Source organism: Budorcas taxicolor, chromosome 7 (assembly GCF_023091745.1).
Source record: "Budorcas taxicolor isolate Tak-1 chromosome 7, Takin1.1, whole genome shotgun sequence".
Lineage (NCBI taxonomy): Eukaryota > Metazoa > Chordata > Mammalia > Artiodactyla > Bovidae > Budorcas > Budorcas taxicolor.
Genome location: NC_068916.1, coordinates 107,856,506 through 108,144,863, shown reverse-complemented (window position 1 = coordinate 108,144,863; position 288,358 = coordinate 107,856,506). Strand labels below are relative to the sequence as shown.

Here is a 288,358-nt window from a genome sequence, read left to right as displayed (position 1 = left end):
GCAATTTCGTGTCTGCTTTTACTGAGGCAATTTTCTAAATTTGAGATGATTCCGTTAATTAATCATAGAGCCAAGGCTTCTTTGTTTTCGGTGTTTATCTTTACCTTCAAATTATATTAAAAAGACTGCCGCTGCTCTTGGTAGAAAGAACCTTGCCTTAAAGTGGGAAAGTCACCTTTGAGAAGACCCCTGAAACACGGGGGCTGAGGAGCACAGCGCTAGGCCCAGCAGGGCTCTCTGCGCCACCCGCCCCCGAGCTGAGTCTGCCCTCCTCCCTGCCTCTGGCCGGCGCCCACTCCTCGGGCTCGGCTCGAGGCCCAGGGTGGGCCAAGCCCCCTGCAGATGCACACCCGCCCCTAAGCCCAGGTCTCCTGCCTCCTCTCCACTTTGCTAAATGCTCAGATGAAGGCTCCTCCCTCTAAGCAACTGTCCATCCCTGCTCCTGTCTCATGCATGCATAAAAGTGCATCTCATGAATATATTTTTTAGCAATGACCAACTTCAAACTCTGGAGTGGGGTGCCATCTCCTTCTCCAGGGGATCTTCGCAACCCAAGGATTGAACTCGGCATTGTAGGCAGACGCTTTACCCTCTGAGCCACCAGGCAAAGATCCCTGATAGGATCCGAACAAAAAAAAAAGCTTGCTTTTTTCCGAAGAAAACTGAGATGAAGAAAATGAACAGCACGGCCCCTGTCACAGGGCAGAATGGGAGCAAAGCTGAAGTGTCCTCTGCCCCGGCTAAGGGCCATTTCCACTCTTTTTGTGACTTTAGCACTTACTTGTGCAGCCGCGGCATCGCTGCCGCCAACCCGCCTCCCAGAAAGAATCCATGGGTTCAGTTCCGTGGAGCTTGCCCATCTGAAGAGCGTGCGGGCTCCTTGAGGGCAGGAACAGTACCTTTCACGCCCTCGGCTTGCACGAAGTGAGAAGACAGAGTAAAGGACAGCCAGATTTAATTAGCTAAATCTCAGCTCAGACAGCACCAGATCCTTCCCCCCGGCCACCTGCCACTGCCCCAGTAATCTCAGCTGGCACACGTCTCCGGACTGCATTTCCAGGTCCTCCCGGGCCTTTGATGATCTTCTGTGTTTTTCAGCCGCTGCGTCGCCGAAGCAGCCATTGTGTTGCCCCAGGTGGGAGATAGCACTGCAGGGAACAGGCAGTTAATAAGCCTAACAGGTAGGGAGAGAGGCTCGCGAATGGTTGCCCTGTGATTTGTGGCTAGTTCCTCCCAGCCCCTAAATCTTGAAATAAATATATTCAGAGACTCTGTTATCCCAGAAGAGGACACGGATCATTTTTCTTTCATTAATATGGAGCCCCCACAGCAACATGCGTATTTATACGCACATTTCCAAGCCTAGAAGCTTCTCCCTTTAAACCTGCTTGCGCTAAATTTTGATCAGCCCTTGATGAAAGAAGAGTTACAGATCGCAGACAACCTGGTGGCCATCTGTGCCCAATGCATATTAAAGAGATGCAAATTCACCTGAGCTTCCCCAGCATGTATAGGTTTATCCACTCCAGGAAGACAGAGGACGATCGGATGATCTGGGACCAAGTCTCTGGATTCAGCAGGGCTATGTTAATGAGGAACTTTGCTGAAGTGAACAGCAGGCAGGTACCCTCAAGAAAGGAAATTTCTGGATGGAGAGTGTCTCCAATTTTCCTCTTTCTGGTAATCTCTCTGTCGTGGTAGACACTTAGGGATGTCTCTGTCCAACCACAGGACCACACACACACATCCCTGAGCCCTAACAGGTGTGGGTCCAGGCAGCTACATCATTATATCCCGTGACCCTCTCCCTGGGGCCACCTTCCCTGGTGCCCCGTGTCCATACATCCTTGGAGAAGCTATTGGCCCAGGCTGAGAGGCGTCCGCTGCGATCAGAACTCAGGCCATCACCATATCCTCCGTCTGAACCCTTTTAATCTGCTCTGACAATCTCAACTGCTCAGATATTTTTCTGTGACTTTGGAATGGACACAGAGAGGACCAACTCAGACGTTTGACTGAGAAACACCCTGGTAAAGTTGGGGGTGGAAGGGGTGGCATCTTCCGCCATGTGCTGAGAGAAACAGGCAAGGCTGGTGCGGCGGAAGAACAGAAACAAATCAAGTAGGTGGTGCCGAGCGGGGCAAGGCCTGCCGGTCCGGAGGGCGACGGACAGGCAGGTGCGGCTTGCTGGTCCTTCCCGGTGCCGGCCCGGGCCAGCCTTCCCTTGAGCTCCAGGCAGCGGCCCCATTTTGTAACCTCAGTGTTCCTCTCTGTTCAGTCTGGGACAATCAGAGAGCTCTGAGGAAGGCCCTGGATGAGGAAGGGGGCTCGAATCCAGGCCCCCAGCGAGGCCCCATGCCCGGGAGCGGCTGCTTCTTGCAGAAGCAGCCCCCCCAGCCCTCTGGGAAGACTCTGCGATGCTCCGTCTTTGCCAGGAGCACATGGAGCCGGAGGCAGAGACATCGGGGTTGCACAGGGGGCCTCTGGCAGAAAGGAGAGTGAATTCCACCACCTCGACAGCGGCGTCTCCAGCTGGGACCGGGCGGGGTCCTGGGGCGCCCGCGGCCTGCCGGGGTCAGGGACGCAGCGACTGCCTCGCTGCGGCGTCTGCAGCCCGTGGCTGGGGGTCCCGAGCAGCCGGGGCACAGTCCTCCCCCAAGGAGAGGTGGGCAGGGCCCGGTGCCCACGCAGTGATGGCTGCAGCCCTTTCCTGGAGGTGCTCTGGCAGGCTCAAGGGGGTGCCGCCCAACACAGGGAAGCTAGCTAGTACGTCCTGATAGTTGCAGAGGGAAAATGCCCACAAGATTGTATAAACAGTACAAGAGATGTTCTGACATGCATGCCCCGAATGTGATCACCAAGACGCTCACGCCGCCCCCACAGTGTGCCTGCCACAGAAGGCACCACCTCTTACTAACCCTGAGGACACATGAGCCAAACACTAACTCAGGGGCTTCCCAGCAAATCCAGGACCAGCTCTTCCCCCAGGTGTCAAACCAGGAAACACAAGAGAAAGCAAAGGCTTGTCAAGGACCGAGAAGCCAAAGGGAGGCGGAAGACGGAACACGCGGGACCCAGAGCGGGTCCCAGAGCACAAAGATGGCTAATGGGAAAGCGGGTGAACCTGAGTCAGGTCTGTAGTTAACAGCCCTGCGCCAGGGCCAGCGTCTTAGCTTTGATAACTGTTCCATGGTTAGGTAACACGTTAACAGAAGGAGAAGCTGGGTGGGTGGGAATTCTCTGTACTGTTTTCCCAACTCTTCTGAGTTGAAAATTATCTCAAAATAAAAGAGGTTTCTAAAAACCTGAAAAAAAAAAAAGGAGAAAGATACATTATATGTGATTCCAGTTCCATTAAAAACTCTATACCCAACCTGGTCAAAGTTCTGTCTTTCCTGACCTCTAATACATGTTCTTGGGTATCTGAACGCTGGAGCCAAACGGGTGCCAAAAGAAGGAGGGGCGTCTGGAGGAGAACGGACACGTGCGTGTGTGGCGAGCCCCCCGCCATCCACAACAGCCATAATCAGCCAACGCCAGCAGAGGTGTAACCAACCAAACAACAATCACGGAAGCTTCCTTCCCTGCCAGCAATCGTATCTGTTCTCTTTTATTTTGTTGACTTCTTTTCAACCTCTAAAATGTTAAATAAATTACTTGTTCAAAAGAAAAATCTCAGTCCCCCAGAGAGAAGCGTATCTACACAGTCGCACCAAGGCACCACCCCACGCCCATCTCCCCACCACTCTCCCTTGAGAGGTTCCCCCCGGAGCCTGCAGAGCCAGAGGGAGGAACTCAGCGCCACACAAGACACCTCATCCTCGAGGTGCTGCGTGCAAGTTCAGACTCTTCTCAGCCCGCCTCGCAGGCTGCTTTCTCTGATAGAGCCAGTCCCGAGTTCTATCCGGCTCAGACTCCGGGCGTCCGGCCGTGGACAGTTCCAGGCCCAAGCTGCATGGTGCATCCTGTGATCTGGGCTCAGGCAGTCACCCCATCCCGCCCCCATGGAACCTTTTAACCTGCTTTGTTTTGATTGTTGTAAAATCCTGCCTAGCCTACTGGGGGTAATGCTCAGCTGAAAGCAGCCTCCTGTCGGCTCTTGGCACAACAGGGCTGTTGGCGATCCTCTGCAAGAGACCAGAAGCCTCTGCTTCCAAAGTGGGGGGGGGGGGGGGGGGGGGCGGTGGCAAGAGTGGAGAAGGCACCCACACCTGAACCTCTGAAGTCAAAGCCTCCCCTCTGCCTGCGGCTCGGGCCTCAGCTCTTGGAAGGATCCAAGCAGCTGCAGAAGCGCCAGGTCTCAGGATTCAAAACGTCCCACCAGCAGCTCTCTCTGAGTTTGTAATCAAAACAAAAGCACACCTGTGTTTTGGCAGCTTCAAAGGGGTTACGAGCGGGGCGGGAATGCCACGTGGTTAAGAGAGGCGCACTGTGAGCCTGTGCCTGCAGGGATGCACCCCAGCATGCCGGCACCACAGCCACGTGGTGACCTCAAAGGGTCACCTGGGGGACCCCAGACATGAGAAAGCCACAGCTGGTTTGCCTTGAACAAGGGTGCCCTTGGGAAATCAGTCTATGATTAAAGACGCTCACCGCCTGCCTTTCCGAGGCTTGGATCTGTACCAGCCTCTTTAGCACTGAATCAAAACTTCCTGCAGCCTTCCCTTTGTTCTTGGCTCCTGGGATGTCCTTCCCTTCCCCAGCTCAAATCTGGCACGTTTTCTAAGACCCAGCTTTAGCGACTTTTGCTTGGAGCCTGTCTTGGCCGCGTACCACAGCCTCCCGTCCCCCCACAGCCCCCTCAGGCGGCTGCACGCCGTTCTGCAGTCCTGGACTCCTCTTTGCTGCTCTCGGCCGTCGTGTCTGTGTTCGTATTGCGTCCTTTGATGTCATGGGCTCCTCCAGCCCAAATCGTTTGAATGCACTCTTGGATTGCACGACTGATTAGAAGGAAAGACGCTAATAAAACGGTGACAACGCAAATCTCAAGCCACGGTTTCTCGGCCGTCTTCCCTCGGAATCCGTACCCTGAATCAAGAGCACGCAGCACCGTGTAATTTCCAAAGGTCAGAGCAGGGTGATCGGGGTTGGCGACAGAGGTCTGGTGAGCCTGAGCACCCAGGCGTCCCTGCTGTCTATTTCTGCGCACCCTCCCCACAGCGAGGGTGTCTGCAGGGCCAGTGGAGCTCGCTTCCCATCCGTGATTACAGCACTTCCTTTAGAACCGGGGGGGGGCGGGGGGGGGGTGTCAGCCCTGAGCCCCTGCCTTGGCAGCCAAAGGCCTGACCCAGCTGCCGTCAACTTCAAGAATAGCGACGGGACTGTAAGCCTCCTACAGCTGCAGGGACGACCACAGAGGACCGCAAGCGCCGGAAATGAGACACAGAGCCCGGCCTGCTGGCTTCAACTTGGGCGCCCTTAGAAGGCCAGGCCCAGCTGAGAGAGGAGTCGGGAAAATTAGACACGAGACTCCGCAATGAAGCTGTCTAAAGGGAAGGCTCCTATAGCCCCTCTGTCTCGCTGACCCTGTTCTTGGTGCCGATTGTCTTGCCGTCCACACTGCTTGCTGAGCCCAGGGCAGGCAAGTGCAAGCGAAGAGGCTGGAAGGAGACGCCAGGAGCCGTAGGAACCGCAGACACGTGTGTTCTCTGCTGGCTGGGACGGCAGCCATAACATGACCTCTCATAACGTGACCGTAACGGAGCCCACAGCATGACCTCGTGGCACGGAACCACGGTGTCGCCCCAGTGCAGCCAGGGCTTTCCAGGGGGAGCTCACACAGGGGCACCACGCACGGCAGCCCATGACCAAGCGGGTCACCTTGGGACACGCACGCACAGAGCTCCAAGTGACCTCGGCTGCAACAGAAGCATTATTTACAGAACGTGGGGCAAGAGTGCCTGCCCACGGCGTCTTGGCTCGTGTGCCCTTTCTCGGCACTCCCTGGTAAACAGGCCTACGTAACAGCAGCCAGCAACCCCATCGGCACCGCTCTCGAGGACCCGCAAAGAGGGCCTGCGGCTGCAGCCGACCAAACATCCTCCCTCACTTCCACAGCCCCTGGGCCACGAACAGGGCCCTCGTGGGCCTTGGAAATCCTGGTCGCTCTCAGTGGTAGAGAGGAGGAGCAAGAAAGAAAATTTGTCCAAAGTCAGCTTGTAGCAGAGTCCGTGTAAGATTAAAACAAAAAAAAAATGGAAGTCAATTCAGAAGGATCCAGGAACTCAGTCATTAGCAGATTTCTCTGTACTCAATCTATTGTAGACAATAAATGTTTTGGCTCAAGTGTTTCTTAACTGGGGTATGAAGAGAAATGTTATATCTTTTATCTTGCCCAGGAGGAGAAACGAATTCTCAGGAGTTGAGAAAGAGGAACATAAGCATTTAATAAAAAAAAAAAAAGGAGGTTAAAAAATCGGAATGGGATGAATTGGGAGAGAAGCACTGAAATGTATCCATCACCATATGGAAAACAGAGAGCCAGCGGGCATCTGCTGCACGACCAGGGAGCTCAGCCCAGCACTCTGCGACCACCCGGGGGGTGGGGGAGGGGGTGGGAGGTGGGAGAAGCTCCAGAAGGAGGGACGGTGCACACCCACAGCTCGTTCATGCTGATGTACGGCAGAAACCAACACAGCACGGTAAAGCAAGCATCCTCCAATTAAAAATGAACTAATTTTTAAAAATGCCAATTAGCCATATGAAAAAAATTAAATGAATACATTCAGAAACGCCTGTGAGATGGCAAATATCACGCTGCTGTACCTTTTACAGAGCTGTGTCTTCTCTCAGAGGCCTGGATGCCCCTTCCCGGAATGGCCTGCTCTCCACCCTGAACTCCCCCCACATCCCGCATGCCAGGACCCCCGAACTCACCCCACCCCTCAGCATCACACATCAGCGCAGCACCTCCTGGCTGGCAGGAAGTTCGCCTGTTATCGGGCTTCTGTGAGATTAAATTCGGTCATTATCTTGGAAGAGAGTTATCTCCTGTTGACAAAGTCGCTCAGAGTTCGCTGTGGAGAACTTTAATTTCCACGTTCACACAAGAGTTGAGTTTGGTCGGGCGTCAATTAAGCACTGTGTACCGCGCAGGGACCTAGCTTTGGAAGAAGACGCACTCCCTGCCCCGGGCTCGCTCAGCTCTAAGGTTCTGTTCTTCCTAAAACCATCATCTGAGGTTGCAGGGCAGACTCGGAAGTAATGGGCAAGACGTTTACAGTAACACACACGGGTTTGACTGCTGCTTTTAAAAAGAGCCGTAGCATTCTAAGTCACAGGCTCCCTTTCCTGGGTCAGCTCAGTCTCAGCGAGGACAATAACGTGTGGTAGTTGGGAGCAAGCAGGCAGACCCGAGCCCCAACCTCACGCCGTCGCGTTCAGCCCTGTCACACCAGGCCCATCAATTAGCCTCTCCACATTCAGGCTCCTCATCTGCAGCCCAGGAAATAACAACAAGACGGTAAACACAGAGGCGTGGCACAGTGCCTAATACAGCATGAGTATTCAGTGAACGACGGCTGCCATTCATCAGAAGCCCTCTTAGGGTTTTAACCATTTTCTACTTTTGATTATACATTTATTCCGTCATCAAACATGTGTTGAGAACCTTCAACCCATCAGGAAAAGTAAAAGAGATAAAGAAATAAAAATATATGGTCTCTTTGACCAACCTAGACAGCATACTGAAAAGCAGAGTCATTACTTTGCCAACAAAGGTCCGTCTAGTCAAGGCTGTGGTTTTTCCTGTGGTCATGTATGGATGTGAGACTATAAAGAAAGCTGAGCGCCAAAGAATTGATGCTTTTGAACTGTGGTGTTGGAGAAGACTCTTGAGAGTCCCTTGGACTGCAAGGAGATCCAACCAGTCCATCCTAAAGAAGACCAGTCCTGGGTGTTCATTGGTAGGAGTGATGTTGAAGCTGAAATGCCAATACTTTGGCCACCTGATGCGAAGAATTGACTCATTGGAAAAGACCCTGATGCTGGGAAAGATTGAAGGCAGGAGGAGAAGGGGACGACAGAGGACGAGATGGTTGGATGGCATCACTGACTCAGTGGACATGGGTTTGGGTGGACTCTGGGAGTTGGTGATGGACAGAGAGGCATGCTGCAGGACTGGCGTGCTGCAGTCCATGGGGTTGCAAAGAGTCGGAGATGACTGAGCGACTGAACTGAGCTGAACTGAATCCTCAAAGGGCTTAGAGTTTTTTAGTTTTTTTTTTAAGGAAAGTTTGCAGATGGGGAGCCTGGTGTGGTACAATCCATGGGCTGTAAAGAGCAGGACACAACTCAGCCACTGAACAACAATGGAGGGGGTGACCTCCTGCCCAAAGGCCAACCACCCTTCACTGGCAACTGGTGGGCAAAACTTTTATAGGTGACAGAAGGGGGCTACATGCAGAAAAAGCACAATCAAAGAGCTGACAGTTTTGAGGTGGGACACACTTCTCAGCAGGCGTCTGAGTCTGTACACAAAGTGCTGTGAAGATATTAGAGAAGAAGCTTTCCAAATTGACTGAGGAAATCCAGGGAGGCTTTATAAGTAGAAGGGGTGGCTCTTACGCTCAGAACAGAACGGTAAGCGTGCGTGAGAAGCACAGATGCAGGGAGGCCATCCCCTCCAGAGGAAATAGCTCATGCTAAGCCCTGGGGGCTTGGGAGTCCAGCTCACCCCGTAACCCCAAGCTGGGCCGGCCGGCCTGGTGAGGAGAGGTGGAAGCAAAGCTGAAGGTGCAAGCAAGGGCTGGATAATAAAGGGCCAGCGCAGGCTCCCAGGAAGGGAAAGTGTTTTAGCAGCTTTGCACTTGGAGGCTAGAGCCCAGCTCGTATAGATGAACGTACCCAGCCCAGAGACATGCTGAGATGCTTCATTTTACGTGTCAACTTAAAAGGGGCACAACGTGCCCGGATCTTGGGTTCAATATTATTTCTGGGTGTGTCTGTGAGAGGATTCCCAGAGTAAATTAGCACTTTAACTGGTGAATTGGAGGAAAGCAGACGGTCTCCCCAAAGTGGGTGGGCATCAGCTCACCTCTGAGAGCCCAAGCAGAGCAAAGAGGCAGAGAACACTGCGTTCAGTCTTCTGCCCAAACGTGCGAGGCGAGACGCTGGTCTGCACTGTGGCACTTGCACCACCAGGCAGTCCTGGCGCTCAGACCTTCACTCACACTGGCTTTCCTGGGCGACAGCTTGCAGACAACAGGCCATGGGACTTCTCAGCCTCCGAATCATGCTCATCTGTGCCTTTATCGATACTTATGTCAATATTGATATTGGTATCTATTTCCCCTATTCTGTTTCTCTGGAGAAACCCATCCGCACATAGTAATGCTCTTTAAATGCTACTCAAAAGACAAATTAATGAGTAGAGCATCCCAGGATTACCATCTCACTTTCAGGAATCAGATCAAATTTTGAGAGGGAAGGGACTAAAAAGGAGGAAATGGAACCTCCCGCATAAGTCTGGTCCAAAGCCTCTATATTTTTGCACAGAGAAAGCCAAGGCATCACACGTGAGATCCAGGATATACGTGGGCACACTTCTCTAGCTCTGAACTAGCACAGAAGCAGTTTCTACTCAGGTGACACCGCATTCAAACATCAGTGTTTCCACCCTCAACCGGGGGTGCTTACTGTAGGGTAAGGCAGTATCTCTGGTAGGAAAGCCCAAGAACCTTTCAAAACAGAGGGCTCGGGAATTCCACAGAGCAGAGCCAGCCCTCAAGTCCACACGCGCTTCTGACGTGGGAGTGAAAGAGGGGCTGGGTTGGTGAGTGGGGGGGCACGGAGGAGACCACGGGAAGGAAGCTGGCGTCTCCTGGGTCCTCTGCAGAGAGGGCACCGGGGGTACCAGGGCTGGTCCTCCTCCCCTAAGCCCTGCCTTTCCTCATTAACCGTTTTGCTTGGTGTTTACCCTGCACGTCCCGACGGGCAGAAATTTACTTAAATGTATGTTCTGTACTTCGCTTATTATTGCCACCCAAGTAAATATTGAACAATAATGAAAACTGTGCCTATGTAAGTCCCACCCATCAGCTGATAAAGGGGGAATATAGAGGCCACAGAGAAGGGGTCTTCAGAGCAGCCAGCTTTAGGGGTTCACCCGTACACTCCTCGGTTGTTCAGGATTACACAGTCCCTGCTGCTGAGTCAGCTCAGTCGCATCTGACTCTTTGCAACCTGGTGGACTCTAGCCCACCAGGCTCCTCTGTCCATGGGATTCTCCAGCCAAGGACGCTGGAGTAGGTTGCCATGGCCTTCTCCAGGGGATCCTCCTGCCCCAGGGATCGAACTCGCAGCTCTTACACCTCCTGCATTGGCATGAGTGTTTTTGACCACTAGGGCCACCTGGGAAGCCCCCAGATTACACAGTAAACCAGAAGGCGTAAACACCATGTTTCCATGCTCACTTGCTTTGGTCGGCACCGAAAAATAACTTGAGAATCTAGGTTAAAGGGGGCTAAGGCGACTGATTCTAAGAGTTCAGGGGCAGCAGGACCCGTTAGTTAGGAGGAGAGAAGACCAAGAATGCTCTGCTCGGCAGATTGTTCCATGAAGGGTTTGTCGAGACCACTTTCTCAGATAAAGAGCACTCTGGATGAGGCTTCCGTTGATTTTATTGTGTGTTCTAAGTTCTTCTGTGAAGACGATTCTGAATAGAAATGAGCTTCCCAGGGTCACGTAGCAGCGTTGGTAACAATTTCTTTTCCCTTCATTTACAGTCCATCCTTTCTCTGACCTTCAGCAGGAGTCAGCCAGAGCGCACCGCAGACAGAGCGTGTTCTGAAAGCCGGTGCGTCCTTTGCTGTTCACGGGATGGAGTTTAGTCGCATTCTCCTAGGCCGGCCGCAGCTCCCTACCCACGCCCCACCAAAACTATTGTTTTACAGCTCAGAGCGGCTTCTTTCTCCTTCGGAAGGTCTCCCTGGCAATGTTAGCATGCACGTGAACCCTAATTCTCACATGTTGGTCAAGACCACGCTTGTTAATTAGATTCCACGGTGGCCTGGGTGAGTGGGCAAAATCAGCTTTTGTCTCATTAACAGCTTCACACTTGGAGTCAGGCTTCCCGCAAGCCACAGCTGCCCAGGGAGGCTGAGCTGGAAGAACCAGAAAGAGCCCTTGTCCAAAGACATCTGCACCAACCAGAAGCTACAGGGCTAGAAACTTTGCCATATTCAATTCTTTTTTCTTTTTTTGCAGAGTTAGCATAACTCTTTCAAAGAGTTCCGTGTTTTCTATTCCGCAAATACGCATCACGCGTGCACAAGCACTGTGGGACACTCCGCAGTACGATAGCTTGTAGCACAGAGTCCATACGGAAGATGGGTAAGCGTCGACAACCGTATTCTAGAATAAAAGTAAAAAGGTCTTGAGAGAGCTTCAGATAAAATGCTTTGGGAATTCAAAAGGGGAAGTTATTGATCATTTCAGACTCAGAGGATGGTTTGGCATTTGAGCTGTGCCTTGAAGGTGGGTATGGTTTACACCTATCTGCAAGGCTTTCAAGAGGCAATGAAATTGGTGAGCTTTCCTCCTGTCTTTTTAACAGTAAGTATTCTAAAATAAATATGTGATTTTCTTCTTCAAATTCTGTCTGTGGCTTGAGAGGTTTGAGCGTCGTGAGTGCTTCATCTGGTACCACACCAGCACGTCAGAGAACAGCCACCAGAGCAGCTGATGGCTGCAGCAGGGAAAACTCTGATACAAGTGACAGAAACCGATGCCTGCCAGTAACTCCTCTGGGGGATATGCGGCCAGTGGAGGGATGTGCAAAGCCCTGGCCCAGAGTGGCAGGGCCCCCAGGCCCATCAGTGGTGGCGTGAGGGAGCTCGAGGAGGCTCTGTCCTCAGTCTGGAGCTGCACGTAGGGGCAGTGGGCCAGCCACGATCAGCCCAAAGTCAGCAGGTGACGCTCTGAGAAGGTGGGGCATCAGTTCAATTCTAGCAGTTCCCTGAGATACTCAGATTGGTCATAAGGGTCTTTTTAAAAAAATCTTTTAAAATTCTAGTTATGATAAAATATACATAACATAAAATTCACCATCTTAACCGTTTTTCAGTAGCATTAAGCTCATTCACCTTGTTGTACATCCAATCTCCAGAGCTCCACTCACCTTGTAAACCTGAAACATAACACCCAGTCAACATTTTGCCTTCCTCCAGCCCCTGGCAACTGCCATTCTACTTTCTGTTTCTGTAAATTCAACTATTCTAAATACCCCTTGTAAGTAGAATCCAACAGTACTTGTCCTCCATGTGGGTGGCTTGTTCCACTTAGTTAATATCCTCAAGCTTCATACATGCTATCAGTTCAGTTCAGTCGCTCAGTCGTGTCCGACTCTCTGCGACCCCATGGACTACAGCACGCCAGGCCTCCCTGTCCATCACCAACTCCCGGAGTTTACCCAAACTCATGTCCATTGAGTCCGTGATGCCATCTAACCATCTCATCCTCTGTCATCCCCTTCTCCAGCGTTCAATCTTTCCCAGCATCAGTGTCTTTTCCAATATGCCAGCTCTTCACATCAGGTGGCCAGAGTATTGGAGTTTCAGCTTCAGCATCAGTCTTTCCAATGAATATTCAGGACTGATCTCCTTTAGGATGGACTGGTTGGATCTCCTTGCAGTCCAAGGGACTCTCAAGGGTCTTCTCTAACACCACAGTTCAGAATCATTAATTCTTCGGTGCTCAGCTTTCTTTATAGTCCAACTCTCACATCCATACATGACTACTGGAAAAACTGTAGCTTTGACTAGACGGACCTTTGTTGACAAAGTAATGTCTGCTTTTTAATACGCTATCTAGTTTGGTCATATCTTTTCTTTGAAGGAGCAAGCGTCTTTTAATTTCATGGCTGCAGTCACCATCTGCAGTCATTGTGGAGCCCCCCCAAATAAAGTCAGCCACTGATTCCCCATCTATTTGCCATAAAGTGATGGGACCAGATGCCGTGTGCCTTGTTTTTGAATGTTGAGTTTTAATCCAACTGTTTCACTCTCCCCTTTCACTTTCATCAAAAGCGCCTCTTTAGTTCCTCTTCACTTTCTGCCATAAGGGTGTCGTCGTCTGCGTATCTGACGTTATTGGTTGATCCATGCTGTAGCATATTACATTGTATATACACACCACATTTTGTATATTCATTCGTTGACCGGCACTTGGATTTTTCCACTTTTAGCTATTGTATAATAGCTAAACAGAATAATGTAATTATAATTTTATATCTATATTATTATTATAATAGTATAATATAATATTCAATTATAATAGAATAATACTGCAGTGAGTATGGGCATACAGGTATCTCTTCCAGATCCTACTTTCGATTCTTGGGGTATATATTTCCAGAAGTGAGGTTATTAGATCACAAAGTTGATTGATACCTGAGGAATGGCCATCCTGCTCCACCCAGAACCACCCCGTCTGACACGGCCGCCGACAGTGCACAGGTTCCAGCCTCTCTGCATCGTGCCAACCCTCGTTATTTTCTGGTTTTCTGAAGGTCCCAGCCAGTTGGGCAGGCAGGTCACAGAGACTTATGACGGCACTGAGTGGGTGCACGGGAGCGTGTGCAAGGAACCAGGAAGCCCGAGGCCAGCAGGCCAGGTGCATTTTTCCCGGCCTGTCCGCAGGGAGGGAGCCACTAGGCTAGAGACCGGGGCAGCTTCAGTCACGCAGAAGAGCGAGCCTCTCGGCGTGCCCGCAGAACAGGCGAGAGCAGCTCCTGGGAGGAGTCGCCTGCCTGAGTCAGGCCCGCCCCAAAGCCCCAAGAGGCACCTGGTGAGGTCTGGGTTGCAGCCTTGCGGCAGGGGACCTTGTTCAGAGGAGCAGGGTGAGGCGCTGGAGGTGGAATGCCCACCCTGTTCTCTGAGGCCTGATATGCAAGCCCCAAGCAGCACCCCAAGAGTTGCCGAAGGAGCCCCAACCAGCAGCAGGCGGCTCAGGAGACTAAAAGTGTGTCTAGCTCTGTGCTAAGATTAAAACAATCTATATTTCACGGAACTGAACCTTCTCAGTGACGCCAGATGATATGATTAGCCCACCATATTATAGCATGAACTCTCAGAGGGAGGAAGGTACAGGATGTTTTTTAGGACACTGGAGTGAGTGTTGTTGAAGGGGACAAACTGGAATTAAACCGCATCTCTGGCCTGTGTAGAGAAAGCCCTGAGATTCTGGGTGAAAGCTTCAACCACAGAAATATGAGTCTCTGATGCAGACGGACCCATCTCAGACGGAGAGGTGGTGCCACGGTCGAGGCGACTCCCGGGTCCCCACGGAGATCAGCTGCCCTGTTGAACAGGCCCCCGGCCCTCGGCTGACGTGAGCCCGCCGGCTGCGGCCCCGGCGTCAGATGCTGGCCCCATCGGGGTGCTCTGGCGCGCAGGCGTGCCCGCGACTCCTCCCTGGGCCCACCGCAATATTTGGGATACAGGCTGCTGTTTCAGATGGCTGCTGCTGATCCCCTGGGGCACATGCTGGTTTTACGTCAGACAGAACGCCACGCACACTTCTCCACGGAATTCTAGTGGGAACGAGATGCACAAAGAAGATAAGGACGGCTTTTATAAATGTTAGCCTACATTCTAGACCCCCCGGGAAATACTGCGCCTCTCTGTCTGACTTCAGGGTTTCCTCTCCCATCACGCAGACTCCCATGCCTACGTGAGCCAAAGAGGGAAGGGAGAAATGTCTTTTGACAGTGAAGCACCGGTTACACGAGGAAGCCTCTGATAAATACTGAAAGCATCATGAGCAAAGCGACAATCCCTTATTCTCAAGGAGGGAGCCCACCTCCTCAAGCCTTCTCTTTGCTGGCCCTTCCTTTCATCCCCTGACCTCAGCCACTCGAGCCTTGCTTGAGTCCCCTGACCTTCTCATCAGCTTTATCCTTCCAAAGTGAAACCAAATCTGTTTGGTTTAACAAAGACTTCTGTTCACAGGGTTACTGAGGACAAATAACACATCACACTGTGAGCACTCTGAGGATACAGAAGAGATATTTCGGCTATCAGAAAGACTGCCAAACGTGGGCATTTAAGAAATTCCTAAAAAATCAATACAGCTGAATGAAGAGTTGGTCAGCGCTCAAGAAAGAATTATCTGAAGGACTCGCTGAGTGGGAGTTTGTCTCTCCTTTATCATTACACCCTCTATCCTGCACATAAGCATCTGCTCATACGACTCAGCCCTACACTAACCCCCCTCGCCTTGCCCCAGGCCGTCAGTAGCCGCCCGCCTCCCAGGCCCCGGCCCCTCTGCTGTGCCTGGAGGTGGCACCTGGGTCTGTGCCCACGGGATCCGTTCTCTCTTCATTGTGCCAGAACCACCCTGACCTGGCTTCCTATCTTGCCAGCTCATTCTCCTCCATTCTCAAGACCAATTGCTTCAAACCACGGTCTTCAAGCTGACACATCTGGGCTTCAGGAAAGCAACCAGATAAGAAGGACCCAGTTGGGTTTTTTTTATAGCTTCACCAAAAAGCCAATTTCAAAGCAGATCCAACTGGTAAATTTCCCTTGTGATCCATGATACACTGACGTATATAGGACTGCTTAAAGGGAAAGGGAGGGAAGTCACTCAGGCATGTCTGACTCTTTACGACCCCATGGATTTTAGCCCACCAGGCTCCTCCATCCATGGGATTCTCCAGGCAAGAGTACTGGAGTGGGTTGCCATTTTCTTCCTGCTTAGGGAGGAAAAAAACCCAGACGGTTAAAGAGTCAGTCACTAAATAAACTGCCACCCACCATCACGACGAGAATCAAGAGGAGCACGCAGCAGTCAGCCACTGCAGCAGACCTCTTCTGATCCCGTAAACGAGACCTGGTCTCCTGATGCACCAAGAGTTAAACACAGCAAAGCAATTTTGAAAGAAATTTAAAAGGTGTAGTGAATTAATTAGATGCAAAAAAATCACTGTCTGCCAGGTCTTAATCTATTCAAGCTTCTGTAACAGAAGATCCCAGGCTAGGCCGCCTATACAAACACTAGGAATTTATGGCTGATCGTTCTGGAGGCTGGGAGGACCAAGATGGGGAGCTGGCATGGTTGCCTGCCGGTTAGGCCCCCTTCCTGGTTCACAGCCAGCTCCTCCAGCTGATGTCCTGACCCAGAGTGAGGGAGCCCCCTGGGACCTCTTTTACAAGAACACTACTCTCCCGGTGTAAACTGGTACAACCACTGTGGAGAACAGTGAGGCGTGTGTGCATGCTCAGTCTCTCCGTCGTGTCCAACTCTGCGACCCATGGACTGTAGCCCACCTGTGACAGGCTTCTCTGTCCCCGGGATTCTCCAGGCAAGAAGCCTGGAGCGGATTGCCACTGCCTTCTCCAAGAACAGTACAGATGCTCCTTAAAAAACTAAAAACAGAATTACCATGCAATCCTGCAATTCCACTCCTGGGCATATATCCAGAGAAAATGATGGTTTGAAAGGACACATGCAGCCTGCTGTTCACTGCAGCACTGTTTACAAGAGCCAAGACGGGGAAGCAACCTGTACGTCCGTCAGCGGAGGAATGGGAAAGGAGGTGTGGCGCATCGTACACAATGGAATGCTACTCAAACACACAAAGATGGAGTAAGACCAGTAGCAACAGCATGGATGGACCCAGATGATACTAAGTGAAGTGAGTCAGACAGAAAGACAAATATCACATGACGTCACTTGCAGGCAGAATCTAAAAACTAATGCAAATGAATTTATTTACAAAACACAAATAGGCTCATAGACTCCAGAAACAAACTTATGGATTCCAAAGGGAAACGGTGGGGGATGAATAAACTAGGGTTTTTTGAGAAACATATATCTAATAATAAATGCTCTGAAGAAAATATAATTAGATTGAGGGATCGTGGGGCAAGGACTATTTTAGGTTGGATGGGTGAGGAAGGAGTCCTTATGCAAACTCTTCCAAAGATCTGGAGGAGGCTCCTCAGACAGGAAAGAGTGACTGCAAGAACCCTGAGGAGCAGATAAACCTGGCATGTTCACAGAACCTGAGGAAGATCCCACGATCCCAACAGAGTACATAACAAGGACAAAAATAGAAAATTAGATTAGAGAAATAGGTCGAAGCCTGTGGGACTTGTTGGACATGATAAAAGGTTTTATTTTAATCATAGGTGTGATAGAACATAGGACTTTCCAGGTGGCCCAGTGGTAAAGAATCCGCCTATCAGTGCAGGAGATGCAGGTTCAATCCCGGGTTGGGAAGATTCCTGGAGGAGAAAATGGCAAAGCACTCCAGTATTCTTGTCTGGAGAATCCCATGACAGAGGAGCCTGGCGGGCTGTAGTCCAAGGGGTCGCACAGTCAGGCGCGACACGACTATGATAGGAAGATGGTGGAGGATTTCAGATGAAAAGTGATACAATCTGACTTAGGTTTTAAAAATGCCATTGAGGCTGCTGGGTGATTAGATCTGAGGCAGTTTCAGGCAGAAGCACGATGATTCGTAAGGATGCTTTTGTGTAAGTCCAAATGACAGACGAGAGTGACGCAATAGAACAGTGCTCTCGAACCTGAAGAGGAGTTAGATTTGAGATATAATGTGAAAAACAGAGAGGACTTTTTGATGGGTACAGTCTAGGATATCAAGTCAACAAAGGATTAAAAGATGGCTCCTATCATTTGACCTCAACAACTGAGTAGTTTTTGGTACATGCTAAGTCTGAGAAATTTATTGGACACTGGAGATTTCAACAAGGCTGTGATTTTGCAGTTCAGAGGAGGGGATGAGGCTGGAGATGTAGGATATACGTGACATCTAAAGATCTGAAGCTGGGGGGTCATCTTAGGATATAGAGAAGCCCTGAGCCAGGAGCTCCAGCATACCACAAATACGGCCAGAAGAAGAGGTGGGTCCAGCAGGGAAGGCTGAGAAGTACTTGAGGACACAGAATGAAGATCAGAAAACTGCCTAGAAGTGAAGTGTGTTTCAAAAGATAAGGAGCAAAAATTCATGCCAAATGATGCTGAGAGGTCACAAAAGAGGAGAAGTGTAAGGCGGTCACTAGAGTCGGCACCAGGGCAGGGACTGGGGACCTCTCCAGGAGCAGCGAGAGCAAACACAGGGAGATGAACTGGAAAGGGGGCCAGAGAGCTGCGGCGGGGCCGAGGGCGGCATCCGAGCTTCTTCCCCGAGAGGAGCCGGGAAAGCAGGCTGTGGGTGAGGAAGACCTGAGACCTGGGGTCGAGCTTCTTTCCTTGTGGCTTGTTTTAAGATCGGAATTATTAAGAGTATTTTTATACTATCCAGTAGAGAAAAGAAAATGGATTATACACCGTAGGAGCTGAAGGCTTCTGTCTCCCCAATGTCGTAAGCTGAAGCCCTAATCCCTAGTGTGATGGTATTTGGAGGTGGGCCCTCTGAGATGTGATTAATTATAAGGGCAGAACACTCATGAAGAGGATTAGGGCCCTTATAATAAGAGACGCTACGAGTAAACTCCGGGAGACGGTGATATACAGGGAGGCCTGGCGTGCTGCGGTCCATGGGGTCGCAAAGAAACGGACACGACTGAGCGGCTGAGCTGAACTGAACTGGAGACGCAGAGTACTGATGTCGCTCCACCACGTGAGACACAGAAGGGCGTCTATCTGCACACCGGGAGGAGGGCTCTCTCCAAGAGATAAGTCTGCCACACCTGGGTCAGCGCTCACACTGTGAGAAGCAAATTCCTGTTGTTAAAAGTCACCCAGTCTATCAGGGAACTCAACCCAGAGGTTGGTAACAGCCCAGCGGGGTGGGACGGGAAGGGAGGTGGGAGGGATTTCAAGTGGGAGGGCCACGGGGAAACCTTCGGCTGACCCATGTCGCCGTTTGGTAAAAACCAACATAACACTGTAAAGCCATTATCCTTCAATTAAAAATAAATGATTTTTTAAAAAGTCACCCGGTCTATGGTATTTTGCTTGTAACAACCTGAACTAAGACAATACAGGATGGAAAATGAAGAATTGCTGGAGTTTAATTAAAAGAGGATCAGCTCCAGTTTCTAAATGAATTGAGGAGTTAGCTTTGATAGGACAAATTTTTCTAATCTAAGTGCTTTTTTCTCCAAATAAATATACTAATTGCTTCCATTTTTTCTCCTTTAATAAAAGCAACCCTGTGAGATACATATGAAAGATAAGGATTATTTATTTCCTCTTTCACTGGGAAACTGAGACAACATAGTTAAGCCACGTGTCTGAAGCCAAGCAGCGACTCTCAGTATCAGAGCGGGTCTCGGGCTCTGAGCTCTGAGGCCCCATCCCCGGTTCTTCTTGCTTTTCCCACAGCACCTGCGTCAGTGACACAGTGGAAATGCCACTCTTGGGAGGGTGAGTCAAAGTCACTGGCTTAGCATCTTGCGGAAATCACGTAAGGCCGTCTTTTAACGAATTCGAGACACGTGTTTCTTAGCTTTGATCTGCACCCTTCTGTTCCCCAACCGGCCTGGCCCAAAGACTCAGAGCTGGCGGGTGGCTATTAGGGCCTATCAAGGGGGCTTCCCTCCCCCTTCTCTTCTGCCGTTCCTCCAGATGTATTTCTTCTCAAATGGCAGGCTTATCAAGGATATAGTCTGTTCTGCTAGCCAATAGACAGGGGATGGACCAGAATCATGCCGGACAGCAGCGGGAAGATGGGCTGCAGTTACACATTGGCTGGGACCAAAGCTCAAATGCATAACTAGCGGCACACAGTTGTTGTGGGTCGGGCATAGTCCCGTAACGGTCACACCACCTGTAGTACCGAAACCTGGGTGTTTGCGATTCTTCTCGCCTCAGTATAAATTAGAAGGTTGGTAGCTTTCTCTTTTAAACAGATTACTTCCTTTTTCCAAGTCTCTACCACCACCTAACCTGTCATTTTAACAATGGAGTATTACTCAGCCGTTAAAAAGAATTCATTTGAATCAGTTCTGATGAGATGGATGAAACTGGAGCCGTTTATACAGAGTGAAGTAAGCCAGAAAGAAAAACACCAATACAGTATACTAACACATATATATGGAATTTAGAAAGATGGCAACGACGACCCTATATGCAAGACAGGAAAAAAGACACAGCTGTGTATAACAGACTTTTGGACTCAGAGGGAGAGGGAGAGGGTGGGATGGTTTGGGAGAATGGCATTCTATCATGTATACTATCATATAAGAATTGAATCACCAGTCTATGTCTGATGCAGGATACAGCATGCTTGGGGCTGGTGCATGGGGATGACCCACAGAGATGTTATGGGGAGGGAGGTGGGAGGGGGGTTCATGTTTGGGAACACATGTAAGAATTAAAGATTTTAAAATTAAAAAAAATAAAAGAAAAAAAATAAAAAATAAAAAAAATCTGCTCAGATTCTCTCAAGGATAAGAGCAGAGTGAGAGGTAAAGAGGACATGAATCTGAAAGGTGCTCTTTGCTGTTTTGCCACATCTGCTGGGGATCCCACAGCTGGCACTGAATCCCAGAGATCACGGGAATGACTGTCAAGCCACACAGGTCCCAGCTGTAGACATGCTTGTGAAAATGTTCAGGGATTTGACCACAACTTTTCAGCATTGGGAACGAGAGGTGTGAGAGCTCTCAGAAAGCAGCTCACTCAGCTCTTGCCAGGTCTGGAATTTTCCCTCGTGGATGAGATTCTAGCAGATGCTTTCCAGACTCTTGCTTTAAGTGTCCTCAGTGAATGCACCCCTCCCCTTCCCAAATGAAAGGCTATTTCACAGCCCAGCAGATCTGATCACCAGGCTGTGTTTCTCCAGAAAGTTGCCTGAAATCCATCTTTGGCTCATTTCTTGGCATAACTCAGGTTTCCTCAGTTTGGCAATTCACCTGTGGGCAGCCTCTGCCCCCGGACGGCAACTAAGCGAGTAAACCATCAGCTGAGACTCACCGGGGGGCTTCGCTCCCGGGGTGGGCGTCCCCCAGGCCCCCCTGCCTGCCGGGCACACGCAGCTCGCCGAGCGGCGCCGGGCGCTGGACGCCTGGTGTGGCTGCGGCCTCTGCTCTGCCTCTTCAACTAGCCCTGGGCACTCGGCCCCTGCCCGGAACCGGCGCGCCCAGCAGGCCCGGCCGGGGACGCGGCCATCCGCGCAGGCCGCGGCCACACAGGCCTCTGCACCGTCGGCACCGTCAGCGGTGGCGGCGCGCCCCGCGCGGGGGGCAGGGTCCGGGGCCCTCCCTGCTCGCCGCCCCCCACGCCGCCCCCGAGCCCAGATCCCCCAGGCCCTTCCTCCCGCTCATCCTCGGTCTAGTCTCCGCACACGGCCCTGCTTTCACCTCTCTGAACCCGCTTCTCTTCTTCGCCTTACAGCTCTTACCTGGACTCCTGCTCTGAAATACTATCAATCACTTTATCTTTCCTTTGAAAATGACAATCCTGGGGGATATACACATATGTTCATCTGTATATTTCCACTTCTCACATACCGGGAAACTGAGATAGGTAGTCAGGTGACCTGTCTGAAGTCAAGCTCTGTTATCAGCATCAGATCCAAGTCCAGTATCGGGATCGGGCCCACAGGAGGAGCCCGCCTGGGCACCCGCGGCCCCACGCCGGGCCTCCCGGCTCCCCCCGAGGCCCCACGCCGGGCCGCCCGGCTCCCCCCGCTGCGTGTGCTTGACGACACACAATGCAAGGGACTTCGGCGCTATGGATTCCCCTGTTTTCCCAGGATGTACTTCACACCTAAATATACTTATTTTAATGCCAGAAGGAATCAGCCTTCTAACTTTCCTTTTTATAAGATTGGGTAGTTTGGATGCTTTAAATGATTAAAAACAAAGAAACAGGTTTTTTTGTTTTCTTTTAGCATTAAGACTAAATGTGTTTCACTATCTAGAAACGCTTCGGTACATTAGATGATGACTGAAAAGGGATTTCACAGAATCTACATTTTGAATCTGAGAAAATTCCATTAGGCTATGGATTTATAAAGACAACTTTTATTTCGCTCTTGCTTGAACTAAACACCCATCCTGCCACAGCCAAACAAAAAGCTGCTTTTGTCTTCCCAAACAGATGTCACATGCGTTGTTCTGCTTTAGAACCTACAGGACTAGAGCGGAAAACAAAAACAAAACAAGCAGAAACTGGAAAGCGGACAGGAGCAGGAAGATGTGACTAACACACCTGCATGCTGCCTACTAAATCGCTGTGAATTTCCACACAGTCTAAACGACGCGGACTTCAGTTTCCACATGGCATGTCAAGAGCTTTTGCTTCACTACTCTGGTTTAATTTCTAAAAAAAACACAGGGTTTCACAGTTATGGCCAACTGCTTATCCCAGGCAAATTAAATTAAGCCCCTGGCATGCAACTAAAAGTCTGTTTCGCCTAATTGAGCAGCTAATGGGTATGGATGAATTTGAGCTACAGATAAAAATATTGTTTTCAAAGAGCCTTTCTGATTAGCATGCTCTGAAACAAGCAAAGAAAAATATTTGCAGCCATTTTTATAAGCCTGTTCAAATCTATTCGTTAGGCTCAGGGAAGATCTTAAAGGGCCCGGTCCTGTCTTTACATGAAGTGAGCTCTCAAGCGCTGAAAGAGGACTAAAACCCTCCACTAAAGACATTCTGAATTTCTGCTGTACCCACACCCAGCCAGTGGAAAAGTGTGCTCTCCCCATTATCAGCTTGCGTCTCCACTCGAGGACTGAGTGTGTCTCCGTTCCAACGGAGCTCCACCGTTTCATTGCATAAATGGCCCTAGTGCTACCGTGCCACTAAGGCGACTAGCAGGGGCTTAGAGCAGCGAGGAGACAAGCAGCTGGGGAGCAGTCTCTGAAACACTAACCTCCTGGAACTTGTTGCATTTGATTTCTAGCCTTCTGCTGTGTGTGCTTGGATAGTGCTGAATGTCAGGGCAGATGGCCATTTCGCCCTATGAATCTCCTCTTCATTACTGTCTTTTAAAAATAAGTTTTCATCAAGAGCAAAACCAATGTATTTATTATTTTCTACAGCTTATAATTAGAAAAGAAATGCAAAAAGACATCATGTTTATAAAACTCAGTTTAAAATAAGTCGGTTAAAGCAAACCTTAGAGACAAGCTATTTTACATGTCGGCTGTCCCCGTGACAAAGATGCCTCGCCATCAGCCAGTATTCCTGTGCACACACACACAAGCCTCCGAGGGCCTCGGGTTTGTCTGTTTGTTCTTCAGTTCCAGTTTCCTTTTTAGCTCTCCTGCCCATTTATAATGAAAGAACATGGGTATTGGGTCAGATACAAAAGGCACCCAGATTATGACCCAGAAGCTACCCTCCCTGAAAACTGAAGTCAGGTTGTCCTGGGGCTAATTCTCCAGCAAGTGCATGACTTGATGGGTCTCCATCCACTGGCTTCACCTGGCCCACAGGTGAATGGTCGCATCACAGTTACACGGAGCAATGAATCACACCGTTTCCAATACATCCTAGACCTTAGGTGAGCTCCTACCAGAAACGTTTTGTATCCAAGTAACCTATTTCCCGAACCTTGGTCCAGAACTGACTGTCAGGGATGAACACGTCACCATCTTAATATAATCTGGCCCCTCTTTTGCTGAGGTAGGAGCATAGCATTTGGCAGACACTTTCAAATTTCAGAACTGTCATGAAATTCAGTTACATCCCCCAGCCCCACCTCAAATTCACATGTTGAAGTCCTAACCACCAGTGCCTCAGAAGGTGACCATATTTGGAGACTGGATGTTTACAGGAGAAATCAAGTTAAACTGAGGACACAGCGTGGGCCCTACTCCAACGTGACGGGGGTCCTGGAGACAGGGCCACAGAGATGGGGGTGCAGTAAAGACACAGGGGAGGACGGCCAGCTACCAGGCAAAGAGGAAAGCCGGGACAGACCATCCATTCACGGCCCCGGAAGAGCCCGTCCCAACAGCCTCCAGAGCCACAAGCAAACACAGCTCTGCGACTCACACCACCCAGTCTGTAGCGCCTTGTTGTGGAAGCCCTGGAAAACCAAGACGGATAGTCGTTTAGTAGCCACGCCCCTTGCTCATAAGAACCAAGGCTGACCTTCCACGTCTACCAACAGAAATCCCCCACTCTGTGGATTTAAACACAAAAGTTTTTGTGCTGTTTGTCAGTCTGCCTCTGATTAAATTCATTCTTATACCTCCCGGCTTGTGTATGAAAATGTCACTCTTGTTTGTCCCATTAAAGCACAGAACTTTTTATCCGGTCCCATCACTTCATGGGAAATAGATGGGGAAACAGTGGAAACAGTGTCAGGCTTTATTTTGGGGGGCTCCAAAATCACTGCAGATGGTGACTGCAGCCATGAAATTAAAAGACGCTTACTCCTTGGAAGGAAAGTTATGACCAACCTAGATAGCATATTAAAAAGCAGAGACATTACTTTGCCGACTAAGGTCCGTCTAGTCAAGGCTATGGTTTTTCCAGTGGTCATGTATGGATGTGAGAGTTGGACTGTGAAGAAGGCTGAGCGGCGAAGAATTGATGCTTTTGAACTGTGGTGTTGGAGAAGACTCTTGAGAGTCCAGGGAGATCCAACCCTAAAGGAGATCAGTCCTGGGATTTCTTTGGAAGGAATGATGCTAAAGCTGAAACTCCAGTATTTGGGCCACCTCATGTGAAGAGTTGACTCACTGGAAAAGACCCTAATGCTGGGAGGGATTGGGGGCAGGAGGAGAAGGGGACGACCGAGGATGAGATGGCTGGATGGCATCACCAACTTGATGGACATGAGTTTGGGTGGACTCTTGGAGTTGGTGATGGACAGGGAGGCCTGGCGTGCTGTGATTCATGGGGTCGCAAAGAGTCGGACACGACTGAGCGACTGAACTGAACTGAACTGAACTTTCTTCCCCCAAACTGACACTAGCCCTGCAGGTCATCGGTCTCCACACTGAGACCAAGATTCCCACCACATTCTCTTCTGGGGCAGAAGTAACAGATGATAATCACGCCTCATTTCTTTGTTCACCTACTACATCTGAACGCATAGTAAATGTATGTTCCTTCATATGACGTGTGTACATTCATGAGCCACATGGACACACACACACACACTTATCACCCACCCTGCTTTCTACAGAGTCTTGCTGTGCACCAAGAGCTGGCCTATCCTAGAGTCCAGGTGGAGCTCGCACCTGGAATGGGAGGGATGGGAGGAAGGAGCTTAAGCTGCATTAACCACCTACTAAAAGTATACAAACTTAAGGCATACATTAGCCTAATTAACCCTTGCAGCGATACTGTGAGATATGTGCTGTTTTACAGATAACAACGAAAGGAACTCAGAGTGGCAAGGTTGCTCACGTTCAGGGTTCCGGCTGGGACAGAAACCTTTCTTTTGCCCTAAATCTTTGCTGCAGTCCCACCCATGCATTATGTCCAGGCTTCCTCCTCAGTCAGAAGAAACTTCTGAAAGGTCCAGAAGAAGCAGCACAGGCCGGCCCTCATCGCCGCGGCAGAGTCTCCTCCTTGAAACCCTCCACGGCGAGGCCGTTACTGGGGTCGGGAGTGCCTGGAGGTGGGGAAGCCCAGCCGTCCAGACTGGCTCCAGATCCACCATCTCACAGGGTGGGGAGCGTTTAATGGGCAATCGGACCAGTGGAGATTGGTGTTTAGGCTGCTCTCCAAGACCTCTAGAATGGCCCGGAAACGTGACCGTTGTTGGCAAGGAGTCCAGTGCTTACTGTGCATTTGTTTTTAAATAAACCTCTCTAACATTTTTTTTAGTTGCCTTTTCTGTTGAAAGTTCTTTCAGTTCGTCAAATCAATTCAATCAGAATTCATTGAGCACCTATTCTGTGCCAGACACAATGGGAGTATAAGAAGATCGCTAAGACACCACGACAGGCGCCTGAGGAACTGGGGGGTGCAGTCACCCTGCAAATACTGCTGAGGGGCAAAGATGAGAGCTGTAATGGAGCACAGACAAACAGCTACAGGAGCGCAGACAGAGGAGACGCGCCCCCCGCTTGGGAGACGAAGACTCCGCGGACGAGGAGCTAGCATTTGATACAGACCTTCAGGAATTATTCAGTCAAGAAGTATTTACTGGACGCATATCATGCGCCAGGCACGTGCCGAGAACTGGAGACACAAGAGGGATGCAACCCGGGCCTCAGGCCACCTGCGTTCTAGCGAGTAAGCAGGCCACTTCAGCTTGCTACGGATGTGGGGGCTCAAGAACAAGAGGCGCTGGCTGCACCGCCCGGGCTGGGTGGCGCTGGGGGCGGGGCAGGGTCCTGCTTTGACAAAGCGGGCAGGGGACGTCTTCGTGAGCTTCAGTGGAGATCTGAGGCACGAGGAAGAGCCAGCCATTTGAAAGGCGGGGATGGGAATGAACAAAATCCTGTGAGCCCAGGTGAAAAGTTCTTAAAAAGAAAAAGAATTGGGGGTTATCAAGAAGGACTCAAGGGCCAGGCAGCTTGAGAAGGAGCTGGAGAAGCAGGTGGGCTTCCAAGGCATCCATCAGGAGAATCTGGATTTTCTCCCACCTGTAGAAAGACTTTCGAAGGGCTTCAGGCTGAGCAGTGGTGTGAAGCCAGTTTACATTTTGAAAAGAAAGTCGGGGAAGAGCACCGTGTGGAGAACGGGCTGGAGCTCGGGGGGGTAAGCAGACGGCAGCGGTGGTCCCTTTGGGGCAGCATGCTTTAGACCAGGGTGAAGCTGGGAGGTGGGTAGATAAATTTGAAAGACATTTTAGAAGAAACGACAAGAATCACTGGATTGAAGTAGCACAGAGCATATGAGGAGACAAAACCACATAAGCAAAGATTCAGAGGAAAACGGTGGGTCCACGTGGGTTTCCTTGAGACTGGAGGAGCCCTGGGTCAGCAAAGAGCACCGTCCTCACTCCCAACTGCAGCTCTCCTTCCCACCCCCAACTCCAGTCTCCACATAAACTCACTGTAACAAAAGATAAAGTTTGCAGAGTTCACAGACGCCTAAGCAAACGGCAAGGCCAACGTTCCCCGGCACGCAGTCCATGTGATACTTGCTACACTACATGCCTCTTGTACAAAGAAAGAGGCTTTGTGGCCAAGTAAGATTGGAAATGACTCTCACACCCCTTTCCTGGATGACTACAAAGCACATCGGCACACTAAAGACTTGGGGATTTTCTTCTAACACAGCTGTTTCCCTACTGTTAACAGTGAACCCACTGTTTCCATACCTATAGGCTTTGGGTCCCTTAGTCCATAGAACAGCCCCAGGGATCCTGGGGAGCCACTGACCTGGCCCACAGGACCAGCTGAATAATTTGCAGGGCTCAGTGCGAAGTGAAAATGCCGGGCTCTTTATTCAAATATCGTCAAGAATTTTCCAAGCCAGTGAGAACAGAACACCAACCCAAGTGTGGGACCATTTAAACGTGGGCTCCAGGACTTCCCTGCTGGTCCGGGGCTGAGACTCTGAGCTCCCAACGCAGGGCGCCGGGTTCTCTGCCTGGTCGGGAACCAGATTGCACACGCCACAGCCAAGCCGGAAAAGCTACGGCTGCAACTAAGACCCAGGGCGGCCAAGTAAATACATATTGAAACAGCCAAGCAGAAAACAGCCAAGCCACGGGGCTCTGAGGGGCGGCAAAACCCCAGGACACCGTGAAGCCAGCCTTCTGGAGGCGCGTCATCTTCCAGCCAAGGAGGAGGGACAAACCCAGAGCAGCGAAGCGGCCTCCCCCGGGATCTCACGTAAGGCCAGAGGGGGCCCTGGGTCTGCACCCCGGGCCGTGTGATTGCTTACGGGATGCAGGCGGGCTTCTGCAAGACGAGGCCGATCCCCTGAGAGGCGGCTCTCCCTGCTCCGTCGTAAGGGACCTCACTCCTGAGCCGGGAACAGCCGCGCCGTCTCTGGCCTTGACCCGCTTGGCAGGCCCCCTACCCCCGTGAAGGACCAGCCCCTGCACAGCTTGTTCCAATTTGCTACTCAAGCCAAGCTGCCCGCTCTCTCTAGTCGTCACCCTGGCTTCCTGCACCTGGTCAGAGAGCCTAGTTACCACTCTAACAGCAGTGTGGGGGCAGAACCCGGTTTATAGAGGTACCGTGGACTGTCTAACTAGAGATGAGTAAGAAAACCAGGCTAGCAGGGCGGAGAAAAAGACCATGTTATCCGACTCTCCCCCTGTTTGTGAGAAAGAGAGAAATATTTCCTATCCATTTTCCATAAAACATGTGACACAGTATTTTATACACAGCAGGGACCCGAGAAAGAAAGAGCTTTTCCTCCAGTAAAGGCAGGGAGACTGAAGCAGTTAGTGTGGAAACAGGATGAGCAAGCTGAAATACGATTCCAGTGCCCGGTGAAACTCTAAAGTGGGTGATGACTGGCTCTCCAAGAATAAACTCAGGGAGGCCGTCAAGGAGAAGGATACGAAAGAGCTCCGGAACAGACCTCCTGAAACGGACAGGCTTAGGGAGAAGACAGCAAGAGTTTCTGCTGTTTATCCCACTCTGCTGGTCAGCACTCTGCAAGGAAACAGACCCCGTAGGCTCTACCGACCTGCCCACACCCACGGAGAGGGACCAGGTGGATCACGGCTCATGTTTCTGTGGAGACGGACAGGTGTCAAGTCTACAGGGTGAGCTGGCACACTGAACAGCCAGACGATCCAATGAGGCCGGCAGGCTCAAGACCCAGGAGAGCGCGAGGTGGGAACCGCTGGGGACACCTGTGTGGAAAGGACGCACCTAGGAATGCTGTCAGCACAGGAGAGCGGAGCTGAGTGGTGAGGGCAGGGAGGGGCTGGGTGCTGGCGGCGTGGTCTGAGGCCCCGACTCAGCTTTGCTCCAGCGCTGTAGTGGCATGAGTTACGAGCCTCACTGCCTGCGCTTCGCTTCATGCTTAAGCTCCCTTAAGGCTTTCTCTTCTACACGCAATCAGGCCTGACATGTGCTGTGGGCACATTATGCGCAAAGAACAAGCCACGGAAGTGGGCTCCCTTATCGGAGGAGCAGTGCGCTGGCCGCCTCTGCCGCCCGAACGTTCCCTTTGAAGAAGTTACAGGGTCGCTGAAGGGGGTGAGTGAGCTGGACTTAGCGCTGGAGGCTGCAGCGAAGTCTATGAACTACTGCTGCTGCTGAGTCGCTTCAGTCGTGTCCGACTCCGTGTGCCCCCACAGACGGCAGCCCACCAGGCTCCCCCGTCCCTGGGATTCTCCAGGCAAGAACACTGGAGTGGGCTGCCATTTCCTTCTCCAATGCATCAAAGTGGAAAGTGAAAGTGAAGTCGCTCCGTCGAGTCCGACTCTTAGGGACCCCATGGACTGCAGCCTTCCAGGCTCTTCCGTCCATGGGATTTTCCCGTCAAGAGGACTGGAGTGGGTGCCATTGCCTTCTCCGATGAACTGCTTACGTCATGCCGTTGACTGGAAATCACGCTGTTCCTGCAATTCCATCCATCACTTTGACCATGAAAATCACCTGGTGTAATTTGATACTCCTGGGGGCAGTGTACCGTCAGGGCTGGGATTCAGAGAGTGAACATAAAGCTTAAAATTCCAATTCCTGTTGGCGCTAAGTGTGGGGCTCTGGATGGCTGCGGGGAAAGGTTAGCAGTGCTGGCTGAGGCTCCCTGATGTCCCCAAGAGGGTGAAATGGGAGGCCCTGATCCAGGCCGGAAAATGAATGCGCGGCTCCTGCACCCTGAGCGAGTGCAAACCCAGCGACGCCAAGACAGAGAGAACGCCCTGGTACCGCTACCCCTCCCGGCTCAGGACCCTGCGATCAGGAGGGACCCCCGCTCCAGGCTGCTCCTGAGGGGCAAAGGAGTTGGCGCAGCCCAGAGTCCCCGCCTCCTGGGCGCTGCCCCAGAGTCTGGTCGCCCCCGGCGCGTCTCCGCAGGCTGAGGGCCTGGCACCGCGGGCCCCTGGAGCTCCCGAGGACAAGGCGGCCTGACCGGCTCAGGCCCCCGCGCGGCTCGTCCCTGCAGCTCCGCGCGCTGACGGCCGCCAGGCCCAGCTTCCGGCGTCCCCCGAGGAGGACAGACAGGTCGGGCACTCATCTAACGTCCCAGCTCTCCGTGCAGCCGCCCAAGGGCCTGTCTTCTCGTGTGCCCGGCTGTGCCGACAGGACCCGGCACCCCAGACCCCCGAGGGCTGCCGAGAGGGAAGCACACGGGCCCTCAGCCCAGAGCGCGCAGGGGCTCCGCGGTCCCGGCGGCACCTCCTGGGGGTCTCCTCCGAGGGGTCTCCTCCTGCGCCGGGCATCCATGTTTCAGGTAATGAACAGACACGCACATCGAGTCTCTGTCATCTCAGTCCTTAGGATTTTCCCTGAGGAAAAAAAACAGCCTGCGGTGAGTCAGCTTCATGTTATTAGGATTTGGATGGAGCATTGTGTAGAAGGCTGAAAAACTGGAAATACCCTAAGTGTCCACCCATAAAGGAATAATCCCATTGATTTCAAATATAGTGCAGTCAAATAGGGAAAAAACTCATAAAACTTTCAAATATGTTGATAACTTTTTAAAAACTAATGATGTTAAAATAACTTTAAAGTGCTAAAATCTATGATTCTAAGACTACGTAAATAAGTATAAAAAAATACCATGCAGCGAGAATGTAAGTAATTTTTAAAGGAAATTTTTTTTTTCAGTCATCTTCAGTGAATGCATGTTAACTTTAAAGACAACAGCAACATTTTTAAGTGTTGAGGAATTTTCCAGAGAAAAAGGAAAATTCATTTCTTTTGTATACTTGACTGACTTTCAGCGAGGAAGAACAGAAAAAGTTATACATTTAAGAGGAATGCATTTAAGTCTCCCATTCCCAAAGCTTTCCTGGTGGCTCAGAGGGCACAGCATCTGCCTGCAATGCCGGAGACCGGGGTTCGATCCCTGGCTTGGGAAGATCCTCTGGAGGAGGAAATGGTAATACACTCCAGTATTCTTGCCTGGAGGATCTCATGGACAGAGGAGCCTGGTGGGCTACAGTCCACGGGAGTCAGATACAAGTGAGCGACTTCACTTTCTTTTCTTTCTTTCTTTTCGCAAAGCAACCCCAGAAAACGTGGTCCCTCAAGCTCCTACCACTCACTCAGAAGGACAGTCGCTGAGTGCGGTCTTCCTGGGTCTTCCACGATCAGCCTGCACCGAGGGCCCCTGCAGCTGCTGTGCTGGGGGCGGGCGGCAGCACCGCTCCGCGGCAGGGCTTCCCCTCCCGGGTCTTTGGACAGCCTTCTGCAGCAGGGCCAACCTCACAGAGGAAGGGAGGCTCAGCAGTCACGTCTAAGCATGCCTTATCAGACTAGATGCTGAGGAGCTGGGTGAACCTGGGCCTGGCCGGCAGAGACGCCGCCTGGAGCCTGCCGGGCAAGAGCCTGTGCTTCGGCGTCTCCCGAGCGGGTGAGCGCTAGGCTTCCCTCCTCTCTGCCCCTGCTAGTTGAGGGACAGCAGCAACACGGCTTAACCTCCTTGAGCTCGGCTTCCTCGACTGGAAAGGAGAAATGCTCGTCTCTCCCTCCCGGGGTCAGGAGCTGGGCGGCCAACCAGGCAACACTCACCGGTTTGGCTGTATTGATTGAGAAAATATGAAAACCTTTCAGTGCAAATAGCTACACAGTCACTTCCCGAGTGTCTGCAGGGTTCCCCACGGCCCGGTCACACGTCTCCATAATCCTCCAACTAAGGACTTCCGGGTCTGTTCGAGGGTGCCCTTTGAATCATCTGTGAGTCATCTTATTGGTTTGTTAAATGTTTTGAATGCCGTCTGTTGTTGTGGGGATTAGATATGACTGAGGTGGTCCACATCCATGAGATTTTAGACCACAGAGTTCGCAGATTTTTTATATGTATACTTTTTTGTATATACTTGCAGTAACTGACCCAGGTCAAGAGGAACAAGATACCTCCTCTGAAAAGGCGAGGAATACTTGAAAGGGAAAGACCGCTGAATAGTAAGACCTAAAAGCAACCCTCTCGGCCTTAATCACTGCCAATCCCAAGTCAGAGGCGTGGGCAGCTTCGACGTTTCATTAAACCTCATTCTGTAATCACCAGAAGTGACCTTCCTCAGTCTTGTTATTCTGTATGTGAAGAACAGAACTAGCTTTTTCACAATAGAAATAGTTTCTCTACAAGGCCGTAGATTTTCATAGATGACCCGAGAGTTTCAGACACTGATAAAGTTTAAGTGTTGAACTTACCGTCTATCTGGTTTCAGGGCTGGGCTGCCAACCCCTCAGAAAACAGAGGCTTTAAGAGGAAAATTCTTAATTTGTGATTTTATGATTGTGGACTTCTCTCCAGAGGCATTTTGTCCATTCTTTACAAAGAAGGCCCAGAGCAGTCTTCCCAGAGATATTTCATAAGAGTGGTCAATAAATAAGGTAGACAGCACTCATAAAGAACAATTCACACACACTTTTCTCCAAAGCATTTCACTTGCCCTTTTATGAGATAATATTGAGAAATCTGGATACTGATAAGTGACCTTGTCTAAATGTATTGTCTAATATTCTAGAAATATGCACATTACTGATACCAGTGAATACAACTTATACAGAATTACTTCTTTCTTATTCTCGATGAAAATGTTACCAAAAATAACATGATGTTAAACTAGGCCAGTTTCCAGGGGCATTGTTATTTGGCTGGAGTGAGAATTACGCTAATCCAAGTCTATGTAAGTGGGATAGAATTCAGCTACTTTTTCCACATGTTAGGCTTCCTGTTAAAAATGTGGCTATCTTAGCACTGTCTGTTCTGCTCACTCTTGGTCCTGATAAAGTCCTGGGGAAAACAGAACAATCCAAATTCTTGCGTGCCCGTGTCCATTTTTTTGGCACTTAATTCTTCACACCAGCTCTGCTCGTTTGGAAACCTGAGACTCAGAGGCTCCAGGGCCCCTAAAGACAGTCTCCTGAGCCAGCAGCGTTCTCTCCCTCAGGATTAGCAAAGCGTGTGAAGCTCATACCCAGACTGTGCACAGGGCGGGGGGGCGGGGGCGGGGGGCAGCATGCACCGGGCACAGGTGTTCCTGTTGGCGACAAAGGACAAATCAAGTCTCCAAAAAGACTCATCTGCTAGCTTTTCCTGGTGACTTCTGTTTCAAGGTCTTCTCTCTCTAATTAGCCTCCCCAGATGGACTGTTTAATGCATAACTAATCTTGAACTTGCTCTTTTCTCTGACTGGAGAGAAAATTGCACTTCATTTTGTGGAGCTATGGCGCTTGCGTCGCACATTTAACAAGGAGTGATATTTTAGAATTCTAGATGGCAGCTGTTCAGAGTTTCCTCATTGGCAATTACTAATGGTGAATATATAAACCTTCTTTAATAGGCAGTCTAACCAAAATTTTTCTAAATATTTAGCTTCTTAAATTCAAATTATTTTCTAAAAAATTCAAATTATTTTCTAAAAAATATTAGCCTAATGTGAACAAGAAACATTCTTTTTAGGATCCAGAGGAAACTGGGAAGCATTTATAGCCTTTATCATGTGGCCAAATAAATCACTGATCACAGTAAAATGCGGTGTGTTGATTTTAACATCTTCCTAGCTATGCCTTAACATCATTTGACCCATTTCTATTATTGTCTTTTAAATATTAATCTGAAAAAACCATACTTGTTGTTTTCCCAAGGTCATTTTTTGAAGTTTGTTTTAATTTGCCCTCCTACTACAAGTAAAGATGTGGAACAAAATGATACACACAAGCTGAAATCCTACAAACAGAGAGTTCACGACATGACTCTTCTCCATGCTCGAGGCCTCACCTTTGTGGCCAGCGCACAATAGGGTCTCTCCTGTTCTTCGAGCAGACAGAGCTCCCTTGGTGCAAACAGGGATCTGTGGCAGAGAGCCCAGGCTGTCGAAGAAACTTCCCGCACTTTTCTAAGAAACACAGTCCTCACCTTTCCTACAGGACCCTTGAGCTGACTAGAAAGTGGGCACCGCACCTAAAAAGCTTCAGGTGAGGAGGTAGGAAGTGCCCACCAAAGCAAATAACAGGCTGGGAGAGTGACAGAACCGAAGAGTGAAAACGGGGGAAATGGGTGCTCCAGGATTGCCTCCACGAGGCACTTGGGAGGTGGAAGAGGAGGTCGGAGTCCCAGAGACGAGGGAGCCAGCAGGCAGGAGCACCCGCCTCACGCACACACCGACCCGCCGCCCTGCCGCGGCCTGTCTGCAGGAGCCTCAGGGATCTCAGGCTTGGAGTAGGCTGAAGCTCTGGACGGTAGGTGGGAACCGCATCCAAAATGATGCACACGACGACGTCTGCGAGGCTTGTCACACACACGGTCCAAACCCAGTTTTGACTTTCTCAAAGTAAGGGTAGAGAATGGTGGATTCCCTGGTGGCTCACACGGTAAAGCGTCTGCCTGCATTGCGGGAGACCTGAGTTCGATCCCTGGGTCAGGAAGATCCCCTGGAGAAGGCAATGGCACCCCACTCCAGTACTCTTGCCTGGAGAATCCCATGGACGGAGGAGCCTGGTGGGCTACAGTCCATGGGGTCGCAGAGTCGGACATGCCTGAGTGACCTTTCTTCTTTCTATGGTCGAAAGGGATTCCTACCAGGTGGTTAAAGGGCAAATGGACTGTGTTTGGGCAAGATGTTGCATTCAAAGATGGAAACACACCGCAAGATTATCCGGGGACGGTGAGAGGAAGCCGGTGATTGGGACAAACTTGCACCCACATCAAAGGAAAGATCAGCGAGAGACTGCCAGCAAAGGGAGGCTTCCAGGAAAATGTTCTGTGGCAAAGCCAGCTTGGGACATCCACCACTGATTGAGGCCAGCCAAGGAAGACCCCCCGCCGCCTCCCTGCCGCCTTGCCTCTCCTCCCTCCCTCCCGTCAAGGAGCTGAGGGCGGAGCTGGCTGGGGCCCTGATGGAGCTAGTCCCGCGCCTTCCCCTTCCCACATCGCCAGAGCTGGAGGAAGGAGAGATCGTAAGTGTGAATACAATTCGGAGTTTTGACTAGAAATCCAGGTGTTTGCATTGAGGCTACTCTACAGATTATTTTTTTTTCTAGCTATGACCAGAAAAGTTAATGGAACATTTCTCCAATTTTATCTGGGGACAGAAGAGAACCAACCCTTGGAGTGGGTTTGCTGCACCAGCTATAAGACAAAATAAATTTGAAAGTACTATATGATTGTTCCTCAAAAGACCTGTTTTTTCATTGTAATGGTAACATAGAAATGCACCTAAACAGTTAAACAGGTAGGTGAAAGCAATGACTTTAGAATAACTCTAAAAATGAGGAAACATTCCATGGAAGAGATGCAGAATTAGGAAAGGCTGAAAATCTGCTGGGGATACAAAGAAAAATCTGCAGTGCACTTAGGAAAACATGGGAGTGGAACTAATGGGGCCCTGAATACAGAAACTGTCTTTCAGAAGAAACTGTTGGTGGGGATATAAATTGGCACAATCATTATGGAGAACAGTGTGGGGTTCCTCAAGAAACTAAGACTAGAGCTACCATATAATCCAGCAGTCCCAGTCTTGGACATATATCTGGAGAAAACCATACTTTGAAACGATGCGTGCACCCCAGTGACCACTGCGACACAGTTCGCAAGAGCCAGAACGTGGCAGCAACCCAAATGTCCGTCAGCGGAGGGAACGGGTGAAGAAGGTGGTGTGCATACGCAGCGGGTGTCGCTCAGCTGTAAAAAGCATGAAGTCAGGCCACTTGCAGCCACATGGGTGAATCCAGAGCCTGTCACACTGAGTGAAGCAGCTCAAAGGCAATTACACTCTGGCATCGCTTATACGTGGAATACAAAAAAAAAAAAAGGTACAAACGAACTTACTGACAACACCGAAGAGGAGTCACAGAGATAGGAAGCAAGCCAGTGGTTACCAGAGCGGGGAGTGGGGGAGGGATAGGCTGGAAGCTTGGGGCTGACGTACACACGTCACTCCACACAAAATACACAACTAAGACGGACCCACCATATGGCGCAGGGGAGACTTCTCAGCGCTCCATAATGACCTGTGTGGGGAAAGAATCTATAGAAGAGCAGATATGTATTCGTGAAGAACTGATTCATCCTGCTGCACAGCAAAAACTGACACGGCGTTGCAAATCAACTATACTCCACTAAAAGTTTTAAAAACATTTTAGTAAAATATTACAGCAAAAACGATGAAAAGAGAAACTACCTCTGGACTGAAAGCCTAACTTCCTCTTTTATAGGAAGATGAAATAAGAACTGTCTACGCATGTGGACCAGCAACCAGCCCGTGCTAAAGGACATCAGTCCTGGGTGTGCACTGGAAGGGCTGATGCTGAAGCTGAAGCTCCAACCCTTTGGCCAGCTGATGCGAAGAGCTGACTCGCTGGAAAAGACCCTGATGCTGGGAAAGATGGAAGGCAGGAGGAGAAGGGGACGACAGAGGATGAGATGGCTGGATGGCATCACCAACTCGATGGGCATGAGTTTGAGTGAACTCCAGGAGTTGGTGATGGACAGGGAGGCCTGGCGTGCTGCGATTCACGGGGTCGCAAAGAGTCGGACACGACTGAGCGACTGCACTGAACTGAACTCATGTGGAAGCATTTCTCGGTCAACCCTTATATCAGAAGGAAGTGACATTTGTGATTTGATGACTGGTCTGTTTTGGGGCCCTGTGCCTCCCGTATAATTCAGGAAATCAACTTCCTAAGACAAAGTAGCCGCCCGCAGGTCTGTTCCCCCAGAACCTCCTCACTGAAGTGCGCTTGCCCCCGTGTGCTCTTCGCTCTAGTCGTAACGTCACGCCTGTGACATCTTCTTTCTCTTCCCAGGCTTCCTCTGGTCCGCTGTGTCTTATCCCCCGTCCCTGCCAGCGATACAGCACATGGCAGGATGTGAAGAAATGGGGTGATGTCCAAAGCTCAGCCCTCTAGACACCTTCCTCAGCCTTTTCTAAAATCCAGCCTGGCACCACGCTACATGTAATGTCGTGCCAACTGTGGAGACGCTCTGAAATACATCCCAGGATAAGCCACTCTTCTGGAACATGTTTGTGCTCCATACTCCAACAATTAAACCCCAAGAGGCCAGGCAGCTGGGATAGTCACATCTGATGACTTGCATTTCTTCTGCTTTCTTCTCTTAGCAACCTCCTCTCAAAAAAGGAAGGGCTTTCCCTGTCTCTCTAAGGGGGAAATGTCCCTTAGAGCAAATATCAGTCCTCGCTACAGTGGGGCTTAAGCTAAAATACAGTCATCCAGATTCTGTAGGCTTAGCATTTGACTTGTAATGGGAATTTTGGCAAATTTAAACCACCTTCCCCCGCTCCATCTCCCCCAACAGAGCCTGGATTTCAACACTATGATCTCACTGCAAATTTTTTAAAATACGGTTTTCTACTCACTGCCAAGAAATGACTTCTCCGTTTCAAATTTCCCTGAGTTTGGAGTGAAGTCCATTGATCTGTTAAATACAGAGCTACATAGCTACATGATTTCTGAGAATGAAAAAAAAAATGTCAGGTTAATGTTTTCAAAAATATTATTCCTGTAAAAATTAAAATTTAGACTTATCTGCTTGTTGGAAATTGTCAGCTAAAAGAATGGTTTATGCAAGCGTTACCATTGCATGTAGGGTCATAGAGGATAAACTGCTTAAGGCCAGATGCTGTTGAGTTTCTACATGTTTGGATCACTTGAAGGTGCTAGAATCACAGAGACACAGGGAGTATAGGACGCTATAGAGATTATTACAGAGAAATTTGGTGCAATGAGAGATGACGTCTCCGGGGAGCCAGGGAGATCAGTAGTGCCCATTATATTGCAGTCTAGCACTGCAGCCACGGTTTCCATCCCTCGCCTGTGCCAACCTTCTCTTCCAACAAAGCCAGCCGCCCCACCGACCCCCAGGCTCACTGGCAGCTCGCCTACATCGGTGTCTCTGTTCTCGCAGTCACTTTGATCGGAGTGCCCCGTTTAGGGCTTTGAAGAGTGAAAATCCACCAGAACTAAGTACCGAAAGTCTTGCCGACTTCTCATACATTTCCACCAATTAAGAGAATCTTGTGTTGTTATCAGAATGGAAACACAATATTTCGTTCCATTGGTTTAAAATTGGACCACAGTGGTATCTTACATTGAGGGAAAAAAAGATCCAATTTATCCTTGCTACAGTTTGTCTATTCTTTTCAAAAGGACATCTGACGGGGAGCCGTGAGGCTGAGTCTGGCTCTGAGGAGGGGAAATGGGAGCAGAAGCACTGAGCAGGAGGCAGGGAGATGATGGTTGTTGCCATGGCGATGAACACCCAGTCCGGATGGTGCTGTTGCCGGCTTGTGTTACTGAGTGGGAGAAAACCTCCTTCCTTCTGGACTGGTGGAGCTGAGGACAGAAAAATCCGAGTTGACCAATTTAACTCTCCAGTTGAGAGCTTAAACTGTATTTCTACAGATACAGCCAATGTTTATTAAGCATCAACGAAGTGGTTGGCAATGTGCTGGATACATCAGAAGATTTAATGTGTGTAAACCCAAAAAGTAGGGACTAACATCCCTATTTTAAATGTGAAGAAAGTAAGTTTGAAGTGGGTAAAGAATTTGTCAATTACCTAGTTAAAAAGGCAGGGCTAGGGTTTAAATCCAGGTCTTTAATTCAACTGAATTTACTTTCAATGTAAACCTATTTCTACTAAGCTGCAATGATGCCCGTCAAGGGACAAGGCAGGAAAATCATGTCCATCTGAATAAGGCAAGCTCAGGAAGTCCATGGCTAACCCAAGCCTGGACATCATATAGTTTCCTTCTCTTGCAAGTTTTCTAGGAAAATAATTGACGTTAAAGCTTTCTTTCCTTCATTTAAAACTGAATTGGTTTTCTGATAACAAATAAATTAAGAAATTGTCCTATATGACAGCTTTCAGTGTATTTTGCATTGATGTGACAGTATCAATGATTTATTGACTGTAAACATCATTTTATAGATGATCCAAAAGCCATGGAGTTACCTCACTTGTTCTTTTTCTTCCCAAATAGGAGAAAGCTTTGAATTTTTAACAATAGTCACTTATTGCCAGTAAAATAAATAATATCAAGACACTAAAGGCCCTAATAGTTCTGTTCTGATTCCCACCCCTTATCTAAAATAAGAAGTTGGCACTTGTCCTTTTTGAACATTAATGGACCATGTAGTGATTCAGAGTGCAAACTGACACTTCAGTCTTACCACTTATAAGCTGTGTGGCTAGGCAGATCAACCTCTTAGACCTTGATTATTTATCTGTAAAATAGGGATAATAATACTACCTAAACACATGTGACTGTTGTATGGGGTAAAAACGAAATTTATTTTTGAGATAAATTATGCCAAATGCATAGTACAGTACTGGGCACACTGGCAGTCAGGTCAGTCGCTCAGTCATGTCCAACTCTTTGCGACCCCATGAATTGCAGCACGCCAGGCCTCCCTGCCCATCACCAACTCCTGGAGTCCACCCAAACCCATGTCCATCGAGTAGGTGATGCCATCCAGCCATCTCATCCTCTGTCATCCCCTTCTCCTCCTGCCCCCAATCCCTCCCAGCATCAGAGTCTTTTCCAATGAGTCAACTCTTCGCATGAGGTGGCCAAAGTACTGGAGTTTCAGCTTTAGCATCATTCCTTCCAAAGAAATCCCAGGACTGATCTCCTTCCGAATGGACTGGTTGGATCTCCTTGCAATCCAAGGGACTCTCAAGAGTCTTCTCCAACACCACAGTTCAAACGCATCAATTCTTCGGTGCTCAGCTTTCTTCACAGTCGAACTCTCACATCCATACATGACCACTGGAAAAACCATAGCCTTGACTAGACGGGCCTTAGTCGGCAAAGTAATGTCTCTGCTTTTCAATATGCTATCTAGGTTGATTATAAATTTTCTTCCAAGGATTAAGCATCTTTTAATTTCATGGCTGCAATCACCATCTGCAGTGATTTTGGAGCTCAAAAAAACAAAGTCTGACACTGTTTCCACTGTTTCCCCATCTATTTCCCATGAAGTGATGGGACCGGATGCCATGATCTTCGTTTTCTGAATGTTGAGCTTTAAGCCAACTTTTTCACTCACCTCTTTCACTTTCATCAGGAGGCTTTTTAGTTCCTCTTCACTTTCTGCCATAAGGGTGGTGTCATAGCTCTTTATAAGTATATGCATATATATATATGTATGTATTATTTACAGAAATGAATCATGTTATATATATCAAACTATAATTCTCACTTAAAACATCTTAAGACATACACCCATGGCTATATGCAAGGATTCACTCTATCATTTGCTGAGTAATACTCTGTAAGACAATGTGTCCTCCGTGTGTGTCTGTGGAGGAGAAAAAGCAAGCTCTCCGCTGTCTGTTTCCAAGGGCACTAACCCCATCATGGAGGCCCCAACCCCATGACCTGTCTAACACTGATTACCTCTCAAATGCCCAAACATCATCACACTGGGGGTCAGGGTTTCAGTTGTAAATTTTGGGGAGATGCAAACATTTGGTTCATACTACACTGAGCAAAGGGACCGGTTTTTAAATTGTGTGTTAATATGCATCATCAGAGTTTCTGCAATTTACACTCCTACCACAATAGGTGAGAGTTCCCATCTCTCTACCTCTTATCATTAGCAGTTTTCATCACTACTCATCTCATTCTTTGATAATCTCATAAAAGCACCACAACTAATTTTGGTTTATATATATTTGATTAGGCCTGAGGATAGACATTCTTTATTTATTGGTGAACCATATTTCTCCATTTGTGAATTTCCAGTATATATCTGTTGATTTTTCTATGTTAATGTTTTTCTCATTGATTTCCATGAGTTATTTACACACTGTAAATATTAACTCTTATCTGTCAATACCCCTCCATACCATATTTTCCTGTGGCATCCAGACTTGACCTTTATAATGCTTAAAGAAAGTGAAAGAAAGTGAAGTCGCTCAGTTGTCTCCGACTCTTTGCGACCCCATGGACTGTAGCCCACCAGGCTCCTCCGTCCATGGGATTCTCCAGGTAAGAGCGCTGCAGTGGGGGGCCATTTCCTGCTCTACACTGTGCGGTGTGGCTCCTTGCTCACACAGTCACACGCGTTACAAGGTGTGGTCTGTTCTTACCTTATCCACTGTTTGGTTCTCGGCACCAACTGCAGTGTCTGGCCCAGAGTTACTGCTCCAGAGCTACTGAGTATACTAATTAATAACGTATATATTGCAAATATTTACCAGTGTACATTATTTTTCTTTTAACTATTTCTGACATCTTGGCCACACCATTTTTAATTTGTATCATCAGATTTGTCTAATTGTCTTCACAACTCTCAAGTTCTCACCATGCGTAGACATGCCGTCTCCAATCCAAAATCTGTATTTTATGTATTGTCTTAACTTTTGCAATTACCTTTTTGACCTGACAATTATTTTTCTGTGTTTGAGAAGATAGACAATTTTATTTCCCTCTAAATAAAGACCATGCTATTTATTGAATAATCTACCTCTTTGCTGCAGATGGTGATTGCAGCCGTGAAAGTAAAAGACGCTTACTCCTTGGAAGGAAAGTTACGACCAAGCTAGATAGCATATTCGAAAGCAGAGACATTACTTTGCTGACTAAGGTCCGTCTAGTCAAGGCTATGGTTTTTCCTGTGGTCATGTATGGATGTGAGAGTTGGACTGTGAAGAAAGCTGAGCACCGAAGAATTGATGCTTTTGAACTGTGGTGTTGGAGAAGACTCTTGAGAGTCCCTTGGACTGAAAGGAGATCCAACCAGTCCATTCTGAAGGAGATCAGCCCTGGGATTTCTTTGGAAGGACTGATGCTAAAGCTGAAGCTCCAGTATTTTGGCCACCTCATGCGAAGAGTTGACTCATTAGAAAAGACTCTGATGCTGGGAGGGATTGGGGGCAGGAGGAGAAGGGGACGACAGAGGGTGAGATGGCTGGATGGCATCACGGACTCGATGGACGTGAGTCTGAGTGAACTCCGGGAGTTGGTGATGGACAGGGAGGCCTGGCGTGCTGTGATTCATGGGGTCGCAAAGAGTCGGACACGACTGAGCGACTGAACTGAACTGAAATTGCCACCAACGTGAACTGGAATCCTTATTGTACTCTATATAAGATGTTACGTCTGTATGTTTTAGTATGTGATAAGGCAGATCTGTATTTTTCTTCTTTGAAACTTTTTTTCCTGGTCTTATTCAGGGACACAGCCAGGTAAATATGGTGTGAATTTATCAAGTCCCTTTTGAGTCCAATCAACCCCTAGCAAGTCAGCCAATGAGCAGGGCGTTGGATCAGAAAAAGCTACCTTCCAATCACGCTGCCTTCCCAGCTTTAAGATGCTTTTCCAGCTTTAAGGTGCACAGCTTTGAAAGATCCATAATCATACCTATCTGACCTTCTTCACAGAGGTATTGTGAGACAAGAGCGCGCAAATTAACTTGCATATTAAAAGTGCTTTGCAAATGAAGCTTCTGGGAAATAAAAATCAGTCGTGCTGTTTATTATTGACAAGTATCCCACCCCTTCACCTTGTGAAGATTTACCTAAATTGAAGGGAAATAGAGAGAGAGCCTTCTGTGGTGAGTGGGGGCAAATTGCTGCACGTGCTCTCCTGCTTCTACCCCCCGTCCTTCGCTGCGCTGCCAGCGGATGAGCAATCCCACAGTGAACCAAACGCCGGAGGGGCTCCTGTCTAGTCTGGTGCTCCTCTCTTTTTGGCAAAGCACCGTGTCTGCCGCAGATCAGCATAATCCCACAGCCTTTCCTTCTCGAACAGGATCCCAGGGAGGCTGGGGAAGCCCTGTGGGCGTCCACAGACGGGCTGGATTAGGACGGCTCGGAGAGGTGTGTCGCGAATCCCCCATTCCTTTTCTGAGGCAGCTGTAGCAAAGTACTGGAACTGTGTGGCTTAACACAACAGAAGGGTGTCCTCTCACAGTGGCAGAGGCCGAAGGCTGAAATAGGCGTCAGCGGGGGCACGCTGCTTCTGGAGGATCTGGAGGAGGACCCCCGGGCCTCCTGAGCCTGGGGCCGCGTCACTCCAGTCTCTGCTCCGAGGTCACTTTGCTTCCTGCTGGCTATGTTTTCCATTTTGTCACTTATGAGTATATTTGCATTGGATTTAGGGCCCATCCAGATAATCCACTTCATCTTGAGTTGTTTAATTACATCTTCAAAGACCCTTTTCCCATTTAGATAGCGTTAGCAGGCTCCAGGGGTTAGGATATGGACAAATCTTTTGGAAACCACCCCCCCCCCGTCCCCCCACCCCCACACACCCTCTTCATCCCACTACAGAAGCCTGTATCTTCAGAAGAGGTCAGTCTCAGCGGATGCAGTGCTTTACCGCTTTGAGATGTAACGGGCCATAGCTGATGTTAGCCGAATGGAAGTTCATTACTAAACAGTGGACCTCAAGTTCTGACATCTTTCTCTTTCTAAAATATTCATAGAGCGTCTTTCAGATTCAAGCTTGACTGAGGTCGAATTCAAAGATACACATTTAATTATCTCCTTCCCACTCCCACTCCAAATCTTTATACTTTTGATACAAAAGAGTCACAAGGGTATCACCAGATTAACACATTCCTTGCTTCAAAGGACCAGGATGCATTATGGGAAAGTGAAAGTCACTCAGTCATGTGTGTCTCTCTGCGACCCCAGGGACTATACAGTCCACGGAGTTCTCCAGGCCAGAATGCTGGAGTGTGTGTGTGTGTGTGTGCGCGCGCGTGCACGCTTGGTTGCTCAGTCTTGTCCGACTCTTTGTGACCCCATGGACTGAAGCCCGCCAAGCTCCTCTGTCCATGGGATTCTCTGGGCAAGAACACTGGAGTGCGCTGCCATGTGCTCCTCCAGGGCCTCTTCCCAACCCAGGTGGGTTCTTTACCAGCTGAGCCACCAGGGAGGCCCTGCGTTACTGGAACAAGATAGAAGTCCTATCGCCAACCTTCTCATCAAATCCTCTTCTCATAAGACAGGATCTCAGGCACTTATCACAAGGCAGCCTGTAGTTTTCCCAAGCAATCTTTCCCTTAATCTTTGGGTAAAGCTGCACCAGGACTGATTTTAACCACAGATGGCCAAAGGCCAAGACTCCCTGAGATTTAAAGTGATTTCTCATCTTCGTCCTACAATGGAAGACTCTCTCGTTCCACAGGTCCCCACCTGACCGCAGGCCCACAACGTGTAGGAGCTGTTGGTGCTGATTCACAGCTTGAAACTCAACGGCATTCATACACTCCTTTTGGGATTTTTATGTTACTCTTCACATTCAGCCTTCCGTCTTCCCAGAGAAAGCTTCAGGCTCAGGTGGTTTTGGTAGAAGGAAACGCTGGCATTCACAAAAACAGAACAAAGATAAGTTGAACAGACATTATATCCCCATTCTGAAACATCCTTCCACCCAAAGGTGCTGTAGCCCTAACATGCAGAAATGAGACTTCAGAAGGTTATTTGGCGAGAGCTGTGAGCGTTGCCATGGAGAACTGGTAAAAAATGCATTTTATTTGATCAGTTAAAATAGCTTTTTGTAAACCAGAAAAAGTGTTTGGGGAACCTTTTAATTTGGAAGCTTGGCAGTGTAGCTTTAATGAGCAGATCAGGGGAGAAAAAGATTTTTTAGGAGTTAGAGTGACTTTTCCAAGGACCTAACGTTACTTTTTGCAGAATTGAGACCAGAATCTAGATTGTCAGCCTCCCTAGCCTAGAGCGCCTTGCACTTCTGCCGCATTTTCCATTCTTTTACGATTAGCACATTCTCAACATTCTCTGAAGTGGGGATTCTGCATCAACTGGACTCTATGGTCAGACAGGTAAAAGGTCTGCTGTTTTCTCTTATGGACCATTAGCAAATATTTTCAGCTTTGTGGGCCATGTGGTCTCTGCCACCCCCGCCATACAGCAGCCATAAAAAGTATGTAATAAGTGGTGTGGCTGTGCCCCGTTAAGACCTCACTTGTGCAAACAGGCAGTATGTGAGCTTTGCCCTGTGGATCACAGTTCTCAGATCCTCAAGAGACCAAGAGTGGAACTCACTTTCCTTTTCTGTAAAATGGGTATAATAACAGTATAGCCTTTATACAGTGGCTGTAAAGTGTTCCTAGATACGCCATGGGTTTACAGTGCCCGGCACATAACACTCATTAAGTGTTGGCAATTATTTTTTTCATCATCTCATTTTCCTTTTGGTCATGCCTTCTGAAAAGGGGCGAGAAAAAGGAGTCAACACTTAGCGCTGCTCTATTTCCCCTCGCCCCTGACATGATCCACCGGCTGCCAGGAGCCTCTGTAGCCCTGCGTGCGTTGCCAGGTAGCTGGCTGTCACAGCCCCGCAGGGGGCCACACTGCACTCTACAGGCCCAAGACACACGCCTGCCTTCCACCTGGAGCTTGGGCGAGTCTGGAGCTCCTGCAGCCCCCTGGCTCTGTAATGCCAGGTGCTCGGATAGGGGCTTTCTGTTTAAATACTGAAAGGCTTTCATTTCATGGTCTACTTCCAGAGACTGTAATGAAGCCAGGTGCACGGTTTTAAAGGCCAGGCATCTGTGCCTGTGGCCTCCTGACCCTTGCGTTCCCTTCTAAGCCGAAATGTCCCCAAAGGGCTCCGCTTTGGTCATATTGTTGAAGCTGAAAGAACTGGGGCTACAACTGTTGGAACCTCACTCACCTCTCATCTCCAAAAGGGTGGGGCTCAGGCTAAGACGGACTAGTCTTCACCGTACATAGGTTTGCTGACGTTCACACCCTCGTCGCGAGACTGCAGTGGTGCAGGCCCAAGAACGCCGCATACGACACCGTTCTGCTCACCCTGAAAATATCAGACCCTTTCAGAGTTCACAGTACTGCAGGGACGTGTCTCACAAGTTCTTTGATTCTTAGCTGGGTGACAGGTACTCCTGAGTGTATAGCTGACAAGCTGACCCCAGAGAGAGCCCCGGAGCAGACTGACGGTGGACTAACAGGAGGGGCCGGTGACTCGGTCCCCTGGACCATGGTTCTGCCCAAGCTTGCGGGTGAGGCTGCTGTTTCACAGATAGAACCGCTGCAGGGTTCTCACACACAAGAAACTAACATTTCATAACTGCCTTGATCAAACATCACATGGCTACACTGAGAAACATTAATTTGGATACACATTTCCTTTTCTTCACAATGATTGACAATTATTAAGGTTTCCTGAACATGGCACTCACACTTCTTTCCTTCCACGTTCTTAGCTGTGCTCACCAGCCAATATGCACGTGGATACCCCTGGCTCTCTGTTTCCTTCTGTGGGTTCAAAGTCTAAATACAGAGCAGGGGGAGCCTTTAAATTATACAAAATCATGTCCAGCCTAACTTCCAATGACTTCCCCTCACCACACTTGCCCCAGACACGAGCTTTCCTGTTTTGTGTGTGTGCTGGGGTCACCGCCCTCCATGTCTAGCTGGTGATACACTTCCATCCTCCCACTCAGCTCATACCCGCCCTCCCCTCAGCACTCCAGACTGAAGCCACGTCCCCTTCCCCTGGGCTCTGCATACCTCATGCCTGTGCCGCCAGCACCAAGGGGCCTCTCGGCCTCTGACTTTATGGCACCGTAACTCCAGGCAGGAACTGTCTCCCTCACCAGACAGGAGAGCAAGACGATTAAAACCCCACTCCCCCAGAGTGCAGAGTAGGCATCCCGCTCAAATGCCGACTCCCACTAACGTTTATTGGAACTCAATGCAAAATCTAAAACCAACTGCCAGCAGGCTCTATTAAAAGGCATCCCCGCATTCAGTGAAGAGGAATCTGTAGATTTTCCTTAATAGATTTAAACTTCAAACTTATCATATTAACTGTGCTTTAAAAATCCATTTAGGAAGACAAAATAAACAAATGAGTCAAATTGCTTTTTTTGAAAACTCCCTTCCACACAGCCATCCCGAGAAGATTTCAATCCTGCATTTGACAAGGACATCCATCCCAAGGAAGGCAAGTGCTCTGATCTGATCCAGGGTTAGGGGGTGTTTTGGATCAACACAAAGGCCTCCCTGCAACTTCAGATCATGCTTTGAAAGCCAACCAATGAAGGTTCCATTTGGTTTAGTAAAAGTGTTTCATACATCCAGACCCTAGAGACTCATCTTGCTTGCTAGCATTGCCATTTAGATTTGGGATCAGAAAATGAGCTCCAAGACTACACTGATGACTCAAGATTTGGAAAGCTACACAGGGCATGGGGGCCAAGAACGCTCGGCTCCACGGAGACCCTTAAAATCGGTGCTTAAAACCGCACGGTCACAACTGCCTTTCTTCACCTGGTTTGGAGATTCAGAAACTCACGGTCCTCCAGAGAGAGAAATCTCCTGGAAAAACTCTTACAGCAGCGAAGAGGCAGCTGAGCGCTTCACAGAGGCCCGGCCCTGCGCCTGCCTCGCCCCCGGGGCAGCCCATGCCCACCCGTCGGCTCACCTCCCCGAGCAGAGGCTGAGCCCACTGGGCTGGTGCTCAGGGCTGGGCCAGAGGGGCTCTGCGCCCCTCGGCATGTTGCTGGGACACACATCCTGCGTTCATCTTGCCTTTGTTATCTTTTCATCTTATACTTGAAAAAAGTGCCTAAGCAATATCCTTCAGAACAGTTTCATTAAATATTTTGAGCAAATGTGCAAGGCGGCGGGAGCAATAGCGACAGAGTAAGAGGCTGTGTTCTGAGAAACCGCCCTGACAACCTGAGCCAGGTGGGCACACGCGCACCACTCTAGAGTGTGGGGTGCCGAGGCAGCCGTGAAGAGCATCCGTTTAGACGCCTTCGGTTCTTTGTCACCTAACACTGAACTCCGAGGGGCTGAAATACTGCCGTGTCATGACTTCATGTAACGAAAAGGTGGGAGTCGGCTCACGCAGCAGCTCAGCACCGACAGGGAGCCACCAGGCTCTGCTCCTTTTTATTGGGTCCTCAGGCTTGTCTCTGCAGGGCTGCAAAATGGCTGCAGCCGCTCCAGCATCAACACTCCACAAAACTGCCTTTGAACATGGCTGCATGAGGATGAGGCGCTCTCCCCTTTTGAAGATGGGGGAACCCTCCCTGCAAGTCCCCAACTGACTCCTCCTGACAGATCACTGGCCAAAACTGTCACAAGCTAATTCTTAAATCAGTCATCAAGGCTATAGAAAGAAATCGTGACTGATTTAGACCAATTACAACCCACCTCCTGAGGCTCATGACAATCTGATACGTAAAGAAAATCAGGATTTATTAGCAAAGAAGCCAGAGGGCCAGTGGCTGGTTGTGAAGCAAGCATAATACCTTCCATAAGGTCACATCCTTGAGGGAATTAGGAATGCAGCTTGAAGCATTTATGCTAATTTCGGGTAATGGGAACTTATTGAGGGTTTCTTGAGCAGGAAAATACCATGAACAAATATTTTTCGATACAATTAAGATGTAAAGGATTTCTCAGTCTTCTGTTCTGAAAACTGCAATTGTCTCTCAACATTCAATGGTGATAAACATTTTCACCAATTTATTGAACACACATTTTCTGAACACCTGCTGTTCCAAGTGTGGAAATACAACGTTGAACAAACAGCTGGGGTCCCTGCCCTCAGTAGCGCTTACTTTCCACTGGGGAAGGCTAACTGACATTCCACACTTGGCTCTGTTAAGAAGAGAAGCAGGGTAATAAATACTCAGTGAGGAAGAAGGGGAACTAGTGTGAACTGGCTGTTCCAGGGGGATCCTTGAGAAAGTGGCAGTGGATCGGAGCAGAATAACAAGGAGCCTGCTACAGGAAGGCGCGAAGGCAGAAACACTGGGGCAGAAGGGGCAAGGGCAAAGCCCGAAGGGCAGCAGTGGCAGTGTGTGAAGCTGCCCTTCTCTCCACTCCCTTGCCAACACTTACTTCCTACCTTTTTGGTAACAGACCTTCTGAAAGGCGTGAGATTTTCCTTCTTGAAAAATGTTCTAGGCCAGTGCTTTAATGCATGCTAACCCTCTGGGGAGGGGTCTTGCGGAAACGGAGTCTGTGATTCAGCGGGCCTGGGGGTGGGCCTGAGACTCTGCATCCTGAGAAGTTCCCAGGTGTGCCCATGCTCCCGGTTTGAGGGCCTCACTGCGTGGCAGGACTGTAGCCCAAGGTGCCCAATCAACAAAAAACGCCAACAGCGTGGATTTTTAGTTGTTTTTCCTACCGGTATCTTATACATGCCATGTGCTGCAGACCAGTGTTAATACTGTAGATGCACGTTGCTATTCAACTAGAATGAGCTATTCAGTTTCTCACTTACACGCAGCTCATCTAAATGTTGGTGGGCCACACGTGGCTAGTGGCCGCCATACTGGACAGCACACGTAGAAAGAACCTTGCCATCATCACAGAAACGCTTTACTGGACAGCGCTGCCCCAAACAGAAGGAACCATTTCCAGTTCTTCCGGCTTGCTGTTGCGTCTTCCCTTATTCTGGTTTTTACGGAGAACATGCATATTATTTCTACCTGCTGAGGTCGAATGTATCTTTTAGGCACTACTTCCATGGAGCCTTTCCTGAGATTAAAGCCAAATGTGCTTTCTGCACCTTAAACTCTGCAAGTTTGCTTCTTCTCAGCAGCGCTATTTCTTACTCTTTTGCTTCCTTAGGGTCCAAAGTACCCTAGCATGCAACCCCCTTTCCTCGTTTCTATGGGGTAGGAGGTAAGGGGCAGGCTACTTCTCATGTGTTTTTCCCATGTGATTCAGTTGGGCCTAACTCTACCCCTAGTCATCCTCACCAGGATATGAGCAAGACGACCGCCAGTACTGTCAATGCCGGGACATTTGCTGAAAATCCGAACGAAGATGCTCTCACCAGTGAGGTCACGAAGCCGGCTGGGTGCAGGTCTGGCTCTGCTGGGAGCCATCTTGCCACTCCATGTGCAGCCCCTGCCTGAGAACTCAGAGGGAAGCAAAAAAGAGAAGAAACCACATCCTGGATGACATGGCCCTATAGGTGGGTACAGCTGTACTCGGAGTTCCATCTGCCCTTGGTGTTGCTACTGGGGACAGTAAATCACTTATTTTTGCTCAGGCCAATGTACATTGCAGGGGCCTCATTCACTCCAGCAGCTCTTCAGCCACCCCTGGGACCATTTACAGCCACAATCGCCCTTAGTTGGCTTCACATCACAGCTTCGTAGGAGCAACTTAAGTGTATGCCCATCTAAATTAAATTTTTCCTTACCCGTTTTAACTTTCAAACGATTCTGGCATGCTGATAATCAAATAATATAGAGCCAAAAAATTTTCATCATCTGATGATGAAATTAGTATTTTTATTCATATTTCTCTAGGGTTTTACAGCTCAGTGTATATATATTACAAATTGATTAGTCTCTTCATGTTGTAAGTCACCCAAAACAAGCATAAACTTCCTAGTTAGCGAGTCTTCTTTGCCTGGCTAACACATACGTCTCTCTGGAATATGTCTCCCTTTCCCTCCCCCAACTCCTGGCTTTGAGGAAATTCCTCTAAAGCCACTAAGCTGCGTGCTGGCCTGGCGGGCAGGCTGGAGGGTGTCTTCAGACCCCCACCCTTCCAACACACCTTACCTTCCACATCTGCTCACATGGACCTTCTGTTTCACATCTTGGCTTACTCTCATCTTATCCTGGAATACTGGACTGTGACCACAACCTCCCCCTCCTTACTGGACCGGAAGATTCCACAGGCACAGTGTCGCTGGGAAGGCTTCTGAACCCAAACTCAAAGCTGACCCCAAACCCAGACGTGAAATTCACTACCACCCCTGCCTACCGTCTGCCTGCTATTAGGTTGGCCAGAAAGTTCCTTCGGCTTTAAAGTACAAGTAAGAGACACATTTTTCATTTTCACCAAGAACTTTATTGAACAACATATTCACCGCCTTTTCCCCCTACTACGTTCTGCCATTTTCCAGGCAACTTCATAATCTCATCTTCCCCAAACCTTTTATCTTTTTGAGCAAAGAACTGTTTCAAGTGTGTTTATGGTCTTCCAGGGAACTGAAATTTTTTCCATTAGGAGAATTCTGTAAAGACAAAGATAAATGGAAATCCAAAGGTCTGGAGAAACACCTGGATGAATCAGAACTTCCCAGCCAAGCTGTAACAATTTTTGTCTGGTCATCAGAGAAACATGTGGTCTTGTGCAAGCCTGGGAGGAGATGATGCCTTTTCTGCTGACCAGTTCTGGATGCTTTTCCTTGAGTGTTGCTTTCAGCTGGTCTAACTGGGCGCAGTGCCTGTTGGAATTAATCATTTTCCAGCAAGAGCTCATAAAGAGGACTCCCTTCCAATCCCACCACATATGAAACATCACCTTCTTTGGATGAAGACTGGCCTTTGGTGTGATTGGTGGTGGTCTCCCTTCCAATCCCACCACATATGAAACGTCGCCTTCTTTGGATGAAGACTGGCCTTTGTCGTGATTGGTGGTGGTTCGTTTTGCTTGCCTCACAATCTCTTCCCTCCCACATCACTGTACAGTATCTATTTTTCATCACCGATACAATTTGTTTTAAAAACAGAACATTTTCATTACCTTTCACTGGAGAACTGCACGTGGAAAGATGGTCAAGAAGGTTTTTCTCTTCATTTACGAGGAACTCACACATCACAGCGACTGACATAACCAAGGCTGGCGCAAGCGGTTCTCAGCGCTTGGCTGGGGCATTCTGAGAGCTGCAGCAACCTCCCTGTGGCATGCGCTGATTGCTCTCAATGTCTCCCTTTGATTGCGATCAGCATCAACTGGGGCACATGACTGCAATACTGTCCAGCAAGAACAACCAGCATGAAACTCTGCAAACCACTCTGAAAAGTCAGATCAGTCCCAACACCTTCTTCATACACTGCACAGATATTCTGTGTGTGTGTTTCAGTTGTATTTTTACCTTTCTTGAGTAAAGCATAATATGTCCAAAATGTTGCTTTTTCTTCCATCTTCATTACTAAAATGGCCAATTGATTTTTAAAAAAATACACGCTGATATGACAATAGTCACAACACAATCTAACAAAACTGTTCTGAAGATAAAGACAACTAGATAAAGTGCTACTAGAACCATCCATCGTAGAGGAAAAAACTGAATAAACTTTTTGGCCAACCCAACAGAAATGGACCGAAGAAGGAGCAGTTCACTCGTGACAGAAGACAAAACAAGCCCTTGCTCCTCCGCTCTACCCCCTGAGACAGGTAGTATGCCTTGTTTACAAAATCGGATTTAAGAACTACTCTAGAGGACCACGCACATGGTAAGATTTATCTTTTATTAGATATCTTATATTACATATTCCCAAAGAGATATAAAATCTTCCAAGAGAAAATATCAAAACCTATTGATTTCAAGGAAAGCAACATAATCAAAATAAAAGCAAAGATTTTCTTCCAAACAAAGGAATGTGAAAACCTTTCAGCACAAATACAACAAAGACGTGGGAAGGTAATTACAATGTTTTACAACACGTTTTACAGCATTTTGTTTTAATCAGTATTTGCAGAAAACAAAGATGCTGAGTTCTCAAACACTGCAGTTATAACCCCAAATTACATTTTAAAAAAAAGAGAAAGTCATCAACTACTTGGTCAACTGAACATCTGTGATAATGAACGTAATAAAACCTAAGCAAATGAATATGCCACTGAGATCGCCACTGAAGTGTACGATTAGTGTGCGCCAGGGACACTAGATCACTTAATCAGTTCTTGACCACAACCCAAAGCAAAAGCATCCTCTCTTCATTTCCCTGATGATTTATTCTAAAAATAAAAAGCAGAAACTTGCTGGTGAAAGGGAATTTCTGCTTTACCTGTGAGCAGCTGGTGACTACACACACTGAAGAAGACCCCGACGGAGCGCAGGACAGACCCATCTCAAACAGCCTGGAGTGGTAAGACCACTGTTATTGCATCAAGATTTTTTATTTCAACTGATCAGAGATTCCAGAACGATTAAGTACAGCCACTTGCACCCGAGAACACAGTGAACTCCTATAGGAAGGTTTTACACTTAAGATGCGATGAAAATACTGATCTTATTCCTGGGATTTGTGTCTGGCAATCCTAATGTCTGTAGATGTTCACAGAAAGTAAGTTTGTTTTTTGTTTTAGTTGTTTATCCCCCCAAAACAAGGAAGGAAACTTACAGTACATGTTTATTGCAAGAAATTACTCTCTTGTAATATCTTCATCAACACTAGTATTATTTCCTTAATTATTAAAGGCGAAAGAAGTTTATGAACTTAATGGAACGAATCTAAGGAGCTGCATCTTGACTGAAAATACAGATGATAACCAGGCTACATAAAACAGAGATGATGTTTTTATTTCCATATGAAGGTGCTGGAATGGCAGGAGGTAAAATGGAAGTTTAAAGTCAGGTAATACTAAATCTATTAGTTAGCACAGAGAATTTTCAGCAGTGCACATAGCCAAGAATCCTTTCTATGCTAAAATGGAATACTCTAAATGTTGGCTTTATTTTAATGTGAAGTTAACAATGATCCCAAATAAATTTTATCAAAAGTATTGTAATGGCACATAGGTTTAGAACTTCATTTTGAGGTTAGCACGTACAAAAGTTGGAAATTCACTGAACAAACATATTCTTTAATATGATAAATTATGATGAGTTACACATAAGTGGGTTTCAAAATGGTCTATTTTAAAGCATTCTCTCTTCAAAATGGTGAGCTCTTGTGAAATGAAAACAGTATGTGGATTCTGCTTGTTACAAAATCCTAGCTTCAAGTTGCAGTCTCCTTGGCAGCAGCATATTTTAATTAACAATATTTTTCTTCCTTGTTTTGTTTTCTAACATCTCAGTACATTCAAATAGTCAAAATGTTTAGAGTAACATCACCACCAATTTAATGAAACAGATCAGAACGTGGCCAGCATTGTCAGGCAAAAATTATACAATTTATGTGTCATAGAAAGTACCCACCCCTCCCCCCAGCCACTCCCCACCTTCCCCCAACAGTAATATGGACACCAAAAGATTTAACAAGACTTATAAAAAAATAAGGCACATTTATTCTGATATGATAATTTTAAAATAGAAAACCCCTTCTCAGAACATCTGTATTCAAATGAGCTGTGTAAAAAGACACCTTGTGGTACCAGAAGAGGTCACGGTACCTGTAGAATTGCTTCTCCTAGCTCAGGGACAATGGAATGAATTGCACCTGCCCCACATTGTCAAGTCACGAAAATATGCCTCTTTGTCTACTACCGAATGATTCAAAATCTGGTATTTCTGGAAATACTTACAAAGGATAGGAAGGGAGGGGTCAGGTGGTAGAAACACATGTAAAAGCAACAATATATATTATCAGGATTGATGGATTGCACTTTTCCACATATTTCAACACATAAAGTTCTTCTAACATGTATGAACGACTGCAACCATTTTGGCCATTAGCTATTACCCACCAGCTTCTTATTCCATTTTGGTAAAAATGGGTATTTTTGTAAAACTAACAAAGGGTCAGCAACAGGAATACTTAGAACAATCTCTTCACAACCCCCGACACAGATATAATTAGTTAGCATTTAACCTGAGATGCAATCTGCTGAGAGGCTGTCTCTAGACATTCCTTCGTTTGTTGCGTCAATTCATACCGATGATAGTAGTTCATGGAAGGAACTTAAAAAAAAAACTAGTTTGTAGCATGGCTTTTTTTTCTCTCCTACTGTACTGGTTTAAGAAAAAGGATCACAGAATTCATGTCCTCACAGTAGCCAGGAGCTAAAATGATGTGCTTCGCTATTGCACGTAAAACCCAGAAGTGCATGAAAGCCAATGCTGGAAATGGACTGGAAGATCCAGATCGGAAAGCCGGGTTCACCTCAGGTGGATTCGGAATGCGCTGATTTCCATGGGACTCAAGTTGATTTCACTTATATTTCGGGCGTCTGGAGGAGAATGCATCAAGGATAATGACGAAGGTATGATACTTACAACAGTGAACTTGCTAAAAAGTTTCTGGACCAATATCTAAAAGTAAATGATAAACAAGTACATGTTCAGGATAACTCTGAAGCAAGATAAGTAGCGCACCTATATGATCAGTGTGAGACACAGTGAGAAGCACGTTTGGAATACTGTCGTTTAGTGAAAAAGCAGGGGTGAAAAAACAGGGGAAGGGGAGGAGATTGAGTCCACCTCCACACACCTGAGCACCGAGACGAACTCTGGCGGGAGACCGGAGCCCAGGAACAGGAGAGGGCTGTCTTCTGGGCCCCTCCCGGCTGCTTAACAATGCATCGTATGCGAGGGCCCTTCTCAATGAAAGAAAGGGCTACACAGACCAAGAGCGTGAAACACAGCTACTCCCTCTTTCAGTCAGCATTTACCCCAACAGGGGTGCTTCTCCACCATCCTCCTGAGCCAGAAAAGCCGGGAGACAGGCCCCAGGCCCCCCAGGAAGGCCCTCCTGTAAGCAAGCCACTGACAGGGTAGGAAGGTCGTTTGGAAAAACCTACTCTCACTTCTGGCAGGCTCTTCTAGTGTGTCTCTCTGGATCATATAACCCCCTTAAGACTCAACACCTTAGTGCTTGAGTGCAAACGCTCACACTCAAATGTCTCAGATCGTCACCGAGAAGGGAGAGAGTAAGAACAGTGAAACCAGCAACAAAGATCAGTGCTCCTCCGAGCGCCACTGACATGGAGCGCGGGCAGGAGGAATGGACACCTGTCGCCCCAAGCAGCTTCCGGCCTCCCCACCGCCTCACTCTCCCCTCTTCCTGCAGCCTCGCCTATGCACATGACAACTGCGTAGGACAGAACGGACTCCCTTGAGTCTGTCTGACATGACGTCTACGAGGTCTTCAAGAGTGGGTCAGCTAGCTGACTTGGTGTGGGAGGTCTGCCAGCATGCTGCAGACAGCCCCAGCCTGTCAGAGCCAAAGGCGTAAGGCTGGAGGTTCCCTTCCCTCCGAGAGTGGCTGACGAGGACTGCCAGCAAGGCCAGCTTGAAGAGAAATCAGAAGGTGCAGCTGGCAGTCAGCACTCAGCCTGAGGACCCGCTGGGCTGCGCAGGGTGGACTCACGCACACCCGCTTAATCAGAAGATCCAGCCGTGGGAGACAACGGGCAGGGGCGGAGTCCAGCTGCCCCCAGGGCCTCCGCCGAGTCACCCCGTCGGCCAGTCTCACGTCCCCACCACCTCTGCTGCAAGCCTGCACCTGCTTTGTGTGTGTGCCAGTCGCTCAGTCATGTCCGACTCTTTGTGACCCCACAGACTATAGCCTGTCGGGCTCCTCTGTCCATGGAATTTTCCAGGCAAGCATTCTGGAGGGGGTTGCCATGCCCTCCTCCAGGGGTCTTCCCCACCCAGGGATCAGAGCCGGGTCTCCTGCACTGCAGGCAGGCTCTTTACTGACTGAGGCACCTGCAGTCACCTGGCCCCCGCAGGACCTGGGGTTGCCATCGCTGAACTGGGTCACACCCGAGCGTCTGAGAGAGGTGGGAATAGAGGGGTGGGCAGAAGCCGCGTTGCGGGTGGGAAGCGGAAAGGCTAAGACTCGGCGAGGCCCCGTCTCCAAGCACGACCTGCCTGCCGGGGCAGTCTGCTGTCAACAAGAAGGGGAGACTGGGCACTGGGACAGGGCTCCCTTAAGAAGGGAGAACAAGCAAACGGGAAGCTGGGGTGAGGAGTCCACAGAGAGGCAATGAGACCGCTCCTTCTCAGGATTATCTGCAGAAAGTAAGCCTTTCAAAGCACACCAAATCAACAGGGAGAACAGGCTCTCGGCTCACCTTTCCCTGGGTTGTGGAACACAGCAGCCCGGTGTCTCTGCTAGAGAAGCGGCAGTCAAACCCCTTCCTGTGGAGGATCAAGGCAGCCTCGCTGGAGTGCTTGCCGTCCACCTATAAGTGAGCAGAGAGCAAGACGCCACGGGGACGCTGAGAGCGAATCCTGACCCCACTGCACACCCGCCACGTCCCTGTCCCCAACCACGATTGCTTCCGTATCTGAAAGTGACCTCAGGCCCGCCCACTCCCATTCAGGCTCCGTGCGGAGCCTGCCCACTCCCGGGCAACATCGCCTTCCCCAGGCGCTCAGCTGACGTGCTGAGAGTCCTTGGCAAGTCACTCAAGCCTCGGTTTCCTCCACGGTTCCCAAGGACACGGGCTATCTTTTGTCCACATGTTACATACCAGTTTGTCAAAGTTTCTTCAAATAAACTGTTTCATTTTCACTTACTTTTAATAAATCCATCAACTAAATAAAATATACCTGAATTTGGTCCTTATCTGGCCACTGAATGGTGTATCATCCATCTTAAAACCGAAATGTGCTTCTTCACTGAATGCTAATTTTTGTTAGTTGCATTAACATTTTTAATCTTCAATGTATTGGTTCATGATTTTTATATAAGAGACATTTAAATCGAATTAGTTATGCATATCACTTGCTAAGCCAGCCACATTTATTGGCTTGATGTATCATTTAAATTCACATTACAGAAGCTATTCTTCTTGCTCAAGAAAAAAGGAAAACACTAAAAATGACAAGTCAGCTACAGCGATCAGTATACACTTTCTTGCACCCAATTCAAGTAACAATGCCTTGAATGCTTCAAGTCCTTGAACATTTAAAATTATAACTATTTAATAAGTTTTACATTTTCTAAACCAGGCAATGTTTATGATAAATAAAATGGATAAATAAAATCTTTGGAAAAGTTAAGCAATGCACACTTACTGTATAGACACATTTACTCTTTTTTTTAAAATGTGACCACAGATATGAATATGCCGAGGTTCTTGATCAACATTGAAAGTGAAAGTGGCTCAGCTGTGTCTGACTCTTTGCGATCCCATGGACTATATACAGTCTGTGGAATTTTCCAGGCCAGAATACTGGAGTGGGTAGCCATTCCGTTCTCCAGGGGATCTTCCCAACCGAGGGACCATACCCAGGTCTCCCGCATTGCAGGTGGGTTCTTTACTGTCTGAGCCATCAGGGAAGCCTTGGTCAGCCTTACTAGGGCATAAAGCTTTTTTAATGTGCTACAGAGACATCTTTTCTGAACAGCTGCCAGCATTCCCAACACTGATTTGAGTTTAATGTGACTGAACAATTTAAATCTGTCCTCACCTCAGACTCTTGGCTGGAATAACCTGTTTTATGACATTTTACACTGGTATTTTGCAGTGATACTGCTAAAATTTTTTTTTGAAGGAAGAGAAAAACGTCATTTAGGGATTCTGAGTCATCACAGGACCACATAACACACATAGCAAGTTGAAGTAATATGATAAAGATTCCTAATGAAATTTCAAACAATTTCATAGTCCCTAAATAGCATGAAAATAGCACATTAAAAAGCCCTGTATTCAGTGTGTACAGAAGGATAGCAGTTATGCCAATTCTGAAACCCTGGAACACTCTCCTATTCTTCCTGAGTGCCGGCCTCCTCGTCTGTACGGTGGAGCTACCGCGTGCCCCCTCTCCTCCAGTCCTGCTGAGAGCTAGCCCGCTGACAGCACCGCAACAGCCCAGCTCCTAGGGCAGGCTGTGCTCGCGCAGAGACTGGAGAGATGAGAAGGCCCCTGTCTGGGCTGGGAGTCAGACAGCCTAAGATCTGTAGCCTACTTCTGCAATTTACTAGCTGCTGATGCCAGTAAAACTGACATCAAAAAAAAGATAAAAAGAGGCAGCATAGTAAGGACTTAGCCCAGGGTCTGGAGCAGAGAAAGACCTTAATATATTATTATTTATATCAACATCATCCATCAAATAAACAGTGGTTATTTTCGTAACAGTTACAAGTTAAACAATATTCTCTTTTAACTTCTTATTCACAAATTTATTTTATTGGCATCACAGCTTTGTAACTAAGGAGTCAGGATAGTCCTAAATTACAGGTCCACAACCATACATCAAAGTCCTAAGAGTTCTGATTCAAATTCACACACTAGACAGCCTCTTAATTAAACCCCAAAAGCACTTATCACTATTATCCTTGGCATCTGGCCATTTTAGCTCACTGCTGCTGCTGCTGCTAAGTCGCTTCAGTCGTGTCTGACTCTGTGCAACCCCATGGACTGCAGCCCACCAGGCTCCTCCATCCATGGGATTTTCCAGGCAAGAGTACTGGAGTGGGTTGCCATTTTCTTCTCCAATGCATGAAAGGAAAAGTGAAAGTGAAGTCGCTCAGTTGTGTCCGACTCTTAGTGACCCCATGGACAGCAGCCCACCAGGCTCCTCCGTCCATGGGATCTAGACCATCCTTAAAAAAACACTGATAAGCAGGTGTTGTGAAAATTCCTGCAAAACATTTGTCCTGGAATAACGACCGTGCGAGGTCTTTAGCAGACTGACGATGACCCAGAAAAATGGGAAGGGAGACACTCAGGTCTCTGCCATCGAGATTTAACTTTAACAAACTGTGCCGAAGTGGAGATTAAAGTCATACAAATTAATTTACACTTACGGGAAAAAAGTTTTACTTTCTCTAAAAACTAAAACTGCATCATTTTCACAAGGACTAAAAGACTAATAAAATGGCATTCATCTTGGGTAAGTTTTTAAGAATCAAATATTCATGAAAGGATCAGTTTTCAAGCAAAAATACCTGAGGCAAAGCAGCAGGTTTTCAGTTTCAAAGTCTGTCTAGACATTTTATTTCCAAGAAAACTGTTTTTCAAAGTAGGGAAACTGTGATTTTAACTTGAATATGTATGCAGGGAAACCAGTTACCCTCAAGCAGTCACAGCACACACTCTCGGAGAGTAAACAAAGTTTGAAAGACCTCTTTTTATATTCATTAACACGTTAATAAAATACAGACCTCAAAAAGCAGGGGCATGGGGAAGAAAACTTATAAATCTGAAACTGCGTCATCGCTGTGCTGGGTGAGTGTCACACTGTCTTTGTAGAACAGATCACTGTTGAGGCTGAATCACTGTGTGGATGTTCCCAAGCTGTACCAGGAAAATCCACTGTAGAACTTATCTCAGAGGAAAAACCAACACCGAGTTTCTAGACTAAGCAGGGCTCATAAAACTTCTCCAGTGACTGAGGGAAGGCTGGGCAACAAGATCTGGCTACAAGTGATGTCGGCAGGCTCAGATAAGGCTAGCCTGGAGGCATGGTCTGGCTCCAGCAGGAACCAGCTTAAGGGATTGAAGCTGTCATTTACCTCTGAAAATTCAGGGAACCAGGTGAGACTTGGGAAGAGTCCCTTCAATGGTCAAGGGCCAAGCACAGCAACAGTAACAGTACCTGCAGCTAACACTTGCTGGGCACTTACTGTGCGCCAAGGCTGTGCAGAATGCTTTGCAGGGATGAAGTCATCTCCCCTCACAACCCCTCTGAAGTAGCCAGGCAGCATAAAGACGCACGGCTATATTTAAAGGCACAGGACACTGATCACAAAACACTCCCTCTCGCACGCAAACAGCAGTTACACTAGCAACGCCACTTTGGCTTTTCATGATCTTTCCTCGCCAACGGGTGCTGCGTCCTTCCGTGAGTATTCCACTATTACTGAGCAGACAGGAAGAGAGCAAGCTGGGCACTGCCCAGCGCTGTCCGCACTGTCCCAGGCAGAGGGCAGTACAAGGCAGCGAGCAGGCGTCTGGAGTCAGACTCCCGCCGCGCGCCTCTGAGCGTCACCACTCCCTGGCCGTGTGACCCGGAAGGTTTCCCACCACCCCCAGGGAGTGGTGCCCCTTCCTCTTCTACACAAGGGGCCCGGGCACCGCCTCCTCTCCTTGCGCTGCCCTGAGAGCCAAATCAAGCTCACAGAAAGCACTCAGTGCAATGCTGGGGACGGAGGCAGCCTTAGGCACGTCGTGTTGGAGCGATCTGAGAAACCAGCAATAAACTATATAAGGAATACACATCAAAGTTACATCAAAATTTACTGTGGCAATAAACTTCAACTTTCTCCAATTAAAAAGAAAGTGCTAATATTTTTATTTCAGTATTAATAACAGTGAAACTGCTGATGACTGAATGATCACAGCTGAGAACCTTGTTAAAACTTCGTGCTTACCACGTGCCGGATGCCACTCTACACGCTTGACAACTATCAATCTACTGGAGCCTGACGGGGCCTCTCTCGGGGGGCACTCTCGCCGCCACCTGGCCACTGGGGGGGCACTGGCATCGGAGGATGCAGGGCCTGCTCTGGGACAGCGGGCAGCGGGGGCGGCAGTGCCCTCGGCCCCGCGGGCCCGGCCCCCAAGCCTGCGCCGGCGCAGCTGCATTCTCTGCCTCCGCTCTGCTGCCCATCGCTGCAGACGGACACCGGCTTGAGGGGAAGGAGGAGGGTCGCTTTTGACTTAATACAACAAAAGGTTATCAACTTAAGGAGATCACTTAAGGAGACTTTCCAGCTTCTGATCTCAGGCTGGAAAATGGGAGCATTTAATCAATGGTTCCAATAGAGCTAAAATCATGATTTACTAAAACATTCAGAAAGAAAGGTTTAGAAGTTATCATTTCTACCCATTTACAACCTGCCCAGCCATCCACTCATCTCATTTTAAAAGATTTAAGAGACCTGAAGACGGTCTCTTCTAAGCCAAGGAACAGGCAGATGCTCCTCCCCCACGGAGGATGGAGCTCTGCAAATGTGAGAGCGGAGCCGCTCCTGTGGGGCTCACCACCCAGAACTGCTGCAAACCATCCACGGTGCCTGTGGATACACTGTCCCCTGAGGAAGACAGGGGCCGCGACTGTGGCCGGACTCTCCAAGCAGGGTGTGAGCCCGCCCTCCTCGGAGGACGCGCAAGGCACACACAGACGATGCCACGGCTCCAAGCTGCTCAGATTCTTTGGCGATGCCAAACACCTCTCATATTTCAGTGCATTCTGGCAGGTGGCAAGGCTAGAAAATCTCACACTGTGTTACAAGTCCTGAGACAGGAAATAACCAGTAGAAATGCATTTTCCAGGGCACTTGTAAAAATGTCAATAACAGTTATCCTGTTTTAATTAACAAGGTAGCATGACAGAAAGAAAGGGGAAGGTGGATGGTTGTCCTCAGGTATGTACAACAAAGAACATTTTTTTCCCAACAATTTTCACCTGTCCAGAAACTAGGGAGATCAATAAAGCACCAATCAATTCTTTTAAGAAAGGCAAAATAAAGTATAAACCTTAAACTGCCTCTTACAAGAGAAGGAGGGGGTGGTGAAAGAAAGTTGAGAGAAGACCTTATTCAGTAAGTGGTGCTGACATTGAAATGGCTGGTTAATTCTCCGTAAGAAAGAGTGAAGCACAAACCAAAATAAATCCCACACAGAATAGAGAGTCACATTTAACACGTGCAGAAAGAGAGGGGAGGTATACACACAGGTGTCTAGGGATGAGGGCTTCCCTGGGGCTCGGATGGTGAGATGCCCACCCACACCAGGATCCTCATCTGGAGAATTCCATGGACAGGGGAGCCTGGGGGCCTACAGTGCACTGGGCCACAAAGAGTTGGACACGACTGAGTGACTAACACTTTTCACGCCACATCTACGGATAAATGAAATAAAAACATATTTGAATATAAAAGCAGGGAAAACAATCTGCAACAAGAGTGGAAGTAGATTTCACTGCTCAAAGCATCAAGGCACAATGGCTCTGTGATGCTTGGCTAAACAGCTTAATTAAGTTCCTCCTCATCCCTGGAAAGTCAGCATTCCAGACGGAACTTTTCACTCTAGCTTGATCCTCCCGTGAGATTCTCCCAGCATCCTCTCTCCCAAGGCTCTCCTCTCCCTAAGTCACTTCCCTCTCCTGAGGGTGCGGTTTTCCCAGTTAGTGCACTTGAGTGGTACTCTTATTCCCCAGTTTTCAAACCTTCATAGAAGCTTCTTTTTATAACTCAGACTGTTGATAGTGCAAGAAACGGGAGTGATGAAGAGAAGAGAGTTGGACACCAGATATACAGGCTGAGCAGGCTAGCATTTACATTCCTTAACAGTGGCTGGAGCACGCTGGGCCATACAGCTGTGGGGCAGGGTTTTAAGAGACGTTTATTCGCCTCTTCCTCTGACTACAAATATATGACATAATTAAAAAAAAACAAAACTATAAACTAGAAAAGCAAGATATGTCTGTGTAAAAACAAGCTCATCTATCAACATAGAATACTTTTTGAAAACTGGACCTTTTTTGTTGCTGTTTTGTTTGTTTTTCTGGAAAGGTGGACTTTGAGAACAGATCTGGTAAATCTTGAAATCTTAATGTGACACTCTGAGATCACAGTCAGCACCCAGGTTCAGAAGAGTTGGTTGTGGCTCCTGATTCTGCCATTCACAGGTAGGTAATTTAATTTTAATTATTTAATCTACCTTATTTTCCCAATTCAGTAAATGCAGATAACAGCAATTTCTAGAATCACTAGGAGAGTTTTTAAAAGTTACTAATTCCTAAGCTCTCCACCCCAAATGTACAGAATCAGAATCTCAGAGATGAAGACATCGAAGTCTTTTCTATAATCTCCCTAGTGTCACCTGGACACAATGAGTTTGAGGACTTTAGCTGGAAAAGCTGCTAACCTCAGGGGGTTAGCAGACTCCCCAGGCTCCACATGCTCTTTGAGCTTTGAGTACACAGAGCCTTCCTCCACCAGGAGTGGGAGCCCAGAGCTGGAAGGGGAGCCTGCAGAGAGCGGCCTGGAGCGGGGAGCCCAGGGCTGGAAGGGGAGCCTGCAGACAGCGGCCTGGAGCGGGGAGCCTGCCTGCAGACAGCGGCCTGGAGCGGGGAGCCCAGGGCTGGAAGGGGAGCCTGCAGAGAGCGGCCTGGAGCAGGGAGCCCAGGGCTGGAAGGGGAGCCTGCAGAGAGCAGCCTGGAGCAGGGAGCCCAGGGCTGGAAGGGGAGCCTGCCTGCAGAGAGTGGCCTGGAGCGGGGAGCGCAGGCTGGAAGGGGAGCCTGCCTGCAGAGAGTGGCCTGGAGCGCAGGCCACAGAGGGCCCCCCATCATGCTACGGAAGGAGGGGTCAGGTAGCAAGGGCCATGCGCCCCTGTTCTGTTTCGGAGGTCTGCAGACACTTTTCTCATGGGAATACAGTGAGGTGATGGGCCAAGGCAGACCTCCAGTCCTGCCTGGAGGCCAATCTCTCTCGACATTATTTTAGTGGGGGAAATGCACTGCAGTCTCTAAACAGAGCACGCATTCTTTTATGCTGGGAGATGCCAACACACCAAAAACAAGAACACAATCCAAAATGTCCAGCTCTGGCTTCTGGATTGAGTTACTTTTGTCTTTCTTCTAGTATAACCGTGGAATTACTCTGGATACCTTTTAAGTACTAAGTTGTCTTTGAATGAATATGTACATCAGCGTCCTTCAATGATTACTTTCCCATTATCAGAGATTAGGGGATGGAGAGCAGTTCTTAAAAGAATCCCTTCGGGTTCCTGGCAAGGTTTTAAACTGTTAGAAATGTGTGCTAAGCGTCAAAGACTAACACAGAAATCAGAATCAACTGATGTCTAACATAGAGTGAGTGACGTCGCTCAGTCGTGTCCGACTCTGCCACCCCACGGACTGCAGCCCACCAGGCTCCTCCGTCCATGGGATTCTCCAGGCAAGAATACTGGAGTGGGTTGCCATTTCCTTCTCCAGATATCTAAAGCGAAACAGCCCCAGATGCTTAGTTCTGACCACGTGGTCAGGCATTAGCTTATGCCTATGGCATTTCCGTCTTTGCTCTTCCTGGTCAGACTGTTAAACCGCTTATCTCCTCTGCTAAAGCCCCGGTCTGCACCTGTGTTGGCCTGTACTCTAAGTATAATCAGGACAACAATGCGTGTCTACAAAGCTGTGAGACCTTTCTGTTTCCAAAAGCTCTCACAGCATTATCTCACCCGTTTCTCACACCAGACCTGAAGCAGGCCTATCTGCCATGAGGCCCATTTCATACGTGGCAGCGGAGTCAGCGGGCATGCAGCAGGGGGTCTGCCCAGAGGTGAGAGGGGCAATGGGACACCACGTGGCCGCAGCCAGTGGGGGCCAGCCTGCAGGGTCCACAGCTATGAACCAGCCGGGCAAAGTGAAAATGTTAGTTGCTCAGTCATGTCTTACTCTTTGCGACCCCATGGGCTGTAGCCCTCCAGGCTCTTCTGTTCATGGGATTCTCCAGGCCAGAATACTGGAGTGAGCAGCCATTCCCTTCTGCAAGGGATCTTCCCAACCCAGGGATCAAACCCAGGTCTCCCACACTGTAGGCAGCTTCTCTCCTGCCTGAGCCACCAGGGAAGCCGCCCTGGGAGGCAGTGCTTAAGTTGGCAGCCTGGGTGCTGGCTGCGGCCTGGGGGATCTTGGTGGCCACACGCAGGCTCTCAGGCGCAACGTGCAGGATGCAGCGCTCTGACCAGGGACTGAAGCCGCCCACTGCACTGGAGTGCAGAGTCTGAACCACTGGAACACAGGCAAAGTCCCGGCAATGGGATTTTCAACCACAAAAGTGATTAGATCTGTATCACAGGAAGACAGCCGACAGCAGGGAAAATGAACGAAACAGGTCACCACGACAAAGAGGTAATCTGGAAAACAAGTGAAAACCCTGGAGGGAAAGACCCTGCACTCGACACCCCGCCTCTACCCTGTAGAGGGACAAGCCTCCACAGAATCAGCCGGTGCTGCTTCCAGAACACCATCACAGGAAAGGCTGCCCGAGAAGGGAGGCTAAGGAGCAGCGGCCACTGTGGACCCAAAAGCCCCGGGCGCCTTCCGCTGGCCAGTGCCCTCCACCATCCCCACCCAGAGGGCGTGCCAGGGGCTCGGAGCCTGGCGTCTCCACCCTCTCCTGTCTTTCTCTCGAGCCCAGGAGTCACCTCAGGGAGGCTGCCCAGTTCGAGTGTGTTCTTTCCCTGAGTCAGAGTAGGCCCACAAAGACCACAGCAAAACCCTAGAGGGAGCGCTCTCAGGATGCACTTGTTCAACAAAGGGTTACACAGCACCTACTGCATGCAGATTCTGCACTCAGTGGGGGGACACAGCAAGGAGCCAAAGGAAAGTGCAGGTCTCAGGGCGCCTCCATCCCGACCCGCGCCAGGTCTCAGGGCGCCTCCATCCCGACCCGCACCTCCTGCCTTCAGTCCTGTGTGCTGGTAGCTCTTCCCGACGACTCTACCCCCAGAAATCTACAGTCTCCTATTCCCCGACTTCCTTCAGATTTCCACTCCCTCATCACCTTTTCTGCAATGCCTTCTCCAACCGTCCTATTCAAACCACCTCCTGAAGGTGCTCTTCCCTCCTTTTCCCCTTCAAAACCATGCTTATTACCATCTAACACGTGTTCTCTGAGTTTTGATCTTCATTTTTCTCCCCTTACTAGAATCTAAGCTTCAGAAAGGCAGGGGCTCTTGCCTGCTTGGGTCATGGCTGCACCCCTTAGTGCCTTTAGTGATAACTGGCACATAGCAGGTGCGGAACAAACCCTAAAGCTCACTCACGTGATCCTCTGTGTACCCGTGACACAGAGGTACACGCACAGGCCTCTAACATCCACTTGCACTCATCATTACTCGTCCATGTATTCTCCTACACACTCAGGCGCAAGCTCCCTATTGTGGACATCCAGTTTTAAAGCACTAAATGTCCAAATTTGTATGTACTGATCCTTCCTTTATTTGATACGCTTTAGTTTTTTATTCTTAAGCTAAACATTTTTTCCCTCTTATGCTGTCTTTGAACATGAACTCTCTCTTCTTTTCACACTCAGGTAATTTTTTTATATTTCCCACAGAATCCATAACCACTTACTATTTCCAGCTAAGTGTATGTCAATCCACGATATCAAAACAGCTCTACAAAACATAAAAATGCCAAACCTCTCACCTTTTTTTTTTCAACGCAATCTGACTTTAAAATTGGGCATATAGGTAAACCCAAGCAATCTGAGTTAACATTCCGTACCTAACAAAATCTTCCCTTGTTACTTCCCCTAACATATCTTTATACCTCTCCTACATAGCTGGTTTCTCAATGCTAAGTTTTAGGAGTATTTTAGGATTTTTTATGTTTTTTAGGAGAACAGATACAAACGTACAAAGCCTCTGGTACAGAAATCATTAAACACTGTGCTTTCTGTCTCTCTAACTCCTGAGAAACACTGGCTAATAGGCAGAAACAAATGGCAAACACCAGCAGAGCTGATCTTCAGGCCTCGTTATCCTTGTTCTCACACCTACTAGTTATGTGACCTCAGGCCAGCTTCAGCTTCTTTATCTGTAAATAGAAGCTGATTCTTCCCGATCTGCTCACCACACAGGACTGTTATGAGAATAAAATAAGTCTAAGGACATTCTCTAAACTCTACAGCAACAGTCAGACAGAAGGTATAATGATGCTGCCTAAAGGTGAAGTGCTCTTAATCATTCCCTGAAGCAGAGTAAAACTAACAGTTTTCTTACTCCCACCCCCTTATACCAAGTATAATATAAAAAGTCAGTTTTTCATAGAGATACTTGGGGATATACCTTTGACTGCATTGTCCTCAGATTAACCAGGTGAATGTCACAGGGCAAAGGTGACATTAAGGGAGAGAATCCACCCAGCAGCTGAAGGGTGGGCACAGGGACCTTTTCTGTCATTGGGAAGACAGGGTGATTCAGGAAAGAAGATGTTATGTGGCTAAGAAGCGAAGGGTAACTGACCGCCTTCTGGTCTTCTTCCTGTCAAGATAAAACAAGAATGCGGGACAGTTAGATCTCTGCAAGCCTCAGTATTAACTGCATCAGCAGGCAGGGTTCAGACAGGAAAGAAATAGAAAAGTATATTGATATTTTGGTTTCACTATATTTTATAAATAAGTTTTGACAATGCACAGCAGATTGCCAAGTTCAGTTCTAAGCAACAGAAGAAAACAGTGTCCACTTAACATTAACTTCCATGTTTAGAAACATTTCCTCTCCACTGCTTTAAAACTACAAGTCTCGAGGACATTTTCCACATTCTAGGACAAGGAATTACTTTATATGAAGATTCTTTCTCAATCTACCACAAAACTCTTAAAGTGGACAGATTAGGATGTTCATATATCTTGCACACATCATCAAATGTTATCTCTTTTCCCTCAGGTTTTATCTATCATATTCTCATGGTTTCATTTATACATTTGACTAGACTGTGAAGTTATGTACCAATCCAAAATTATGTTCTATAAGTTCTATATATAGAACTTTATATGAAAATTCTTTATATATATATTATATATATAAAATATATAGTTATGTTCTACCCAATGATAGGATTTTTAAAAAAAATAAAAATAAATAAGGCTTTAGAATAACACAGGGAGCATATCTCTACCACCTATTTTCTTTGAATTTGGTAAAATCACTGCAGATGTTTCGCTTTACTTTATTCCAAAAGCTGGAACTGCTGCATCTGTTATAGAATAGTTATCACACGTTTACATGGTTTACAATTACTCAGTATAATTTCAAAATACTTTAGTCTTTGCTATGGTGTGTGGTTACAGATACGCATTTCAGCACGTTCAAACATTAAGTAAATCTACCAGGACTGGGGACTATACATATGGTAGATGACATACACAATTAATAAAATCAGTGACTAAGTTGAATCTTAACCAATAATGTCTAAGGTGTAAAAGCAGACCCAGAAAAGCACTAAGAAGAAAACATAATTTATGTAGAAAGGCCTTGTGATCACCAACACCACTTGGGGACATTTCCATTTTGTATCGTATTTTGGAAATGACTATTTCACTGATATCTTCTGATTTTGCATAGTTTTTAATAGATGGCTCAAATAAAAGGTTTGACAACCTATCTGTGTGAAAAGACAAGATTTATAGAAGATAAAGAGCTTAAAATTCAGAATGTCAGATCAGCACTGAACAGAGGGTGTTAGCAAAAGAGTGGTGAGCATCTTGCCAGCAGCAAACTGCAGATGTCATTACGATTCAGACTATGAATAGAGAAAAAAAAATTAAGGCAACAGAGGGACACTACAATATTAAGAGACTGACAAAAAGCATTAGGTAAAAAATATTAAGTTAAAAATTTATCCATCCCACATTCTTTTTTAAGGAAAGATTAAATAAAGTATATACAATAATATTCTTCAACAACATCGAAATTTAATGCAGCCTGTAGAGTAACATGAAGAGAGAGGGAACATTTTCAACAAGAAGCTTTAAATGGACTCAAAGATCAAAGGGCTTCATAATCTAGGTCAGGACTGCTGACAAAACCACTTTTGAGTAATAAAAGATAAAAGCTTCTTACAGAAAGGAAAACACCTGCCTTATCAGATTCAGAGGCATTAAGTCCCTTCTAGGTCAAGATACGTTCAGAAACAGCTCTCTGGCTTTGTTCTACACTCTGGGAGGAACCCTTGGACACTTCAGTGAGATGGTCGGATACTGACTGATAGATTATCCATGCCTCAGAAGCAATCATGTGCAAACCAGCACTCCTGCAAACCCAAGTCAGGTCTCCTGGCCTCCAGTGTTTCCCCCAGACTGACCAGACATCAGAATGGCCTGGGAAGCTTTTATGCAACCTAGATCCTTGGACCTGAACCGAAATCTACTGAATCAGAATTCTAAGGAGAGGGGCCTGGGAAGGTCAAGTTGAAAGCCCCCAAGTGACTGTCACAGTCAGGCCCACTCTGCTCTACTGGCCTGTATGATACAGCAACTGCTACCGCAGCACCCTCCCAACCTTTCAGAGCAAACAGAGCTCACTCTGGAATTAAAAGTATAAGCCTTACTGTTTAACTAGTTTAGGATGAAAAAAAAAAGATGCAGACTCAGGAGCACGTTAAGGAAAAGTCTTGTCGAACAATACACTGTCGTGAATGTAAGTACTTTGGGCATGCAAGAACTGTGCTATTTATGTTCTCCTAAGCAGGAAAGGAAGAGAAGTTTACGTAAGAGTTGTGGCCCAGTGCCAGAAGAGCTCCGAGAACACAAACACTTCTGGACGCTGGCCAGGCTGGATGAGGCAAAGACTCAGGCAAAGCACCACGATTCACATGCCTTCGTAACAGCTCTATAGCAGTAAGGGCTCGACAATATATCTAACTGTGAAGCTCTCACTACTTTGATTAACCTCCTAGAAAGGTAACCTTTCAACCATAACCCTGATGATAAAATTTATAAAATAAACTTGCTATAGGAAATTCTACATGTTTGTGTAACCTATAAACCAATGTCACAATAAATGATATACTACTACTACAAACATTACTTGGTTTCTTGCAGGTTGGGAGGTTTCAGACTATCTATGTCTGGCTTTCTCTCTGCAGCCTACCGGAGATTAAAGAGAATTTCTAGCACATTCTGATGCAAACCACATTAAGTTGAGATCTTCTCCACTGGGTTTACGCACATTCTGATGCAAACCACATTAAGTTGAGATCTTCTCCACTGGGTTTACGCCCTTATTTCATTAGTCAGAACTTCTTGCCAGGCTCCTTGGTGCCCCTCATTAAGCCCACTTGAGTTATCCACTGCCTAAACATCAAAGCTTTCCATTTCATCTACATAAAAACCTGCTAAATTATTAAGAAAGAGATTATTTTTAGTCACCCTTGTTTATTCACAATGACCTGACATAAGGAGGACCAGATGTTGATGATTAATTAATTATTATATTAATAAGTGATGCAGTATAAATGAATGAGAGAAAATTACTGTAGGAGAAAGAATGGGGTACAAAGACAAACAGGGAGAAGGAGAGAGAAAGAATGAAAATGTACAGAGTGGTGCGATTTCGTGTAGAGCTGAAGCCTAGCAATATACGGGCCAAGTCACCCTGGTAGACAGAGAAAACACCCTCTCCCACAACACAAGCGATGACTCTACACACAGACATCACCAGATGGTCAGCACCGAAATCACACTGAGTATATTCTCTGCAGTCGAAGATGGAGAAACTCTATACAATCAGCAAAAACAAGACCAGGAGCTGACTGTGGCTCACATCATGAACTCCTTCTTGCCAAATTCTGACTTAAATTGAAGAAAATAGGGAAAACCATTGGACAATTCGGATATTACCTAAATAAAATCCTTTACGATTATACAGTGGAAGTGACCAACAGATTCAAGGGATCAGATCTGATAGACAGAGTGCCTGAAGAACTATGGACGGAGGTTCGTGACATTGTACAGGAGGCGGTGATCAAGACCATCCCCAGAAAGAGAAACGCAAAGGCACAGTGGCTGTGTGGGGAGGCCACACAGACAGCGGAGAAAAGAAGAGACGCGGGAAGCAAAGCAGGAAGGCAAAGATCCGAATGCAGAGCTGCAAAGAGTAGCAAGGAGATAAGAAAGTCTTCCTCAGTGATCAGTGCAAAGAGAGAGAGGAAAACAGTAGAATGGGAAGTCTAGAGATCTCTTCAAGAAAATTAGAGATACCAAGGGAACATTTCATGCAAAGACGGGCTTGATAAAGGACAGAAATGGTAGGGGCCTAACAGAAGCAGAAGATATTAAGAAGAGGTGGCAAGAATACACAGAAGAACTGTACAAAATAGATCTTCACGACCCACAGTGATAATCACAATGGTGTGAACACTCACCTAGAGCCAGACATCCTGGCGTCCAAAGTCAAGTGGGCGTTAGAAAGCATCACTATGAACAAAGCTAGTGGAGGGGACGGAATTCCAGTTGAGCTGTTTCAAATCCTGAAAGATGATGCTGTGAAAGTGCTGCACTCAACGTGCCAGCAAATTTGGAAAACTCAGCAGTGGCCACAGGACTGGAAAAGGTCAGTTTTCATTCCAATCTCAAAGAAAAGCAATGCCAAAGAGTGCTCAAACTACCACACAATTGCACTCATCTCACATGCTAGTAAAGTAATGCTCAAAATTCTCCAAGTGAGGCTTCAACAGTATGTGAACTGAGAACTTCCAGATGTTCAAGCTGGATTTAGTAAAGGCAGGGGATCCAGAGATCAAATTGCCAACATCTGCTGGATCATCAAGAAAGTGAGAGAGTTCCAAAAAACAACTATTTCTGCTTTATTGACTATGCCAAAGCCTTTGACTGTGTGGGTCACAATAAACTGTGGAAAATTCTTCAAGAGATGGGAATACCAGACCACCTGACCTGCCTCCTCAGAAATCTGTACACAGGTAAAGAAGCAACAGTTACAGCTGGACATGAAACAATGGACTGCTTCCAAATTGGGAAAGGAGCACGTCAAGGCTGTATATTGTCACCCTGCTTATTTAACTTATATGCTGAGTACATCATTCAAAACGCTGGGCTGGATGAAGCACAAGCTGGAGTCAAGATTGCTGGGAGAAATATCAATAACCTCAGATATGCAGATGACACCACCCTTACAGCAGAAAGTGAAGAGGAGCTAAAGAGCCTCTTGATGAAAGTGAAAGAGGAAAGTGAAAAAGCTGACTTAAGACTAAGATCATGGCATCCGGTCCCATCACTTCATGACAAACAGATGGGAAGCAATGGAAATAGTGACAGAGTTTATTTTCTTGGGCTCCAAAATCACTGCAGATGGTGACTACAGCCATGAAATTAAATGACCCTTGCTCCTTGGAAGAAAATCTATGACTAACCTAGACAGCATATTAAAAAAGCAGAGATATTACTTTCCCGACAAGGTCCATCTAGTCAAAGCTATGGTTTTTCCAGTGGTCACGTATGTATGTGACAGCTGGACCATAAAGAAGGCTGAGCGCCAAAGAACTGATGCTTTTGAACTGTGGTGTTGGAGAAGACTCTTGAGAGTCCCTTGGACTGCAAGGAGATGAAATCAGTCAATCTGAAAGGAAATCAGTCCTGAATACTCAATGGATGAACTGATGCTTAAGCTGAAGCTACAACAGTTTGGCCACCTGATGCGAAGAACGGACTCACTGGAAAAGACCCTGATGCTGGGAAAGATTGAAGGCGGGAGGAGAAGGGGACGACAGAGGAGGAGATGGCTGGATGGCATCACCGACTCGATGGACAGGGGTTTGGGTGGACTCTGGGAGCTGGACAGGGGAGGCCTAGTGTGCTGCACTCCATGGGGTTACAAAGAGTTAGACACAACTGAGCGACTGACCTGACTGACTGCACCAGACATGTCCTGGCAGCTCCACATGGTATTAAAACAGTGTCTGTTTTTCAGTCCTCTCAAGAAAAACAAACAGACCCAAGAGATTTCATATTTAAAATCATCAAAATGATTTTACAGTAACGAAAACTTATCTGGATACTTTATTTTTTACCCCAAGCACTGGGAAATAAAGTCCCAGTGGGCCCCCACCTCGAGTGGAAACAGCCATCTGGGGCTGCGCTGTGGCTCTGACGTGGGCCAGGCAGCAATCCTCATGTTCAGCAGACCCTCTGGTCACCTACCGTAAGCATCTCCCTTAAACCTGACCAGCCTCCTTCTTGGTATCATTTTCCGGAGCGCACCCAGCACGTGTGACTGTTACCTGATAGCTCCAGAATTCCTCTCCTTGTATGTAAAGGGCTGGTATCCAGAAGCAAAAGGCCCAGCTGCAACACACGAGCACCTCCCGAGCAATGATTCCTAGTTCCCCTTTACTATTATTCTAGTTGCCAGGAGGAAGAGGGTAGGGAGTAGGGGTCAAAGAAATAAATCCTAAAAAGTCAACGCTAATGAGACAGTTTCTATCTTGTTCTTCTTCTGAGCCTTGGGCATCATTACTGTGAAAGACCCCACAGAGTCGCAGTCCCCGCTGGGCATCTACTCCTCTCCCCGTGATATTTATCGTTCCAACCTTGTTCTCACTGCCTCTGCAAAGGACTTGAGAACAGGATGCTTCCATTTAGTCATCCAGGATTATCAACATGAGGCTCCAGCAGGTTCAAAGCTTCCCACTAAAAAGCCTTCCTTTCCAGGGAATGTCTCCCCATGTCAATTTCTACCATCAACATTTTAGTCATTAGTCTGGTTGAAAATAAAAACACTTTCAAGAAAACTTAAGTTATGTGATATGTAACATTTCTTAATCAAATGTCATTTTAATAAATTTCACTAGAAATTAAAATGTTATCTTCTCTTCTCTGGTTCATTTTCTATTTAAAAGAAACTATTGACTTAAGCCCAAGAATCTATAGTTGAGCAAAAGAAGAATTTAACCAAGATAGGATTATAAAAACTTTGAATCAAACTGAAATCAATCACTATGCAAAGAGTTTTGAATGAGAATGAACAAATTATGTAACTTCTAAGTGAAAGCTTTATAGAGCTGACATGAAAAAGTTCTTACTGCCATAGTTAACAGAAGTTTTGTCAAGAAGTCAGTATCTGTGGAGAGAAAAATCATCAAAGCCAGAAACATTTCAGGAGAAGCAAAAGATAGTAGCTGCCAGCACCCAGACAATGATTTTTCTATGTCATTTTAGTCCTAAAACTAAGCTATCTTGTCAGTAATTGATTTAAACCATGAGTCCCAAAAACTGGTATAAATCTTGACATCTAAAATGGATATTAAAACCTTTTTCCTAAAAGATTCTAAATACGGAGAGAACTGTTTGCCTTAATTAGCTGCTGCCATTTCACTGAAGCAACCAATATTTTATTTATAAGATGCCTACCGCCGGCATGGAGCCAGGCGGGGCACACGCAGCGGAGCAGACGCGCCCCTGGAATCCAGGGGGCAGGACGCGCGCGTGGCGACAGGCAACGAGCAGTGACTGCGGTGAGGCAGCTTGCTCTCCCAGCTCAGGCCCTGCAGCACTCGTGTGCTCACGCACGCAACACACACACTGGGTGTCTGCTGTGCCAGAACCATCCTAGAAGCGGACGGAGATGCGACTCTCAAGCGCACAGGAGGAGGACAATGACCACACACACACCACACAGAACACGTGCGTGATTCTGAGGGCGGTTCGAATCTGGTCAAGCCGCAGAAGCTGCTGAAGGAGACTCAGATCTGAACGCCTAATTACGAAGAACCACTGGGTAGAGACTGAAAGGCGTGTGTGAAGCTGCGGGGAGGGCCGGGTGCCCAGGAGCCACTGAGGACTGAGGGAAAGCAGCTGGCGCAGAGCAGGAGCAGGGAGACCGCGCATCAGCAGAGGAGAAGGCGGGCCAGGAAGGGCCGCGAGCACCGGGCTCCGCGAGCCACTGTCGGGAGCAACGCGAAGGCAGAGGCGGGAAGCAGGGCATCGAAAACAAAGCTACTGCTCAGTGGGTTCAGAGCAGACGGGCAGAAAGAAGCCGGCAGGGTGGGCGCGCACAGCCGCCCTCCAGAGAACACAAGGGGCTAGTGAGATTTAGCAATCAAGTGTGTAGATCTGAAGTATTTAGGCAGCGACACAGCCCAAACGAAGGTGAAGGCTGCTATGCGAAGAGAGCAGGTGGGGGGAATGTCCACCAAGGACGACCCGCAGGGGTCTGCGCTGCTCGGAAAGCAGTGCTGGTTATCAAGGGAGGGGGCGCTTGGAAGGGGGCGATCAGGACCGTGGCTCTGAGTGTGTCAGGCTTGAGACGCCCTTACAAATGCACAAAGAAATGCCAGGAAGCAACCAGAAGGGTGGGTCTCAAGGCGAGGGGTGAAACTGAAGCGGAGGGTTTCTATCTGTCAGTTCCAGCTGACGGGGAGGAATCACACACAAAGTGAGGAAAGGGAGAGGCCTGGGGCTGAGCATGGAGGGCTCCAATATTTAAAGCTGAATACAGAGCTATCGGAGAGACAGACAAAGAACCGTCCAGAGGCAGGAGAAAAACCAAGTGCGCTGGGCCCCCGGGAGCCCTGGCGCGGCAGTGTTTCAGGACCGGACACCGGCCAGAGTCAGATGCTGTTGCGGGAGGAGGTAAGATGACGACCGACCACGCCCGCTGGGGCGAGCGCCGGAAGCCCAAGCCTGCCCGGAGCACAGCGGCACCGGCACGAGGAGAGTGACGGCACCAAGGCAGCCCGCAGCCCAGCCTCGAAGCGGATGAGGGGCTGAGCGTCAGCTGCGTGCGGGTGTGCGTTTAACAGAACATGAATGGTGCTTACAAGCCAGCACAAAGGCTGCAGGGGCAGGGCCGGGGACGCAGGGAGGGTGACTACGGAAGGGTCCTGGGGAGGGCGACGGGTTGGCTCCGACGGTGGAGGACCGCCAACGAGGAGAGGAGGCCAGCACAGGGGGAGGGAGGCGGGGAGCAGACGCCCGGGGTGCAGCCCAGGGAGCCCTAGAGCGCCGCTCCTCTGCAAGGCAGACGGGAGGCCATCGGCTGCAGAGCAGCAAGGCCTGGCGGTTGGTGCAGAGAGCCAGGGAGCAGAGCAAGGAGGAGGGCCGCGTCGGGGCCCTGAAGTGGGGGCCTGCAGCTGAGGGCTCTGCGGGGAACTGGTGTTGCCTTCTCAGGAGTATACTGTCAGGTGAGTTCAGGCCCAACAGAGTCTTTGCCAGACTCTGCACAGAATGCTGGATTTCTGCTTTGAGAAGTGAAAGATGAAGAAGAAAGCAGACAAGTAAGCCCACTTTCAGTAGAGGAGCCTAGACTAGCACGAGGGCACTGAGGCTTCAAGCACACCCCACTGACCAAGCCTAACCTCCTGAGCACGTGGCGAAGCTCCAGTCTTTAAACTGAACTCTTGTTTCTGTCAAAGTAATTTCAGGAAATTTCATCCAAACTGATGGCTTAACATTCTTTTATATCTACATAATAAGCAAAACAAAAAATAAAATGCTTAAATATAAATCTTACATGATACACATAACTGAAGTTCTCTTTCTTGTGAATATAGGCTAAGTCTAATATAAAGACATCTCAATATCAGAACACGCAAAAAATAATAAAAGTATAAGTTCACATTTTTGGATGGCAAAGAACAGTCAACATTGGAACATGAGAGCATCTTTCCTACCATATTCATGACACTTCTTTTTTCTAGAAGTATTCGAAATAAATTAGCTGTAATCTTGTTATCATGGACGCCTTGTTCAAGGCCACGATTATCATCTTGCATGAGTCTTCGATCCATGATAACTTCAATCTGACCTAGCAAACAAGGAAACAGACAGGCCAGGGTTATTCACTGCGCATCTCACAGACACAAAGCAGAGTCTAGGTCCACGCTTCCCCTCCAGCCGGGGAAGCCATGGGGTTCCTTCTGATAACAGCTCAGCGCATTTAGCATAAACTCACGAAACAGGATTGTATTTCTCCTTGTCTTCATCAGCATTTTGTAAAATCTAGTAAGAAATTTAAATGGGACAGAAGAGATCAAAATGAAAGTAAAACTTAAAAATATTGATCGAAAGAGTAAAGTCCTCCAAAATTTTTAGCAACAGCATTTGGAATTGAAAAATGTTTATGAGGTTCATTAAGAAATATATATATCACACATGGAGTAATAAGAAAAATACAGAGGACAGATCTAAAAAGGGTCTGAAGTAACATTTTAGGTTACTTGATGTGTGGAGATTCTCTGAAGCCCAAGGATTTGGGGACACCCACTGTGTAACCCCTTCCCTCTCTGATACTGCATCAGTGATTTCCTAGCTGTGTTTCCTCCTTTAGCTCAAAAAGCTGTTATATTTGGTTCCTCTATTTGCTATGCAGTAATTCTACAACTCCTCTAGTTTCAGCTATAACTCTAATAGTTAGGTTATGAAATTACAAACTAAAAGAAAATCACCAGAGACATATTTATATGTGTATGATTATACCAAAAAAAACCCATTAAAGTTATACTACTTTAAATATATTGGAGAAGGAAATGGCAACCTACTCCAGTGTTCTTGCCTGGAGAACTCAATGAGCAGAGGAGCCTGGTGGGCTACAGTCCATGGGATCATAAAGAGTCGGACACGACTAACACACACACACACACTTAAATATATATATCCACCTATCCATCCATTAATATTTGCTACTGTACTGAGCAATCACTTGGAGGAAGGAAAATTTATAGAATGTGTTAGTAACTAGTATGCTCACATAGGTAAACCAACTCTGGTTCCGTCCTTCCAGTTTGGGTAACCAGTACATAAAGTTATCATGGAGGGTTAGAGTTTCCGTCGTCACTTTGTCCACACTTTGTAAGACAGTTGTCTAGAAGGTGCTCCTCAGGCCCTGGGGCTAACTGTCCCCATGCTTGTCTCGAGTTCTATCACTTCACATCCAAAGCAGTCTATCAACCTCCTGGTCCTTTCTAAGTCTTCTCCCTGACTTCAAATATTAGCCACACACTGTGAGACACAGAGTAAGGTCCTCTCCTATACGCAAACTGCTTTCATGCCTGTAGTCACGCAAACTCGAGGGCGCCTGGGTGTCTATCGCGGGCTCTTCATCAGAGAAGTGAGGCAACACTGTTAGGTGCATGACTCCTTGAACCCTAAGGTCTAGTCCCCTATGGAGAGCCCAAACTGGGGAATTTTAGGCAGGGTTTAAAAATGGGTAGCTCAGAAGTCGTTATCTGACACCAACAGGTTTTCCATTCTGATTATTAAAAAATTATGTCAACATTTACAGAATGGGAGACTTCCTGTAAAATTCCAGATGGGCTTTTTGTAAAAAAAGGAAGAAGGTGGCAACACTGGGCCAGTTCCCCACGGCAACAAGGTCTGTACACCGGGGGGTGCGCTCTGCAATTCACCCACATCTCAGCACTCCTTACCGGATCCCCGAGGTGAGGCCATTTTTATTTTTATAACTGCATTCATGTCTTCATGACACGATCTCAGGACTTTGTGTAATGAAGGCCACAAGGAAAAATGATAAACAGCAGAGTTTTCTGTGTGTGGAAGTACAGAAGGCATGCATGTGCCCAACATGAAATGGAGATGCCAGGCAAGTACACTCATTTATTACCTGCCCAGCTCTATGACACACTTGTCTTAGCAACCCTTAGTATGTAAGCCAAGAGGAGCAACTGACATGTAAATAGTTAAAAACAGGTACTATGAAGGACAAGTCCCCCAGTAGAAAGTTTCACAGGAAACAGCCAGCGTCTGCTATCTCTTTCCTCCTTCCCCCCGTTTCGGTCTGTCCGGCGTCTGTGCAGTCGGGCCTGCCGCCTCTTTATCGCCATGTCCGTATCATCTCTGCTCCCTTTCTCCTTTCAGTTGGCAGCATCCTAGGAGGATGTGACTCCGAAAAGGACCTAAGTTTGAAGTGCAACTTTCCCCTTTTGCAACCCTGGTTAATTTATTAATATCTAAACTTCAAATTATCTAAACTTAGTTTAGTCAGAGTCTGAATTTCCATATGCATTCAGTCACAACAATGACAGAATTTTGCAAACAATGGGCTATTGGGGAAAGTAAATTATCTTTAAAAATCATCAGTTTTGTGAACTTTTGGGTCTGTTTTCATCTGAAGATTGAGGAAGTTTATGATTTTATGTCAGTCTCACAAAGCTCAAAATTAACTGACAGTCTGGTTCTAAAAAGAAAAAAGCTTGTGACTGAGGAAGACAACTAACACACGACTAACCGAAAGTGAGACTAGTAAGGGCCAGAGAATCTACAGAGTACACACCACTTTTCAGACTCGAAACACCCAAAGACTGAGCAGAGAGCAGAGTCAAGCGGCGCTCGGCATCCTGGATATACGCCATTGTAGTCATGGGATAGACGTTCGCTTGAAGAGGCAATTTGCTCATCGTCACTCTAGGCTGAATCTGCAGGACCAAACAATTATTGTTAAGAAAAAAAGAAAATTCAGTGATACTTACACATGTACTTAAAAACATTAACTATTGACTACAGATGGCTTTTTCCCAAATGGAAAAAGGTACAGCACCTTTCTTGTCTAACAGAGCAGCTAACTGAGAAATTAAAACATTCTTCAAGATGAAGAAAAATCATGAGCATCTTAGAAAATTTTTAAGTGAGAAAGGTAGAACTTATCTAGATTTTTTTAAATAGGCACTGCTATTTAAATTCAGAATAAAAATCCTTAACAGAAGTCTTCTAGCTCTCCATACCTGCATAAAGCAAGCTATAAAGGTATTAAGTATTCATTTCTCATCTAATTCTAACATACTGCTTTTGTAATGAATGCAAAGCCTAAGAGCTCCCTATCCCCTTTCAAGAAATATCTCTCATAATTCTTGAATCAGTTTTAATAAATACCACACATCTCGCCACCATATCCTCTAACATACTATGTTGTAATAATCAAATGCATTTTTATATTTAAAAACTATTCAATGCTTACTCTTCTTGTTTAGTTTCAATGTAGGCAGTTCCAAATTCCAGTTTTTCTTGGTTTAGTATCTGAGTGCATGAAATACAACTATACCTTTAGTTTTTGGGAGAGACTGATAATGAACTAAGCTGGCTGGGTCAAGGAGACTCACTTAAACCTCAGGAAGAGATGTCAAACAGAGACTCTATTATCAGAAATCTTACTCATAGCACATAAAAATGTCATGTCTTCTTTTAAACTCATGAAACTTTAACATGGAACTCAGAACAGGAGAAATACAATGTAAGCATAATAGATAACACGCACTGAGTGTCCATTAACACCGGGCAGAGTACTGGGTATTTCACAAATAAGATCTTTAATCTTCACAACAACCTTGCAGTAGGTCATTCAATTTACTGGTTCTCAATAGAGTCTCCCCAAATTCATGTTCACTCAGAACCTGTGAATGTGATTTTATTTTGAAATGTGGCCTCTGCAGATTATAACTAAGTTACACTGGGTTGGGGTGGGTGATAATCTGAAGAACGGTATCCTCACGAGGAACGGGGAACCTGGACATACAGACATGCAGAGTCACGAGGAGACCGCGTGAGAGCAGAGGCAGGAACCGCGGCGACGCACTCCGTGCAGTGTGCAACGCACGGAGTGCCAAGGACTGCCAGCGACCACCAGGAGCCAGAAGAGGCAAGGCCACCCTTTCCTGGAGCGGACCGAGGGGGCAGGCCCTGGCTACACCTTCATTTTGGCTTCTGAAGTCCAAAACTGTGAGGGAATACATTTTCGTTGTTTTAAGTCACCCAGTTTGTGGCAATTTATATCATAGCCCTAGGAAATTAACAACCTGGTAGGGGGGAAAAAAAAAAAACAACAACCCTGTAAAATGTTTTTTAAAAAGGAAGGAAGGAAAGCTAGCTAGCAAGAAATCGCCGATCCTGATCTTTCTACTCCAACTAAGTTTATACTTAAAAAAAAAAAGACATCTAAAACTGTCACAACTGTGTAGCTGTTACCCTCCTCATTTGTGGGTCTAGATTTCTAGTTTGGCCCAAGCAACTATTATTTTCAAAGCATAAGAAATGGCCTGTTCTAAAAAAGAAGCAACGTTTAGCTTACAGTCTTAAAAATAATGTTTTCCTATTTATTACTGTGCTCTATCTTTGTAAACAAAATTCACATTTTCATTTTTACTGTTTTTCCATTCATGTATACACCCACATATACAAATTATTGCTTCTGTAGGACTTAGAAAAGCCTTTCTTTTGTACACAAGGAAAATGAATCACCATAAAGCCAGGGCTTCATCTGAAAGCCAAACAGCTGTAGTAGAATTAACAAGTTAATTTAAAATGCATGCTGCAATTTTTATGCTTTGCAAAGGTTTAAATTTAACTTTTGCAGGAAACTGTAGAAGAGAAAATTATCACAATCCTTTCCACTCATCCCAGTTGAAAATCAGAGTAATAGCATTTGTGAAATTATTTCTATTCGTAGTCAGAAATTTCGAAAATGCTAATGTCTCAGAGACATGCTTATGTTTTTAATAGTATTATTTCAAATATATGTTGTTACACACATATACTGTGCATACAGATTTAGATAGCAATCAAAAGAGCTCTAGTAAATTAGAGAAATGAATATCTGAAAAAGATTTTATGAATCAATTTTCCCATTACTATTTCAAACTGTTTCACAAACACTTTGATTAAATATAGCTATTCACATTTCTAAACAGATAGGTGTTTTTATCTGTATGTGTCTATGTACACATATATGTGTGTGCATAAATGTACACACACACATACATCAGCAGAGAAGAATTTCCTGGAATTGAAAAGAGCCCATTGTTAAATCATAAATTTAGAAACATATGTGGAACAAACTAAATACGGATAGACCAATTCCTTATGAGGAAATAAAAGGTATACTCTATCAATCCATAATTAATATTAATATTTCCTTTTACTAGAAAAATTCATATATATTTTAGCATCAAGGTATTTAACATGCATAGTGGTCCCCAAATTTTCCTTTGAGAAAACAAATCCTTACAAATAGATGTTTTACAAAATAGTCTTGCAAATATTTTGTTCTATCCTTGAAAACCTGGTTAGATACAGAACCTAAAAGTGTCTGTTAAAATTCAGTTTTATTTTAGAAATAATTTGCAACCTTAAGTATATTTTTTCAAAGGATCCAAAATTAACTTGCCTGTTATCATATATAAAAGGTATATACTATAACCATCATTTAAACATTTTAATGGAAAATTACCTGGTATCCATTTAGGTCAGTATAAAATCTGTTTTGGCTGTTGATGCCAGAAGAAATTCTCATTGCAATCTCATAGTTATGCTCTTTTCGGATGTCTACAATATTGGAAATCTCCACAGACTGTCCTTCTACTCCTAAATTCAAAAGGATATTTACATTAAGATGTTGGGAAAGAATGAGGGCAGGGTGCCAGAGGATGAGACGGTTGGATAACATCACTGACTCAATGAACTCAATGGAGTTTGAGCAAACTCCAAGAGACAGTGAAGGACAGGGAATTCTGGTGCGTTGCAGTCCATGGGGCCGCAAAGAGTCAGACATGTCTTAGTGCCTAAACAATACATTGATTAAAAAAAATGGCCCCCCTTGTCTTAAATATACTATACAGAACGCCTTCCAAAGTTACATGCATTTCCCTGTTTCTGACTTTCTATTTTTACCATCCCTCATACACTGAACGGTGTCACAATTCATCTTTTTTAAAAGTCAGACCAGAGAAAACATTTACTCAGATCACATCTAACTCAACAGAAGGATTAAGAGGCTGGAATGAGATACACGTACATGAAATAAAGCATGCAAATGACTCTGCAGGGAGGCACCAAGGGGAAAGATGACACTGAAGGACAGCAGGTCAGCCCACTGCAGGCGCATCCAGCACTCGGCTGAGCTGCCACCCCCAGCAGGGCCACCCAGAGCTGCTTCTTCACCAGGCCATCTTCACACACTGGGAATTATCAGCAGGGAAATTTACACTCTGCTGGTTCAAGAGACAGTATATTACTGTCGATGATCTCTCTCCAGGAAAAGAGACAGGAGATCCAGCGAGATGCTTTATGGCTGAAACCGATACTACCATATAAGTATTTGTGGAGTATAATCTGGAGAGCTCCCCAGAACTTCAGTCAATTTTAATTGAGTCTGATATCTCTTAGGATCCCTTGTTATGGAGCGATTCATTTTGCCCTTTGCTATATAAAGCAGAGAGAGGAGAGCTTCAAAAAGTCCCAGATGTAGGACATTTTAATTTTTATTTTGGATAAGCCTAAAGTATTTACTAATTTCTATCTGTCATGCTACCCTAAGTATATCTTCAGGTCCGTGGTGAACCCTTGGGTCTATTTCAGAGCTGGAGGGGAGTTATAAATAAATGGAACACTTAATACAGTTAAGTGGGTAGAAAAGATATTGCAGGATCTTCTAAGAAAGACAGCAATTAGCAAAGTGGTCAAAGTAGAAAGACTGGCCACATACAGCTAAAGCTTTCTGAGGCTCCTGGAGCCCGCGACACTTTCCCACAGCTGTGACTCGTGACTCAGCTCTCCCCTTCCTCACACACAACCTGTCACCCCGCTGATAACCAGCACCTCTTTAGACACAGAAGGCTGTCTACAGAAACACAGCGAGGGGAGAAATAAAGTGAGGAAGACTTTTTTCCAGGAGCTAAGAAGAAACCCCAGAGCTTATAGAAGGTGGCAGCAAGCAGAAAGCCAAGTCTGAATATGCAGGATTTGAGGAAAAAAACGTACATGCAGCTGGCTTAAGCATTACAGGTTTATGTGAAAAATGCACTGGAAAGTGTACACCATAAATAATAACATGGTAACAATACTGAACGGGCTACAGCTTCCATTAATATAGTGTTCAGAATGCTCACAGAGATTCTTTTCCGGTAGATGTTGCTCTTCTGATTGAACAACCTCACCAGACCCAGCCTCACTGTCTCACAATGACGAGCACATCTTCACGGGTGGAGGAAGGAAATGCCATTCCCCCCCTGCTTTCTAGGCTTCCCAAGCGGCGCTAGTGGTAAAGAACCCACCTGCCATCGCAGGAGACACAGGGGTACAGGTTCGATCCCTGGGTCGGGAAGATCCCCTGGAGGAGGAAATGGCCACTCACTCCAGTATTCCTGCCTGGGAATCCCATGGACGGAGGAGCCTGGCGGGCTACAGTCCCTGGGGTTGCAGAGAGACAGACGTGACTGAAGTGACTTAGCACACACACAGCCACAGTGTGAGCCACTAACCTCTACTAGTCAGATACATACATGCACCTACATGCATTTTCTTCTGAGGATTACCAGATCAACCTACCAACACGGCTGATGGAAACTTCACCACCACCAGGAAGTCTGGGATGGGGGCAAGCAAACACATATGCTGGTAACACAGCAATAGTAAATTCTTTGAACTAGAAATGCATTACTTTTAAAGTAAAGTTTCCCTCCAGTTATACTTACAGTAACCAGATTATTTTTCTACAACCAAATGAATTCTATAAAAAATTTAATAGACAAGTATTCACAAATGAACCAAAGAAGCCCCAAACCCAAAATGTAGCACTAGGGATGCTAGTGTTAACGGGGCGTTAGGAAAAACGGCAGACAGCAAGTGACTCTGCGTTACTGGGAGCGTTTGCAGGGTTTTCAGTACTGCTTTCTGTTTTTTCCTCTCTAGACGGAACATTATCTCAGGGGCCAACAAAATACATAAAATGAAGTAGTCTTCATCAAGGAGGGTGTCATGTATCTCCGGAAAACACTGACCAAAAAAAAAAATGCTCTGAGAAAAAAATTAATAATTTCTCACTACTTCTAGCAACGATAAATTACTTCTATTGAGAAAATCATCTTTCTCAAGCTCAATACTATTATGCTCAGATCCTATTGGGGCAACAAATGCTTAATGCTCCTTTAAAAGGAGCTTCCACGTCCATTCGCACTTCAGTTCAGTTCAGTTCAGTTCAGTTCAGTTCAGTTCAGTCGCTCAGTCGTGTCTGACTCTTTGCGACCCCATGAATCGCAGCACGCCTGGCCTCCCTGTCCATCACCATCTCCCAGAGTTCACTCAGACTCACGTCCATCCAAGACATTAATTTAAATTCTGTGCCAGGACAGAGTTTTAAAATAAAGTCAGACTTAATATACTTATGACAAACAAACCAAATAAATGAGACCTGTAATGGTAACAAAAGCAAGAAGGTATCCTTGAGTTTTCAAAGAAAAATTATTATTTTTCAAAGAAGAAAATGTTTGAAGGAGAAAGAGGACTAAAATGGACGGGAATGGATGAGTTTAACTCAGACGACCATTGCATCTACCACTGTGGGCAAAAATCCCTTAGAAGAAATGGAGTGGCCCTCCTCCTCCACAAAAGACTCCAAACTGCAATACTTCGGTGCAATCTCAAAAACGACAGAATCATCTCAGTTCATTTCCAAGGAAGACCATTCAACATCACAGTAATCAAAGTCTGTGACCCAACCAACAACATTGAAGAAGCAGAAGTTAAACGGTCCTATGAAAACCAGTAAGACCTTTAGAAACAGCACCAAAAAAAGATGTCCTTTTCATCACAGAGGACTGAAAAGCAAAAGCCGGAAGTCAGAGAAATCGGGAGTAACAGGCTGACATGACCTTGGAGTGAAAAATGAAGCAGGGCAAAGGCTAACAGAGTCTAGGCAAGAGAACGCTCTGGTCATAGTAAGCATCTTCTTCCAACAAAACAAGAGATGACTCTACACATGGACATCACCAGATGGCCAACACTGAAATCAGATTGATTACATTCTTTGCAGCCAAGATGGAGAAGCTCTATACAGTCAGCAAAACAAGACCAGGAGCTGACTGTGGCTCAGATCATGAACTCCTTACTGCCAAATTCAGACTTCACTAGGAGAAAGTAGGGAACACCAGGAGATCATTCAGTTATGACCTAAATCAAACCCCTTATGATTATAGAGTAGAAGCGACAGATAGATTCAAGGGATTAGCTCTGATAGACAGAGTGCCTGAAGAACTATGGGCGAAGCTTTGTGACCGTGTGTAGCAGGTGGCGACCAAAACCACTCCCCCAAAAAAGAAATGCAGCAAGGCAAAACAGTTGTCTGAGGAGGCCTTACAAAGAGCTGAGAAAAGAAGTGAAAGGAAAAGGAGAGAAGGAAAAATATACCCATCTGAATGCAGAGTTCCAAAGAACAGCAAGGAGAGATAAGAAAGCCTTCTTCAGGGATCAGTGCAAAGAAATAGAGGAAAAGAACAGAACAGGAAAGACTAGAAATATCCTCAAGAAAATCAGAGCTACCAAGGAACACTTCATGCAAGATGGGCTCAATAAAGGACAGAAACAGTAAGGGCCTATCAGAAGCAGAAGAGATTAAGAAGACTGGCAAGAATACACGGAAGAACAGTACAAAACAAAAGGCCTCACTGACCCAGATAGTCACGATGGTGTGGCCACTCACCCAGAGCCAGGCATCTTGTGGTGGGAAGTCAAGTGGGCCTTAGGAAGCATCACTACAAACAAAGCTAGTGGAGGTGATGGAATTCCAGCTGAGCTATTTCAAATCCTGAAAGATAATGCTGTGAAAGTGCTGCACTCAATATGCCAGCAAATTTGGAAAACTCAGCAGTGGCCACAGGACTGGAAAAGGCCAGTTTTTCATTCCAATCCCAAAAAAAGGCAATGCCAAAGAATGCTCAAACTACCGCACAATTGTGCTTATTTCATATGCTGGCAAGGTAATGTTCAAAATCCTTCAAGTTAGGCTTCAACAGTATGTGAACTGAGAACTTCCAGGTGTTCAAGCTGGATTTAGAAAAGGCAGAGGAACCAGAGATCAAATTGCCAATACCCGCTGGATCACAGAAAAAGCAAGAGAATTCCAGAAAAACATCTATTTCTGCTTTACTGACTACACTAAAGCCTTTGACTTGCTGGACAAAACACATTGTGGAAAATTCTTAAAGAGATGGAAATGCCAGACCACTTCACCTGCCTCCTAAGAAACCTGTATTCAGGCCAAGAAGCAACAGTTAGAACAGGACATGGAACGATGGACTGGTTCAAAACTGGGAAAGGACTACGTGAAGGCTGTACACTGTCACCCTGCTTATTAACTTATATGCAGAGTACATCATGAGAAATACTGGGCTGGAAGAAGCACAAGCTGGAATGAAGATTTCCGGGAGAAATATCAATAATCCCAGATATGCAGATGACACCACCCTTATGGTAGAAAGTGAAGAGGAACTGAAGAGCTTCTTGGTGAAGGTGAAAGAGGAGAGTGAAAAAGTCGGTTTAAAGCTCTGCTGCTGCTGCTGCTGCTGCTACTGCTGCTGAGTCGCTTCAGTCGTGTCCAACTCTGTGCGACCCCATAGACGGCAGCCCACCAGGCTCCCCCGTCCCTGGGATTCTCCAGGCAAGAACACTGGAGTGGGTTGCCATTTCCTTCTCCAATGCATGAAAGTGAAAAGTGAAAGTGAAGTCGCTCAGTCGTGTCCGACTCTTAGTGACCCCATGGACTGCAGCCCACCAGACTCTTCTGTCCATGGGATTCTCCAGGCAAGAGTGCTGGAGTGGGGTGCCATTGCCTTCTCCAGGCTTAAAGCTCAACATTAAAAAAAACGAAGATCATGGTATCCGGTTCCATCATTTCATGGCAAATAGATGGGAAAACAATGGAAACAGTGATAGACTTTATTTCTTGGGCTCCAAAATCACTGAAAATGGTGACTGCAGCCATGAAATTAAAAGATGGTTGCTTTTTGGAAGAAAAGCTATGAAAAACCTAGTTCAGTTCTGTTCAGTCTCTCAGTCATGTCCAACTCTTTACAACCCCATGAACCACAGCATGCCAGGCCTCCCTGTCCATCACCAACTCCCAGAGTTTACCCAAACTCATGTCCATTGAGTTGGTGATGCCATCCAACCATCTCATCCTCTGTCGTCCCCTTCTCCTCTTGCCCTCAATCTTTCCCAGCATCAGGGTCTTTTCAAATGAGTCAGCTCTTCGCATCAGGTGGCCGAACTATTGGAGTTTCAGCTTCAGCATCAGTCCCTCCAATGAACACCCAGGACTGATCTCCTTTAGGATGGACTGACTGGATCTCCTTGCAGTCTAGACAGCATATTAAAAAGCAGAGACATCACTTTGCCTACAAAGGTCCGTCTAGTCAAAGCTATGGTTTTTCCAGTGGCCATGTATGGATGTGAGAGTTGGACTATAAGGAAAGCTGAGCACAGAAGAATTGATGCTTTTGAATTGTGATGTTGGAGAAGACTCTTGAGAGTCCCCTGGACAGCAAGGAGATCCAACCAGTCAATCTTCAAGGAAATTAACCTTGAATGTTCATTGGTAGGACTAACACTGAAGCTACAATACTTGGCCACCTGATGGGAAGAGCCAACTCATTGGAAAAGACCTATTCCTGAGAAAGATGGAGGGTAGGAGAAGGGCACGGCAGAGGATGAGATGGTCAGATGGTATCATCGACTCAATGGACATGAGTTTGAGGACACTCCAGGAGACAGTGAAGGACGGGGAGGCCTGGTGTGCTGCAGTCCACGGGGTTGCAAAGAGTTGGACATGACTGAGCGACTGAGCATTTCCTGCTCTGTGTCAAGAGTCTGAAGATGCGCCTTTCCCAGCGAAGCTCACTGCACTGAGGGGAGAAGTCCTCAGGAAGCAGGGGTACAAGCCCACTGGTCCCAGTGACCTGCTGCCTCTTTGCAGGATGTGGCAGCAAAAGATACTTTTACTTTTTAAAATGGTGCTACCTGAGCAATGGCTCTTGATGGCCAGGGGTTTTAAAGGCCCTCTAGTTTTAGCTCAATCCTGGGAAAGAAAACCTCTGACTTTACAAAAGTAATCCACGGGGAAGTGAGAGTTGGTGTGAGGACGTTCCAGGTTCAATAGAGAACTAAGTGCCCTTTAGCTATTAAGCACCTCATATTCTGTGCTCTTGCAGAAGAGAGGATGGAGACTCTTCATCCTTATTAATACATGCAATGCAAAGTGAAATTCAGCCAGTTCACAGGTGGAAAGCTGTAGCAGAGAAGCCAAAGGAGTCTTTCAGAACCCTGGTTCTCTTTCATTTCTCCTCCCTACAGCCTGTGAGCGTCTCACAGACACAGACTGTCTCACACACACCTTCACACTTCAGTTTTTAGCCACGTTTTGGGCACATGCGTGGGGCTGAATGACTGTTAGAAAGAATGAATACGTGAGAGGCTGTCCCTTTCCATGCAGCAGTGGGCTGGCAGGGGAGAGAGCAGACAGGCTATAGATGAGGCTCACACGGAAAGATGAGGAGGGAATCCTTTCGTTTTGAGCAAACACACGCCTGTTACAGTCTCAGCTCCTCGTGTAAGGGACCATGTCTTATTTATCTCTATGCTCCCAGCACACAAGAGGTACTGAAGAGCTGAGTGAAGAGAGGCAGGTGTGTGGGAGACACACAACCAGCAGGTGCCAAGTGCTGAGTGTGGACCATTGCGTGCACCTAATAACCCATTCAATTCTGCCCCCAAGCCTAGGAGGCAATTATCTGCCCCAGATCACAAGGTCTGGCAGAATCAGGACGAAACCTCTCAGGCATCATGTCTCAATGGCAGACCACCTACTAGAAAATGTTGAAAATACCTTCAGACCAAGGATTGAGAAATATTTTTTGGGAACTCTAAGCAGAGAAGAGAGCTCCAGATTATTTTTAAACAAGGAGAGAAGGCACTGATCTGCGATCTGATATTCTACAAGAGCTACTGAATAAAATAAAAATAAAATTAAAGGACAAGGCTTGCTGGAACCTAAAATTTCATTATAACAATCTCGGAATCTCTTCTGAAGTGTCACAGACACTTTAGAAGCCAATAAAGTAATATACATTAAATATTAAAGTCACATACCCTAATTACCTCTTATCTACCTTAAATGAACAGCGATCATGAGCACAAGTATATGTACAGTGCACTGGGGCCAAGAGTAGAAATATGGGGAAACACACTAGATATCCCCCAACAGGCAGATGAATAATCAAACCAGGTAGGTACATCCGTGCTATGGAAGGCTCTGCAGCAAATGAAAAGGATGAGGCAGCTCTCTGTGCTGGCAGAGAAGGGGCTGACGGAGAAAGCACACAGAGCACCTGTGCAGCCTGAAAGACTTCATGCGTGTGTGCGCGTGTGCGTGTGCGTGTGTACACAGAGGACAGGAACATTTTCAGGGAGATTTTATGTTGTATCTATGCTGTTGTTGCTGCTCAGTCATGTCTGACTCTCTGTGACCCCACAGACCGCAGCTCACCAGGCTTCCCTGTCCATCACCAACTCCCGGAGTCCACCCAAACCCATGTCCATCGAGTTGGTGATGCCATCCAGCCATCTCATCCTCTGTCGTCCCCTTCCCCTCCCACCCTCAATCTTTCCCAGCGTCAGGGTCCTTTCCAATGAGTCAGCTCTTTCCATCAGGGGGCCAAAGTATTGGAGTTTCAGCTTCAACATCAGTCCTTCCAAAGAGTATTCAGGACTGATCTCCTTTAGGATAGACTGGCTGGATTTCCTTGCAGTCCAAGGGACTCTCAAGAGTCTTCTCCAACACCACAGTTTGAAAGCATCAATTCTTCGGTGCTCAGCTTTCTTTATTGTCCAACTCTCACATCCATACATGACCACTGGAAAAACCATAGCCTTGACTAGACGGACCTTTGTTGGCAAAGCATGTCTGTGCATTTTAATGAGGTGTCCTGGTTGGTCTTAGCTTTTCTTCCAAGGAGTAAGCATCTATTACTTTCATGGTTGCAGTCACCATCAGCAGTGATTTTGGAGCCCAAGAAAGTAAAGTCTGTCACTGTTTCCATTGTTTCCCCATCTATTTGCCAAGAAGTGATGGGACCGGATGCCATGATCTTAGTTTTCTGAATGCTGAGTTTTAAGCCAGCTTTTTTATAGCATGTGAAATTTTTCTCAAAAGAATATGTGCGCACACACAGACATAAATACTATGTATTTGGCATTTTATACATACAAGTAATTTTAAGCATTTTTTTTTTTAAAGAACATTTTCTGAGGCAGGGAGGAAAATGAAACTAAGTAGGCAAGAGGTAAGGGCCAGAAAGCAGCACCCTCTGGACTCTTGCTCAGCACTGGTTTTAAGGAAATCAAGAAGAGCAGTCCTTCGTGCATGGGGAGAGAGACTGGATGGCACTTCCAATGTGTCCCCTGGGCCTTAAAGAAGAGGTGGGACAAGCAGCCTGGAAGGGCTCATGGCTGGGTGCTGCAGACAGAAAGCCCGAGGCTGTGGCTCTGACAGCAACCTGTGAGCATCCCAGGCATACCTCCTCAGCACATACACTCTCTTCATCAGATCGTTCTAAATCCACCCAGAGCGGCCGAGTTCAGCCCTCTCCACCTGTCTAGGTCACCTGACTCTAGCAGTTCTGAAACGCACAATACACTCTTCCAAGGAACATGCCTGATAGTCAGGCAGCTGGCTCACGACAGTGAAACAGTTACAGCAACGAGAGGCAGCAGCGTGGGAGAAAGAGCAAAGACAGCCCCACTCGCGGCCCAGCAAGGATTCAGTATCTTATTCAGTGGCACTCAGTATGCACTGAGGACAAGTCACCAGAGCAGATGGAGAAACAGCACCTGGCCCACCCGCACCTGGAAAAACAAAAAGTGACGATGGGGGCCCCAAGAGAGGTGTCTAAGCCACCAAACACAAGTTTAACTGAAATTTGGCACAGATAGGATATCATGCAGAGTAAATCCTAAAAGAAACCCATCCGAGATTTAAAGCAAGGTCTTCAGTGACTGTCCTCAAAACGTTGGCTCTGGGGCAGAAATGGAACTTTGCGATCAATCTGCTGTCCTCAGCCCTTCTCTCAAATCTGTGCGTCAACAGAGAGGACTGGGCCCTCGCATCAGAACAGAAGCAGGACAGGAAAAGCTGTCGTGAAAAACTAGGGCTTCTCATTTGGAACAGCTCCCCTTCAATCTGGGGAATATTTTGTTTCATACTTAAGTGATCAAAAATTGAAAAATAATGTTCCTGGTGTGTGTTTACTTTGTGACATTGTTTTTGTAAACGTATGTATCCAACTTAACTGGGGACTGACACGTGGTCATTACTAATAATTAATACATACTGCTTAGGTAGGCACATACATTTAAATGACAGTTCTCACAACAATGATAAATTTAGTAGGTCAGCATGGAGATGATGTTTCTTTAAAGCAAATATTATCATTACTATATTTTAAAAAAATGTACTATCTGAATGTACCAAGAATAGAAATGGTAGTAATTCCCACAACCAGATGACCTTTTTCTTCATGTTGACTAACTCAGCTTACCAACCATTACACGATCTAATTTATCCTCTAAGGTACTTGGTGATTTCCAGGTCTGTAAATGTTCACATTATTTCTCCACAAGCGAAAATTTTAACATCTGCTTTCATGAATACAAAGTTTAGTAAATTTCACTCCAAGACTCAAATTTAAGAAAGTGATAGCGCATCACTGTGTTTCACTCATAAAGCACTAGATAACTAACTACCGCTACTTACTGACCAACTTGCCATGGCTAGGCACTAGTCAACAGGTTTTATGCTCTTCACGTCACGTACTCTCAAAATGACGCAAAAAGTAAGTGCATACTAGGAAAGGTACAACATTTTGCAAGTTCTGGTTAAAGGTTATACCAATCGAGTACACTGTGGGTAAATTCTGATCACACAGACTGCAAGTTCTGGTTAAAGGTAATACCAGTCGAGTACACCGTGGGTGAAAAAGCCCTGATAACTGAAGCACAGACAACAGGAACAGGAAGCTGTCCTTTTCCTTTTTTCCCTCTAATACACACTGATTTTAAAAAACAGCACGCTTTCTTGGAAGTCTCATTTTGGAGGAACATAACACCTACATCACTAACATTCTTTCAGATCCCAAACAGAATCGGTCTCACTAACCCTGGCTTCCTCCCAGAAGGTGAATAAACAGCTCATGACCTGCATTACAGGTTTCGGCTGGCCTAGTGCAGGCAGGGAGGAATGCTGGAGGAGTCTCACGGTCTGGCTGCCTCCACACCGACAGTCACTCTGGAGTCAACCTGCTTCCCGTCCTCGCAAACATGCTCTTTCCCAAGCTGCCTTTAGAGAGGAAAATCAGATTTCACTGAAACAAACCTGCCATGCAGGCACGTGATTCTTCCTTTTTAACCACACTTTGACTATTCCTTCTTCTAACTTTCCCCACCCACCAAAGAAAAAAAACAAGAACACACACAACAAAGGCAGCCGAATTCCTCTTATCCTCCCTAACTCCTGTGGAGCTGAACAATTAAAGTACTGGTGTCTGACTGAACTTTAATGAGTAGGAACAAAGATTTTTGCAAAACACACGGTTTCCAATTGTTGGTTTTCAACAAAATTGAAGGTTACCTAATAATGTTGTCAGACAGTAGATCATTAAAAATAATTGATTAATGTTTGGCAATGGATCACTGTGATTTATGGAACATAACTCAGAAGGAATTCAAGGAATTAGATGACATGCCCATAACTAAACTCCTTCTATTCCCACCTACTTATTTATGTTTGCAACATTCCTTTGCCTTAAATTTATAAGAACTAAAAATAAGAATAAAACAAATGCTGAAACTTATCTCACTCTAGCAGTAAGTACATTCACCAGTGAAGGCATAAACATTTAGGATACAAAAGGTACAATTCATTTCAATATGAAAAATATTTCTATTAAAGTTTATAAAATAAATTATCAATATGGTAATATATATATTAATTATGTTTTGATCAATTACATACTATTAGTAACAATTTTATAACTCAATCTAGAAGAAATTCAATACTTTGAGTTTTAGGATGACAGAATCTTAAAACATATATGTGTCAGAAGAATAATGAAAAGTTGACCAATAATAAGACTCTTAAGTATAAAGTATTATATTGAGGTAAAATTTGGTGGGGGAAGTTGAATGGAAACATGAATTCAAGGAGAAAATAATGATATGAAATTAACTGTTAAGAAGGGCTTTTTCAGGCTTTTCAAAAATGCATGATTTAGTATCAAACTGCTATGGACTGGTTATGCTTATTTTAAAATGGCAATATTTACAATGTGCCAAATATAACATCCTTTGCAAAAATTTAAATGTATAAAGAAAAACTAGATGTCAACTTACAAAAATGTCAAGGACACAGATTCTTCAAATTCTTGTAAGAACAAGGGAATTTGATCTCAACAAATCCACTTTACACTTTGTGATCTACTTTTCCTCCTTTCTGTCCATTCAAATGACATTTCTCCAAGACCAAGCCTCTCAAAAGCTCACTTTTTAAAATCGAATCTTCCCCAACTTCCCCAACTCTCCAAGGACTCACTGCGTAACTGGGCCTGCACCCGTTACGGAGATCCGCCAACTTAGGATGTGCCGGGCTTTAAGCACATGAGCTCAGTTCATCCTCCAGCACGCTAAGACTATTGTCGCTGTTCGCAGGATAATGAAACCGAGACGGTGCAGGTCGTAACCGTCACAAGGTCAAACGAAGCTGGTGTGAGGGCTGGCCTGACAGCCTGGCTGTCTCTGCGGCCTGGGCTCTGGACCATCACGATCCCCTGCGCGCCCTACCCTGGCCCCTGCGTCTCAGCTGAGCTCGGCACACACTTGTGGAGGACGATGCGACTTCCTACTAGGAAGCTGTGCCTTTGGTGCAGCAGCTGCTCTCAAACAGCCCCCAAGATGACCTTTGAGTTCTGAATCTGTGCAACCAGAACGTGTGCACAGTCCCTTAGAACAACTTTCCCTTTCATGCCTCTAGGGAATAATCACATTCAACACATAGCCACTTATTTCATTTTTTTTAAAGTTCCAATTAACAGAAAAAAAAAATCCTTAGCAGTCAATTGCATATTCTGATATTCCAAAAACGTTTTAATTACCCGTCTGTCTAGTCATAACTTACTTAATGCTTTTTACTCTTCAATCAAGCTAAATATGGAATGTAGTCCTGGGAAAAATGAGAGATTGATTGCAAACCATTTTAATATCCTCATGAATCTTTTTATGGAAATAAAAACAATTTCAAAGAAGCTCTGAGACCTTGTTTGTAAGTGAAAGGACTCCAGGGATGAGGCCCCAGATTCAAGCATTCTTAGAAAATGAATTTAGAAGCAAGAAGCCAAGCACCAAAGAAACTTCATGTGAAAGTAAGTTTTGTGAAGACACTTTGATGGTGATACCTAATTGACCACCTAGTCTTTCTCTCTTAAGAACTTACAGAACAAACTCAAAGTCATTCTAGTTTGCTTAGAGGCAAAACTAAAGGTTCAGATCTCTCATTCCCGGTGTGAACTCTCTTAACATGTTTAACTGGATAAAGTTCATTTCGATTCTCCAAAAGTTAAGGGTCATGTTATGAATCCATTTAGATTATATATTCAAAACAGAAGGAAAACTGAGCAAGCTCTCTTTGATTACCAAATATGCCCATGGAAGAAAATCATCAGTCACTTCAGCCAAAGGAAAGCCTTTTCTCCCCACTTCTGATGGCAGTCCATCGCATTTCACGCCAGGCTGCTCTGTGCTCTCTGCCAAAATCCATTACATGCTACACTTTCATAACACGACTGGTGGGAAACAGGTGAAAGTACTGCATTTAAGATACTTCGCCTAAGGGCTTAAACATGGTTCACACTGACATACTCACTCACTCACAAATAGCTGCCTAGGAGAACACAGTTCTGAAGGAGGGAAAGGGCCTTGCGGGTGTATATTACGACAGATCTGAGACCCGAACGGCGTGCCAGTGACGACGTGCACGACATACTGGCAACCAACCAATCTAAGTCTTCAAAGCAGCAGCTGATGTCAGACAACGAGGCACCCGAGTCTGTAGTTACAACTCTGAAGACAAGTGAGACTGAGCTAGCGAATGCCACTCGCTGATCATCGCTGAAAGACAGGCATTCTCTGGTGCCGGTAAAGTATCGAACTACTTAACACAGGGGGGTTAGGGCTTTTGGCTTGTATCGTAGTCTATCTTCTAATCCAAGCTTAATGATAAAAGCTAACGTAGCACATTTGGTAACACTTAAAGTTTCCATTTAATGAAAGATGATTACACTACAATAAAAAATTAATCCCTACCTCTTTCACCTGTTCCTCCAGAAAAATGTTATTTTCTACAAACAAAAGAATCCTTTAGAAATCATGAAATGCTCTAAAAGGGCATTTCATTAAATTATGGTCACCATGAAAAGGGTTTCTTATTTAACCTTTTATGAGGCAAAGCATGATGTTTCATTAGAAATCTCTGAAATTTCTCTGATCTTTTGGAGGTCTTAAAGCTCATGAGCACAAGATTTCCTTTAGTTCAATATTTCTAGGAACCTTTTCGAATATAATGCCTGAACGATAATGGAAATAAAACCACAGTGTTTTTAATAGCTTAAATGATGTTAAGGAGAGACTTTAAACTGTACTGCTTGTTATTTTCAGAATCTGGAAAGAACACAAATAAAGAAACTGAAGTTAAATACCAAATCAAGAACAAACCAGAAGCCAGGCTGAACCCAGGCCTCCCATATCAGTTTGTTTCAAAATCAATAATGAATACACAGTTTATATAATTTGGGAAGTGCTGCTTGACTTTTGTCCTTGACTTTTTCTGATAAAGCTTAATTTGGGCAAAAGTTACTTTTTGGAGAGAAGAATCAAAGAGTAACTAAAAAAGATTCTGAGGAATTTAAATATATTCTTTTCACATTTGCATTACCTTAGGTTTTTAAACGAATGTTTCAAGTAAGCAGAATTTGAAAGGTTTAATATAAGAGAAATTCAGTAAGACAATCCATAATATTAACTCATTTTCTGTTTCTATACTCTTGTTGCTGAGAGATAAGACAATCTTTCGTTTGATTAAATGGTTTAGTAAACTGTTACAATATGTAATCATAAAATATCAATAGTTTCCTTCCCTTCAGTCCCCGTTTGTCCTTGGATCCTGAACTTAGTACTAATAACAGGCTCTAGTCATTAATACTCATTTAAATAACTGTATTCTCAATTTAAAAGGGGAAAATTGGTCTATGTCAGAAAATAGATCCATAAGTTACATTCAAGAACAGATATTTATGTTATCTTAAGAAATTTTACGCCAGAGTCAATTTACAAAAGCATGGAAGTTGGCTGAAATATTCGCAGCATCAAACATCACGTCCGTCTGCCTATGCGTTCTGATCGCTTACTCAGCTTAGCTTTCAAGAGTCCTACACGAGGCCGAAGTTTAGAAGCGTTTCCCAGTGCAGACACCCGAGCACCACAGACCGCTCTTCAGGTATCGGGAACACCTAGAGAGGCAAGCACCCTGAAGGTTTCGCATCTCCGTCCCAGGCCTGGCTGAGTGATTCAATTAGAACCCAGGGAGACAGGATCCAGACAAGCTGTGCCCTCATGCAGCAGCGTGTGAGACAGGATAGACGCAAACAGGTGACAGAGGCCACCGGGAAAAGGCTCCATCTCCACAGCTGGGCTTTTTTTTTTTTTCCCCAGGACAGAGACACGTTGAGAGGGTCTCAGCTACACACATGGAGGGTGCACAGTGTGGAAGAAAGCGCTTCAGGTGGCCCAGCGTCTCCACTTCCTGCACAGTCTCAAAACACGCTCTAGGCTTGAAGGAGTAAAAGGGAAGACAGGTCTGTCACTGTGAGTAGTTACATACGCTGGCTTCAGGTTCAGTCCAAGCAGGTACAGTAAAGCTCATCTGGAGAATCACTTTAAAATCACATTTTATCTAACTATCTGTCATTTCACACCAACTTCTGAAGCTTCCTGCTTTCAGGCTGCAAAAGTCTAGTATCAGCTTAATTTATCCCACCCACTGAGACATCTAGGGGCAATCTGAACTCTTTTTTAAAATTATTATTTTTGTTATGCTAATACTCTAAGCGCCCAGTTCAAAACCACCTGTTTCTTAACTGACTAATCAGAGCCAGCCTTGCCACCTTGGAGAGCAGGGGAGGCGGGTGGGGAGCTAGTGATATCTCTTGCCCTGCTCCTGCCTAAGGCCCCTTTCTGACCGCTCAGTGGGGGACAGGAGGGGAGGAGAGGAGGAAAGACAAGCTACTTAGTTCTGAGAAGTGCCTATCTGTTGGGCTAAGCAAACAGGCCGAGGCGGAGCATAACAACTTCCAAGCTGGCAGCTGAAGCAAGACAGCAAGCTAAGCTACAGCCACAGAGGTGGACGAGGGCCCCTGAGTTCACAGAAACCACCCTTTGATATGAGACCCAGATCCTGCGGACAACGAAGAAAACTCAGAAGCGGCACTGATGAACAAATGCAATTAAACAAAAGCAGCAGCAGTTACGCAGACACGCCTGTAGGAATCTGACACGCTGCTTCGGGATTTACTCCGAGACAGGCTGTCATTTAGTTGCTCAGTCTCTCCGACTCTGCGACCCCGTGGACTGAAGCACGCCAGGCTCCTCTGCCCGTGGGATTTCCCAGGCAAGAGTACCACAGTGGGCTGCCATTTCCTTCCCCAGGGGATCTTCCCAGCCCAGGGATCAAACCTGCACTCCTGTATATACTACTGAGCCAGCATGGAAGCCCACTCTGAGACACTGCCTATTTCTCAAAATAACTGATGACAAGCAACAGTAAACCAAGCTTGACCACGCAGGTCTGGACCAAGGTTGCACCGTGCTGAATTCAAGACAGAACCTCCCCATCAAAAAACAATCGCTGTAAGCAAATTTAAAAGTAGACAGGCACACCTTCTGTGTGATCATGCTACTTTATATCTGTAAGATGAAACCTTTGGCCATAGCTGAAGATGGAAGTTTAGGGCTCTCACAAATGCTAAACAATGGCCTATGGGTACAAAGGGTACAAAACAAAGGCCAAAAAGTGTTTCTGACTTAAAAGCTTTGAAAGATTATTTCAAAACTACAGACTTTCTTGTAGTTTTCGAAATGTTTGCAGATAATTGCAAAAGACACCAAGTTAGTGTCTAGTACGATTTCCCCTGCCATCTAGAAGAACTTTTACTTTTCAACTCAACATATGAATCATGGGTTACCCTGAAAATATATCATATAAGACATCATCACATCATGAAGTCTGTTCATACCTGAAATTCTAACTGGGTACTTGGAGTATTACCAAAACAAAAATAATAATTAAAAAATAAATACCCAGAACTTTGATTGCCTCTAGATGTCTCAGTGCGTGGGATAAACTTGAGCTGCTGTTAGATTTTTGCATCGATGAGATTTGAAGTTAAAAAAAAGTTAAAAACAAAGTCAAATTTAGACACTGAAATCTGAAAACTGAACTTAGCTAAATAAGAAATTCCCTGGACACAGCAGGCTTTTGTTATTGTTTAGCTGTGAATTCGTGTCTGACTCTTTTGCAATCCCGTGGACTGTAGGCTGCCAGGCTCCTCTGTCCATGGGATTTCCCAGGCAAGAATGCTGGATGGGGTTGCCATTTTCTTCAGAGGATCTTCCCAGTTCTGGGATGGATCCTGCATCTCCTGCATTGACAGGCAGGTTCTTTACTCCCGGGCCACTACAGAAGCCCAGAGCAGCCTCTGCTTCCCCACAATACCCACAAAGTAATCAGTGCCTGCCCATGTATTTCATTACTTGCTTTGAAACGCTTTTTGTCTACCTGTCTACAGATTCAGGAAAAGAATATTTTCCTCTTCTAATTTTTTGATCTTAGCTTACAGCAACAAAACATTTAAAGTGGCATTTTTATGAGGTTCTTTACTAAGAAATTTGATACAATAGTAAATGGTCTGGTTACTAGGATTAAAAGTGTGGTTGGAAAGGTACTCCATGCTAAAAACAGTGAATTAAAAATCAACCAACCTAACTATACAATTCTGAGACTGGGAACCATAGGTCCATTTAAATCGTATGGAAAAACCAGCGCTACTGGTTACAGTTCAGTTTCCAAACAGATCAAAGACCTATTCTTACCGCTTGATTAATAAAGAAGCTCCTTCAGTACTGTGCTAAAAGTGATAAACTGCCTGACTTTATATGCTACAAGCTAATGAGTTGTGAACAAACAGAATGAGCACAGAATATGTCTCTTCTAAAGCTAAATTCTAATAATGTTCACTATGGCAATAAATTCTATATTTGAGGCAGGTTGTGTGTATGTGAGAGAGAAAAAGGTAGTCAGTGATCCATTCATTGAAAGCCACATTTGATATAATTTCTACTTCCTAAAATAAAAAAAATACTATACTGTTTTTAGATCTGAGAAAAGAGCTCACGACTTATGACAAACACTGCAATAAGAAAGAGAAAGTTAAAGTGAAGTCGCTCAGTCGTGTCTGACTCTTTGTGACCCTGTGGGCTGTACCCTGCCAGGCTCCTCTGTCCATGGGATTCTCCAGGCAAGCGTACTGCAGTGGGCTGCCATTTCCTTCTCCAGGGTACCTTCCTGACCCAGGGATCGAACCTGAGTCTCCCGCACTGCGGGCAGACGCTTTACCCTCTGCGCCACCAGGGGAGCCCAAGAAAGAGAAGATGCACAGAAGAAAAAACATGTCTATGCGGGAGCTAGGTGTTCCCGTTTTTGATTATCGAAGGGTAAATACCACCATTTAAAGTCATATGATGAGTATGATGTCAAGTTCAGACAGATGATTATGTCATCTTCAAAAACCAACTGCTAAATGATTAAAACTGACACAGGAAAAGCAAGAATTCAAGAGCCAGTACACATCTGCTTCACACCTGCATTTCTCTGTTTTCTTACCGTGTATGTTGTACAGTCGAACTCTGTGGGTAACATGTTCAAAAAAGCAAGTCACGTCCGAATAAAACCTTCCACGTTGCACTCTGACAAAGGGTGGTGCTGTGTAAACATAAGGCTGAGGAGGAAATCACATTTTTAAGAAAAATGTTTTGGCTTTCAATTTTTCCAAGGAATGTTTATTATAGTTTCCAAATTGGCAAATACATATCATGTGATGTTTGTAACAGTAAGAGAAAATCAAACCTTATCAGACGAAGCACATGCTATAGGAATTGAATATATGGTTTTACATTAGACAAAAACTGCTGAAAACAGAAAACAAAAATGTTACAACTTGATTGGTTTAGAAGATCTACAAACATTTCTCCCTGCCATAAAAATTTCTAATTAAAATTTTTCTACATGGTTCCTATGTTATCTATGAGAAAGAGCAATACTTTTACAGCAGTGACGTTTCCCAGGCAAACATTATAACCACGGCCCCCTAATGTTCAGGGTTTGGAGCATGTGGCTGGAATGACCACAGGGACTCATCTCAAACAACCTGGAAGCAGGCTTCAGAACACGGCCCAATCCCAGCCAGGCTCACTGCTCTATAAAGCACGCTGCCCTGCTACTTGAAAGAACTAAGCAGATATGAAGCCAGCTTACAAACTTGGAAAAACTATGGCAACTACTGGTTTAGTTTTCATTATTTAGAATCTAGAATCAAGAAACTATGGGAATAAAACATATAACTTATATGGTAAAGGAATGAAATCTAAAGCACTTATGAAGAATTCTAAGTATTACACATCTTAGAAGGCTCAACAACAGCATACAAAGCTAGTCTGCAGTGTAGCACGAGATTGTCAGTACTGTGTAATTTTCTTCCACATTTGCCTCTTTGGTTAGAGAAAAGTATTCTGAATTTAATATAATGCTCTACAGCTAACAAAGTTCTTGTACCTAATTACCACATAGCTAGACAGTCACGGAGCAGGATGAAACCTAGGAGGGTGATGCCTGGGCCCCCACTTTCTCTGGCACACGCAGCCGTCTCTTTCCCTGGTAGGAGGGTGATGCCTGGGCCCCCACTTTCTCTGGCACACCCAGCCGTCTCTTTCCCTGGTAGGAGGGTGATGCCTGGACCCCCACTTTCTCTGGCACACCCAGCTGTCTCTTTCCCTGGTAAGAGGGTGATGCCTGGACGCCCACCTTTTCCTGGTACACCCAGCTGTCTCTTTCCCTGGCGTTCTTTTATTTCTTCTTTGTGAACATGTGATGATTCTCTTTTTCCTACTGTCTACTATTAGAGTTATTTAAACATAAAATAATTTTTAAAAATAAAATAATTGTAATTGTCTGTGTATCATATTCTATAGCACAGCTATTTTTTTTTAAGTCAGTCAAAACAAAATGCCTGTGTAATGACAAAAGCTGTTAAGTGAGAAAACACTGATGTAGCTTATAATTAGGATCAACTGCTCATCCTGAAATGTCTACTATGATCTATAGCTTACCTTTAATTCCTCAATGATTTAAAAAACAGAAACAACAAATGACTAGAATTCTGAGCATGACCTAAACAATCCCTTAACATCTATATTTGATTTTGGTTAGCAGGCTTTTCTAGAGCAAAAGTAACTTTTTCAGGAGACAGGACCCTAGGCAACAAAACACAGAGAATATTTAATTTCTCTTAAAGTGGAGAAAGTTGGTATAAACGTAAAAGCAAAGGAAGAAACTCTAAAGAAACAAATACAAAATTGACTACACAAAAATTAAAAACTACTATAACAGAAAAAGAAAATAACAAACTCAGTGATGCACTGAGGGGATATTTTTCAATAAGTAGGAAAAAGGATTAATTTTATAATATATGAAAAATCTTTATAGATCCACAAGTCATATCAATAGAAGAATGGCCAAGAACTTAAATAGGACACTCACAAAGGAAATATGAAAGATAAATAAAAGCACTATAAAGTTCAACCTTACGAATAATCACAAAAATCATAACAGTGAAATATTTTTCATTTACTATTACAGGTTAAGTATTTAATATGGCTAATTCTCAGAGTTTAGAGTAGTATGCCAGACAGCTACTTTCAAACACACACTGCTGCGAATGAAATGTATCTTTCTAGAGGGATAAGGAAGATAAGTAGTATCTATACGGCAAAAGCCTTAAAAGGCTCCAGACACACAAAATGACTCTTCTAGAAAATTATTCTCAGGAAATAATTAGCACTGTACAAAGAAAGCTCATCACAATATTACAGTAATAAAGTATTGGGAGAAAATGTAAAATGTACATATGCAGCAACAGGAAATTCTTTACTTCCACATATATATAATACTCACACACACTTTTTTAATGTGAGAAACTTAAGTTCTATTCTTTTAGCAAATATCAATAATCCAACACAGTGCTATCAACTACAGTTACCATATAACGCATCAGACTCTCAGACCTCGTTCATCTTAAAGTTTTAAATCACAAAAGTGTGCATTAAAATGTGTTTTCCAAGGGCATATCAGACTGTGAGCATTGTCACAATGAAAAACAAAATATATTCACATAGGAAGGTAAACCTTTAAAATGGGGGAAAATGATACACACAGAATAAAATGTGGTAAAAATACAACAACATTGGCAAAGGTTTTCAAGGGCTTGTAGAATAGCCGGCAAATATTGTTTTCTTCAGTTTTCTGCATTAAGTGTGCAGCCAGGGTAGGAGAACACCTTTTTTGTTTGTTTTTTGAAGTGCTAAATGTTAAGGAGAAAAATGGCTCAGTGGTCAGTCTATCTTCCCCACATGGCTAGGCATTCTGTGTCTGTATCTATGCCATGCCACATAGGTACGGAACAGCTCAGCAGCACTAATCCCCACTCAAATCTAGCTTCTTTCCAAACAGAGCCCTTGTCCACTCTAGCATCCTTACTGAGTTCCAACACTGAGAAATTATTGTTCACCTAACACTCAACTAGAAATTGCTAAGTGTCGATAATGATACATAAGAGTGGAGCTAATTCAGCTATCCCTAATAGATGACCACAGCATTGAGATGCATTTAGTATGCTCCTCACTATTCTTCCAGTAAGCGCTTACCCACTGCTCCGGGCATCAGCTCTTACCTTGGCTTCCCCGTCGGGTAAGAAGAGGTAGGCACCACTTTTATCCTTTTTACTTGTGGTTCCATACCATGAAAACTGTACTTTCACTTCAAGACTTTTACCATCTCCTTTATTTATCATTTCCTAAGGATAAAAAATAAATTTGTTTTAGTGTGAGTCAGTATTAAGACACAAACTTACTGTATCTAGCTACATGCGTATGTCTATTTTCAAAAATTACCCTGTGATAGATTTATAAGTGATTAGCATCCAGCCTGTAATATTCACAATTCTTGGATGAGCACTCCAAATTTTATACTTAAAACCTCCACAAAAAGAACACATTTCACCAAAGAAAGAGATATACAAATTAAGACATTACACCAGTACTTCTCAAACTTTCTGTATAAAGGAGTGAATTTATTTTTATTTCCACTATGCATGGAGCAGCATTTTGGTGAAGTACAATGAAAGTCAATTAATTTTAAAAAAATTAAAGCGATATGCCAAACAGAAACTCATTTTTTATCATTAGATTTAATAGGCATAAACCTACTCTAATTACTTTCAAAGTTTCCATAAACACTTCCAAATAGCCGCCAACTGCACACTTGTCTTGTGGACTAGTGACCAGTCCATGGGGCGGCACCGTCACAGACCACACTCGTGAGCAGTAGTGGGCACTGCGGGCCACGAGGAGAAGGCACGCCTACCTCCCCATGCTCTCCTCCAGAATATCGGGGTCCCCTTTTTCCACTTTACGTAGGTAATCTGTGTATGTTATAATAAAAGTGACAGGCCTTCTGTAAATTTCACAACTACTTGGAACATACCTCCAAAAGCCCAGATTGACCAAAGCGCAGCTTAATAAAGGAGTTCTCTAGAGTTATAGCTTCTTGAGCACTTTTTATGTTATTCATGTTGAAAATTCCTTCATTTGCTATATTACCATTATATAGGTCATATTTGACTAAATGTGGACTTGAACTTGATGTTTCCAAAATCTTATACACTTTCAGTCCCAATGGTGGCATCTCTGCTAGAAAAGATATCTTTAAAGATAAAGGAGAGAAGTTATTAAAGAGAAATGCAATCTACTGAAAGGAAACTATTTATATTTCTAGTAAAAATAAGAAACTACTGTATTTAAGAAAGAATATAATACTATTCAATGTTTTTATAACATGGGTGGAGTATTCGCATTTCTGTTTATCTAGGGAACCTAGTAAATTCAAGGGGGTAGGACTATCAAAGACATTAAGGCTTTTATTCAATATGTGAAATCACGTGACCACCCTCAATTCTCCTACAGTGCTCTTAACGGAGGCTCAGATGGGGAAATTCCCCCTGACGGTAAGGGTTTACTGCGACAGTGATTTCAGGAATCATTTTATAATACTATGGTAATTCAGTACATTAAAAGTAAAAAACTAATAAATGTAACAATGTAAACATCAAGCATATTAGCTCAGTCAATACCAGACATCAGTGCCTGGGGGTCCAGCAGACGCTGAACAGGCACGGAGGAGGCACCACCAAGGGACAGGAGCCAACCTCTCAGGAGCTTCTGCTCCAATCTCGAGGTGAGCGGTTTCCTGTAAAATCTGCTTCAAACCTGAATCATAGTTTCTTTCCTTCCTTAAGGATAATAAATTCATAAGAGCAGCCAGCAATGGCTTTTAATTCTCTTTTAGACTCCCTGTCTGTGTCTTCAGAAATACAGTTTAAGTCGGACTCTGAATTCTAGCAGTCCAGCATTTCCAGTGATGGGGGCACAATTTAACACTGCGCACTTCAAGACATTTTCCGAAAACACCTAGGACTTGAACCCAGACATTTTTTTCACCGTTATATCTCAGAAAAGAAGCATCTTATTTATTTAAACAGTCTTTCTTTCTTGGGATATTACTGTCATCTTTGCAATGAAAAGTTGAAAGTATCCAGTTATTTAGAAGGAGGTATTTATCTTCATTTCAATACTTACAACTCATTAAATTGAGTTAGGCAAAAAAGTTCAAAATTTTACAAGGAATGATTACTTCAGGACATCAGGAAAGTTAGAACATACACACTCACAAAGCTCGAGCAATGTTCACACCCATAACGCGCTAAGAGTAACACCAATCTACATGCTAACAAAGATGTCACCATTTTGGAAAACAAAGGGTCCATTTTCCTTTAGCGTCATTCACTGGCCAGCGGGGATTCCCTGGTGGCTCAGCGGTAAAGTGTCCACTTGCCAGTGCAGGAGACCCGGGTTCGATTCCCAGGTCGGGAAGATCCCCGGGAGAAGGAAATGACAACCAACTCCAGTGTTCTTGCCTGGACAGTCCCATGGACAGAGGAGAATGGCGGGCTACTGTCCATGGGGTCCCAAAAGCGTCAGGCATGACTGTAACTTAACAACAGCAGCATTACCAACTACACACTGGCCGTGCCTCCTTCCACCCCGTGGCACGGGCATACCTCGTAGACTGTCTGTGAGGCAGTATTTGCCGTCTCCCACACTGCACTCATCTGGATTTCCACAGGCTCTCCTGAAGCAGAGGACACCTGCGCTGCGGGTGAGCTCACACAGACGGAGACCACAGAGCTTCGAGCTTGTTCCAAGGGGTTATAGACCACGAGGTACCTGTAAAAACAGTTGCTTTACTAGTGGGGTCTCAAAATATTTGTCCTTTTTCCACATTATTCGTAAGATTTCAACTCACAGATAAGCACAAAGCCAACAAAAGGAGAAGAATTTTCAGAAACATCCCAGTAAAACTTTCAGAGAACAGGCAATTTTCACCGTAACAAATACCACATTGCACAAAGGGTAATGAAACAAGGACTCACTTCTAAGAATAAATGTTATACACATGGAAGACAGCAACAGAACTATTATCGTTATTTCCAAGCCCTATAAAATGACATCTGTGCATTTTATTAATCTAAAATAAGCAGCCCTATACAATACCCTGATCCTTGCCTAATCTGAATAAGAAAATACATACATTGCCTGTTTGCATTTTGTGTCCAACTCTTTGTGACCCCATGGACTATACATGCAGTCCATGGAATTCTCCAGGCCAGAACAGTGGAGTGGGTATCCTTTCCCTTCTCCAAATGGGGATCAAACCCAGGTTTCCCGCATTGCAGGTGGACTCTTTACCAGCTGAGCCACAAGGGAATCCCTTAACGTTTGCATTTTAGTCACAATTAATTTCAATTAAAATTCTGACACTCGTCTTAGATGACTAACACAGTGAGATATATGGCTGTGCACGCAGCCACACATGTATTTTATAAACAGGGTCCTTATTATCCCAGGAAGTCGGTCCCAGAAGAAAGATCATTTGAAGCAAATTCATTTAAAATAAGAGGCTGAAACCTTATAATAAACAGTGGTAAAAAACTGATTGGAACTTAGCTAAAAAAGGGAAATAGAGACTATTAAAATAAGTTTAGGCAACATTTGCAAATAAGTGCAGTTCTTCGAAAGAAGTGAGGTTTTGGCAAACTTTTTCCAGCAATACTTTATATTAGCACACATCCATCACGTAACATTTAATTTTTACATGATGCTTTTAAACATAACTATATTTGTTAAGAATATTCAAGGTTTTACTTATTTTTCCTAAAGTTCTCTCTCAATTCTTTGATATTTAAATAACTGTCAGTTGAGGCCCTTAACAGCCTTGGTTTCTTCAATAGCATTAGGTCCTCACCGCCTCATGGCTCTGCCTGTGAGTAGAAACATTCTAGATCACGTCATAGACTTCAGGAATTTTGCATTCTTTGTAAGACCTATGATTTTACTTTATAATATGTTTACAACATATCTTCAAATAAAAGAAACAGCATTTCAGAGAGGAAACCTGACTAACAACACAACCGATTCATCAGTGAACCCTTTCAGGGCATCTCCTATACCTTCATGTACATTCCTGTACACTCCCGCGACTTCAGGAGCACAGAGCCAGGCAGCCCACCACGCCTCCCTCTCACCCGTGACTCTAGCAGACAGGGTCCCAGCTGCCGCTGTGTGCTCAGTGCGCCTCAGAGTAGAGCAGCGCGTGTCCTGCACACTCCAGCTGCACTGAAAATGGTTCATTAGGAGATAAGATGAATACAGTGACCAAAACGAAAGCGAAGGGCAAAGGAAAAGGAGGGTGCGGCAGGAAACCCACAAGACGTTGACTCACGCATTACCAGGAGAAGCCCTTTGGATTGAGACACTGCTGTAGCATACCAAAGGCAACAACGTAAGAGCGCCTTTAGCTCCTATTAGACTTTAGCTCCCATTAGCTCCTATTAGACTTTAGCTCCTATTAGACTTACACCTCAGGGTGATGAGCTCTAACGTCATTTACGTTCACTGAGATCCCACGTATATTTGAGAAAAGAGCATCGGAAGCACGCAGTCAAAAACAAGACAAAACAAAACAAGAATCTACGAAAGGCCCCGAGGCCCCGAAGTCCTAGACCAAACCCCACTGTGTCCATGAAGCAAGGAGCGGGGGCGCACCGCCCCCGAGAGGCATGCTGGGCAGGCTCCCCTGAAGGCGCCTGCCGACCCGTGTGCACCTGCTCGCCCACCACCCTCCACTGGAGCCTGGCTCCCCCGACCGCTCTCCAAACACACTCACACCTGGAAAGCCAAAAATGCCAGGGCTCAGCGCCGCCCACTAGACGGCACTGCCTCCCTCAGCTGCGCGAGGGCAGGAGGCGGTCGAGGACCACTCACGTCCAGCACCAGATGTGCACGCCAGCGTCCCAGAAACGAGTGCCTTACTACTGAACCCCACACATCCAGAGGCTTAGCGCCAGTATGGGAAGCGCTCTCTGTAGCCTGTGTCTGCAGGTGAAGGCTCAGGCCAGCCTCCTAGTTCTGTGGAAGCCCTGAGGAAGAGCCAGGGATGGAGTCCAGACTCTCCACTGCGAATCTCTGGACGCCCCACTACGCAGAGCTGGTCATAAAGGCTCCGATAATGCAATACAACACATCCAAGAAATGAACTCAGGCAGCAAGCACCCAAAACGCTGATTCCTTCTGGTAAGAAATACAGTGGTTCACATTTAAAGCAAATACTAACTTTAACCACATATTTCATTTTGTGCAGTATTAAACAGATTTTTATAACACGCTGTGAACTAGGTTCTGTTTTGTTTCGTGTTAGGAGCTAATCAGTACTTGACCAGAACGATGTTTCTTCTGTACTAAACGACTGTGTAATTGCCGTGCCAGGAGTCTGTTCACAAGCTAAGTGTGCGGAATAGCCGAGCATGCTGCACTAGGAGAGCAACTCTCTCACACGGTTATAGGGCCCGCAGCGCGCTCAGGGCCGCAGCGCGCTCAGGGGCCCGCAGCGCGCTCAGGGGGCCGCAGCGCGCTCAGGGGGCCGCAGCGCGCTCAGGGGCCCGCAGCGCGCTCAGGGGGCCGCAGCGCGCTCAGGGGGCCGCAGCGCGCTCAGGGCCCCGCAGCGCGCTCAGGGCCCCGCAGCGCGCTCAGGGCCCGCAGCGCGCGCAGGGCCGCAGCGCGCTCAGGGGGCCGCAGCGCGCTCAGGGGCCCGCAGCGCGCTCAGGGGCCCGCAGCGCGCTCAGGGGGCCGCAGCGCGCTCAGGGGCCCGCAGCGCGCTCAGGGCCGCAGCGCGCTCAGGGGGCCGCAGCGCGCTCAGGGGGCCGCAGCGCGCTCAGGGGCCCGCAGCGCGCTCAGGGCCGCAGCGCGCTCAGGGGGCCGCAGCGCGCTCAGGGCCCGCAGCGCGCTCAGGGGCCCGCAGCGCGCTCAGGGCCGCAGCGCGCTCAGGGCCCGCAGCGCGCTCAGGGGCCCGCAGTGCGCTCAGGGCCCGCAGCGCGCTCAGGGGCCCGCAGCGCGCTCAGGGGGCCGCAGCGCGCTCAGGGGGCCGCAGCGCGCTCAGGGGCCCGCAGCGCGCTCAGGGGCCCGCAGCGCGCTCAGGGGCCCGCAGCGCGCTCAGGGGCCCGCAGCGCGCTCAGGGGGCCGCAGCGCGCAGGCGCCTGACGCACAGACTCCCATCTGCGCACACGGCAAGCAGAGCACAGGGAGAGCATGGCCACCCATGAGGCACACTTCCGCGGAAGGAAGCGCGCTACCACACACGAAGCAGGTTTTCATCGGCACTGCTGTGTTCAGTGGTAAGACACCGGTTACACTGTCAGTATCTCCAAACATGAGCCTTTTTCAACCTTTCAACTATGAATGGAACCAACAGGTTTCATATTAAACTATCATACTCACTTATTAAAAAATAATGTTTCATCCACACTAACAAAAGAAAAGAGTAATAGTTCTGAAAAGGGGGAATAGTTCATGTCTATGTTACCTTGGAAGAAACGGCATAGCAAGCTCAGAACAACCTCCCCCCAATCTCTCCTACGTCTGCCTGTCACCAAGCCGCTTCCTAGTCCTCATTCTGACCCTCAGCCCCCACGACTTGGGGCTACAGGTACTTAGCCCATGTCTCTGTATACAGAGAACAGCCTTCAGCTCATGAGGACGGAGCACTCACATGCTAGCTGCCAATCACGTGAGAGACGGCGCTCTATCGCGGCCGAGAGAAAACGGGAAGGAGAACATCTGCTTGTTCATGTCAAACTGGGCATCGTTTCATGAAGAACTAGAATTCCACTGGAAATGTGCTTCTGTCCTTGCAGATTCTAATGGAGAGGAGTCTATTTAAAATTCTCTAACTTCTTTTGTAGAAATGATCTGAGTCACGTTAAGGCAACAGTGCTCCTCTGGGTCCTATTTTTGAGGCAATCTAACCAACACCTACTATAAACAAATGACTAGGCCCAGGCGGACCTCCTGCCAGGGCTGGACCCAGGGCAGCATGAAGGGAAGAGGGCCCTTGGCGAGAGTGGCGCAGGAGGCACCACTCACAGAGCGTTTCCTGTATGCCAAGCTCAGTCCGAAGGCTTGTAACCTACCAGACATAGCGTTTCACCCGTTACTGGACAGTCAGGAGAGCTAAGGTTCACGAGGTCAGGTATGCTGCAAGATTCCACCAGTTACAGGGGCCAGAATGGGCTCAGCACTCAGCCGCACCCCTCACCATCCTAACCACTTGACCCACAGGACATGCTCATAACAACCATTCTGACAAATGGGGTTTCCTGTGGAGATTCCCTTAGCTCCAAGTTTACTTGGGAAAAACTCCACAGATGTGAAGACAGATTCTTCACTGATGCCAAAGATCCCCACAGACACTCTCTCTTCAGAAAGCTCAGGATGAACAAAAAGCTATTTACATTTCAGTACATTTGTGAAAGAAAACTTACAAACTAGAACAGTGGAATAGAAAAAATCTTATATAGCAAAGAGTATATGAGTGTATACTTACATATAAGTATATAAAAGTATATAAGGTCATTTATCTTATGACCTTACTGCATACTCAAACAACAGTCAAAAACATTATTCAAACAATATTAAAAAATATTAGAAAACTAAACTACAGTTTTAAAAAACATTAAAAAATACGACATGCATTTATGGAGGTGAAAGGAAGATACAAACGAAAAATGCCACCTGTAAGTAAAGTTTAAAACCAATTAAACAAACACCAGAGTATATGAAAAGTTATTGTAACTTCATGTGCCTAGTGTAGTTCCTTGCATGAAACAACATTCAATAAATAGCTGACGAATGACTAAAACAAGAATCTCAGGGGGGGGACTTTATCATTTGTGAATAATACCTACTAGTGTGGAGTCTTATGGTTTTATCAAATCATTTTCATTTTGATTATTTTAATTCCTCAAAAGATATGGTTGAGAAACTATGTAATTAACCCCTCTGCAAAGATGGGGGAAATGGCAGATTCATGATCAAAGAGAAAGTTAACAATAAAAGCAAAAATTGGAGTTCAGTCTGTCTGATTACTGATCAACGACAGCACATTAAAAAATTCACCTCAAACAATACATGCAACCTCTCTAAATAGCCTCATTAGTGGGCATAATACAAAGAGGAGTAGTAACCTTTACATTAAGTTATTCTGAATACGAAAATATGTAGTTTTACCTGTTTACAAAAGCTACAATTTCTAGATGGGAACTTAATTCATCTAGTCCACCTAGTTCCCTAGTTTTAAAACATAACGCTCACCATAATAGCCATCAGAATAAAAATCAAGATATTAAAAACCAAAAAGAAGCCTTTCTGAGATACATTAGACCTTCAAAAATCACAACCAGCTCTGTGACTCCTAAGCTCTGGAGTCAGATACACTCAAGTTCAAAAGCCGACAATCATACGTATAATTTGAGAGGCTTTGGACAAGTGATTTCATTTCTCCAAGCCTTAAGATCCTTATCTATAAAATCAGGAGACGGGCTTGCAGTTAGGGTTATATAATAAAATGTTTGGAAAATCCCAGGGCTGAGACCTGGCACAAAGAAGAATATCAACAGCAATTAGATCTCTCCTTTCTCTTGCAAGACCCTCCTGACCAGGGACCCTGGTATACAAATCACATGGATGGTGGGATGAATGTCTTAATCAACCCAGGTCTCTGAGCCACCTCACTTGCTTTTCTAGGTAAGGCATATGTAAATCTAAATGAGAGAAATCAGCAAGACCACACATGTTTCAGACACCTTAAACAAGAGTTCAGGTACGATGTGGGGAGGCAGTGGAGGTGAACAGGTGCACAGAACGCAGGCGAGCAGCCACCACACGACGCCCGGCCACACTAAGGAGCAGCACGGAACGGGCGGCGCAGGCTCCTCCTGCCGTGCGCAGGTACAGACCGACACCTGTGACCGCACAGCCCCTGTGCTGACTGCTGCTGAGTTCAACACAACAGGGGAGGTGTAGTGAGGGCTCTGTACACCCTATTACAGAGCGTGTTGCGATACACACATAGATGGCAGTCAGGACGGAGAAGGCAGTGGCACCCCACTCTAGCACTCTTGCCTGGAAAATCCCACGGACGGAGGAGCCTGTTGGGCTGCAATGGGGTCTCTAGGAGTCGGACACCGCTGAGCGACTTCACTTTCACGTTTCACTTTCATGCATGGAGAAGGCAATGGCAACCCACTCCAGTGTTCTTGCCTGGAGAGTCCCAGGGATGGGGAAGCCTGGTGGGCTGCTGTCTATGGGGTCGCAGAGTTGGACACAACTGAAGCAACTTAGCAGCAGCAGCAGCAGTAGCAGGATGGTCGAGAATCAACCAGGAGAGGATTCAAACTACAAATTAACTTTACTAAAAATAAGCAATATATATACAAAGAGGCTGACAGAGCTTTATTGAGGGACATAAAAAATGAAGAGAAATATACTTTTGTAGGTGAGAAAACTGAACTACTGTAAAATATACAATTCTCCCAAAAATTAATTTATGAATTTTATGTCCCGCCAACCAAAATCCCACTGAAATCCTCTTATTGGGAGAGAGGGAACAGAACAATCTTATGATATTTCTACAAGTAGATGGGCAAGACATATGGTTAAATAAATGCACTTAAACACAATGCCAACATTGATTCTCAATGAATTAAAAAATTTAAAGACAGAAAAAAATGATGGAAAACAAGTAGGAAAAATAAATGTAAAGTTTGTGGTACAAAACATCTTTTTAACCATAATAGAAAATATAGCAATGAAGTAAAAGGCGGACAGATTTGATAACAAAATGCTTAGAACATTTTCTATATTAAAAAGATTAAAGAATGAAAAAATAAAAGGAGATCAAATTCAGGAAATCTGTAAAGTGTTCTTAAAAATCAATAGAAATATAAACACTCAAGTGGAGAAAATGAGCATTTTTCTTTCACCAAATTGAAGCTGAACACTAAATGGTGCTTCCACTTCCAGCAGAGATAAAATAGTTGATGACAAGAGCTCTCGCTTCTGTGGGCCAACTAGGAAACCAGATAAAACATAGTAATCGTTTGCTTGAAGGCAACAGAAAATTGCTGAAAAGAGAATTTCAGAGGAGAGAGCTGCCTTCTCGAGCCATTTTCTACTCTGGGCTGTGCCAATTCTCAGCACAGGAAAGGCTGAGTTCCATGCAGAGCCCAGTACAAAGCCTAGAGGAGCTTCACTGTGTGGGCAAAGAGGCTAAAAAGCACTTGCAGGGTACGCAGGAAGCTTCATGTATACACTTGGCTTTCCCATTAGCACACACACCAAACACTGGGAACTGCCCAGAAATCTAAACATTTCTTTTGCTTTTGAAGAGCAGAGCAAGACATGAGATTTTAGAATTTGCCAGAGATAGGACAGTGTGTGGAAGGGACCGCAGGCCAAGCACTGCAGGGGGCCACGAGACACTGATGCAACCGGGAAACGGGGCACGCTGCGGTCCACGGGCCGCAAAGACTCGGACTCGCCTTAGGGACACGACGACAGCAAGAAGACACAACAGGCAGGGACCAGAGTTGTCCCTCAGAGCCTCCACAAGGGACAAGCCCTGCGAACACGCGTCACCCAAGTGAAACTGATTTTGAACTTCTGGCTTCTAAACGTTTAAGATGATACATTTGTGGTTTTTCAAGACACTGAGTGTGTGGGTATTTGTCAAAACAGCACCAGGGAACGACCACACCGGGTCATACTGCTCCTCCTGAAAACGAGGGCCAAGCTCCAGTTTCCCAGCACAGAGACCACACTGCACACAGAAGAGAAGATCCCGAGTGCTGGAAATGGGGGCAGGAGGCGGGGAGGGCAAAGGGCAGCGGGCAGAGCTCAGGGCTCCTGGAGCTGGGCCCAACAAAGACTGAAGGGTGTCGCCTCTGACCCCTCTCCCATGGAGGACTCCCTCCTGCTTTCTCATCCTCCGGCTACGAGGTCTGAGGAGCCCAGATCCACACTGACCCTGAGCAAGTGCACACAGCTAACAAAAACCAAGAAGCGAGGAGAAAGCTCCCAGACCTGTATTTCGTAAAAAGCAAATAATTAACAGTCCCTTACACTGACCAAGGTGGTTATTCTTAACCTTTTAAAATTCTACTTACTTTTTAACCTTTGAAATATGCCCAAGACTTTTTCATATAAGTCTCAAGGCCTCTCAGTTTAAAACTCCTTCTATTTCTATAAAACAGGCCTTCTTAACTAGACATTTAACGGTTTTTCCATAAAAGCTTTCTTAGAAACTATACAATAACAATCACACTTCTCTTCCATGACCAGATATAGAATTTATACTTGCAAGAGGAAAAATAAAACACAATGTTTTCTGGAAGCTTCCAGTTGATTCAGTAACAAATATTATTTGGCCTCATTTAAGAAGAAAAATAATTCAACACTTAGGAATAGAACACTTTCATCTCAGCAATCAAAATTAGGATTTTACTTGAATACAGTAGCACATAAATGTAGCCTGAATTTCTTACCACGTGAAGGTTTATTTCAGCGATTTTTCTATATTCAGGAGAAATAAATTAAAATTCATGGACAAAAATGTTATAAATCTAATCTCATGGAAGTCATTCACCCAAGGACAAGATTCAAAAGGCAAGTAAACAAAGGCACTGCCAGTGTGAAGACGCCCTTCATGGAGCAGCAAGATGACGGCAGCGGCTGCCACTGCCGGTGCCAGCCAAGCACCCGATCTCTGAAGATGCCTTATACGAAATCCAGAACTCCACAAGACACTGCTAACAAGAGCTCTCCCTTGAGACCAGTAACAGGCAACTACTAAGTAAAGATTCCAGAAAGTTCTACATTAGAAGATATTAGTTTGTGGAGAGAATTACGTTTGCGTATAATACTAATAGGCAAAGCAGTAAATCAAAAATAAAATTGTAAAAACAACCCCTGTATCTTAAGGGAATATTTTTACTCCTTTTAATTCAAAGTGAAACTGACTTGTTAAGTGACAGAGTTTTTCAGATATTAGTCAGGTCACTTCAGTTCAGTCGCTCAGTCGTGTCCAACTCTCTGCGACCCCATGAACTGCAGCACGCCAGGCCTCCCTGTCCATCACCAACTCCCGAAGCTTACCCAAACTCCTGTCCATTGAGTCGGTGATACCATCCAACTATGGCATCCTCAGTCATCCCCTTCTCCTCCCACCTTTCAGATGTTAACAACAATAAGAACACCACCAAACAGCTACCACTAATGAGCCTTTAGAACAGGGCCTAAAGCATACGGGATGTGCTTTCCTTAACTCTGTGAAGCTTTACAGCCAGCTTATGAAATCCTAAAACCATGAAGAGCCAGGAATCACACTGAACCAGCCAGGGCCTAAGGCCTTTCGGAGGCAGAGTAGGTGGCCCGCCCTTCTCCAGCGGGTGAAGGCCTTGGGGTGCACGCGCTGGAAGCAGAGGTCTATCCCAGCTCCAGCTCTCCAAGGCTCTCAGAACGCTCCTTGATCAGAGCGCTCCACGCCACTCCACCTCAGCCAAGAACCCTCACTCTGATGGTCCCCACCCAGCTGCAGGGGGAGGACTGGGGTGGACGGGCTTTCTTTGAGGGGGTGAAACAAAGGCTACTTCTCTAGATGACTCGAATAACACACAAGCTACTCCCTCAGGATTTTACTTTCTGTAGGAGGCAGTGGGGATGTGTGCGTGCCTAGTCGCCCCATCATGTCGGGCTCTCCGTGACCCCGTGGACTGGAGCCTGCCCAGCTCCTCTGTCCATGGGGATTCTCCAGGCCAAGCATACTGGAGTGGGTTGCCAGGCCCTCCTCCAGGGGACCGTCCCAACCCAGGGATCGAACCCAGGTCTCCCACACGGCAGGCAGATTCTTTACTGTCTGAGCCACCAGGGAAGCTCAAGAATATGAAAGTGGGTAGCCTACCCCTTCTGCAGGGGATCTTCCCGGCCCAGGAGTCGAGCCGGGGTCTCCCGCATTGCAGCTGGATTCTTTACCAGCTGAGCTACCAGGGGAGCCCAAGCTATATCACAGGTCTTCATTTTGCAATATTGATATTTTGGAAAAGTTTCTTTCTCCTGTGTCCCAGTTATTGAACCAACTTGGTTACTTTCTAGAGTTTTCTACCTCCAAACTTCCTTTCCCAGTGATTATGCAAGTGAATGCTTTATAAATGATTTGTATATAACAGACAACTACATGTCAGTTGGACATCACCCTGGGGATTATCCACAGCCCTCTCTTTCTCAAGACATACTGCAAACAGAACTAACGTTTAAACACATAGAGCTGGCTGGTGACAGAGGCGGGACCGGAAGCAGCCTCCAACTCTCAGCCCCCGCTCCCTTCACAGCTCTGCTCTTTCCAGGCATCCGACAGCAAGCCCCGCCCGGAGCCCAGCAGGACAGGAGCAGAGTTAGTGTCATAAATATTACCAGGATTCACAGCTGCAAATGCAACTCAGGACTATAAAGCTTTAACCGTCACAAGTACAACTACATATTTCAGTCTTTCCTACACGGAGAAAAGCATTTCTAAAAGCAGAAACAAAACCACAACCAAAGTAGAATCAACACGTCATTTTATAACTTTTTAAAACAAAATAAGGTTGAAAAATCTTGCAACTATTCCCACTGTATAACAGAAAATAGCAAATCAATGAAAAGGATAAATATTCCTATCCAACTATTCTAAAATTTTTGATACTAAAGCAATAAAAAGAAACAGACACAAAAACTGTACATAACTTGGCTGACCCCAAGAGCCTTGTCACCAATTAAGTTGCCTTCACTCGGAGACAGCTTTGCCTAAAACAAAGATACCATCTGTTTTACCTAAAACTTTAAGATGCTCTATTTTCTTGTCAATTCAGAAATCACATCTGTAGCCATTTTCTGAAAAGACAGCAAAGACATTATATTTATGGGTGACTGCATAAGGAATGATGTTCAATCAAAATGTAATTTTCATCTACTAGAAGAAAACTTCATTTCTCCAGTGACTATAATGCCGTAACTTTGGAGGAATGCACAGTACATAAACAGGCTGATTTTCACAAATAAAAAGATCTTAAAAGTTAACGCAGTAAAATAAGGTTGTTTTGTTGCTAAAGACAAAAATGGCAAATGTTTGTATTTACTTTGTATCTCCCTGTTGACAAATGAAAATCTATCTTGTGTGAGGTTTTCTGGTGAAGAGCAAACCACTGTGTACTGGTGCTACGTCTCTCCAAGCTAGTGAGCCATCTTGTAAGAGGTAAAAACATGAAAACAACGAAACAAAAGCACTCTCTCTTTTCACAACACTTTTACACAATGTCGGTTCTAGGACAGAAACTTTACACTCCCAGGAACGGACGGAAGAAGATACAAAACACTAGAGAAAACGCCACTCACAGTGAAGGAGACACCAAGTCACAAGGGATAAAGAGCACGTTTCTAAGAAAACACACACGCCATCCAAACGCCTACAGTACTCTGAGTACATGTTAAGCACCTACAAAATATCAACATCTAAAACCAAGTACATTTCAGTTCAAAAAGTACCCCAATTTCACATTTTGTTTTCTTGCCTAAAAAATAAAATAAAGCTGCTCTCCAAATAAGGGTGAAGTAAGTCCAAAGGCTCTATTTAAAATGGTTCTTTTATCACAAAGCTGTGAAGTGTTCTAAAGTCCAAGATGGGCTTGAAGCCCTCCCTGACTTGTCAGGATCAGGACACCTTCACTAACATCCTCTTCCTTGTTGCTCTGGTAGTGCACGATTTATTAATCTGCATTTAGAAGGAAAAAGAAATCTGGTTCAGAGGAATGGAAGACTGGAAGGAGCCGCATCTCCTCCGTCTGTGCTCGGCACTGCTCTGTGTTAGCGGTTTCAGAAGGCGCAGCGGACGCTGGGAGAAGGGCGAGAGGACAGAGGGTAAGAGTGCAGAGCCAGGAGAAATGCGCAGCCGGGGAGCCACACCCGCACGCGCGCGGCCCTCCCAGACCCTCCCGACACAGACACTCAGGGGACTCGCTTCCGCACTTCCAGATTGCGCAGCTCCAGCTAACAGCGGGAGGGAGCTCGGGGTCCGCAAGCAGGAACAGAACAGAGCCGCTCACAATCGGCACTGCCCGCGGGCACACCAAAGCCAGTGCCAGCTCTTCTTTGACAGTTTCATCTCCTTTACAAATTTTTCTTAGATTCTACAAATTACTTCCAAATATCATAACTGGAAATTATTATACTCCTTCTTAGATATAGGTGACAGTCCCCAAGCTAACTCTGCCTTCGTATTGTAAGGTATCAAAATAATACCATCCTTCTACACAGACAGAGGCACACGTTACTTCTCTCCATCTTCAGCACTTTCTTGACTGTGGTCCTCGGAGTAATTATAAGATGCGGTATTCAGTGTGCAAAATCACTTTAATTTCATTAGACAAATCACACAACTAAAACTTGAGTGTAAACTTAATTCTCTGTATGATAATCTGACAACAATAAACTAGTACCACACAGCTAGTTAGTAGAGTTTGATTTAAAGTATAAACAATAAAAAGGCAATTAAAACATAGCACCTTAGCAAATGTTCTCTGAACTCACAACTACTTCGCCATTGCTCTTAAACAAATAAACTTTAAATATTTAAAATAGTCTGTTCAATCACTTTTCAAAATAAAATCTAAACCTATAACTCTAAAATAGTTTTGTACTGAGGAAAAATGAAAGCAGACTAATCACAAGGACCTGGGAAGAGTCTGAGCATTTCAAGTTTAAGTAAAATTGATAAAGGAATGATTTAAGATACTACGCTCTGAAAGCACTAAGGAGAATCATTTAGGAAACAACATGTGAGTCTGGGAGTAGCCTACTGACAAACACTGTCTGCAGACATATAAAGGACAGCCAAAATGTATATGTAGTCGATAATTATATTACTTAAATCGTTCCATCATAAACTTTAAACTGGTTAATGAAGAGTTATAAAAATTATTACTTCAGGAGGTACAAGAATGGAATAAGCAATGCTGTTTGTTTTGAAAAGTCAGCAGCTAACTATGTCTGTGATCAGGAGACGGGATACAGCGATGTGGACAGATGGCACTGCTCAAACTGCACAGACTTCCTGAGAGGCAACATTTTCCTAGAGATCTTTGAAAGGGATAAAGTCAGACAGAGAAGAGTCGAGGCACTCTAACATCTTGGTAATAATCTGATGCCAGCTGGAAGAATCACGGTGGCTTCTATACCTTTCGGGGGGAACTCACTAATTATGTCAAACAATTTCATCCCTCTTCAAACCACTAATCTACAGTTTTACAAGATTTTTCAAAATTATTTTGGTGGCAAAACTTAACTGAACTGACATGAAGCTATATATAACTACTTATTCCTTTTAATCTGAATATTCAGGATTTTTAAAGTATTTGATGAGTTTTGCCCTGAACTCTGAAGTATTATATAGTACGCCATATGTGTGTTCCTATCAGGTTCCTGCAAGTTTAGAAATTCTGAGTCCACATATAAACATCCAGCCCTGACGGTTTCAGGTAAAGGCTTAAGGACTCGTATTTACAGGCTACACCGTAATGTGAGTTACATACTACTTGTCGATTCTGTCCATATTCTGAGCAAGAAAGAACCAACGAGTAAAAGACGGGGGAAGAGGCACTCATCCCACACAGTGCTACCGAATCTGGCACGGAACGGCCAACCGACTGAACCACGGAACACGCGTGTGCTTCGGCACGGCCGTGAGCAGGCCACTGAGGAACAGCGGCTGATGAAGAGCTCTGTGTCCTCCACACGTGGAACCCCCAGGCCCCAACAGGACACACGTCTGCTTCTGTGAGACACCCCTTCCACTCTTTCTCTATGTGTAACTGTGTCACATTCAATGACGTTTTGGTTTTGGAATATACAGAAAACTCCACTTCTTTAATAGCTGTGATTGATATGACTTCTCCTTTCTTAATGTTTACTTCTGGCTGTGTCTGGTCTGAGATGCAGCTCCTGGACTCCTAAGCACGTGAGCTCCAGAGCTGAGGTGCAGGGACTCAGCTGCCCCACGAATGTGGGTCTTGGTCTACCACCAGGGGCTGACCCATGTCCCCTGCCTCGGAAGGCAGACTCTTAACCACTGAAACACCAGGAAGTCCCTGATAGGATTTTTCTATCTGACTGCTAAGATAGTCTTGGGGACATATTTTTAAGATGCTTTTAATACTCAGGACTGATGTATTCAGCATAGATCTGTTTCTATAATACAAAAAACACAAATCCACTCTGAGCTGAAGGGAGCAGGAAAGGGTAAGCCAATGATCAGAAAATATGGCAGCTGCCCTGTGGCCTAGTTAATAAGCTCAGTGAGCACACACTACCAGTTGGCTACTCCATAGCCATTCTCATTTTCTACTTTGCCTAAAGAAACCCAATTTTACTTCGGATCACAACAATCCTAGCTTAAAAAAAAAATCAAAACATTTGATCTCCCACGCTTGGGGTAGGCCACGTGATATAGTTCTGGCCAACAAAAAATCTAATTGGAATTCAATAAGTAGTGAAAGTGAAAGTCAATCAGTCGTGTCTGACTCTTTGTGATCCCATTCTCTAGGCCAGAATACTGGAGTGGGTAGCCTTGCCCTTCTCCAGGGGATCTTCCCAACCCAGGGATCGAACTTGGGTCTCCTGCATTGCAGGTGGATTCTTTACCAGCTGAGCCACAAGGGTGGAGCTTCCGAGAAAGTTATTCTGTGTGTGTGCGTGTGTGTGTGTGTGTGTGCGTGTGTGTGTGCTCGTGCGCACGCACATGCTCAGTGGTTCAGTCATGTTCAACTCTTCGTGACCCCATGGACTGTACCCCACCAGGCTCCTGTCTATGGAATTCTCCAGGCAAGAATGCTGGAGCAGGTTGCCATGCCCTCCTCCAGCAGATCTTCCCGACCCAGGGATCAAACCTCTGTCTCTTGGACTTCTGCAGTGACAGGTGGATTCTTTACCACTGTGCCACCTGGGAAGCCCAGAAATTTACTATATCACCAATTTAATAAAGATCAGCAGGCTCAATTGGCATAACTTTCATCCTTTGCTCCTCCCCACTCCTGGCTGGAACACAGATGCAATGTCTGAAAAAGCAGCAACAATCTTAAGACCATAAGAACAACAGCTATAGGCTCAGGAAGGCAGAGAGCTGAAAGGTAAAAAAAACGCCTGATTCTTTAATGACCCCATGAGATACATCGCAAGTCCCGGACTGCCCACCTCGAAACTTGCACATCAAAAAATTTACCTGCCTTCGATTTTTGTTGTAGGCAGTTGAATGCAACCCAAAGTGATTCATTAAACACATAAAAAATAATACTGGGTAACATAGGGAAGCCAACTAGTACCAAAAACTTAAAGTAACACTGAATGCAAGAGATAATTCTCCTAAAGTACAAAATTCCCCATAAAGATTCATCACTATAGACATGCTTCTCCTTAAAGGGTTGTTTATTTTTTAAACAAGTCCTTAACTGCCTGTCAAATATTCCACATAACTCCTTCCTCATAACTGTCACCTCCTCCATTTCAATTTTTAGTTTTCAATTCAGCAAACATGTCCTACAAGCCAAGCACTTTTCCTTATTTGACTCAACTAATCACAACTTCTTCCATTCAAACAAGTCATCTTCCTTTCCTCCATGGGACTCGGAAGAGAGATTTCATAAAAACATAAAACGAAAATCTCAGGATTTACCAATCCCATTCTGCTTTTATTAAAAAAAATAAAAGCAAGTTTGGCATCTTTGTAAAACTTCTTTATGAACACAGAAATAAATGTAGAAAAGTGAAAGCGTTAGTCGCTTTCATGTCCGACTCTTCGTGACCCCATGAACTATAGTCTATGCAATTTTCCAGGCAAGAATCCTGGAGCGGGTTGCCATTCCCTACTCCTGGGTATCTTCCCAACCCAGGGATCGAACCTAGGTCTCCTGTATTCCAGGCATATTCTTTACTGTCTGAGCCATCAGGGAAGTCCCAGCATAGAACATCTGACAAAGTCACTGATAGTGTTGATGAACACTGACATCTTTAACACTCTCTTCACATCTATACATGACTATTTCTGCAGGGTGGCCCTCTCCCAGCACACTGTCCAGTCCAAACACTCCTGGCACACACTACTAAGTGCCTTTCCCAAGACCGTGAGGCGCCATGTTTAGGATGATGAGCCAGGCTCAGCCTCTGCCTTCAGGAGGCTTATAGCGAGTCTCGCCACATCGCACACGTAGCGAGAGAAGCAACGGTGAGTAAGAGCGAGTGTTGCAGAGCGACACCCAGCCCCGACCCAAGGGCATCAGGAAAGGCCCCAGAGGGCGCAGCACCAATGCTGAGTTCTCAAAGACAATCAGGAACGGATCGAGCCGGGGCGGGGGGGGGGGTGTGCATATGCGTGTGTTTGGGGGCAAGGTGGAAAGGGTTTTTATTTATTTTTTTCCAGGGAGCAAAGACCTGTAAGCAAGACAAAACATAGCAAGTCAAAAAAACTGATAGCTTTTGAAAGGTTAGAGCTCATGGTATAGGCTAGAGTATCCCATGGAAGATGATACAAGAGAAGTCAACATGCAGACAGAAAAGCCAAGTTAAAGACTCTGGGGATTTTTCTTTAGGGCAATGGGAAAAAGAAGGGTTTTGAGCAGGAGAGTTACAACATCATTGCTAACACTTGCTGAGTGCCTACTAAGCACTAGATCCCATATAATTAAGTTCATATACATAATCTTACTTAATTCCTCAAACAAATATGCAGCAGGGACACACCCAAGGGAGAAAGAGCTGGCACTGAATAAATACGGACAAAATTGAGATACATTTAATAAACAACACAAGAAGACACCATGTTTGTCTGGATCCAAGTTGAAAGTGAAAGAGAAGAGACAAAAATAATCACAGTAAGCCCATGATTTCTTGTGCAAACAAACAGACTTTTAAGAGTGAAAGGGGACACTAAATGAAAACCTAGAGCACATGATCACTTCCAAGTTGAGGCCCAGGTTCCTGGCCTGGGGAACTGGATGAGGATGCGAAAATTTTATCACAGAGCTCGGGACCACAAAACCAGTTCAGGCAGAGAGGAATTCCATTTAAACACACTGAGGCAGAGGTGTGAGCGGCCGTCCCAGTGGAGCTGCCCGCAAGGCCTGCGGGCGTGTGGGTCTTGACCTCCAGGCACTTCTCAGCAGAGCTGTGGATTTTTTTGAGAGGCAGTGGGGCAGTGACAATAAGTGACGGCAGTGGGGAGGAAATACCTCTCTCACCACAAGCCCCTGACTCTGAAAGCTTCCCAAGGCAACACGACCGCTTCTAAGGCCTCTGCGTGCTCTGCTTCTCTGCCTCTTCCAGGTGTCACCGTAATTCGAAGTTGCAGCTCAATATACCACTAGCAAACTGCCTTCACATTACAGAAATTCTGCCAAAACTAGGTGGGAAATTCTGATCCAGTTTAGTGATCAAATTTACAACAGTGATTTGGATTTCCACTGTGTCTAATTATTTCCAATGCCTTCTTAATTTTGATGCACTTATCAGTCATGTGAGTTAAGGTTAGCAGGAACATTTTTAAAATTCCCTTTTTAAAAGAAGAAAAGAATATCTGTGGTATGCTTTATAAATGTTTTCATATTTGAAAATGCCTCTTTGTTACTTTCACATATGAAAGATAACTTTGAGTAAAAAATGATTTCAAAACTCCACAGACCTGTTATAGAGCAGAAATCTAAGTCAGTCTAGCTTCTGTGCCATATTACACAATATCTGTCTTTCTGCCTGGGTACTTTTACAAAATGTCCTTTTCCTTTTAATTGAAATAAGGTACCAAGATGCACTAGGGGTGACTCTCCTTTCATTTACATTACCAAGAACTCAGCCCTTTTCATCTACAAAGCAAGGCCTCCTCAGCTCAGAACACTTTTCATTGTATGTTTGATTACTGCATCTGCTAACATTTTTCCTACAGAAAACCCACGATTCTTCTGCTGAACTCTTGCCCCTCATCCCTGTCACTGTCCTCCTTCCCCTGCATTCCTGAAGAGCATCTCTTTCTTCATGTCGCTGACACACCCTTTCACCATGTCAGCTTCACTCCTAAATAGCACTAATGAAGATTCTGTCCCTCTCATCCTAACAGTCTCCTCATCTCACACCCCCACTCCCCCTTTCTATAGCATCTTGCCATTTTTGTCTTCCACTGTTACTTTTTCCTTAGGGATTATGACTCAAACTGAGAATTACAAAGAGTTTAAATTTTTTTTTCCTGGTCTCTGTAATAAACTATTTTAAGATAAATTGTTCTTCTCAGTCTTCATGTTACCCCAATTTTCAGAATTCTGTAGAGCTTTTTCACAAGCTCTCCTATGATAATTTCCCATTTACTTCTCATAGAAACAGACATCCACCTAGATCCCGTGTGTGAGAAAGGTGCCTCGTGGTCTTCACGGCAGTACTGGCTCAAGTTCCTCTCTTGTCTAGAGTTAGTTATTTCACAAATATTTGTTGATCACCTGTTATTTGCCAGGGCATTCAAAAATAAAAGTTCCCTGCACTCATGAAGCTAACATTTTAGCAAGAGAGATGGAAAACCAGAAAGAAAGGAAATAATCAGTTCGTTATTAAGGCCTGAAGAATGCAAAGAAGATGCAATGACAGAGGAAAGAATGAGTGAAAGATAAGCTCTCAGGCACAGAGGCGGCCTGACTGACGCTCCCGGAAGGCTGCTGCGCAGGGGGCCGCCGTCTGCAGCGACGGGTCTTCTATACCAGCTCTGCTGCTCTGGAAAAACACAGGGCTTCTTCCTTCAGCACACAACGTCAGGTATTCTCCTGGCCCACGCCACCAACAGCGCTTTCCCCGAGCGGACCCTGTGCTAGGTCAGCGCTCTATCACCGGCTCCCCTATTTGCTCCTGCCCACTTTATTTCCGGCAGATTCAGTCCCCAAACCGGCTGTAAAGTACAGGCACGGTGAAACCCGTCAATGTGATTAAGGCCGGCAATGGCTCTGTTAACTGAAAGGGTTAAACCTGACTTGAAAGTAAACACTAAAGTAGAACGTCTTTAAAAAAAAAACAACTATTTATTTTTAATTGAAGGATAATGGCTTTACAGAAGTTTGTTGTTTTCTGTCAACATGAATCAGCCATAGGTATATCTTTAAGGACATCTTCCATCAGTCATCATTCTGCAGAGCTTCACCATAAAAGACTTCATCATAAACCATACAAATACGTCTCATGCCCCAGTCTACTGATGCAAAAGCAAAGCTTCTGCTTTGATTATGGGATCACTAATTGGCATTCTATGTCATATTCTCTGCATAACCAAGGAACGTGAAGTCACTCAGTCGTGTCCGACTCTTCACGACCCCATGGACTGTAGCCTACCAGGCTCCTCTGTCCATGGGATTTTCCAGGCAAGAGTACTGGAGTGGATTGCCATTTCCTTCTCCAAGAGATCTTCCCAACCCAGGGATCGAACTCGGGTCTCCCACATCGTAGACAGACGCTTTACCGTCTGAGTTTCTAGCCTAGTTTTTCTAAAGAAGACCAGGAATTTAAATACTCAAAAATATTAGGCAATCTGAGCACAGAGTGCTTCTACATCTTTGCAATTTCTTCCCAAATCTTTTGTAGGCATCTTGTCGGTATTTATCGGTGACTTACCGTTACTGAAAATTTCCAAATCACTCAACTTTATGATTAAAAAAACTTTACACTTAATTCATCAGTTTAATAAAAATCAAATCGTGAGAGAACAGCAACAAGAAAAACTGACTGGGGAGTAAGTAACTGCTTTCAGGTAATCCCACGGTTCAGCTGAACTCCTGGCGGGAGAGAAGCCCCAGCCGGCTAGCCAGCAGTCTGTTGGCAGCAAGGGCAGGTGCCGTGGGCACAGAGCACCCGTTGGTCTAGCTGGCCAGTTAAGCGGGATTTGTAAACAGAGACCTGAGGCATGGAGGATGAAAGGGAAGAACAGCTGCCTCTTGAGCTACAGAAAGCAGCACCCTCTTGTCCATTTCTCCTGTACCAGAATCTCAAAGCCTTGTGCTCTGTGCTCAGCCACGTCCGACTGTGCGACCCCGTGGACTGTAGCCCGCCAGGCTCCTCTGCCCATGGGATTCTCCAGGCAAGAAAGAACACTGCGGTGGGTTGCCATTCCCTTTTCCCGGGGATCTTCCCAAACCAGGGATCAAACCCGGGTCTTCCACACTGCGGGTGGATTCTTTACCATCTGAGCCACGGGGAAGCCCCTTCAAAGCCTTGTGGGTGGACTTAAAGGAATCAATCTCCACGCCTGCTTTTAGGAGCCTGCACGCCATTTTTATTTCTGTGTATCACTGGCTGGTGAGCAGGTGCGTTTTTCAGTCCAGTGCGACCAGCACTGCAGTCTGCAGCCATCTTAGACTGCCGCAAGGGTGCCCGTCAGGTCAAGGCTTCGGTGCTCCTTTGATTGTCCAACATCTGAGCGTTAATCAAAACCCAGGGTCAATTTCAGGGTTCCTAGTCAGTCACCATATAAAATCGAAGTGTCAATATAAGTCAATGTGAGATTGAAAGAGTATTTTAGGAGTTAATACACATTATTCCTGATATGATGAACTAAATAGAAATATTAGGAGGAGGGAGAACAATGTGAGGAAGGCGGAGTCTTCCCTCCTCTTCTCTCCTCAAAGATCTGTTTTCCTTAAAAGTCAGGGAAACAGCAGGCCAGTAAATGACCGATTTAGAATGGCAAACTCTAGACAAGGTTATTTTATTTTGCTTATCAGACATGATTGTTCCCAAACCGTTCCGACTACTAGGCAAAGAAGTTTTAACACAAAATGTACCATGTGGAAGGTGGTACATTTCTTCCAATCCCCTAAGAAACTTTGGTTGTTTAAATAATGTACTATATTCCACTCAGTCATCTGGTTAAAACATCCTCTCTAAAATAGTCCAGATAACAAACAGGCTGAAAAGTATTTCTGGATAATCAGAGAACTGGTCAAGCTACATCTTAAAAACAGTCAACGTCAACAAAACACAACTCAGATGGAACGCAGATAAAAATACACAAATACCATTCAAAAGTAATTAATACTTAAACAGAATAGTATCTCAGAGGAGAGTCTGGGAACTCCTCCTTCAAGTCCAGTAGTGAACACTAATTTGCAAACAGACTACTGGAGAAGGAAATGGCAACCCACTCCAGTATTCTTGCCTGGAGAATCCTATGGACAGAGGAGCCTTGTGGGCTACAGTCCACGGGGTCGCAGAGTTGGACACGACCAAGCGACTTCACTCACTCACTCACAGACTATGCACTTAGCACCCAGACAGACTTGGACTAGTCCAGCTCATTCGTCTCCAGGACTGTTGGTTAGGGCCCCCCTGGGGCTCAGGGGTAAAGCATCCACCTGCCAATGCAGGAGACGTGGGTTCGATTCCTGGGTCAGGAAGATACCCTTGGGAAGGAAATGGCAACCCACTCCAGTCTTCTTGCTGGGAAATCCCAGAGACACAGAAGCCTGAGGAAGCTTCAGTCTATGGAGTTGCGAATGAGTCGGACACGACCATACAACTGTCATTAACAAATCCTCCATTAAAGACAAGTTATAAACTAGTTTTCTAAGCAAGGGTTCAGTGTCAGAGCCTAGAGAATCGTGTATTCTATTATCACCTTGAATTCCCTTGTGATAATTATAAAATGTAGCCATTTCCAAGGGAAAAAAAAGAAACAAAAAAAAAACCTTCTTGATTGTATCCATTTATTTTTCTGCTCACTAATGTGTAGACATTCCCACACTAGCTTTCTAGTACATGACAAGACTTGAGCTCGAATCTCATAAACCATGAGCAGCAAGCACAACCCTCACACTAATTATCACTGTTAACACTGCTTCATCTCCCCCAAAGAAAAAGCCAACATTCCAAACAAAACAATTAGGCTCTGGACTTGGTTTCTTCACTTAAAACTTATGTTTAAATAACTGGTAGAGATGTTAGGTACTTCCTTAGATATATTCTGATTTTATGACATAATGACCCATCAGAAAATGCTCCAAAGCCTTGAACCTCATCCCACTAGTGGAAAACTACTATCAGAATAACCGTGTCTGATGACAATATTAAACATACAATGGCAAAAACCATGACATTATATCACAACATTATAAATCAATTTTCCTCCAATTAAAAAATACAAAATGCAGAATTAGGCCAATAGTCTATGTCAACAACAATAGCAAAACTCTTATGACAAAGTAAACTCATTCAGGTATATGGGTGTATCTTTTGAATCCATTCATTCTTTAGAGACCCCAAGAATGCAATCCCAACAAAGTCAACTCTGAAGAACGCAGTGGTGCTAAGATGCGATGCCAAATTTGTCAAGTCTCATGGTATTATACTCTGAAATCTCAAATGAACAGCTGTCTAAATGCTGAACAAATTTAAAGTATATTGAATTACTGCTTATTTTTATTTATATTAGTATTTAGTGGTTTGGGAGTCTTCTGCCACTCAGCCTCCAAATGTCAGATGAAAGATTCTATTGAGGAGAAAAATACCAGGATACCACATCTTCACATAGAATGTGAACCATATTCTATGCATCTGTGGTATCTGAAGTTTAATCTTCTCTTCAAGCAATAATACAATGTGTTGTAACACATCTTTGTTAAATTCTCACCATGCTATCACACCACAGGCACAGCGGTGGACATAAAGGAACCCTCCAGGAGTTTAGTCTTGTGGGACACACTTCAGTTACACTGGCAGAAAAAAGCCAGCATCAACCCCCAGTCACACGACTGAGCTGCGCCGGACCCGCCTGGACGAGACGCTGGGGCCAGCACCGGGCCAGCACCATGACGGGATGAGGCCCCGGGTGTCTTGGGAGGAGGGGGCGTTTGTTTGGTTTTGCCCATGGGAAACACGTGAACTCTGAGGCCAGTGTGAGCTGTGGGAGGTCCTCTCCCAAGCCGCTGCCATTCTTTCCTCTGTGTCCCTACAGGTGCCTCCCATCAGGCAGTGGAGAGTAACCACCACCCCCCCCCCCCACACCCCAGGTGGCCTCCCTGACTTCTCGACTTCCGAGTCTAGGTCTGAAGCCTTGCCATTTCTATCCAAGTAACTTTTTCAGAGTGGCTTTGGATAGACTCATCAGAGAGCTGAATTATAGTTAATAATTTAGGTACAGAGAAAGGCCTAGGGACAGTAAGCTATTACTGTAGTTCACGCAAAACATAAAGGATTGGTCAAAACCAAAAGCAACAGAAAGAGAAGAGGATGGATGTCAGAGATGAGTAAAGCTAAAATCCAAAAGACTCTCTGATTGATGACAATTAAGGATTAAGAAAAAATAAAAGTCAATGTGGGTTCTGGCGCTTCAGAACCTAGACAGCTGAAAAGAAAATGATGCTGTCAATCAAGGTCCTCCAACAAATGAATGGCAACACTTCAAGTGAGCGGGGCACTGAGTGCCTGTTCTGGAATTCTGTCCTTTTTAACCTGGCTGATCTTCTGAAGTAACCTAAGCCTAGAAAACACCGACTTCCTTTTTGTCTCCACATGGTTAATGCTATCTTTTTTACTTAATTCATTTTTTTTTTTTCCTGGCCAAAAATGATGTTCAGTTTAGTTCAGTCGCTCAGTCGTGTCTGACTCTTTGTGACCCCATGAATCACAGCACGCCAGGCCTCCCTGTCCATCACCAACTCCCGGAGTTCACTCAGACTCACGTCCATTGAGTCCGTGATGCCATCCAGCCGTCTCATCCTCGGTCGTCCCCTTCTCCTCCTGCCCCCAATCCCTCCCAGCATCAGTCTTTCCCAATGAGTCAACTCTTCGCATGAGGTGGCCAGAGTACTGGAGTTCAGGACTCCTAACTAATGAATACTTTTCTAATAATTGGAAGCATATAAAGGTAAGTTCGTAATAGTGATTTCAAACTAAAAGCTTATCTACTTGAAAAAGGTAAACTTTCGGATTCACAGACGCCAGCTCGCACTGCTTTGACTACGCTTGTGCCTTTGGTGCTCAGTTGCCCGGTCTTGTCTGACTCCTGGTGAGCCCGGAACTGTGGCCCGCCAGGCTCCTCTGTTCATGGGTCTCCCAGGCAAGAACACTGTGACGGGCGGCCACGTCCTCCCTCAGGGGGATCTCCCTGACCCAGGGATCGAATCGGCATCTACCTGTGGATTCTTTACTACTGAGCCACCAGGGAAGCCCTTTTATTACATACTTGGTGGCATTTCACAGTATCCACCATTAAAGAAAGTTCCTTTACGCCCTGCCAGGCCACACAGCTTGCAGACCTGTGCTGTGTTCACCCTGTCCTGCATGAGCAGACGGAATACTGAGAGGAGACTGAAATCTCCTTGCGTGTCTCAGACTTTCAGCTTGCAGCCTCAGTCCCTAATCTTGTTAAGTCTTTGTATTAAATGTTCTCACAATTGGCTTCCTTAGGCAGCTGTGAACATAAAGAGAAACAGCAACATCTCTGTGTATTTAAGAATTAAGGCTAGACCATTTATGACTTGTTCAGGGTACCCTAACTTTTAATTTGCAATTTCATATGCTTTCTGTACAAAGGCTAAGAATGTATTTACTATACAGCTCACAACCTTGTGAACTAAATTAGGCACACGGGCAAGTGCTATGTCACTTTCAGCAAATCATGGACTACTTTACATACTCACAAATGAAATCATGTCAGGTTATAGCTATAACTAATGCTGCCAAAAGCATGATCGAATTCATTTTACATGTATTATTTAAACTGCATGGGTTTAGACCAATGTTTCTGAATCTTTTGTCAGAACTGCCGACCTAAAGCCTGAGCAGCACAGACGTGAGCGCTGACTCCCAGCACCTGCAAAACAGACCCAGAAGCTCTCCCGCTTTCAAGGGCGCCAACAGGCCTCAGTCTTGACCGACTTTACCGAAAGAGCAGCAGCTCATGTAATTTGTGGCTAACAAGTAAAAAGTGGATTTAAAACCAAAAATGTAAGTGGTTTTATTCATGAGGTTCTAGAGTTCAAAAAGTACAGTAAAGATAAAAAAAAGAATCTGACAATCCTAAGTAATTTCCAACACACTCAACTATGGAAACAGTAGCACTGACATTTGGTACAAAAGAACTCTAAAGATATAATATTAAAATGAAGAACACTATTTAAACAGAAACTATTTAAAATGAAATATCAAGAAGTGCCTGTTTTCCTAATAGACTCAAAAAGTCTATGCTTATTTTTAATTAAAAGTGTTCATTATTAAAGCTCAAAAATATATTTATCCTCAATTAATAGGCTTCTGTCTTCTTTCTCCCTCTAGCATCAGGAAAGCTTGAGTCTCACTCACAGCTGGCCAAGGCAAGGGCTGCACAGAGAAGAGACACCACAGAGCGTGGCTGTCCCCCCGATCCCGGCACAGCCCACCCGCCCTGACACGCGCCCAGGGAGACGAGGGGCGGGGGTGGAGCCCGGCTTCCTAAGAGCACACGGGTCATTCTCAGTCAGCAAAAAAGGAGATCTGCTGCCACCAGAATAGGAAAAGATAAAAAAGGTAACAGATAAGAGGATTACGCCTAAAGCCAAATAGATTTACTGACACCACAGTTTATTGGGGACACAATATATTAAGAATTGCCATACAATCCCAAATTCATCAAAACATTACTTAAGACAAAGCAAATGTTTTATAACTGATTTTTCTTTCAGTATCATTATCCTTTCATCCGAACTATGGCTTGGCTATATGAAAGCTTTCAAGACTTTAGCAAGACTAAACTTAATACTTAAATTTTCTTTTCAAATTAATCCCTTCTTTTTCTGTCAGCCAAAAGAGATGCTAAGTTTCTTTAGTATTACTTTAGTGATGCCCAAGTATTACGGAAATATACCCTTGCTCTAAGGTGTGGTCTGAACCTGCTGCGAGTCCCTTCGCAGGGAAGACGTGTAGTCAGCGAAGGCTGCAGTCTGTGTGTAACCAAGCTCAGCTCGCCTAGCAACTGCGGAACTTCTGCAATCACTCTGATCCCATTTATTTTAAAATACCCTTATTAAAGTGTACCTAGTGAAAATAATGCATTACACTTCACAATTAGTCTTTTATTCTAAAATTTAAGAGAGGTGATATTCAATTTCTCAATTTAGATAATAAAAACTTATATTACCAAACTATAAGGTGGCAAGAATACACAGAAGAACTGTACAAAAGAGATCTTCATGACCTAAATAATCACGATGGTATGATCACTCACCTAGAGCCAGACATCCTGGAATGTCAAGTCAAGTGGGCCTTAGGAAGGATCACTACCAACAAAGCTAGTGGAGGTGATGGAATTCCAGTTGAGCTTTTTCAGATCCTAAAAGATGATGCTGTGAAAGTGCTGCACTCAATATGCCAGCAAATTTGGAAAACTCAGCAGTGGCCACAGGACTGGAAAAGGTCAGTTTTCATTCCAATCCCAAAGAAAGGCAATGCCAAAGAATGCTCAAACTACCGCACAATTGCACTCATCTCACATGCTAGTAAAGTAATGCTCAAAATTCTCCAAGCCAGGCTCCAGCAATACATGAACCGTGAACTCCCTGATGTTCAAGCTGGTTTTAGAAAAGGCAGAAGAACCAGAGATCAAATTGCCAACATCTGCTGGATCATCGAAAAAGCAAGAGAGTTCCAGAAAAACATCTGCTTCTGCTTTACTGACTATGCTAAAGCCTTTGACTGTGTGGATCACAAGAAACTGTGGAAAATCCTGAAAGAGATGGGCACACCAGACCACCTGACCTGCCTCTTGAGAAACCTGGATGCAGGTCAGGAAGCAGCAGTTAGAACTGGACATGGAACAACAGACTGGTTCCAAATGGGAAAAGGAGTACGTCAAGGCTGTATATTGTCACCCTGCTTATTAACGTATATGCAGAGTACATCATGAGAAACCCTGGGCTGGATGAAGCACAAGCTGGAATCAAGACTGCCGGGAGAAATCTCAATAACCTCAGATATGCAGATGACACCACCCTTATGGCAGAAAGTGAAGAGGAACTAAAGAGCCTCTTGATGAAAGTGAAAGAGGAGAGTAAAAAGGTTGGCTTAAAGCTCAACATTCAGAAAACGAAGATCATGGCATCCGGTCCCATCACCTCATGGCAAATAGATGGGGAAACAATGGAAACAGTGTCAGCCTTTATTTTTGGGGGCTCCAAAATCACTGCAGATGGTGACTGCAGCCAGGAAATTAAAAGACGCTTACTCCTTGGAAGGAAAGTTATGACCAACCTAGATAGCACATTCAAAAGCAGAGACATTACTTTGCCAACAAAGGTCTGTCTAGTCAAGGCTATGGTTTTTCCAGTGGTCATGTATGGATGTGAGAGTTGGACCATAAAGAAAGCTGAACACCAAAAAACTGATGCTTCTGAACTGTGGTGTTGGAGGAGACTCTTGAGAGCCCCTTGGACTGCAAGGAGATCCAACCAGTCCATCCTAAAGGAAATCAGTCCTGAATCTTCACTGGAAGGACTGATGTTGAAGCTGAAACTCCAATACTTTGGCCACCTGATGTGAAGAGCTGACTCATTTGAAAAGACCCTGATGCTGGGAAAGACTGAAGCCGGGAGCAGATGGTTGGATGGCATCACCAACTCAATGGACATGAGTTTGGGTGAACTCCGGGAGTTGGTGATGGACAGGGAGGCCTGGCAGGCAGCAGCTCAAGGGGTTACAAAGAGTCGGACACAACTGAGCGACTGAACTGAAATGATATTGTGTATCTGGGTACTGACTGATTGATACTTGGGATCACTTAAAAAAGATAACTTGGTTAAATAATTCTCAATAAAAACATAAAATGTTTTTTGTAAATCTAAATTAAATGTCCCATTTTTAGGTTGACTGAGCACCTTTCCCATTTAAAGATAAATCTACAGTGTGAAAATGAGGCAGTTTTACAAGCACAATGATAGTTATCTAGTAAACAATTTACAGTAGGAACACTTATCTTCTAATAGTAATTACGTATCTTCTTCCATTTTAAAATACATGATCAGAGATTAATGAAAATAAGGTAAGTAAATAGAAAGTTAATTAAGAAAGAATACACTCTAAAAACTAATCAACATTATTTAAATGTAAGGTAATTTTTATAATGAACTCCATATTCACCACCCCACGTTAAGTCTCTGCTAAGAGCTATCCTCACACAGTTATGTGGCTGTCCGCGTCCCAGCCAGCGCTGCGTCAGCTGCTAGCACTCAGCATGACCCCGCCGAGGCTTCCGCGGTGGTTCCAGGGCAAAGGTTCACCTGCAACGCAGGAGACTCAGGCTCCAGCCCGGGTGGGGAGGACCCCTGGAGCAGGGCATGGCAACCCACTCCAGGACTCTTTCCTGGGGAACCTCACAGACAGAAGGGCCCGGTGGGCTGCAGTTTACGGGTTCGCAAAGGTTGGTCATTACTGAAGCAACTTAGCACACACACACACGCATGACACAGCCATGGGAGAAGAATCCACTCTTCAAAACAGGTGTTTTAAATTAATAAGCTGATTAAATGAAATACTGTCTTAAAATATACGCTGGATCCAGAGCAAAACCGTGAAAATCCAAAAAGTCAAGTCACAGAAGTGGTCAAAGTTTATGAGAAATAATGCTATTTACCTTGGCTCTGCACTCAGACTTATTACATGTTTTTGTGGCAGAGAACTTTGCGTTCTTTGTTTCAAATCCTAGAAAAATGAACAGAAGTTTTTATTTTACTTTTAAAACAAGTTTCAAAATTAGCTGTGTAATAATACCTTGAAGAAAACATGAAAAGGGCACAGTAGAAAAGAAAAAACAACCCTCTTCCCAGCTACATAAAGTCCATCCAAGTTCAAAGTAAACAAACCTTGTGTCTATGAATATGTATCGTGCATTTAGATTTTAAGCACAGCATATGCTAACAGGGACGAGAGTCTATAACGGGTAGTTCTAATTAGTAACCGAATAAATCAAATTTCTAGAGACGATTCTGCAGAAAGTTTCACTATGTTTCTTTTGTGTCACATGCTTCGTATCTTTAGAAACATAAGCTTGATAAATAAAAACAATTTTTAAATATCTGAGTTACTAAGTAGAAGTGTAAAGAGGACTGCAATAAAACCAATTTTGAACCGTTCGTCCTTGCTGTAGACACCAAGCTCTTCCTCTCAGGGCACGGTCTGTCCCACTAACTCATCCCAGCCCAGCGAGCTAAGGCAGACATCGCTCAGCTCCACAGAGGAAGGAGGGCCCACAGATGCAGAGGAGCTCCCTCCGCCCTGCAAGGAGCAGAGGTGAGACCAACAGCTAACCTCCCGGATCCTCAGCCACTGCTCTGCTCTCCTGTGGCAACACTGCCCAGAGCACTGCCTGGACTCATCCTCAAACCGGAAGAAAATTTAGGATCATTCAAGTGGAAGTGCAGCAAGAACAGGTTCAGGACTTACGGCAGTTCACGCATCGAGGAGCTGTTCATTAAGGCTAAGGAAAATAACTAGTATAAAGTCTAGTTACCTTACAATATCATCTCAAGTGTTCCAGAAGTCTGAATGTTTTGCACACCTTGAAATAAGTTCATTATTTTATTTTTCATGCTTAGATTTCGTGGGAAAATACACACCAAAAATCAAATAGAGACACACTTACAGGAAAGAAGAAGCACAGCTAGTTTGTATGAAGTGATACAAATTATTTCAAATCATTCACAAAGGAATAATTATATTTCAATGTCTCTTTTTATTACGCTTCTCACTCCCTTTCCCAATCCAAGAAGAAAAGAATCACTCATTTTTATTATGAAAACAGAAGATATTAACTAACCATTTCTAGGAAGGTATCCGAAGAGTAAGAGTCGTATAAGTGTTTGTCCTTCAAAATAAGCAGCAGTGCAGAATGTCCAATTACCTTCTTTAAATTCATCAGTGAATGAAAGAGTCTGTGAACCAAAAATTTTACTCATCTGAGAAGTGATTCAAACATCAGTATACAGTATTTTCATAGCGATCAGACTTGTTGCCAAGGGAGAGAGGAGGGGCGGATTGGGAGTCTGGCATTAGTAGACGCAAACTATTACGCACAGAATAGATAAACAACAAGGTCCTACTGTATAGCACAGGGAAATATATATACTATCCTGTGATATGCCATAACAGAAAGGAAAATAAAAAAATACGTATATAACTGAATCACTGCTATGCAGTAGAAATTAACACACTGTACATCAACTAATCTGTACACAATATTTTCAGTTGTTTTATTTATGGCCAAACCACCATCATCTTCATCCTATATTCAAACTAAAGCCTATCATAAACCTATGATCAATCTCTACCCTGAATGAAGTACTTAGGGAAAAAAGTTAACCAGAAGGTATCACTGGTAACGATTCATTTAAATAGCAAACTTTCTGGACACAGCTGAAACACATAAACTTATCCGCACTACTTATGTTCTCCATGAATATCATACTAAATAAATAATAACAATAGCCAGCACAATGACCCCAATAGCTCTAAAGCATTCTACCAACAGCAACGAGTTGACGTTTCACTTTAGAAAAACCTTTAACAAGCACTGAAATAACAGCAAAAGAAGACATGAGATTAACTCTCATTCACAAGAAGATTCAATCAGTACACACACTTCAAAGAGTTCAAATTCCTAAAGAATTCGAATAGATATTTTGTTGAATTTAGTTTCATGTTCTTGTTCAAAAGAATTAGAAAAAAGTTTCTCTCAGATCCAGATAACAAAATTGTCTTTGTCCTTGTTCTATTTCTTTGTCACTGAAATTCTTAACTGTATTCAAACTGTGCGTTTCTGTCTGAGGAACAAAAGAGATGCTTATGAATCGACTGATTCAAGTTCCAATCTAAAATATAATCTTGGAACATTACCAGCTATTGGTGAAGCACTATACATAGGAAAAAAGACTTGCCTTTTTTTTTTTCCCCCAAAGTCCCATCTTATTTCTTTAAAGATTTAGAGAGCAGGCGTCCCTAAGTAAACTCGTAATGGAGAAACTGGTAGAGAAACTTTTATAGTCATTCTTTCAATCAACCCTCAGATGCTTAGAGAGGGATTATATTATTTTCCCCAACACAGAAAGCAATTTTGGATCTATGTGTTAAAATATTTTTGTTGATATTCAACAACAAAATAATTGTACAAGAATTAGATAACTTCAAAGATGTAAGTGATCATAATCAGTAAGTTATTAATTAAGGACATTTACATAGTAAATCTGTAACCAAAGTATTAAAATCTGATGGACTGGAGTTCAATCATCCAGCTAAATTTCTCATTTCTATTCAAATATTTTACTAAATAATAGTAAGTGTTTTCATAAGACTAAGACCATATATATGAAAGAACACAATTCAGTTATGAAAACAACTCCTTCAATCTAAGTTTATTTTTATTATCTACATGGCTATCTTTATGAGGTTATCTGAACCTGCAGAATAAAAGTCATGTTCTGCATCTGCTGAAATCTTACTATTAGTGTTTTAAAGAGTCCTAGTTAAACTGAATAAGTGCCATGAATCAACGTCTGTGTCCTGAAGGCACATACGTAGTCTTCTTCTGAGATGAGCACTGAAGACAGTGCATTTCCCAAACACTTTCTCAAGATGCATAAAGCTATTTTGCTTAAAACAAAATAAAGCTAAACCCAGTAAATAAGTTTGGGGAAAACTGGGACAAACAAAATTTTATACATTTGAACCCTTCATCAATGTGGGATTAAAATCTCCTCTAATTTCCTAATCTACCCTTATCATACTATGGAACAAGTTCAGCAAACATCGCTGAGGAGTCAGTTTTTAGTTTGTTACCATTGCTGCTGTTTAAAGAGATGTTATCATGATTGTCATTCAATAGTTTAGACTACACGTTAGGAGCCTCATTCTCACCCTCTGTTCATTCTTTTCTCCTACCTACCTTTATTACAATTTAGCCATTGGCAGAATTCTTAATCTCTCTGTAAGTGACCTCATTACCATCCCTTCTTCACACAGTCCCAGGGATTCACTTTTACGCTAAACATCCAGCAAAACACTGCCTAGTCTAATTCATTTTTGATGCCATGATTCTTATGCCATAATTAGAATCACCCTCCAAATATGCCATGCTGTACACGTGCTCTCCGATTTATAATCACATAGACACTCAGCCTACTGCTGAGAACCTGACGGAAGAATCACCCTGAGGAGGCAGAAGAGAGGGCTCACAGGGCCTGGAGCTCTGACGGCCTGTGCGGCTGCCTCACCTGAGCACAGCCTGGAAACGTGGAGGCGGGGTGCACTCAACTTCCAGGTACTATCACTAGCAGCCGAAGTCGGCTCCTAACGCACACGCTGGTTCACAGGGACATCTCTGCCAACATCCGAATAAACAGGAGTCAGCAATCCAAGAACGAGAAATCGCCCTATACTAGCTGCTCCTTTAGTTATAATTCTCTGACTTCTGTTTTGAACTTTCCTGTTTAAAAATGTGTGTGCTAATGACTTGATAACTGTTTATGGCTTTTCAATGAAGCATGAAGGGCTGACAAAGCAGATTTACAAATGTCAAGTACAATGAGAATTACTATGTCTTTTTCCTCTAAGATGCAGTTTTCTATTGGAATGCTTTCATAACTTAAAAGCAACACCAAATACATGGAGGAACTAATGGCAGGCCTTCTGGAGAGGTCATGAGACAGAAAATATTCTGTACAAAAGCCCCGTGACCTGCACCCTAACCCCCTTCAGTAAGGCAGCCAGGGAGAGAGCAGCCAGTGGAGGAGGAGGGCTCTCCATGCCCTCCTAGGAGTTCTGCTCTGGCCTGACTCCCAGCAGCCTCACTTTCACACTCTTGAGAAACCAAGAGAACAGGAGCAGGTGAAAGGGAAAATGGAGCATCTGACCTGACTCTCAAAACCACTTTCGAGCGATTGACATTATTACCATCTAGTAAGTATCTTCCACTTTAAGCTCAGCTTAAACTCGGACCAATGCCAGATATATCTGCCACAGGAAGACTGAGAAGATATTTAAGGTACTACCTCGGACGTATTTTTTTAAGACTCAAGGCAACTCATGGAACCTCCAGAATATTTGTTACCAATTTTCCTGAAAGGCAGTCAAAATATCATAACTACAAACTTAGTTAACACCATTACAATTAGTAGCGTCAGCTGTAGGTCAGGTTTTAAGAATGACTTTATGTGCTATGTACGTTTTCTACCTATGAGAACATCTATAAAAAGAGATTCACTTTTTAACTCTAAGAAAGTCAGATTTTTAATGATTTTAAAATATTATCGAAGAATAATCTGGAAGAAGTACTAATCTAAACTACGGTGAAACAATAGGCAAAACTCCTCCTCCGGTGTCAGACTCTCACCGGCACCAATCCTAATGAATGACAGCCTCAACTCTGGTGTGATGATGGAAATCCCACTATTACAAAAGGTTAAGCTTATTGGGAAGCACGGTTTACAAAGTGCCCCGCTATTCTGAGGCAAGGCCAGCAGTCGTTGTCTCTGACCTGCAGTATGAAAATAATGGACTTCTACTCCCTCACTCATCTAACAGACCATCTAAGAGCCGAAGACAGCTTCGATATCAATATTCAGACCACCCCTCATCACCCCAATTCTTTATACCATCTATATATGACAAGGTTTCTCAGCTCTTCTACTTCCTGGCTATTCTCCTAAATGTAGTGCTTTTTGTCAGTGCCCCTGTTAAAAAATGAGGTATCCAAGAACAAATGGACATGATAGGATGGAATTAAATAGCTATATAATGAAATGGAGCTCTGCAGGGCCCTGGATTATAGCTATGATTTACTTGATACCAAATCCTTGGGCAAGAAGGCAGCGTCAATTACCACTCTCTACTTGGGGAAAAGTGGGGTCAGTTTTGTCACAATGTTTTACTACTCCATTCACAGAAAGGCACTACCAAGCAAAGTTGGGATGGCCAGCACTTCTTGTCAAGAGATTTCTTAAAAAATGATGGCTGTGACTACTGATGGTTTTTCTATAGCAACACTTAAAAGAGATGTGATTATTAAAAACTTCATCAAAGATAAGCATTTTGGGTTGTCAGCATAACTGAAAATGTTTTCTTGGCATGACATATGTATCTTTGAAATTGGTTTGATTTCGTGTGCTTTCCTTCAATAAAAATTCAGTATTACAATAAAAAAAGTTCATCAAAAGATAAAAACGCTTATGACCCCAAATTTTAAAAGATTTTAAGTTCACTTTTCAGTAGTTACGTTACCTGGTGCCATAGTCCACAACCACCCAGTCTTTCGCAGTTCCTGTGATTGCATCATGATGTTGGAACAGTCCCAGATTTCGTCTTGCTTCTGTCAGCATCACATAATGGGATGATGAAAGAAATTTACTTATCTTGTACTGCTTAGCTTGTTTCAGGGCGAAATAGTAAAGGATTTCAGCAGCCCTAATTGCATAAAACAGTCATTAATTTTTATTTCAAAGCAAACATTTTAGTTTATTACCTAAAAGAGGTATCAATGATACATTCTCAAACTTAAAAAAAAAAAAGAAATTCATGATTTCAGTATGATCAATTTATAAGACAAATATTGATAATAAACATTTCTATAAAACCACCAAGGTATACACCTAATACATCTAAATTCTTAAGCATCAAAGAACACCATGTCTCAGGGATGCAAGGGGAAGAAGTGAGTGTCTGTTGGCAGCAAGACATGTCCGCTTCCATGTAACCTATGATAGCAGCAGGAACTGGGTAAGTGTCTCTGTCCTTCCATCTCCACAGTGTAGACATATACTGTGAACTTCACCAGAAGGCCACTGACTCTCACACGAACAGTGGAGGAGACGGTGGGGAAACGTGTGGCCCCTGAGCGTGAGGCTAACAGCAGGGGAGAGGAAGGGGGCGGCGGCCTGACGGCTCAAGGGCAGGAGCCAGGCTCACAGCTGAGTGGCTGCACACGCGCCAGCCGCAGAGAGTTGAGCAACATCACCCAAAGGGCGGCACCTCAGGCACTGGCGCTCCTCACTTACTTTAAAAAGAATCAAAACACTGTAGCTTCAGAATAGTTCTGAGCAAGAATATGGGAGTTTATAACTTTCACCTTTAAATTTTTCCATCCAAGGATATGGTTCAGGTAGGTTTCTGAAAGGTTCTTTAAAAAGAGACAGCTTGATGGAGTAAAAAATGTAAGAAGGATCTTTCTGACAAACGTTAGGATGATGGAGAGAAAAATCAAGGCAGCATGAAAATGCAGCAAGATATCAGGAAAAAAGAAGAGATTCAAACTGCTCTTTTTAAAAATTCCTTTGAATTTTTGAAGACACTAAATAATCTCTACTTTTCATAAACAGATAAAAATTTAATATCCACTTTTTAAAATTATAAGCTTTCTTGATGGCATGAGAATCCCTCTCTTGGAATTAAGAAGACTATATGTATGTAGACAGACATATCCAGAGCAAACGCACTGAAGAATACATATACATATAAATATTCCAAAATATTAAACAAGTGGATTTTAAGAAAATTTTCTTTTTTGTACTTTTCTAATTTATACACCTATTTTTACAAATGAGTTGGGGATCAAATATAATTTTTCACACAATAAACTTAGTTTCAAATAAATTAATTACATTTTGAAATTCAAATTACTGTATGGTTTATTGTTTTATTTTAAAGCAGGAGAATTTTCAAAATACATTACCAGTAGTAATATATTCAAGTAGCACCTTAAATAAGTTCAATAAAATAAGACTGAACCAATACTCATAACTTTTCACCACCAAAAAATACTTGACAGGTAAAAATTATGCAGTGGCCCCAAAGGATTTCTGCATCATTTAGTACTCGCTCTGTTCTTGCCATAGATCATTTAGAATAACATGTCAGATACTAATATTCTATTGGTTAAGGATGCAGAAATCTCTATACTATATACTTTTTTGTTATAAATATAATAATATACATACACCTGGCACGTTAATGACTATCCCCTCAAACAGTCAAAGGTTAGGGTTGTTTTTAGTAAGTTACTGCTAGTTTGTGGAAACAGTATCACAGAAACAGTAAAAATAATACACACACACCACTATACCAAAGTACAACACTGAAAGAAATTAATGATTTTTAGAAAACCACTGTCCAATATATACTTAATATCCACTAGTACCTAGAAGAGGGTAGGTTTCATATAACTTATTATCTTTAATACCAAGATTCATCATGAAAATTACTCATCATGATTTCCTATTTTGAACTCAACGGACAATGAATTCTTCATGAAAGCTCCTCTCCTGGGCTTCGCATACAGAAAAAGCCACAGGACTGCCTTGGGAAGGTTTCTGAGCATCTGAAAACAGTGAGACTCAGCTGTTCAGAGCAGCGCTCTCCACTGTGACAGCCACTCGCCACGTGTGGCCACATACATTAAACTTAAGTAGACCTGAGACTTCATTTCCTCAGTCACGCTGGTCGCACGTGGCTGGCAGCCCCGATGCCGCACAAACAGCAGAGAGCTGAGCGTTTCTCGCTACGGAAAGGGCACTGGCTGGTCATCGGGAGGACTGGATGATAAGGCTGCGGACAGTGCTTCCATGCTTTCCTACTGACTCTCTCTGTCTTCTCCACATCAGCTTAGCTTTTCAACCAGTCACTTTGCCTCCATCAGTTCCCATCTCTTAATTTTCTTCTTTAAGCAGAAAACCGTATCTATAGAAATGTGTTTTAAAATAAGAGCTGCTACTGGGGACTTCAAATATGAATGCAGCGGTCTCAGAGGATGGACTTTGAGGCCTGCCCCCGGTGCTGAGAGCCTGGCTGTTCCTTCTGACCCCTGCTGCTGCTCTGTAACCCGGCTGACCGGGCTCCAGCCTACAGGCTCACAGCGATGCCACTGAATGCTATGACGGTGTGCAGAAAACGCAGGGAGTCGCAAGGAAAACAGAAAATACTGAGGACAACTCCCAGAAAACCTAACTACAGAAACTGTTTTTCCTTCAAGAGCAAAACCCTTGTAAAAATCTGCTTATTTCTCAAGATATAGCTCTGATCGCATTAAAATTTCACAATTACCTTAAACACATCGTAACACATACAACATAAATGCTGTATACCGTGCAGAACTCTACAGACAGGTTGTGACGCCATAAAAGAAGTGAGACAGCAAATGCAGCTCTCTGAAGGCAAATGTACCTTAAATGGGATTCCAGTGTCCTGTCCATTCGCTTGTAAAAGGGTCTGGATGTAAAATAGCCACTCCAGTAATGATCATCTCGGTCAGCGTAAGTGAAAAAATCTCCACTTAGAACAGGGAATATTGATTGGCTATTCCTACTATTGGCTGAAGCTTCTTTTTCTAGTGCATCAAAATAGTCTGATAAAGTCCCAAACTGTATCTAGTGGGGAAAAAAAAGTTACATTTCATTTATTCACACATTCATCTGTACCTTAAAATTACTTTTAGTGCTGAAAGGAAAGCTCCTAATAAATACTTAAGGCATGCTTCCAAATTAGGACAAACATATAGCTCACATTTACGGAAACGCAGGGAAAAGCACTCCGTGACCGTCATTTACTTACACCGAGTCCCAAAAACTAAGAGGACAGGCACATGGATGCAGTTAGAAGAGTTAGTCAGAGCTACAAACATGTGGGTCTAAAACTCCTTATATATTTCTAGAATCTCTAAGCGTGCAAGGATCGGGCTATGGCATAATCCAGAGATGAATGGCAAGTAGGGGAAACAGCAAAAATAAAAGGCATGTATTTTAAGTACATGTTCCAGCAGTCTGGAAGAACAGCTTTGTTAGCTGGTAAGCATTTCCACACATCATATGCACATATTCTCCTCTGGCCTCTGCTCTCCTGTCTGTATTCTTACAAAGGAGAGAAGAGAGACTTTAAGAACAGCAGGTCATTAAAAAAAAAAGGACTTTCTCTACCAGTAGGTAACAGTGAACAATAGAAGTAAAACAGAAAAGGGGATGAGAATTGCAAGGCTGACTGCTCAAATGAAAAAGTTTTTCTGACTAATGACCCAAATTACCAGTACATAAATCCATTTTTATGATCTCAAACTAGTCTATAAATCAGAGGAAAAAAGAAATATTATACAAGACTTCATAAACATATATTGAAAGGTAGTGTTGCTAGAAGTAAACAATTAAACAGGGAATGAGTTCTTTTAAAAAAGATGCTCATTTTTTTGTTTCTGATCTTATACATACACACACACACATATGTACGTGGTCAATGAGTTAGTTTGAGTTTTTCCATAAGATGTAATGAAACCCAGGAGACCTTTCTGGCCAACCCAATACATATATACACACACAGATACTGAGAGCCATTTTGATTCAATGTTGCAGAAAAATAATTAACGTAGTAAAAACCAGTTAGTGGCCCGCCAGCAGTTACTAGGAGCAGCACAGAAGCTGGGTCTGACGATGTGGGTTTGGACGCTCTCTCCACCACTTTTCTAACAGGCGGTTTTGAACATATTATACGATGCTTCTTCACGTCTCCACGGTGCAGCTAACAGGATTCTAAGTAAAATGCTTAGAAACACGACTGCCAAATAGAGGCATCAGGTTTGGCTGTTATTCCACCACTGCAAAGGCAAAATATCAACTGGAAACACCACAGTGGTATTAGCGAGACAAATGTAAGTTTTCATCATCTGTGATATAATAAATTTTGTAACAGCAAAATGGATGATTATTCCAAGTCCTTATGCTTACATTAAAGAAAAGCAGCCTTCTAAAAGTTCACTTTTTACATTCATTTTTACTTGGAGGATAACCGTCTTACATGTTGTGCTGGTTTCTGCGGCACAGTGAGGTGAAACCCTGTGGGCACACACGTGTCCCCGCCACCCGCACCCCCCACCGCCCCACCCCCAGCTCATCCCAGAGCTGGGCTGGGCCCCCCGGAGACAGCAGCTCCCCAGCAGCTGTCTACTTTGCACACGGCAATGCACTCCGTCAACGCGCCTCTCGAGCTGCCCCACCCGCTCCTTCCCGCGCCGCGTCCGCAAGCCCGTTCTCCACGTCTTTCTCGCTACTCCTGCCCTGCAAATACGCTCACCGGCGCCACTAAGAAAAGCAGACTTAAACTACATTATCTACTCTAATCCTGGCTTCACCAAGTGCAGTTTTTCTGGGGCAAGCGAATCTATTTGTGCCTGTCTCCTAAAATATAATAGGAATAATTATGTGCTTACCAGAAAATGCTCAGAGAATTAAACAACTGTTAAAGCAAAGCACTTTACTAGAGGACATTATGCCAAGTAGATAAAGAGAAGGAAAAATACTATATGACCTTACTTACATGTGAAATATAACAAAAATGAACAACTCAGAAAAAGAGAGTAGAGGTGGGGGGCAGGGAAGGAAACTGGCCAAAGGTGGCCGAAAGGTGCACACTTCCAGGTATAAGAGCACTAAGCACCAGGGCCGTCACATACGCCACGCGGCGTCTACAGTGAGCACTGCCGAGTGAGACCTATGAAACCATGGAGAGCAGATCCTAACAGCTCTCATCGCAAGGGAAAGATGTTTTCTTCTTTTTTTATTGTATCGATACAAGATGATGGCTGCCAACCAAACTTATTGTGGTGATCATTCCACAGTATAGGTAAGTCAAAACAGTATGCTATTAATAGACACTTTAAACATAAACAGTGATACATATTAATCATATTTCAATAAAACTATAAACAAATTAAAAAGTAAAGCACTTTAGAGAGTTAATAGCAAATCAATCTCTCAATATACTTTAGTTTATTTAATATTAAGTATTACTCCCCAATCTCACTACTAGGAAGCAGAATACACTTACTAGGAAGTAGATTATGTGTGAACATACAAGAAATGAGGGTCACAAACACAAGGACACGGCATTAACTGCAGACCAGTAGGTAGAGATCAGGTCAGAGAAGTGTGCGTGAGGACAGTGGCAAAGTCCTCACTGACCTAGACATTGTTGAGTCTCACTTTCCTCCCATACGGGCTTCCCTGGGGGCTCAGCTGGTCAAGAATCCGCCTGCAATGCGGGAGATCTGGGTTCGACCCCTGGGTTGGGAAGATCCCCTGGTGAAGGGAAAGGTCACCCAACTCCAGTATTCTGGCCTGGAGAATTCTGTGGATTATACAGTCCACGGGGCCGCAAAGAGCTGGACACAACTGAGGGACTTTCACTTCCACTTCCTCATCTATGTAATAAGGGGTTACTATCAGATAACAAAAATCACTTTCAGTTTCAAATTTCAGGGATCTGTGACATGCTAGAAAGTTAATATCAAAACGAGAGTACACCCTTTTGAAAATATTTCAGTTAATTTTTGGTACTACCCAGAATGAAAATATTTTCTTCTTGGCAAAATCTCAGAGCAAAGTTGATGTAAGTGACCTGATGAGCTTTCTCATAAACTTAAAGGACTGACATATAATCCTCTAGCAATGCTAGAGTAGTTTCAAAAAAAATAATAATTTAAAGTAAATTTTTCTATAGTCTCTTGGTAGCTCAAATAAAGTATTTGGGATACCAAAAAATAACCAAACAAAAATATTTAAATGTTTTACACTAAAAAGCAACAAATAATCTTAAACATAACCTTAATCTTAAATGTAATATTAAACTCCTCTACCAGGACAACATAAAAGGACAGGCTACATAGATTGCTAAATAAGTCATGATCAATGGCAAACTGGCTGACTGAGCTAGTCCAACGTCAGTTTCTCAGTCACCTAAATCCAATTGCTTATTTTTGTTTGTCCTTTCATGAGAAGAAAATAAGCTTACACTTTCGGCTTGATTGAGCAACTTTAAACATCTCACAGAGAACAAATACAACTAGACAAACAAGTTTTAATACACAGAAAAAAATGTTTGAAGATATCTAAGGGCCCTCAAAGCAGCCAGGATTTGAAGGACAAAAATTCTTGAAATAAAGGAAATCAATAACCTCAGACATGCAGATGACACCACCCTTACAGCAGAAAGTGAAGATCAACTGAAGAGCCTCTTGATGAAGGTGAAAGAGGAGAGTGAAAAAGCTGCCTTAAAACTCACATTCAAAAAGTGAAGGTCATGGCATCCAGTCCCATCTTCAAGGCAAACAGAAGGGGCAAAAATGGAACGGTAAGAGACTGTATTTTCTCGGGCTCCAAAGTCACTGCAGACAGTGACTGCAGCCATGAAATTAAAAGACGCTTGCTCCTTGGAGGAAAAGCTATTACAAACCTAGACAGCATCTTAAACAGCAGAGGGAACACTCTGCTGACCAAGGCCCATATACTCGAAGCTGCAGTTTTTCCAATAGTTCGTGTATGGAAGTGAGGGTTGGACCATAAGGAAGGCAGAGTGCTGAGGAGGAGACTCACTATCAGACGGTAAGATCGCCTATGAAGCTGAAAGTATGAAACTAGTCAAACAGACAAAAGTGAGTAGACAGTCTAGACACAGACCCACACGTAAATTCATCTCCACTCATGATTAATAACAGGGATGACACTGCATAGAAACGGGCAAACTATGGTCTTTTCAGTAAATGGTGCTTGATATTCACATGGGCAAAAAGTATCTTGATCCCTCCCCTCAGACAATATACAACAATCTATTCCAAACATTATTAGAAAGCAGAGACATTACTTTGTCAACAAAGGTCCGTCTTGTCAAGGCTGTGGTTTTTCCAACAGTCATGTATGGATGTGAGAGTTGGACTATAAAGAAAGCTGAGCACCAAAGAATTCATGCTTTTGAACTGTGGTGTTGGAGAAGACTCTTGAGAGTCCCTTGGACTGCAAGGAGATCCAACCAGTTTATCCTAAAGGAGATCAATCCTGAATATTCATTGAATGGACTGATGTTGAAGCTAAAACTCCAATACTTTGGCCACCTCATGCGAAGAGCTGACTCATTTGAAAAGACCCTGATGCTGGGAAAGATTGAGGGCAGGAAGAGAAGGGGACGCCAGAGGATGAGATGGTTGGATGGGTGGGTGGACATGAGTTTGAGTAAGCTCCAGGAGTTGGTGATGGACAGGGAGGCCTGGCGTGCTGCGGTTCATGGGGTCGCAAAGAGTCGGACACGACTGAGTGACTGAACTGAACTGACTGATTCCAGACATACTATCGACCTAAATGTTGAAGGCAGAACAACAGCACTTCTAGAGTGCAGCTTCATAAGAAACAGATTTTCATGACCATGGGTAAACAAAAGTTTCTTAAGCAAAACATAACAAGCACTAACCATAAGATTCCATTAAAATTCACAATTTCTGTTCCTCAAAAGAGCATTAAGAGAGAGGAAACACAGGCTACATAGTGAGAGATAACATTTGCATAACTTTTATCTGGAAAAAGACTCAATCCAAAATACGTAAGAGAAATATAAGTGGTTAGGAAAAAGACAGACGATCCAATTTAATAAAATAATCATCAAAAGACTTAGCACTGCTCAAAAGAGGATACCCAAATGGCAATAAACTTATGAGAAGAGATTCAACCTCATTAACTACTGGAAACACAAAATAAAACCATCACATCCATCATAAAAGGAAAAAAAGTGTTCTGATAATGCGAGTCTGAGTAAGGAAGCGGAGCAATCCAAACTGCCCTAGGATGCGGCGTCCAGTGGACCTTCTTTGGAATTTTATTTGACAATATCTACTGAAGTTGGACGTGCGCATACCCAATAACCCCAAAATGCTGTCCCACTTTATACCCCCATAAACTCATGCACATACACTGCACAGAACGGTCAATGCAGTGTCACCTGTAATGAACCAAAGCTGAAAACAATCCACGTGTCCATCAACAACAGAGCGGATAGACGGTGGCATGCTCATCAATGTCACATGACACAGGTCACATGGAACACGTGACAGGAGATGAATTTCAAAACATAATGTGCAGCAAAAAAAAAGTGAGACACAAAATAACACGTACTTAAAAGTCCCTTCTCATAAAATTCAGAAACAGGCACCAGAGATCACAAAGATGCAACCCAGAAGAGCGGGACGGGGTGGGAGGTAAGAGGGAGGCTCCGCAAGAAGGGGACGGACACACACTCCTGGCTAATTCATGCTGATACACGGCAGGAACCAACACAAAGCTGCAAAGCAATTATCCTCCAATTAAAAATAGATGAATATAAATTAAAAAATATAGACGAAAGCGATGGCTACTCTTGCAGGAACTGGTAACGACTTGGGAGGCTAGAGATGTTCTACATATTGGATAGTGCTTACATGGTGTTTTTTTCTTCTTTCAAATGAACTATATTTGGTTTACAATGTTATGCCAATCTCTGCTATACAGCAAAGTGACTCAGTTATACATACATACATACATACATATATATATATATCTCCTTTTTAATATTACATGGGTGTTCTAAAACTTGAAAATATTCTCTGTGTACTTAATGGTCTGTGCACTCCTATGTACGTGATACATTAACTTTTCAAATTACTTTAAAGATTTTTCTAGTGGGCAAAGGAAGAAACAGGTGAAATGTTAAAGACAGGATTAAATTTTTCAGAGTCATGCAGCGGCTCCATTCCCCAAGAAGGTGCATTTCGAGGCATGTGCGTGCACCCCTCCGATCAGCTGTCCCTGTGTGCGCTTTCTCTTGGAGGGAAGCACAGAGACAACTTACACACGGGTTCAGCACTCACAGTTTATGCCTTGGCTGAGATTCAAGTTAAGTCTCTCGAACCCCGTGACGCTCTCTTTAGGCTTACTCGCCTGTTCAGTATCGTGTGGTTCTCCTTCATAAGCTCGGATTCGCTTCCCACGGGTGATCCCACTTCCCTCCACTGCATCCTCACAGTGTTTCGCTGTCTAACAGCTCTGTGTGCGAGCATAATGCACTGCTGGGCAATTAGCTTCTCACCTGGGGTCCACAGGACTCTTGCTCAAGTCCTCACTCAAGCAACCCGTCTGTTAAAATGCTTTTATGAAATGAGTAAAATTGGAAGGTGTCTGGATATATGATATCACTGCTAGTCTTTCAGATGTGATAGTGGTATTACGATCATATTTTTCCACAGTGTCCTTATCATTTAGAAACATAATGAAATGGTTATAGACAAAAGTACATGCTGTCTGAGATTTGCTCCCAATTCTAGAGGAGTGAGATGGCGGTGGAGCACAGCAGAAACAAGGGTGGCCTTGAGCTGCCGAGTGCTGTGCCGGGTCATGGGTACTGGGGAGCAGTGGCGGGGGCGGAACTCATGCCATTCCCAGACCTTTAGGGTGCATTTTAAATTTCCCAGAGGGGGAGAAAAAGAGCAGGAATGACAGACGAGTGATGAATTTTAGAAGACTTCTCATCTAAGAAAAATGCGAGTGTAGTCTCTGGATACAAGACGTTTGTTTGCAAAATTCCTGACATGCGCGTCTGCATCTGCCAGGCACACTGCTAGATCACAGGAAGCGGCCGAGAGCAACAGCGAGCTCCCCGCGCTAGCAGGAGAAGAGGACACACGGAAAATGAGCATCCCAGCTTAGGAGGTACGTGTTTTCAGCCACACAGAGGAACACCTCTTTAATCCTCAATGAGTGGTAAGAGAGGGACAGCTTTAGAAATGGAACTGAAATGTACAATAATTTTCCCCTTCATAAATTATACTTTTACAGAAGAACTACATGTTCTAAGAAATACCAGGATGCGGGACAAACAAACTGAGGCTATTGTGTTTCCGCCTCCTTTAATAATGAAGGTTCACCTTCAACTACAGCATCATGATAAAGTATTTCTCATTACCTTAACATTATACTGAGGGTGAGAATTCATATAATCAAAAAGCAGCTGGTAATTCTTGAACTGATGATCCCATTCGGTGCGTTCAGTGTAGCGGAAATCGTCTCCCAGTGGGGCCAGCACAACTGTGGTGCGGAAAAGCTTTGACTTCTTTCGGTACTGGTCCAGAAGCATCTCGGCCCTGCAAAAGGGAAAGAGGACTGCTAACACCGTGGGGCCACTCACGACAAAGTGAGCCACACTCAAACAGAGGAGCGTGTATTCTGCCTGTGTTCTAGTTTAGCATAATTTACCAGGCAGACTGTTGTAAACTACTACACTAATTTTTACTATCCCTCTAAAATATCAATAAATTCTTATCAGAGGGAAAAACCCCACAGCTTTTCCATGGAATGTCCTTAGAGAAATAAAGGCACATTGCAGCTTTGGCATAAATTCCTGAGGGCATCAGTGCCCTCCCAAAGGTCAGCCACAGAGACTGACTGCCAGATAGCCTGTGCCATAAAATAATTCAGTCCAACAAGATAGATTTCTCATCTACATGAACTCTGCTTGCTTTGAATTAATATCCCTTTCTCTAAGTTAATCTAAAATTTCCTAATTAAAAAAAATAAATAAAATTGTCTAGTTAAACATAAAGTTATTTTGAATGAAGCCAATTATAGAACCATTTTCCTTTTCTAAAGGAAGAAACCAACTCACTCAACTTCTCCTATCAATACTCTGAGTATCTGTCGGTGTCCTCCATAGTGATCAGCAGACACAGCTGAGCAACTGCATGAGCTATTCTGGCCTCTCTCTCTCTGGGCCCCAACCCCCGACTCAATAGGGCAGCTAACTGCAGTGTGCTGAGCCCCAACCCCGACTCAAAAGGGCAGCTAACTGCAGTGTGCTGAGCCCCAACCCACGACTCAAAGGGCAGCTAACTGCAGTGTGCTGAGCCCCAACCCCGACTCAAAAGGGCAGCTAACTGCAGTGTGCTGAGGCCCAACCCTGACTCAAAAGGGCAGCTAACTGCAGTGTGCTGAGCCCCAACCCCCAACTCAAAGGGCAGCTAACTACAGTGTGCTGAGCCCCAACCCCGACTCAAAAGGGCAGCTAACTGCAGTGTGCTGAGCCCCAACCTCTGACTCAAAGGGCAGCTAACTGTACTGCGCTGAGCCCCAACCTCCGACTCAAAGGGCAGCTAACTACAGTGTGCTGAGCCCTAACCCACGACTCAAAAGGGCAGCTAACTGCAGTGTGCTGAGCCCTAACCCACGACTCAAAAGGGCAGCTAACTGCAGTGTGCTGAGCCCTAACCCCCGACTCAAAAGGGCTGCTAACTGCAGTGTGCTGAGCCCCAACCCACGACTCAAAAGGGCAGCTAACTGCAGTGTGCTGAGCCCTAACCCACGACTCAAAAGGGCAGCTAACTGCAGTGTGCTGAGCCCCAACCCACGACTCAAAAGGGCAGCTAACTGCAGTGTGCTGAGCCCCAACCCCCGACTCAAAAGGGCAGCTAACTGCAGTGTGCTGAGCCCCAACCCACGACTCAAAAGGGCAGCTAACTGCAGTGTGCTGAGCCCCAAACCCGACTCAAAAGGGCAGCTAACTGCAGTGCGCTGGTAAGTTTCTATATTCCACCTACTTATACTCTCTAGAAAACCTTTTGGGAGACGCTGAATGGGGGCCCCGTTTGAGAAAGTCTGGGAACACAAAGTAAGAGGAAGAGCTTCTGAAAGTGAAATTAAACAAGCAGATGAGCCCTGAGGAGTTCTCCGTTATTTCTAGTGCCAAAGCTTAAAAAACAGTGATAGATGACAAACATGTTTTTTTACTCAGTATTCCAATTTTCACTTCAAGGATTATCCAGAAGTAGATTCTAATTCACGATATAAAAATTTATGAAGAAATCTCAAAGAACATCAATGATGGAAAGAGGCATTTTACAGAAACTATGAAAAAACACTGAACTAAATGTAGAATCTCATATGCTCTTTTTATATTGATGGTCTCTGAAATTGTTCTGCAAATATTAAATTAGCAAAAATTTAATAACTTGGAGAATAAAATATAACCATAATATTCTTACTTAACATATAATACTTAGTTTTTTGAGATTACCATTCAATATAGAACTTAATTTTTACTAGTAATTTACTAATATTCCATATTTCCCAAAAACAATTTTAAATTATTACTTATAATTAAAAAGCACACATACAATGAGATTAATCACATAGGAAGATGTCTAAGACCTAAAGAAATAAGAGGAAAAATGAGTACATAAATCACAGATATAAGATGAAGTATAAATGAGCATCCAGCTAGACCCTCCAGGCAATCGGCACAGAAGCGCGTCCCAAGGCTCCTCTAGATGCGCCATGCGTGGCATGCGTACGTGTGAGACACAGAAGAGGGAAGCAGGCACAGACTCGGAGGAAGTGCCTCTTCCGCACAGCACCCGTCCCGACTCCCAGGCTGCTGCTCAGCGAGTGTCAGTGCTGGGAAGCCAAGGGCCACACTACCCAGCTGGGGGGAGTGGACGCTCGCTGCACACCCGGCAAGCTCACGGCAAGCGCATCCATCAACACCACAGGGAAAGACGCGCAGCTGCGACTGCTCTGCACTCACTCTACCCGGCAGGGCGGGCACCTGACTGGAAGGCACATCAGATCACCCGAGAGGCAAACCACCACCATACGTGAAACAGACGGCAAGTGAGCAGCGGCTGCTCAGCCATGTCCACCTCTTTGTGACCCCCAGGACTGTAGCCCACCAGGATCCTCTGTCCATGGCATTCTCCAGGCAAGAATATTGGAGTAGATAGCCATTCCCTTCTCCAGGGGATCTTCCTGACCTAAGGACTGAACTCCAGTCTCCTGCATTGCAGGCGGATTCTTTACCATCTGAGCCTCCAGAGAATCCCAAATTATATGGTACGAAAAGGCAATGGCACCCACTCCAGTAGTCTTGCCTGGAAAATCCATGGACAGAGGACCCTGGCAGGCTGCAGTCCATGGGGTCGCTAAGAGTCGGACACGACTGAGCGACTTCACTTTCACTTTTCACTTTCCTGCATTGGAGAAGGAAGTGGCAACCCACTCCAGTGTTCTTGCCTGGAGAATCCCAGGGACAGGGGAGCCTGGCGGGCTGCCGTCTATGGGGTCGCACAGAGTCGGACACGACTGAAGCGACTCAGCAGCAGCAGCAGCAGCAGCAGACCTAAAACCAATCTTGATGAAGAATGGAGCTTCTTTATCCTCAAAGTAGAGAAACCTGATAAACTACACATGCTGCGTGTATCACCTGCACATGACAGTTGGAAATCACTTTCTTTAGGTGTTAAAAAATCCAGTGCCACTACACTGGAATGCCCATGTCTGATCTCTGAACCTCACGAGGAAGGTGCCATCTGCATGGGAAACAAGCAGCAGAACTAAGACTCCGAGGCTTGTGAGCTGAACAACAGCAGCAACGAATCCACGTGAGCATCACTGAGTCACTCATCTGTGTGTCCCTGGTGCCTGCAAGCCCCTTTCAGAATCGCTGGAACTGACTGAACACAGGGTGTGTTCTGAGGGGGGTTGGGGAGGGGGGCCGGTGGTCTTTGAAGGGTTCCATGACCATCAACAGGACTGCGCAGAATGGGTCTCAGGCACTCTCAGCAGCACCCGAGAAAGAAAAAGAGGGGCCTCGCACCATCTATGGGTGCGTGCGGATTCCCCGAGCTAGCCTGCAAGAAGTCTCCCGGTGCCCCTGACCACTGGACTAACAGGAGGCGTGCAAACCCCACTTAGCGGCAAATAGCTGATCTCCCAAGAAGGCAGGCAAGGATCCCCCAACCCTGACCAACCCACCACCATCCCCTTTCCACTGCACCTTTGCGACATAATCTACTGAATTATCCTCTTATGTCTAAGTAGCCTGACCCTAACAGGCTGTTCAGGTTCTTCACCACTCCAAGAATCGAAAAAAGAAACCAAACAGATCCCAAATCTTGGGATACTTTTTTCCAAAACAACTGTAAAAGAAGACTTTGACATACGTAGCGGATCCATGCCTTTAAGAAGCCTCCTGGCTGAGATGCTTCTGCGTCTGCCACAGCGCGGGGCTCACGCTGCAGTACTTTCTTTACCGCCACAAGGACTCAGCCAGTGCAAGGAGACCCAGGCCATGCCTTCATCCTCACACACTCTTTTTAAAAACAGATTTTATTGAGCACAGAGCAACAATCTTACTTTATTTAAAAGCCTATATTATTTTTCTAGCAGAGTTGAGTGTCTTATATTACAACACACTGTTTTATTTTAGTGTATTACATACCATTAATTTTACAGTGAAGAAATTAAACTTTTAAAAGCACCAGAATTAGAAGTACAGGTAGCTTGGTTTAATGAGATGCTTCCATCTTTAGGACAGTTTTCTTCTAAGAAAAAACAAGGAATTCATTTCCTGATTTTTAGTTAAAAATTTTTGAGAATAAGTATTCCTAATTAAAGTTTTCAGTAAGTCAAAAACTTCAGAAAGATGCAAAGATATGTATTCATCAGAGCTGGGTAGCATTCACTATTACTGAGATTGTTATTAAGAGAACAGATAATTACGCTGTTTATGTGATCCATTTCAATAAACGTGTTTTTGCAATTGGGTTGCTTTTCTTACCAATTTACACCATAGAGACCATAAGTTTTATTATCAACAATATATGAAATCAATCAAACACAACAGGAGGCTTTTATAATAAAGGCAAAGAAGATCCTAGAAACTGTGTAACAGGTTATCCACCGTACACTGACCTGCTATTGTTCACTTTCCATTAAGCTGTGACACAGAAGGCAAACAGGCAAGGCTCTGGCATTTTTCAGCTGCTTTAAATCTCGTTTGAATGAATGCCTTGAGAAAGCATAGTACTGGCTACCAAAGCCCATTTATATAACTCTTCAGCAACAAGCCACTAATGCTTACTTGTTCAAGATGCTGACTTATAAAATGCATATTTCCATACCTGTTCTGGAGATTTCCAGGATATATTGTTTCTGGGGGGACTCCCCAGGGACAACCGTATCTGCCTCCAGGAAGCCGTTTAAAATCAAACTGGCAGCATATCTTAGGATCGGGTCCACAAGTGTGGGGGATGTCGTAGCTGTAGAAGGGCATCATATGGCAAAAAACGTCTGTGACAGATCCCAGATCTGCAACAAAGAGCAACACACAGACCTGAGAAGGCTTACAGATTTCATCCCCAAACTTTCAGAACGCCACTGCTTTACACATACACAGTGTAAGCTCCATCCTAAAGCAACAACCCCTCTAACTATTAATACACACACCCCAGCAGCATTCGATGGCTACCGGCCGGAAGGACGACACTTGTATCTCAGTGTCTACCTACATCTTCTGTCTAAACTTAACTGAAACAGAAAGGCCCCATCCTAAAACAGCATCCGCTGACCTGGAAGGATATAAATGAGCAGAAGTTACAATCAGCTCATCCAAGTTACAGCCACCCCTGGCTGCCAGCGCCTGCCACATCTGCGCCTGCCTCATCTGCGCCTGCCTCGGGGAGCAGGGACTCTGAGAGGGACCAGTAGCTGCAGAGGCCAGGTGTGAAGACAAGAAGACAGCAAAACGGGGAACTGGGAGAATAAGGGAAGGAGAGGGAAGGGCTTGTGGAAATACCGGGGAAATACTCGTCTTACAGTGACGAGAAATAAGTGCACTCAACAGAGTTTGTAGAGGGCCCCTTACCGATGAAGGGCCAGTCTGACTGTTGTCCTTAGAGGCAGAGGAAAAGTAAAAATAATTTTCAAACGCAAAGAGAAGAATCAAAACAAAGCCAACAAAAAAGTTACAGAAAACGAGTACTGGTTCCCGACACAGAATTGTTTTTAATTGAAACCTCAATGCCAGTATGTGTTGGCATCACTGCCCTTGAGAGGTAAGAAGCCTCCCACAAAGTAAGACTGGAGGGCTTTAATAAGAGTTAAAAATGGCTATTTTTTGTTTTTTAATTCTGACCTGTAAATACCTCTTCGTCTCTACATACAGATCTCCAATTCTCAGCAATGTATTGCTTTTGTAATACAGACAACAAGAAAAAACAAATAAGCACCATATACATTTAAAAAATTTGAAAACAACTGCTTCATTAACAACCACAACAAACAAAGAAGCTCACCTTAATTCCAAAACATCATTTTCAAGCAACATGTCCACAGACACCGGGTAGGTCCACCATACTATTTAGCAGCTCACTTACACATCTCGGTTTAGCTGCTGCATTTGCTGGTGTTAGCCTTCTATCAAATTAAGACTATAATTTTACAGGCAACGATGTTTTCTATATTTCTTCTTAGCATAGTATTAGGTGCATAAAAGTATTAATTTTATGCCAACTGATATTTATAAGCAATTTGAATGTAAGCCATAATTTAAGTAGGGCTTCCTCAAATAAATGATCCTTTTTCTACAAAAATAAATATGCTCCTAAGCATCGGATAAAATTATATAGGATGCAAGCCCCCAGAAGCTCCTGTCTGCCCTACAGGTTCAGTTTTCCAGGATAACAAGTTATACAGTTAATTTGTTTCCTTTTGAAACAACAACAGTGCCCATGAGAAAGATACTGTCTAAATTTATAAATGATGCTACTGAAACACTTAATGAGGGTCTAGATTACACAAAGAACAAGTATGATGTAATGCAGTAATGGCTGAACAGTCTTAATAATGAAATCCTTTTTTCAGATGAAATTTTACTGACAACTTGATACAGCTGGCAGCAGATGCTAGAGGCCAGGGGGCCTAGGCCTCGGAAGAGCACAGAGCTGGGTATAGATCGAGGCTTCGTACCTTGTCACCTGTTGAGTTCTGGCAAATGGCCTCCACTTTTCACATTAAAAAGGTCCTATAACAACAGACCCTAGCTTAGCAATGGCTACGCAGGCTCAGGGAGAGGGTGACTGTGAAGCACGCGGCACAGCGCACGTCCCGCAATAAGGGCTCGCTAAATGAGCACAGGCAGGCCGGCCACGGCCCGGGGGCGCGGCAGGCAGAGGCCGCAGCAGGCCCCCACCTCATCACCCCTCCTCCAGCGCAGAGCTGGAGGCGCACATCCGCGGACGCCCCAGGGTACCAAGACAGTGGGAAAACAAGCAACACGGGAGGCAGGACAGCTGTTCCAGGAGGGCAAGAGGAATGTTTTAAAAGGCAATTCTAACTAGCTACAGAGACAGGAGAGGCAGAAGGAACACTGGCGGGATTCCCCAGAGACTCAGTGGTAAAGCGTCAGCCGGCTGCGCAGGAGACGCAGCAGAGCCCCGGGTTCCATCCCTGGGTCGGGAAGATCCCCCGGAGAAGGAAATGGCAATGCACTCCAGGACTCTTGCCTGGAAAATTCCATGGACAGAGGAATCCAAAGGGCTACAGTCCATGGGGACGCAAAAAAGTCAGACGTGACTTAGCAACTAAATAAACATCAGTTCTAATGCAATCAACTTTGTGGTAAAATGGGTACATTTTAAAATAGAATCAAATGAAAGCATTACTTGCAAAAGACTAATTTCTTATTTTGTTTACTTCCTTTAGGCTTAGAAGAATCTACCATGTTCTACAGATAAGTATTTTTACCAATGCTTAAAAGACTCCTGACACAATTATATTGAAAAAATAATTATGTATATCTTTAAGCAACCTGACTCTCAAGACTGACATGTTGAATAAAACTCGTAACAGCAAGAGGTCATAACCCCCGTGAAATAATACCTAGGTCAAGTAAGAGCTTCCACTTTCATCTAACTCTACATACCCCAATTCTGTCTCCAAAAAAACTCCAGTGTTTTATGCAATGCAAAATGTTTTTTAACTGCATAATGAACTCTCTGAATAAGCATGCGAGAAAATCCAGCACGTTTTAGAAGATAAGCCATTGTTGGTGAATGTCCAAACGGGTCGATAGCCCAACCAGACCGAGGTTTCACTCCTGTTGATAAAGAGAAAAAGTGTTATTTTTTTAAATGAAAAAGAAGAAGTCACAACACATTCAGACCCACCCGAGCTCCCTGGTCTCCTGGATTCCAAGATAAAGGGCTGCCCAGAGCACCCTTAGTGAGACTCCCTGCAAGACCCCCTGAGAGGAGGATCCTGCCCCGGCCGTCCTCTCAGGCAGGGTGACTCACACTGGAAGTGAGCTGGCTGGAGCTCAAGTGAGCACTCTGTCATCTGATAGATGCTGGAAAGCTTCTGCAGGCAGTGGAGCCCTGATGTGGAGAAACACAGGACGAAGCCGCTGCCCTCCAGGAGCTAACAGTCCTGTCTTCTGTGCAGCAGCATAAGCCTGCAGCTTGCTCTTATACAACACAGAAAACTAATCCAAGTCATTTCAACTTGCACTCTCCAATCCCAACAATAGGGCTTTTAGGCTCTCTTTCATGCCGTACAACAATGCCAGGTCATCATATAACATGGTAGCAGAACTGGCCCCAACAACTGTGCTGTTATGTCATCATAAACCTTCAGACGTTCTGACGCTGGTACTTGCTATCAAGAAGGAATCAATAGAATTTTTCACACCTGACTCACACCAATTCTGGTAAAGGACTACAGATACACCTCAATTTCACAGAGGATAACATATAAAAACCCAACATAATAAACACACAGGTTAGAATGAATAAAATAAGATTATTCATTGGGAAGTATGCAAATATTTTATTTATTCAGGATTCTCAAAGAAGGCTTCTATATGCTACGTTCACACAGACATAAGTAATCTAACCGCACATTTTTTTCATGCAAACATCTATTTAGCACTTTCCATATACCGAAGGCTAAGAAAGGATGACACTGGCCTAGGATTACACAAATGAGTTAATCTTGATCCTGATTATAGCTGTAAAGATCGCCATGCAAGGTGTTCACACAGAATAACAGAGAAGAAAACAGAGAGAAGGCTGCAGAACACTGAAGGGGAAGCCAGCGCAGGAGACTGAGAGGGGAAGCTGAACGTCAGAGAACCAGCAGCACGCGCCAGATCTCAAAGAAGCTGCCACACAGAGCCTGCCTGTTTCCCATATGGGATTTACCTCCAAAAAATCATAAAGAAATCGTGAACCTATTTACTATTTTGGTTTCTTTTGTGGTGGCATCAGTTCAGTTCAGTTCGTCGCTCAGTCGTGTCCGACTCTTTCCGACCCCATGAATCGCAGCACGCCAGGCCTCCCTGTCCATCACCATCTCCCGGAGTTCACTCAGATTCACATCCATCAAGTCCGTGACGCCATCCAGCCATCTCATCCTCTGTTGTCCCCTTCTCCTCCTGCCCTCAATCCCTCCCAGCATCAGAGTCTTTTCCAATGAGTCAACTCTTTACATGAGGTGGCCAAAGTACTGGAGCTTCAGCTTTAGCATCATTCCTTCCAAAGAAGGGCTGATCCTTCCAAAATCCCAGGGTTGATCTCCTTCAGAACAGACTGGTTGGATCTCCTTGCAGTCCAAGGGACTCTCTAGAGTCTTCTCCAACACCACAGTTCAAAAGCATCAATTCTTCGGCACTCAGCTTTCTTCACAGTCCAGCTCTCACATCCATACATGACCACAGGAAAAACCATAGCCTTGACTAGACGAACCTTAGTCGGCAAAGTAATGTCTCTGCTTTTCAATATGCTATCTAGGTTGGTCATAACTTTCCTTGCAAGGAGTAAGCGTCTTTTAATTTCCTGGCTGCAGTCACCATCTGCAGTGATTTTGGAGCCCCCCCCCCCCCTGCAAAAAAATAAAGTCTGACACTGTTTCCATTGTTTCCCCATCTATTTCCCTTGAAGTGATGGGACCGGATGCCATGATCTTCGTTTTCTGAATGTTGAGCTTTAAGCCAACTTTTTCACTCTCCTCTTTCACTTTCATCAAGAGGCTTTTTAGTTCCTCTTCACTTTCTGCCATAAGGGCGGTGTCATCTGCATATCTGAGGTTACCGATATTTCTCCCGGCAATCTTGATTCCAGCTTGTGTTTCTTCCAGCCCATGATGGAAGTTCCTCATGATGTACTCTGCATATAAGTTAAATAAGCAGGGTGACAATATACAGCCTTGACACACTCCTTTTCCTATTTGGAAGCAGTCTGTTGTTCTAGGTTTAGCAATTCTGAAACTTTCATGAATGCCAAGACTGAGCAAACTAGTAAGGTAAAGTAGCCAGGTTCTCTATTTTGAGAGAAAGAACTGCAAAACAGTTCCTATAAATGTGCGAATAGAATGGACCCTATGATACTGAGCTGAAATAGGAGACAGCCGTACTAACTTATGAATAAATATACAAATAAACACACAAACATACATCTATATTTAAAGAAACTACATCAATATGTGTGTCTGTATGTCTGCGTGTGTCTGTGTGTGTTTGTCTGTGTGTCTGTATGTCTGCATGTGTCTGTGTGTGTGTGTCTGTGTGTCTGTATGTCTGTGTGTGCATGTGTGTGTCTGTGTGTGTATGTCTGTGTCTGTGTGTGTATGTATGTTTGTGTGTGTCTCTGTGTGTATATGTATGTGTCTGTGTGTGTGTCTATGTGTGTCTCTGTGTGTATATGTATGTGTCTGTGTATGTCTATGTGTGTCTGTGCGTCTGTGTGTGTGTCTGTCTGTCTGTCTCTGTGTGTGTCTCTGTGTGTGTGTCTGTGTCTGTGTGTGTGTGTCTGTGTCTGTGTGTGTGTGTCTGTGTCTGTGTGTGTGTCTGTGTGTGTTGGTGTCTGTGTGTGTCTGTGTGTCTGTGTCTGTGTGTCCGTCTGTGTATGTGTATGTGTGTCTGTGTGTGTGTGTGTCTGTGTGTGTCTGTGTGTGTGTGTATACACACATTTCCTAGCTCTCTGCACTACAAAGGCCTAGATGCCGCGGCACTGTAGCATCAATTAGCAGAACTTTGCTCCTGGATTTTGACCTCTAAATGCTATGCTCTGTAATAACCTCAGAGAAACAGCTTATTTCAGGCCTGAGACTGGGAAAGTACAAGGTAACCCTAGAACAGATCATTTGGGGCATAAAGTAAAGAAATGGCCAGAGTCATGGAAACATATAGAAATACATCAGGAGACAGCTTGAAGGGGCTTCCATTGGCCAAATGTGGGACAACTGGGGTATCAAGATAAAGAACAGTTGTACTGGACTGGAACCCACTGAATGAAAGAAACCCACAAGCTCACAAATAAAGAAAGCTCTTCCTTTTAGTAAAATGCAAACAAATAACCAGGTCCTCCCTGGTGGCTCGGCAGTAAAGAATCGCCTGCTAATGCAGGAGATGTGGGTTTGATCCCTGGGTCAGGAAGGTCCCTTGGAGGAGGAAAAGGCACCCCAAGGCAGTATTCTCTGCTGGGCAATCCCACGGACAGAGGAGCCTGGCAGACTCCGGTCCACGGGGTCACAAAAGAGTCAGACGTAGCGACTAAACAGCAACAAAACCAACAGTTACAGAAGGGACCGTGGAGTTAGAAAGCCATCAGCAGATCCTAAAACTGAAATACTGAAGTCTGATGAGGAATTTTACCTGTTCTCAATGTATCTCCCACAAAGCGGGGAAACGTAAAGTACAGAGAAGAAGCATAAGACATAACTGATCACGGACAGCACCTCTGACATGGAACAGGAGGCGACACGCACTTCCTGATGAGACGCACTGAGCCCACAGCAAACAACTGTGGCGACACCCCAGGAAAATAACAGGCCAGACAGGGCCATCTGAAGCTAATGATGAGGGGAAACTCAAACTGAGAGACGGTTTACAGCAGAAGTCTGACCTCCTCAAAAATATCAAGGTTAAGAAACTGAGAGAAAGGCTGAGGGAGTGTTCCAGGTGAAGGAGACAAAAAGACGTGACAACTAGATGTCATACGTGATTCTGAACTGGGAGAGAAAAAACAGCAGCTTTTATTGAAGAACATTACTAGGACAACTGACAAGATTTGAATACACTGTGAATTAGACTGTGGTATCATTGTTAAAACTCCTCATTTGACAACTATCGTCTGCTTATCTAAGAAAACATCTCTGTTTCTTAGGAAATAACACAATGAAATGCTGAGAGGTAAAGGGACAAGATGTCTCCCGCTTACTCTCAAACAGTTCAAAAAAACATGCATGTGAGTCTAACTGCAGTCATATCTTGGTATCCGAGGGAGACTGGCTCCAGGACACCTGAAAAAACCAAAATCCCTTGATGCCAAGTTCCTTATCTAAAATGGTATTATATGCGCACATGACCTACACACATCCTATCGCATACAGGCATACCCCAGAGAGGTTGAGGGTGTACTTCCAGACCACTGCAATAAAGAGAGCGCCACAGCAAAATGTTGCCCAGTACATGGAAAAGCTATGTTGCCATAGTCTATGAAGTGTGCAGAGCATTGTGCCTAAAAAAGTGTGCAGACTTCAGTTAAAAGAAACCATGCGTACAGAAAAGAGAACCCTTGCACTGCTGGTGGGAATCTAAGTTGGTATAGTTACCACAGTAAACAGTACAGAAAATTCTCAAAAAATTAAAGAGAACTACCATATGACCCAGCAATGCCACACCTGGGCATTAATCTAAAGAAAACACAAACACTAATTTGAAGATACATGGACCCCCACATTCACAGCAGCATTATTTACAGCAGCCAAGATACAGAAGCAGCCCAAGTGTCCACAAGTGGATCGGTGGACACATATACATACCCACACATGCGCATATACACACAGATATACACGCAAATGCATACACATGCACAACAGAACCCCATCCAGGCATATGAAAGAACGCAATATATACATATCCACACGTGTGCATATACACACAGATATACACGCAAATGCATACATACACATGCACAACAGAACCCCATCCAGGCATATGAAAGAACGCAGTCGTGTCATTTTTGACAACGTTTATCAGGCTTGAGGCAATGTGCCCTATGAAGTAAGCCAGACAGAAAGAGACAAACAAGGTGAGAGCTCACTGGCACGTGTAAGCTAAAACCAAATGAACAGCAAAGCAGAAAGAGTCACAGACGCGGAGAGTGAACCGGCGGCTTCCAGAAAGGGGAGACTGGCAAGAAGAAGGAAACAGGTGAGGGAGACCAAGAGGCACAAACTCCCAGCTGCAAAATAAGGCATGCAATTCCACATTTGAAATGTATGGAAATACGGAGTCACAATGTTGTATGTCAGGAACATAAGTTGTAGATCAACTATACTTCAAAAGCAGCAAACTCAGAAGCGATCAGATCTGCGGCCACCGAGGGCGGGAGCGGGAGAAGGAGTCGGATGCAGGCAGTCAGAAGGTGCGAGCTTCCAGTTACAAGATAAACAAGCACTAGGACTGTGATGCTGCTGGGCAGTCACGCCCGGCTCTTCACAGCCCGAGGGGCCGCTGTGCGCCAGGCGCCTCTGTCCTGCACTCTCCCGGCGTTTGCTCAAGTTCGCGCCCGAGTCAGAGATGCTGCCTGATCATCTCATCTCTGCTGCCCCTTTCCTTTTGCCTTCCGTCTTTCCCAGGATCAGGTCTTTCCCAATGGGTCAGCTTCCCTTGTGGCTCAGCTGTAAAGAACTCGCCTAGCAGTGCAGGAGATGCGGGTTCAATCCCTGGTTCAGGAAGATACCCTGGAGAAGGAAATGGCTACCCACTCCAGTATTCTTGCCTGGGAAATCCCAGGGACAGAGGAGCCTGGCGGGCTAGAGTCCATGGGATTGCAAAGAGTCAGACACGACTGAGTGACTTCACTTCTTCATATACTGTCCAGAATAACAAGGGCAGAATAAGCTTACAAACAAGAGTAAAATCCAACATGAAAAGTTACAGCGATGTCTGAGATTTTATCATTACCAGTGATCTTTTCCAATCAAAATCACCTGATACACAGGATAGAGCAACCTAGCTGCAACAGACTCAAGAATCCCTGGGGTGTAATGACACAGAAAAGAGAGAATTTTTAAAAACTGATATGAAAGGAGGTGAAAGCTATGGAGAGACTTAGAGGGAAACCCAGTATGCCGCCAGGGTTTTTCTTGGTATAAGTAAATATTTTCAACAGGGGGTTAAGTGACAAATTTAAGGGAAAATTCAGTATGAGAAAAATTCAAAATTTAAAAAGTGGGCACATGTGTCAATAAAACTAGGAAAGATTTTGTGTTTTCATGCTAGAATAAGATTGTTAAAATATATAAAAGTAAAAGCAAGAAAAGTTACAGGAAATAATCATTAAAAAGAGTAAAACATACCACGTAAGTGATGGCAAATCTAACAGTCCTAAAATCAGACCACGAGCAACACGGATAACACAGTCAACAGAACTGGGCCATTCCAGACACACCTGACATTAGACCTTAAGAGGGGCCAGAGGACAGTCAGACAATGCAGCTTTAGGCAAAACACAACCTTAAAGCTCAAACTTAAAAGTTCCAATGGTCAGTTTTCTATAACAAAACATATAAAAACAGAAATTAACAACCAAAGACTAAATAATTTTAAAGTGAAGTGAAATGAAGTCACTCAGTCGTGTCCGACTCTTTGTGACCCCATGGACTGTAGCCTACAATGCTCCTCCGTCCTCTGTCCATGGGATTCTCCAGGCAAGAGTACTGGAGTGGGTTGCCATTTCCTTCTCCAGAGGATCTTCCCGACCCAGGGATCGAACCTGGGTCTCCCGCATTGTAGGCAGATGCTTTACCATCTGAGCCACCAGGGAACTATAATTGAATAGTTATTTTAAATTATTTAAATAATTATTTATTATAATAATTATTAATATATTATAATATAATAATATATAAATAATATGTATTAATATATTGATATAGTAATATAAATAATAAATTATTAATTAATTAATTATTTAAATTATTGTTTTAGATAATTTTAAAAAGTATCTCCAAATCAAATGTAAAAAGTATCCAAAACAAGCTGCTCCAAACTGTTCAGCAAACAAAACTGAGAGCAGTGCAGGTGTCCCCACTGCAGTCCTCACTACAGGCAGAGCCACAGTCAGGAAGTTCACGTCCTCGAATGTGCCCATAAACTCTGCTCCTAGGTATGCATCCAGAAAAAGGGAACTTCTGTCCTCACGGAACTTACACAAGCGTGCGCAGCAGCAGTGCCCAGAGCAGCTGAAAAGGAGAGCGATGCAAATGCCCACTAGCTGAAGGAGGAAAAACAACGGAGAAACAAACACGGTATATCCACACAACAGGACATTATCCAGTCATTAAAAAGGGACAAACCCCTGAGACATGCTGTGGCTAAACCGGGAAAACATTACGCCAAGTAAAAAAGCTAGTCACAAAAGCCCACATTGTACGATGCCATTTACGTGAAATGTCCAGAGCAGTCAAATCTGCGTGTGCGTGCGTGTTCCACTAAGGAGATGAGAGGTCCCTGCGCCTAGGGCAGAGAAGGAAGGAGCCAGAGAGGGTTGTGACTAGCAACGAACAAGAGGTTCCCTTTGGGGATGCTGCTAAAGTTCTAAAGCAGGTGGCAGTTACGGCGACACAACTCTGTGACACCACCACGAACTGCTGCACACGGTGACTGAGAGGATCCCACGGTGCGCAAAGCGGCAGTTACCTACAATGCAGTAAGAAAAAGTCTATGCTGAGCAAGAGAAGGCAGATCCAAAGGTGGCACCCCTAAGTCAGTGGAAGTGATCTACAGTGATAGCAACGCAGAGCACTTGGCTGCAGGGAGAAATTCGGGGGGTGGGGGAAGAAGGGAACTTTCTAGAATGATGAAAACGGGGTGACATGGGTATATACAGCTGTCAGAACTCCACAGTTAAGACTTCTATGCTGCACTGCATGTAAGTTACACATCCATAAAAGCTGAACATAAAGAAGAAATATACAAGATCCACTTACTGAAGTCTTCACAAAATTCTCTTAATGGAAAAAGTTTCAATTCCTTGGAAGACTATAAAAAGGCACCTGGAAGAGTTCTTTGCTCAAAAAGTTTTGGGAAAATGGAATTATAAAGTTGCCTGGAAAATGGCAGAAGGTAATGGAACAAAATGGTGAATACTTTGTTCAATAAAGTTCCTGATGAAAAAAAAAAAGTGTCTTTTTACTTAAAAACTGAAGGAAATTTTTGGCCAACTCAATATTTAAGAAAAGTGACACTAAGTAGGGGGTCCCTAAGTCTACCCCAGACTTCTTTAAGAAAACTTACAGCACCCAACATGAAGTCATACTCACTGCTATGATTTATTATAGTGAGAAGATACAAAGAAAAATAGCAGAAACAAAAGGCACACAGGGCAGAGCCCACAGGAACCAGGCCCAGGCTTCTAAGAGCGCCCTCTCTGACGGATTACCCAGACAGAGTCAGTTACTGCACCAGTGAATGCTGACAACACCAGAAAGGCGGGCCGCCAAAGCCGCTCACTAGAGACTGTACCTAAGCCTTTCACTGGAGTCTGGTCATGTGGGTACTCACTGTCTAGTTCATATGATTTGACTCCCAGAAGGAAAACAAGCGTTTCTCATACACTACACTGGGCTTACAAGCAGTTTAAACGCAGTGAGTTACTCATCATTGAAGAATTCAACTCTGCAGACACCCACTAAAGACCAACCCTGCAACCAAGACCTTTCTAAGGACAGCAACATCTGACCTGCCACGTTAACTCTTTTCGGAACAGGTATGGTCTCCACAACTTACTCTACAAGAATCACAACAATAACAACATGGAAAGAGAAAAAAATTAAGTAAATGTGTCAAAATGTTAATACCTGGTGAGTGTGATTGGGGGCTTTATGGGAGTTCTTTGTAGTATTCTTAGAATGCTTATATTTGAAATTATTCCAAAATAAAAAGTCAATATTAATGGGGTAGGAGGGTATCATTTCTAACACAATATTTTAAAAATATTTTAAAATAATAAAATATCTAGAAATAATTTCAACTGCAAATGTATATTTACTATAAACTACAAAATTGTACTGAGAAGTATTTGAACACAATTACACACACGCTGTTTGCTGTTGTTTTAGTCATTAAGTCTTTTGTGAGCCCATGGCCTGTAGCCTGCCAGACTCCTCTGTCCATGGGATTTCCCGGGCAAGAATACTGGAGTCGGTTGCCGTTTCCTGCTTCAGGGGATCTTCCTGACCCAGGGATAGAACCCACATCTCCTGTGCTGGCAGGCAGATTTTTTACTACTGAGCCACCAGGGAAGCCCCACATACCGTGATGCACAGTGCAAGCACCACACATCACGAAGGTTTCAATTAGTCCCACGTTCTTACGAGTTGTGTGAACTGATTTCATCATTCAGGATCCTCTTCCCCTTACAGGACCCAGTCACCTGGTTCAGGTGAGGCTGGCCCTGCCTCAAATCTCTCTTTCCTTGAGACCATTTCCATCAAACTAACCAGTTCTCAGTGATTTCAGCTCCTATAGCTATGGCCACAAAAAACTGACTCGGAAATAAGCATAGAACCCAGTGTGGGCCAGTGAGGCAAGGTATTACTTGCAGGCTCCTCCTGTTGGGCGAGGAAGACCAGAGTCCTGGCTGCCTCCGGCCATCGCGCTCCTCAGGAGGAGAGGCAAGGGTGAGCAGGCCTGACAGGCAGCGCCCAGGCAGCACACCCCAGGTCCTCTGGGTCCAGGCTGCCCTGGAGCGGCCCCATCTCTGGCAATTAGGCTTTTGCCTTTTATGGTCAAGAGTCTTAACTAATATATGATTAAAATTCCAGTGGGATATTTTTAGGAGAAAATACTAAAATTAATAAACAAAATTGATAAAATAACAGGTAAAACAAGGTAGATGATCCTAAAGTGACCATGTTATACTATATAACTGAGCTTATGATCCAAAAAACACGATTCAATGAAAAATAAATTATTCAGTAATAATCAGTCCTAGAAAAATGAATTATTAAAAAAATAAAAGACCCCATCTCACCTTCCCCAAAATGAACGGCCCAAAGCAGTCCACGTGAGCGACCAGGGCTTGCCTGAGAGCTCAGCTGATAAAGAATCTGCCTGCAATGCAAGAGACCCTGATTCGATTCCTGGGTCAGAAGACCCCCTGGAGAGGGCACAGGCTACCCACTCCAGGATTCTTGGGCTTCCCTGGTGGCTCCGACCGTAAAGGGTCTGCCAGCAATGTGGGAGACCTGGGTTCGACCCCTGGTTTAGGAAGATCCCCTGGAAGGGGGCACGGCAACCCACTCTGGCGTTCTTGCCTGGAGAACCCCCATGGGCAGAGGAGCCTGGCGGGCCGCAGTCCGCGGGGTCGGGAAGAGCCGGACACGGCTGAGCAGCTAAGCAGAACGCCTAGCAGAGGAAGGCGCTGCTACGTACCTAGGTTTGTCTCCAGCCACTGATGTCCTTCGATTAGTTGGTCGATTATGGCAAAGTAATGTGCACCAGCTTCATCAGGCATTACCCAGCCACCTGTCACAATTTCAAACTGACCATTTTCTAGCAAACTAGGGAGAAAATAACAAAAGAATTTACATTAACATATTTAAGACAAGTTGAAATAAAAAAGTAAGACATCATAAACATTAGGTATAGCCTTTAAATGTAACCGGTATTTACACTAATTAAAAAAAACAAACAAACAGTGAATGAATTTCAACTCTGGGACACTGGTGATGAAGCACACATGGTGAGGCAGCTGAGGGAGCCCGTTCTAAAGACAGAGCCACACAGGCAACTCTGGGAGTTCTGTTTCATGAAGGATATAATCTCGCACAGCACTTCCTGAAGTCAGCAGCCAGGTCTCCTTCGTTTCTGGGTCTTGCTGAGCGCCAAGCAGAGTGCTTGGCTCAGAGCGTATGCTTGATGAGTGTTTAGTGGTGGACAGCCATTTTAAGCACAGTATTTGTTCCACCATCCTCATGCTGAAAAATCAGAATTTACTTTAGCACTTCTGGCATTAATGAGTTAGTCACGTAACTACAAAAGGAACGATAACAGAGGTAAAGCTTCTGGGGACACAGAGGCATCACGGGGCGCCTGCTCCAGAGTCAGTCATAACACAGGCGATGAGGCTCGCCGTTCATTACTGAGTGAGAAGCTCTGACACTTCCATCATCTGTTCACTGGGTTCTCACCACACAAAGCAACTAGACAACTAAAGTGTTACAAGGCATCTTCCTCAGAGAAAGAAAAAATCATCCACTAATAAAAACCTGGAAACTAAACGGGAAAGTGTAAACGTCAAGGACTTCAGCAAACATCTTAAGGGCCACAGGCTTCTGAGTGTGTGACAGGTGGTTTTGAAAATGCTGTAAAATTTCAGCAGGAAAAGCAGGTTTAATAAGGATAAACACCACTGAACATCTATAACTTAACAGCCAAGTATGAAGCCAAATTTAACTAAGACAGACCAGAAGCATAAAGAATGAATAATTTTATACAAAGCATATAACAGAAGCTACAGCATTAACAAAACATCTGATTTTTTCAAACACAGAACCAATGACAGAATGGATAAGGACACAATTTCCAAAAGTGAGTGAATGAATGATTTCCTTGTGTAAACTGAAAAGGTATTAATTACATCTGTGTTACCATGGGGATCACCCACTAATGCAATCTCACATGGAGAATATGATGGCTCATTACTATATCTAAAGAAATCCAAACATCCAGTCAAACCTCAGATTCTCCGCTTCTCACAGGCCCACATCAGAACTTACAAGAAAGAAGATGGGAATTCCTAACACCGGTATCTCTTTAAGAACACAGTGGAACCCAAGGCGATTCTGTCCCACTCTTCCTGCCAACGGGACTTCATTAAAGGCTCGCTCTTCCTCTTCTCTTTCTGTTGACCGCCTGCTGTAGCCACACTCCAGAGGCCGTGGCCAGCCCCGCCCCCCCATACCTATGGCTGGTGCTTGGAAGCCTGAGACGTCAGGAAAGATTGAGAGTTTCATCTCTAGCCATCAAATACAAAAACTTGACCTCCTTAGCTCAGTATTTCAGTAAACAGATCTTTTGGAAAATATCACAAAGAAACTGCCAAAACAGATTCTGCGCTTCTCCTGAACAGAGAATAGAAACTATAAAGTAACTAATCTGAATACTATTAAGGGTAAATGGGAAAAAAAAAAAAAAACTCAGACAATGGAATTTTTCACCTATTTCTGCCAGTTTTATTTTGCTACATATTTCCTGTCCCATAGGCATAAATGGGCTCCAAGAAACAGCCAACCCAGCAAATAATCATGATATTGAATTTCTTCAACTCCATTTATGAATACTTTACCCCTTCCCCTCCCCATGATGCCTGAGATGCTGCTGAGATTAGAGACTGAATCCTCATCTGTACACAGGGATTATTTTAAAGACTATCCCATCTGCAATACAGGGGAGGCATGAAGGCCCCTGCTCATTTAACTGCTTTTCATAATTTTCTTATCTATTATCTCCTGTCTTTCCTTTCCCACCCCCAGAAGTCTCCAGGATACCCATTCTTCCTTGTCCTACCAACTGCTTTTCATAATTTTCTTATCTATTATCTCCTGTCTTTCCTTTCCCACCCCCAGAAGTCTCCAGGATACCCATTCTTCCTTGTCCTACCAACCGCTGCAATATAAGCCCCAGGACAGAAGGGACCAGGACCTGCTGCTTTGCTCACTTTTCCAGGCCCAGCACCGAGAAACTTACTTGGCATGTAGTGGGCACTCTGTTGCTAGATGAACAGGGAATGCGTGAATGAGATTCTTAGTTTAAAATCAGTATTAACATGAAGTCTTTGATTAGCTGAAGCGCACAGACATAGGCGAATAAACTGGACAGGGAAGGGCCAGCTAAAACGGGGTGTGAATAATGTAGGCATGAAGTGACGTGATCTGGAATGCGGCTCACGTATGAAAAATGGACAAGGAAGGAGAGCGAGGAGGCGCTTCAGGAAGCAGCTGCGGGGATCAAGCAGTGCCTGAAGCAGAGGGAGCCCGTGCGGCGTGGGGCTCGGACCCCAGGTGGCTAGCAGAGGCGCTGTTCACACACAGGGCAGTTCAGCTGAGGAGGGAAGCACTTTACAATTTACAATGTAATACGGATAAATCTGGATAAGGCTATTAGATGCGACAATGAGGCAGTCAAAGGAAACTAACGAGAAAGAGAACTAAGCTCAGGGGAAAAGGCTGAAACACAGACTATACCTTGAAGAAACGACGCAAAGAGGAAACAGAAAAGGGCAGGAAGCTTGCAGAAAACAGTCAAAGGAGAGTTAAGGGACAAGTGGAAGGAAAATGTAAGAGGAAACTGAGGCAATAAGCAATGTTAAAGATAAAAATAAATCTGTGACTATATCCTGAAACAACCTAGGAAAGAGCGATGAAGAGCAACCGCGCCTCTGCTTGGTAAAAGGCATTTTTACAGCTTAAAAAGCTACCATATAACTGCAACTTAGACACATCAGTGGGTCAGAATATAAAGTTGAGAAATAAATTTTACAAATATTATTAAAATAGTTATTAAATTACTGGAGAAGCATGGATTACAGTTAGTTTTTTGAATCTTCAGAGCAATTTGAAACAAGCTCATAAGAGAGTCAAGATGCTCTGTCACGGAGGACAAAGAGCTGAATGTGCAGTGGCTCAGACAGATTTTTAACAAAACTACAGGAGGCAGCTACAAGAGGCCTAAGTCGCGTCGTGACAGCAAGCCAGGAAGAACAAAGGTTTTAGCTCTTCTTAGCACAGTTTCTCTAACCCACAGGACAGAATGGGAGAGGACAGACAGCATGATTTAAGACAGAAAGCAGTGTGACAATCAGTGGACACCTGGCCAGATTCCCAGGTTAGTGAGCACTAGTTCCCTCTCTAGTCCATACATGTGAATGCTGAAAACCGGATTATAAACCAGACAGTCTTACAGACAGGAAGGTCAGGCTTAATATAATATGCTCACTGTGTTAAACAAAACTGCCCCTTGACCAGTTAAAAAAAAAGACCCACGCACACATAAAAGTTGCGGCAGTACACAAACGTGCCAGCACACCCCTGACTCCTGGGGCACACGCAACAAGCACCCCAGAAGCATCTGGGGATGACAGAACAAGACGGGCCACATAAACACGGAACCAATGGCCCAACGAAGCGCAGCAGCCACCAGCATCGTGCAGTGACGGGGACAAACTGCAGTCCTGACAGTCGTGCAGAAATAACGCTCCAGGAACTAACTAGGAAAAATCTTCATAGGCAGTAGCAGAAAGGGCATGCTATCCTACAAAAAGCACCATATTTAAAACTGCCATTGTTACAGAACCAAACAAAGTTAAGACAGACTGCAAGCTGTACATTTGACACTTTCATAATTTTTTAAAATCAAGTAATGGAAAACAGAGAAGACGCTACTTAGAGCAAATACAGGTGTTCCCAGGTGATATTTCCATTCACTTAGCACTCAACAAGCATGAACTGAGCCACTCCCCTGCCACTGTCAGGGCAGTACAGCAACAAGGACCTAGTGTACAGACAGGGAAACACACATCTCATAATAACCTGCGACGGAAAAGAATCTGAAAGCGCATACACGTAGTCATACACAGATACACGCGTGACTGAGTCACTCTGCTGTATACCTGGAACTAACACGTCACTGGAATCAACTATGCTCCAATAAAAGGTTCTTTTTGAAAAACAAGCAGACAAGCATATTCCTTCCACTACTTTTAGGAGAGCAATGCCTACTGTTCTAATGATAACACTTAAAGGATGAAGAAAACTGTAAACAGAATCACCAGATCTAATTCCCCAATAACAACCACTATTATCACTTTGGGGGAAAAAAAAAAATGGAAATGCAAAATCGAAAATGCCATGCCCACCTCAGAGGGTCTCATTGTTTAATTTCTGCCAAGACAGTCTCTGGTTGCTGGTTAATGTTTTGCATGAATGCCCTTCCTAACATTTCCTAATAAACAGATCTAGAAACAAATGGAAAGACAAGGAAAGAGACGGAGAGAAAGGCGTATGTACATGCAGCAAGTCCAGAAAACAGGAAACCAGGCACTAACTGTTACAACTAACAACACCCTTATTTCACGGTTTGAAATAGCTGATCTGTAAGCCACTATGCACTTCTTTGTACAATTTCTCTGCTTGAAAGCTTGATGTAAGAGGCTATAGAAGATAGTGATCAAAAGTAAGCTGAGCATCTCTGTCACAGCTCACTGTGCTGCGAAGAGTGAATTTACTCGTCAAGCACAGGAAGCGGCAAGCCCTCTTCTCTGAGGGTCCCTCTCCCCATGTAGACACACCACACATTCAGACTCTGGTCACACACAGGACAGACGCACAGAGCTTTCTTCCCCTAACGGGGAAACTGTTACAGATAACTTAGTAGCAAACAATGCATCGTTCTGCCGGCATCAAAGAATCACAAATTAATTTCACATGACAAAACGGGTGGACTTTGTAATCATACATCCAGGGAAATATGAAATTACACATGATGATACACAGGGATTCATTCTCAAATAAAAAACTAGTTAAAGGGAAATTTAAAAAGATGGAGACTCCCAATGAATCAACTAATAATTTTAAAGCACTTGCTCATCAGATTATGTGATTCATGCGCCTTTCATGAGGAGCATCTAGTAGGAGAGTAAGTAAGTTTTGTCCTAAAACTCCTCAGAGAATAATTCGGGAAACTTAACGTATTCTTCTGAGTATCTTTAGAGGACCTATGAGGGGCAAACGGCCAGAGAGTCATCTGTCCTCATCTCCTTCTCACTTCACTCCAGCCGCATCCTGTCTCTGAGTTTGCAGTCTATGCTCTCTCTGTCTGGAGGACCCTCTCCCAGGATTTGCCTCACTGGCTCATGATGCATCCATTAGGAGCCCTCTCTGGCCAACACACTCCACCCAAACCCCACCTAAACTGTTATCTTGCATCAAATCCAAAAGTTTCCTTCATGGCACTTTTCACAACGTTCCCTTCATGGCACTTTTCACAAAGTGCAATAACACGTTTTCATGTTCACGGTCTTCGTCCCCCAGTAGACTACAGGCTCACGAAGGCAGGAAGCATACCTGTTTTGCTAACCATTTAAATCTCGGTGTTTCTATGAGAAAAGACTACCAACAACCCCAAAGAAATGCAAACAAAAGATATGAAGCAGGTATTTCAGAAATAACAAGCTGCTAAAAATGAAAAGAAGTTTAATGTCACTCATGAGGAAATGCAAATTAAAACTTCAATGAGATCAAAAAGTTGTACAACACACTGTGATGTCAAGGATGTTTAGAAAAAGATATTGTTACTTAAGACTACCAATAACTATCAAATTTTAGAATGCATATATACTTTTATCTATGCTCATTAAAATGAAGTCAGAAAATAGATAAAAACAAACAAAAGCACTGTACAGTCAGCCCTACATATCCGCAGGTTCTGTGTCCACAAACTGAACCAACTTCTGAAGGAAAATTTTAAAAAGAAAAGGTTTCCAAAAAGTCCCAAAAGCAAAAATTGAATTTGTCGCACACTAGCAACTACTTACATAGCACTGACATTATACTGACAACTATTAACACTTCATGGCAAATAGAAGGGGAAACAGTGGAAACAGTGTCAGACTTTATTTTTCTGGACTCCAAATTCACTGCAGATGGTGACTGCAGCCATGAAATTAAAAGATGTTTACTCCTTGGAAGGAAAGTTATGACCAACCTAGACAGCATATTCAAAAGCAGAGACATTACTTTGCCAAGAAAGATCCGTCTAGTCAAGGCTATGGTTTTTCCAGTAGTCATGTATGGATGTGAGAGCTGGACTGTGAAGAAAGCTGAGTGCCGAAGAATTGATGCTTTTGAACTGTGGTGTTGGAGAAGACTCTTGAGAGTCCTTGGACTGCAAGGATTTCCAACCAGTCCATTCTAAAGGAGATCAGTCCTGGGTGTTCATTGGAAGGACTGATGCTGAAGCTGAAACTCCAATACTTTGGCCACCTGATGCAAAGAGCTGACTCATTTGAAAAGACCCTGATGCTGGGAAAAATTGAGGGCAGGAGGAGAAGGGGACGACAGAGGATGAGATAGCTGGATGGCATCACTGACTCGATGGACATGGGTTTGGGTGGACTCCGGGAGTTGGTGATGGACAGGGAGGCCTGGCGTGCTGTGGTTCACGTGGTCCCGAAGAGTCAGACATGACTGAGTGACTGAACTGAACTGAACTGAACTGATTAACATAACATTTACATTGTATTAAATATTATAAGTAATCTGGAGATGGTTTCAAGTATGCAGGAGAAATGTGTATAAGTTAAATGCAAATACTACTCAATTTCATATAAGGATTTTGGTATCCGGGGCAGGCTCTGCAACCAATCCTCTGAGGACTATCAATGGTCAACTGTATACACTAAAGATAAAGATATACTCCATGCATTCACAAAAGACCGGAAAAGAAAACACAGGGCCATTAATCAGGAGAAGTTAAATTAAGGCCCACTCATAACAAAGACTTTTATACAGTCTTTAAAAAAGAAAGTTTCCTGAAAGATTCTCTGAGACACATCAAGTTTAAAAAGCATGGTACAAAACTCATTAGGATGGCTATTATAAAAAAGAAAGGAAGAAAGAAAAGAGAAACAGGAAACAGGTGTTGGTAAGAAATGCAGAGAAGCTGGAAACCTCAAGCACTACTAGTGGCAATGTGAGATGATGCAGCTAGTATGGAGAACAATGTGGGAGTTCTGCGAAAAATTAAACACAGAACTGTTACAGGATCCAGCAATTCCACTTCTGGGTATACACACAGAAGACCTGAAAGTAAGGCCTCAAACTGGTGTTTATATACTCATGTTCATAGCAGCATTTTTGCAACAGCCCAAAGGTAGAAACAATCCAAATGTCCACTGACGGATTAATGAATAAGCAAAACAGAGCATATTCACGCCATGGAATGCCACTCAGCCCTGGAAAAGAAGGCAACCGACACATGCTTCAACACGGACGGACCTCAAACACGTTATGGTGAGTGCAACAGGCAGACACAGCGAGACAAGCGTTGTCTGCTTCCACCTACAGCGTGAGCCTGGCAGAGACAGAGGCAGGAGAGTGACTGCCAGGCCAGCGTGAAGGGGCTGGGGAGCGACTGTGCGCCAGGCGCAGCGCCTCAATCCAGGGCGAGGGCAGAGTTCTGGAGACGGGCGACGGGCGCGCTGCAAAGCTATGTGAGCATATGTAATGCCAGCGAACGCCACACACAGAAACACCAAAGTGATAAATTTTAGGTCATATACATTAGACTACAATAAAAAAGGTGCACTCAAAACAGAGCACAGTGTGCGTGGCAGGCTAGCATCCGCATGACACACATGCATGTGTCTGCACATGTGTACATGAACGTATCTTTTCCTATTTCTCCATAAATCATACATGCCTGATCACAATAGCTGCCTCCTGTGAAGAGTTAGATGACAAAGAAACAGCAGCCAGCACCTTACCTTCCACTGTGTACCCTTGATATGTTCAGACTTATGTTAAAATATGAATTAAACTTTTTTCTAAACTACAAATGCCATACTACCCTGATTTCTTTTAAGCACTAAAAACAAACAAAACTATAGCATAAAAGTCATGAAATTTCATTTAAGAATATTTACCATATTAGATGGTTTAACTAATAGTTTCTGTAAAATTTCAGTAAGATATACTTTAAATATTTCATTGTATAATAAATAGTATTTCATTTTCTCATTTTTAAAAAATAAAAACAATAAAATTTTCATTCAAATAAATCAGAAAATACATGAGGCTGAAGAATAAAATTGAAAACCTCACTCTTAATGTCCTTCTATAAAGACATAAAAGGTTATGGTAGAATAGTTTTTAACCAGTTTATTTTACTTAATACTATATACCATAAACATCTTTCTATGTCAATACATAGACATATATCATTATGTTATGGCTGATCATTTTTGCTAAAGTATTTATAATTGAGACAGAGCAACACATAATATACATGTGCGCAGTTTGATGTATTTTGACAACTGTTTATACCCGTTACTGCCCAAAATTGTACCCGTTACTACCAAAAATAAGACATAAGCTATTCAGAGATGTCCCTTCTACCCTTTCCAATCAATTCCCCCCAACAATAACAACCAAAAAAGGACATTCTTACCTTGTGACTTATATCCCAACAGATTAGCTTAGCTACTCTCAGACTTCATAAAACAGAGTTACACAACATGCTTGGCTGTCAGGATCCTTTTGCTAACATGTTTGTTAGATTCATCCATATTTCTGTATATTTCAGTACCATTATTTTTCATTGCTGAGTGGTAATTCATTGTTTAAATATAGCACAATATTTTAATTCATTATTCTGTTGATGGATATTTGGACTGTTTCCAGTCTGAAGTCATTGTAAGAGATTCTGCTATGAAAATGTCTATGTAAGTCTTTTTTGTGAACATGTCTCTACTTTTCTCCAATAAATTCCTAGGAGGGAGCCCCAGGAGTTAGACTCACCTGGTCTCAGCCCTGAGAGCAGGGCAGGCACGACAGCGGAGTGAGAACTGCATCGCAGCAAGCGGTTCCTTCTACGGAAACAAGCAGGTCTTGGAAAGCTGATGAATATTTACCTTTGGGAAACTCAGGCAGCCTTTCAGAAAGTAGACTTCTCGTTTTATATTCCCACTAGCAGTGTAAGAGTTACAGTCACCGCACACTCTCCCCAAGCCTTGGTGCTGCCAGTCCTTTGGACTGCAGCCCTTTCAGGGGTTTGGACAGCACCTTGTAGCAACTTTAGCCTGCATCTCCCTGAGGACTACACTTTGCTCAGCCCCTGCACACACACCCTCGCCTGCTCTGCTGCAGCCTAATAAACTTCTTTCAGGCGTCTGAACGGGCCATGTTCTTGCTAATCCTGTCCCATAATCACAACTCTCCTCCCATAACCTGGAATCCTTTCCCCACCTTCTGCTACTGGCTATTCTAATAGCCTTTCCAGTTTTAACCTGAATATCACTTGCTTCAGGGAGCTTTCCAAGACCCCCTTGTTTCCACAGAAGGAAAGACTTTATTGCCATACTGTGTTAATTACATTGTCTTCCCTCCCCTGCCCTGAGGGCTGGGACCAGGTAAATCTAATTCATTTCTTGTATCCCTGGAATCTAGCACAGTAAATACTTGCTGAATAGATGATGGAGAAAATAAGGGAAGGCTTTGGAGGTGAGGCAATATTTCAGTTGAATCTTAAAGAATAAACAGCATTGAGATTATCCAATACACAAACGGGAAAAAAAAATTCTCAGCTAAACTCATGAGCAAATTTCTAAGGAGAGAGTAACCGTGACTGAGGACATCCACGCGGCTCAGCAGGGCTCAGAGCAGGCTGTGAGGGGAGAAGTGATGGAGGGAAGGGCAGACAGGCGAGCAGGAACCGGGCCAGAGCAAGGGCGTGCCCAGCGGAGGGGCTGCGCTGGGCCTTTGGACGCCGGATGTCACTGAGGCATCTGAAGCCAAGGAGAGACACGGGCAGGCTCATACGCTGGGACCCGAGGCACACTCCTGACCCCCTCTGCCCTGGTATCCTCAGCAGGAGAATGAGGATAATGCAGGATCTCAGCACACAGGAACGATCTAGGACCAGCTGAACGAGTCCATAGTGCTGCTGAGAATACGCCTTCCACACTGCGTAGAGTGACCGCTCAGTAAGTGTTAGTGTTACTCCTACCCTCAACTAGGGAAGAAGAGAAAGTGAGGTTGGAACTTTAGATGTGGAAGCAGCCTGCACACTGTGGCGTCGCCCGCAGACTGAAGAGGAGAAGCAGCCGTTGCCCACAGGTGAGAGCTGGAATGTGTAAGAAGGGGCAGAGGAGGGAGTCCCCAGGGGGAGGAGAAAGCTCCATTCAGCCACACACGCCTGGGGCTGGAGAAGAGCTCCGGGCCTCTGAAGACAAAACAAGGCGCACAGCGGTCAGCGAGAGCGCTGCCAAGAAACCCCCCCCCCGAAGGGCTGGAAAGCACCCACAGAGGAGCACTCGTCAGCGCCCCAGGCTTCTGCCCCAGGCTTCTGCCGTCTCTGTAGCGGAAGCCAGCCAAGAACCAAAAGAGGGGGGAGGGAGGAGCCGGGACTGGAGGCCGGTGCCGGGATGGAGTAGGTACTTCCTGAAATAAGCCTACACCTCTGCTTCCCTACTAGAACCAAAGTCATCTGGGACAGCAGGCGCTGCTTTGACTCCTTCGATGAAACGCTATGTATCTTTAGGCTCCAAATTCGATCCAAACCTGCAGTTTACTCTGAACATCACAAGACACACTGTAACTTCTCACTGCTCTGCAAATTTTATAGCAGCCTTTGGTTAAACACCATAAAATCTGACCTGTATAAAATGTATAATAAATTAGCTAGTGTAAGAACTTTAAAGGTTATTTTTCCAAGTGAGCTCAAGATAAAGAATGTATGTAAGTCTGCAATATGTTTGCAGTTGTATTATTTAAGAAAGCAACCTCAAACATTTCTCTGATTTCAATAAGCAGAGACAGTTACTAGGACAGGGTAGAAGGTTTACCTAACTATAAACCTAGGGAGAAAAGATGCAAGGGAATGGTAGAAAGATGGAAGACTGCAGGCTTGGCAAAGCAATGCAATCCAGAAACGTGGTCAAGACAATATCTAATACATACATTTGGAGCCTTATTTCATATCAGAGGCCCACACAGAGAAGTTGGTCAAGATACTGGCAAACACATAAACTATTCTAGGTTCCAACAGTTCAGTGGGCTTCTCACTTGAACACTGGTCTCAATAGCAGAAGCAAATGCTATGTAAAAACCCTTTCACTATCTCAGAGCCCAGAGGGGAAATGAATATGGAACATGCTGGGTGACAGTCAAAGGAAATGCTAAGGCTAACGTTTCAGCTATTTGAGTAAGGGTCCACACTTCTATGTGTTATAAATACCACACAGTATTTAAACTGAATTTAGCTAAAAAATATTCAAATATGAAGTTTGGAAAGTGAAAAGAATGTTAACATACCAGTTATTTTCAAAATAAAACAAGAGTAGACAGAAAATGGGCTGATTATAACAAGGCAGTTTCTTTTAAATCCACTGTATCTGTGTTACAGGTAGGAACCATGACTCTGCTTGATTAAAGTGAGTCACATGAATAAAGAAGGTAGATGTTGTCTGCATGAGTCTCCTTCTGGTTAACTGGATTTCTCACTTTAAAAAGCTTATAGAGCTGAATCCTGCTACCACAGGGGGAAGACTCAAACAAGTCGTTGCTAGCACGTATTATGAAGATCACTTGAGCTGTATTTCTGTTAAATTCCCATCATCAATTGGTATTCTTCAGGGACAATAAAGCTCACAGAAAACTCTGCTAGAATTAACAGGTTCTTCTCTGCAACAGCTAGCTTGCAAATTTAGCTACAGATATTTAATCCATAGATTCATCTTCAAAAAGGGAAAAATAAACCATTGCATAACCATTACACTAGCAGTCAAAAAAAAAATTCTATCAGTAATGCCGCTTAGTATAAGCTCAGAATTTAAAATAATGGGAGCAAAACTATGCGTCTTTTTTTTTTTCTTTCTGGAACTCTGCTCTCCAACAAAGGATTTGAGGAGAAATATATCAGCTAAAACATCTACTTCTGCTTCATTGACTCTGATAAAGCCTTTGACTGTGTAGATCACCACAAACTGTGGAAAATTCTTAACAAGATGGGAATACCAGACCACCTGACCTGCTTCCTGAGAAACCTGTATAAAGGTCAAGAAGCAACAGTTAGAAATGGACATGGAACAACGGACTAGTTCAAAACTGGGAAAGGAGTATGTCAAGGCTGCATTTTATCACCCTGCTTATTTAACTTCTATGCAGAGTACATCAAGTGAAACGCTGGGCTGGAGGAGGCACAAGCTGGAATCAAGATTGCCAGGAGAAAAACCAATAACCTCAGATATGCAGATGACACCACCCTTATTTATGGCAGAAAGTAAAGAACTAAAGATCTCTTGATTAAGGTGAAAGAGGAGAGTGAAAAAGCTGGCTTAAAACTCAACGTTCAAAAAACAAAGATAATGGCATCCGGTCCCATCACTTCTTGGCAAACAGATGGAGAAAATGTGGAAACTGTCAGATTTCATTTTCTTGGACTCTAAAATCACTGCAGACGGTGAGTGCAGCCACAAAATCAAAAGATGCTTGCTTCTTGGAAGAATAGCTACGACAAATCTCAACAGTGTATTAAAAAGCAGAAACATCACTTTGCCAACAAAGGTCCGTCTAGTCAAGGCTATGGTTTTCCAGTGGTCATGTATGGATGTAAGAGTTGGACTATAAAGAAAGCTGAGCACCAAAGAATTGATGCTTTCAAACTTTGGTGCTGGAAAGGACTCTTGAGAGTCCCTTGGACTGCAAAGAGATGAAACCAGTCAATCCTAAAGGAAATCAACCCTGAATATTCACTGAAAGGACTGGTTCTGAAGCTGAAGCTCCAATACTTTGGTCACCTGATTGAAGAAGCCAACTCTTTGGAAAAGACTCTGATGCTGGGAAAGTGTAAGGACAAGAGGAGAAAAGAGTAACAGAGAGTGAGCTGGTCAGATAGCGTCACTGACTCAGTGGACATGAGTTTGAGAAATCTCAGAGAGATGGTGAAGGCCAGGGAAGCCTGGTGTGCTGCAGCTTATGGGTCATGAAGAGCAGGGCACAGCTGAGTGACTGGGCACAGCAGCACGTCAGCCAGCTCCCTGCCCACAAGCAGCACTGACTGACTCTGAAAGGGAAATGCACTGGGGGCTGCTGTGGGCACCCAGGACTGAGGGCCAGCTACAAGCCCAGGCTAAACAGAGGCCTGGAAACACTGAGGAGGCACACCACAGGCACACAGGGGCTGCCCCAGGGCAGGAAGCCTCTTGCGAACAACCCGTGCTACAAGGGGTGGCCCCAAGCTTCCCTCCATCTGTTCCCTTCCTTTCACCTGCCTACCTTCATGTCACTGTCCAAGGACTGAAAACCCTGGGAAATAATAGACTGACCAGCTGCGCTCAGATAACAGCTGACCTGTCTGACCTGGGGCAGGAAAATGAAAGGTGTGACTTCTGTGTTTGGAGACCGTTTCCTAAACGGAAACCAGGAAAATGAGATGGCAGCAGTGTCCGGTCACAAAAGGAAGGGATGCGATTCAAGGCACACTCTCTGTTTCGAAACAGATTCCAGGTGTGGACATGTTATTCCTCATGGGATGGGTTTAAAAAAAAGAAGAGAAGACGTTTGGACACATAAACAACAATATAAAGAATCCAGAGCTAAAGGGTAATTAAAAAGCATAGTTAAAACCACGCCTTGAAGCCAGAAAATAATAGGCCCTACATGACCGATAACCGAATGTGAAGTGGGAAGAAAAAACCCTGAAAAAAATCGCATAAAATGCAGCAAATTTTAACAAAAAAACTAAAAGCATATGCCAAAGAGAGACCAGAGGCAACTAGATAACTGAATTATAAGGAAATGAAATAAAAACTAATTAGTAAGAGCAGAACAGAGAAGATGAAAAGTATTTGAATTGATAGATGAAAAATTTAACAATAAGTTATACACACCCAGATATATGGCAAAAGCAAACAATAATACAGTTACAGATGATTTAGGAAAAAATATCATATTAACAAAATAACACATAAAAATGTGAATGCTAGTTAAGAGCAGTGCTAAAAGGCAAACACAGAGAGAAATATTTCTTGTTCAAGTAAATCAACTGGGCCACTTAGCATTAGTTAGAAAACAGGCAGAAGGAATTAAATAAAAACAGAAAAGTCAAGAGTAAGTATCAGTAAAGTGCAAAAAACGTTTTTAGGAAACAAGTGGGGGTACAAAACAAATGAAGCTAGTAAGAGCTTCAGCCAATCTAATCAAGATAAAAAAAATAATCAGGTCCCACCAAATAATAAGGAAAAAGAACCTACAGATAGAATAAAATCTTAAAATCTGCAGAATCTAAGTAAAATGCTATAAAATAATAATTTAAGAAACTATAAAGCATTATTTATATTCAAGGAGCAACATAAGACCTAGACAGACAGAAAAATTGTCTTTAAACTTAGTTAAAAAAAAAAATTACATATCTGACAAGCACCAATTCCATAGAGTGTTACAGGGCAGTTCTTAATTTTTGAAAAGTTGCAAACCAGTGGGCAGCTTGATTTTAACTAAGGATGTGTATGTGTGCATGGTAATCTAAACTGGCTGCTAACATTTCACCTTAAAAAGTCAATACATCTTATGCAGTGTCTTGGAATCCCAGCTTGCCGTGACTGACTGGAAGGCTGTGCTGACAACCGCCTCCTGTGGCCACACACTGCAAGCGAGGAAGAGCTCAAGCTCTGGGTGCCGCAGTGACTCCTGGTGCGTGCAGGCCTCTCAGAGCCTACAGCCCTTACTCCTGACATCTTCTGACCATTCTTGTAAGCATTTTAAGGATGCTATCAGGGAAGAAAAAATGTCTGATTGATAGATAATAATGGAAAGCCAATTCTCCCGTAAATACCTTTAAACATTTAGGTCAATACCTCTCAAAATCTTTCCCCTCTTTTTTGGGGGACAGAGTAGGAAAAATTAATTCCAAAGCTCTCTGGGAAAATTAAGCAGTCACTCATTAAAAGAACTTTTCAATAAAGAAAAATAAGGGAAGATTTAAACTTTCTGTTAATGAAACACCTCATAAGCTTGCAACAATTACAGTTACACGGAAAAGTCTATGAAAGAGGTCAGAAAGCCCAGAAATCAATGCTTATTTAAATACAATAAAGATGGCACTTCAAGTCAGTGGAAAGAATGAATGTGTAAGGGAACAGCTTATGGGGCTGAGGCTGGCCTGGACGGTAAGCAGTGTGGCATGTCCAGCTGGGTGACCCCAACTGTACAATCAGGACACTCACTGGACTCACTACATAGGATTACTGCAAAGATGATCCGTTATCACCTGTAAGGTACTTAACACACGAAGTGATGCCGCAAGTGGTGCACACTGGACACTAAGCAAGTGAAAAAAGTAGCTTATGCTAGGACAGACCTCAAACTCCCGGAAGCCAGGTGGGCGGCGAGAGGAGGGAGACAGCAGAGCAAAAGCCCCGTCACACCACAGTCAAGAATAAACCGGAGGGTTATAAAAGGGAGCAGTAAAAACACTCGAGGTGGGGAAAGATCTGCTCCTAGGCTGGGTAAGACTTGGGTATGACAGAAAAGCCAGTATCAAGAAAACAGATTAACACATTAGACTACATAAAAACTTTTGAAGTCTATTTGTCAAACACTAACAATTAAGAAGAAATTTAAAGCTTCAGAAAAAATAAGGGTTCACATGTGTGCATAACACTCTCAGAAATCAGTAAGGAAAGCACACGATCAAGCAGCTCGCAAAAAGCTCCGCCTGCACATACAAGAAAACACGCACCACCATCACCAACCAAAAATGCAAACACGCACCACCATCACCAACCAAAAATGCAAACACGCACCACCATCACCAACCAAAAATGCAAACACGCACCACCATCACCAACCAAAAATGCAAACACGCACCACCATCACCAACCAAAAATGCAAACTTTCCCATGCTTAAATTGACATGTTTTAGAAAGAACTACACTGCAAATACGCAGAGAATTTCATCTGCTAATATGCAGAGAAACTGGTACATTTCTAAACGAAGAATACACTGAAATCACCCTTACGGGGATCACTCTGATTTATATGCTTCACAAAAAAATCTTTAAAACAGTAAGCCCCTCTGATGTAGTAATTCCATTGCAAGGACAAAGCTGGAACATAAGAATTTCAATGGAGAAGTTTCAGGTCACTTTTTCAGAAATGAACCAGAATCAAGGTAATAAAAGGATATGGAGAAATATTTTAAGTTTCATTTATAAAGCTAAGAATTTTCAACTTCTGAAAAGTCAACACATTTCATTGCAAAATTAATGTATTTAATATTACCTAATTTCAAAAAGCAATAATTTTAAACAACAAACCTTTTAACAGCATCCTTCTTCTGAACATCTATAGTTTCCCACCACTTCGAAAGGTAAGAGATCTCAGACCATATAAATTTTCTCCGGGGGTCTTCTTTCAACTTGACAACCATATTATTAAAAATATACTGGGTCTTCTCTCTAAAGTAGTCATCAAAGGTCTTCAACCAACCTAAATTAAGACACAAATATATCACAAAGGTCTGATTTAAACTCAGTCATACTCAATTGCATTTTGTATAACCTTAGGGGTTTCATTCATACAAAGACAACTAAAAATTTACCAAATATTTTCAGTTAGTGAAATTCCACTGAATGGACATGAGACTCAAAAAGTCACTAATATTGAAATGATAAAAAGACTGAAAACTGTACAAATTCAGATATCAATGAGAAAAATGAGAAAGCCGAAAAACATTTATTCATCCTTAACAATTACAGTATCTAATTCAACTACTTATAATTTATCTTGAATTTAAGGAATTTTTTTTTAATTTAGAAAACCCAAACAGCATTAGCAAGTTGGACGTAATCTTCTTTTAATACAGAATCAAAATTTTATCCTCTCTGCTGCCGCTGCTCAGGCCCGTCCAGCTCTGTGACCCAGGGACTGCAGCCCACCAGGCTCCTCTGTCCGTGGGATCCTCCAGGCAAGAACACTGGCGTGGGCTGCCAGCCCTCCTCCAGGGGATCTTCCCGACCCAGGGCTTGAACTCTGGTCTCCTGCACTGCAGGCAGATTCTTGGCCACTGAGCCAGCAGGGAAGTCCGTTTACTCTCTCACATCTCATCTAAAGCTTCTTCTTCATTAAGTACCCAAAACTAAGAAAAAGAAAATCACAAGTACAAACTATATCAAAAGCCTACAGAGCAATGAGGTAATTACAGAAATATTATGAATACTAACAAGAAGAATTCTGCCAAAAATAGCCATGCTTTCCCAAAAGACTGCTCATTATTCCATTTTTTTGAAGAACAAATTGACAATAATCAAACAACAACAAATGTATACACATCCATATAAAGTTGTCTTCAAACAAGAATTGTGACAACTCAGTTCTTTGCCTTTTCCTACTACTTCTCAAATATCCTGGAAATTTTATCTAAAGACATTTACAATTTGACTATTAAGAAACATTTTTAACAAGATCTATAGTTCCAAATGCAGCCCCATCCAGCGAAGTAATAAACCAACACGACAAGGTGAGGCAAAACACACACAGCCATCAATCCCACCTACGGGTGGGAGATAAAATGTACTGTGTGAGAGTCACCTCTCATCCGGGACATCTTACAGGAAGGGGCGTCTCTACACAGACAGGCGAAACTGCTCTTCTATTGTTTCCAAGTCTCAAACATGTGGGAGGTCTAAAATACAAAGGGTCCAACTAGTTACTTCTTTTGTCTGTCTACAATCAAGTGAACACTCAATGCATCCCGTATTTGCTGACAAAACAAATGGCAGAAGCTCGCCAGGGCTGAGCCGGCAATGTGCTTTGGACAGTGCAAGCGCGAGGCTCTGCTGGGCACCGCCACTGGGCACTGCCGCTGGGGCCGCCTCTCTCCCTTTTGCTCTAACTGAAATCTATCCATTCTGCAATTACTTACTGAGCACCCACAAAGTGATGGGTATTGGAGCTATGAGCCAGATAGGATCTAGTTCAGAATATTCTTTAAAGAACTTTCTTGATCTGGGACATTTTTAAGCTAGTTTGTCACCAAAGAATACCACCTGAATAATTCAACTTTTCCATATTGAGTAAAAAGCCTGTACCTACAGAAAACTCAAAAATACCTCAAGAATTAGTGGTTTACACAGAATTCCGTCTTGCTTAACAAACGAATGAACCCGGACCCTGCCCCAGAGCACTGAGGCCAGGATCTACACCCAGATTCCCAAGGACAAGCAAAGAAACTTCACCCTATCCTGAAATGGAGATGCCCTGATTCCCTGCTCACGATGCAGCACCCCGAGACACAAAACTCTCCAGTGCTCAGACCCGAGCCCAGCACACGCTACAGCACTTGGCAGCGTGGCTGCCGCTGCTGCTGCTATAACCATCATCAGCCTCTAACTACCCAAGCCCAGGACGCGCTACAGCACTTGCCGGCGTGGCTGCTGCTGCTGTTATTATTATAATCATCATCAGCCTTTAATTACCCTTTTCACAAATGTATAATCAAACCAGGTCAAAGGAGAAATAAAAGATATTCCTAACATCCAATTTTGAAAAGTATACAATTTATTTACAAGTTAAATAAACTGCTCCACATCTTAACCATACTGGTTACCCAATACGTTAGCACAGAACTCATTCTATGTCCCTTTAATGGGCTGCATTTGTCCTCTTGAAATGCATACATTGAAGTCCTAACAGCCAGTCACTTCAGAATATGACTGTATCATGGGCATAATTTCGCCAAAGAGGGGCTTCCCTGGTGGCTCAGAAGGTAAAGCGTCTGCCTGCAATGCAGGAGACCTTGGTTCGATCCCCGGGTCAGGAAGATTTCCTGGAGAAGGAAATGGCAGCCCAGTCCAGTACTCTTGCCAGGAAAATTCCATGGACGGAGGAGCCCGGTAGGCTACAGCCCATGGGACAGCGAAGAGTCTCACATGACTGAGCGACTTCCCTTGTCTCTAAAGAGATGCTGAAGACAAAATGATGTCACGAGAATGGAGGTAATCAGTCCTGGCATAACTTGCTTCATCGCACTTTGCTTTATTTTGCTTCACAGATGTTGCATTTTTTTACAAATAGAAGGTTTGCGGCAACCCTCTGTCAAACAAATAGATCAGTGCCATCATTCCAACAGCATTTGCTCACTTTATGTGTCTGTCACACTTCAGTAATTCTATTTTAAAATTTTTAACTGTAATCATATTTGTTACCATGAACTGTAAGCAATGGTCTTGATGTTACACCTGCAATTGTTCTCGGGTTCCACGAACCACACCTGTATAAGACAGTGAATTGAATGTTCTGACTGCTCTAAAGACCATTCTTCATCTCCCCCTCTCCTCCAGCCTCCCTATTCCCTGAGACAAAATAAAATTGAAAGTAGACCAATTAATAGCCCTACAATGTCCTCTTAAGTATTCAAGTGAAAGGAATATTCCCAAGTCCCTCACTTTTAATCAGAAGCTAGAAATGATTAACCTTAGTAAGAAAGGTTTGTTGAAAGCCAAGATGGCCAAAAGCTAGATGAATTGCCCTGCAACAGCCAAGCGGTGAATGCAAAGGAAAAGTTCTTAAAGGAGATGGAAACTGCTATTCCGAAGAACACATGAACGATAAAAAGCTAAACAGCCTTATTGCTGATATGGAGAAGGTTTTGGTGGTCTGGATAGAAGACCAAACTGGTAACACATTCTCTTAAGTCAAAGCCAAACCTAGACCAAGGCCTAACTCTCCCCAGTTCTATGCTGAGAGAGTTGAGCAAGATAAAGAAGAAAAGTCTGATGCCGGTAGAGGCTGGTTCATGAGGTTCAAAGAAAGAAGCCATCTCCGTAACATACAAGTGCAACAGCAAGGGAAACGGCCTGTGCGAATGTAGAAGCTGCAGCAAGTTATCCGGAAAAAGCTAGCTAAGATCACGCATGAAGGCGGCTACATTAAACAAGACACTTGCAGGGCAGATGAAAGAGCATTCTATTGCAGGGAGATGCCATCTCAGGCTTTCTTAGCTAGAAAAGAGAAATCAATGCCTGGCTGCAAAGCCCCACAGGACAGGCTGACCGACCTGTTAGGGGATAATGTAGCTGGTGACTTGAAGGCAAAGCCAGTGCTCATTTACCATTCCGAAAGTCCGAGGGCCTTAAGAATTATGCAAATCTATTCTGTCTGTGCTCTATAAACGGAAGAGCAAGCTTAGATAACAGCACGTATGTTTACCATAGGATGTACTGAATATTTTAAGCCCATTACTGAAATCTTCTACTCGGAAAATAAGATTCCTTTCAAAACAGTCCTGCTTATTCGCAATGGTCAGCTGGTCACGCAGGTCTCTGATGAAGATACACAACCTCATTCACAGTGGTTTCATGCCCACTCATACAGCATCCATTCGGCAGCTCATGGACCAAGCACTAACTTTGACTTTCAAGTCTTATGCTTTGAGAAACACCTTCCGTAAGACTATACAGCTGTCGTAGATGGTGATTTCTCTGATGGGTCAGAGCCAAGTCAATTGAAAAACTTCTGGAAAAAACTGACCATTTTAGATGCCATTATTAACATCTGCGAGAAGGAAACGGCAACCCACTCCAGTGTTCTTGCCTGGAGAATCCCAGGGACGGGGGAGCCTGGTGGGCTGCCGTCTATGGGGTCGCACAGAGTCGGACACGACTGAAGCGACTTAGCAGCAGCAGGAACATCTGCAATTCATGGGAAGAGGCCAAAATATCAATGCAACAGGATCTGGGGGCGTACTGACTCCAGTCTTCACGGATAATTTCAGGGGTTCAAGACTTTAGCAGAGGCAGTCGCTGTAAAGGCATAGAACTAGCAGTGGAGCCCGAAGGGAGCTTCCCCGGCAGGCCAGGGGCGAGGGCTCCAGAAGACCCTGGAGAGCCCCTGGGCTGCAAGGAGACCCAACCCGTCCATCCTAAAGGAGACAGCCCCGAGCATTCCCTGGAAGGACTGGTGCTGAAGCTGCAGCTCCCATACTGTGGCCGCCTGATGCGAACAGCCAACTCACTGGAAAAGACCCTGATGCTGGGAAAGGCTGAAGGCAGGAAGAGAAGGTGACGACAGAGGACCAGACAGTTGGATTTTCTCACCAACTAAATGGACATGAATTTGAGCAAACCCTGGGAGATGGTGAAGGACAGGGAAGCCTGGCCTGCTGCAGTCCCTGGGGTCGCAAGGCGTCAGACACGACTGAGTGACTGAACAACAAAGACGTCACATCTACCACTTTCTACCTAAGTTTTAACAGAAGTCAAAATTAATCCCCATTATTTGGCTTATAAACGCAATTAAAGAAAAGAACTATGAACAGTGAAATGACTCTGAAATTAATTTAATAATAAAATACCAGCATAAGAGGCAAATTTAGAAGAAACAGTCTTTATGAAGTTTAATAAGTTAAAGACTTTTTTAAAATACAACTACTTATTTTCATCAGTTATACTTTGTGATGAACTCAGCCCATTTCAAAGAACAGTTTATCAGGGGAGTGTTCACAGAGGAATCACAGTGACTGATTAATCCATTTTGCCTTCAACACTTCATTCGCCCTTCAACAATCATGCAGACAATATGTCAAAGATATTTACGTGAGCCAAAAGACAAGCTCAGAGATGTTAACTTAAAAGGCTTCCATAAAACTCATCTATAATAGACATGAGTATCACTACAATACAGCACAATTAATGCAGAATGAACAGAAAGATAGCCTCTTGCAGTTTTCAATACTGAGTAATATAACAGCAAATTAGCTTTTATTGTTCTTATACAATAGGGTAATCAAGTATTCCCTTTTACACTGAATTGACTCTTTCTTCTCTAAATTACTGTAAAACTCCAACTGTATATTAACATGAGACCAGTCACAAAGATAGCATTCTATAAAAAATTGTATGGGATGAATTTTTGTGATATAAAATTACATTCCTATGTCGAGATTTAATAATCTTGGGACATTCAGATGCAAACTGATTTACTTAAATGGTCAATTCACAGCCTTTTTCTTTCCCTTGAATATACTTAGAAACTGAAACAGGGCTAGAACAGCATTAAGAATACCTTTCAATTTATCCTTTTTCATTCTAACAACACCAACACCCATAAAACAGCTAATCACTATTTTAAATAAGTGGGGGAATGTTAAAAACAAAGAGTACACAATTAGAAGTTTTATTCAGCCATCATAATTTCAAAGTCACTATCATTTTTATCAGAAAAAATTTTAATTTCTAAAATATAAAAATAACACAGTTGAAAACTATTGCTTATTCTTAATCATAAGCAAATACACATCTAATAACTGTTCACTAACAAAACGCAATTCATTTTTTGAATTGTGGACTTCTGATCTACCTTACAGTCTGCACACTCTGTGGGATCTGAGCGTCTGAGGAGCGCTTTGTCTGTCTGGGAGAGGGCACATACAGGACCAGCCAGGGGCCTGGGCAGGAGCGCCTGCCCTGCGCACTGGACCCCAGTGGTCTCCCTGCTCCTCCTCTGAGCCCACCCTTTCCACATGACAAACCCACCAGGCAAAGGCCATGCCCAGCCACTGTCCTTACCACACAGCCCTGCCCTTCCGCGTCCCCGGGGCTTGGCCCATGCCTGGTCGCCCCGCAGCCAGCTCTGCAGCACACAGCCCTGCCCTTCTACATCCCCAGGGCTTGGTCCACGCCTGGTCACCCGCAGCCAGCTTCGCGAGCCCCCCAGGGCCTTCTGCTAGGCCAGCCCTGCCAGGGCTGGTGGACGTGCAGCTGGCCGCGAGCCCGGCAGTAGCCAGGAGGTACAGTCTGCAGGGGTGTGGGAAGCGGGCTGCGGTGTCTGCAAGAAGCACCCTCCTGGGTCCAGACCGGGCCGGGCTGCCCAGAGGCCAGCGCCCCCCCCCCCCCCCCCCCCCCGCAGCAGCAGCACAGCCAATGCAAAATTGGAGCCCAAGCGCTCTCAACTCTCACTTGGCCTTCCAGATCACTGAGCTGTTATACCCTAAGGCAACAGGAAAAGATCTATTTTATTTAGCAATGTATTCGTTTGATTTATAACATTTAAATGTTTAGACATAGTATTTGAGGGCCTCCATGTACTTTTGCCCCAGGTCATGCAAGTTTTAGAAGCCTAGATAAACACTACAAGCTGAACTTCAAACAAGTCAGTTCTCACGACTCTAGCACCTGGTACAGTCCACAACAGCAAAAGGTCAGGAAGTGCTTGACAGATGAATGAACTGTATGGCCAAAAGGACTGGGAAAAAAAATGCAAATTTACTACTTCAGCTGAAAATGAAACCAAAGGTCAAAGACACCACATACTATTAGCTCTATCATGTTCACGGTCCTGATACTAACCTGATAATCTTCAACAACATCTCCAAGTTTCTGTTTTATATTTATAAAGGCTCTGTCAGCCCTAAGATGATTTAAAACACACACATCCAGAAGAAGGCATGCCCCTCAAATCATTGTTCCACTGTTATCGTTTTAATTGCTATAATAATGACTTTTTAATGAGCACATTCATTCCACTCAAATAGGTACCAACTGTTAAGAAAACATAAACAGATTCTGAGATATACCCAGATAACAGACACTGAAAAAAAATCCAACATGCTTCAAGTTATTTCCATTTTAACATAATATTTTCAAATTGAAAAATAGTAGTAGGGGTCATAAAAAAAGCTCCTTTATTTTAGTAATTAAGTTATTCTATATTAACAAATGATCAACAAGTTTCTTCCATCACTTGTCAAACCTTTCAATGTTCAACTTCAACATCCAATCCTACACTTAAGGGGTTACAAACAACTTTAACTGATGTTACCATAACTCACAGGCTGATTAATTTTAATTCCAATATTTTTAGTATAAAATAACCTTACTTTTCCCCCTAATAAACTGTGAAAGAGTTTTAATTAACTTTCTGTTCTGGTTTATTCATTCAAACACAATCCAAGCATCTAATAATGATAAAGCAATAAAGCTAAGTTGGATGAAAACATTTTACAGTGAAAATATAAAAAACCACTGTGGGAATAAAGAAATGCTAAGTTCCTATTAGAAGAATAGAAGAGAGATTCTTAGATTAGACGTCATTTGGTCAGAGAGAAAAGGGGCAAGAGGAGACGGAAAAGACATTAAGCCGTGAAATGAGGTATCAATTTCAGGGAGCAGAAGGCAGCTGGGCGTGGCCTCACCACGCCTTACACAGTGGGGGCAGCTGGGCGTGGCCTCAGTGCGCCTTACACAGTGGGGTACAGTAGGACACTGAATAAACAGAAGTGAGGCCAGACACTGCAAACCGTCTAAACCATCCTTGTTTCTCACCAAAAGCTTAGAAGGAAGTGAGTTAAGGTTCCTGAGCTGGGTTTTCAAGACCATCTGCACTGTGAGTGCAAGGTGAAGGAAAGCGCAGTCGCCCGGCCGTACCCGGCCCTTTGCGACCCGAGGGACAGTGGCCCACCAGGCTCTGCCGTCCACGGGGTTCTCCAGGCAAGAGTGCTGGAGTGGGCTGCCATTTCCTCCTCCAGGGGATCTTCCCAACCCAGGGATCGAACCCGGGTCTCCTGCACTGCAGACAAATGCTTTCCCGTCTGAGCCACAGGTAACAGATTAACTAACAAGGTAAAACAGACCACGCAGAAGTGCGCCGGCTGCGATAGACTGCGCAGAAGTGCGGCCAAGAGGAGCTACCCCACGTCTGAGGTCAGGGGAGGCCGCCGAGAGGAGCTATACCAAATCCGAGGTCAGGGGTGGCTGCCAAGAGGAACAACCTCACGTCCAAGGAGCTGCAGCCGCGTGGGTGCAGGAGGGCCGAGAGGACTTAATCCACGTTCAATGTCAGGAGGGACGACCTCGTCCAAGGTAAGAAGGACTGGCTGCATTTTGCTGGTGCAGCCATGAAGAGATACCCCATGATCAAGGTAAGAGAAGCCCAAAGGAGAAGGTAGGTGTTGCGAGACGGCATCAGAGGGCAGACACACGGAAACCATAATCACAGAAAACTAGCCAATCTGATCACACGGACCACAGCCTTGTCTAACTTAATGAAACTAAGCCATGCCCTGTGGGGCCACCCAAGACGGGCGGGTCATGGTGGACAGGTATGACAGAATGTGGTCCACTGGAGAAGGGAATGGCAAACCACTTCAGTATTCTTGCCTTGAGAACCCCATGAACACTATGAAAAGGCAAAATGATAGCATACTGAAAGAGGAACTCCCCAGGTCAGTAGGTGCCCAATATGCTACTGGAGATCAGTGGAGAAATAACTCCAGAAAGAATGAAGGGATGGAGCCAAAGCAAAAACAATACCCAGTTGTGGATGTGACTGGTGATAGAAGCAAGATCCGATGCTGTAAAGAGCAATATTGCATAGGAACCTGGAATGTCAGGTCCATGAATCAAGGCAAATTGGAAGTGGTCAAACAAGAGATGGCAAGGATGAACGTCGACATTCACCCTAGGAATCAGCAAACTAAAATGGACTGGAATGGGTGAATTTAACTCAGATGACCATTATATCTACTACTGTGGGCAGGAATCCCTTAGAAGAAATGGAGTAGCCATCATGGTCAACAAGAGAGTCTGAAATGCAGTACTTGGATGCAATCTCAAAAATGACAGAATGATCTCTGTTCATTTCCACGGCAAACCATTCAATATCACACTAATACAAGTCTATGTCCCAACCAGTAACGCTGAAGAAGCTGAGGTTCAAAGGTTCTATGAAGACCTACAAGACCTTTTAGAAACACCCAAAAAAGATGTCCTTTTCATTATAGGGGACTGGAATGCAAAAGTAGGACGTCAAGAAACACCTGGAGTAACAGGCAAATCTGGCTTTGGAATGCGGAATGAAGAAGGGCAAAGGCTAATAGACTTTTGCCAAGAGAATGCACTGGTCATAGCAAACACCCTCTTCCACCAACACAAGCGAACACTCTACACATGGACATCACCAGATGATCAATACCGAAATCAGACTGATTATATTCTTTGCAGCCAAAGATGGAGAAGCTCTATACAGTCAGCAAAAACAAGACTGAGAGCTGACTGTGGCTCAGATCATGGACTCCTTATTGCCAAATTCACACTTAAATTGAAGAAAGTAGGGGAAATCATTAGACCATTCAGGTATGACCTAAATTAAATCCCTTATGACTATACAGTGGAAGTGAGAAATAGATTTAAGGGACTAGATCTGATAGATAAGAGTGCCTGATGAACTATGGAATGAGGTTCATGACATTGTACAGGAGACAGGGATCAAGACCATCCCCATGGGAAAGAAATGCAAAAAAGCAAAATGGCTGTCAGGGTAGGCTTACAAATATCTGTGAAAAGAAGAGAAGTGAAAAGCAAAGGAGAAAAGGAAAGATATTCCCATTTGAATAGAAATAGTTTCAAAGAATAGAAAGGAGAGATAAGAAAGCCTTCCTCAGCGATCAATGCAAAGAAATAGAGGAAAACAACAGAATGGGAAACACTAGAGATCTCTTCAGGAAGATTAGAGACACCAAGGAAACATTTCATACAAAGATGGGCTCGATAAAGGACAGAAATGGTATGGACCTAACAGAAGCAGAAGATATTAAAAAGAGGTGGCAAGAATACACAGAAGAACTGTACAAAAAAGATCTTCACGACCCAGATAACCATGATGGTGTGATCACTCACCTAGAGCCAGACATCCTGGAATGTGAAGTCAAGTGGGCCTTAGGAAGCATCACTACGAACAAAGCTAGTGGAGGTGATGGAATTCCAGTGGAGCTATTTCAAATCCTGAAGGATGATGCTGTGAAAGTGCTGTACTCAATATGCCAGCAGATTTGGAAAACTCAGCAGTGGCCACAGGACTGGAAAAGGTCAGTTTTCATTCCAATTCCAAAGAAAGGCAATGCCAAAGAATGCTTAAACTACCACACAACTGCACTCATCTCACATGTTAGTAAAGTAATGCTCAAAATTCTCCAAGCCAGGCTTCAGCAATACGTGAACCGTGAACTTCCAGATGTTCAAGCTGGTTTTAGAAAAGACAAAGGAACCAGAGATCAAATTGCCAACATCTGCTGGATCATCGAAAAAGCAAGAGAGTTCCAGAAAAACAAGTATTTCTGCTTTATTGACTATGCCAAAGCCTTTGAGTGTGTGGATCACAATAAACTGGAAAATCCTGAAAGAGAAGGGCATACCAGACCACCTGACCTGCCTCTTGAGAAACCTATATGCAGGTCAGGAAGCAACAGTTAGAACTGGACATGGAACAACAGACTGGTTCCAAATAGGAAAAGGAGCACGTCAAGGCTGTATATTGTCACCCTGCTTATTTAATGTCTATGCAGAGTATATCATGAGAAATGCTGGGCTAGAAGAAGCACAGCTGGAATCAAGATTGTCAGGAGAAATATCAATAACCTCAGATATGCAGATGACACCATCCTTATGGCAGAAAGTTAAGAGGAACTAAAGAGCCTCTTGATGAAGGTGAAAGAGAAGAGTGAAAAAGTTGCCTTAAAGCTCAACATTCAGAAAATTAAGATCATGGCATCTGGTCCCATCACTTCATGGGAAATAGATGGGGAAACAGTGGAAACAGTGTCAGACTTTATTTTGGGGGGCTCCCAAATCCCTGCAGATGGTGACTGCAGCCATGAAATTAAAAGACACTTACTCCTTGGAAGAAAAGTTATGACCAACCTAGACAGCACATTCAAAAGCAGAGACATTACTTTGCCCACAAAGGTCCATCTAGTCAAGGCTATGGTTTTTCCAGTGGTCATGTATGGATGTGAGAGTTGAACTGTGAAGAAAGCTGAGCACCGAAGAATTGATGCCTTTGAACTGTGGTGTTGGAGAAGACTCTTGAGAGTCCCTTGGACTGCAAGGAGATCCAACCAGTCCATTCTAAAGGAGATCAGCCCTGGGATTTCTTTGGAAGGAATGATGCTAAAGCTGAAACTCCAGTACTTTGGCCACCTCATATGAAGAGTTGACTCATTGGAAAAGACTCTGATGTTGGGAGGGATTGGGGGCAGGAGGAGAAGGGGACGACAGAGGATGAGATGGCTGGATGGCATCACCGACTCGATGGATGTGAGTCTGACTGAACTCCGGAAGTTGGTGATGGACAGGGAGGCCTGGTGTGCTGCGATTCATGGGGTCGCCAAGAGTCGGACACGACTGAGCAACTGAACTGAACTGAACAAGGTAAAATAGGAGAAAAACAAGACATGAGGCCACTGCAATCATTCTTCTAAATATGGTGATGGATCTCAGTGGAAACAAATACAGGGAAATAGAGACCAAGAAAGCACAGTGAAGGGAACTGAGTAATTAAATTTTCAGAAGAGAGTAGAAGCAGAGTCAAAAATGAAGATGAGTCTTTGAAAACTTATAAATCTGCTGATTCTCCAAATGCTTTTCCACTCAGATATCCAAGATAAGCCAACCTTTCTGCCAGCCTATTCAGTATCATTTAATAGTTTTTAAAAACATATCGCTTCACCATTAACCTGTTTGAGATACAGCATTTTTCTAACCTGTGTAACATGCTGTCACTGGAAACCCTACCCAACACCACAGGGACCCATTTGCATGGCTGTCAGGACAGCTGGGTCTGGTTCACATGCAGCCGGGCACTGACCAGACGAGACCTCTTTCTGTACTGCTTTTCTAAATGCCCTTTAGAAGGCCTGCATACCTTAATATCTGACACCTGCAATTGTGAGATCACCCTCCAAAGTGTTTTCTACATCTGTGCTTCCGTGTGTTACTTCCCTCCTGTGTGAAGAATTTCATCCATGAGTATTTATCTGAGCCAAATGAGGACACTTCTGGACTATTAAGTGGTGTCCAATCAAAGTTTGGTCATTTGAAATAATGAAAAGTATCTATGAGAGACATGTATATTCCTTCGGGGGCATTACTCTTAGGATATGTTATGAGCAAGCCAATACTGGGCAAATAATCAAAGTTTCTAGAAGAAATCATTTAAAAACTGGAAAACACTGCTTCTCAATCACTTTCCAATGGTACAGTATGTAGCAATGAAAAAAACCACTCACCATTTCATGTACTAATGTCGTATTTAAGGACTAAGCCATCTGTTTCGATAAGGACAGAAGGAAAGAAAGGGTAGCATACAGTGTAGTGAGGTGTCTGCTTTAGCAACAGTCACTAAGATGTTTTATAGGATTAATACTAAAGTAGCTGACATTTGGCTTAGAAAAACTTAAAAAGACATTCTTCTAGAAGCTCTTTTTGTGGTTTCACAAGTATTACCTGCAAGAGGCCATATTAAAATAGTTATGAATTCTGATTCCAGACCCAGGTGACATGGGTTCAGACCCAGCCCTGCCACAGACACATTGCTTACCCTCTGTTCTGTCTCATTGCTTTTTCATCTGTGAAATGAGGGTGAAAACACGATTTTTATCATAAAGTCACTGCCAGGATTGATGGATTCAAAACATGGCTCAGGCAGTAAAGCATCTGCCTGCAATGCAGGGAGAGATCCGGGTTCATCCCTCGGTCGGGAAGACTCCCGGAGCAGGAAATGGCAACCCCCTCCAGCAGACTTGCCTGGAGAACCCCATGGACAGAGAAGGCTAGAGGGCTACAGTCCATGGGGTCACAAGAGTCAGACACGACTGAGCACCTCACACACACACACAATACCAAGAACAGTGCCTGAACATGATAAATTTCCGTTGTTCCAGCAGTTAGTTGTATAGCCAGCATGGTGGTGAGCTCTGAAGCACCCAGGAATGAAGACAGACAAAAGTAATCAAAAAGGGGAACTGGAAGGTGTTTAATGATTACCCACATTTCAGGCGCTACCTGACATTTGTGTTCCTAAAGAATACAGTCTAGTGAGAGCCCAAACAATCGGACTTTTTTCCCTCTAAAAAGGAATATCAATATACCAATTGTAGAGATCTCGTAAAAACAAATGCCAAAATTTCTTAACATTTAAGAGTGAGCTTCAGATAAATAATAAATGTTTAGATTAAGTGTTTACCATATGATATTGCAGCACATGTAAAAAATTATGCATTGTTTACAGGAAGTTAAAATGTAAATGAGCAGCCTGTTGTTGTTTTCTTTTTTGCCCAGCTAAATCTGGCAACTCTATTAACAAACCAAAGTTCAGATAAACGTGCTGAATTAGGCAATGCCCATAAAGCAAGAAGAAGAGGAATAGCAGTGTCCTCTGAACTAAAAGCATCTTAAGAGGCAGTATAGTAAATGGAAAGGACATGGGGCTTAGAATCAGGCAAATCTGAGCCCACTTCCCATCCTCGGCCACTTTTAACTGTTCAACGTTGAAAGCAGCTACACTGGCCCCAGCCCCACTATCCCCGCCTGGGAGACGGGGTTTGCAGGCACCGCTCGTCAGGGCTGCAGGACAGGCTACACTGGACGACGCACACCAGCACTCCCTGCGGCAAGACGGCAGTGAGGGCCACAGTGTCTCAGCCCCAGAAACGCAGAGTTCCCGTACAGCAGCCAAAACCAAAGAACTCACTGCACCCCACAATCACTAAACAGGGAAACATACGAGGTCCCCACTGCTGCCACAGACACAGCTCGCCTTCTCCCGACCACCTCCTTCCCCCGGCGGTCTCCTCCGGCAGCCTGAGCTCGGTCCCCACGGCCTTTCGCCTGCATGGACGTTCACTCACCCACGGAGAACCAGAAATGTTCTCTCCAGACTGTGCTTAACAGTATTCGAACGGAAGAGCTGGGGAATAACATTACCCTGTGACGTCCTCACGTTTCTCTTTTCCACAGACTTTTTAAGAATAAGGATACATAAGCAAATTCATTTCAAATTATAACACAAAATGAAAAAATTGTTCTCTTAATTTTCAAAAAAAGGCTGAAAATCCTAAACACTCATTTCAGTCAAAAATTCTGCAAAAGAACTAAAAACTTATGAAAGTAAATTATTTCCCAGTGTGACTCTTCCTTCTGTTTTGGAGTCACACCACATGGGGGGATTATTTTCTAATGTTCATATTACAAATTGCTTAACTAGCAATATGCTGTCCAATTTTTCATTTAGTACACCTTATCTTCTCTCTACACACTTTTTTCCTTGGAAGGAAAATTAACTATTTCCACAGTTAACTAGCAGGAAGCAAAGAATTAAGATTGTAGATATAAAGGTGCTGTAATGGTGTTTTAATCAGCCTATTAAATAGAACATGAACATGTATCAATCAACTAACATTTAATTTCATGGTCTATGATTCAAAACTTCAAAAGCATAACGGTACACAATTATCAGCATTTACTTAATTCCTTTCCAAGTCTGTTTTAACTCATGTAAACCATATAAAATATTTACATGATAATTGTTACATGTCCTTATGTACTGGAAGAAGACATAGTTAGAAATTTTATTAATATATAAATATAATTTGAAATGTACCTTTTCAGTTCAATCCACAAAGAAAAGTATCTCCATACACAACAATGCAGGAACATAATTTTTTAAGTATGGTGACTTCATATAGGAATTTCCTAAAAATTTATTTCAAATACTTCTAGCCCCAACAGACAAAACTCCACTGATGAAATCAACTACTGGGCTAAAGTTTGTTTTAAATTGTTGCTGCAGAAACGGAAAAGCTCTCTATAAATTTCATTTACAAGTAAGCTGCACATTCACTTAGGAGTATTATACCAATACTTCCCATCACAGAGCCACACATGAACTTGGAATGTATGTGTACATACTCATCTCTTCTCCTCTACTGAAGAGTGGTTTTTCATGATCTCAATGATTCAGTTTTTTTACAGAATAATTTAGTTCTCTAAATTGTATTTTTGTTAAGGAGCAATGAAAATTAAGTCAGCAGGTTCTTTTCTCCAGCATTTTGCTTGATAGCAAAAATTGCTTCAGTTTTAAAAGGTCTGTTTCTGACCATTACTTTTGACTCAAGTGGAGAAGGGCCTAAGGGTAAAGGTCATTAACATCTTTCACTAAGACAAAAAGATTCAACTGTGGTTGCTAGGATACCAACAGACAGATTCATTTATTAGTCAGAAACAATTATTCAGAATGCCTTCTCACAGAACACCACACTAACTGCAACAGGAAGCGTAACACAAACAAAGCTTAAAAGGCAGAGACAGTCCCTGCCCTTTAAGAGCTTAATATCCTTTGTTATTGGTATTCAAAATTATGCAGTGCACTTTAAAGAAGCCACTGTTTAAAGGAACGGAAATAAGTAGACAACAAGAAGGAGGGCAGTTAAAAGTATAGGCCAAAGAATAAGCCAACTGTTCCATCTGAGTCCGCAGAATCAGATTCCTTTGTTCATTAGCTTATTTAACTGAATGGGTCTGTACTGTGTGCTGGTTGCTGCTGGAGGTATTAACAACCCAGTGGTTGATAAGACAAAGTTCAAGCCCTCACTGAGCTTACACTCCAGTAAGAAGACCAATCAAAAGTCTGTATCTGTGCTGATATGCAAGCATGAAGTGCGTGTGTGTGCACACAGTGTGAAAAAGTTGTGGAGGGGCATGGAGGCAAGTTAGTGAAGGCTTTACACATATTCAGCGAAGACTATACGCCAACTATCGGGCTAGGCAATGAGGACAGCGCATAACAAGAGACCTATGTTCTCTGCCGCTCTGCCAATCCAGGTAAACCAACAGGGAAGTACTCTGGTGCCACTTACTGCCTGTGTAACCTCGGCAAGTTGGTAACACCTTCATCATGAACAGTGGCACTAACCTTCAAAAGTTATTGTCAGCATTAGCTGTTTATAAAACATCTGGCACACTGCCTGGTAACTACAGATTTTATCATTTCAGTTAAGAGCCCACATTATAGAATCACAAGAAATGAGATCAGTGGAAATTGAGGATGGCAGAAAAGAGGAAAGGATAATGTTGCTGCTGCTAAGTCGCTTCAGTCGTGTCCGACTCTTGCGTTCCCACAGACGGCAGCCCACCAGGCTCCCCCGTCCCTGGGATTCTCTAGGCAAGAACACTGGAGTGGGTTGCCATTTCCTTCTCCAATGCATGAAAGTGAAAAGTCAAAGTGAAGTCGCTCAGTCGTGTCCGACTCTTTGCGACCCCATGGACTGCAGCCCACCAGGCTCCTCCACCCATTGATTTTCCAGGCAAGAGTACTGGAGTGGGGTGCCATTCCCTTCTCCGGAAAGGATAATAAAGGTCTCTAAAAAATAAAAAAGAAAGGAGAGTTGTGTTCACATGAGGAGGTCTTGTGAAACACACTGGTAAGTGTATTTATAAACCTATAAGGAATTCCTTGGAACTCCTATTATGGATTTGGAATTATGGAAACATAATGGAATCACATCACAAACCCAATTAAGTGATAAGAATTAAACTATACATGACTGGCAGAGAAAAGAGGAGAGAACAATTTAAATAATAAAACCCACTTGGCCACTATCTCACTCAATGAAGGCATATTTCAGAGTGAGATTTGTAGGAAAAAAAAAAAAATCTGCAGTCCTACGGTCTCAGGTCCTATACGTGAAGTGTGAGCACCTCACCTCAATGAGTGAATCCAAATATAAATGAAGATAGTATGTCTTTCATAAGTGTCCCCTAAATGCAAATGTACTATTTAATCTGGTGCTCAAGAGGGTAAACAAACAGTAAAAGAAATTTTCATTAGGTGTGATTTTCGTCACCTTCTGCATCTACTTTATAACTCACTCTCGCTTAAGAGGCTGCTCCACCTACACGACCTCCATTTCACAGATACACAAGTAAACAAGCCCGAGGACACCTGGAGGGCTGCCTCACTCAGGCTGGCCCCAAACCTCCAGCCTCTACACGGTGGGGCTTTTTTGCATGCTTAGTCGCTCAGTCGTGTCTGACTCTCTGTGGCCCTTTGTACTGTAGTCAGCCAGGCTCCTCTGTCCACGGGATTTTTCAGGCAAGAACACTGGAGTGGGTTGCCATTTCCTTCTCCAGGGGATCTTCCCAACTGAGGGATAGAACCTGTGTCTCCTGCATTGCAGGCAGATTCTTTACCTGTTGAGGTGACGACTTAAAACACCTAAGAGGAAATGTGACTGAGACAAACAGAGCTAGATGAAGACATTAAGACCAAAGACAAGGAAACCAAATCAGAGGCTGGTGTGCGGTGACTGCTCATCACAAAGCTTCAGAATGCTGATTTCACGTAGATCTATGCCATACTGTAATACTACTGCAGTATCCTAGAGAGTCACACGTTTCAGCACCCAAGCTCTATCTTGCAGACCATCTTTCACATCTGAAAGCAGTGTGTGTGGGCAAACACACACGTGCAAGTCTTCACCAGAGCACACGTCCAGACATAAAGTAACAAGCTCTACTGTCGTAGAAAGAAATACATAGAAGTAAACTAGTGGAAAAGAATGTAACAAAACTGAATGTTGAGAGCAAACGCGTGCAAAGTAGTAACTGAATACTGTGCCTCTGACAGTGGCAGTGAGACTGAGACAAAGAACAGACGGAAGCACAAGTCAGCCGGCCCTTCAGAAGAAGTCTGGAAGCACATCTCAAAAACCCTGCAACTTAATGCATGGGTCACTTACTCATTACCAGTCCTCACACTAATGAGCATTGAAGTACACTTCCCATTATCATTTTAGCAACTTTCCTCTATGCTGGGTGGAGAAATCTCTGGCCCCAATAAACACCAAAAGGTGTCACATGAACGAATATCAACATTAGTGGCGATGACAGCAGTTACCCTTGGACTGTGCCCCATGCCTTTACTCTTTCACTCTGTGAAGTGAACACTTTATCCTGTCTCTACCTGGGAAAAACCTGACTCTGGCCTAAAGTTGTCTAACACTGTTGGGGTTGGGACTCACACTCATGCATGCTTGAAATCAAGGCTCTTAACCACTTTTATGCTGTTTCTATATTTTAAAGATACAAACCTTACCATGAGCATTCTGCATTTTCTAATGCAGAGTTTATGGACATGAAATAATTCTCTCACACAATATTTAAGAAGTAACCAAAATGAACTATCACTACCTTAAATGCATGGAACTTTTCATCTCCCAAAGCTAAGACCTTCTTGTGTTTAGTCCTATTTCACAGTGCACAAGTATTATCCTTGAATGGCCCATAAACTGATAAGATGACAACACTGTGACATGCAGAATATGTTAAAAGTCAGAGAATAACATCCCAACTATTTGAAAAGTAGGTTTACCTGGTTCTCATTAAAATACTTTGGGCCTACAAGGACTTAATAACTTCCAGATTTCTGAAGTGCAACTTTTACCTGGGTCATTATGGGAGTGAGGCACCACAAACACTTGAAGGGGCTTAGTGTCCCATTCATCAGGCTTATAAGTGATGTCAAATCCTTGCTTCCAAACTCCACCATCTGGATTGTCAAAAGGAATTAGACTGTAAACATCCAACATCTAAAAATAGAAAGACAAAAAAAGTTAAGTCTAATCATGTGTGCAAGTGTGTTGGTAAGTCATGTCCAGCTGTTTGTGACCCCATGGACTGTAGTCTGGCAGGCTCCTCTGTCCATGGCATTCTCCAGGCAAGAATGCTGGAGTGGGTTGCTGTTCGCTTCTCCAGTTAATCATGTATAACCATTATTAATTTAAACTTAATGTTGGGAATATTTGCTCAAAACTACTTGTTGCTGTACTCTGTATATATATATTTAAAAAATGAAGCTACTTCTGTAGACCTTAACTAAAGAGGCTAAGGCAGAACACATTTTACCATCACTCAAAGGGTTAAAATAAAGGTTAAAATTCTGCTACATAATAAACCAGATAAATAACCCCATTCCTCTTCTGTTCCTAATATAAAATAGCTTCATTCAATTCCTCTTCCCCTACTTTACTTCCAATACAATTTAATAGAAAAGGATGGGAACTGAAGAGCTAACAAAAAATTTCATTATGATCAAATATTTTAGCATTTTCAAACAAAGTACTGAAAATTATTTTACAATTTGTCTTTATTTTGCAACCAATCTCCTATATTTTAAATTCTATATCTGAATGGAAATGGATCTATAGATATTCTTTAATTTAGCTTATGTATGTTTACCTTTTTTATACTAAAAATAAAACTATAACAGGGTCAGCTAGGTTTAAAATAATTTTTTTAAATTGAGATTCAGCTTTTAAGTGTTCAAATGTTTGCTAAGTTCTAACGTAGTATTTCTTCTAAATAATAATCCATTTGGGGGAAAAAATGTTACAAGAAAACAAAGCCAAACAAACCTAAAGGCTTATTCTTCATACTCTCTGTGATTCTAAGTGTGACAAAGAACACAGCCCTCTGGTAAAATTTAAACTACTTGAGAAATTACACCCTAATTAATACACAAATGGGTTACAAAACAATGTTTTAAGATAGCAAGCAAATTATACGAAAGTGAACACAAAATATTTTAAGAAAATAACATACCTTTCACTTGGAAACTTACGACGTAAATACAATGCCCCCAAAGATAAGAAGGGCTGTCTGTGAAGCAGCAGGAAGGAGAGGCAGTCCCGCAGCCCTGCGGGTCCCTCTCAGGCCCTGTAGCCCCCCGTGCCCTGCTGCCTCGCTCTGCCTGAGCTCCGCGACTGCTCTGCAGCTCCTTTCTGGCCGGCCCAGATTCAGGACTACCTCCAGAAAAGATTTTATTGTTTTCCTTTAAAGGTACTTAATTAAAACCTAAACACGGCCAAGCCCAGGATCCGCATCCCATCTGAACCTGGCCACACTCTAGCTGATGAGGCTGGAGCACAGAGCCAATCCCACCAGCTTCTGGCTTAACAAGTGGGCCACGGCCTCGAGAGCATATCATGCTCTCTGTCCCCAAGAGTCAGTGAACACTTTCACACTAAAGCAAGGCCGGAGCCAGCTCCTTTTGCCCAACTTTAAAATAGTCACTCCTTGGGGTCCTGCACCAAGATCCAGTTTCTGGTCCAAGGTACAACGTTGAAATAGCTCTTTGTCAATTTGTAGAACAGAGTAAATATGAGCGACACATCCAAAGCTTAGGGAAGGCAGAGTCCTTTCTCACCTTGGTTCTCACCACCACCACACTCTGAGAACAGCGCTACTGGGGGAAAAAACTGCATTGGCCAAAAAGCTTGTTCGAGTGTTTTCTAAGCTATTACAAAACACCCAAACAAACATTCTGGCAAACCAATATAATACAAGCTAAATACATGATTTAAATTTCTCTAATAAAATGAAATCGGCAACCTGAGTTCAAGACGGTGGAGCAGAAGATGCACTCATCTCCTGCCAAAGCACCAAAATCACGACTAGCTGCTGAGCAGCCTTCGCTAGGACACTGGAACCTACCAAAAAGAGACACTCCGTGTCCAAAGACAGAGAAGAAGACGCAGCAAGATGCAGCAGGGCACGATCACGATAAAGTCAGATCCCATACCTATCGGGGTGAAATGTGGAGTCGCTCAGTTGTATCCAACTCTTTGTGACCCTATGGACTGTATCACCAGGCTCCTCCATCCATGGGATTCTCCAGGCAAGAATACTGGAGTGGGTTGCCATTTCCTTCTCCAGGGGATCTCCCCAACCCAGGGATCAAACCTGGGTCTCCCACATTGCAGGCAGACGCTTTACCATCTGAGCCACCAGGGAAGTTATCGGGGTGGGTGACCCACATACTGGAAAGCAGTAACACTAAAGAAGCTTTCCCACTCTTGGGAAGGTTCAGAACCCCACGTCACGCTTCACGCTTCCTAGGCTGGGGACCCTACAAAGGGACGGGAACCCCCAGGGTATCTGACCTTGAAGGCCAGCAGGATTTGATTACAAGACTTCCACAGGATTGAGGGAAGCAAAGATTTCAGTCTTGGAGGACACAAACAAAACCTTGTGCACACCGAGACTCAGAGGAAAGGAGCAGCGACTCCACAGGAAACTGAGCCAGAGCTACCTGCTAGTGTTGGAGGGTCTCCTGAAGAGGCATGGGTCAGCAAGGGCTCGCTACAGGCACCAGGGGACTGGCAGCAGCTGTCTGGGAAGGTCCCCTTTGGCATAAACTCGCTCGGAGGTCCCCAATAACCCAATCACAGAGCCAGCAGACCCAAGGGCTGGCTGGCCTCAGGCCAAAAGACTACCAGGGAAGGAGTGCAAATCCAGCAGATAAGTGGATTAAAGCTTTACTGAGCAAGGCACTGCCCACCAGAGCAAGACCCAGATTTTTCCACCACCAGTCCCTCCCATCAGGAAGCTTACACAAGGCTCTTAGCCTCCTCCATCAGAAGGCAGACAGAAGAAGCAAGAAGAACCACAATCCCACAGCGACTAAGCCAAAATCACCATAAAAAGGCAGAAAGTTATGTCCCAGATGAAGGGACAAGACAAAAATCCCAGAAAAATAACTAAATGAAGTGGAAATAGGCAAGCTTCCAGAAAAAGAATTCAGAATAATGATAGTGAAGATAATTCAGGATCTCGGGAAAAGAATGGAGGCAAAGACTGAGAAGATGCGAACAGTGTATACCAAAGACCTACAGTGGACGTGTTTTGGGTGGACGCTGGGAATTGGGGAGGGAGGCCTGGCGTGCTGCGGCTCATGGGGCCGCAAAGAGTCGGGCACGACTGAGCGACTGCAAGAACTAAAGAACAGAGAAGAGTACCTGAGGCAGAAGCACAGATAAATGACCTGGACGGCAGAATGGTGGAAATCACTACTGCAGAACAGACTATAGGAAACAGGATGAAAGGACACGAGGTCAGCCTAAGAGGCCTCTGGACAACATTTAATGCACCGAAATTCACAGTATAGGGATCCCAGAAGGAGGAGAGAGAAAGAAAGGGCCTGAGAAAATATTTGAAGAGATAATAGTTGAAAATTTCCCTCATACAGGAATCAACCAAGTCCAGGAAGCACAGAGTCTCAGGCAGGATAAACCCAAGGAAGAACACAACAAGATACATAGTGATCAAACTGACAAAAATTAAAGACAGAGATAAAATATTAAAAGCAACAAGGGAAAAATGACAAATAACACACAAGGGAACTCCCATCAGGATACCAGCTGATTTCTCAACAGAAGCTGTACAAGCCAGAAGGGAATGGCATGACGTATTTAAAGTGATGAAAGGGAAGACCCTACAGTCAAGAATACTCTACCCAGCAAGACTCTCCCTCAGATTTAACGGAGAAATCAAAAGCATTCTAGACAAGCAACGTTAAGAGAATTCAGCATCCTCAAATCAACTTTACAACAAATGCTAAAGGAGCTTCTCTAGGCAGAAAACAAGGAAAAGCCCTACCTACAGAAAATGAACGCACAACAGTTAAGAAAAAGGTAATAGGGTCATGTGTGCAGGCATGCTAAGTGGCTTCCGCTGTGTCCACCTCTGTGACCCTATGGACTGTGTCTCACCAGGCTCCTCTGTCCACAGGATTCTCCAGGCAAGAATACTGGAGTGGGTTGCCATGCCCTCCTCCAGGGGATCTTCCCAACCCAGGGACTGAACTCTGGTCTACATATCAAGAATTACCTTAAACACAAACAGAATAAATGCACCAACCAAAAGACACAGCCTGGCTTAGCAGACGAAAACACGTGTGTGTGTGTGCATTTCCACTGAACACATCACTCTGCCTGACCCCTAAACTGCATGTGACCATTCTATATTACTAGAGTCATCAAGATCAAGTTCCCATTATACCTCACAACTGTAATCTACCCAATTTTTTGTACAGATTTTATTTTTTTGTCTGGCAATTGATGGTGAAAACTAATAAACATCTTTTACTATTGTGATGATGTAACTATTACTCACTTAATATCACTGTATCATGATTGGTCAACAGAAAAATCATAGATAGGATTCTGTATCAGCAAAACTACCATTCAACAGAAAAACCTGTAATCACTTTTTAAAATCTAGATGCACAGCAGAATTATTTCGGTATTTTTTTCAAATACAAATGTCCAGGTATTGCTTTTTTGCCAGAGGTCCAGATATGTTTCTAATGAGCAGTCATGTTAAAAAGCAACCAGACTGTATGAGAATCTTTTACTTTTGTCTAGCTTGTTTCACTTTTTCTATTTCATATTCCGTGTTCCCACTTCATTTAGTTCATGTTTTCCAGTTTCTCCATCAATTTTGTTTTTCTTTAATGTTCTTTCTCAAGCCTTTTTCAAGCATATTGGAAAAGCTTCTGTATACATATATATATATATATATAAATAACATGTATATGTTTTAGAAAACTTATGAATCTTTGCCTAACTAAAAAGTTTATGACATTTTGATCCCACTTGTTTGACTTAGTATGAATAGAATGCTAGATTTCTAATTTTAAAAAATAGATATGCAACAAGCAACAAAGGTTTTCTGTATAACACAGGGAACAATAGTATCTTCTAATGACCTTTAATGGAAAATAATTTCACAAATAACATAACTGAATCACACACAAAAAAAAAGAATTCTACTTTCTGAAATTCAGTTATGTCTACCTTTTTGCCAGCTTTTCTAAATGTCCCATGCACATCTAAAAACAATGTGTGAAATACAGCACATTAAATATGCTTGTGCAGCATATGATTAGTATAAGCTAATTAAATCACTGCAGATGGTGACTGCAGCCATGAAATTAAAAGACACTTACTCCTTGGAAGGAAAGTTATGACCAACCTAGACAGCATACTGAAAAGCAGAGACATTACTTTGCCAGCAAAGGTCCATCTAGTCAAGGCTATGGTTCTTCCAGTGGTCATGTACGGAGTGAGAGTTGGACTATGAAGAAAGCTGAGCACCGAAGAATTGATGCTTTTGAACTGTGGTGTTGTAGAAGACTCTTGAGAGCCCCTTGGACTGCACGGAGATCCAACCAGTCCATCCTAAAGGAGATCAGTCCTGGATGTTCATTGGAAGGACTGATGCTGAAGCTGAAACTCCAATACTTTGGCCACCTCATGCGCAGAACTGACTCATTTGAAAAGACTGTGATGCTGGAAAAGACTGAAGGCAGGAGAAGGGGACGACAGAGAGGATGAGATGGTTGGATGCTGTCACTGACTCGATGGACATGAATTTGAGTGAACTCCAGGAGTTGGTGATGGACAGGGAGGCCTGACGTGCTGCAGTCCATGGGGTCACAAAGAGTTGGACACGACTAAGTGACAGAACTGAATTGAATTAAACATAAATCAATAATATTTAAATTATTAATGACATCATTCAAGATGCTCCTATTCTTATTTTTTCTGCACTTGATATTCTCAGAGAAATGTTAATACATCTCATTATGATTTTATATTTTTCTTTTCCCTCATATTTCTTCTGATTTCTCCTTTACGTATCTTTGCTTCTTTATTGTTAAGGTGTCTAATGATTTATGTCATCCATCTTCTTTGTGAATTGTACCTTCTATCATTAAAAATATTCATCTTTGTTTCATTTAAAAAAAAAAGAATCCAGGGTAGAGGAAAGTCTCTGTAAATAAATGCAAAAGTGTAAAGAAAATAAAATCATACTACCTAGATAGGAAAAAATAAACAAATAAATAAATGAAAGATAGAAGTTATTTGAAATCTAAAACGCAATATCTCAAAATTAAAATCCAATAATTATTATCTGAAAGTAGCCTTAAATATTACTGGGCAGCAAACTAAAAATAGCAGAAATAAAAACAGGATCAAACTAAAATTCATAAATAAACCCTTTATAAGAAAGGAAATCAATCAAAAAAATGAATAGCCTTATAGATCATAAAGAGAATGAGAATATCTCATGAAAATGGTAAAACTTCTCATGTTTAGGGAAATATATATCCCTAAACATTACACACACACACACACACACACACACGTATACACACACACATGTATGTGTACACACATGTACACACATGTATCTGTACATGTGTGTGCATGTATCATATATATACATATGTGATATATGTTTATATGTTTATATTTATGTATATAAATATATATTTCCCTAAATTGATTATGTTTAGGGAAATATATATCAACTTCCTTTTAAATAACTGCATAACTAATTTTTAAAATACAGCTCTGACTAAACCAAAAAAAGGAATATTGTTGAAATTAATTTTGATGATATATTTTAACCCAATATATTCAAAATATTACCATCCCAATACATAATCAAAATAAAATAAGCAAGATATTTTACATTCTTCTGTCCACACTAAATCTTCAACACTTTGTGTGGATCTCAGTGCATATCTCAACTCAGACTCGCCACACCTGGCGTGCTGCACAACCACAGGTGGCCAGCAACCTCCATCCTGGACAGCTCCAGAGCTCTCCCCTTCCCCTCGCACACAGGCACATGCAGTGAAAAGGCAACAGCACACGTGGGAGGCTTGTTATGTGTAACAGATATGCAGGAAGAGCAGGGCTTTTCTTGTGTTCTCTAAAGGAAGGGGGAAAAATTCTCTTTGCCAAGATTTAAACCTCTAAAGGTCTTCAAGTAATATAGAAAATAAAACCTAAGAAGCACACAGAAAAAGCCACGGTCACACAGTATAAAAGAAAGAAAAACTAGGAGAAACACAGAATTACAGAATTTTATCACTAAAAAGAACATCAATGATGTGACCAATTAAATGATTTTACAAAAATAGAAACTGTAATCCAAAGAATTGAGCAACTATAAACAGGCACCAAATCAAATCTAAAAAGACAGAAACAAATCAAACCCCAGAGCTTACTGATGAATGCGTACATTACCTGCACATCTGGACTGTGGCTTCCACTCTGTGAAGCAAACAGGCAGTCTCCAGGGTCAACTGCGAGGGACGGATGTTTCGCCGGCAGAAGAGGCGAGCCAGCACCATGGCTGAAGTTGCCTTTCGAGTTTTTCGTACCATCCTCCACAGATTCACTCAAATTGATGACCGAGTCTCTAATATTTGAGATGATTTCATTATTCTCAGCTAGCAAACGTTCCAAATGGTCTATTTTTTCTTGCAACATTGAAAGCTGGCCCTATAATAAAAAAGAAAAAGACAGCTACATGAAACTCTAAGATAGCTCTACTGAGACAGACAATGTTTTTCTTTAAACTGTGTGCCTGACCAAGAGGGTAGCCACTCACCCCTCACTTTTCTCTTTTCTCAGCGGCGTCACTGACAGCATGAGCAGCTGGCAGGGTTAAACGCCAGTGAACGGCAGAAAGCCTTCTCCATGGCTGCAGCCCTTGTTTAGTCCCATTTTAAAATGTGCAAAGCACAGACCAAGAATATTTGGGCCTATAGTTCCTATTGCCCCAAACCCAGTCCTAAAAGACCTTCAGGCCTCTAAAATCACTAAGTGCAATGCCATTTCATATTCAGGTACGAAATTTTAAATTGAGGTACAAATGAGCCCAGTTACTTAAAAGAACAAAAAAGTATGAACTGGAAAACGGCCGTCCCGTTTCAACCAGTAACACCAGCGAGCAATCCTGAACAAGAGCTACCATCAACAGAAGCATCTCGCCAGCTCTTTCAATGAGCTGTGCTAAGAGAAGCCTGGCACAGGCCTCCCCGGCAGCTGCCCTGGAAGCCATTTAGACTGCTGCTGCCCTACTGTGTGCCTCTGTTCCTGTTAACTGATCCTCGCACGCAGGGGCCTGCCGCCTCTAAACAAACACTCTCCTTCATAGAATAGGCCTGCAACCTCTGATCTACAGGAGGCTGCTATTTCTGTCACGCATGTCTGAGTAAAGGGGCTTCTCTGGTGGGTCAGTCAGTCAAGAATCCATGCAGTGCGGGAGACTGCCTGCCATGTGACAGACAGGCCAGGGCTCAACCCCAGGGTCGGGAGGATGCCCGGGAGGAGAAAGCGGCAATCGACTTCCGTCGCCATCTGCATCTTGTTCACTCCGATATCCTGGGTCCCAAGACACAGTACTTAAATGCATGTCACAGAGCTCTCTACACTTCCTCCACGCAACAAGACTGCTTTAGTGAACACCCTCCGTGCAGGCACAGTGCTGCATGCTAGAAAGGCAGGTGGGCATGAGATATGGTTCCCTACATCGAGCAAACAAGGCGACCCCGTGTCCGTGCCACAGCAGCAGCCTGCCCCACGGCTGCAAAAGCCACATGAAGGGTTAACAGAATAAACGCACAGCAGCAGCCTGCCCCACGGCTGCAAAAGCCACATGAAGGGTTAACAGAATAAACGCACAGCAGCAGCCTGCCCCACAGCTGCAAAGGCCACATGAAGGGTTAACAGATGCCAAAGCCACATGAAGGGTTAACAGAATAAACGCACAGCAGCAGCCTGCCCCACGGCTGCAAAAAAGGCCACATTAAGGTTTAACAAAATAAACGCATAGAAAGCAGAACGAATTTGGACACCCAGAAACAAAATTTCTCTCACCAGTAAATAACACAAAGACAGAAAGGAGAAAAGGAAAACATCTACATGTCCCAAAGTGAAGGGCTGGTCAAACAATAACTAACATCACGAGTAGTTTTTACTCACTAAAAACTTAGAAATACAACTTCTTTTAAAAACTGAGAAGCCATTTTCAGAAGATAAAGTGATGAAAACACAGTTTTAAAACTGTATGTATGACAGGATTACTCACCTTTTTAATAAAAGATACATACAGAAATAAATAAGCAGGGTGACAATATACAGCCTTGACGCACTCCTTTTCCTATTTGGAACCAGTCTGTTGTTCCATGTCCAGTTCTAACTGACCTGCACACAGGTTTCTCAAGAGGCAGATCAGGTGGTCTGGTCTGCAGATGGTGACTGCAGCCATGAAATAAAAAGACGCTTACTCCTTGGAAGGAAAGTTATGACCAACCTAGACAGCATATTAAAAAGCAGAGACATTACTTGGCCAAAAAGGCCTGTCTAGTCAAAGCTTATAGTTTTTCCAATAATCATGTATGGATGTGAGAGTTGGACTATAAAGAAAGCTGAGCACCAAAGAGTTGATGCTTTTGAACTGTGGTGTTGGAGAAGACCCTTGAGAGTCCCTTGGACTGAGAGGTGAGCCAACCAGTCCATCCTAAAGGAAATCAGACCTGAGTGTTCGCTGGAAAGACTAATGCTGAAGCTGAAACTCCAGTACTTTGGACACCTGATGCAAAGAGCTGACTCATGGGGAAAGACCCTGATGCTGGGAGAGATTGAAGGCAGGAGGAGAAGGGGACAGAGGATGAGATGGCTGGATGGCATCACCGACTCAATGGACATGAGTTTGAGTAAACTCCGCGAGTTGGTGATGGACAGGGAGGCCTGGCATGCTGCAGTCCATGGGCTTGCAAAGAGTAGGACACGACTGAGCGACTGAACTGAACTGACATACAGAAAGCTGTAATCAAGGCGGTAAAAACTGGTTACAGGTATTTATACTTTCTTTAGTCTGTTATGAGTGGTTGTGAATTTTATAATGGGGAAGCCAAGAGAAAGAATAATTCTAGTCCCAGGTATTGGCCAGTTCAACAAGAGGAGGGAAAAAAGATTAAGAGTGCTATCTACCAAGAGAAGGCCACTTCAGCAAACTGTGTGAGAGCTCACAGAAGTCTGAAGGGACTAGGGGAAATGTTTCAGAATAAGAAAAAAGTAAACAAAAGGAGAAGCAATCCAGCAGGCAAGGACCTTCATAGGCAGGGCAGAGACAATGCTGGGGAGGGGTGTCCGGAGCTCTGCCTGCGGAGAGAGAGGAGCTCGCGATGGCAGGAGAGCCCCCGCGCCTGAGAGGCGCCCGCACGGCCTCCCCAGGCAGACGCACGCCGGGGCGGGCGGCAGGGCTGCTCCGCCGGGCCAACCCTTGCGACCCCACGCTCTGTACCCCACAGGCTCCTCCGCCCATGGGATTCCCCAGGCAAGAGCACTGCAGTGGGTTGCCATCTCCACCTTGAGGGGGTCTTCCTGGCCCAGGGACTGAGTGCTGGTCTATCACACTGCATGCAGTCTCCTGCACTGCCCTCGGTTCTTCACGGACTGAGCCGCCAGGGGAGCCCCCTACTTAGACACATCGGACAGAAGTAGCCCCTACAGGTCAGAACTGCAGCCCTTTAAGGCAGCAGGTGGGGTGCCATGTCTCCACAAGGGAGAGCTCAAGCCTGTTCATCAGTGGCGAGAGAAGCAGGAAGCGCAAGGTCTTAGCAAAGAACTCACCCTGAAGGACAAGCCCACTTCTACTGAAAAGAGAGACAAACTATGGACCAATCCTTGACTAGAAACGACAAAGCAAAGGAAACCTGATGGGCCAGTGCAGCACTAGCTCAGGGTCCAAAGAGAAGCTAGTTGAACCATGGAGGCTGCAGGTCAGCAGTTCAGCGACATTACAGAACAAATCTTTATAGACACACATCCATATTGGCTGACTGGTTCTCTATGGAAAGGTGAAAGGCAAAGCCTTGGCATAACCCAAAGTCTACCCGGGGAAGCTAAAAATATTTCAGAGTTAGGTATATAGTTGTCAAATCTATATACATTTTCCTAAATGGACCAACAAAGGTCTGTCTAGTCAAGGCTCTGATTTTTCCAGTAGTCATGTATGGATGTGAGAGTTGGACTATAAAGAAAGCTTAGCACTGAAGAATTGATGCTTCTGAATTCTGGTGTTGGAGAAGACTCTTGAGAGTCCCTTGGACTGCAAGGAGATCCAACCAGTCCATCATAAAGGAGATCAGTCCTGAATACTTATAGGAAGGACTGATGCTGAAGCTGAAATTCCAATACTTTGGCCACCTGATGTGAAGAGTTGACTCATTGTAAAAGACCCTGATGCTGGGAAAGGTTGAAGGCAGGAGGAGAAGGGGACAACAGAGGAAGAGATGGTTGGGTGGCATCACCAACTCAATGGGCATGAGTTTGAGTAAACTCTGGACAGGGAGGCCTGGACTTCTGTGGTCCATGAGGTCGAAAAGAGTCGTACACAACTGAGCGAGTGAACTGAACTGAAATGCACTATCAAAGGCTGTCTGAAATGAGGGAAAATTTTTCTTCACTCATCATCACAATACCCCAGACTGAGGCTTTCTGAAATCACTTCTGATGAGTTCTGTTGAATATTTCCAGCACCAGACACAAGCCTACTTCAGTGATACTTACAATTTCTACCATGGCAGATAACAACAGTAAATCAAGTTCCTCTGATTCCAAGCAGAATTAGAGCGTGTTGACTTGTCTGGCCTGCAGTAAAAGCTACACACCCATAAAATAAAACCTTAGTCTAAAATACCACCATTCCAGAGCTTTTAAAGATGCCACGTATTTTACCAGACACTTACAATGTATAAATTAATTCATGGGTGCTAAGTTTCTCCAGACGTTTCTGTACTTTGAGGAAAAGATAACTTTGGAGCCATGCACAGTGCAAAGTTACTTGCAGCTTAAAAGAACACACTGAAAAAGTTAATTAAGTTCCTTTTGGGAATGTTCTCACTGTGACCCCAGTCCCATAACCCATGGATGATAGTACTATGCAAAATAAACATTACAGGTGATCAGTGTTCCACAGAAAAGGATCCGGCTGGCACTTAAGATGGCTTTTAAGTTCATTGTAGCTTTAAAGATACAATGAATAATCAGTACCTGGAATTCTGTGCTGAATAATAAGTCGATAGAGAAAATCATGGCCTGGGGATATGTTAGCATAATGGTCTAGTGAGAATCATTTTTTAAACTATATTATGCGGTAGAATAAAGTCTTGCTCCAAACAGCTAAAATTCCTGAAATACACATACTTCCATAAGCAAAATCTGTATACATGTCACAGAAGAGTGATATGACTTTAAAAAGATACACTTGCAGTCTGCATTAAAGTAACAGAAATCATAGATAATGTTTCAATTATGCTGACAAGTCAAAGAATACTGATAGTAATATTGAAAAAGACAATTTTCTGCAGGGCAAGAAAATCACTTGTGAGAAAACCACTTTACTCTTTGATTTGCTAATCAGCTCTAAAGGAAGGCCACAGTGTTGACTGCCACAGAGTGGGAAAGAAGGTCGCAATACTTGATTTATTCTGCTTTTGGTGAAAGAGAATAACTGAGTAAAGGAAAAAAAAAATCATCACTGATAGCAAAGACTTCTAAGAGAAAATTCAGAGCCCACTACCAGCAAATCAGGACCAGTACTCACAATGCCCTGTGAGCAGAATCAATCTATGCACATCTACTGCTAAATTAAAAAGTCATCATGCAATTATCTGCCCATATAAGGCACTCGCTCCTGGGGTTGGCCTCACTGTGATCACCCGAGCACGGCTCCATCTGCACATCACTCTTCCTTCCTGTTACAGCTGAAAAGAGTATGTGCCCTCCTCTCTCTCTGCTTCAAAGGCCAACACTCCACTGGTGATCTCTACACCCATAAATGGCTCAATTCCCTCAACACTGCTTCATCAAATTCCCCTTCGAAAGGTAAGCCACCTCAATAGTATAACATTCAGTTCACTTCAGTTCAGTTGCTCAGCCCTGTCCAACTCTTTGCGACCCCATGAACCGCAGCACGCCAGGCCTCCCTGTCCATCACCAACTCCCAGAGTTCACCCAAACTCATGTGATCACAGTGAGGCCAACCTCAGGAGCGAGTGCATTATATGGGCAGATAATTGCATGATGACTTTTTAATTTAGCAGTAGGTGTACACAGATTGATTCTGCTCACAGGGCATTGTGAGTACTGGTCCTGATTTGAGTCAGTGACGCCATCCAGCCATCTCATCCTCTGCCGTACCCTTCTCCTCCTGCCCTCAATCCCTCCCAGCATCAGGGTCTTTTAAAATGAGTCAACTCTTCACATCAGGCGGCCAAAGTATTGGAGTTTCAGCTTCAGAATCAGTCCTTCCAATGAACAGCCAGGACTGATCTCCTTTAGGATGGACTGGCTGGATCTCCTTGCAGTCCAAGGGCCTCTCAAGAGCCTTCTCCAACACCACAGTTCAAACACATCAATTCTTCGGCACTCAGCTTTCTTCACAGTTCAACTCTCACATCCATACATGACCACTGGAAAAACCATAGCCTTGACTAGACGGACCTTTGTTGACAAAGTAATGTCTCTGCTTTCCTTTCAAGGAGTAAGGGTCTTTTAATTTCATGGCTGCAGTCACTATCTGCAGTGATTTTGGAACCCAGAAAAATGAAGTCAGCCACTGTTTCCACTGTTTCCCCATCTATTTGCCATGAAGTGATGCCATGATCTTAATTTTCTGAATGTTGAGCTTTAAGCCAACTTTTTCACTCTCCTCTTTCACTTTCATCAAGAGGCTCTTTAGTTCCTCTTCACTTTCTGCCATAAGGGTGGTGTCATCTGCATATCCAAGGTTATTGATATTTCTCCCAGAAATCTTGATTCCAGCTTGTGCTTCTTCCAGCCCAGCGTTTCTCATGATGTACTCTGCATATAAGTTAAATAAGCAGGGTGACAATATACAGCCTTGACATACTCCTTTTCCTATTTGGAACCAGTCTGTTGTTCCATGTCCAGTTTTAACTGTTGCTTCCTGACCTGCACACAGATTTCTCAAGAGGCAGGTCAGGTGGTCTGGTATGCCCATCTCTTTCAGGATTTTCCACAGTTTATTGTGATCCACACAGTCAAAGGCTTTGGCATAGTCAGTAAAGCAGAAGCAGATGTTTTTCTGGAACTCTTGCTTTTTCGATGATCCAGCGGATGTTGGCAATTTGATCTCTGGTTTCTCTGCCTTTTCTAAACCAGCTTGAACATCAGGGAGTTCACGGTTCATGTCTTGCTGAAGCCTGGCTTGGAGAATTTTGAGCATTACTTTACTAGCATGTGAGATGAGTGCAATTGTGCAGTAGTTTGAGCATTCTTTGGCATTGCCTTTCTTTGAGATTGGAATGAAAACTGACCTTTTCCAGTCCTGTGGCCACTGCTGAGTTTTCCAAATTTGCTGGCATATTGAGTGCAGCACTTTCACAGCATCATCCTTCAGGATTTGAAATAGCTGAACTGGAATTCCATTACCTCTACTAGCTTTGTTCGTAGTGATGCTTCCTAAGGCCCACTTGACTTCACATTCCAGGCTGTCTGGCTCTAGGTGAGTGATCACACCATCGTGATTACATTAGGTCAAAGAATATGAAATTACCATTCTTTTAAGCTAGAAATAGTCAAATGTCACCAGTTTCTCAGGGTTCAACTTAATACTACAACCCATCCAAAAAAACCTCTGGTGTTTCCCTCAGCCCCGCCATTCCCTTCAAGGGCCCTACCCATTACCAAAAACACCAGTCCGTGTGCCCCTGCAGAGCGAGGCCACACAATAGTGAACACTGGCGTTTGGAACAGAGACAGGCTCATTACAGGGCTATGGGGGTAGGTGGGGGGCTCAGGCCCCAAGAGCCCCAGGTTACTGAAAGCTTCAGCACGCGCTCTTCTAGAAAGGGGCAGGAGAGACGCAGTGAGCTGATGCAGGCTTCATGGTGTCAGACCCTTTGTCCTAGAGGTCACCACGGTCAGGTAACCATGGTCCTGCAATCTCTCTGGAAGGGATGTTTTTCTCTGTCCTCACAAGAAAGGGCAAGTCCGGGTGCCGGCTAAGAGGAGGCGGTCTCAGCGACGGCCCCCCTCAGGGCCAGGGCCCAGACCCTGCCCTGGTCATCTGAGGAGCCGGTCCGGACCCAGCTGGCCCGCGGGCTCCGCAGGCGCTGCGAGGGCGGGCCCAGGGGCCCAGGCTGCGTCCCTGCACGTGGCCGCTGCCGCTGGGGGGCAGAGGTGCGCGAGGGAGGGTCCCCGCCGCCCCAGGCCTGGGCTGTGGGGAGACGGAGCCCTCGGGGGCCTACCCGCCTGCTCCCGGGCCTACAGCCCAGCGGCTGCTCGGAGGCCAAAGAGCCGGGTGCTCCGGGGAGAAAGGGGGGTGCCTGTGACCTCTGACCTCGCTCTCTGCCCAAGGACCACCCTCTGGGCAGCGGGAGCACTGAGCTCACTCAGGGACTGCCGGCATGCGGGAGGGGGAGGGGCCCACCCGGACCGACGGCGGAGCAGGACCTCCGAGGGGCCAGCGACTCCTGCCTGCTCGGGAGCGGAGGCCAAGGGCGCAGGGCAGTGGCTGCGCTACGGGCTGCCCTGGCTGCCCTCCATTACAGCCACTGTTTCCACTGTTTCCCCATCTATTTGCCATGAAGTGATGGGACCAGGTGCCACGATCTTAGTTTTCTGAATGTTGAGCTTTAAGCCAACTTTTTCACTCTCCTCTTCCGCTTCCACCAAGAGGCTCTTCAGTTCTTCGCTTTCTACGCAGCCACACCCTTCTTCTGCGCTGCTCTTAGACGCTCAGGCGTGTCCGACTCTTTCCGACCCCAAGGGCTGTAGCCCCCAGCCTCCTCCGTCCACGGGATTCTCCAGCAAGAACACTGGAGTCGCCATGCCCTCCTGCAGGGGATCTTCCTGCTGCAGGGACTGAACCCAGGTCTCCCACGCTGCAGACGGGTTCCTCCTGTCTGCGCCGCCAGGGCAGCCTGCCCCCTGCCTCGCCTCCGTCCCCAGCCAGCCCCCCTGCCTCGCCCAGGCCTGCCCGGGCCCCTCTGTAAGCCGCGCTTCGCTGCTTCCCAGATGCCCGCTCTGCAGTCATCTCCAGGCGTCCGCTCCACAGTAGGCCTCCTCGTGTCATACTTCAGGTCAGCTTATTGTTTTGCTTCTTCCACTGTATTTTTGCCTATTTTATTCATGTGTTTTTTCCCCATCTTCGTCACTAAATGAATCACTATAGTTAGAACAGGCACTACAGCTGCTTACTCACCATTGTACCCACGGTATGCTGATGCCGAGCACAATGCCTGGCACAAAGCAGAACTGAAAATATTTACTTTAAAAAAACAAGTGTGTAACATTTTTTTCTAAGACAAAGAAGTAGGAACTGTCATTTTGTGGCACATACACCTATAGTAAAAATACAAATAAAAATGAAACTAACAATTTTTGAAGAAAGATAAAATCTTCACTGTAACCCAAAACGTAGGTAAGAAAAGAGTGAGGAGCCCTAAATAAACAGGGTGCTCTTTATGGACCGTCTGGGAAATGAGAAAGTGATCCTATTCAGCCACAGGGTGACCATTATGACCTCGTGAGTAGAGCAAAAAATGTGGTTTCCTTTCTAAAGCAAAGATTATGGATTCTGTACAGTCCAATCAAATGTTTTCAGGTCTCACAACCGTCGGTAACTGTGGCTCAGTGAGCTATGATTTTCAGCTGACAAGGGTGACTGAGGGCGTTTGAACCCTGAGACAATTCTAGAATCCTTCCTACCACGTTAGTGATATGAAATCTTCATGCAACCAAGTCAAACTTATAATCAAGAGAACTCTAGAGGGAACAATATCACATGTATATAACCAGCATTCTGAAGAGGCAGCATTCTAAAGAAGAAAGCTTGACCCCTGATGCTTCTTCCCCTTTAAATCTAATTTTGTTAGAGTCAGCTATCACTCTAGCACATCAGGATTTTTCTGCATTTGGATTCTGTCACTAAAGTGCCCTTCATGTAGTGAGTGTAGCTGGGTGAACAGGCTCCAACAGTGACCATCAAGACTCATTGTAAAGGCTGCTCTAAAGTACAAATCCCTGGGATCCACCCTGGAATGCCACGTAGGGCCCCAGGAACTGGAATGCTCATGCTCCACAGGTCACTCTGGCGATCATTCAGGTTTGGGATCTGTGGCTCTGAAGGCACGCATCTCAGTGAGGCAGCGGGGGCCCCAGCCTCCAGAACCTAATGCCTGATGGTCTGAGGTGGAGCTGACGCAGCAATAAAAAGGGCACAAGATACATGAGGCGCCCCAATCTTCCCGAACCTCACCCCCAACCTCGGTCAGTGGAAAACTTCCACAAAACCGACCCCTGGTGCCAAAAACATTGGAGGCTGCCGCCTAAGAGGATGCAGCAGTCAGCCAGCCATTCGGCAAAGCATCCCCCCGCTCCCACAGGGGGCGTGAACTCACAGCCGCACCACCGGATACTCCGCTTAACCCAGGCAGTGGCTTTCACCCATCTCAGGTCCTTGTGGCAGGAGGTCATGTTTTTATTTTTAATAGCAGCAAATAATGGTTACTTTTATTTTTAATGATTCCTTTTACCAAATAAAGGTACAACCAGTTTAGCTAAAAAGTTAAAAGTACATGGGTTCTGGATCACACTATGTGGGTTCTAATCCTAGTTTCAGCACTTACCAGCGCTGTGACCTCGAGAAAGTAGCTTAACTTTTGGAAGCCTCAGTTTCATTCTCGGCAAAATGTGGTGCTCATACCCACTGCTTGCAATGGTTATAAATGAATTAGTACTGAGTCTGCCACCCATGGGACGGGCTTCCCTGGTGGCTCAGACAGTCAAGAATCTGCCTGCAATGCAGGAGACACAAGAGACCGGGTTCGATCCCTGGGTCGGGAAGACCCCCTGGAGAAGGGAACGGCCACCCACTCCAGTATTCTGGCCTGGAGAATGCCATGGACGAGGGGTCTGGCGGGCTACAGTCCATGGGGCCGCAAAGAGACAGACACGACTGAGCGACTAACACTTTCACCTTTGCCACCAAGTAAACACTCAAGAAGACATCACTGCTGCTACTGCTGCAGCCAAGGTTTGGCTTTCTAAAATTACGTTGAAGGGAACAGCAACTGTGATTAAGAGCAGACTCTAAACCAAGTCAAACGAGTGGCGTCACCAAAACAGCGGCATGGAAGACCCTGACCTCCATCTTCCTACAAAGATCAACAATTAGACAGTTATCCACAAACAAAATTGTTCTGGGAGAGCTCTGGAGGCTACTTACAGAACTTCAGCAACACAGTGGAACAAAAAACTCTCGAGAATACCACACACAGAAGGACGGCAGCTTCACTGTGCCTGCCTCACCCCATCCCCCAAGGTGGCATTGCTCAATGCCGAGAGGGAACTCCACAGCTGGAGAGAGTCCCTCTTTCTGGGAAAGGGAAGCAGAGTAAGGGCCAAGGTCCTCGGCGCTCTGGAGCACTGCGCGCAGAGACACACAGAGACCGGGAGGCACGGGAGAGCGGGCTCCAGGGAGCAGTCTCAGAGCCGGGGAGGGAGAGGCTCTGAGGCCTGTGTCCCGGAGAAAGACTCAGCTGCCGCCCCTGGAGGAGCCCCGCAGGCCCCACCAGCTCCCGCCCAGAGGCGGGCATGCTCCCCGACACCAGCCCCCAAGCCCCGTCCTGCTCTCCCCACCCAGCCTCTCTGGAGCCCGGCAGCCATACCAGCAGCCGCTTCAGGCCTCTGGGGCGGTCAGCCAGGCATTGCAAGATGCTGCCAACCTGATGCCCGTCAGCAGCCTCCGTTGCCTCCGCACACAACACTGTGCAGCCTGGGAAGGCAGGCCAGCAGCCAGGCCCCGCAGCGGCGTGTCGGCCAGGACGAGGCCCCGTCTGCGGTCACTGCAGGCACCACTGTGCCCGCAGGCACAGGCCCGCCAGCTGTCATCTGCGTGACACCTGACCGCCTGCCCCCAGCACTCCACTGCATGCCCACCGTGGGACTGAGCCGCCACCGGAAGACACAACCAGCAGGATGCCTGCCACCAGCAGGATGCCTGCGCAGCCACAGTGGCCCCAGCTTTGCTGCCCGACTTGGAGCCCCACAGCTACACGCGTGTCTGCAACCAGCCCGGCCACCGCCCTGGGCCCTGCAGCCGGGCCCCACAGCCAGATGCATGCGCACCCCCACGCTGGCCATCGTGCCATACAGTCTGATGCGGAGCTGCTGAACCCAGGAGGGCCCCTGAGGACTCAAACAGCCCTGGAGCCCTCTGCAAACAGCTGCAGCACTTGCCAGCAACCGCACACACCAACGCGACGGAATGCAGGGGCCTGAGCCAAAAGACATCACACTGCCCCCAAAGCTGATGCAGCCACACGTGGCTCACTGCAGCCTGACCCACCAGACCTGGTGTCGCAGCGCACTCGGCATGCCGCACGCACGGGGAGAGGCTGCAGCCACGAAGCCTGGAAGGGGACACTGCTTCTTAAATTCAGGTACCTTTACTAGGCTACAGGGGACACAAGGAATCAGGGAAGCATGACTCCACCAAAGGAATACAGTAAACCCCCAGTAACTAGTCCCAAACAAAGAAGATACAGGATTGCCCAACAAATCATTCAAAATACTTGTTGAAAAGGTGCTCAGAGATACAAGAGAACACAGATAAGGAATACAAGAATATCAGAAACACAATATAACAACAAAATGAGACGCCCAATGAAGAGAAGGAAACTACACGCAAGACCCAAACAGGAAATTGTGAGCTGAAGAACACAGTGACCAACAGAAGTGCTAACATCACACGTGACCAAGCAGAAGAAAGGACGTGTGAGCTCAAAGACAGACCAATCGAAGCCATCCCACCAGAGGAGAAACAAGGAAAAGGAATGAGAGAATTTACAAGCCTGCATGTTCTGTGGTGTACCAGTAAAAGGCCCAGTCTGCAAGCGACTGGACTTTGAGAAGGAGCAGGATGCAGAAAGCTTCTTGAATGAAATAACGACAGAGAACGTTCCCAAACTAAGGAGAGATTTGGACATCAGGTTCGTGAAGCTAACAGGTCACCAAATAAACTTACAGAGATCCACACCAAGACACAGCATAATACGACTGACAAGAGTCAAAGACAAAGGAAAAGCTAAACAGCAAGAAGAGGAAAAAAGGCCCGTAAATTTTAGGGGAACCCCCCATTAGACTACTGGTGGACTTCTAAGCAGGAATCTTAGATACCTTGCAGGGCAGGAGAGAGTGGGATGACAAAGAGTGGGATGATAAATTTAAAGTGCTGAAAGAAGAATAATGTCAACCAAGGATACCTCACCTGGCAGAACTGTCTTTCAGAAATGAAGAGGAGATATCAAGACTCTCCTAGACAAACAAAAGTCAAGAGAACTTACTACCACAACACCTGTCTTACGAGAAATTCTGTAAAAAAATCTGCAAGCTGAAAACATACTTATTAGTAACACAAAAACACAGAAAATGCAAACCACACTGCTAAAGGTAAGTATGTAGTCAAATTCACAACACTCTAATACTGTAATATGTTGCCTGCAGTGTTACTTCTAACTAAAAAAAAGTTAAAGAACAAGAGCATTAAAATAAGTATTAGCTACAGTAACTTGTCAGTGGATATACAATATAAAAGAAGTAAACCATGATATCAAAACATCAAAAGGGAGAGCAAAAGGTAAAAGTTTTTTGTCTATGATCGAGGGTAACTTGTTATCATGGTAAAATACACTGCTATAACTACAGAATAGCAAGGAGAGATAAGAAAGCCTTCCTCAGCGATCAGTGCAAAGAAATAGAGGAAAACAACAGAATGGGAAAGACTAGAGATCTCTTTAAGAAGATTAGAGATAAGGGAACATTTCATGGAAAGATGGGCTCAATAAAGGACAGAAATGGTATGGACCTAACAGAAGCAGAAGATATTAAGAAGAGGTGGCAAGAATACACAGAAGGACTGTACAAATAAGAGCTTCACAACCAAGTTAATCACAATGGTTTGATCACTCACCTAGAGCCAGACAGCCTGGAATGTGAAGTCAAGTGGGCCTTAGGAAACATCACTACGAACAAAGCTAGTAGAGGTGATGGAATTCCAGTTCAGCTATTTCAAATCCTGAAGGATGATGCTGTGAAAGTGCTGCACTCAATATGCCAGCAAATTTGGAAAACTCAGCAGTGGCCACAGGACTGGAAAAGGTCAGTTTTCATTCCAATCTCAAAGAAAGGCAATGCCAAAGAATGCTCAAACTACTGCACAATTGCACTCATCTCACATGCTAGTAAAATAATGCTCAAAATTCTCCAAGCCAGGCTTCAGCAAGACATGAACTGTGAACTTCCTGATGTTCAAGCTGGTTTTAGAAAAGGCAGAGGAACCAAAGATCAAATTGCCAACATCCGCTGGATCATCGAAAAAGCAAGAGAGTTCCAGAAAAACATCTGCTTCTGCTTTACTGACTATGCCAAAGCCTTTGACTGTGTGGATCACAATAAACTGTGGAAAATCCTGAAAGAGATGGGCATACCAGACCACCTGACCTGCCTCTTGAGAAATCTGTGTGTAGGTCAGGAAGCAACAGTTAAAACTGGACATGGAACAACAGACTGGTTCCAAATAGGAAAAGGAGTATGTCAAGGCTGTATATTGTCACCCTGCTTATTTAACTTATATGCAGAGTACATCATGAGAAACGCTGGGCTGGAAGAAGCAGAAGCTGGAATCAAGATTTCTGGGAGAAATATCAATAACCTTGGATATGCAGATGACACCACCCTTATGGCAGAAAGTGAAGAGGAACTAAAGAGCCTCTTGATGAAAGGGAAAGAGGAGAGTGAAAAAGTTGGCTTAAAGCTCAAAATTCAGAAAATTAAGACCATGGCATCTGGTCCCATCACTTCATGGCAAATAGATGGGGAAACAGTGGAAACAGTGGCTGACTTTATTTTTCTGGGTTCCAAAATCACTGCAGACAGTGATTACAGCCGCAAAATTAAAAGACACTTACTTCTTGGAAGGAAAGTTATGACCAACCTATGACAGCATATTAAAAAGCAAAGACATTACTTTGTCAACAAAGGTCCGTCTAGTCAAGGCGATGGTTTTTCCAGTGGTCATGTATGGATGTGAGAGTTGGACTGTGAAGAAGGCTGAGCGCTGAAGAATTGATGCTTTTGAGCTGTGGTGTTGGAGAAGACTCTTGAGAATCCCTTGGACTGCAAGGAGATCCAACCAGTCCATTCTAAAGGAGATCAGCCCTGGGTGTTCATTGGAAGGACTGATGTTGAAGCTGAAACTTCAATACTGTGGCCACCTGATATGAAGAGCTGACTCATTAGAAAAGATCTTGATGCTGGGAAAATTGAGGGCAGGAGGAGAAGAGGACGACAGAGGATGAGATGGCTGGATGGTATCACCGACTCGACTGACATGAGTCTGAGTGAGCTCTGGGAGCTGGTGATGGACAGGGAGGCCTGGCGTGCTGCGGTTCATGGGGTCGCAAAGAGTCGGACACGACTGAGTGACTGAACTGACTGACTGAACTACAGAATGTTTCATGTGAGCTTCATCTTCATGTTAACCACAAAGCAAAATGTTACAGCAGATTCACAAAAGATAAAGAGAATCAAAGCATAATGCTACAGAAAATCAAGTTACAAAGGAAGGCAGCGGGCGAGGAATAAAGAACAAGGGAACTGCAAAACAGCCAGATGACAAAATGACATTAGTAAGCTCTTACCAACTAGCGATTCCTCTAATGGATATGGATTTAATGTGCCAATAAAAAAAGAGTGGCTGGATGGACAAAAAACAAGACTAACTATATACCGCTTACACAACACTCACTTCTGCTTTAAGGAGGCATAAAGATTTAAAGTGAAGGAGTAGAAAAAAGACATTCCGGAGAATTCTCTGGTGGTCCTGTGGTTGGGACTCAGTGATTTCACTGCCAGGAACCAGGCTGGATCCGTGGCTGGGGAAGTATGATCCCACAAGCTGTGCTGCTGCTGCTGCTGAGTCACTTCAGTCGTGTCCAGCTCTGTGCGACCCCACGGACGGCAGCCCACCAGGCTACCCCGTCCCTGGGATTCTCCAGGCAAGAACACTGGAGTGGGTTGCCATTTCCTTCTCCAATGCGTGAAAGGGAAAAGTGAAAGTGAAGTTGCTCAGTCATGTCCGACTCTGAGCAACCCCATAGACGGCAGCCCACCAGGCTCCTCCATCCATGGGATTTTCCAGGCGGGAGTATTGGAGTGGGGTGCCATTGCCTTCTCTGACAAGCTGTGCAACTGGGTCAAATAAATAAATAAACTAGCAATATTTTTGAAAAAAAGATAGTCTGTGCAAATAAAAACCAAAACTGAAGTATAATTCTATCGGACAAAACAGACTTTAAGCCAAAAATGGCAAAAAGAAACAAAAAAGTCACTATATATCGACAGAATAATCAATTGATCAATAAGATAAAACAATCTTAAACATGTATGTGCCCAACATTGGCGCGCCAAAGTATATCAGGCAATCATTAACAGGCGCGAGGGGAAACAGACACTACAGTAACAACAGGAGGCTCTAATGCTCAAGCTCGATCCCAACACCCGCTGGACCATCAAAAAAGCAAGCGAGTTCCAGAAAACCATCTACTTCTGCTTTACTGGCTACATCAAAGCCTTTGACTGTGTGGATCACAACAAACTGTGGAAAAATCTTAAAGAGATGGGAATACCAGACCAGCTGACCTGCCTCTTGAGAAATCTGTATGCAGGTCAGGAAGCAACAGTTAGAACTGGACATGGAACAACACACTGGTTCCAAATAGGAAAAGGAGAACATCAAGGCTGTATATTGTCATCCTGCTTATTTAACTTCTATGCAGAGTACATCATGAGAAATGCTGGGCTGGAAGAAGTACAAGCTGGAATCAAGATTTCTGGGAGAAATATCAATAACCTCAGATATGCAGACAATACCACCCTTATGGCAGAAAGTGAAGAGGAACTAAAAAGCCTCTTGATGAAAGTGGAAGAGGAGAGTGAAAAAGCTGGCTTAAAGCTCAACATTCAGAAAACGAAGATCATGGCATCTGGTCCCATCACTTCATGGCAGATAGATGGGGAAACAATGGAAGCAGTGACAGAGTTTATCTTTTGGGGGGCTCCAAAATCACTGAAGATGGTCACTGCAGCCATGAAATTAAAAGACGCTTGGTCCTTGGAAGGAAAGCTATGATCAACCTAGACAGCATAGTAAAAAGCAGAGACATTAATTACTTTGCCAACAAAGATCCGTCTAGTCAAAGTTATGGTTTTTCCGGTAGTAACGTATGGATGTGAGTGTCGGACCATAAAGAAAGCTAAGCGCCAAAGAATTGATGCTTTTGAAGTGTGGTGTTGGAGAAGACTCTTGAGAGTCCCTTGGACAGAAAGGAGATCCAACCAGCCCATCCTAAAGGAAATCAGTCCTGAATATTCATTGGAAGGACTGATGATGAAGCTGAAACTCCAATACTTTGGCCACCTGATGCAAAGAGCTGACTCATTGGAAAAGACCCCGATGCTGGGAAAGATTGAGGGTGGGAGGAGAAGGGGACGACAGAGGATGAGACGGTTGGATGGGATCTCCAACATGATGGACGCAAGTTTGAGTGAGCTCTGGGAGTTGGTGATGCACAGGGAAGCCTGGTGTACTACAGTCCTTGGGGCTGCAAAAAGTCGGACACGACTGAGCAACTGAACTGCACTACACTGACAGGACTTCACGGCCCCACTTCCAACAACTGAGATCATCCAGACAGAAGATCGCCAGGGAGACACTGGTCTTGAGCCACACTTTACAACAAACGATCTAACAGACACACAGAAAACATTTCATCAAGAGCAGCAGCACACACGTTCTCTCTGCGCACACAGGGAGCACTCTCCAGCACGAATGATATGACAAGATGATATGGCGGGCCACAAAGCAGGGCCGCCATGTGAGAACACTGAGAGCACCCCGAGGATCCTTCCCTCCAGAGTGGACTCTAACTAGAAACTGACTGGAGGATGGTGGAATATTCAAAAATATGTGGAAATTATATAACACACTTCTGAATACTTGATGGGTCAAAGAAGAAACCAAAGGGGAATCTAAAACTACCTTTACACAAATGAAAATGGAAACACAGCATGCAAAACCCAGGAAATGCGGCAGAAAGCCAGGCTAAAGGGGACTTATAGTGATGAACGCCCACAGCAAGAAAGAGGAAGGCCTCACACAACTCACCTTTACCACTCAAGGAACAGAGAGACCGAAATGAACTAAGGCCAAAGCTAGCAGAAGGAATCAACATATATTAGAGCAGAAATGGGAGAAGGCAATGGCAGCCCACGCCAGTACTCTCACCTGGAAAATCCCACGGACGGAGGAGCCTGGCGGGCTGCAGTCCATGGGGTCGCTAAGAGTCGGGCACGACTGAGCGAATTCACTTTCACTTTTCACTTTCATGCATTGGAGAAGGAAATGGCAGCCCACTCCAGTGTTCTTGCCTGGAGAATCCCAGGAACGGGGGAGCCTGGTAGGCTGCCGTCTAGGGGGTTGCACGGAGTCGGACACGACTGAAGCGACTTTGCAGTAGCAGCAGCAGAGCAGAAACAAATGGAAAGATCTTCCTTGTTCATAAGTTAAAAGAACAATTATTATTAAAATGTCTATATTACCCAATGCCACCCCTATCAAAATTGAATGCAATCTCTATCAAAATTCCAAAGGCATTTTTGACAGAAATAGAACAATCGTGCAATCTGTACAGAGTGATAAAAGACCTCAAAGAGTCAAAGCAATCTTGAGAAAGAATAAAGCTGGCATTTCCTGATTTCAAGCTGTACTAAAAAGTTACAGCAATCAAAACAGTATGGTAGTGGCATAAAAAGTGACCCACAGGCAATGGAACAGAATCAGAAGCTCAGAAATAAATCCTCCCATATATGGTCAACTAATATTTAATAAGAGAGGCAAAAATATTCAATGGGGAAAAGACATTCTCTTCCATAAATGATGTTGAGAATCATGAAAAACCACAAGCAGAATAACTGAATTAGAACCCAAACTATACCACTGAAATGGACTCAACATAAGAATTGCAACTATAAAACCCCTAGAAGAAAACACAAGGAAAATGTCTGACAGGGATCTGGGCAATAATTTTTTGGATATGACCCCAAAAGCACAAGCAGCGAAAGCAAAATCAGTAAACTGGACGCATCGAACTAGGAGTCTCTGCACAGCAAAAGCAGCGAACAGCAGAACAAAAAGGCACCCATGGAATGAAAGTGAAATGCGCACACACACATCCAGTGTGGGGTAGATACCCAAGACATGAAGAGCTCATACAATTCAGCAGCTTAAAAAAAATCTGATTGAAAACTGGGCAGAGGAACAGATTTTTCCAAAGATGACAGAGAGATGGCCGAGAAGTACATAAAAAGGTGCTCAGCCCCACTAATGATCAGGGAGACACACATCAAAACAACAATATCACCGCATCGTGGGTAAAATGTTGTTGACAAAAAGACACGTGGCAACAAGTGCTGGTGAGGGTGTAGAGAAAAGAGCGCCTTTGTGCACTCTCCATGGGAATGGAAACTGTATGGTCATTATGGAAAACAGCATGGCGTTTCCTCGAAAGATCAAACACAGAACCACTACAGGATCCAACAGCACCACTTCCCGGCGAGCACAAGGAGGAAATGAAAACACGGTCCCCCTCATGCTCACCGCAGCGCCACTGACAGCCGCTGGGACAACACAGCCACCCAAGTGTCCATCAGCAGATGCAGAGAACGCGGTGCACACACCCCTCAGTCACAGAAGCCGGAAGGAACGCCCCTATCCACAGTACAGATGAGCTCTGAGGGCGCTGTGCTAAGGGAAGTGGGTCAAAGAAATACACGCGATATGTAGTATCATGTGTATGTGGAATCTAAAAAGTCACAGAAACACAGAATAGAGTGGTAGGCGCTCGAGGCCTGGCAGAGGAGAAAATAGGGAGATGCTAATTAGAGGGCATAAACTACCAGCTGTAAGATGAGCACACTCTGGGGATCTAATGTATAGCACGGTGATCACAGTAAAGACACTGTATATGTATGTTTTCGCACCATAAAAAAGAAACAGTGAGTATGTGAGGTGACGGATATGTCAACTAACATTATTTCACTGTACCTGTATCAAATGATCACTTGTACACCTTAAGCTTATGTGCTATATGTCAATTATTTCTCAATAAAGCTGGAAAATAAAACAGGATAAAAATAAAGCCAAGCCAAATTTGAATTATGGTTCCACTATAAATGGCTCTATAACCTCGTGTAAATTACATAACTTCTCTGCTTGAGTCTCCTCATCTGTAAAGCAGGGATCACAGGTAAGAACTAATTCATAGGACACTTACGAGTGTTAAGTCAGCTTTCACACGCAAACCAGGTTAGACAGCGCCAGGTGTGGCAGCAGAATGGCCCTCAAAGATGTCCACGCCCTAACCCCTGACATCTGTGAGTCTATTACTTTACATGGCAAAAAGGACTTTGCTGATGTGATTAACGAAGATTTCTGAGATAGGGAGACTTCCTAGAATATTCAGGAAGTCCAAACATAATCACATATAATGGAAAAGAAGGTTGCAGATGCATCAGAATCAGAGGAGACACAGAGACAGAACAGGAAGCCTGAGTGACGCGGAGCTGCAAGGGGGCCTCAGAGCCAGGGAACACTCGCAGGCTCCAGAGGCTGAGAGGGGAGGAAATACCCCCTCGTGAAGCCTCCAGAAAGAGGCAGCCCTGCCATCATCTTGATTTTAGTCAAGTAAGACCTATTTCAAACTTCTGACCTGAAGAACTATAGGATAATACATTTTTTCTTGTATAAGCCACTGTTTATTGTGATTTATTAGGAAACGAATACACCTTCATTGACTACACTAAAGCCTTTGACTGAGGATCACAAAAAAAATGTGGAAAATTCTGAGAGAGATGGGAATACCAGACCCATAGCTGCCTCCCAAGAAACCTGTGTGCAGGTCAGGAAGCAACAGTAAGAACTGGACATGGAACAACAGACTGGTTCCAAATGGGAAAAGGAGTACGTCAAGGCTGTATATTGTCACCCTGCTTATTTAACTTATATGCAGAGTACATCATGAGAAACGCTGGGCTGCAAGAAGCAGAAGCTGGAATCAAGATTGCCGGGAGAAATATCAATAACCTCGGATATGCAGATGACACCACACTTATGGCAGAAAGTGAAGAGGAACTAAAGAGCCTCCTGATGAAAGTGAAAGAGGAGAGTGAAAAAGTTGGCTTAAAGCTCAACATTCAGAAAACTAAGATCACAGCATCTGGTCCCATCACTTCATGGGAAACAGACGGGGAAACAATGGAAACCAGTGACAGACTTTATTTTTTGGGCTCCAAAATCACTGCAGATGGTGACTGCAGCCATGAAATTAAAAGACATTTTCTCCTTAGAAGAAAAGCAATGACAAACCTAGACAGCAAATTAAAAAGCAGAGACATTACTTTGCCTACAAAAGTCTGTGTAGTCAAAGCTTTCATATAGTCAAAGCTATGGCTTTTCCAGTAGTCATGTACAGATATGAGAGGTGGACTATAAAGGCTGAGGACCAAAGAATTGATGCTTTTGAAATGTGGTGCTCAAGAAGACTCTCGAGAGTCCCTTGGACTGCAAGGAGATACAACCAATCCATCCTAATGGAGGTTAGTCCTGGGTGTTCATTGGAGAGACTGATGTTGAAGCTGAAACTCCAATACTTTGGCCACCTGATGCCAAGAGCTAACTCATTTGAAAAGACCCTGATGCTGGGAGGGATTGGGGGCAGGAGGAGAAGGGGACAATAGAGTTTGAGATGGTTGGATGGCATCACCGACTCAATGGACATGAGTTTGAGTAAACTCGGGGAGTGGGTGGTGGACAGGGAGGCCTGGCGTGCTGCAGTCCACGGGGTCACAAAGAGTCAGACACGACTGAGCGACTGAACAACAACAAGACAGCGGGCAGAGAGCCGACCTACACGGAGCTCAGCCAGCACCCTCACCCTTGCAGCGGAAGGAAGTCTGTCCAAATGTGCGCAGAAGGGGTGGGGGGCTGCGAGCCTGAGGAGCTGGGAGCTCGTACCGTGGAGCAAGGAAGGTTAGACCATGTGACTTTATCCACTACTTTCCCAGGGGTGCTGTGACCTAACAAGATTGTCTATTATCTTTACATAAAGGAGGCGGGAAAAGACATGGTTACACATATTTTACCAGGAAAGAAACACCCATATCATCACCGTGGACGCTTTGGGATCAAAGAACAAGAAGCATTTTAAAGCTCCTCTGGAACTGGAGCGCAGCAGTGGACTAAGAGGTGGCTGCAGTTTGCCAGGTAAATACCAGGGTAACCAGGGCCACGGAGGCCAAGGGGGAGGAATGTGAGAGGCTCTGCCAGGACAAATGAGCCGGGGCGGTGGGGGGGTACCAGGAAAGAGAGAAAAGCGGCCCCTTAGTTTTGCTCAGGCAGCTGGGGAACTGAGAGGGTGGGGTGGCATCCTGACATAACAGGACACGTGGGGAGGAACCGAGAGGGGCAAAGGTTCTGTCCTGGGGCCATCAGACAGCTCAGCGGTGGGGTCACACAGATGGGCACGTCTGAACGGCAGGAGAACGTGTAAACTCGAGTGGTCAGTACCACTGTGGATTTGAGGCAGTGGGGACAAACGGGATCACCCAGAGAGAGCGCATACATCTGCCTTGTGTCATGTTTTAAAGGGCTCCCAGGCGGTTCTCACACATCCCCAGCTAAGAGCCACTGCGTTAAAGCTCAGTGTGGGAGCACTGATTTGGTAAAGCGAGTCCGCGCTTCCAGCAGGGGCGTCACCGGTACCACCGCAGCCCCGGCAGTCAGCTGCTGTTCAACCATTCAGAGAAACCCTTCTATTTAGTCAGCTCTCAGGCTCTTAACAGGAAGCATTTTGGTCTGATTGAATGACAAGTCACCCAAGTGACCACGCACCCCTTAAGATGTGCACTGCTGAGGCCAGAAAGCATGTGAACTAAGGCTGTGGCCACAGTTATGCATGTAACTCCATCAACAAGCCACAAACCCATTACTAAGGAACGCTGCATGATCTCCCAAACCTGTGCTTATTGTGCCTGAAGCTCTTCCAGGGTACTGTCTTTGTGCTCCTACTGTCCATCCAAGGAAATAAAGGCCCTCATGATGTGAGCGCCAAGAATTCTTAATTACATACCACCCTGTCAGAACACAGGGGCCAAGGCACTCTCGGCCCCAGAAATCGTCCCTCATAGGTCACGCACCCGCGAGGCGCGACAGTCACAAAGGCAGCGTGGCGGAGCGCCAAGTCGCTCTGGAGGGGCGAGCTGGGACTCCACATCCACCCTTACTTCCTGCAGGAGGCCCAAAAGAGCCACGGCCACACGTGGACAGCCACCCTGCAGCTGCTGGAATCCCCGCAAAGGGTCCAACCCAGACCCAGAAAACCAGCAGGCCCCATCCTCGTGATCGCATCCTGCCCACATCCCGAAGCGCGGCCAGCACTGCCGCTGCCAGCAGCCCCTGCTGGCTCCCCTGCCCCGCTGTGGGCGCCCAGCGCTCACTGAGGTCAGAGCCCAGCTGTGCCCACCACACTGACCCAGAACAGCTCCTCGGAAGCCACCTCCTGGTGGGGCAACCTACAGCTGTGGGCGCCCAGCGCTCACTGAGGCCAGAACCCAGCCGCGCCCGCCGCACCGACCCAGCGCAGCTCCGTGGTAGGGCAGCCTACAGGCTCACAGGCGCCGCACAGAGTGAAGCCCTGCAGAACGGGCCTCTGTTTAACAAAGATGATGAGAACACCAGCGGCCCCTGCAGGCTCGCCTGCCCCGCTGTGGGCGCCCAGCGCTCACTGAGGCCAGCGCCCAGCCGTGCCCACCGCACTGACCCAGCGCAGCTCCTCGGAAGCCACCTCCTGGTGGGGCAACCTACTGGCACACAGGCGCCGCATAGAGTGAAGCCCTGCAAAACGGGCCTCTATTTAACAATGATGATGAGAACGGGGACTTGTAGACAGCACAAAATGTTTCAGCTGTAAAATATTTTCATACAGTGCAATTTTATTACTTTCAAATACATTTAATAACTACAATCGACACTAGCATATTAGGTGTTGACTAATAGAATTCTTTAATTCCACGCTTTGCAAACTGTTCTAAGGAACATCACTTTTCTTTATATTTTGCAACATTTAAAAAAAAAACCACACTGATTTTTCTTCTAAAACATTTCATATTTTAATGGAATTTCTATTCTTAAATACAGCACTCTGAAATAAGATGTCAACATTGTATCCCACCCAAGAACCTGCATAAAAGTTCATGAGACACACTTTCAGAATGCAAAAATTCCCAGAGAACCAGGGTTATACGGCATATATTTATCTCATCAAAGACTTCTGATCTGTGTCTCGTATTTTTTGACATATGCCTGTCTTTGTACACAGGGTTATTATGCATGATCTATTTATACTACCTAAACTCATTTTCCACGAAGGAAAGGCATATATTATATTTTAGGTTCTCCTAATAAAAGTTCTATCGACATAATTTTACACAAGTAGTCTTGAGAAACACGATTTTAATGTAAAAAGAGAGTAACCGCCAATAATGGAAAAAGCAAATCAACCTAAACAGCATTAGCCTATTAAAATAAAGGCAACTGTCATATCTAAGACAGTTTTTCACAGAGAAATTGCTCAGAGGAACCTCTGAAGGCAGGACTGTAGTGGGCAGGTAGTCAGCCTACCTGCAGTCTCGTCTATGCTAACCACTTCCTGAATTAGCCCCTCTATTCCCTACTCACAAGAGTCAGGTGTTTAGACAAGCCCCATCTTGATTACTATAAATTCCGAATTCCCTTACTTTTATTTACAAGCGTCAAATATTCTAGAGTTCACCAGTCCTCTCCTGCTGCTGCTGCCGCTGCTGCGTCGCTTCAGTCGCGTCGGACTCTGTGCGACCCCACAGACGGCAGCCCACAGGCTCCCCCGTCCCTGGGATTCTCCAGGCAACAACACTGGAGTGGGTGGCCACTTCCTTCTCCAATGCATGAAAGTGAAAAGGGAAAGCAAAGTCGCCCAGTCGTGTCTGGCTCTTTGCGACCCCATGGCCTGCAGCCCACAGGCTCCCCCGTCCGTGGGATTTTTCAGGCAAGAGCGCTGGAGCGGGGGCCACTGATCCTTTCCTCGTGACTATAAAAATCGGTATGATAGTGAACAGACTTGTGGCTGCCAAGGGGTGGGGGATGGATGAGGAGTTTGGGATTAGCAGATGCAAATTATTACACGTAAACAAGAAGGTCCTACTGCATAGTGTAGAGAACTATACTCAACATCCTGAGACAAGCCATCATGGAAAAAACATGAAAAATAATGTGCAAATATTACATATATGTATAACTGAATCACTTAGCTGTACAGCAGAAATTAACACAACACTGTATATCAACTATACCCCAATAAAATAACTGTTTTTAAAAAAAGGGTCTGAACCAGCTGCTCTACAGGGTGCAGAGGGGCATGGTGCCCGCGTGGGTGCAACAAGTGTGACAGTGAGGCGTGCGGGATTTCACACGCAGAAACACAACACAGCAGCCTGCTCAATACCATACTGTCGGCTACCAACGAGCTAGAGATGTACATTGCTTGGGTTCTTCTTTTCTAACAATTACTAGTTTAATCTCCCCTGAAAGTCACAAGAAGTATCTTGCATCTTGAGCGCTATCATTTGGCCCTAAAAATTTTCAAGAATTGCCCTGAGGACCAAAACAGGTCTTCAGCTTGGGGTGAGAGTGGTGTGGGGGCCAGTCGCCAGTCAGATAGGAGAGGCTCTCCTTCATTATGAACGAAAGGTAGTTGCGGGTGTTCGCAGACGTCTGAGATCTTCAGACCGACCTTGAGCTGTGAGGCCCTTTAATCTCCTCTCTCTCCCCCTCTCCCTCCTCCAGCCTCCAACACAAACCTGGACGCATATTCTATTTCCGTTCTTATAACCTAGAAGAAATAATTCCGGACCAGAATTTGGGCCAAAGATGAGATGGGTCTTTTTTCATTTCCTACCAAAATGCTTCTTTGAAATCCTTCTTTATGATAGCATTATCTGTTCTGAGATATGCTCATCAATAAGCTGGTTTCTGAAAATTTGAATACAAGCTGCTGCCTTTTATTAACATCTGCTACACAGTACTCTCAACCTAAGACGCGTGGGTTCTGGCCATAAGGAACGCTGCTTGGCGCGTGGCTCTCCGTTCACAAAGCCAAGTCCCAAGTGCGCGCCCCATCCGCCCGTGCGAGGCTCCTCACCCGCGTCTCCCTCCCCTTCTCTCCCTCTGGCAAGCCAGCACACTTGGCTATTTCCACGCACAACCACCTCATCACAAACCAAACTGAGCTTGGCTTCCCAAACCAGCTTATCCTTCCAACTCCCCCCTTCTGCAAACAGCACAGCAAGCAGTCTCCAAACACCCCAAAGGACAAAGGTGGGAGAACTTGTTTTAGCTCAAGCCACCTATCCTTACCCTTTATCAAATCTGTGAGGAAGCCCGGATACTTCTTTTCACAAAACGTCTCCACACTGCCCCTCTGCCTCTTGATTCCAGCCAATTCAATACTGGTACAGGGATTTACTCCCTTATGTCTGTATTACCTCAAACAGATTCTCAGCTGCCTTCCTGCTTCTGAGTCTTCCTACACACTGTTACCAGAATAATTCAGACTGAATATTCTCTTAGCTCCCTTCCAGGTCTAAAATCTTCTATGAAATTAATTCTCCAACACTGGTTCTCTCAAGCAGCTTCCTGACACACTCAACAATTCTGAATGGTTCGCCCCCATAATTCCCCGCACTGCCTTGCAGGGCAATTCACAAACAGGTCCCAAACGACCGACTGTGTTTTCCCCAGCCACTCTACAAGTTCAAAGGTCATAAATGAAGCCAATCCCTCACCCCTCGTCACGCGGCCAGGGACTCCAAGCCTTCGGGGTGTCCTGCTTCACACAGGAATGTTCTTTCTCCCTTCAAAGTCCCACCCGACCAGGAAGCCTGGCCCTGTCCTGTGTCTAATGCTGTTTGCGCTAGGCCACTACATGAACTTAGTTCTAAATCCTAAGGCCCTTGCCCTTATACTAAAAATACACATTAAGACCTTGGACTCTTGTTTCACTCTTAGTTCCTATGCTCCCAGAACCTACAACAATGCCTGGCACCTGACATGTACTATTTAAAGCTGTTCATCAGTAACAGCCAGCATTTACTGAGCATTTGCTATGTGCCAGGAAGTCTTCTAACTTCTCAAAATTAGCTCTTTTAAAGAATAACTAAATGCTCAACTGTCTCTAGCTGTCTCACAAATGGCAGCTGTGTCTCCACAACCAAGAAGCTCTACCAAAGCAAGGCTCATTTGTGGTATGTCGGTCACAATTTGCACAGGACCCAGCACACAGTGCGTCAGCAAATGATGCTGGTGACGGTGCAACAGGAAGCTCCCTGAGTTACGGGACAGCGAGCATGCCCCAAGAAGGCCGCGACAAGGAACGGGACGCAGACCAAAAAAATGACCGCTGAGGCCCAGTTCACGTCTGCGTCCTTACCTGAAAAATCAAACATTAAATTACCAACCCTGGAAGGGCCTGCCCAGCTCCAAAACTTCCGTGAAGTTTTCATATGACTTTTCTGGGATTCTGATGACTGCTAAGAGAATGACTACCTCAATGGATTTTTAAAAATGCACATTCAGGATTATTTTATGCAGAAAAGAATTCTGAGAATGATTCATACTGTCAGGTTTCTATCCTCTAATGCTCCAAGGGTAAAAATGTTGCCACAAAGGCCAACACCATAGAGTCCATGTTCCTCCTCACGTGTAGCAGGGAAGAGAGCGCAAACGCTGCAAAGTACACCATCAGCCCAAAGCACAGCTTCACTCTGGGGAGAAAGAGCTCCCCGCCTCCCACCACAAAACTAAACACCGGCAGATCTGGACAAAACATGTATTTAGAAGAAAACGACCATCGGCAGGTCCTCTGGCTCTCCAGACCCCTGATTCAGGACAGTGAGGTTCACTGGTAGGATCAGGCCTCACTTGAGACCTGCTCTGACTCTCCAAAAGGCATTTCATTTCTCTAGACTTCTGAAGTGGAGAAGGCAATGGCACCCCACTCCAGTCCTCTTGCCTCGAAAATCCCATGGACGGGGGAGCCTGGCGGGCTGCAGTCCATGGGGTCGCTGAGGGTTGGACACAACTGAGCGACTTCACTTTCACGTTTCACTTTCATGCATTGGAGAAGGAAATGGCAACCCACTTCAGTGTTCTTGCCTGGAGAATCCCAGGGACGGGGGAGCCTGGTGGGCTGCCGTCTATGGGGTCGCACAGAGTTGGACACGACTGAAGTGACTTAGCAGCAGCAGCAGCAGACTTCTGAAGGCGACGACACACAAAGGAAGCAAGTGTGGAAATCTGTTTACATATGAAATATGAATGTATTTTAAAATGAGGGAAAAAAACTTTAAAGTTGCATCACTCAAAGAGATGCATTACACCCGTTTTGTTCATGTGAAATGTACTGCATTTTAATGGTGACAGCAAAGTCTCTGAGGATGCAAACGGGAGAGTGGCCTGTGCCACAAGGAACAATGAAAATCACACATCATCTTTAAGAAGCATGAAGAAGGTTGGAAACTAGCGGGAATTAATTACTCCTAGATAGACAGACTAGCACAGGGCCCTGCCGACGCCCTGGAAGTCAGTTCTTCGCCTCCAAGCTGACCAGTCCTCGGGGTCCCAGAGATGACTGCCGAGTTCTGGCCTGGATCTCTGGCTTATGAAGAAGATACCTGGGCTTGGGCAATCCAAGCAGTCAGATCAGACTCAGGATTCAGCCCGCCTGTGAATTACAACAAATCTAAAATGCAGCAAAGTCACAGTTTGCATCTCAAGACTATGGATCAACTTTGCATAGTTCATGCCTCAGAACCCTCCATCCCAGAGCAGTCCCACAGTAAGAAATCTTTAGGTGGGAGAAGAGAAACAAATTAAGCACGTCAAGCATATCAGTGCTATAACACAGAAGTTCCCCAAGGACATCTGAAAAAATCTATGAAACATGCAGACAACAGGAGTTTTAAACGATACGCTCAAAACACAAACTGAGTCTGAGTAATGCTAACCTAATAACCAGCTTAGAAGAATTTTGTTTGTTTTTAATTAGCCCACGTCTGCTTCAACAGATCTAACCCCACTGTTTGCTTCCAATGTTAATAACAGAGAAATACAGTTTAAAGCAAGGGTTGGCGAACTTCTGCAAAGGGCCAGACAGTAACTTAGGCTTTGAGGGCCACGCTGTTTTTGTCCCAACTACTCATCTCTGCTCTTATAACACAAAAACAGCCAGAGACATTCGATTCACAAAGGAACAAGCGTGACCACATCGTGAACTATTTAACCATTTAAAAATGTAAGCTCCAGTCTCCCATTGTGGTCCTGCAACAACAGGCGGCAGGCCGACCCGGCTGAGTTACCTGACTACAGAGTTCAAGCCCAGAGGCCTGAAAGAATGCAAGGAAGGAGAGCACTTGCCTGGAGCTTTTGGCACTCTCGTCCCACCCGTCTCCACCCCCTTCTTGAAGAGGCCTAGTTAGGACAGCATGAAATGAACAGGAAGGAAGTCTCCATCAGCGACTTTCTAGTTTCCTTCCCAGATTTTTCTGACCTCAAGAAGGAATAAAAAATGCAGTAACCAAAGTCATCAGAATTAGAAGAAATAAAACAAGTAATACTCTGAAGAAAGTAAACAGCTTGCCTGAGAAAGTTTCAGATTTCTCAAGTTATGTTTGCATATGCCTTTCATACTACCTTATTACTGACCAACAAGTCTTCCTGTGCTAAAAGGCAAGGGGGATAGACCTAAACCTTTTAACTAAGTTTGCATAGACGAAAAGATGGCTTATTTACTATCATTTGATCAAATGCTTTTCTCAGAATAAAAGGCTCGCCCAATTTTTTTTGTCTCATTATAATAATATTCCATTTTTAACTTCCATATGAACATAATCTACTCTTGTATTTTCTGTAACATATTGTAATGAGGAATCCTAAAAATGTAAGTGAATTTTGGGCATCTAGTTAAAGGACACATTTCAGTCATGAAAAACAAAAAAAAGCTAGTTATCCCTGAGTATTAGAATTAAGCCTTTTGATTTAAATATACGACAGGACACCATAAAACTCCCAGAAGAGAACACAGGCAAAACATACTGTGACATAAACTGCACCAGTGTTTCCCAAGGCAGTAGAAATACAAGCAAAAACGCACAAATGGACCTACTCAAACTTACAAGCTTTTGCACAACCAAGAAAACCATACACAAAAAGACAGCCTACAGACTGGGAGAGATGATTCGCAAACAATGAGACCAACAGGGCTGGACTTCCAAAATATACAGACAGTTCATACCACAAAAAACACAGTCAGAAAATGAAAAGAAGACCTAAACAGACACTTCTTCCAAGAAGACACACAGCCGGCCAACAGGCACCTGAGGAGGGCCGCTCAGCTCCTCTAATGCCAGAGAAATGCCAATCAGGACCGCAAGAGGCACCACCTCACACCGGCCAAAATGGCCATCGTTAAAAAGTCTGCAAACAAGAAATGCCGGACAGAGTGTGAAAAGAAGGGAACCCTTCTACACTGCTGTTGGAAATGAAAATTGGTGCATTCCCAATGGAGAACAGGAGGCAGGTTCTCAAACAACTAAAAACAGAGTTGCCATGTGATCCTGAAATCCCATTCCTGGGTATATATTCAGACAAAACTATAATTCGAAAAGATACATGTACCCCTATCTTCACACTAAGTGAGTTGCTCAGTCACGTCCAACTCTTTGCAACGCCATGGATGGTAGCCCGCCAGGCTCCTCTGTGCATGAAATTCTCCAAGCAAGAATACTGGACTGGGTTGCCATTCCCTTCTCCAGGGGATCTTCCTGACCCAGGGATCCAACCTGGGTCTCCTGCACTGCAGGCAGATTCTTTACCACTGAGCCACCAGGGTAGCCCCCTATGTTCACAGCAGCACTATTTACAATAGCTAAGACAGAGGGAAAATCTAAATGTCCCTCCACAGACGAACAGATAAAGAAGACGTGCCATACTCACACACAGACACGTAACGGAGTATTACTCAGAAATAAAAGAACAGAACGGGATAATGTCATCCGAAGCTACATGGACAGACCTAGAGACTGTCATACTAGACAGAGTGAGTCAGAAACAGAAAGCAAACACTGTATGATATCACGCGTACGTGCGGTCTAAAGCACGACACACATAAGCTCACCGTGAGACAGAAACGGGCTCACAGACACAGAGGAGGCCTGTGGCTTCCAAGGGGCCAGGGGGCAGGGGTGGACTGGGACCAGCAGACGCAAGCTATGCATAGAGAATGGAAAAACAACAGAGTCCTAGTGCACAGCCCAGGGAACTATACTCGATATCCTGTAATAAACTGCAATGGAAGAGAATGCGTGAAAGCACACACACACGCATGTGTAACCAGACAGACTTTGCTCTTCCCCAGAGACTAGCGTAATGTTGTAGATCAACTCTAATTAAAAAATAGAGAAGAACTGGGCCTTTTAATCATTTTTTCCTAAAATGCAAAATTCCAACATAGTGTGATCAGCATAAAGAACACATCTTTGGCAAGAGTGAAGTCAAAGAGGTTTTCAAAGGGTTGATTTTTCCTCAGGAGGCCATTAAGCGATGTCTGGAGACATTTTTGGTAGCTCCCAGTCAGACAAAGGCATTTCTGGCATCCCGTGGTGAAGACCAGGGATGCTGCCACACATCCTAGGGTGCGTACGGATCCTGGGACAGCTCCCCACCCTGCAGACCACAGCCACAGACGCCATCAGCAAAGGCAGCGAGGCGCCAGAGGAGGAGCGCGCACATGTCTAAACCAGGGTGCGCCGGGGGGTCTCCTTCTTTAGAAATAGTTAATTTAACATAAAATATTTACCGCCTACCAACTATGCACTGGTTGGCATAAAAGTATAAATAACATTACCTTAAACTTAAATACACTGTCTCACAGAAAAACTACATTGTAACCTCAAGAGACTGAATTTACTCAGTTCAAATTATTTAATTCTTCCCTATCATAAAGCAAGCTTAGCAATACCAGCAGTAGGTCTGAATTCCATTTCAGTACAATCGACCCTCAAACCTGTTTGAACCTAAACATGGTTTCGACCTTAAAAATAGCAGTTTTGCTATTAACACCTATTACTGAAACAGAAACCCGTTTTAGCTAAAATGGTCTACCTCCTCTCCTGATCAACCTACTAATCACAACTATGAACAGAAGCAAAATTTGCTCTTTAGAGTTCCTCCTTCTCTCCTGAGCTTTCTATTCACTGTAACAGATGATGCTACCGGGACAGAAGGTCCAATCCAGCAGCTGGAGACTGTATCCTAGTTGCTGAATATCCTCCTGTTTTCTTAAAGACCGCCACGGAAACGAGGGGACACGGAAAACTAAGCAAAGCAGGGAATCAGCTGCAGCTGCTGGACTACTCCTTTTAGGAAATCTCAACACTTAGTCCAGTCTGCTAAAAAAAAAAAAAGCCAAACTTTTAACAGCTATCACCAACAGCAATAGCTGACTTAAAAAAACAAGTAAAAGTGGTAATTTTAATGTGTTTTATCCACAGCCCAGATATCCCTTAATGCTAATTAATGAGTCACAGAGAAAATCTCCTTTAGATAAACAGGATTGGAACATCTCCCAAGCAAAAGTATTTGGTTAAGTCCTAATAGCAGTGCTGATCTGGAAATAAAACACTGAATTCAACTTAAAAATTAATCAATTTAAACCTTCAAACCAGGTGCAATCCTGAGTGTCTGTCTCTAGGAAGCCCCTTGAGTCTTAGTGGAACATGCAGGTACAAGGAGTGCCGAAAGACTGCTGGACTCGGGAGGAGGAAGAAGAAACCAACTCTCTTCAGGGCTTTCCTGCTGTTACTCATTTCTCTGAAATTCCTGGACGCCACCATGGTCAAAGTTCCATCACTTCTCAGAAGTCACAGATCTCCAACAGCAGACCTCAAGAAATGAAACAAACTCTCTGATACACACCTGCACAAACCCCAGCAACAAGTGCTCCAATTTATAAATGGAGTGCACTGAAGTGTGGGGAAGCAGAAAAGACCACATTTTTCTATTTATTACTCTTAAGAGTCACAGATTTTAAAACCAAGAAAAAACAAGTGGGGAACTAAGGTCAACTTTTATTAAACATATACTATGTTAACTCTTAAGAAAATAGTAGAGATGCAAAGTGTTCTAGCATATTTTTATAGGTGTATTAATTTTCACAGTCAAAGACAAAAAAACAAAAGGGCAGAAACGTCTCCCTCTACCAGCGGCTTTCCATCAGACACTTACAGACATTCACACTCTGCCACTTGATAAATGTTATCTGGGCACAAAGATAAAATCTGAACTTCAATTTTACATTTGCCATCAATCTCAATCTCTGAACTTTCAAGAAGTAAAATTAATCCCTATATCACATGCTATACTAAAGATCGATAATTTGTTATACACAACCTGAGTCATTAATTCTCCAGATCCAAACATAAGACATTAATACGCCATCTGCTTAAACACAATGTAGACAGTAAGCAACGTGTGAAATCTGCTTGTGGCAAGTGATGAAGAATTTCGGGAACACCTTAACAATGTCTCTCCTTTCCATTTGCTTGAATTCTTACATTACCTCAAAGCATCTTCAGGGCATTAGGCCCTGGTCAACCTCTCATTCACAGTGGAATTTTTATTAATTTTTCTAGCTGAGATTTATTAACCCTGAAATAGACACACAAAAGCCACTGTTGCCTCAAGGCTTCAAAGCAATTCCTCCAAGAAACAGAGAGGAAAGCCTTCTAAGGACTATATGCAGGGTGGAGAAAGTGGAGCACCCAGAGTTGGGCTTACTTCCACCCGAGTCTGGCCAGGCCATGGAAAACACAGACCTCTTGGGGGGAGGGAAAAAGAACGAAAGCAAATAGACTGCTCTCAACTGAAGACAGTTTTAAACATATCTTGTTTACATGATGGACCATGTAAGGTTCCATGTTAACTGGAAGAAACTAAAATGGACAATTCAGAGCAAATCAACCCCTTTCTAGAAAAACCATCTCACTAGACACCAAAAGTGGTTTACAGTGACTGACTGACTACCTTAAAGAATTTAATACCCAGTCATAAAGAAATATAATTTAGTGCCACCTAGTTTCACTGTTTGGTGTTCTCATCAGATTAAGGTTTACACAGGCGTTAGAAGGAGTGAAAAAAATAAAAATCAACTCAAATGCTGGGATGCTATGCTGCATAATGGTTTCCACTGCAACACTTAGCTCTCAAGTGAGCTGGAAGATACTGTGGTAGAGGTACAATCTCCAGCATGAAATGTTTCCTAAAAAGGAGCACATGCAGGGGTCCCTGAGGTATGCCTGTACAGCGCGCATGTGTTCCTGTGTGCAGTATGCGTGTGCGTGCTCAGTCGAGTCCAGCTCTTTGCGACCCCGTGGACTGTAGCCCGCCAGGCTCCTCCTTCCATGGGGATTCTCCGGGCAAGAATACTGGAGTGGGTTGCCATTTCCTCCTCCAGGGGCTCTTCCTGACCCAGGGATTGAACCCGCAGCTCCTGCAGCTCCTGCACTGGCAGGCGGATTCTTACCCATTGAACTATCTGGGAAACTCTATGCCTGTACCATATGACCCAGCAATTGTATTTCTGGGCATTTTTCACAGAGAAATCAGGACATGTGTTCACACAAAAACTGTATGTGAATGACTGTAATGTCCATAGCAGCTTTATCCAAAATAAACTATCCCAAACTGGAAACAATCCAGATGTCTTTCAACTGGGTGAATGGTTAAACAAACTATGCTCTGTCTATGGAATACTCACTAATAATAAGGAACAAAATAAAAATGAAAAGATAACAACATCAATGAAAAATAATAAGGAACAAACTTGTAACAACCTGGATGTCTCTCCAGAGATTTACACTGAGTGGAAAAAGCCAATCCCCAAAGGTTGCACACTATGTGATTTCACTTGTCATTCTTGAAATGACAAAATTATTGAAATTGAGGAACAGATGAGTAGTTGCCAGGGGCTAGAAGGGGAAGGGATAGGAAGGAAGTGGTCATGGCTATAAAAGGGCAATGTAAGGGGTACTCCTGGCAATGGGAATATTCTGTATCTTCATTATCTCAAGATGTTACCCTACAGTTGGGAAGATGTTACCACTGGGGGAAACTGTTAAAGGATACATGTTATCTCTTTGTATTATTACTTATACTTGCATGTGACCCCATAATTATTTCCAAACTGACGTTTTTTAAAAGCATCAAAGGAGAAAAAAAAAGAAGCAGCATGTTCATTAGGGCTTCATATTAAAAATTCCTTTAAAAAAAGTCATACGCTAAGAAGCCACAGAGCAACATGCTCTTTTTTTCTACAAAGAAGCTGGGGCCTAAACAGTAGGCAAAGGATCACTAGGGGCAGTACAGCATAGTGGCTGAGAGCTTAGACTCCAAAGGCTGCCTGTTGAAATCTCAGCTTTTAGCTGTGTGACTTTGGGCAAGTTACTCTCTTCATGCCTGAGCTTCCTCACCTACTAGGTGGTGACTGGGTGAACGCAGTTTATCAAGACTAAAACACATCGGCTAGTATCAGACATACAAGGGTGTAAGAATATTTATCCAGTCCATCTGCCTGGGGATTCAGTGGCTCTTCAAAACTAAATCAGCAAAGGTGTCTTTTGCACTGAAAATCCAGTATGAAAATCTCAGAAAGACAAACTTAAGTATAAAAAGTTCCACTTTCCAAACCCTCTCCCCTTGCTGCTGCTAAGTAGCTTCAATCGTGTCCGGCTCTGTGCGACCCCATAGACGGCAGTCCACCAGGCTCCACCGTCTCTGGGATTCTCCAGGCAAGAATACTGGAATGGGTTGCCATTTCCTCCTCCAATGCATGAAAGTGAAAGTGAAGTTGCTTAGTCGTGTCCTAAAACAAAATACACAGAAGGCCTTCTCTTCCAGCAGCTACTGTCACTTTCCATTAAATGCTTTATGTTCTAAGCAGAACTTCAGTCCCTTGATGAGAACTAGGGCTGGATGCTAAAATATTGGAATTAACTTCACCTAAGACTTTCCAGAGACCAAATGAGTCACTCACTATTCTTTAGAAATAGTCAAATGTCAAGGTTGCCAGAGAACCCAACCTCAGATGTTTGCATAAATCATTTCCAAGTGATCGTCAAGTCAAACCCAAAGGATATTACTCAAGATAACATTCTGAGTAAGATCAGTTTTTATGGTTTTTCCTGTAATGGAGAAAATTCTGAAAGTGGGACTACTGGGACGAAAATCACAGCAAGTTAAAGCCCCCAAATTATACATCATATTTTAGAAAGGCTTAAAACCCCAGGGTGTCACCCCTCCCCCCACTTTTTTTAAACTGTTTTATCCAATCTCATCAACAAGCACTGGACACACTCTAAACTCCATATTTAACGATACCCCATAGTGCTCATCCCACCGTATTTTCTCTATAATACGACCTTAAAGTGTAGAGAGCAAGGCGACTGCAGCCCTCAGAACAGAGCCATTGCTGCGCCATCACTACACCATTACCAGGTAACAGGTCCTGCTCAGCCATTGGTCAGCACCGCCCACTGGCAACCAACAGTCAATAAGAGACCGTTAGTGGTCCTGCTCAGCCATTGGATGGCACCGCAGTGGGCCCCGCCCACTGGCAACCAACGGTCAATGGGGGTTTCGGCCTAGAGTTCTAGGGTGGAGGTCACCAGGTGGAGAGTGAGGCAAGAGGCGGATCCTGACCTCCCCCCACCCCTTCAGCCTGTTCTCTGGCCTTGGGCAAGTGGATGAGCTGCGGGTTGCAGGGAACAGGCTGAGGGCCGTGTCCTGCCGGGCTCCAGAGCCCTCCCCAAAGTCACCGCTAGCCTTGGCCAGGGCTTCCCGGGCAGCTCAGCTGGTAAAGAACCCGCCTGCAGTGCAGGAGACCCCGGTTCGGTTCCTGGGTGGGGAAGTCCCCCTGGAGATGGGACAGGTACCCGCTTTCGTACTCTTGGGCTTCTCTGGTGGCTCTGGCAGTCAAGAATCCGCCTGCAATGCAGGAGCCCTGGGTTTGATCCCTGGGTGGGGAAGATCCCCTGGAGGAGGGCCTGGCAACCAGTGTTCCTGCCTGGGGAATCCCCAGGGACACAGGAGCCTGGCGGGCTACAGCCCAGTCGGTCACAGAGTGTTGGACATGACTGAGCGACTAAGCCCAGCACAGCGACCCTTGGCCCAGGCCTGGAGGCGCCGGTGACCCTCTCCTCCATCCCTGCCTCTGTGACCTGATGGCAGTAGCCATCTGCGCCGACACAGCCTGGGCCCCTGGGCCCCTGGGCCCGCCGGCCAGAGCCTGAGGAGCCTGCCGGCCAGCTGGGTTCGGAGCCAGGCTCCTCAGCGATGGCCGGGGCAGGGTCTGGGGCCCTGGCCCTGAGGGAGCCGCAGCTGAGACCGCCACTTCTTAGCCGGGACCTGCACCTCGGTGGGGAAAGTTGTGCCTTGGGATCTCGCCCTTTTTTTGTCAGGACAGAGAATAAGATTGATTACATAGAGATTTACAGGAACATCCTTACCTTACCATGGCTTGACGTCAAGAATAAAGGGTTTGACACCAAGAAGTCTGCAACAACTAACCATGCCCCTCCCTCACCTTTTGCTTTTAAAAGGGCTTTCGTGAAAGCTTTGAGTAAATTTGCGGCTCTTAAGACATGAGCCACCCATTTCCTTGCATGACCCTCAATAAACCTGCCTCTGTTCCAAACCCCAATGTTTTAGTGTTGTTTGGCCTCACTGTGCATCAGACACACAACGTGCATTTTCAATAACAAAAGCAAAAGCTTTTAAATTTTTTGATACATCTGTTTACCATCAGATTATTAATATTTCATCTGCAAAGCATTTTGAGTGCACTGTACTGATGGCACCATTCACAATGGTGTCACGTGGTCTTCACTTTCATAAATCAGGTAAAATCACTCTAATTTCATTAAATTTAAGCTTTTTGTCCCAGTGTATCACCGGAACAAAAGGCAAAAATATTCTTTGGTTATTTACACTGTCACCCAAAAGATAAAAAACAAAACAAAAAACGCCAACTTGTTCACGTCCTACGTTTCTCTGCTGTTAAGTAGCTGATGTATCAGCTTGTCGGGGTTTGGGGTTCTTCAGGTTCATTCATTGCAGGGGATACTACACGTTACCCAGTTTTACTAAAATTTCTAGATCTTACAGATCATTGGCAAATAACAAATCGCACAGGCGGCGCGGTATCTTCCCAAATAGGAACCGATTGTTCCGTTCGCTTATTTTTAGTAACTTTAAATAAAAGACTGAAGATGGGTCGTTTTCCCAGTTCCTTTGACAGTGTGACCGTGGCCCGGGACGGAGCGCCCCACAGCTTCCGGCTGGAGAATGACACGCGCTTCCCCAGGTTCTCCCGACTGCGCCCAACAAACCCGAGGTAACAGCTGAAGAATGACGACACCAAAATCAACCCTACAGATTTTCGTCCTAGAGGTCTGCAACACCAAATAAACTTTTATGTCTCCGGAGACAGTGGAGTTAGAAAACAAATAAAACACCCAGATGGGGTCTGCTCGATCGGTTTCCGCGACCGAGGTCGCGCAGGGGGTCTGCGGCGGCTTAACCCTGTGCGGGCCGGGGACTCCCCAAACAGCTGTCAGGGGGCGCTGCGCGCGAGCGAGCCGCACAACGCGCCGGCGCCCCGGCCGGCAGGTGAGCGCCCCCGCAGGCCCGGGCCCCGGGGCGTGATCGCGCCACCGCAGGCCGCCCGGCACTTTGCTAACTCCGCGCGCCCTGGGAGGCGGCGACTCCCCCGGCCGCGGCCACCGCCGTCCGAACGCCGCGGCGCCCGGGTGGGAGGAGGATCCGAGCCTCCCCCGTCCAGTTGGGCCTCGCCCTGCCCGAGCGCGGAGCCTCGGCGGAGCAGCGGGTAACTACCGACTCCGCCCGCACCCTCCCGGAGCCCCGCGACCCACTCCCCGGGGCTCACCTGCGGGAAGGAGCCCTCGCGGCGCGGGCTCTTGGGGTAGTCCAAGTGACCCCGGTCCAGCATCAGGTAGAGCGAGAAGATCACCACGCAGAAGATAGCGCTGCCGAAAACGGTGAGCTGCCGGCTCAACTTCATGTTTCCTCGATAGACCCGGCTCCCGAGCACGCTCCCCGCTCGGAGCCGGCGGAGCGCGGACTCCGGGAAGCGGCGGCCGGAGGCTCCCGGCTCCTGGGCTTTCGCCCTGTGCGCGCTCCTCTCCGCCGCGGGCGCGGGTCCGGGCGGCGTCCCCACGCGCCCTCGGCCCTCGGCCCGGCCCGCCGCCCTCCCCGGGGCGGGACGCCTCACGCCCGGAAGGGGCCCGCTCGCCCTGGCCGCGGATCTCCGCGCCGGCCGCCGGCGGGGCGCGCGGGGCAGGCGCAGGCAGGGTCGCCGCGCGGACTTGCTGCCGCCGTCGCGAGCACCGGGTCGGCAGGAAAAGTTTTCTCGAGCCGGGCCGGCGCGTTCTCTCCGCCCAGGAGTGCGGGCGCGGCAGCTCCGCGCCGAGAGACCAGGTCCGCGGAGCCGCGGGGAAGGAAATCAGGCGGGAGGGGCCGGGCCCCACAACTTAGCGCCGGGACGGCCGGGCCCGCCCCGAGGCGCCGCCCCCGCCCGCCGGCGGAGCCCCTTCCTGCCGCCGCCGCCGCCGCCGCCGCGCCGCCGCCGCCGCGCCGCCGGGCCGGGGCGCGCCCGGCTCTGACAGGACTTTCCTCAGAGGGCGCGCCCGCCGGCCGGCCTCCCGCCCCCGCCGCCCCGGCCTCCGGGCTCTCGGGGACCGGGCAGCGCCGGGGGCGCAGGGGGCGGGCGGCGGCGGCGCGCGGGGGAGGACGACGGGGCCAGGAGGGGAGCCTCCCCTGGAGAAGCCCGCTCCAGCCGCAGCCGCGAGTCCCCGCCCGCCCGCCCCGCACGCACGGCGATGGCGGCGGCGGCCGCGAAAGGCAACGCCGGCTCCGCAGCGCCCCTCGGCGCCCGCGCGCCGGCCGCCGCGAGCCCGCGGAGACAGCGGCGGAGCAGCGCCGCGCGGTCAGTGGGCGCCCGCGGCCCCGGCACCGAGGCGGCGTCAGGCCCCGCCCCCCGACGCGCGGGCGGGGGGCGGGCGCCCCGGCGGCCAATCAGCGCGCGCCGCCCGCAGGGCCCGCCCCGCGCCGGCCTCGGGAGCGCCGCGGCGGGAGGGCGGCCGCGCGGGAGTGCCGACGCCGAGGCCCCGGCTCCGCCGCGCTCTCTCCCCGCCTCCCTTTCGTCGCCCGGGTCTCCTGACCTCGAGGCCCAGGCCTGAGGGGCCGTGGGCAGAAACTCGTGAGGAGAAAGGGGCTGCGCGTTGTGCTCAGACTCACGCTTGCCTCCGTTGCCCACCTGACGTCTGGCCAAACCTGAGGGCAGGAGCCCCCCGACAGGTATAGGCACCAGGCCACAAAACCTGAGGGAAACCGGCCTGCCGGCGGGGTCTCCATTACGGCTCAGCCCAGCTCACCCTTTTTGGCTGCACTGGGAAATGGATCTGGGCCCTGTGAAGTGAGCGTTCCTCTGACGGCAGAGGCGGAAGCCTTGTCCGTGGAGAAGGCCGAATTGCGTTTTCTGCCGGGTTTGGTATATGGGCAGGCAGGCTCCGGCGGCATTCCTGGCTCCCCCCGTGCCGCGCTCCGGTGTTGCTCAGGGGCCAACAGTCTGCGCGCGCTTCAACAACTCTGTTTTTGTAGTTAAGGCAGTTCAGTCGCTCACTCGTGTCCGACTCTGCGACCCCATGGACTGCAGTTCGCCAGGCCTCCCTCTCCATCACCAACTCCGAGAGTTTACTCAAACTCATGTCTATCTATCTAGTCAGTGACGCCTTCCACCCATTTTCGTCGTAGAGGGGCTAAAAACAGACTCGACCTCCTGAATAACTTTCTGAGCACCCTGGAGGCAAGATTCATAGCAAGCTCCAGAGGGCGGATTTTTCACGAGGAATGCCGCCACAGTGGTGTCTCTGCCATTCAGTGGGCCTGGCCGTGCCCTCTGCAGTCAGGTCTGGGTCTTAGCCCTGGGAAGGACCGGGGGAGCTCGTCTTTAACAACTCCGTCTCCTAACCCCAGGGTTATTGATAAGACTGACTCCGTATAACGGCTATTTCTGTATCTTCACTCATCTTAGTAGTGAATCTCATTAGTCCAAAACCCTGTGGTAGTTAATAATTCTTTTTATTAAGCTTTTTTTATAGTCCCAAGAGATAGTTCAGTTTGATTGGACACTTGGGCTTGAGTTGGGTGCTGAGTTCCTTGACAGAGTTAAGAGGCTAGGACTTCGTGGTGCCGGGGGCACCTTGATTAGCCAGCCACCTGTGGCTGAATGTGACGGACTACCAAGTTCCTTGGGGCCCCAAGTGGCAGTTACACTGGACTGTTATGGCTGTGAGGTAACTGTAAGGACTGTGGTGTAAGATGTATTCTTTTGAGTTCCTTCGAATGCTGAAAAAGAGAAATAATAAGCACAGTTCCAAATTACGGTAAGAGAACCAGAGAGATTGTGTACAGTTCTAAAGGAAGCTCATTGATTGTAGTGGCAAAACGATATTGCTGAAAATCAAACACATTTTTGTTTTCATGTTACTGCATTACAACTTCTGTCAAATTCACATATGCTAAGTTTCTAATGTAAAAGAGTGCTATTAAATAACAGGATCCCCAAACTTGGAGTGTGTTAGACCCAGAGAAAACAGACAATTTTGCACCCACGTGTCACTCTGAGCCCTTCTCACTAGTGGAAGTAGGTTGCCCTCCAGTTTCTGAGGAGGCACGCTTCCTCTTCAGAGGTAGGCTTGAAAATTCCTTGAGAATTTCCAGATGCCTTGAGAGGAAATTCTCATTCTCCTCAAAAACCATGGTAATCTCCTTCTCCTACCAGTGTTGTCACAACTAAAATCAATTTACAGCAAGTTCCTGGGGATATAGGTGCACACTGTGATGGAGGAAGAAGTAACATATGCAAAGGAATGATAAGACTTTTCTAATACATAGGCAGAAACCTGGAGAACATGTGTTTGTATGGATTCTGAGGTGTTAGACCATGGATGATGGAATATAATAGTGTGCTGAGCCAAGTTTATTAATATGCTTTTTATTATATGTGTTAACTCATGTGGCTAAAAATGTTCTAGTACTTTACTTGGTTGATTGATGGAAACTTAGACTCATTGGTTGCCTGAAGTTTGTGAGGTTGAAATGCTGAGCTTCCCTGGCATAATGTGCAGTGGGGAATCCAAAGTTGAGGGAAATGTTACCCTAGACTTACCGCATGTAATCTGCATACCCATCCTCCAAAGGCCCAGAAGACACTCCCCTCACTGAAGAATTGAGAAATACATTCGTGAGAGGAAGACATGCATCTCTGAAATTTTCTGTGGATGTTTCCCTCTGTAGGCCATGTATGACTGTCAATGATGCCACTATTAATAATGGCTCATTGATAATGGCTCATTGATGATAATGGACTCATTGATAATGATGGGGTTAACAAAACCCCAAATTGCAGACTATACCGATGATGTGACTACATCTGCCTTATGAAAGGGCAGCAGGTGTGTGCAGGCAATCAGAATGCCTTTGCCCACAGAGAGGCCCTTGGAAAAAGAAAGGCAACCTAATAGAACGCTATGTGTGCTCAGTTGCTTCAGTGGTGTCCGACTCTGCAACCCCATCGATTGTAGCCCACCAGGCTCCTCTGTCCGTGGGATTTCCCAAGCAAAAATACTGGAGTGGGTTTCCATACCCTCCTCCAGGGGACCTTCCCAATCCAGGGATTGAACCTTCTGCGTTGCACATTTGGATTCTTTACCACCTGAGTCCTCAGGGAAACCCCCTAAGAGAATACTACTTGATATTTATTAACAAGAAAAGCTCTAAAGCAGGTGGCCAAAATCCAATCTGATTCACCACAGTGGATTCTCTCAGTTTTTAGACCTGTATCAATTCACAGACCCAGAACCTCTTGATTGAAGGAGAGTCTGTGTACTCTTTAGGAATTACCTTGCACCATTGCCACAGTGGCTCAGATGGTAAAGAGTCTGCCTGCAATGCGGGAGACCGGGGTTCAATCCCTGTATTGGGAAAATCTCTTGGAGAAGGAAATAGCAACACACTCCAGTATCCTTGCCTGGAAAATCACATGGATGGTGGAGCCTGGTGGGCTATAGTCCAAGGGGTCGCAAAGAGTTGAACGGGACTTCACTTTCATTGCCGCAATGCATGTTGTAAATGATCCCTCAACCTTGTCCCCCCAAAATGTGTGGCCATATGCTAGAGTGGTTGTACAATGGAAAAAAGGAAATAGATCTTCTGAGGTTTTCTGGATCTTGGATCTGAATTGATGCTAATTCCTGGGGACACACAACACCACTGTGACACTTCAACTAAAGCTGGAAGTTATCTTGGTCCGTTGATGGATGAAGCCTTAGCTCATGTCCAGCTCAGAGTTGGTCATTAGGTCACTTGATCCACACACCAACCAACTGTGTAATTATTTTCTGAGGTCTAGAACAGATCATATCCCCATTTTGGCTTTCTTATCCCTGGGATGAGGGCCATTAGAGTAGGAAGAGCTAAGTGGATGCCCCTGGAAATTTCACTCTCTTCCAAGACACTAAAGCAATTAATATTGTTAACCAGGCCCAAGTTCATGCTGCTTGCTTCACGACAAGCCAATAAATCAAGAGACAGTGTGTTGGGACAAGGAATAGTGACTTTATCAGAAAGCCAGCAGACCTAGAGAATGGTGGATTAGTGTCCCAGTGAACTGTCTTGCCTGGATTTGGATGCTAGTCTCTTTGACAGAGCAAGAGGAGGAGATGAGGAGATAGAGTAAAAATGGAGGATACGTTTTTGCAAATATTTCTGAGTTCTGGCCAGACTCTGGAGGAGATATTTTAATTTCTTCTTTCCTGCAGATCTTTACAGGTGAGCCTGGTCAGGATGTTTCTTATGAACTAAAAAAGGTGTTTTAGCTTAAGATCAGTCAAGGGAGGCTGGGCTCCCTGAGATGGGCCATTATGTATACTTTAAGCTATAGGCAACATCCCTTAAGTAATTAACCTACAGCGAAAGTAATAGAATACAAGGGTTAAAGTAAAAGAAATGGACCCAGTATAGAGTCAGCTTTGTTCTTCCCTGTTCAGTGTCACCATAAAAGACTTGAAAAAAAGCACAAGTGCTGATACCTATCTTATTCTCATTTACCTCAGCAGTTTGGCCAGTGCAGGAGCAGATCTTAAAAATCAACTGTATGCAAGACAGGAAAAAAGACACAGCTGTGTATAACGGACTTTTGGACTCAGAGGGAGAGGGAGAGGGTGGGATGATTTGGGAGAATGGCATTCTATCATGTATACTATCATGTAAGAATTGAATCGCCAGTCTATGTCTGACGCAGGATACAGCATGCTTGGGGCTGGTGCATGGGGATGACCCACAGAGATGTTATGGGGAGGGAGGTGGGAGGGGGGTTCATGTTTGGGAACACATGTAAGAATTAAAGATTTTAAAATTTAAAAAATAAAAAACCAAAAAAAAAAAGTCAACTGTGGACTATTATAAACTTAGCCAGGAGGTAATTCTAACTGTGGCTGCTATCCTCAGGTGCAGTATTTTCACTGGAGCAAATCAACACAGGACCTGGCACTTGGTATAGCTACTGATGTGACTAATGCTGTCTTCTCTATACTTATTTGTAAAAACCACCAAAAGCTGGCTTTTACCAATCAAGGCCAACAGCGTTTTACTGAGTCCAGGCTTGAACTGCTCACTGCAATAGGCCAATAAATCGAGAGATATATCATTAGAAAAAGCCAGCAGATTTAGAAGATGGTGGATTAGCGTTCCAAAGAACCATCTTTCTCTAGAATTCAGGCTTCTTTCTTACTAAAAGGGGAGGTGTGGTTGGTTATAGCAGACTTCTTGTTGTTAGAATCCTTTGTTACAGCTGTCCATGTAGATCCTATCACAATATTCTTATAAACACCCAAGAAGAAAATGTTATTCTTTGTTCTGCAACTTTTTATTTCTATGTGAATGGAAAAGTGTTATACTGTTAAAGATGAGAGTCTTGAGAATGGACTGTCTTGTTTATTTCAGGCTATGGGCATCATTCTCATAGCAAAAGCAATAGAATACAAAGGTTAAAGTAAAAGAAACAGATGAACTATGAGCCAGATTGCTTCTTCCCTATTACAAGTATACCTCTCCATTCTCCTTACTATAGCCTACAGAAACGTTGATCATCTTGACATTCCACGGAATATCACACAGATTCGTTTTGGTTGTTCATAATGACAACAGTAGGCTGATTGGAGATAATAAGCAGGAAGCAGCAAGTATTTAACACACCTTCATAAGATCTATTTGAACTAGAGGGCATCGGATAGTTAAGAACAAGAGAGAGCAACTCCAAAATGTTCCTGCTAAGACCCACACTTCAGGGGTGGGATAGCTTCTAGGATGGTATAAGCTATACTAGGAAAAAGACATTGAGAGATAAATTCAAGCAGATGATGTTGGTTAGAAATTATAGGATTGGAAAAACCAGGGAAGTGGGTGCCGCAGACTCGGATTGTGCCGCTGATGTGGCTGTGGAAGGAAGGCAACGGCACAGCTGGGAGGGGAGGAGCGCCTGGAGCCCCAGGAAGTTGAGGACTGGGGGAAGCCTCGTTGACCTCCCAACTCTTACCTGCAGAATACCTGGCCTGGTGTCTCAGGATGCTTTGGCAGCTGGATACCCATTCTTAACTTAGATCCTAGACCCTTAGACCTTAGGACACGGCTCCTTGGTCTTTAGATCTTACACTCAAGACTGTTGACCTTTTGGATGGATGACTTCCACCAACGATGACAGAACAAGATTAATTTTCTGGACATTAATATGGTTGCCCCAGCCTGAGATTATTCAGTCCCATGTGCTCTCTGTTACTAGCTAAGAGAAAATTCTCTCTATACTTTCCCCGGACTGTAGCTACTGCTCTGAATTTGACTGTTGTATCTATCACTGTCTCCTGACCCTACTGCCAAATACTTAACAGATGTTCCTTTGGACACTGAAAAATCAAACCTTGACCTCCATGTCAACAAAACATTGTTGCTGGACTACAAACCTATTAGCAGAATCTAGTTTACCTGGAGCAGTTCTTACTGTAAAGGCTAGGCTGGTTGGCTGTGATAGGCAGATTGTTCTCCTCAGAAGCACTGCACCCTGCTCTGCAGGAATAATTTAGGTTTAACCAAGGGGTTTGTCCATCACAAGGGACACAAAATTGGCTTGCCCTGATAAATGACTAGAAAACACTCCTAATACAGTTTATGCCCCTAGTAGGGGAGGCATGGCAGCCCACTCCAGTATTCTTGACTGGAGTATCCCAAGGACGAGGAGCGTGGCAGGCTGCAGTCCGTAGAGTCACAAAGAGTCGGGCATGACTGAAGTGACTTAGCACGCATGCACGCAGGGCACTACTTCTCAATGTGGACATCGGACTTATACTTGCCTGACAAGAACCAGTATGAACTATGTAATGCAACTGCTTATAGACAATCACGTCACTCCTGACCAATCAGAGTGAAGTACATTCAAATGCCAGCACCGTTGCTGCGCTGAGATGAATAAGTCAGGGCAGGTGGAGCGATGTATCTTCTGCATTATAGTGGCTCTCTAAGGTCTGTCTGGGGCTTCCCAGGTGACTCAGTGAGTAAAGATTCTGTCTGCTAATGCAGGAGACACAGGCACAAGTTTGATCCCTGGATCAGGAAGATTCCCCGGAGGAGAGAGAATAGCAACCCACTCCAGTATTCGTGGACAGAGGAGCCGGTCCATAAGGTCGCAGAGTGTCAGACACGACCGAAGTGACTGAGCATGCATGCAAGGTCTGTCTCAGTAGTACTGAGATGGGCTTAGCTGGCTTAGCTCTGGTTGGGAGTTTGTTTGCCATTTAGCTTTCAAGTTGGTCTGCTTATCCTGCTAGGAGTCAAAGTCTTGGTCACTCTCATCTGAAGTAGTCTAAGACAAATAGAAAATGTTTGGTTCAAGCCCCTACAGTTAATCAGTAGAGTTAGTTAGGTAATCTAATGGGTGGCCTAAATTCCTGAAAATAATAAATAATTCTTTCTTGGATGCATGAAAAGTCAGGGTTGTAGTTACTAAGAGACAGCTCTGCTACCACTTGACGTTACATAGCTTTACGTAGACCAGACAGCCGAGTCTGACCAGAGTCTTGGTGGAATGCCCTGCAGTTCCTTCTCGGCCAGGGTGGTTAAGCTTCTTGTGAGGAGCTGCCATTAAACCGTTTCTCATCCATCTCCCTCATTTCAGTTGATTACTTTGATTCCATTTAATTGCACCTTCCTGCAAATACAGCTCTAAGCTGTGTAGGTCTAGAAACTGCCCAGCTGTGGTTGAGATGGCTTCTCAGTAGCAGATCAACCACCGCTCCTGTCTCCATCACTGGGTCCCTCCAGTCCAGTGTCCTTCAGTGGGACTAGAGATGTGCGGAGATAGCGCCACATTGACATTGTTTTTGCTGTGCAAGTAATAAATTGTCTGAATCCAGTTTAGCCTGTGGTCACATTAATGGCTGCATCTCTCAAAGTGTGGTAAGCCAACCTAGAAGCTTCGGTTGTGACCCTCGTGGCTCTGTTAGCTATTGCAGTGTTACTTAGGAGTGGCTCAGCCACTGTTACTTAGAAGGGTAGGATTTCCCCAGTCCGAAGAGGGAATTAAGCCACTATAACTCGGGAAAATACTCATGTGAAAAAGTAGGGGTGAGCAGAAGCAAGTCTTTGATACATTGGGGCAACTGAAAGCAGTAGGGGTCAAGTGGATAGAGACGGAAGACACAGGAAAAAGAAGAGTTAAGTCAAATATCGAGATAATAGAGAAGATACAGGGATGGGGATCACTGGTAGGGCTGGTTGAGAGGCTCACTCCCAACAGGAAGCCACCCAGGAAGCCTCCTCCCCGTCCTTTTCTATCATGCACCCCTGCTGTCTTCCCGCCCGTCTCTTACCAGGTCTCCTGCCTTCTCTTACTAGCATGACTTTTCCAATATCCCCTGTTTGTGAAACTTTTAAAATTCCAATCTCATACGATTTCCTAAAATCCATCAGTAGTTTCCCAGTACCATCACATTTGATGCTGATCACAGTAGTATGGACCCTAGGTTCCTTCAAGTTCTGACCTGTGCCTTTGTTTATTTTTTTTTTTAATGAATGCTATTTTAAAAGGTTGCTTTCCATTTACAGTTACTTCAAAATACTGCGTGTATTCTCGGTGTTGTGCACTGCCTCCTGGAGCTCATCTTACACCTCTCACTCCCCCGCACCCATGGATAACCATTAGTTTGTTCTCTGTATCCTCTTTTCTGTTTTTCTCACTAGTATGTTGTATTTTTTAGATTCCACATATGAATGATGTCATATGGTAATTGTCTTTCTCTGTCTGATTTATTTCACTTAGCACAATGCCCTCCAAATCCATGCATGTTGCTGCAAATGGCAAATTTTCATTCTTTTTTATGGCTGAGTACTGTTTCACTGTGTGTGTCTGTGTTGTCTGTGTGTGTGTGTGTGTGTGTGTGTGTGTGTGTGTGTGTGTGTGTGTAAGACATCTTCTTTATCCATTCATCTGTTGGTAGACATTTAGGTTACTTCCATACCTTGGCTATTGTAAATAATGCTGCTATGCGCATTGAGGTACATCTTTCTTTTAGAATTAGTGTTTTGGGGTTTTTTTGGATATAAGCCCAGGAGTCTGACCTCTGCCTTTCCATCCAGCTTATCTCCTATCATACTTTCACATACAGTCTTCACTCGAGTTATGTTGAACAACTTGTCTCTAATGGGCCAGGCGAATGGTCTACTATGTATGGCTGTACATACCACACATTTAACATTTCCAAGAAGTGCCATCCATACTACTAATATTGCCAACATGTATAGTTATTAGAACTGTTTTCTGGAAGATGGCAGTAAGCTGTCTTATTCTATTAAAGTTAATATGACAATTTTGTGACAAACAGAAGTTAAGCACCACCTTGAAGAAAGGGTCGGTTTTATAAAAACTTGAACAAAGGTGTGCCTCAAATCCTTGTCTTAATTCTTTTTGTTTAGAACGTCTTTCAGCCGTCTTGTCCACCGGCAAATTCCTACTCATGCTATGTAAGGAAACTCAAACACTATCTCTCTATCTCTTCAACTATGGCCAGGTATTTTTTAGTAGCTACTCATCTCATGGTCTGGAAATATGTGCATCCTTATCCCCCCTCTGAGTTCTCTAGTGGTGGGTTTTTCATATCCATCTTTATTCATTTGACCCCGAGTGAGCACACGAGGTGTTCTGGACCAGAGGCAGATTCCTTATTACCACACAGTGAGGAAGAGCTGCATGCTGCCCTTTCCCAGCTTGCCCTGGGCCTTGCCCAGGGACAAAGGGAAGAAAGCCAATGGAGATTTTCTTTCGTAAGTGGCCAGATACTCTGTAGACAAGAGACAGGGAAAAGTCGTTTTTATCTGCTTACGAAGGTAAGGGGCTTAGCTGTCCCCCTCCTTTTCCTGAGAGGGTCTCCTTCTTAGTCCAGATGTCTTCAGCCCCAGGGCCTCATTCTAACTGACATTTAAATAACTAGAGAGATGACCCTCCAGGCTCCCCAGCACCTTCAGAACCAGGCTAGGGTCCTTTCCCAGGATATAATTTTTTGCTTTGGGGAAGATAAGAGAGGTTTCATTAACCCTTGGATTATAGCAGTTAGTCCATCATTAGAAAAACAGGCAGCTACAGATCTGACCCTTATAGTCTGAGAGAATGTATCTAGAAAAAGTGAAAGAAAATAGTCTCTATACTGCATACATTTCTATGGCTTAGGAGGCTGGAACCTCATAGGAAAACAAAAAAATTTAAAATGTGTGTGTGTTAGTCGTTCAGTTGTGCCCAAATCTTTGCTATCCCATGGACTGCAGCCCACCAGGCTCCTCCGTCCATGGGATTTTCCAGGCAAGGATACTGGAGTGGGTTGCCATTTCCTTCTCCAGGGGATCTTCATGACCCAGGGATCAAACCCGGGTCTCCTGCACTGCAGGCAGATTCTTTACCAACTGAGCTTCTCCTGTTTCCAGAAGCCTACATGAGGAAGGTCCCATGTCACAAAGGCTTCTTCTGATTCCTTCTCCAGGACACACAGCTTTTGTCACTTGGAGAAAGTTACATAAATTCTCCAAAACACCATTTTCTAATGTATCACATTGAGATAATAATAGCTATTTTTCAGCGTTTGCTGCAGGACTCAAGAGAGAGCACATGACGTGTTAGGAGAACATTCCCCAGATGGCTTTGCCTTCTCTGGGAAAGGGGAAAATGGATTCCATAAGGGCTGAATAGGGTAGAGAATGTCTGAATTCACCACCATGGGAGGTGGAGAGTGGAGTCCACGTAGATCACTGGACAACATGGGTTTGTTGTGGAGCAAGTCTACAATTTTCTCCCCGTGGCTTGATGCTGAAAGAAAGTGGACCCTGAGAAGGATATGCAAATGACCCTTTCTCCCGGGATTCAAGCACAATGGTCATGAAGGCTGTTGCCTGGGGCTGTGAACATATGTTCTGCCCTTATACATGTTTGCAGTGGAGGTTTGTTAAAACGAACATTCAATGACATCTTGAATAGGAAAAGATACCGGGTGAAGTTTTAAGAAGGTCTAGCACCATGCTTCTGGAAGTGAGAGGCTGTATATCCAAACAGAAGCCTCAGGTTACATTTGGTAGTAACTGGAAAGTATCTATCTCACTCTGTCAACTGCTTCTGTAATCTGTCTGAGGTCTTCAGTTGCCTAAATACATCACATCTGGGGAGAAAGTTTGGAAGCGAGTAGAAACCAACTTCTTTGCCTTTGTTCAGTCGCCCCGTCGTGTCTGACTGTTCACAACCCCTGGACTGCAGGACGCCAGGCCTTCCTGTCCCCCACCATCTCCCAAAGCTTGCCTAAGTTCATGTCCATTGCATCGGTGATGCCATCCAGTCATCTTACCCAATGACACCCTCTTCTCCTTCTGCCCTCCCATGAACAAAGTTCTAGAACCTTAGAAAGCATTAATGATTGCACACAAGTGTAAAGCTTGCAGGATCCCACTATTGTACTCCCTCTGCCTATTGAGAAAAGCAACCTGCAGAGAGTCCTGAGCGTCTCTACACACTGTTCCTGGGCACACCAAGGGTGTGGGGCCAAACCCACCTTCCCTTGGGTCAATTTCAGAGCTGGATTTGCAGCGAGCAGCACTGAGCAACCGAGGAACATCTTCTCCCAAACAAGGAGCTGGATTGCTTACCAGACACTATGAAAGCAGTTCAGTCTTCTTGGTTGTGACAGAAAACCGCGGTATCTGCAGCACCCAGCTGGCTCCTCCCCTGAGACCGCGCGGGGTTTGGGTCAACGTGCTGAGGCCGCTTTGACGCGCTCCTTTGTCTCTCACACAGGCATATTCTATTCTCTGTCGGCGTCCGTGAAACAGGGACAGGCTCCAGTCCCTTCACATGTCCTGACCCTACTCACCTATCCAAGAATCTCAGCGTTATTGGCATAACTCCGCCTCCCTGTGCCTTCCCTCTCACGGAAGGGAGCTGAAAGAAGGGGTGAGTCAAGTAACGATAAACTTCTGAGAAGGTAAGGGAAAGAGAGTTAAAGAAAGAATGCCTGTTTTTCATAGTCCTTCTCATTGCTTGAAATTATATATTGAGTTGTTTTGTGTCCATCTCTCCCAGTAGAATGCAAGCTCTCGAGATTCAGGAATCTTTTGATTTACCACTGTACCTTAATGGGTGATGTCTTGGAATGTTGAGGCTTGACTAGTATTTGTTGAAATAATTAGCCAGTTATCTGAGCCCTGAGCCACCAGTAGGGGTGAATCAGTAGTACTCATAATAGAAGTGTGCTCTTGAGCTAAGTTTAAACCTATTCGTCTTGCCTCTGTGAATCAGCACCAAATCTCTGTTCCTACAAGGTTTTCTAAAAAGTCCTTTAAAAGGAATTGCCCCTCAAATTATTTTATAATCACCTCAATCACTAAAGGACATCCAACATGGGGAAAAAAAGAAATGAACTCTACAAGGTGAGTGACAATTCCGTGCTAGGTACTAAGGTCATAGAGACTTTGCTTCTGTTGCTTCATTTAATTCTCATAACTCTACAAGGTCAGTATTCTGATATATATACATATATATATGTGTGTGTGTGTATATATGAATATATAGGAACTTAGATACAAAAAAAGTTATATAACTTGCTTTAGGATAGATAGCTACTAAATGGTATAGCTTTTCTTTTTTCTGGTTTCAAAACCCCTCCCCTATCTGCTGTAGTATTATATAAAGTTATAATACTTTGCATCTTGTATTACAGTGAGTAGATTTTCCAGAATAATATCTAGGATGTGTATCAGTCAGGGTTTGGTGCAAAGCAGATACAATTCTAAATGTTTTCAGCAGGGAGGTATTTAATAAAGGGTGCTCACAAAAATCCATGTCAGGGTTGGAAAAGTGAGTTAACAGACGAGGCCTGTAAGAATAAACAATTCCAGCGCATACAGAGCTGACCTGTCAGTGGAGCTATTACTGCTGAGAATGACTGGAACATGGGGTTCAAGAGCATCACCCTGTGATAGAAGGTGGAGTCAAAAAGCTACTGCCCTCATAGCTGCCGTAAACTGCTTCTTATCTTCCAGGAGGCTGGGAGGTTGAGTGATGAACTATGGAACATTGCTCTAGAAGAATGTTTCCATTAACTTAATTATCAGAGGAATACAGTCATAAGTGGTCAGGAGTCTTACCTCAACTTCCCTTGTGTTTTCTAAATCTTGCATAAGTATATTTAACTGACAGACCTAATTCATATCCATAGCTCTTGGTACAAAAGTCTAGGACGTGTTTTAAGCTTCCAGTCTCTGCATTACGAAAGCCGCCGTAAGAGGACGGTCAACCAGATTCTGACTGAGCCAGCCTGCAGTCCTTACCCCAGGCAGCATCTGGAGAAGTGAGAATATTTCCACAGGGAGAATGGGTTAAAAATCTTCAAAACTGTCTCTGGCCTGGAAAGCTTATATGACGGGATTATTTATTTGAACTCCAAACTCCTAACGCGCTCTTAGTGACTATGATTTATCCTGGGAAAATAGTCCCTGTGCCCGTTAAGGCCAATTACATATCCAAATGTACACGTATCAGAGATGAGAAAATTATTTGCGATGTGGGATCATCACTTTCATTTTTCTATAGCCCTTTGTTTGCTGGCACTGCTATTGGTTTGAATTTTGAGAAGAGGAGGCTTATTTCCAGCAAGCCCCAGGCCTTTCTCTGGATTCTTCCTGGCTCTGACTTCTCATATGCCAACACAATACTCAAAGAGGAAGGGCTTAGCAGTTTAGTACTCTAAATCTTCAAAGACTCTTAGCACATCCAAACATTTTTACATGGAGGCCCCAGAGAAGCAAAAAAATGTGCCCAGGATCTTATGGAAACTAGACCAGAAGCCAAGTTCTCTGGCTCCCTGTCCAAAGCTTTTTTTTTTAATCACAATCTAAACAAGCCTTAGATGGTGTGCTTTTTTTTTTTTTTTACTGTTTATTTATTTGACTCTGCCAGACCTCATTTGCAGCATGCGGGATCTTTAGTTGCGGCATGCAAGCTCGTAGCTGTGGCGTGTGGGATGGGGCTCCCTGACGTGGGTGGATGGAACCCGGCCTTCTGCATTGGGAGCCCAGACTCTTAGCCACTTGAGCACCAGGGCAGTCTCTGTGTGCTTCTTAAATACAATGGTATTTAAGGGGAGGGTGCAGGTAGAAAGAGAGAGGGATTCCATTTATATCAAGTTTGATACAGGCAAAATGAAGCTGTACTCTTAGGGGAGTATACTTAGATGTTTAAATATGAGGCAAAGCAAGCGTCAACCATCGTGTCTGATTTGTGGTGGAGGTGGGGAGTTGTTACTGGAAAAACGCGCGTGGAGATTTCTAGGGTGTTGACAATGTCTCAGGAAACTCAGTTTTGTAGACCTTAAGTTTTTTTAAACCCCGGTGTAATGTTTTTTGACTTTTTTTGCCTTTAATAACACTTAGTTTTACTACTTACTGTATGAAAGAGGCAGTCTAAGTGCTTTCCACAGATTATTTCATTTACCTCTCACAAGAACACTCTAGTGAGGCACTATCATTATGCCCATTTTCTATCTGAGGAAACTGAGTCCAGTCCTTCCTAACGTGTCCAAACCCACAAAGCTGGGGGCAGGGCTGGTGCTTGGCTCCCCGGGCCCCAGTCTCAGGTGCTCCGCTACTCTGCTACTGCTAGCCGCAGAGACCTGATGGGCGAGCCTAGTCACGGACCCCTTTATTGTGATTGTTTTACAGGCATAAAGTTACAGTTATGAAAATCATATTGATAAGAGGAAAAATATAGGTGCAGAATTGTACACACGCATGCACACACACACAGAACACAGTTGCATCCGTGTTAAAAATACGCAGAAAGGCCAGAGCGTACGACACTGTTAGGATGACGAGAATGCAGGTGTTTGCCTCTCTTCTCTGTTTTCCAATTTTACTCTAAAGTAGCCATATTAAATTTATAATGGGAAAATGTGCTGTAAAATAAACTTTCCATTTACCTGAAATATAAAATTCCATTTCCACAGTCTTCTTTCCTGCAGCTTTGTGGAATCCTTTAGAAGCCTCTTCTGTTCAATGAGTAACTTCATTACTAAATTGATGGCACCAGATCATTCTAGCTATGCAAATCACAGACCCACAGCCAGCTCAGGAAAAGGCGGATAGAAGATTACATTAAAAATTAAAGCAACGTGTGGAGATGTGGAGATAATGTGCATACAATTATTTCTACATATTTAATATTTATGCAATTACAAAGCCAGTCACGACAAATCTTAAATCTTGAGTCATATTCCTTTTGCCCTCTGATATTTTTTGACCTTGAACTGAGACTGCCAAGTATATCTAAAAAAAATGGCTGTGGAAGAAGCATTTCCTTTGGCCTATCAATGATAAATGCTTTTTTCTTAGAAAGTGACCTCATTTCTTCCCAGCCTTTCTTTGTTTATTTTCAGGGCCTTGTGTTTTTTTAACTCTGCTACATTCTGATCAGCCTGGAAAGCGCTGGGCTTTCAGTCTTCCACAGTTTGGTTGCGTTGTTTTCTGGTACTGCTGCTGCTGTGATGTGTTTTTTGTCAGAGGAAATTTACAGGCACATTAGCCTACTTGACAGGCACAATGAGCCACCAGGCTCTCCTAAGGAGAAACCACTGCGTGCTGTGATGAGGCTTTCTGCATCTCTCCATCTCACCCGCCCTCTTACACCTCAGAACCCCACCACGACTCAAATACAAATCCCTGCCACTTTTGGTTTGAGGTGTTGTCTTGGATCCTGGATTTAACTCTCTGGTTCCTGGTAACAGCCGTATATTGGTTCTGCAGTTATTAATTCATGTCGGCAGCAATCTGACCCTAGCAGTTTGTGGGTAAAGCCCATGTCTTCACTCATAGCCATGTAGATACCAAGTCAGGAACGGGTAGGAACGCTTTTCTTCCCATGATGTTATCATTGACACAAGGCAGGGGAGAAAATCCAAGATCTCTTCAAACAAAAAGCAATATGATTATGTTTTATGGAAGGCATTTAGAGAGAATATTCTAAAATACTTCATTTACTTTCCTCAGTGTTTCATAGAAAAATGGTCAAGAAAAATCAATAAAACTTATTAAAAATTCAAAAACATAAATTGAGACATAAATGAGAGGGTAAACTGTTTCCTTGACAGATTCCAAATAAATGAGAATATTACCCTACAGCCACTGGGAAACCAAATACCTGTGCATTTTTGGTTTCATATATTATGCTACCCCTCAGGGTGAAATTTGCTAAGATATAGCAGTTCTGGTGCTGCTGGTTCAACAGGGTCTGAACGTTCAGACCCTGACTTCATGTGGCTATCTCTTCAATTTAAAATTTTTCAGACCTTTAAAGCAATTTTTGAAGGGTGATCTTATTTTGATAATATTCCCTTTATCCTTGGTATGTTTGACCATATGCATGTAACTATGTAACCTATAGAAATTATTTAGAAGGATACTACAAAGTCACATGTAAGTTTCTTGCTTGATTCTCTGCCAAAAAGCAGAGATATTTACTAAGCCAATCCATAATATTGGTCTGAGATGCTCTATTTGTTGAATGAATAAATAAATGAACAAACTTTGTTATTATCCGGAAACCAGGACTAGGTAGCTTCCTGGTGGATTCATTTTTTTAGAAAATTTACTGGGAACATTCTTAGTTTGGCTTCCCTGGTGGCTCAGATGGTAAAGAATCTGCCTGCAGTGCGAGAGACCCAGTTTCAATCCCTGGGTTGGGAAGATCCCCTGGAGAAGGGAACGGCTACCCAAAAGCTGCAGTATTCTGGCCTGGAGAACCCCATGGAGAGAGGAGCCTGGCGGGGTACAGTCCATGGGGTCACAAAGAGTCAGATACGACGGAGCGACTAAGCAACAATAATGACACTCTCGGTTTGGTCTTGTCCTAGTCAGTTCAAGTGTCTATAACAATAGACACTAGGTAGCTTATAAACAGCAGAATCTATCGCTCACAGATTTGGAGGCTGGAGGTCTGAGCTCAGCATGGTCGGGTGAGGGCCCTTGTCCAGGAGGCAAGCTTCTCTCTGAGCCCCTGAGTGTCAGAAGAGGCTAGGGAACTCTGTGGGATCGCTTTCCTTGGAGCCCTAATCCTGTTCTTGAAGGCTCAAACCTCATAACTCAAGCACCTTCCAAAGGCCCAGTTCCTAGTCCGTCACCTTTGGGGGGTTCAGTTCAGTTCAGTCACTCAGTTTTGTCCAACTCTCTGTGACCCCATGAACCACAGCACACCAGGCCGCCCTGTCCATCACCAACTCCCAGAGTCCACCCGTGTCCATGATGTCCATCCAACATCAAGAGTCCGTGATGCCATCCAACCATCTCTTCCTCTGTTGTCCCCTTTTCCTCCTACCTTCAATCTTTCCGAGCATCAGGGTCTTTTCAAATGAGTCAGCTCTCCACATCAGGTGGCCAAAGTATTGGGGTTTCAGCCTCAACATCAGTCCTTCCAATGAACACCCAGGACTGATCTCCTGTAGGATGGACTGGTTGGCTCTCCTCGCAGTCCAAGGGACTCTCAAGAGTCTTCTCCAATACTACAGTTCAAAAGCATCAATTCTTTGGCACTCAGCTTTCTTTATAGTCCAACTCTCACATCCATACATGACCACTGGAAAAACCATAACCTTGACTAGATGGACTTTTGTTGGCAAAGTAATGTCTCTGCTTTTGAACATGCTGTCTAGCTTGGTCATAACTTTCCTTCCAAGGAGTAAGCGACTTTTAATTTCATGGCTGCACTCACCATCTGCAGTGATTTTGGAGCCAAATAAAATAAAGTCAGCCACTTTTTCCATTGTTTTCCCATCTATTTGCCATGAAGTGATGGGACTGGATGCCATGATCTTAGTTTTCTGAATGTTGACCTTTAAGCTAACTTTTTCACTTTCCTCTTTCACTTTCATCAAGAGGCTCTTCAGTTCTTCACTTTCTGCCATAAGGGTTAGGATATGAAAATACAAATTGTGTTGCAGTGACATGCTCAGGCCATTACAGCCCCTCCCCTCTCTCTCTGGGGCCGTGCTCTGAAGCAGTCGCTGAGGCCAGCTACAGCTGTGCTCACACCTCTGCCCTGTCCCTCCACTAGGAAGACAGGGCAGGTTCTTCAGCACTGGTGGCCTGCTGGTCCCTGGAGAGATGGGCCCCCTGCTCGGGCTCCCCAGGAGTGAGAGCGGGTCGCACACCCCTGCCTCTGGAGTGGTTCTTCCCTGGTCCAGCGCTCGGCAGCGACAGTGGTTCTCCTCTTGTCCTTCTGCCCCTCTGTAACGACTGCAAGGGTAAAAAGAGGGGCCTGGTTTTCCAGACTGTCAGGATGGCTAGGGGTCTTTCCAGCTAGCTCAGAGCAGTGGCAGCAGGCACCGTTAATCTTGCCCACCCTCTGGAAAGTAAAGAATACCTGGAGAAGAGGAAGTATTCATCCTCACACAAAGAAAGCCAGTATGGCAGTCCCTGGGCTTTATACATAGCCATTCTCCACCTAAATGCCTTTAGGAATAGAATTCATTCATCCAGCGTGATTTGAGGAGGATTCTTTCTGAAACATGAGGCCAATTTAGGTAAAATCTGAGGTGTCTTTAAACTCATTTTTTTTAACTGAAAAGGTCATAAAATAATTTTCATAAATTATTTTCATAAATAATATAAATTTCTGTCTGCATCTAAACAGTGGGAGATTTCCCCTAATTTTAACACTGAAACATTTTCACAAATAATCATCAAATGCCTACTTCGTGCTAGGCAGACACTGTTATAGGTACTGGAAATATAGAATAATGTGCATATTGAATCTTCAGTGTGAAGACTGTGTATAGGTGCTGAGAATTCTTCAGGCTCTCTAATGAATCCATTCACATTTTTCTGTACCCACTCATACTTTAAAATGGAGTCAGGTGAGCTATCCAAATTGTGGGTTTCACTTGCCTCCCTGAACCCCTAGGACTAAACCAAAAGCATTAAATACCAACTGTTTCACTGCCAACCCCAGCCTGGTGGATGCATTTTCATTGGGATGAGTGTGTCCAGGCATAGAATTTTATCATCACCCCAAAGTCCTGAAGAGATTTTCTTTCAGCCCCAAGAACTCTTTACTGAAAGTCAGCACCCAAGTAGATTAATTGCCAAACAGGACTTTAAAACGTGGAAGCACGTGCCAGTCCGCAGGTTTTCACTCACAGCCCTCTGGGGATCTGCTACAAAATGCATAGAGGGGGGATTACTCATTTGGAAGCTTGGCTGTCAAAGAAAGCCCGAACCCAGGAGCTTTTCTCTCAAGAACCCCTATGACATTTTATTCTTTAAATAAATCTTTTCTTCCTCTCCTTAGGTGCAAGATTGACATTTTAAGATCAATCATGCCTCTGCTTTGCAAGGTTGGTAGACTTAGAATAGGATAAATGGAAATTAAGCAAAATTTCCATTTTTTTGAATAAAAATGCTCAAAATAGCTATATTCTAACTCAGTGTAAGAGAAGGATGGTCTTCCCTCAGTGGTCATTCTCATTACTGTGCTTATCTCGAGACCTTTGGATGTCAAAATTTCACCCTGTTTTCTCCAAAGGAACCATTCTGAACACTGGCCTGCTGTCTGGACAGCTGCAGGGGGCAAAGGAGTCTCAGTCTGTGTTCAGTGCATTATCGCCAAGGGTGCTCTCATGCTCCTCACACGGTCGCAGGTGGCCAGCTCTTCCAGCCCCTCGTTACGGGACATTTTAGCTGGTTACCGCGAGCTATGGTTGGATTCTGTCCTCCTGTTTATACGATTCAGCAGTCCCTCTTCTTGTTCAAAATGATCTTGTTGCAGTTGGCTAGCCTGTCTGAAAATTTCAGTGTTTGTAACTAATTTTAAATGGCATTTTAAATTATTGAGGCTCTTAGGCCTCCCAGTCAGTACACATTTACTGTGAGTCCACTAACTGCCAGGCATTGGAGGGGATGCTGGGTGCTATTGAATTCCAGGGTGCGTGCTGTGGTCAAAGGAGCAACCAGATGAGGTCAAGAGGTGCCATTCTAGAAACAGCCTTACCCTGACATGTGTGGCCTGGGCAAGGCCATCAGCCTCTGTGATTTCAGCCTTCTCACATACAGAATAAGGGGTGGACAGAGCTTCTCTGACCTCAGAACCTAACATTTTATGGTTACTGCTGATCTGGTTCACTCATCACCCTGGAAACCCAGTAGCCTTCCAAAAGTGAGTGCTTTTATGAGCCTTCCCAAAGGGTCCTAATTCTAATCCAAGAAGCAATTTTGTGCTAAAATGAATGCTTTTCAAAGGCCCAGGAAGACATTTAAAGAAAGGGTTGCTGTTGTTCACTTGCTAAGTCGTGTCTCACTCCTACACGTGTGTTTTTCAGTTTACTGTATATTTGAGCATATTTTCCCCTTAAATGCTTGCCTATTTTCCAGTTGCTAGGTAGTAGAAGGGAATAATTTCAAGTATGGAGGGTCAATTAGAATTCCAAGCACCATAGTCTAATCTCCCCAGGATAATAATAAATCAAAGATACAAAAACAAGCAATGAGTCCAGATATTTCTGCACTTAAAATAGTGACAGGTCATAAGGGCATGTAAAACTCTAATTTGCGTCATTTCAGTAGTTCCAACAGTGTTCAAAGCATCTGAGACTCCCTGTTATTGCTCTGTATTTATTTGTATTGACAATAAAATTAATGCTTCCTTATTTACAATTCACTAGATATTCTAATACCATGTGAGAATTACTTCTTATATGTTTTTTTTCCCTATATAAGATTTATTTTACAAAACCTTTTTTAAATGCATCTAAGTTTGCAAAAATATGCAACAGTTTGGTATTGGGACCAGGCAGATTATTTGAAATTCAGAATGATTCCCCAGTATCTAACATAAAGAAAAGCAGAGGAAATAAAGAAAACTTTATATTGCTTTTTAGACCTTATCTTCCTGCATTTGTAGTTAGTTTCTTTCCATTTCTTGTGTGAAAGAACATAGTCGCTTATCATACACCATTGACCAGAGGGAGGAAGATTCTTGTTTCTGTTTCTTAAAAAAGACCCCACACATGCATCACACGTAAAAAAACTTTACATGAAAAACGAAGAACTGGTAGTAAGGCACGAGTTATGCTGAGCGGCTCTCTCTGCCTGCCTGACTTCCTAGTGGCGTGCCGTGGCTTTCTCGCCTCCCTCTCTCCCCTCTCGCTGTGAGTATCGGGGCCGGTGACTGGCTCTTACTGAAACCTCTCACGCAGACTCCTAAGGCTTGCAAACCAGCTGCTGACCCCGGGAGCCATCTCCCGGCCTCCTGCCCTTGCTCACACACTTTCTAATGGGGCTTCGGGGCCACAGAGGATATACAGACTTCGTAGAGCACACTGATTCAAACAGTAAAACTTGAATGGGTGGATGTGCGACTCACTGCATCAGCTCATTTCCGCCCTCTTGGCACATGGTACACGGCAGCCACCCGCTGAACAATTTGCCTGTTGAGAGGATGGCCAAAGGGCAACCTGTCAGGTGACAGCAGTGGAGGAGAAAATAGAAATGTTTGCAGAAATCTTCCTGTGAGCCAAAATTCTCCTCCCTACTTGGAGTATTGTTGCTCTTTTAAAATAACATTTGAAGATATTTTACCCTTCTAAAATGAGTTGCCTTTCCTAATAATGATCCAGTGTAACATTCTGATATACCTGTCCTCTAACCCTCACATAGCACTTTTCACTCACATTCTTGTTCTGCCTGACCAAAAATTGTGAAGCAGGTTTAGCGGATCTGTTGGGATGTGTGTGTATACACACACACACACACATATATATCCAAATGCCATGTTGATTTAGAAACATGGAAGAATGAAATAACTATAGTGATTAGCATTTCTGAGAATATGATATGAGCCAGGGACTGTTCTCTCTCATTCACACACACACACATAAACACACACTCACATTCTCATTCGAAGAAGGCAGTGGCACCCCACTCCAGTACTCTTGCCTGGAAAATCCTATGGACGGAGGAGCCTGGCGGGCTGCAGTTCATGGGGTCGCTAAGAGTCAGACAGGACTGAGCGACTTCACTTTCACATTTCACTTTCAGGTATTGGAGAAGGAAATGGCACCCCACTCCAGTGTTCTTGCCTGGAGAATCCCAGGGACGGGGGAGCCTGGTGGGCTCCCGTCTATGGGGTCGCAAAGAGTTGGACACGACTGAAGCGACTCAGCAGCAGCAGCAGCAGCAGCAGCAGCAGCACATTCTCATTTAACACAATTTGAGGTAGATACTGTTGGCTCCATTTTCTCGGTAAGAAGGCTGAGACACAGAGAAGCTAAGTGACTTGCTCAGGGTCACACAGCAGAAGGTATCAGCGCAGGCACGCTACCCCAGCACAGCACTCCATTGCCTAAAACTGAGACGCTCCACACAGCCCCCCAAAATGATGCACCGTGTGTGTTCTTTGGGAACTCACTTCCAAACGTTAACTAAACTTGGGTATTACTGCCAGACTTACAAACTTTGTGATAATTCTATCCCCTGGAAAAGTGAAATTTCTGAGAAGCACAGCTCCTCGAAACAAACTTCTAAACCTCACACTCTTGGACTGTGCCAGCCAATGTGATAGCAAGTGGCTATTAACATTGAATTCAGATTAAATTAACGTAAGGCCCCTACTTGCACCAGCCGCATTTCAAAGGCTCAATAGCGGCACGCGTCTAGTGTCTGCTCTGTGAGCCAGCGCAGCTCTGGGACGTTTCCACCATCAGAGCAGTACTGCCCCAGGAGACGGATAACTGAGGAGACACAAAAGAGTAAATGATCCTTGGGGCCCTTCTAGAAAAGGAACTGACGTGTGTTTCCAAGGAAGCACATTTATCAAGTGCCTGCTGCGTGCTAGATGCTGAGGGCGCAATGATCCATACAGACTGATGAGGCAAACATGGTCTCTGCCCCATCTGGAACTCACAGTCTGTCTGAGCCAGGCACCGGGATGAGCCCTGCAGTGAGAGGGAAGGTCTGATGTGCCAGGAGACATAGAAAACCCAGGAGATGTGGGGTCAAGGGTCAGGGAAGGCTCTCTGGAGGAGACAGGAGTCAAAACTAAGGCCTTGATTGTGAGCAAGCCGAAGGCACAAATACAAGAGGAAAAGACCAAAGGAACAGCCTGTGTGAAGACTCTTGACGGGGAGAGAGGGTGCCATGCTCCGGAGGAGTTTAAACAAGTCGGTAAAATTGCTTTCTCTATTCTGTCTCTCAGGATCAGAGCTTGAATTAAAAAAAGAAGAAAAAAAATGTCTTTTCGCAGAGTCAGAGTTGTTTGGCACAAAGGAGGGCAGCAAAGAAAGAAAAGGCAAGGGGCAGCTTAGAGCAGCCTTGCAGGGCCAGGGGTGAGGAGGAGCTCTCCCACCTCCACCAGGGCCGAGGCGCTCCCGGTGTGAGAAGCAGGTGTGGGCGGAGCCTGGCGATGAGAATCACAGCCGGGCGCTCTCGGTGAGGGCCTTGTGCCAGGCACCACGCCGGGCAGTTCGCTAGCATTGTTTCCTCACTCCTCATCCTAAGCCGAACTGTTTACTTCATTTACATAATTTGAAATTGGTAGAGCAACCCATGAGACAGAACAGCAGGACTCATAAGCTGTTTATTTATTTGCTGAGATACCAGGCTGCACAGGCTCCCCAGTTCCTGCCTCTTCCCTGCCCCAGGCTGGTACACCCCTGAGATGACCAGCTAGAGGAAGGATTGAACTGACGTGAAGGCACGGAGGCTGAGCCAAGGTGAAACCAAGAAAACCTCTGCTGCAGAGAAATTAGTTTGCACCAAACTAAAAGTAAAGAACAACCCCTCCCCACCAAACCCGGAAAGAAACACGTGACTAGGGGAAACTCCCTCTCTCTTTCAGAACTAACTCCTAATAATGATTAGCCAGTTACCAATACTGATTAACCCCAATAGAAGAGTTGTGGTTTTTAAAATATTCCAGAGAAGCCTTAAACTAGGAACACTTGTATTTGTCATCTTATCCAGCAATCTTCAGACTGACTCAAAACATTTATGACTTAGAGTGAGATAGTTCAAGCCAACTTTCTTCACAAACTTCCCTCTAAGATTGCCTCAATCTGTTGAAAACTGTTTTATGACTCAACCCAGCTAAAATTTCAGCAGCGCATGTCTTCGGATAAAATGCTTCATTCACATCAAGCAGTAATTAAATGTGCAGGGCATGAAATAAGCAGCAAGTTTGGCTTCAGAGCCATCTTGCAATCTGTAAGCGATCCAGGATAGACCATATGCCTTTAAATCTAGATGACTGCATATGTATCCAAGAGAAAGCTAGCTGCCATTTCTGCACAAGACTCATCAAAAGAAGAAAGAAGACAGATTTATGTTGTTGCTTGTCTGATAAATGTATGTTAATATATATGTCCATTAATATTTGGTAAACTGCCCTTAACTTTCCCTTTCACATTCTCAATTCCATTCTGCTTGAGGAAACATCCAAACTGACATCTCAAATCAGCGTTATTCTTAAGGAGCTCATTGCATTGAACTGAGGTGGCCATTTGGACAGACAGAGGTTTTGTCTCTCTAGCAAGGGTGGCCCCCTTCTTTGGTTTTTTAAAGAAACTTTCCCGCCCCCTCCATACTGGGACTGTGCCACCCTGACTCTTGCACATGCTCGCCGTGCCTGGGTAAGGGGAGTGGGAAGCTGGTTCAGTCATAAACATGTGACATATGGAGCGTGTCCCAAACCGAACCTTCCTTGGGATTGCTATGTACACATGGGAAGGAGAAGTCTTCCCTCCGTGGGCTCACTAAGCCAGGAGGACGTGAGGGTGGTGCTGGTATCATCTTGCTGCCGAGTGAGAAGAGCCTCTATGGGGACAGTCAGGGAAGAAAAGCAGAGCTGGGGCACGGAGACCGAGGCCTGCCCTCACTGTGGGGCCCCAGGGCTGCTTCACGTCTGATGCCAGCTCGTGAGCATTGCATGAGGTAAGCCGTGTCTGCCAATCCAAGAAGTGCTCAGTGAATGCTATTTCCCGCCTCTTTCTTCCCTCTGTGGCGGCTGCCAGACAAGGATTGAGACCATCCACGGCAGCCAGCACTTCTGTTCTTTCGTTTAGAGGAAAGCCAGCCAGACAAACCAGACAATGATGAGCACACAGTCAGCCCCCCAGAGTAGTGCACGCTGCCTCCACGCCTGACAGGTTCTGTCTTCAGAAACAACCACTCTTTGCTCCGTGCCCTCCCAGAGCTTAGACAACAGCCTACTCCCAGTCAAGCTGGTACAAAAGCGGCACTTTATTCCCTAAGCAAGGAAGGAGTTGACTGGCCAAACCATGAAGTGGAAGCTACTACAGGAAGCAGGCCACATGAGCACCTCAGAATGCAGTTTCCCAATGGCCAATTGGGTGAGGGTTCCAGTCAGGGCTTGTTCAGCCATGTTCCAGTGGCACCATTCTGTAGAAAGCAGACAACCTAGGCTGTTGAAAATATAGAATTCAGATTTGACACCGTGCTTAACCTCACGAAAACCACGCATCATGGGTGGTGCACGCGTGCGTGCTAAGTCACTTCAGTTGTGTCTGACTCCTTGCAACACTATGAACTGTATAGCCTACCAGGCTCCACTGTCCACAGGCTCCTCCAGGCACGAATACTGGAGGAGCCTCCAATCATGGGTGGTAGTTAGTGCTGAATATTAAGTGACCTAAAATTCATTTAAGATCAGGCAAATAGAATCATCACTGCTGAATGATGTTTGCAAAATATGCATCCTCTCGTCCCTGCACAGTTGTGCAGATAAGTGATTTGCTTGCACAATAAATGCTGGTGGTTGATTATCAAATTGGATTGTTTATGGGATGCAATCTGTGTAGTATGACAATCGTAAAGGTAATTTCTGAGACCTTATGTTTGTGATATTTTCAGACTCAGTAAGCAATGTCATAAAATATCATAGAATTTAGAACTTGAATGGATCTTATAGATGAAAGAAGTCAAGGCTCAGAAAAGTTCGATGAGTAGTTAAATGGTGAGGTGGGGACCTTAAGCCGTGTCTCCGGTTTGCAGTTGGACCTCTCTGTCGTACAGCGCTCTCTCCTAGATGAGAGCATAGAACATGAGGGTGGCAGAGGATCCTTTAAAGCAGCTAGTCCAACCTGCTCATTTATAAGAATAAAATGGGGCTCAAAGAGATGAGATTCTCGCGGAGGTTCAGTAAGGAATTAAGCTAAAAGTTATTGATTCCCGCACCAGTGTTGGTTCTTGACTGCATTGGATAAGTATGCTTTATCAGACTTAGTTGTAACTACAAGGCCTCCCACCACTTAATTTCTGTCAGAGGGCAAGCAAATTCATAAACACCTAGTCATCACCAGAAAAATCTGGCAGCGGGTAAAGTCTGGAAATAAAATCTTTTTTAGAGAAACAGAGTCTATTAGTCAAGAAAGTATGTGGTGAAGTATAAATAAACAGCAGAGCTGAAAGACTAATCTGTCAGGCATGCTGTGGCATTTTATTTTTCCCATAGTCACCGAGATCTAGACGCTGTGGCTATTTTTGATAATGAAACCTTACTGGCTCCAGTGAGAAGGCCTTTAAATTGCCTACAGCGTCCCGTCTCTTCTCGGTTCTTGGCTCCAAGTTTACTCTGATGTGGTGGACGGGGTTAAGCAAAGAACTTTGTCTTGTTACGAAGTTCAGTGCTTTCTACAGTCCTGTAGGATATGTGTACACCAAGTGGAGTCTGCATCACTGTAGATACGTCTCTCTGTTCTCCAGCCCCCAGCCCTGAGTCTCCCTCGCTGTCTGAAAATCAGAAGAGTTCTATCTAAGGAAGTGGGGGAAGGTGGAAAGCAAGCCGCCGAGTTGCCTGTCCGCCTACAGACGCACATTAACATTGTTAAGCAGCGTTCCAGGCTCGGCTTGGCTTCCCAGGGAGTTGGTAGGTAGAGACAGAAAGCATTTCAATCCTCTCCACGCAGTGCTGTCCTGGGTGATAGCCAGGAAGGAGGGGTGCTTCTCACTGATACCTTTCAGCAACCTTTGTACCGTCTTCTGAGTTGCTAACAGTAAGATCAAACTCGTTAAATAAAGTCGTGTCAGGTTGATGAGGAATTATCCACTTGGCCTGTGCTATGCCCAGCATTGTCCTGAGTCCTACTAGAGTGGCGAAAACGGTATCATCTTTGCCCTTGAAGAGCTCACCACCTTCTTGGAACAACAGTACTTGATAACAAAAACAACACAAGATTGTTCTCCCTGGTAAACTCTCCTAGTAAATTCTGGTACTGATGACCCTTAGCCAGTGGGGCTTGACTTGTGGGAGCAGTCCAAAGGCCAGGGAGGAAAAGAAGGTTCCGATGAGCCAAAGACAGACGTGAGGGCTGTTTCACGTGAGCTCATGAGGAGAGTCGCTTCTGGGGTTTTTGTTTGTTTATTTGTTTGCTGCGGCTTCCTGCGCCCAAGGCTCTTGAGGCTGCACTGTAAAGTGTCTCTCATCCCACACACTACCCCTTGGTCCGTGTGTGGCTTGGAAAGCGGTGGTCCCAAAGCCTCAGAGAGACAGTAAGAAATAGCCCCTTGGTTATCTTGCTTGAAACACCTTTGGCCCCAGACCAAGGGATTGTTATGGGTCTGAACAGATGCCTTCTCTGGTCCTGAGTGATTAGCCTTAGATCAGACCTGCAGTCTTGACTGTTTCATTATGAAGAATGAGAACATGGTTTTTATTGTTGCTGTCCCTATTTTTTTTTCCCTTCCACAGCCTATGTCTTTATCTTTCATACAAATAATTCCCCTGATGGATCCACCCTATTTGTTCTTCAGTTATATTCTGATTTATCTAAGTCTTGGGTAAACAAAGCTGAGGCAACAGTGACAACCCTTGAACAAAGAATAATAGTCAATCCGCTCATTAATCCTGTTGGAACAAAATAGATGTACCTGCCAGCTCCCCGTTCTGAACTGCGTATCCAGGCTCCCGTATGGTTACTGTAAGGACTTGGGAGAGACACTCCAGCTAGTGGGCCTTCCCAAATAAGTTATTTAACTTCTCAGAGTGTTTGATTCCTCATCTCTAAATGGAAACAATAGTAATCCTACCTCCTGATGATGTCAGGAGGGTTAAATGTGGTGCTACAGCAAGGTGCTAAATACTGTGGATGAGCAACCTGGGCTTTAATTTTTAATCATTTTCCTTCATGCTGATCTTAATGCTCTTTTCAGTTGAATTTTACTGTGTCAAAAAGTGTTTGAGGTAAGTCGGAGGAAGACCACAGTGCACTCTGCTGTTAGCGCAGTGCAGTGCAGTGCAGTTGCCCAGGCGTGTCCAACTCTGCGACCCCAGGGACTGCAGCAACCAGGCCTCCCTGTCCGTCGCCAACTCCCGGAGCTCACTCAAACTCACGTCCATTGAGTCGGTGATGCCATCCAGCCATCTCATCCTCTGTCGTCCCCTTCTCCTCCCGCCTTCAATCTTTCCCAGCATCGGGGTCTTTTCCAATGAGTCAGTTCTTCACATCAGGTGTCCGAAGTATTGGAGCTTCAGCTTCAACATCAGTCCTTCCAATGAATATTCAGGACTGATTTCCTTTAGGACGGACTGGTTGGATCTCCTTGCAGTCCAAGGGACACTTAAGGGTCTTCTCCACAGTTGAAAAGCATCAATTCTTCGGCGCTCAGCTTTCTTTATAGTCCAACTCTTATATCCATACATGACTACCAGAAAAACCATAGCCTTGACTAGATGGACCTTTGTTGGCAAAGTAATGTCTCTGCTTTTTAATATGCTGTCTAGGTTGGTCATAACTTTTCTTCCAGGGAGTAAGCGTCTTCCAAGGAGTAGGCTGTTGGTATAAGAAGAGGCAGTTCTGAGTTTGGGCACAGGCCTGTGCCAGTTGAACTCTGACAGAACTTTAACCATTCGGTCAGCAGTACAGTCATGCCTAGTGAAAAAGGGTAGCAAAGTACCTGCTGCTCCTCCTCACCCTAACAAATCAGTCATTATTTTTCTATGTTCTTTTTCAAATTTGTCCGTCATCAAGCACAATTTTGCAGTTGCACATATAGCAGTTGGGATCCATTCAAAAAAGCAAATAAATCCCCTGACAGGCAGTTACCAACCGCCTACGAAGTGCCACTGTTCTAACGTGCTGAGAACACGAAGAAGAATACACCTTGAAAATTGATAGCCAATCTAATTAAAATATTGGTTTTTATTCTGGTTTGTATTTTTTCTGAAGCATAAGAGTTCTCACATATTGCCACAGAGGAATGGAGGAAAAGTCAAGAAGCTGAAGTTAATGCTGATCTCAGAGCTGGTAGTAAAATAGAGAAGTGGCTGCAGAATGCCTGCTCCATCGCTGTGTGACAGCTGAGTCCATTCTAAGAGGCACAGGAATGTCCTGCACTGGGAATTATTTACGTAACAGAAAAGGTGAACATAAGTTCATGTAACACATGTATCTTGGGGTATCTGCAATAGGGATGATTCAAGAAGTAAAGCAGCCAATAAAAGAATAAAAACAGACTGTTTATGAGATTGACACCACCAACAGAATGAAAGAGATGAAACCTTGAAGATAAAACTGTTCCTATTCACTGTTAGTTTTATGCTAGTAAATACCACAAAATAAGGGAATGCCAACCAAAAATGAGAAATCTACCCATTAATAGAAAGGTAAGAAGTCAATTACCATTTTAAAAAATTGTATAACACTCAAAAGCAACAAAACCCAAAAACTCTACAAAAATAAATGAGATAAGTGGGAGGCATTTGGAGCATTTTGTTGGAGATTTTTTGAATCCTCTTTTTCACTTTGAATTATCTCGCTGCTATTATTGCATTTCGTATGGGAATCACACAGACAGTTATGCAATGTACACAGGCTAAGCTGAGATCTTACTGAGCCACGGCCTTTCTGGTAAGCATTCATTGTCATCAAAAAGAAAATTATCTAATGGCCATCAAAATAACCAGTTTTCCTAAATCATAGCAAACTCTCACCTAGAAACAAAAGCATAAGTACGTTTCACTGACAAGAGTAGTGGTGCTCAGAAGGCTGTTGTTTTAGTTAACTGGCTTACCAAGCACTGCCAGAGAAGCAGAGTATGGATTGTTATTGGGACAGAGGCTGGCGTGGGTTGGATATTGGTGAATTTCAAGTCTCTTCTCTGGTCAATTGATAACCATTACTCAATTACTCCATTACGCCATCCAGGATGGATAGTTTAATTGATATCCATCATTTTATTAGAAGTAGTCTAGCATATCCCATGCTTTGGATTGGAAGAATTAATATTGTTAAAATAGCCAGACTCTCAAAGCAATCTACGAATTTAATACGATCCCTATCAAATTATCCATGACATTTTTCACAGAGTTAGAACAAATGATTGCAAAATTTATATGGAACCATGAAAGACTCAGAACCATCAAGCCAATCCTGAGGAAAAAGAACAACCCTGGGGGCATAACCCTCCCAGACTTCAGACAAGACTACAAAGCTACAGCAATCAAAGCAGCATGATATTGGCACAAAATCAGACTTATGGATCAATGGCACAGAATAAATGGCCCAGAAATAAATCCACACACCTAACATCAATTAATCTTTGACAAAGGAGGCAAGAACATACAATAGAGAAAAGACAAATATTGTTAGCAAGTGGTGTTGGGAAAGCTGGACAGCCACATATAAATGGATGAAGTTAGAACACTCCCTCATATCATACACGAAAACAAACTCAAGTGGCTTCAAGACTTAACTATGATGCCATAGAAGAGAACACTAGCAGAACATTCTCTGACGTACGTTGCAGGAGTATTTTCTTAGGTCCATCTCCCAAGGCAGTTGAAAAAATAAGAAAATGGAATCTAATCAAACTTATAACCTTTTGCATAGCAAAGGAAACAATAAACAAAATGAAAGGGAAACCTACAGACTAGGAGAGTATATTTGCAAATGATGCAACCAACGGGGGCTTAATTTCCAACATATACAAACAGCTCATACAACTTAATAACAAAAATAAACCCAGTCAAAAAGTGGTCAGGAGACCTAAATTGACATTCCTTCAAAGAAAGTATCCAGATGGCCAACAGATATGTGAAAAGAAGCTCAGCATTAGAGAAAAGCAGATCAAAACTACAGTGAGGTACCACCTCACAGCAGTCAGAATGGCTGTTATCAAGAAGTCTCCAAATAATGAATGCTGGAGAGAGTGTGGAGAAAAGGCAACCCCTCCTGCACTGTGGGTGGGAATATAAATTGGTGTAGCCACTATGGGAAATAGTATGGGGGTTCCTCAAAAAAATAAAAATATTTTTAAAACTTAAAAAATAGAATTACCATATGATCTAACAATCCCACTCCTGGGCATATATCTGGAGAAGATTAATTTGAAAAGATACATGTACTCCAGTGTCCATAGCAGCACTGTTTACAATAGCCAAGATATGGAAGCAATCTAGATGTCTACCAACAGATGAATGGACAAAGAAGATGTCTGCTACTCAGAAATAAAGAATGAAATAATGCCATTTGTAGCGACATGGATAGACCTGGAGATTATCATACTAAGTAAAGTAAGTCAGACAGAGAAAGACAAATATGATGTCTCTTATTTGTGAAATCTAAAAAATTATACAAATGAACTTGTTTACAAAATATAAACTCATAGACATAGAAAACAAACTCATTGTTACAGAAAAAGAAAGGTCAGGGAGGATAAATTAAGTGTTTTGGATTAGTAGATATAAGCTGCTGTTGCTGCTGCTAAGTCGCTTCAGTCATATCCGACTCTGTGTGACCCCATAGATGGCAGCCCACTAAGCTCCTCTGTCCCTGGGATTCTCCAGGCAAGAATATTGGAGTGGGTTGCCATTTCCCTCTCCAATGCATGAAAGTGAGAAGTGAAAGTGAAGTTGCTGTATATATAAAAACACAAAGTCCTACTGTATGGCACAGGGAACTATATTCAATACTTGTAATAAACTATAATGGAAAAGAATCTGAAAAGATTATATATAGCTGAATTATATATAACTGAATATATATATAATACTGAAGATTTTATATAGATATATATATATGAATTGCTCTATGGTACACCAGAAATTAACACTTTAAATCAAATATACTTCAATAAAACAGTAATCTACCAAAGAACTTGTAAATATCTTCAATGTTGATAAATTGAAGACTGAAAATTATAGTACATCCAGTGCAATGCAGTATTGATCAGCTATTAAAATAACACATATACAAATATACATATATTTAAATATTTTACAGAAATCTCATAAGTAGCATGGATAGATAAGATGTAGATACTCAAGATATAGAGAAGTATTCAATATAACTATTAAGTAAAAAATAATTCTAGTTATATACTGGATCATATATATACTTTTTTAAAGGGAAAATACATATCTAAATATAATTATTTCTGGAAAGATACATAAGAGATTGTGAATAGTGACTACCTCTAGGAGATAAACTGTGGTGAGAGGTATATTTGTGCTTTTCAGAGTATATACATTCATATTCTTTAAAGTTTTAGCTATGAGCATGAATTAATTACCATAGGTAAACTAGTTAAAAACTTGAGAGAAATTTTCTAAAAAATGGTAAAGACAGTTAATGGCAAATATCAACTATATCAAAGAAAAAACTGAAAACTTAATAAAGGGAAATCATCTAGTCAAAAAAGTGAGGTAAATAATTTTCAATGGAAATAAATTTATCTCATAATTCTAAAAACAAACAGAAAATAAATGCTGAACGATACGGTAAACACATTAGTTGCCATGTGTTAACAGTACTAAGTTAACAACAAAACTGTGAAGCTAATGGTTCCCTTTCAGTCAGTTGCTTTAATTATCAAGAATCAAATATGTAAGTGAAACTTTTCTCAAAGAGCTTCATGAGTCTTCCCATGAATATGCATCTGAAAGACAGAAGGCTTCTTCCCTCCTTCCTAACTACACTCACCCGAAGTCCTGCCATCCCTGTCAGCAGATGCTCACTACTGAAGGGAAATGCAATTTCATGACCCACTTAGAATATCGGCATCTAAATGTAGACATTCCTTTCATTGGAATAACTGCTGTGACCATCCTCTTACGTGGTAAAGGCAAATTCAAAGGGATGTATACACTTTTGGAGTGCATCAAATGGTACTTTAAATGTGGCACTTGGAAGGGGTAGGCTTTGGGGTGGGAGGCACTGTCTCCCTGCTTCACCTATTCTGGGCCAGTACTTGTTATCAGAAGTGTCTACTACTCTCCTTCCAGTCTTCGTGCTAATATCACAAGGGATTCTTGTAATGTGGAATTTTGTGATGACAGTGGAAGGGGCAAGATAAGAATGCCTGAATCCACATTGGGGAATGGAAATATGGGGTCATAAATAATTAATTAGGCATACAAATACTATTTGGTCCCGTCAGTAACCCCAAATCTTTCTCTTCCAAGGACAGATGATGTCTAGAGCCTGGTCCCATTTGGATGCTCACTTTCTTTCATGTCTTCCACTGATCCTCATCCATGCCCTTTAACTGTTATCAGTAACTACTATTATTAATGATGATTCTTATCACCATATACTGGGAACCTAGCTTATGTCAAGCACTGAGCCAACCACATTGTATATACTTTCCAATCGCTTATAATTCCACCAGGAAGTGACGGCTCAGAGAGGACACTCAATTAAAAACTGTAGAAGCTAAGATGGGAACCCTGGTGTGCCACTTAGGGTTCTCAGTTGCAAACACAGTAATTCTGATTCTGGTTAACATAAAGTAAAAGGGTAGTTCATTGAAAGACTATCAGAGACCTCACAACATCTTTCCAGAAATTATATATATATATGTGTGTGTGTGTTTCCCCTTTCATAAAAGTACAATATTATGCAGAGAAATAGGCTCAGAACTAAGTACAGGGTTAAAGGGGAGGCTAGGAGATTCTCAAGCTCAGCCCAAGTCATGCCACTTGTTCATAATAGAAAAAGATGCGAAGATGGCGAATGGCCATCAAGGAGAATGGCTGAATAAATTATGATGGAATTAATTGAATATAATGCAGCCACTAATTAAGATGAATAATGCTCTCCCTGGTACCATGGATAGATTTTCATGAGCAATTGCTGAATGAGAAAAGCAAGTTGCAGAGAAGTACTTGTACCAGAAGTGACTGGCTGAGGCGGGAAAAGGCTGGGAGGGTGTGCTGGATGAGAGTTAATGGAATCAAGCAGAAAAGGCAAAGAAAAAAACCTGAAAAGATACACCACCCGTATATAGTTACATTTCTGCATGTATATGAAGCCGTGTTTCTGTAACGCACGTGATAAAGGGTTTTTAAATGCTAAAGGGTTTTTAAATGCTAAAGGGAGGGTCTGGTTAGGGCTCTGCAACTGCTGCTGCCACCCTCAACATGAGCTCTCCACATCTGAGCCTTTTCTGGATTCCTGGCTCCAGAAGGAGAATATCTAAGGAAGGAAAGCATCTGCTTGGGTCTGGGCAAGTGTATCAGTCAGTGCAGCTGTGTAACAAACTACCACAGGCTGGGTGGCTTAAACAACAGAAAACAGAAGTCTGCTTCTGTTAGTTCAGAGACTGTGAGTTGACGATCAAGACTTGGCGAAGTCAGCTTCTGTGAGCGCCGTCTCTTTGGCTTGCAGATGGCCTGAAACTCAGAGCATCCTTACACGGCCTTTTCTTAGTGTGCCGGTGGAGATTTCTCTTTCTCTTTCCCCCTCCCCTGCCACTCTCTGTCCTCCTCCTCTCATAACACCACTAGTCTTATTAAATTATGATTTCATCTAACCTTAATTACCTCCTAAAGATCAGTATCTCCAATTACAGTTACGCTAGAGTTAGGATGTCAGCACCTGAATTCTGTAGGCACACAATTCAGTCAGTAACAGTAAACCAGCTTCTTATTTTTCCTTCCATCATGGGAATCTAGATCCTGACTTCCACTTGACCTATACATACAGTGGCAGATTCTTCAAACATGAGAAAGGGATTTGGCAGGATGGCACGAGCCACTTGACGAAAATGCAGATCTCCAAAACCTGTGCAAAGTTTTCACAGTTAGACCATTTCTGCCAGGAAATTTGGTCTCTGTTTCAATAAGGTATATTCAGGCTTCAGCTATGGAGTCTTGAGCAAGTTTATGTCTGTTGAATTAGCCACCAAAGTTCCAATTTGCTATTGTACAGACCAAACCTAATCTGCTTCTAGAATTAGCACCTTTGAGAAGTAACACCGAAAAAGGTGTACTTATCATCGTAGGGGATTGGAAAGCAAAAGTAGGAAGTCAGGAGATACCTTGAGTAATAGGCAAGTATGGCCTTGGAGGACAGAATGAAGCAGGGCAAAGGCTAGCAGTGTTTTGCCAAAATCTTCCAACAGCACAAGAGAAGGCCCTACACATGCACAGCACTGGATGGTCAACCCCAAAATCAGACTGATTATATACTTTGCAGCCAAAGATGGAGAAGCTCTGTACAGTTAGTAAAAACAAGACCAGGAGCTGACTGTGGCTCAGATCATGAACTCCTTATTGCCAAATTCAGACTCAAATTGAAGAAAGTGGGGAAAACCACTAGACCATTCAGATATGACCTAAATCAGACTCTTATGATTATACAGTGAAGCTGGCAAATAGATTCAAGGGATTAGATATGGTGAACAGAATGTCTGAGGAACTATGGATGGAGGTTTGTAACATTGTACAGGAGGTGGT

General features: G+C 44.8%; 1 protein-coding gene across 1 annotated transcript; it reads right to left on the bottom strand.

The window, feature by feature from the left end:
- Positions 1 to 54,685: 54,685 nt before the first annotated feature.
- MAN2A1 (mannosidase alpha class 2A member 1) lies at positions 54,686 to 252,049 on the bottom strand. Its single transcript, XM_052643697.1, has 22 exons — positions 251,915 to 252,049; positions 212,916 to 213,173; positions 205,481 to 205,625; positions 186,526 to 186,697; positions 169,866 to 169,993; positions 159,351 to 159,524; positions 156,550 to 156,736; positions 151,563 to 151,740; positions 143,985 to 144,187; positions 141,051 to 141,233; positions 136,597 to 136,711; positions 135,415 to 135,482; positions 106,388 to 106,553; positions 104,755 to 104,973; positions 103,943 to 104,065; positions 100,822 to 100,936; positions 82,243 to 82,376; positions 79,297 to 79,438; positions 76,679 to 76,812; positions 67,339 to 67,533; positions 56,662 to 56,772; positions 54,686 to 54,895 (listed from the first exon to the last, which is right to left on the bottom strand). The coding sequence occupies exons 1-22, from the start codon at positions 252,047 to 252,049 to the stop codon at positions 54,743 to 54,745; spliced, it is 3,438 nt and encodes a 1,145-aa protein (XP_052499657.1). The 3' UTR covers positions 54,686 to 54,742.
- Positions 252,050 to 288,358: the final 36,309 nt, after the last annotated feature.

Coding starts and splice junctions, on each gene's coding strand:
- MAN2A1 (XM_052643697.1), bottom strand. CDS start 252,049: ATGAAGTTGAGCCGGCAGCTCACCGTTTTCGGCAGCGCTATCTTCTGC. Junction 156,737..159,350: donor TTTTTGGAGACAGAATTGGG/GTATGTAGAGTT, acceptor TCTTTGTTGCAG/ATCTGGGATCTGTCACAGAC. Junction 76,813..79,296: donor TGTTTCGAGTCTGAAAAGTG/GTGTGTACTCTG, acceptor CTTGTTTGCTAG/GTCAGATTGAAGTTATCATG.